This window comes from Melopsittacus undulatus, chromosome 6, assembly GCF_012275295.1.
Source record: "Melopsittacus undulatus isolate bMelUnd1 chromosome 6, bMelUnd1.mat.Z, whole genome shotgun sequence".
Classification (NCBI taxonomy): domain Eukaryota; kingdom Metazoa; phylum Chordata; class Aves; order Psittaciformes; family Psittaculidae; genus Melopsittacus; species Melopsittacus undulatus.
In genome coordinates this window covers 60444071-60647877 of record NC_047532.1, presented here as the reverse complement: position 1 = coordinate 60647877, position 203807 = coordinate 60444071, and the positions used below count along the sequence as shown (strand labels likewise).

General features: G+C 39.0%; 1 protein-coding gene across 1 annotated transcript; it reads right to left on the bottom strand.

The window, feature by feature from the left end:
* Positions 1–30225: 30225 nt before the first annotated feature.
* NTNG1 (netrin G1) lies at positions 30226–201387 on the bottom strand. The gene is made up of 10 exons (XM_034063872.1): positions 200798–201387; positions 194976–195683; positions 133851–134491; positions 94953–95125; positions 81654–81680; positions 71580–71645; positions 69661–69720; positions 63654–63821; positions 58050–58187; positions 30226–31459 (listed from the first exon to the last, which is right to left on the bottom strand). The coding sequence occupies exons 2-10, from the start codon at positions 195219–195221 to the stop codon at positions 31233–31235; spliced, it is 1746 nt and encodes a 581-aa protein (XP_033919763.1). The 5' UTR covers positions 195222–195683; positions 200798–201387; the 3' UTR covers positions 30226–31232.
* Positions 201388–203807: the final 2420 nt, after the last annotated feature.

Genomic DNA, 203807 nt, shown 5'->3' with positions numbered 1-203807 from the left:
AGATGCTGTGTGTGTATGTAATGTATGGTGCTCTAGCAAACCACAGCAGTATCTGTTCTCATCAAATTCATGTAGAGTCATCACTGGCACACAACTTTGATTCTTGGAATGTATTAATTTAAGAGAAAGAAGTTAATACATTCCCTAGCCTTTCTTGAAATGTGCCATGCAATTTTAACTCTTACCTAGATGCCCACTATGTGGGGAAGAGTATTTTTGAGTAATTTAACTTCATAAAGCTGTGAGATGTTAATCATACTCTCTTTTTCATAAAATGCTAAAGCGTATGATGCGTGTATAATTAACTAATAGAAATATAGAAAGGATTAAGCATCAGATATTGACTGCAGAAGAGTGATTCATTGCATTATCTTAGCAACTTCCTTTTCAAGATCTAAGAGCCGTTTGTTTTTATAGCAAATGAGATTTGGGCTTCTAATTTAATTTTATAATTCGTGATCTGCTGTAGTGTATTCTGCCCATTCATTATAAGGATCTCCGCTGCTTACATGACTGCAAAGTTAGATTTTACTTAACAAGCCTCCTGAAATATTTGAGTGGCTGCTGGTTTTGTCTGGGTTAAACTGTTTTACCTGGTAATGTGCTTTTCAGAATATACCTGAGTCAATCTTAAGATGTTGCAATCTGACCTCAGGTAAACTCACAGTTACAAGCAATGGCTTCTTTCAGAACTGTGTGGGTTTTGGTTTTTTTTTTTTTTTTAATATTAATAGCATAATATGTAGTTTTAGATAGAACAGAAATAGAGAACATTAGAGAACAAGAAGTAAAATGTTGATACCGTACCATATGTGTTAGAAAAAACTGGTTTGTGATATCTTTTCTAAGCGATTGCCCAAAATATTAAATGTCTATTGATAGCATTGGATTAGAAACAGAAATTCTCTAATGCTTCTGTATGGGAAGACTTTGTTAATACAGTAGAGGGATCAAGGACCCTTGGACTTGGTCCCAGTCTTAGCTGATAACTCTATAAATTTGTCTTCAGTTAGTTGTAATTTTTCCCCAAAGCAATTAAAAGATTTCCTCAGGATAAGCAATATTGTTTCTAGGATTGGAATTATTACTCATGCATAAGGCTATCAGAAATATGTACTATTGAAGGAACCTTTTTCTCTAGTAGTTTTACAGTGTCCCTGTAGGTTGTAAGCCATTAATAATGTTGAATGTGCCAGGAGGCTCTCACCCTGCTGGGTGAAGTACAAATATCGTATCTCTTCCCCAGATATACATATATTTTTTAATCCTTTGTTTTCCCTTCCCCTTCTTGTCAAGTGCTACTTAGTTGATATCCCAGAAAGGCTAGTTACTTAAATGCAGTGTGAATGCAGTAGCCTGGAGCTTTTTCTCCTTTGCTTCCATACTGCTTAAGGTAGATTCAGAATGGTGGTAAGGATGGCACAGAGAGGTTGTTGATTTAATGTTTAGGAGAGTGGAATGCTTACCTTCAGAGGAAGCTGTAGCCCAGTTTTACTGTCTCAACTTGATATACCTCTGAATATAGCTTCACTAAACTTGGACTGCCTTGTGTTTGTGACAAATGAAAGATTAGTTTCCCTGAAACACTGGGTTCTGTAATGTTTTGGGTGTGACTTTTTAGTGTCATCTGAGTGTTTTGGCTGAAAAACTTGAAGGCACTACACACTGACAGGGAAGCTTGTTTTCATTCATTTCCCCCTCCCCCCCCAACACACATCATAAAGACTGTTATAAAATTCAACTAAGGTGTGGTACAACTCAACATGTCCAATCCCATAAGTATATAAGTCATCAGGAATCTTAATATGGAGTGAAGAAAAATATACGCAAAATATAAAAGCAATCATGCCTAATTTTTATTTTGGTAATATCCATTTTTATTGCTGAAGTAAGTACAGAATGGGACATTCATCATCCATTATATCAACTGCTGTATTCCCAAGAAAAATTCCGAGTACACAATAGCAGGTCTTCTAATCAGTTTTTATTTTAGAGAGACCTACTGCTTCTACAATTGTGTAGCAATGTAAGCATATCCTGTTGGATTGGGTAAAAAATATTAATTAGAAGATTAAAAAGCAGTTTGCTCTCCAAATCATTATGTCACTGTGACTTTTTACAGATACTAAATTGTGGAAAATCAAGACCCAGCAACCTGAACAAAATCTAAATGCAGGTTTCTGGTCCTTGCAACTTTGACTCCCATTTTGGGGAACATACTTTTTGTTCTACATTCTCCTGCACATGGATGGGAATGCAGGCTTCATCTTCCTGACACCAAAGGTTGATTACAGTTGCTCAAGGCTCCTCATCATTTATACAATATGACCAGATGCACAAGATCCTTTTTATTTTATATCTTCTGGGGAATGAAAGTAAACACTCACATAAATACTGAAAAGATTTCTACAGAAAAGTATATCTGATCACATTATTTCCTTTTCCCACTACCCCAGATAGCTACATGGTTTTAGAATTAACACACTTACAAAAGCAATGATTCCCTGCTTGCACATTCTTCACTTGCAAATCTCTAAGGTCTCACTCTGTCTATAGGGAGTTAGGTTTTATACTGTGCTCAGCAATGCCCATTTCAAATATGACCATCCCCTAAGAAACATTCTTGACAAATACTACTTTTTCTTGTCTGGAAGATACATTTAAAATATTTTCAGGTGATGTCATGCAAGCATGGGTTGCAAGTGGGCTGGAGGATAGGATTTTACCTCACTGAGAGACTGATAAATTAGTGATTCAGAAAACAGGACATAAATAAGAATATATATGACATTACATTTACAGGTGGAAAAATAGCCTACAGCAGTTAAGACTAAGGCTAAGCGGCAGTACTTTATTAAAGGACTGAAGGAGAAAAGTAAAAACGAATCATGGATAGAACTTAAGGTAACAGGATTTTACTGTGAAGAAGGTAAATACTGTCTTGGTGTATAGTAATGGGAACATGATCTATAATGTGAAGTAATCAGTTTGTTAATTTCCCTTAAGGCTTCAGCTGAAAACCATGGTCCAGCTTTGGGCACTAAATTTTGTATAAGATAGAGTGTCATTGAAAATACTCTTGAAGAGATAACAAGAATGCTTGAAGAAACTGGAGCTGTTTGAACTGAAATACAGCTCAGGCTAAGAGTGGTGATGGTAATAGCGTCCAAATAAATGAACGGTTTTATGTTAGTTAAAAAGAGACTGAATTGTTCTCTATAGTGACTGTAAATAATACCAGAAAAAAAACAAGCTTGAACTGGAGTAAGGAGATTTAGTCTTTAGGAAATCTTTCTGAATATCAAGCTACCTAGACACAAAGTCATCTGGGGAAATTGTGGAATTTCCAGCATTGGAGGTTTTTAAGATATGGATAACAACATAAGGATAGTTTATATATAGGTAAAGGTTCCCAAGGTACATACCACATGTTCTTTTGGAGCTCCTGCTGCACTACAGTTCTGTAATTGCCTTTCAGCTGTGTGGCACTTCAACCAACTGCTGGTGTTTGCCAAAATCCCATAGAAATGTTAAGAGGAAAAGAGACAGGAAAAGTAATATGGTGAACATCCAACACAGAGCTAGCAGGTTGCTAAATATGCAAAGAGTTTGAATGTTTATGAATTGAAACAGTTTCTTCAGGAGATGGAGTTGGCTCATACTTAATTCACAGTAGTGTAAAAATGGTGTTAAACCACAGTCTTAAGAGGTGGTTCACAATAGGAAGTATGAGCTAAACAGCATTATTACAGTTTCTAAGTTGGTGCTACAACATATGCAGTGTTGTCACAATCAAAATTTTACTTAAATACACATTGATTTCAGGGAAGGTTGACAAGGAAGGCAGTTCAGGTACCATGTCTTTCTACTCTGTTCCAAACAGATGGGAAATGAAAGATCTGAGAGATGACTTTGCTTCATGTATCCTTCCCTGAAGTAATCAGAAATGATATTTTTATAAAACAAACTCAGTTCATTTAGTTCTCATGCAGAATTTGCAAAAATACTATAATACTAAAATTTGTCCATAAAAGAGAGTGGCAAACAAATTATCAGCTTGACTGCAAGTTTTTAAAATGTCAAATGATTGAATATGAGTGCTAACATTAATTTTACCTGGTGTCAGAATACTTCTTTTGACTTTTTTTCTAGATGAATAACAAATAACAGTGTTAGCTTTTAGCATGTCATCCTTTCTCTCTGCTCTAATTGTGTATAAAGAGATGCAATGGTTTGTTCTACACAGAGCTGAATTTAGTTTCAATTTTTGTATTGTCAAGAGTATTTAGTACTTACCGGTGAAACAACAAGCACAGAGAACAGCTGTAGTCCAGATAAAAAGCATCTTGTCATTAAGACTGATAAACAGGTATTTTCTCTTTCTGGCTCTTCATCAGGAATGCACCGTGAAATGTTTTATTTGAATGTCACTGCACGAGCAGTTCTAATTACTAATAGAATTCATCAAATCATTTAGTAATGTAGTGACATTAAGTAATAATTAATAGACTGTGTGATGTGTGGCTGCATGAAGTGACAATGATTAACCCGTGACATAGCAGAATGTGCCTGGAGAACTACTGGCATGAGATGTGGCATGTTTGTTCTTCTGTCTGTCACTGGAGTTTGGCCTGTTTGCACGTGTAAAATTCAGCTGGATTCAAAATCCAGAACCTCTGAACATGACTGGTGTTTGGAGCCTATTCATGGTTCACTGCGCATCAGCCTGAGCTTTGACATGCTTGAACCTCTTGTCATTTTGGCTGCTTATTTTGGAGCTGACATTAACAGGGCCTTGTGTGGCTCCACCCTGCCTTCAGAGAGCTGGCAAAATGTCAGGATTTGCTGTACTGATCTATTTCTTTTTTTTTTTTTTTTTTTTTTTATTCTAAAACCTGTATTATCTGGATACTGAAGTTACAGCTGTATGTGTTTGTTAAGATTGCTTTACATTGCATGCTTTCAGATGTGCCTGCAGAATATTCTTCGCAGTCTGTGTTGTTACCTGGTATGTAGGACCTTGCTGCTTTTAGAAAAAAAATTGAGGGGGGAAGGGGGAGAATTGAAATATTTTATTAGTGCAGCCAGTACACTTAAAAGAATATCCAAATTTTTCCATTTTTCAGACCAGGAATCAGTTTTCTGTTCAGAGATTGAGGTTCCTGGTGAATACCTTGTTAAAAACCCACACTTAATGTCATTTGCAGGCCTCTCCTCTGCCTGTATGTTGCTTCCCTGCTTTCTTAATGCTTTTTGCTTTCCTTTCTTCCTCTCCCTTTCATCTAATGACATGAACAAAAGAATGCTTCAGTCAATCCCTCCTATTATACTTACCAGTGCAAGAAACATACAAAGTCTGTCATTTTACAGTCAGGAAAATGCTTAGTAGGGCATTAACTTCAGCTTGTTGAAGTATATATCCAAGTAGCTTGGAATACTTTGCATCACAGTAACACAGGTGTATTTATATAGGATATTAGAAACCCTGTGGAATAGTGGTAGTGGCAAATTCAGTGGCAAAACACAGACATAATCAAGTATAATCAACATTTCCTCTTTATTTGAAAGTGAACATTGTAGATACTGTATATTTAATTTTTCTTTGGAAAAATATTAACATTCTATACTGAATGTTTTGGTAAGAACAGAATCCAAAATAGAATTGCTGTATCACCTACTTTGATACATTTGGTGATGGCATTTTCTTAGGTAAGACTCTGTAATACACTCTGGGTTTGACTTTAACAACATTCTGTCAAGTAATAGAACTTATAGATTTTATATGATTTCAAAGTATTTTTTACAGTTGTTCTACTTAAGTGATCTGTTGTAATTGCGCAACAACATAGCTTATTATAACAAGGGGAAAGACTCTAAACTGAAATATCCTTGTGTTACCTGTTTACTGTATCTGGTTACTCTTCAAGATCATAATTCACTTTAATACTTCCTAGTATAACCCTGGAATCATATTTTCTTTAAAGCTCCTAAGACAAAAAACCATGTCTGAAGCACAGACCATGAGGGATGTAGAATATAACCAGCAATCTCAGAAACAGCTCAAGCTTGACCAGATAAGTTTAGCTGTAACTGTGGACCCTTCATTTGCAAAACGACACAGACTGGTACAAACTGAAGGCATATGGATCAGTCAAGATGCATGTTCTTGAGAATTATTCAGCTGCATGAGTCTGAGCAGTGATGGTGTCTGAGGCCATGTCTTAGAGTAAGTCTAAGACAGTTCTCTGCCAATCACATGAAACAACTGTCCAGAAAATGATATTCCAGCTGCATCTCAAGCAAACTGATCTTCAGTGCATAGGGAGGAACATGTCAGCATTCTTGTATCACATGCATGAAAGCTGAGGTTAAAGACATAACCCCAAAGTTGCACAGAGACCTCAACTTCAATTACTGTAATGGGAGCTAAGCATTCCTAAGCCTGAGCCTAAAAGCTACAGTAATCCTAGTGTCAGAAATAAAGTAGACCAAAAGTCATCTATTGCTTTTACCCAGCTCTGTCATCCATTAAAGGAAATCCTTTGAGAACAGCTTTTAGGAATTTGGATGCCTGATATTTGTGACAAAGCTCTCTAGGATAAAGAATCTACTAAAAAAAAGCTTGAGAAACATTAACTGAGACTGCATCCTCCCACTGAGTATTACTTGCTTGGGGTTTCTGATTTCAATAGTAAATGCAGAACAAACCCAAGTATTTCCACATTTGTTGGATTCAGCTATGATTTACTCAAGGGGCAGCAAAGGCCTATTAACTGAAGAGCCTGCTCTGTATCTTTGTTCTTGAATTATGGGGAAACAAATGTAATTTTTCCTAAACATGTTAGTGTTATGAATGAAAAAAAACCCCAGCCAAACAAAGCAAAACAACAAAAACCAAAGCAACCAAACCATTCCCCAATCTATCTACTTTCATAATAATAAGAGATGGTCAACAACTATCCTACATGTAGCCAAATTGGGAGGTTCAAATTCAGCTTGTACCTCAATCCAAACATACCGAAATGAAATGCAGCTACCAGTACTAAAAAGCTGTAGGTCTATTTTTTGAAATGTCATGCACTAACCAGGTGAACAGAAGTATGAAATTTGATGATTTTAATCTATAGATGCTCAGGCAGTTAACTTACTTGAATGGAGCTCAAATTTTTTATAATACCGCTGTTACTGTATTTTCGGACAAGATGATGTTCACTTTTAAAGACACAATATATATTGCTGGGAATTTGTAATTTATTGGTATTGCAGAAATGATCAGCAAGGATTCTAGGACACTGTTTAAATCCCATAAAGAACAATTGTACTCTCCAGAGTAACAGCTGTGACAAGGTTCCACTCGCATTGACTGTGTTTCCTTCCTCTAGTATTAGCAGAAATGGTTTAAAGGCAGACTATTATTCTTTGACCGGCAAAAAACTTATGAGTGGTGAGGGCTGTTTCCTGGAGTGCCTTGGATCAGTGAGTGCTCAGTGATTAGTAGTTAGATAAGTGCTTTCATATTTTTACGATTCTACATGTACCTAAGAGTAATTTGATAAACATAATCATCATCCAGACAGCTTTCTGTCATGTTGTCCTTCCTCCATACCTGCTATACGTGCACCTCCTTTAACCTGCTGTTCATGCTTCTTTTGATGCAGTCCAGGATATGGTTGGCTTTCTGGGCTGCGAGTCCACACTGAAGCTGGCTCATGTTAAGTTTCTCACTGACCAACACCCCCAAGTCCTCCACAGGGGTGCTCTGAATCTCTTCTCTGCCCAACCTGCAGCTGTGCCTGGGTTTGCTCTGACCTAGGTGTAGGACCTTGCATTTGGCTTGATTGAACTTCATGAGGCTGGCATCAGCCCACCTTACAAGCATGTCAAGGTCCCTCTGAATGGCATTCCTTCCCTCCAGTGTATCAACTGAACCACACAGCTTGGTGTCATCAGCAAAATTGCTGAGTATGCACTCAAGATGTTGAGCAGAATGTGTCCCAACACTGACCCCTGAGGGACACCACTTGTTACTGGTCTCCACTGGGACATTGAGCTGTTGAGCACAACTTTCTGCATGTGGCCATCCAGCCAACTGTTTTTCCACCAGATTGTTACCTGACAAAGTAGCTTAGTGGTTCCTGTGTGCTATAGGAACTGCTGATTTGTTTAGCTTGCTTCCTTTGAGGCATGCTGACATGTTGCACTGGAGTCAGGTGTCTGTTTACAGACACCATTCACAGTAACTGAATCCCTTGTAAACAGGCAATACTTTTGCCTGGTTTTACGTACAAATCAATAGTCTTTTTGCAGCTGAGCAGATCATGTAATTTCTAATATACCTGAACAAGCAGCAGCATGAGGATATTATTGCCTAAAAATAGGTGCTAGAATTAAACAAATGGTTTTATTGATTCTCTTAGGTTTAATTAAAATTTTAGAAAATCCCCATCCTGTCTCTTCCTTTGTCCCTGTGAATTATCAATACAGTGGCAGACATGGTTTCCTTATTAGTTTCTGGTACTTGTGGAATGACTAACATCATGCGTAGGCTTAAGGATTTATTCTGCAGTGTTTATACATGGGAAAAATAGATACTTGTAGCTAAGAGGTTAGTATCCTAAGGCTTTTTCTTTTTTAAGGTCTTTCACTTCATAATAATATTGGAAATTGATTCATTTAGAGAATTCAAGAACTCTATTGCTGAAAAATGACATAATATTGTGAGGGATGGATTGTGAGGGCTGTGTGTGCACAAGACAAATGATCTATGGGAGTAACAATGCTAAAGCATTGGGCCTGAATGACACAGTATTTTGATGGCTAGTTAGAATGGAAAGAGGTATTTTAAATTCACTTTTAGGAAATTGACGAACTTTCCAACGAGAGTTGAGCAGTAAGGTGATGTGTAGTCAATGCGCTGTGGGAAGATGCTCAAATGATATATCCATCACACATTTGTCTCACAGGTGGCAGGAGGACCTTCTGGCTTGTTCACAAATGATTAAGTGGCCAGCATAAGAAGAATTGTTTTGAAGTCTGGATTGCCCAGTACTATGGATACATGGGCCAAGTCAGCTCATGATTTATATCCATTGTTCCTTAGAGAGAGGCGAGGACTACAGCCAGTGCATTTGAATGTAGAAAATCAGACACTACTGTGTTTTAAATGCATACTGGAAGCTGTTTAAGACTGTTAATTTGTTATGCTTAGTGCAGTCCTACAGAGACAGGATTCAGGGGGAGCTTTTGATCAATATTCTAATCATTGCTGTGGTGGAAAAACTGCTATCTGGAGAAGCAGAGATCTCTGCTAGGACTGGAGAGAGATTAGTTCAGGGGAACCCTACAGGGTACAGCCTGAACTTGTACTGGAAGGAAAGAGACATTTTAAGAGAATGACATATAATTCTAGCACACACTGTCCCCACAGGAAATACAAGTCAAGTGCACCAATAAATGAAAGAGGAAAATGCCATGGAAGGCAGTAAATCAAAAAAGTAATTGATTGGAATATTTAGAGACCTTAATTTCAATTACTGAAAATGAAATGATGGCATACTGTAAAAGTCTGAGGTTTGGAAGGAGAGAATTGTGATAGTCTCTGTTCAGCCCTCTTCCCAGAAGGGGTGTGCTGGAGGAGCACAGCAGTTGACCATGGGGGACATGACCTTATTCCTCGTTTTTGTACACTGTATAGCTTCAATTTTTCAATAGTGTAACAATTTAAACTTGGTTTTTAACTGAAGAATTAGGCCATTAAGGACTACATTTGGTGGGAATGGAAACTCCCTAGGAGGACTGCTGCTCTTTGGTTAGCATTGAAGCTCATTGGGCACTGAGGGTACCCTACTCTCAAAGTGCTGTAACTACCATTTCTATTTGCTTTTGTGGCTTGTACTGGAAGGCTTATTAGAACTAAATTAAGGTCAGTCAAGCTGCTGATAATTCCAGCAAAGTTATACATTTCTGTAATCTCCTACATTTTTCACTAATAATTTCATGTTTGATTTCAGTTATATTTCAACATTTTCACTGAACTGGCAATTATTCTTTGTCAGAACCCAGCCATTCCTCTTGTCAAAAAGACTTATGATGCATTAGCTTAAGGGCAATTGCTAATAACTACATAGGTGACATTTGGTTACAGAGGATGGGCAAGCCCACATGTATCTTTGTCAAGTGGTCAGAGTTTTCACACCCTGTAGTTTACACTATTTAGGAGCACTGCTGAACTAATCATGTGAAACCAAACCAAAGCAAATTTCACTTTGGCTCTGATACCATTTTGCTATAATTAACATCTGCTCTCTCCTGGGTTCACTGAAGTCTTTTTATGTTGTGTTTTATAACTGCAACTGAAATGAGCTTGCTGAAGGGAGTGAAAAAAGGGGAAGCATTTGGCTGCCGTATAGTCTCTGCAAGTTTCTGTGATGACAAAGCTTTCTGCTTACTTGGAGCAAAGGAACAAATGTTATTTTCTTACATTCTTTCAGTTTGTGCAAGATAGCTTTTGCTTTGCCCGGACACTACCATCCTGCTCACATTATGTTTGTTTCCACTTGCTACCTCTCAAGAGTGGTTTCGAACATGATAAAACATTCTGTGTTGTGTTTCATTGCTAGTGGATTTGGGGCCAGATTTCAGAGTATTCAGGTGCACTTGGGACTCCCATGTCATACCTTCTTCTTTGTAACTTTAAAAATCGTGTTCCACTAATATAGCTGAAAAAGGCCCAGGTGCTTTCTCTGTTGTAACAAGAAGAGTGGGAGTTTGCATCAGCTGTGCATGAGGGAGGGGAATAAACTACTGTGCTGGTCTGGTGAAAATGTATTTCATTTTCCTAAGAAGAGAAAAATTGTTATGGCAAAGATGTTTTATTTATGTATTTTAAGACTGAGAGTATGCAGTATTTCACACATCCTAATGCACTGCCAGGCCTCACTTTCCTCACAATCTGCTGTCAGCACTCACCCAGTGTTACTGTGTTGATAGAGTCTAGTACCACATCTTGTCTCTTTAGGGTTTAGGTAAAGATCATGCTGCCTTTTCAAATCATGCATTTTTTTTATTGACCAGTTCCTGCAATTTCTTGCCTTCTAAAAACAGTATTTGTTGTTTATGCCCTTAATTAGCTAAGGTAACCTAGCTAATCTGGCACCTACACATTCAAAATGTCCCTTTTGGGGAGTAGCAGCTTTCAGATGATAAACAGAGCCCTTCAGCTGTCTTCAACATTATTTTCCATGTGATCATCCACATGGAAAAGACTGGTCCTCAGATGCATACACTGAGAACCTAGTGGCGGAAAGTCCGCATGGACAGCACTGTGGGTATACAGGATGATTTTTTTTTCCCAGCTGTTACTGCGGTGCTTCCACCAGCAGGTTTCCATCCCAGATCACCTTTAATTAGCGTCAAGAAAGCATAAAACCTTCATAAAAGAATCCTACATGTGTCTGTCTTCTTGAACAAGACACAGAAGTTGTGAAGACAAACTGGCTGCAAAATTTGCACAGGTTCCTACAAATGCAAACATACGTAACCTTATAATTTCCTTCTTAATCAGACACAAAGTGGTAGTAAACTTTTCCTTTCTGCATCTTACAATAAACCTCTCAGTTGCAAGCAGAGTAATTAGAACAGACCCCAAAGCTCCAAGGCTATGGCAACATTTCTGTCACTATTAGGAGGCTGTTTTTTTTAAAAAATAAATTAACAGGAGCCATTTTAGAAATTTAGGAGTTCCTATAATGCGGCCATTTGAAAGCTGGAGGTCTCACTTCCCAGCCAGTCCTTGCCCTGAGGGAGTTTGTCTGAACTCATGACTTGTTTTTTCCTGGGAACACTCATGTCCGTCTGACACCATCTTTGACGTTTATTCAGTCACTGGTACATTAATGAGATGCGTCTTTGTCGTTGCTACTTCCTCAGATCTATGGTCATTAAAACTTAATAAATAAGCAACAGTTCTTAGCTGCTGTAATTCTTTATAAAATTATTTGTCATTGGAACCTACTTGAAATCACAAAGGAAGAAAACCCAGAGTTAGTGAATGGCTGCAGTGCCTTATGGTGCCAGCGAGAAAATGAAATGAAAATCATTGGCTGAAAGAGGTGAAAGTGTGGGTCTGTAACAGTAGTAAAAATTTTTCCAGCAACCTCTTCTGGTTCTCTTTGAAGACAAGCATGGTGATGCCTGAGCTTCAATGGGAACAGGCGCAAGCTCCCAGAGAAGGATAGTGGCACCCATAATGTAAACTGCACTGCTAATAGCTCTGCTAAATAGTTTTGGTATTGACTCCAGATGTGCCAGCTGCACACACTCTTGGATGGAGAAAGAGTGGGGGAGATGTGAATATATGTGGGAACATCTGGTGTGGAAACTAATCAAACTGCACAAATTGTCTTCTCTGTGTTATTGTTTGTTCTTGTCTATGCCAAAAAGGAGAACAGGAGGCGAGTGTTAGACCCTTCAGACACTGCAGCAAATCCTCCTTATGGGAAAAATCTTTTTATTCCTCTGAAATTCAAGTTATTTTTCTTGAAAATGAATCAGTAGAGCAACTTTTTTATAAAAAAAAAAAACAACAAAACCAGCTACTTTCCATAGGGTGGGTGTTCCCCTCCCTCCCCCCCCCCCCCATACATACATAGCTGTGCTATGCCTGCATTTATAGGCGAAACACTCTTCTTTTAATCACTTACCTTCCTGTCCAAGAAGACATTTATTTTCCCTATGTAGTCTGCTCCACCAATGTTCTGCTCTTGCAGCAGGAGTGGTTTGGTTCCTGTGATGAAGCCCAAAGTAATATTTAGCATGGTGATTTGAGAACAACAACTGCAGATAGCCTGGCAGTTCTTGTCTCAGAATAGATATTAATGTGAATGAAATACTACCTGCAAAATATTACCTGCCTTAGGCCAGTTGACCAAAGCTCTGCATTATTTGTAACTGTGGTTTGTCTTTACAATTCCATGCCAGCTGGCCTTACCAGAACATGATGCTGACAACATGTCATATCTAATTAAGTGAAATAATTGTCTTGTATTGATCGAAAGTTGTTTTTTATTTGCCTAAATTTTACAGGTACTAGTATGCTTGTGTACTATCCTGATAGTATTCAGATGTTTGGTTAAACTGGGTGTTATGTTTCTTATAGCCACAAGATGTCAGGCTACTCTGAGTAAGGAGCAGTGCTTCGGCATTAGGGCACCGTGCGCGCCTGTGAAAGCATATGCGTTTATGGGATCTGTGTGTGTGTGTATATAGAAGTAAAAACAATGATCGAGACAATGATTAATATTTGATTCTTAAAGGTATATAAGGAAACCAGACAATCAGTTCTTTCTTAAAGCCCAAAGAATTGGATACTTTTCCTTAGAATGGTTTAAAACTCAGCCTTTCCTCTTTTGTGCTAGGAAAGCCTGCATAGTGCTGAATACAATGATTCTGAGTTTGGCCTGTTGTCCTTTGAGTCAGTGGCCCCAGTGACTTCAGTTGGGAGTGGAGGTATGCGAATAATGAGTTTGAAAACGTAATCAATGCTTGGTTCTAAGAAGAATTCTTAAACATACCCACCTGTCCTTCCATCCCCTACTTGCTCAGCACTGCTGTAAGAAGCTTAGAAAGTTTTAAGCTCTGGTTTTCAAGATTGTACTGGGGGGGGGAAAGTTTTAAGCTCTGGTTTTCAAGATTGTACTGGGGGGGGGGGAAGTTTTAAGCTCTGGTTTTCAAGATTGTACTGGGGTGGGGGGGCGGTGGGGTTGGGTGGTGACAGCTCTTTTGGGTTTTGGGTTTTTTTTGAGATTTTATAAGACGTGCTCCATGGCCCTTCTAGTTTAGCAGAGAAACATTAAAGCGGACAGGAATCACCAATCAACACCTGACCTGCTCTCCGGCAGAATGAGTGAGTGCTGCAAAGAAATTTAACTGGGGGCTAAACTGAGAATTTTCTAGATTAGCCAATGGCGCTTGTGATGTTTTTGGAAAGTATACTTGTTCCCCCCTTGACTGGCCACTAGCCGTTATTTCTGCTGCCCACATTACAGACCCTTTTCACTCGCTCAACCTTGCCCCAGACTGCTGGTGGAGATCACTGTGGTCCCTGGCTGAAAGGTGGTGTAGTGGCTCCTCTGTATTATACAGGATTGGCCTCTGAAGAGCGCAGCTTTGGTTGCACAGATCAGTACTCATTTCTTTCTGTTTTAATTAACATGGGTAGCTATAATCAAGGCACAGGCTCAGAGTGACAGAGACATCAGTTCACAAAGCTGTCACAGACCATGGGTATGCACTCAGGTTTTACATAGAATTTAATCCTACACTTGCTGCCATTATATGTTTATATGCTACAGCTATCATTTTGGGTGAAAAAGGGTATTTGGTGACTCTTGTATTTAATATTCACAGGGTGCATTGCTTTTTTGCTGCAAAGGACAATACAGATGAAACAGATTCTTTTGATGAGGGACTGTAGAAGGTGTCTCAATCTTCTATACCAAGAAGCAGATAATGGACAGGAAAACATCTTTTAGGTGAGAAAAAGTACAGCAGATAAGGTTATTTAACTTAGAAAGTAATTTGTAAATGAGCAGGTGGGTAGATACCCAAATGCAGTTATTACCTGTGAATGTTCACATAATTTGCAAATACTTTCCTATGTAACAGATTTGAAATATTTGGAAAGCCCTGCAAAATCATTGGTTAGCAAATACTATGAGCACATGAGTATTCAAGTATATTCACCTATGTAATCCCAGTGCATGTAGCATGTACCCATTGTTAGTCACTTGCTGAGGGGAGTAGCTTGAGAAAGGACACCTGTAACACCAGAGCAGAGCCGGGGGAGATCAGCATCCAGAAACCTCACCACAGAGCGACAAGAGCCACCGAGGAGGGAGCCTCAAGTCCTCGACAGGACTTGTAAAGAGCTCAGCTACCGCGAGGAGCTGACTCACCGGGGGCAGAGACAGGAGGAGTGGCACCAACTGTGAGTGGTTAAAAATCTACCCAGGGAGTGCGGCGGCCAGGAGCGGGGCAAACAGAGCAGGTCGAGGCAGTTTGCGCGGCAGTTCACGCGGGCAGGCAAGCGGGATGGTGAGCACTCGCTGTATGACCAGGGTCCGGTCTGGGAGCTCTGCCCCGGACACCCCAGTGGTGGCCAGCGTAGGCACCCAGACAGAGCCGGTAAGAGGGGAGGCTGCGGTGCAGAGCTTGAAGTGTGGAGAGTGCCTGCACTGGTCTGGTGAGGGAAAGGTCCAGAATGGGCAGGGCTGCGCTCGCTGCTCCCTGATGGAGGTCCTCCTCCAGCAGGTGGCTGAGCTATGGGATGCTGTCAGTAAGCTGCAAGTTGTCAGGGAAGCTGAGAGGAAGTAGGACTGCTTGCTCCAGGACCAAACAGCACAGGGGCCTCAAGCTTACCCTCTAACTCATGGAGGAAAGAAGGAGGCTGTTAACCCGGGAAGCTGGGAATTAGTAACAAAAAAAAAAAAAAAAAAAACAAAAGGAGGAAGAGAGCAATTAAAAGCAAGGGGCTTCCTTCTAAATCTGCTGTACCCACCCAGAACCACTTTGCTGTCCTGCAAAGGGCTGATGAGGAAATGCACTTGCATCAGAAACAGTCGGCTGGTGCACTGGTACAGAAGATCTCTACTGGTGCCGCCAGGAAAAAGCAGCGGGTTGTAGTAGTAGGGGACTCTGCCTTGAAAGGAACAGAAGCGCTCATCTGTCGGCCTGACCTGGTCGCAAGGGAGGTGTGTTGCCTGCCTGGGGCACGGATCAGGGATGTTGTGGAGAGGCTGCCTGCTCTAGTAAGTCCCACAGACTATTACCCGCTTCTAGTGATACATGTGGGTGCTAGGGATACAGATAGTAGTAGCCTGAGGAGTATAAAGAAGGACTACAGAGCTCTGGGAGAAGGGGTCAGGGGTTCTGGAGCTCAGATAGTGTTTTCGACAATTCTCCAGGACACAGGGGAGGACCTTCCAAAGGCAAGGAGGATTGGACAGGTTAATAAATGGTTAAAAGGGTGGTGTCATAGTCAAGGGTTTGGCTGTCTTGGACATGGGGCCCACATTTGTAGGCCAGGCCTACTGGGGTCTGGTGGAACTGCTCTGATAAAGAAAGGGAAGAGTGGCTTTGCTGGGAGGCTTGCCAGACTTGTCAAGGATGCTTTAAACTAGTTGTGTTGTGGGAGGGGGGCATCACTCCATCCCAACACACCCAGTCAGTTACCAGCACCTATAATAAATACTCTGAGCAATGTAGTGATATCCTAGCCGTTCCAGCCAATGAGCCGGCTTAATTTGGAGCTCGGATCAGATGCCTCTATACAAATGCCCGTAGCATGGGGAACAAACAAGAGGAATTAGAGATGTGGGCACATCTACGGAGCTATGATATAATAGGCATCACAGAAACATGGTGGGATGGCTACTTTGACTGGAGTGTTGGAATGGAAGGTTATAGGCTTTTTAGAAAAGACAGGCCCGGTAGGAGGGGAGGGGGAGTTGCCCTTTATGTTAGGGATAGGCTGAAGAGTATGGAACTCTGTCTGGGGACAGGTGATCAGTTAACAGAAAGTTTGTGGGTCAGGGTTAAGGGGAAATAGGTGATAGGACCCATTACTGTAGGGATGTGTCTTTATGGGAAAAATCTTTTTATTCCTCTGAAATTCAAGTTATTTTTCTTGAAAATGAATCAGTAGAGCAATCATCAGACCACCTGATCAAGAGGAACCTGTGGATGAAAAACTCTACAGACAAATAGGAAAAGCCTCACACTCACAGGCCCTTGTTCTCATGGGAGACTTCAACCACCCTGACATCTGTTGGGGCAACGGTATGGCCCGGCACAAGCAATCCAGGAGGTTTCTTGATTGTGTGGAAGACAACTTCCTTCTGCAAGCAACAAAGGAGCCAACGAGGAGAGGTGCCCTGCTTGACCTCGTGCTCACCAACAGGGAAGGGCTCATTGGAAATGTGACTCTCCAGGGAAGTCTTGGATGCAGTGATCAAGAGATGGTCGAATTCGAGGTCCTCAAGACAGTGAGAAGAGCGTGCAGTAAGCTCACTGCCCTGGACTTCAAGAGAGCAGACTTTGGGCTCTTCAGGAACCTGCTTAGCAAGGTTCCATGGGATATAGCTCTTGAGTGTAAGGGGGCCCAAGGCTCTTGGTTAATATTCAAGGATCACCTGCTACAAGCTCAGGAGTGTTGCATCCCACCTAGAAGGAAGTGCAGCAGGAGGACCAGGAGACCTCCTTGGATGGATAAGGAGCTGCTGAGAAAAATTCACAAGAAAAAAGAGGCTTATAAAAGGTGGAAGCAAGGACAGGTGGCCTGGGATGAATACAGGGATGTTGTCCGGGTAGTTAGGGACCAAGTTAGGAAAGCTAAGGCCCAATTGGAGCTAAACTTGGCAAGGGATGTTAAAGATAATAGGAAGGTATTTTATAGGTATGTAGCGGCTAAAAAACAGACTACGGACAATGTAGGCCCCCTCCGGAAACTTTCAAGAGAACTGGCTACACAGGACTTGGAGAAGGCTGAGGTTCTGAATGGCTTCTTTGCCTCGGTCTTCACTGGCAAAGGCTCTGACTGCAGCACCCGAGTCTTGGAGGGCGGATGCAGACACTGTCAAAACCTAGACCTTGGGCCCACTGTACATGAGGATCTGGTTCGAGACCACCTTAAGAACCTGAATGTACACAAGTCCATGGGACCTGATGAAATCCATCCGCGGGTCCTGAAGGAGCTGGTGAATGAAGTTGCTAAGCCACTGGCCATCATTTTTGAAAAATCATGGCAGAGAGGTGAAGATCCTGAGGACTGGAAAAAAGGGAAATATAACCTCCATTTTCAAGAAGGGGAAAATGGATGACCTGGGGTATTACAGACCAGTCAGTGTCACCTCTGTGCCTGGCAAAATCTGGGAGCAGATTCTTTTGGAAGGCATGCTAGGGCACATGAAAAACAAGCAAGGTGCTTGGTGACAGCCAGGATGTCTTCTATAGGAGGAAATCCTGCCTGACCAATTTGGTGGCCTTTGATGATGGGGCTACGGAAATGATGGACAGGGGTGGCCCAGTTGACGTCATCTACCTGGACTTGTGCAAAGCGTTCGACACTGTCCCAAGCAACATCCTTGTCTCTAAATTGGAGAGACATCGATTTGATAGGTGGACCACTCGGTGGAAAAAGAACTGGCTGGATGGTCGCACGCAAAGAGTTGTGGTCAACGGTTCAATGTCTGGCTGGAGACCAGTAACGAGTGGTGTCCCTCAGGGATCGGTGTTGGGACTGGTCTTGTTCAACATCTTTGTCGCTGACATGGACATTGAGTGTGCCCTCAGCAAGTTTGCCGATGACACCAAGCTGTGTGGTTCTGTTGATACGCTAGAGGGAAGGAATGCCATTCAGAGGGAACTTGACACACTTGTGAGGTGGGCTGATGCCAACCTCATGAAGTTTAACCATGCCAAGTGCAAGGTCCTACAGCTGGGTCGGAGCAATCCCAGGCACAGCTACAGGTTGGGCAAAAAGGAAATTCAGAGCAGCCCTGCAGAGAAGGACTTGGGGGTGTTAGTCAATGAGAAAATGAACATGAGCCAGCAGTGTGCACAGCCCAGCAAGCCAACCGTATCCTGGGCTGCATAAAGAGGAGCGTGACCAGCAGGTCAAAGGAGGTGATCCTGCCCCTCTACTCTGCTCTTGTGAGACCTCACTTGGAGTACTGTGTGCAGTTCTGGTGTCCTCAACATAGAAAGGACATGGAACTGTTAGAACAAGTCCAGAGGAGGGCCACGAGGATGATCAGGGGAGTGGAGCATCTCCCATATGAAGACAGGCTGAGAAAGTTGGGGCTGTTCAGCCTGGCGAAGAGAAGGCTGCGTGGAGACCTCATAGCAGCCTTCCGGTATCTGAAGGGGGCCTACAGGGATGCTGGGGAGGGACTATTCATTAGGGACTGTAGTGATAGGACAAGGGGTAACCGGTTGAAACTTAAACAGCAGGGGTTTAGACTGGATATAAGGAAGAAATTCTTTCCTGTTAGGGTGGTGAGGTACTGGAATGGGTTGCCCAGGGAGGTAGTGAATGCTCCATCCCTGGCAGTGTTGAAGGCCAGGCTGGATGAAGCCTTGGGTGATATGGTTTAGTGTGAGGTGTCCCTGCCCATGGCAGGGGGGTTGGAACTAGATGATCTTGAGGTCCTTTCCAATCCTAACTATTCTATGATTGTATGATTCTATGTATTACTTAAATAATCCACCTACAGTTGGGTCCATCTTTAAAGGTTGCCTTTGTCCTGCTGAGAAAAGTCAATGCATTCCATTTCCATTCCTTCCAGTGTTTGTCTTTTTGATCCTTTGTCTTGAGCCTTTTTGCAGAGACTGTCCTTTCTGTATTTGAAAACTTTGAGCCCAGTGTCAGAAGATTGAAGTATACATCAGTTAACAATAACAGAGGGTAAGTGCAATGTCTTGAACTGTGTTACATAGTTTGAAGACATGTATGTGTAAAGAAGCTTGCACTTTGGGAGGAAGATCATACCAAAATATTGCTAGAAAACCTACAGGTAGACGCACTAGATCTTTATATATTGATAAAAGTACAGACCCTTAATGGAACAGGATTTTCAAAACTGGCTGTGAGATCTTGCCAGTCTCAATCTGAGGCAGAGTAGTGACTTAAATTAATGACCCATTGCAACTTTTAACGTCATTCATGAAACAATTAGAGGTGTTCAAGTCCTTTTGTAAATGAATATATGTTTCTGTCACCAAGGATACAGCATGTGGTAGTAACTTGTGAAGTGAGAGGGAATTTGAGGGTATTTGCTTCTCTGACAGTTAATTTTCATTCATACTATCTCTGTATGTTTGGGTACTGGTTTCTGGATAATGCAGGAGCTAGTTTCTATGTGGGCAAAAATAGAACATAATTGAAAGCTGCCCTTGATTTGAGTCATTTTATGTAACTGTAGTTCACTAAGTCATGGAGTTGTGACAAATTGGGCTGGAAAAGAGAAAGCTTCATATACCAGCCTAACAACCTGAAATGTCATTATTTTCCTCCTGCTCTCATGAAACCTTGCTGATTTTGTGCTGCTGCATGTGTCTGTCCCTGTTTCTTGTTCTCAGTGGATACCAAAGACATGTTAGGAAGCCTTTTACTGAGTTTTAGATGTTTCTGTAAGAAAAATAATGCAGGTTCAACAGCATGTGCAGGTATTTGTAGAAAAGCAGACGTGTTTCCCTCTTGGATGTTTAGTTGTCTGTAACAATAACATCATAAATAAATAATGTTTCCGTGAGGGAAGAGAGGATATGCTTATCAGATAGAATACATTCCAGTTAGGATAACTCTGAACAAAATGCTAACACGAATTAAACAGGAAAACATGCTGTTTGCAAACAAATTGTTGGTGAAAAGAGCTTCAGCTAGGGAGTTCCTTTCTTTGTTGGATAGAAATGGTGCCTGCCATGCAGACCAGCTTTTTAAATTAAGATATTTGTCACCATAACTGCTGGGTCTGTGGAAACATTCAAATGAGAATAATTTAAGTAGTGAGATAGAATAATGCATGATAAATAGTACATGGAACTGTACAAATGTTGCAGATTATAGTAGGATCAGACAGATAATGCCTAAGGGATTACTTTTTCCTTTCCTGAAATTAGTTTTCAATCAAATTTAAAACCTGCTTCTATTTTGTTAAAATCAAGGTGAGGCTTTACTTTACATTTGGTGGATTCTGGAGTAGGTCATTAACAAATGCAAACTGGTCAGTCCTTTGAGAATGAATCCTTGTGGTCCACAGATAGATGCATCATGTACACTGAAGTTCTAAGTTTTCTAATGCTGTTTTGTCAATCTATTTTCTCCTTCTCTGAGTCCTGGCTTTGAAAGATGCAAGGCTAGTTCAAATTCATTCCACTTCCATTTGGCTGCTTTTGCCAAGATTGACAGCTGGGGAAAAAACACTGATAGCTTTTTCGTGCACATCTCCATTAGCAGTTGTGCTAAGACTGCCAGCTAATTGCTGCACAAGAATTACCACTTGGGAACTTAAGTCAGCAGAAATAATGTCAAAGCTATGACTGTCTTCGCTGGTTTGTTTGGTTTTGTTGTTTTGGTTTTTAAAGTTCTAGAGAGCTGGATGGCTAGCATGGAACTCAAGTGACACTGCTCAGAACAATCCTATCTCTTCTTAGCCATTGTGAGCTATTTGAGGAAAATTAAGTAGGCTCTATATATTAGGATAAAAAAATATGAGAAAGAGGTCTTCAGCGTTGTTCAAGTACTTGCTTCAAGTTCAGCAAGTGCGTACACTTCTTTTTAATACGGCTGCCATCCTGAATGCACTTCTAAATTAGTCTTAGACATCTGTTACGGGAATTTTACATTTGTAGTTTTCCACTCTTTTAGAGACAGTTTTTGCTTGAGAGTTGGCACATTTTAAATATCAGTAAATGGGCTTAATAGATAATGTGAAAATGGAAAGCATGTAAAAATTCTTACTACAGAATCAAACTGATTAATCTATGATTATCTGATTATTGCTTATTTATGTACTTCACCAGCCCACTGCACTTGGTTCAAAACACAGGAAAAATCTAGTGTTTACTAGAAAGTATGCTTATTGGTTAAGGTGGTGTATATATTTAGAGAAGGGGAAGAGAGGAAGAAGTGGCAAGACAGTGTCTGAATTCAGCAGAAGAAAATGCAGAGACATTGGTGATAGCTGAATTATGAAGAAGGTAAGCTCTATTAGCTTGAGGGTAATCTCTGCCATATTACAGTGGACTGATTTATGGACTAATTAGTTGTACAAAACAAAAATATTTATAGAAAATATTTCTCTCAAGCAGCCACCAACCCAACCAAACAATATGAAAGTGGATTTTGTGTATTAAAAAATTAAATTCAACATATATTTATGAGCCCATTCAAATGTGAGTCTTTCTGCTTCCAGATTTCCAGTAAACAAAAATATCTATGTATCAAAACCTAATTGTGTCAGTATCTAGACATTTATGGAAGAAATGAAGTGCCTAAGCTATGGGTATTTCAAGCTATAAAAGATATTATATGTTAATTTATAAAGTCATAATATTATTATTATATGAGCTTTAATATATCCAATAAAGAAAAAAACAGACAAGAAGGGGGGGAAAAACCACTGTAGCCATCTCATTATTTTGGAAGAGTATTTTAGTGTTTTACTGTTTTTTTCTGTATGTATGTCTTTTAATTTCTTAAGCTGTTAAGATGCTTTCAAGCGAGGACAGTGTTTTGGGAGGTGTAATATAAAATAGATTTGAATAAGATAATTTGAAGTAAGTGGGTGGCAAATACATGCAGATGGAAGACTGTGTAACTTCAGATTTGTATAATTTGGATGGAATAGGGAACGGTAGGTCTCAGTCTTAATGCAGTGGATGAGGTGTCAGAATTAATCTTTCTGTAATTGACTTTATAAATCTCTCCACATCTTCAATCTTCAGCCCCCATGGAAAAAGTGGAAACAGCATGCCTCACTGCTTTGCAGTAGTGTCATGACCTCAGTAAAGGGTGATACTGAGATGCTAGATATTGTCAGTAAACGAGAAACCTGTCAAAAAAATTGTTCACCACTAAATCTACATAGCTTAGTCATCGTTCCTTACATCCTACTCAATGAGAGATTGTAAAAGTAGTTGTGACACTCTACCAGTTCTAAGGAGGCAAAAGTGCACTGCCAAGACTAATTCATAGGTACCAATCCACCTACTTTTTATCTGTGGGAGATCTCTACAGGAAATTAATAAATATATTTTATGAGGGCATAGAAAAAACTCTGAGGGAAGAAAGCAAGCTGTAGGATGGCAAAAGAAAGCAGTATAATAAATGTAATTACCAGAGTGCTCTGCATGCTGGTTCTCCCATTCTACCAGGCAACAGTAATTAGAGGTAAGAGATGTTAACAAGAAATGCATTGAATGAGTCAGTGTAGCCATTTAGTCCTTTGTTGAACATGGTGACAAGAGATGCCAATAGAAGGCCTAGGGGGAAGATGTTCTCTTCTGAATAAATTTCATCTGCTATGTCTTTATAAGAATTACATTAATGATTTATGAGGTGTGTGGTGAAGAGCAGATATAGCTGCTAGCCTTACACAGATCTTGGCGGTGGGGTCCTTCCCAGACTAAGCTTGCTCTGCTTTGGCCTGAGGGAGGCCTGTGAGGTGGTTTCTCAAAAGGTGTTGAAAAGCACTAGATCTACTATGTTAATAATTCTCATTTTAAAAAATATAGAAAAAAAGAACTTCTTTATGACCTTGGTGTTCATAATCCTTGATGAAGTGTCATAGTTACCTATTCAGGCAAGGTATAATTTCACATCATTTCAGAGACATGTATTTGCTCTGCATAACACTTGTAAGAACACATATTGGTTTGATTCCCATTCTAAAATAAGGAGGTGTGAAGTAGTATTTTGTAAATAGTTATGTATATTCTGCATAATAATATTACATGTTGTATATACTGATACTATATATAGTGGTAATTGCAACCAAAGCTGCTAAGAATTTTTCAGTACTCTTGTAGTGAAGTGAAACACTTTGTTCACATTCAATGTGATGCAGAGCTTGGGTATGTTGAACTTGTTTCCTGCCTTTCCCAGTTGCTTTTTGGGTGTTACAGGCAAATACATTTACCTCTCTGGGTCACAGTTTCCTCATCTCTATTAATAGATAAATGATACAGAATTCCTTGCTTGTGGAATTGTTCGAAGTACCTGAGCACTTGTAGGTCGCAGAGAATAACAATGTAGCCTATTGTCTCTTCCTCAAGGGTTTTTGAAGCATTTCAGTTGTGATAAATGGAAGTTCTTTGACATTGTGTATCATCAGAATCTTGTAAGAATGATTTTGCCTGGTGTTTTATGTAGTTACAGCAAGCAAATACATCTTTTCGCTCAACATGTTTATAGAATCTAGTCCAGGAGAGCTCAAGATTTTGAAAGAGAACTGTCAGTAGTGTCAATTATAAATAACAATTATAGAATGCATCCATTAATTTTGCATCCACAATTATTTGCAGGTGCAAAGTGAACCATGTGTACAGTAGATGTACAAGGATTGAAATGTTTCCATTTACATGTTCAGATAACACTGAAAACAGTCATTGAGATGTGTGAAAGTGTCAGAAAGATCAAGGCCCCTTAAAATCAAGGAACTTAAAGTATGGCTAGCACAAACTGGCAGAGTAAAGGCCCAAATGAGTGTACATCTCATAAAGTTTATTTGCTAGTTTTGTGGAGAAGTGGTCTTGTACTTCTGAATGTAGAGAACACATTAATCTCAAAAAACCTGGATATCCTATCCAGAAAAACTTCTAAAAAATAATATGCTCATGTTATGGAGCTGAATGAGAAAATCACACTTGCGGAGTTATTCAATATATACATACGTATTTAAGATTTGTACTGATCTTTATCCTCCAGGTGTATCCTACTGCACTATACCAATTAGCTTTGGATTTAGCACAGTAGCTGTGAACCACTTTTATGAATATTGTTCTTCTATTGGAATCACTTTGAAAATTCTTTGATTTTCATCGGCTGATGATTGATTGTATGTCAGGTTTTATCACAAGTGGGTAAAACCCCCCCCTTTTAACTTATTAAATAGGAAATATTTGCTAAGATGCTTTGTATAGTGATATTAACGCTATCCCAGCTGAAACCAGGACACCAGCAAAATTGTTTGAAGCGATTTTATACTAATTTTTGTCAATTTTGTTTTGAAGATATTAATGGAAATACTGTATACATATATTTATATATATATTTGTATTTATTTATTTAGTTTTGTGGTTTGTTAATGTTCCATTCCGTGATACAGTTAAGAAGATTTTGGTTTGGGCAATATATTGAAAAACTTGAAAATACAAAAATTTCTGTAGAATAAATGAGGGATCTAGGTTTGAATGCCACTGAAAATGGAGGTGATGAAAGACAGAAAATATCACTTATGTTAAGACTTGAGTTGTGTTTTACGTCTGCATTAGGAAAGAACAAAGATATGTAAGACAGGTAGACATGGTGCTTAGGGACATGGTTTTAACAGTTGACTTAATCGTGTTAGGTTAATGGTTGGACCCGATGATTGTAAGGTTGGTTTTTCAATTTACATGATTCTATGATTCTGTGTAGAGGACAATGTTAAAACTTTCCTTTCCATTATCTAATCAATATTATAATCTAAAACCTGCTATGACATTGTCATGAGTGCCTGATTACAGATTAAGTAAAATTCACGATTTTAAAGATTATAAAATGATTTCTGGAGTAACCAGTGGTCACAGAAATGGTATTTTCGAATATACAGTACTAGACAGCTAAAGACAATTTGAGAATTTAAAAAGGCTCATTACAATCATAACAAAGACTCAGACTTTGTTGGCCAATAATCAGAATTCTCAAAGCTCATTGGATTTTTAGAGATACTTGCAAACTTACAGTTAAGCATGCCTGTTAGATCATGAGTAATCCTAGTACCTCCAGATGTAGGCTACAGTGATGATGCTGGGATTCACTTCTGCTTTATTAGATGTAACTTGTGAACCTGCAATATTTCTTCTGGAGAACAAATTTAAGTTTAAACCGCTTTCAGAGTTCTGTCTTCAGGTTGCAGCTGTGGGCTCTGTAAATTACATCACTTGGATTAAGTTAGTAATGAAAAAAACCTGTTATTTAATTACGAGTTTCCCCCAAAATAGAAGGCAACTTTTCTTCATAATGTGGTGTTTGAAGAATATTACACTTGAGATTTCTACCATAAAGTTTGCATAACTCTTTTATGCACTGATTTCATAGATGATCACATATGTTGCAAAATACAGTATGATGTAGAAAGATTTTTATTTCCTCTTCCACTAGACCAGGAGAATCCACTTCACTGTATATTTGTTGTAATAGTAAGGCACAACCTCTGGGAGTTGTGAACATGGAGTATTTGTGAAAATCAGGCAGTTTCTCTCAGAATGATAAGCATTCAAGTTAGGGAGATTTTGGCTTCATTGTTGGGCTGTGTGTATATATATAAATTTAACTTTCTTACACTTATATGTAGGACTTCTAAAGTCCCTTTCACCCCTAGCAAGGCATCTAATATTTCTTGTGTTTGAGGAAGAGTATGCCATCCTGAGCCTATCTGGCAGTCTTGAACTGTAAAGATTGCTAGTATATAGGATTGAACCTGCATCATTATTCTTGAGAGGTCTTGTTCAGTCATATAAATGTCAGTTTAACTTATTAGTAATTGGTTTCTCGGGTGTCACAAAGACCTGCAAGGAGTACTTGAGTGAAAATTGCACTACATGAGAGAAAGAAAATGCTCATTCAAAACCAATCTGCTTTTCTCAAAACAAGCAGTAGCTCCCAAACCCACTCCTGGCCCTCTTCTCCCAGAATACAGTGTTATGACTTCCAGTTCTCAACAATGGTTCACATTTAGTAAAAAAGTTGTATTGCCAGTGACAACAGTACACTTGAACATCTGTACAGAAACTCCATTAAAGAGCATTGTGAATAGTCTTGTCAACTGTAACTAGAATGTGCACACAATAGTTTTGCTGGGGGAGTGATGCCTAGGTATGTCTCCAGGTGAGATGTGGTTACCCCTGCTGACAAGGGCAGGACTAACAGTGTTCTGTTCTGCTTTCTGTAACTAGGCTGTCACTTTTGGTTCTACTGACTGTTGTGAAACTGATTCAGTGCGCTTCCATGACATGCACCATTATCAGAAGTTAGTATTAGCTAGCAATGTATGCAGGAGTTTAACCCTGAAGCCTTTACAAGCTATTTAAGTCTACAGATTGAAAAAGTTAGTCTTCTCTGTTCTTCGAGGCTGTAAAATTTCATATGTGTGCATTTGGGTCTGTACAGATAATGATGGCCAGAAAAACAAGGAAGGGAGACATATGCTTTGTACTGGAATTATATCTATTGCATATTGTGATAAAATGGTGTCTTGGTGAACATACTGTACTGATGATGAACTTTCATTAAATGAAATGCACCATATGGTACAAAATGCTGCTGTTCTGCTTGTTTGTTACGTGTGTACTTCTTACATCCCTTTCTTTCTGATACTGCGTGATGATGGGAAAGTTATTAAGTTAGCTAATATAAAATTTCTGATTTATAACACCAGATCTGTGTTTGGTAGATAAATGTTTGCAACCATAAATTATTAAGCTTACAGTTTTTCTTAGGAATGAATTGATTATGTGTTAATATTTAAATCTGTAACTTTGCATTTGCAAGTACTAACATGAAGGCTGGTCTGGAGGTTGGCTGAAAATCTGGTCTTGCATTTTCTATGAAAAATATTGTTCAAATTTCTCACAGGTGAATAAACCTCATGCATGGATGAATCTAGTTAATTCAATGGTTTAATAAACCTAGAATCCCAATGAGGCTGTAACAAATCCCCCAGTATCTTGGAGTTATTAGAGAGATGTATAAAATAATATGCAAGCATAAGAGCTCCTTCTAAATTTGAGGAGTCTTCTGCTTATTATTTTTTTGTTCTGTTCAGTACATGAAATAACTTATCTGTGGCTCAGTCATGCTAAAGTATTAGATCAATTATCATTTGAGGGCAATATCTGGGGTCAATTTAAGTCTGACTAAGTTTTTTCTCCTTTGGATAGTTTGTTTTTGAAACAGTTATATAGCACTAAGACTGATGCCTTTCCATTAATGTTCCTTTGAAAAGATGGATAGCTTGAAGTGGAAATTTCTGTAGCCCCCTTGTCAGGCAGAAGCACCTTGTCATAAACTGCACCGCTTTCAGATACGAAACGTGGATCCTGGATCAGAGCCTGTCCTCTATTCAGAAACATAAGAATTAGAAGCTGACAAGGATTGACTGAATTAGCAAAACAACTGGAACTAATAGGACTGCATACATTTAATTGAGTGCTAGGTTTAAGGTCATTGTACTCAGCTATAATTTGGACAACTAAGCAATGTGATGCCTGGTCAGATTTGGATGTTAAACCTTCTGGGAAAGAAATATCATACAGGAAATAATAACTCTGCAGTAGGTTCCTTTTGCCGTGTTTTGATACAAACCAAAATCCTAGTTTAGTGGTAGTGGTGCTTTTGTAAATTTTTCAGTATCTTTTGTTATGTATTTTACAGGCATTCACAGGGACAGGATACCCACTCCAAAAACCCTAGAATACATTGGAAGGGGGTATATATTTTCAGGTGAATAATAAAACAGACATTGCAACTATCTGTTATTGTGTAAAGATCCTAACATATTTTCAGGAAAAGGAATCTGTTATTCTTCACAGTTTCTGAAATGGAGAACAGGATCTGCCTTCATTTTCCAGTGAATTAAATAAAAAACCAGGTAAAGCAGTGCTGACTGATGTAAATCTCCTCCTCTCTCTAAGATGCACATAAAATTTTACAAATATATTTGGAACAGAGTAGCAGGAACTTATATTAAAAATTTTCAATTAGTGAAGTTGTGTGGAGTTCAGAGGAAAAATAATTAAGCTGAAGAAAAGGATGATAGATAAGAAAACTTTCCACTGAATGTACTCCTCTACAAAATTGTAATTTTATTAATAGGTAAGAGAGAATTAAAATACACGAAATGGTAGCTAAATACATGGAAAGTCATATACTCTGCCCTGGTTTTGAAGATCATAAGTTTATGAAATTGGAATGCAGCTGAATTGATTGAGATCTGATATTCATTATACTTCAGCACTGCTGGCAGGATCCCTTCTAACCAGACGTGCATAACATGTTTTCTTAGCACTTTCACAAAGCCCAGAGTTTATAATGACAAAGTGCATCTTTTCCCAATAATTATACAATCTGAATTTGGTCTGTGATAATAACTTTAAAAAAAAAACTTAAATACCATGTTTTAATATTAGAAATACACTTAATTATAGGAAATCTCTGGTGCTGGTTGTCACCTGTATTAACATTTATATTTCTTATTGAGTCTGCATTATAATTTCCAGTTTTTGTCATGGCCATCCTTCTAGTGTATATCCACAGCCTCATGTAGGACATGGCTGACAACCAAGCTCCTAATTTATCTTTGCCTTATCTTGTTTTGTTCACTGAGAGTGGCAGTATGAGTAGCAAACATCCTATGTGAAGGGCCAAGTTAACAACCTGAACAAGCACCAGCCTATCGTCTTCAACATAGGATTCTTATAGCAATGAAGACTTGATTTGCATACCTGTTTCTGGAGGCGGGGTACTATCCTGCAAAACTTGCTTCCTCAGCAAAAAGAGCTTATCCGAAAAAGCAGTGCCCTAAATTCTGTTCGCCATTTAGAGGAGGCAGCCAGGTGGGATTTATTTCTCCCAGGAACTTTTCTTTTGCTCATTAATTGTTTTTCACACCAGGCTATTATGTTTGTAAAATATTTATAACCATTATGATGAAAATTACTAGGAAATGAATTCACATTCACTAACTTTTGGTTTTATATTTTTTTCTCAGGGCTTTGAAACATTGCTGTGGTTTTGGTTTGCCTCTCTGTTCTTGCTACCCTTTTCTGTCACACTCAGTAATTGGCCTAAGAAAAAGCAGAAACAAGAATTTATTACACCTTGGGCAATACTTGAAACAAACTTTATTTGCTGGAGCAGCAATTTTTATCTACTTGCTGCTATATATTTTGACATTCTTCTAAATATTAAATTTTACTTTATTAAAAGTTAAATCTTGGCTTTTTTTTTGTAATTGCTGCTGGTTTTGCAGTTTCTTAGGCAGAGTAGTACATATATAAACGTATTGTTTTAATGACGCTTTTGGAAAAACAATATAAGCTGTGACTGTATCTACTTCATTACTATCAGAATCCACAAAAATGGAATGAATTGAAGTCTAGCTTCTGTAATGCATTGTAAATTAGATTTGGAATAATTTCTACAATGAATTGAGAGAACAAAGGTGAGAACTATTTAACGTTTCATATGTTTTTCAAGCTTGGGACTTGACAAAAGCTTCCTCTAACAAACGACTCCCTTTACCTTTAAGATTGTTTGCAAAAATAATGACAGTAGTAAAAATGAAACCAGGTTAGAATGTTATGGTAAATTTTCTACCGTTGAATTTGTTTTTTAGGTGGAAAAAGGATCATTTTTTGTTTGTTTGTTTGCTAAAAGGCCTTAAGAAATAGCAATACATCATCCTGGAACTGTTTATGCAGGAATTTTTATTCTTTGAAATCTTCCAGTGGTAAAGCAACAAGAAAACATTTAGAATGTCCTTTGGTGGAATCTTATTACACTTGTTATATATGTAAACTGATATTCTTTGATGCCAGCACGTTGCCCATACAGAGAAATCTCTGAGCAATTAAATGAAAGGAAAAAGAAAAGGACTAAATAAAAAGTAATATTTCTCTCTTATCTGATTAGAATTAAATACGTTAACAAATTGTCTGATAACACAAATAGGCAATAATACAAAAAATCTACATTGTACATTATTTCAAGAAAAATAACTTCATTTGAATACAAAAGGATAAATACACTTTTTGTCCTATAGTCACTCTTGTACAGTATGTGAACACAGCATCTTACTGATGCAGTGCTGCTAAGGTATACAAGGATATGACTGGCTTGAATTTTATTGAGGGGGCTGTTACACATGTGCATCACTAACATCAGACAAAGAAATCTTTCAACCAACAAGGGTTACAGAGCAACGTTCACTAAAGCACAGGTTGGAAAGGTTTAAGGGACTGAAGCAGGCCAATATGGCAGCTTTTACAGATTTCCTTATACCCACAATGCACTGACAGCAAAGAATGCCTTTATTTGGTCGGTCCACACACTGGGCAGAGGTACAGTCGTGCACCATATAGGAGTAGCAAATGTTTTTCAGCTCCAATTCCCATCCTGGGGGCTGTCAAAGGTGTCTCAGTCCTGTGTAAGCTTTGCAACTGGCATTGATTTGACGGAATAGGCAGCCACCAACTTGTCTCAAGTCAGAGGTGAACAGTCTTGACTCAGAGCCCTGTCCGTAACTGATTAATATGGCTTAGTTCAGTTAGGCCTTCTTAGTTTGTATGTGGTTGTTTTTTCCTCTCTTTTTTCCTTTTTAAATTTCAGTAGCAAACATTTGGATTTTGTTTTGTTTTCATGTGGCTCATTCATTTGGAGTAGTCTGAATGTGATGCCATCAACCATACGGAGTCTAGCATATGCAAAACCCAGTTGCGCCTAGTAGAGCAGTCAGCAGTAATAGAGACCTGTGTGATATTGCCCCCTGGCCGGAGTTTTGGCTGCAGCCTCCTGGATCTCTTTCACACTTCAACTTCTCGCATAAAATGCCAGTGTAAGCTGGAGGGCACTGGCATCGCACATTGTTGATGCATGTTCCTCCGTTCTGGCAATGCAGTAGTTCATTGTCACATACATTTGCTGCAAAGATAGCAGGGGAGGGAGGGAAAGAAAAGTAGAATAAATATAAGTCCATCTACAGGAGAAACTCTGCACTAAAACCATGAAATCATTACTGCTTCTCCTCATCCAGAGACATGAAAACAGGGGATGTGGGGTTTTTAAACTTTTCAAGTCTGAATTTTTTATTTGCGTTCTCTCATACCCCCATCCCCCTCTTGGTTGTCTTTTTTCTTTAAACTGTAGTATTGGAGAACCATGTAATTCACTTCAGACCACTAACTATGATAATATTAATGAATTAATGTGAATTATTATTAATAATGAAATAATATGAATATTAATACCTGCCTTGTGCCACTGTCTGCTTTTTTATAGGTATTACTGTACTGGAACTGTAGGTGGGTGTGTTATTATTTGAAGCGGGCAATGTATCTAGAGCTTATGGAAAGCATGAATGGTGGTTAAAACTGCAATGTAATTTTGCTGAAGTTAAAAGATCTGTGTGAGAAAGTGTGTTTTATAATTGAGAACTGCATGTATTAATGATCTGAAAAAATTATGCAGAAAAGAAGGCAAGCACAGGCAGGAAATTCAGCATGCTATTTGAAGGGGATTATATGCTATATGCATTTGGAAATAAAAGATAATGTTATTTCCATTAAAGATCAAATATTGCTACTTAATTAGATTTGCTACTTTGGTAACTGTCACCTTAAACTATCTTATATATTTTAGCCTGACGTAATGACTTCAGAAATCAGGTTTGACAAAAGAGAAAACAATGCAGGCAAAAGTTTTATTGTATTTGAAAAATTGCCAGCTGTACTTTGTATTACTTAGTATCAATTGAAATATTTTGCTAGATAAATATGTAGACATATGAGGAACACACTACTTAAATGTGTCAATCTGTGTTTTATTCCAGACAATATCACTAGTAGAGTATGTGCTAGATTCCAGTTCTGTCTTCCATAGGAAAGGCAATCTTTGTAAAGAACTAGCACCTACTATCTAAGCAGAATGTAACAGTAAAGATTTCCATGCAGAATATTAGGGGAAGTTTATTTGGTTTAGAAGCAGATTCAACATTATATGCTCTTTATGCATACCTTAGCCTAGAAATACACCAAATAATTCAGAATAGGGAAAATATTGTTAATTTAGCTTTAAATACTGCTATTTATTGCTAAAAAGAAATACAGTTTTATAAATGTTAATTTAGTTATTTTTAAAAGCAACGCAAATATTCTGAGAACTAAAATTGAAACTGCAAGTTCTAAAGTGACATATTTCTATATAAATCTGTACAATTTTGGCCACCAGCAACTTTCCTGATTATCTTACCTGTTCTGGCTTGCTTTTAGAAAAATATTTTTTCTCACTCTAGGTTTCTCTAACAACTGTTTTCTAATGCACCGATAGGTGCAGTTGGGAGAAAATGGTTAAATGATCTTTTTCAGTGATTCCTTTAGCAATCGAAGGTTTTTACTAAGAGCTAGGGATTTAACATTGTCCCATTTTTGAATTGTAATGTGAATATTAAGATACAACGAATCACATATTATTGATGACATGCTGAATGTCTGAATTCTAAAGTTTCATAAGTTACAAAGCATAGCATTTATATTATATACAAAGAATCGTAAATCACCACCAAAAAAAAAGGGATAAGCAACCCAGAAAAATATAATGTTAACAGGCTGAAAAAAAATAGCTCTATTTTTGACGTCAATATTTGAGTTAGATCTCTTCATAACTGAAGCTATGTATCCTTGAAGCTGACTTTATTCATATTGTATATATTTAGCCATATCAATGTGTAAAATCTGGTGGTACAGCTACTGAATCTGCTTGTCCTATGTTGCTTATTGCTGGGATGCTTCCCACAGTTCAGGCAATGAAAATGCGAAATATCTGTCCCATCAATACTGACTATTGTTTGCCTTGAATAATGGAGTGGAATTCAATGGCTAATTAAATACCACTTCTTAAACAGCAGATGGGATATTTCACTTCGTGTTTGTCCTGGAATACATTATCAAAATTTTCCCAAGTCTTCAGCAAACCAAAATTATTTTCCAATAGCCTTCCTGTATTTAAAATTATTCTGAGAACTAAAGCCTGTTATTTTCAGAGGCCCTCAGCCCAGATGCTGACCTGTAGTTATAGACTGCTGGAGATGGGTGGCTGAGGTGATGTTTTGCTACGTGCTAGCTGTTCTGCCTGACAGATTGATGCAGGTTGTTATCAAATACTTCCAATTATTTCTGTCTACAAAATTCTGGCTACAGTGTTATAGATGCTGCTTTTTAAATCAGTCAATTTATTTCTCATTAGAAAGCTTTGTAAATGTACTTAGAGAAGGGAATGATCAAAAGTTTCTCCTTCATTATTCTTGCATGATTTTAAAGCTTTGCCAAAGAAAGGCATTAAAGTAAAACCAGTAGATCTTAATGTTCTCAGCAAACTTCTATGTAGCTGAAAATTCTTGAATTGTCAATCTTGTATTTTCACAGCCTCCTTTTCCTTAGTTTCATCCTTGCACACACACATGTACACACATATATGTATCATGTAGACAGCAGCTGTGGTGATCTGGAAGTTAAATGAAACAATCTGAAAATGTTCTGAAAACCTATTATTCATATTTGCCAATTCTGTTTTATTTCTATTCTGAGCAACTCTAAAGCCATTTCCACCTTCTTGAAAGCATCATTAGGATTACTTTTAAAACTAGTATTAACTAACTCTGTTTATTGAGTTTAGGAATCAGATTAGCTATAGCTAATAAGTGTAGCACATCAGCAGCATAAAGAAAAGTACTTTAACTGGAGCACTTTGACTGGAATTTAAAACAGTTTAAGCCTTAAACCAAAGTAGTTGACATGGTGCCAAGACCAAAGCAAGACAAGTATATTAATGTTGTTACAAAAATTAACAATGTTTCTAATGGTAACACAGTATTTTTTTTTTAGTATATGTGTTATATTGTGTTTCATAATTGGCTCTAGGCTTTACTTGGTGAAGGCAGTGACATGGGAGCTGTTGAGCAGGGGACAAAGGGCAAGGACCTCACAAACCCCTTGTTCTGCATTGAAGCCCAAAGAGAGCTGCTGGTGCTGGTGGGTGCAGATGGGGCTGGTGGACTCCCAGCCTGTACTTGGCCCTTGTCCTTTTCATTTCCCCAAGCAGCAGGAGCAGTGAGGTTTACAAACCAGGGATTTCTTCCCCATTGCACCCCTCTTGCCTTCTACTACCTGACATGCCCTTACCCCTTCTTATACTTCAAGCAGTGAAGTTTTGCCTCCACTGCTGAGAGGTGTTAAACAAGCTCTGCTTTATCTTCTTCATTAAAAGTAACAATAATGAAAAATTAGTTCGAATTTAATCTGAAAGGCATCAGGTATGAAGATCTGATGAAAGAATGAAACAGAAGTGAAGTAAGTGAAAGAACTAATTCTGAAGTTATCACACATGACTGCTAAGACTTGTGTGGATGCACTAGCTGTGGGTTTGGTGGTAGATCTTCATTATTAGAAGACAGGATATAAAACTGATCATTAAGAGGCAAAACAAGGATATCTGATTTGCCATGGAGGACTTTACGGGCCGTTTGGGGGGATGTTTCTGGGCACAGTCTCCAGATCTGTGCTACTGTGGGAAATGAAATAAAGGAAATTTTTAAACGTTATTTTTATAATTCATCATTTCATAATTCATCAATCTGAGCTATGGTCTGATTGTGGGATCCTTAAAACACTATGCAAAGGAGACAGAAAAAGCCACATGTCAAAATGGATAGTTATTTGAAGCTTTTCTGTCTTTGGGGCAACCCCTGCTCCTCACCCTCAAACCAACAATTAGTATTGCAACCTATGCAATTAGTAAGAGATACTATTATTTTTTATGAAAATGTAAACATCTTTTCCAAGGTAATTATTAATAAAATAATGAAGCCTCTTTCTTAGGGTAATACCACTATGAGTGTTGATGAAAGATGTCTTGCTGTAAGTCATAAAATATTCTTGATTTGTGATTCCAATGTTATTACATTTGGAAAAGGAATAAAAAAAGAAAACAGGAGACTAGCACAGTTGTCTGACAAATGCCTCCTTTCCTCTTTAAATGCTCAAATCTGACATGAAAATTTCTGAGGCTGATCAAAACTCAACTTTAATACCTTTGCAGCTTCTTGAAAGAAAAGAGATAGATAGTCATGGTTGGTTTTATTCTAAAGCAGCAATATAGACACAGTAATACAAATGGAAGTCTTGTTCTCTTCAGTATAGTGGGCCACCTCAGGCACAGCATTGTGCTGCTGGCTTATGTTCTTTCCTGTTACCGTGTCTGGACAGCTTCAGAGCACATGCCCATGTCTTTTGGTCTGCCTGGTGCTCAGACAGAAAAATTATACTCTATCTGACTTAAATAAAATTTCTTTTACCTTTGTCTTTCACAAAGGCCATCCAAGAGGGGCAAAACTAAATCCTGCACCTTCCTTTGTGCTGCCTTAATTTTTGTGCTGCTTCCCTACAGTAGCATCTTATTCAGGTGGGTCAGCTGCATGAAGATGAGAAAGAACAGATTATTGACTTAAATAAAGAGAAATTGATGTATTCAAAAAAGACATCTTTTTTGATCTGGGATAGGTGGTGTTCTCTTTCTTCATCAAAACCTGGGTTTATTATGAAATTTTCATAGTTTGTGGGAACAGCATAAAGACCATTAATGATCAGTCACAGAAAGAAAATGTTTTATTAGATGTCTTTGCTTCCTTTCTTAAATTCTGAAGTTTTTCATTTCAAGCAATATTTTGTACAATCTCTCCTATCACTTTTTTTAAAGTGTACTCTTTTTGCAGTATCATTTGTTACAGCCTTTTCTCTCCCTCTCTCTTTTTTAAAAACCATTTCTTCACTTTTCTCCTTTTTGTCTCCCAGATCATGAGTATTATAGTCCCTGGACAGGTTGGTGAATTTACAGCTCTGAATATATTATACAACACTTTGGTCTATTCTAAAGCACTGATGCAAGCTTTGACCCTACTTCTACTGCAGTGAATTTCCCATGCTGTTCATCAGTAGTTTGTGCAAATGGCACTACTGAAATCATAAGAAGATTTTGACCTTGGATTCCACCATTGTTCAGAACTTTGAAAGCATGCAGGTTTAGTGGCTGAAGAAATTATTCTTGACATTTTTTTTTTGGTCCCCTCTAATGCATCTGTTTCCTTGGTACTTTTTATTTTGTAAAGACTTTTATTTGAATTTATTTATGAGAAAGTTTTCAACATACATGATAACAGAATGTTCTGCCTTGGCATAATAAAAGGGTAAAAAAAACAAGTATAGTGAAACCTGTGTTTTCAGTAATGATATTTATAGGTAGCTCCAGTATATGCAGTGGTTGTCTATATAGAGAGAGCTGTGAACAGCACGTTGAAACGCCATGAAAAAATTAGGAATTTTCATTTCACATCATAAATAAGTTCAGTAAATTGAGGAAGAGCACAAGTGATTTCTTGTCAAATACAGTATTAGTTCCTATGAATACTACAAAGATTCTGTAGCTGACATGCATTATTCTCTAAATATGTGATCATTTAATCAATAAATGGTAATAATAATAAAATATAAAGGATATTGGATATTGGAAGAAATGAGGAAACTAGTGTGTATGCCTAACAAGAATACAGACATTTACACATATATGTAACCAACATGCACAAGAAAACCTCTGCAGTCATGAAGGTATTTGTAATATTTTTCCTCATTTGTAATTTTTTTCCCCACGATTTTTCAGATAGACGCTAATGGAAGTGGGGAAAGCAAACTGCTTAGTCTGATTCAAATGCAAAGGTTTCAATTGTTTCCAATTATACCATAATACAAGTGACCACAATCAATATATTTTTAAATTGCCAGATTTAACAACAACAAATCCTTTTCCATTATTTTGAAACAATCCTAAAAATACAATATATACTTGCTATGTGTTAAAGATCTCTGTGTGGAGCTCCACTGACTCATGAGATTTTAGCCAGTAAATATTAGGAAAAAGGATATAAAGACATGGGAAAAGCTTATAAGTAGTCAGATTTCTTCAGAAAGGTTCCAACTATTGTTAAAATTAGTGTTGCACAGCACATGACAAAGCCTCAAATTTTTATAAGTATCTTATTCATTTAAACAACCAGCAGTTAATAACTGAATTGGAAGTTTTGTTACTTAGATTTCTCCCCATGTTTGTCTTCCAATTAGATCTACTGTTAGATTACTATTAGAATTTAATTTATTCTTACAGTTACTGCCAAATTGTTTTTAAATGTATCCCTGCCATGAATACATGTGCCACTGTTGATCAGACTTTAGACAATTTAAGCCACAGACTTATCTTATATGAAAAACAGCTATTGATCTTTTAGATGAGATATTCATAATGATTTTTTTTAAGTGACCCTAATTCAACATGTGCTGTAGTGAGTTCAGTAAAACTATCTTAAGATATTGTCAAATTGAGACAAGGTAGATGCTTTGATAGCATGAAAAGAAAAATGCTTTGTTCTTATCTATCAAGGCACGTTCTGAAGTTAAAACAAAATAAATCAGCGTAGACAAGTTACAAGCCTAAAGCATATCTTATTGTGTCAAAATTACAGTCATAAGATGACAAACGTTACTACAAAGGTCTCTGGTGCAAAGTTGAAACGTTGTTGTGATTAATTATATTGCCAAGAATGCAAGAGAATAAACATCGACCAAGTGAGAGTAGTTTGTAAAAGCAGACATCTCCATCTTGACTTGTCTTAGAAATGCCTCTTAGAGGCACAATTGAAATGATGCTTGATTTTTTTAAGGTTTTTTTTTCTTTTTATTTTTTACCAAACCAGTTTTATTAAGTCACCAGAGGGTAAATCACTGGGTGACAATGGAGGTGCTGTGCTGAAAGTTTTTGGTAGAATTTGTAGATTTTTTTTTTCCTGTTTTTTTTCTGCACTATTCTCACTTCAAAGCTAAGGCAGTTCTAATCAAATAGCAGCAAAAGTCTTCAGTTTATACAAGAAGATGTACATACTATGCAGTTCTCCCCCGTGCACAGCAACAGAATGTATGGTGATTCCTCTCTCCTGTAAATAGGTACCAATTTATCCTAGCATCCACATGGGTGAGCTTAGGTGATTATGTTGTACTACTGGCTGTGCAAAATCCTCTACAGAGCAGATTTTATTTTAACTGTGGTGTAAGGATAGCAGAGATAGAAAGTTACTCAATTTCACGGGTTGTGTCTATGCTTTCTCATTTTCCATTTCTATCCTTAATCTAAAATCCTTGGATGTAACTAATAAATGATAATGATAAGCAATAAGTCTGTCAAAAGGACAAGGAGGAGAACTGAATTTTGGAATTGATACTCTTGCATGATAGAGAAGCCATGGCAGCTTTGGTAGAAACAGCACAAGACTGCTTGCTAAAATGTTTGGAAATAAATCTAGGTTTAGTTATCTAAGATTTATGGTTGAGAGAATAACTTCCAATCTTTATGTGTTTCAGGAAGTGATTGATTAACCTTTCTGTTTTCTTGATTTTGATGGCTCTGTTTTGATACTTCTCTGAAAGAGGTTGATTCCTAAAATGGGGGGAAAAAATGCCCATACTCTACCACTTTGCTTTTGGAGGAACACCACTGAATTGGTATGACTCTTACCATATTTTACCATAATCTCAGGAGAGCAATAAACTACATGATAGCTTTAGTTGCTCAAAAGGGATTACATACCCCTATAATTCATATTCCACTTAGAAAGTTATAAGCTGCGGTGCCATTATTCCTGTCTTCCTGGAGATAAATGAACATTCTTATATGATATGTCATCTCTTTCCTTAACAAGGAAGAGAAGCAATTGAAACTACAGTTTTGGTTTTTTTTTTTTTTTTTTGTTTAATGCCAACAGCAAGGTCAGGGTTTGGATGTAACCACTATCAATGAAAACTGGCTAAGCACAAAAACTCCTCAGATGCAGAAGATGAAGTGGTCATTAAAAGGCCCTGTGAACACTCAGAGGGCAGGATTTGGTTTCCTAAATACAAGCAGCTACTGCCATTACAGGTGCCAGAAGGCATTTCAGACATTGACATGGAACTGGCAGGTGTACCTGAAGACCTATGAGAGGTTTAGTCTTGTGAGAATGGTGATAGGAGGCCTGCTGGGGGGTGTCTCAGGCAGCTCCTGTTGCCCTGTGTGTGCTGGCAGGCTCTGGCTGCTGTGGCCAGTCTTCCTGCCTGCAGGCTACCCACCAGGCACATATCTTCCCTGCCTGTGTTCAACACTGGCTCTGATCTAGTGGAGATGGAAAACACTGGACATGGCTTTTGTGGAAACCCCTAAACTGTGAGCAAGGGCTGTGGAAAGCCTCACTGGAGGCTTCCACTCCAGCACCTTCTGCCCACTAGCCCAGGAGTGCATTTGGACTCTGTTCCTTGCCTTGGTCCTTGCCTGAGTGATCTGGTGGGCTCAGCCCATCCTGGCCTTGTACCTCCTGGTATGACCCCAGAGCTGCCTCACTACTAGAGGCTGGTCTAGCACTCTGCAGTCTGTGACTGACCCTGTTACTGCTCTGCTCACCTGGCTGGGGAGCTCCCTGTTCTGCTGCTCCCCATCCACTGCCCACCAGTTCTTTCCTGGTCCTGGTCTGCTGTCTCCTCATGGAACCACCAACTTCATTGTTCAGTGCACTAGACACTTATGGTTAAGCAGCTCAGTTCTATCCAAAAAGCTAGCAGGAGGTCCTTGCCTGAACAGCAGTATTTTGAGCTTCATGCATGACAACAGGATTCTCCTTAAAGCTCCCAAGAGCTATAAAACAGACCTGCAGCAAGTATTGCTTTTACAGAGCACAAAAAAGGCAGATGAAAGACAGCAGAGCAAACCAAAGCAGGAGCATGCAAAGGTCAGCAATTCAAATACCTGATTATGAATTATATAACAGGCTGAATGTTCCTGCATCCTTAGCTCCTAGGGTTTTGGACTTGCAATAATGTTTTGAACACAAAAGAATGCAATTAATTTCTCTTTTTGTTTACAAAGAGAAAAGTTTCTCTTCCTGCCATTCTTCCCAATGAATGCCATGTTGAAGACTTTCAAAACCAATGAAACAGTCTCTCATGCTTATTACTTTATTGGGCAGCAAAGCTAGATAATATGATTGCAATTAGAAATACTTCCTAATGACTTAGAGAATTATAATTATTCTAATAATTATGTTCCCTTTTTCTTTTTTTCCCTATGTGGAGAAAGAGGATATACTGGTGGCTTCTGCTAATAATGACATTACTCCCACAATAGTATTAATCTGAGGACAAATATTGGAGGATTGAGGTATCCTTAAAACACCTGTGTGGCCCTGGATCCTAGAGTTCTTTATAGGCAAAACTTACAATTACTTCATAGAGCTGCTGAATGAGGACCTGAAGATTGAATCGTAATCTCATGTTATTTAATGACAGTATTTTTAAACAAATATTCTCTCCTAAATTTGTGCTTCCAAAATATGATGCATCTGTGCATGTGTGTACTCTGGCAATTTGCACAAAAGCGTTCATACTGTTGCTAAAGAGGAGGAGACTAATGAGCTAATGTGCTAGTTTAACATGTGACCTCATTTGGGTGTTAATAAAAGGCTAGATTTTTAATAATCAGTTTAGTATCACTCAGATGGAGTTAGGATTGTTTTGCAAATTTGCAAATTTTATTTTACAATACTTACTGCTTATAACAAATATTGTGTTGAAAAATACTTTGAATTCAAAATAGCAGCTTTGTAATGGCTACGCAAACTTACTTGTATTTATTTTTTACACAGAATACGTTTTATCCATGTCATGTTAAACTTTGAACACTGCTTTTCTAAAGTTATATGTGATAATAATTTGAATGTTGCAAACTTTCTTCTTGCTACTTTGGCTTAAAGCCAATTGCATGGAGCATTTTGAAAAACTAGTAATAAAAATATACTAGAAATGTATGTTATGATCAAGTTCTAAACTACATAAAGTAGTGTTAGTAATGGAAACATCAGCAGTCTTGAATTACACTATGATAAATGTCAAAGATATTAAAATGGAATGGGTATGTAACTAGAAAAAGGGAGTCAGACTTATATAAATGTGGCTCATAAATAGCTATGTTAAAGTGACCATAGGTAAAGCCAAGTTTATATTTATTTATCATTATGTATTCCTCTTGTGTGCATTTTTCAAAACAGAGATATTTAAAATACCAGGAGAATACTCCAGTATAGGAGACCACAACACCAATGTGCAAAATAAATGGCATAGCTTCCCCAGGAGACGCATATTCAGTTTGCGTGAACTTTAGTTACAATGCAGAGATAAAGGTAAAACATTTATATAGTTCTGACAAAACATATGAAATGTGAGGGATCTATCTATCTATCTATCTATCTATTTGTTAAAGCAACAGTGCTGGGAATCAGATCTTCTGAACCTGCATTGATTTATTGTTTTGAATGTGGAGGAAGTGCTTCAGAGTGCTTTTGTTTAGCTAGCTCTTGTATAGGGATAAAAACACTGCCCTGTAGGTGTCTCAAAGCTCTTGAGAGTAAGAGTTGTTATTGACAGTGAACAATGGAGAAGTTGATGCCAAGGAAAGTCAAATGCTCTGCCTATGCTAACAAAAGAAGGGAATTATCACAGGTCCTGTGAATTCCAGTTCTGTTTACTAGATTGTACTGTTAGATAAATGCAGCAGCAGAGTTAATTAAAGTTTCCAAGGGAGTTTAGAGATTCTCAGCTATGAAAAGGCTTATAAACTATCAAGTTTAAAAAAGAAATATGCACTCTTGTCCATTTATGTGTCATAAGCAGTTGTGTAAGATATTTAAATATTTTGACAACTAGAAATATTGATATCGTGTGGTACTTCCTAATGTTACTTGTCAGAACTTTTGCAGCTTCATATTCATATACTGGGAACTTATACTGGTAAAGATTTTCAAAGGTTTTTTCCCCCCTCTGTTTTATCTTGGTCTTTAAACATATATCTGCTATTGTGTATTTTTAATTATTATAGTAAAAATAAAAATTATGCTTAACAGCCAGATTCTTATCTCATCATTCCTTTCTGAGATATACTGGTTGATAATAAGCTTTCCAGTAAGTGAGGTTTTAAATGGTGCAATGCTTTACTTTCCTACTCTTTTCATTGGAATGTCAATAAGATGACTCAAACAGCTGGCATATAGCACTAAGCAAAAATGAGAACTAATAAATTAATGTATCAAATAATTATAGTTAAAGTACTAGCTGCTACATGATAGCTTTCATCAATAATATTTATTGTTACACACAGACTTGCTGTAGGTATCATTCTGCATTTATCTTTATGACAGAACAGCCACTAGATACCAAAACACAGGTAATAGATGCTTGCTTTCCAGCACAATCCTTTTCAGGCACACTAGTTTTTCTGCAATGTGCTGCACAGGTTTAAGTAATGTGATAGACTTTGCCAGTGAAAACACATTTTAAACTGATTTGTAATACCATGTCATTCAACAAAAATGTCAAAATGCGTTCACATCAAAATACAAAGTAACTGTCTTTATCTAATTATATTGCCCCTTAACAGCATTTCCAAGGCTCTCATTATTTGTCTTTTCAGAAGCAATGTTTTGGTAAGGACACAGTTAGAATTCATAATTCATTATTGCACATTGATCAACACAGATCAAAACTGCATATAGGCAACCACCATATTTTTCACAATATTATTATTCAGGCTACTACTAGAAAGTTCTTGCAATGGTAACAGGATTTCACTAATCTCATTTTATCAACTTGCTACAATGTCAAAAACATCTGAATAACAAAAGACCTGGCTTAGACTTGGAAAGAGAGCACTCAATGTGTGATTATTTAGGTTAATGTCTGAAAAGTTCTTTCTACAAGCATATGAACAAAAAATAATGCATCTAAACATGGTTATTGATAGTGCTTACTATGACAAAACGTTAATCAAATCAGGTTATTAAAAGTCCAGAATTAAAAGATTCTCATGAGTAAGTTTCTTTCTGTGCTTGATATGGTTCTTGCATTACTTTTGACATGCTGATTAACATACTTATATTTCTGTTTATCTATTCTAATGCACAAAGGTGTTAATGAAGACTGAAATAACCTGATATCCTCAAGGAACAGTAATTGCAAAGTATGTTTTCACTTCAATGTATGTATTTTATCTTGCTTAAAATGTTTTTCTTCAAGTTTTAGATTGCCAAACCATGCCAGTTGAAAAAAATCAAAGGTATCACCATTAGTGCAGATAAAAAAACCTTTTAACCAGTGTGTTATATATTCCTAAAGATACATTGTATCAACATCCTTAAATTTAATGATGAAAAGAAGTAATTATATTACTCAAAAGTCTTCCACTTGAGCTTAAGGCAGAAAAGCCAAGACCTTGGTAATTTTCTTGTGCTCCTGAGAAGTTGTTTATGTAACAATGTAACAAACTCATATACTCACTGTTAGAGAAGAATCACACAAGAAAGGCTCAATTTTTATTAAAATGTACTTCTAGAATGCTGTGTATTCTTTTAAAACATAATGTCTGTCTATACGTAAAAACACAATGTCTATTTCTTAGTAGAACTCTCAGAGAAAATGGAAACAGATTCCTGCTAAATAGAATTTGGATGATGGAGCTGTTCTTCCTGACAAGGTCCTTGGGTCCAGTCCTGTCTTCTGTCCCCATCCATCCCCCATACTTATCCCTGCCTTATATAACCTGAACCCCCACAACTCCAGTAACATGCTTGTCCTTCCCTTTCAGTGGCTTTGGTAATGATGGAAATGGAAATCTTACTCTTCTGACCACAACTCCTCCAAAACTGTTTGTGTTCCTTTACATTCCTCCTGTGGTGGGAGCTGGTGCTTGCCGAATGTCTGTGTAGAGAGCCAGCTGATGGGTGCACTTGGTATTGGAGGATGAAAAATGGCTGTAATTCCAGGTAGGATGACTTTATGTAGGACTGGTCTATGCCAGGACCTTTGAGGGAGGTTGAACACTGAGACCAAGCACTAAGCCTTTTGCTCTATGAAGTCACACAGCAAGCAAGGCTAGGCAGCATGTAAGGCCAAACCCCCACCCCCCTCCCTCCCAGATATGCCATCTTGGGCAGCAATGACTCCATCATGGCTCCTGCTCAGGTTTGAAACACAAGCACAGTGAAGTGAGAGCATGAGAGGAGTGTGAAATGCAAAGGTTTTATGTTGCCTGTGTGAGACAGCATTTTTAACTTGGTAACATGGCAGATCTGAGTGGGATGATGGTTTTCTGAAGACTGTAAGAAAGCTACAGAATAAGTAGCTGTTAAGCTAAAAGAGAAAGATGAGTGCTAAAGGGAGGTGGTTGGAACTGGAACAGAGGGGTTTGGGCCAAAGCCAGGGTAAGTGGGAGGAGGTTAGGAGGTGCTTCACACATCTTAGCTGGCTCATTGTTTTGTATTTGCAAAACAGTCAAGGTCTTCTAATGGTGTAGAACAGCGTGGGCTGCAGCGTCATCACTGAGTTGTCATGTTGTCACTGAATAAGAGAGATGTAACTGGAGTACACTAAGCATCTCATTGTGTTTTAAATCGGTAATGGTTTTGCATGAACTAGCAAGGCTCTAAGGTTGTTGCAGAAAAATCATAGCAGTGTATCGCTTTATTTTGATATGTGGTGTGATCTTGACCCAAATTCTGAAAACTTTGTAGAAGGTATGCTGTGTACATGCAGCTTTTCATGTTTCTCCCCAGTTGTGTACCAAATGGCATGTGTGCATATGTAATTTGAGGCTATTCAAAACATCTGGCTCAATTTGTAATACACTATTGTAATCTCCCTGTAAATATATGCAGAATAGGATGTTTTTTTGAGAACTGAAGTCTCCTTGCAGAGAGCTGTGCTTTGCTGCATAATGTCAACATAATAGGGTTGATTTAATGATGCTGTGTTTTGCTTTCAGTATGAATATCCTTGCACTAACAGCCCAGTTAAAATCTCATTGTCAGATTGTCTTATTCTTGAAATCAGTAGGAAGCGAGCCAGGTTTTTGAACCTTGTGAAAGTAACTTGTTCTCCTTGGACTCTAGTCAGTGCTTATTGCCTCACTATCAAAATGCAGCTTCAGCTCTTTCTTTAAAGAGCTACATGTGGTGAAACTCTCTTTACTCTCCTTGGAAATGAAATTTTAAACTCTTCAAAGTAAGAGTCCTGTTTCAAGTAGCTTCTGACTTAAAAGGGAAGTTCATTTCCTATTTAAAGAATATGTAACATTCTTTAGTGATGCAGCATCTCATTAACAGAACACCCTGCTGAATTGTCTCCTGTGGACAGCTCTTTCTATACTGAGGATACTGGAGGTGTTTGTTCCTTCTGCACCTGTCAGTGTATATTGGGACAGGTTAGTGTATGTGGGTAACAAAGCTGCTAACTCTTTTTGATTATATCACTTGTGTATCCCTGACCTATAGCTGCTTGGTGCTATTTCTTAAGGCTAGCTTACATAATTATTCCAGGAGAATTCCTCCTCTAAAGAGATCATGTCTGATCATGTCAAAACTTAGCAGTTTTGAAGTATAAGAATAGATTCTTGGGTCCATTAGAAAAGCCTTACAAATTAAGCAAGAAATAGAGTAAGAACATAAGAAAGCACATAGGTGTCAGAGAAAGGTAAAGGTGTCTTGGTCTGTTCAGATAATCAATATAGGGCTTGGCCATTGGCTTCATAAATGGAGCAATATTTTGGTTTATCCACTGTGAGATTTTCTTACACTTAGTTCTATATACATCTAAATACACAGGATTTCATAAATGTCTGAAATGTATGAAAGACTATAAAAGTTACTTGATCTCTAAAAAGAAAATGAAGTAGGTAAATTGATCTGCTAACAGAAATACAAATTAGAACATTGTGTCTAGATTCAGCCAGTGGCATCAGCCTAAAATCTATGACATGGTTTTCCACTTCCATCTGAACAAAGAGATATAGTCATTGGAAAAAAAAATGCCACATAAAGAAGTACTTGCCCAAGCTGTAGTTATAAAAACATAAAATAATTTTGGGCATAATGCTTTAGTCATTGTAAATCCCAGCTGTACATTGAAATCAGTGATGTTAATGAACACAGTCTCTTTAATATAATTATTTCAAGTTGATTTCAGTTATAAGTCTTCTATAGATATTAATTACCAACAACTAAATTATAATCACTCTTTCTTTCCTCTTCCCTCTAGAAGGCTTTAAACTTCCAGCACTGTCACATCTTTCTTTTCTCACCTGATGATTAAAGGTAAAAGTTTTATTAACAATTTAATTATTCTCTTTAGAAGCCAAGATAATTATACTTGGCTTGACTTGGTTTCCATTAAAAGTCTCTTTTAACGATTTTGCCATTGACTGCAGTTCAATGTGAAAGAGTAGTAGCTGGTAATCAACAAAATAATTTCTTAAAATTGTGCTGGGATGAAAGAAATTGAAAGAACAGAACTGTTATTATTTTACAGAATATCATGGTACCTTTGTATGAGCTATCAGTCCCCTCTAAATATATAATGGCTGAATCCTGTAAAGCTCCATTCACTTTCCTAGTCGTTACACATATGAATAGCTTGACTAAAATTTGTGCCGTAAAGGGTAGTAGTCAAAGACCTGACAAAAAGCTGGGCTGACATTTATAAGATGAACCTTTTGCTCCTGATTTTGTCATACCCATGTTCCTTGCAGAAATATTTACTTGCATGCTTAACTTTAAGATGAATTTCACGTTACTGGAAGGGTTAGTACATGCCTCAGGGGTATGGATCTAGAGGAAGAGATGATGATCATGTAAGCACTTACCGGAAAGAATTGCAAGGAGAAGCTAAAGAGGCAGAATATTTGCAGATGATTTGTTGAGTTGGTCATATTAGAGATGCAGGGTAAAGTAAGTATAAAAAAAAAAAAAAAAGGACCACTATTTAAAAAGGACTTTCATAAAAATTGCATTGTCAGCAGCAGAGCAAAAGACAGCTTTTATAAAGAAATACATTAAAAATAATAAATATATTGAGAAAAAAATTTGTAATTATGGCAAAAAGAAGGAAAAAAGTACACAGTTCCAATAGTTTAGCTACAAGAACATGCTAATGTTTCAGGAAGACCAGAAATGATTGAGTACTGTAATGAAGTAATAAAAACTGTTGTTTTTTTTTTTTTTTTTCATCTAGACACATCAGAAACTTCCTAAGAAGTCTTTAGGGCAAATGAATGGTGTGAAGTGTAGGAAAGGGAAAAATTTATGCAACATTAACTATGGGAGAGGTTTATGAGGTTACCAGGTGACTGTGTTGATGGGGGCAGATGCATCTCAAAGTTTATACAAAGCAGTCTTTAGAAAATGGAACACAGTTGCATCAGATCACCAGGAGTAAGTAATACTGATCCAAGAATTTTGAAAAAAATACAGAAACTGATTTCTGGTACCTGTGATTTTACTAACTTAATTGCCAATACAGGTTTGATTAGCTACAGGCAGGGACTACAGGCAGATGGGATTTTTATAAAGAGCTCCAAGGACATTGAGAGTACCTAAAGGCTAGCAAGTAAAGCTTCTGCAGCAAGCAAGTTCATGGAAATTGTAACAAAGAATAGAATTAGCTGGTAGATGAATAAGCATGATAAGCACAGAACTTAATGTATCTGAACCTCCAAAAAGTATTTCACAGGATCCCTCAGCAGGGTTTATCAAAGAAACCAGGAACAGAGGTTTTTTTTTTTGGTAGCTCTCTCCTCCACCTGTTACACCCATGAAATAATTATGCATTCAATAGTAGGAAAAAGGGTAGGAACAAATGTCAGAGACTGGTACTCAGTCCTGTAAGAACTGTGTTGGGATTTACACATGCAGAATTGTGATAGAGAACTGAGCGAACAGTAGTGTAATAAAGTTTGCCCATGTTACAAAATTATTGTGGATGTAAAGACCTTCAGAAGAATTTCTAGGATGCTGGGTGATAGCACAGTAAATGGTAGATAAAATTCAGTGCTCAATGCACCTCAAGATACCTTGGCTTTTACCACTTGGGAAAGGGATCTTAAGAGTAGTTTGAGGTATTTTTTGAAAATATTGACTTAATGATCATCATCAGTCAAAAAAGCAAATTGATTTTTTTAGAACAGGAAAAAAAGAATGAAATGGAAAACACCATAATGTCACCATATAACTTCATGATGTGCCCATCTCTTTAATGCTGCATGAAGTTCTGCATGTTGAAAAGGTACTACCAAGAAAAGTAGAATAGAGAACAATCATAGACATAAACAGTTCCTGTAAAAGTACAGATTAAACTGATTAGGCTTCTTCAGCACAAAGAAAAGAAGATAGACTGAAGGAAAATAAAATAGACTTTATAAAAACACAAATGTCACGGAAAAAGTGAACTGTAAATGATGATTCATTTATTTTTATTACCACTTTCAACTAAGAACTAGGAAGTACAAAATGAAATTGTCAGCCATCCCAATAAAACAAATAAATTATTATTATTATAATTATTATTATTATCATGATCATCACATCATAATTGTAAACTTGTGCTCAGGACATTTGGAAAACAAAAGTATATCTCAAGAAGTGTTTAGGCAAATCAGTGCATGAAAGGCTCGTTGAGACCAACCGAATATGAAGATACTGATGAACTCTTTAGCTAAGAATATCTGTAAGCTGTAGCTTCTTAGTGTTTGGATACTTATGCTGAATAAAATAGCACTCAAGTCCACTACTGCGAGACAGAGGACACAAGGGTGAATTGATCCCTGGTCAAATTCAGTACAGGCTTTCTCATTTACTGTCTATAAGCACGCAGTAATGAAGATAAATACACAACTCAGAGGAGTGACACACTTTGAAGACTAGCTCTAAAACAGGCTAGGTAAGGTAGTCAGAAAACCATATGGTGAAGTGGGAATTAGGAAATGCAAAAAGGCACTTCTGGTATGTGTTTTAGTAAAGAGCTCAGATCTTGAAATGTCTTGATTGTTTTCAGAAATTCATTGCAGAAGTACTCAGTGATGATAAGTAATAACTCCTTTACTTCAACTAAATGTCTTTACAACCTTCAGTCTGATAATTTGTTTTCCCACCTCTATATATTATTCATAACAAATACTTTCAATGAGTAATGAATCACAGAATCACAGAATGGTTTGGGTTGGAAAGGACTTTAAGATCACCTAGTTCCAACCTCCCTGACACGAGCAGGGACACCACACACTAAACCATATCACCCAAGACTTCATCCAACCTGGCCTTGAATACTGCCAGGGATGGAGCATTCACAACAGGACCTCAGATAATAGTAGCAGTTAATTAAAAGCTTTAAGTTCATTAGCTGCTAGGTACTACAGTACTCAGCTGTGTAGAAATACAAACTTGAAGTTAGAAATGATGATTACTTATGGATTACATCCTTTCAGCATGTTCAAATTCAGGGCAGAAACACACTTTTTACCTCAGATGTGCCCCAATGTACCTAGAATAACTCTGAAATCCATTAAAAGTGGAAGCTAGTCTTTTGTAATTTAAATTTACATATATGCTGAATCTTGGCATACCTAGTTCCATGGTATCCATTTATTAACACATAATATCAAAAGGGATTTTGTTTTTTTTACTTTAAATAACACTGGTAAAGCTTACCTTCTGCTAGGGAAAGCAGTCAACAACTTGCAAGTTAAAACCTATCAGCTTCTTCTAAACTAAATTCTAGGTTTCACATCTCTTGGGAGAGTTGTATGTGCACATGTGTAAAGAAGTTAATAACTACTACAGTTTTAATAATCAGCATGTGCTAGTGTCAGCAATGCCATCAGCTGCATTAGTGTCAAGATAGGAAGTGTCAACTCTCTTTAATTGCCTCAGGTCAGTAGTTTTCATCTGCATTTAAACAGGATAGAGATTACTTATTTGTAAGTGATCCTTTTAAGGCCCCTCAGAAAACCATCCCATCTGGGTGTGTCTGTGGTGCTACTGATCTCTTTATTTCTGTCCTCATAAAAAGGCAGTAAGCAGGCAAATTACACAGAAGTTATGGCCACTGAGCAGGGTTGAAAGGAAAGTAGGACAGAATTTTCAGAGGAAAAGCAGTCCTGCTCCTCATTGTTCAAATGAACATTTAATAATTTATAACAACTGAGTTATAAGTTTCCCCTTCAATACGTTTTCAAACACCAATAGATTAAGTGGTTATTGCTATAGGCTTTATGTTCTATTTCATGTACCTAATAAAAGTTTATCTAGTGGAACTTACTTGTGTCTTTTTGATCTGTTCCTGACAGCAATATACTATATTAAAATATTTATCACTGTGCTATCAAATATTAACCATTTTTAAATCATCTGATTGAAGAAAACAAATAATGTTACTTGTTTAACTTTTCATGAATTCCATATATTTAGTTGTTTAGAACCCTTCTGTGATACAGCACCAAAAATACTGAAGACCATGGGAATTGCATTCAATCATTTTAAATTGGGCTGTTTTGAAATGCACTCTGCTCACATCCATCATCACTGTTCATTTTGGCTCTGCATGCAGAATTCTAGTTTTGCTGTCTGTAGAATTTTTGATTATGCTTCAGTACAGGAGAATCTTAGAGAGCTGATTCTTCTTCTGTAGGTTAGTGGGTTTTGTAACTATTTTTGGGAGAGTTTTGAACTCTTTTCCTTCCTCCCCTCCCCCCCCCCCCGGAAAAAAAGTTCTTAGGAAGTTTCCCTAATCATCCATTTGCTCATCCATCTGAAATTATGTGGCTTTGTCTGATATTGAATACAAGCAACTTGCTGAACTAAAAAGTGAATGATCTAACAATGGAAACAAGAGAATACTGATCCTACAGATGTGCTACAGCTGTATGGCAGCCTAGTCCAGCCTAAGTGCTGGTTACCATTTGAGCAAGTTATGCTCTCCCAGGGTGCTCCTGCTTGCTCAACCCATTACTGATTCATATCACAGAACTAACACAGCAGAAAACTCATCTATTTTTTTTGTTAGTATCCTGCTGAGTTAGATCTGAAATGGTTCAATGAAAGGTCAAACAAGTGCCTGAGAGATTGCTAGGGGTGTGGGACTAAATAGCAGGGAATTGAGAGAAGAGGGATTGCAGCACTTGCAATAAGGGCAGTTTAGACAGCCATGGAATAGCAGCTTTGAAGCTGACACCTGTGCAAGATCAAGAGCAGGGCAATCTCTGCTCCAGTCCAATCCTTCACCTTGCTGGGGAAAAATTCTTCCATTAAAGGTCAGGTGTATAAATGTTGCTACTGAACCATTTCTTTTCACTTTGGAGAAAGCATGTCTGATTACCAGGTTATCAGAGTAAATCTTTCGAAGAACTGTAGCTCTCTGTTAATAGCCTGGTGCCTCTTAATAAGATGTTAACTGTGCTAACTAGCCCCATTTTCTATGCCTCATTCTTGGGTTGTTTTTTGATCCATTATTTTCTTTCGCTTCTTCCACTTATCCCCCCCCCAGGTGTTACCATCCTGTAATCCAACACCATCTCCATCCTGTTCATATAAGCCTTCCAGCATAGAGATGCTGCAAGCATGTCCTTAAGGTCACCAACACCCCTCTAGTCTTTTCCTCTTGCAGATTCTTCCATTGCCCCAGTATTCCACACACTTTGTAAGTAGCAGTATTAAAAGCAGCTTGAAACTTGATCCCCAGCCTAGCATACTGCGTCAGCTATGTAAATCTGTGTAATAACTATACAGAGAAAGCATCCCATGTTTTCGTGTTCTCTGTGTTCTTCATAGAGAAAAGATACTTCATTTAAAAATGGTATTTAACAAAAACTGTGTTCTGACATGTTTATTCTGCCTAAAGTCTTCTCTCCCCAGACGGGTATCAACCTTTTTCTCCTAATTTTCTCCAGTGTCTCCAGTATATAATTTTTGCTTTATAAAAATAATACCATTTCATCAGATACATACTTTGTTGAACAATTTTCTAGGTATCCCTATATCTGTACGGTTATTCTGTGGGTCATGTATTTTGTAAGAAATACTTTAATATTCACATTCATGTTGTCTTTTCTCAGTTTTAAAACTTATAAGATATCAAAATGACATTACACATGTAAGGCGTCAGTATGTGTCCCCTGAGGTGAGTGCAATAAGTCTTTTGCATTGTCTGAGAATCTTGCCCCATAACACTGTAGTTTTGTTTGTCATCTTGCCTTGCTTGTCTTACATCTGTAAGTCGTAATTTACCTTGAGTTGCAGCACTGGAATTCTGGATTAATTTAAGGACAACTAGTCTGGATTTAAATTGGGAGCCATTTGAAGCAGAGTTTTTTCCTCTTCCATTCAAACCCCTGTACACACAATTTTTTTATTCTGCATAACAATCATGTGAGATAGGTACTGTGAAAGCAGTATTTCATGTATGAAGATCAGAGGTAGATTGTTCCTTGTGGACAGCAATGTTCAGCTCCATCAGCACTTTATCCTTATATTCAATCAATTCTCTCTACTTTTTACTTCCTCCAGCTCCGAGCATGGCAGTGTACTTACTAGCACCAGTCCTGATACCAAAACACACCAGAAATGAAAGCACATTCATACACACTGTAATCCTGACCAGCTGAAAGCATTAAAACTGCCACTGGTAGAAAGATTTTAATAATATAAAAAACTATAGAAGGATTGTCTATCCTACAACACAGACAGTTGTAGAAGTGAATAGGAAGGCAGGGCACAACTTCAGTGTGTAGGTATTGAGGATTCGCAGGATACATTTGTATACAAGCATGCATTAAGATCACTAACCTTCAGTGTGGGGGGGTTGTATTTAATATTTAAATAAATATTAAAAATGATTTAAATATTTATATCCCTCTTCCCCAAAAGATTTATTTATTTATTTATTTTAGAAATGGATGGCAACATGTCTTTTCTTGCTGTATTGTAAACACAAATTTCCAAAAGCAAATATTAATATAAGTTTCAGAGTTACAATTTCAGGTTTGATTTTCTTTGGCAATCCAACCTGCATAATGACTTTGATTAAATGCCTCAGCTTCTAACATTTGTAACAGATAATAAGATGAACACAAAAAAACCCCTTATATTTAAATAATCATATAAGAAATTGAATTTACAATGTGACAGAATATGAATTATCGAACAGGCTGCAGAATAATACAAATTCAGTCTGGTAGACAGATACCAGTACTGAAGGCAGCTTAAGCATTGATGAAAAGAGTGTAGTTATTTGCCTGCTTTAATACAATCTATTTAAAATGAATGATAAAGGGTAAAAAAAAAAAGTAAACTACTCAGAGCTTGACTTAAGGCATCTGTTTGAAAACGAATTCACTAATTGTTTAAGATTTGCACCATTGAGCAAAGATTATTTGAAACAGTGATTCACAACAAATAACATGCTGAATTTAATCTGGGTACAAGCTACAGCTGGGAAGTCTTGTACTCGGTCTAGGCTTTTGTGCGGCTGCAGCTTCAATGTCTTTATTTGCTTATTGGCAATATGAAGAGAGAGAGTGAATAATATTTATCATTGGACCTTCCCTCACCTTTCCTTCTGTGTGGGGTGATCACGCCTAAGGAAAGTTCAAGCTGTGCTCGTAAACAGAGATTGACAAAAGAGTCACTTTTTTTTTCCTTGTCTGGATAAATTTGCAGCTGGTTTTGGAATCGATTCTTGCGTGTGTGAAATTAAAAGGTGTTATTTTTAAATGCTCCAGAATGTCATGGCCAAGAAATGAGAAATATTTAAGGCTATGAGGAGTACACTTAGAAAGTCAAATTAATGTTCCTCTTAATATCTTGTCTTCACTCAGTTTTTAAAAACTCTGGCAGTTCTTCTGTGTGTAAAACTTTCTACCCTTTCTTAAAGGTTCCTGTTATCACAAAGCACTGTGTTCAGTTTAAGACTGGCCCAAAACAGCTACAGTTGCTGGTTAAATTTCTTGCCAGGCTCGGAGCTTTTTATTCTGTTTTTATTTTCATTTTTAACAGATATAATTTATAAATTATATTTTTTTCTATTTATAAAATAGACAAAATGGAACATATAGCTATGAATTTTCTGATGTTTCTGCAATTCTTCAGAATTCTTATGTTTCTGGAAAAGGTTTTAGGAACAGACTGTTCTATTCTTAATTCATTCCTTGTGCTTTGATCTATGTATGCATGCTGGTGAGAAAACCATTGTCACTATACGGGAGGGAGGCAGACAGCTAAAGCCCAGCAGCTTCCCCACATGCACAATGCCTGTGGCATGAATGGTTCTGAGGGAGGGCTTAGACGTAGCACAAGACACAGTTGCATCTTTTGTGCCTCTTTTTCTGAGAGCAGCAAACCTTCCTGTACCAACCAGACCCTGCTGACTGCTATGTCTACACAGCATAAACTCTGAATTCAGTAAGGTAACAGTGCTTTTTATCTGGGAGGCAAAGTCTAAAATTGCATCTGACCTCTGTGTGCACAGAGATGCCAAGTGATGAGTGCTCTGCCTAGATCCTCAGAGGTTTTAGCTGAAATCAGTACCTAAATGAATACTTCTGAGGATAATAGCTTCTGTGTCTTTTGACTGTGTATGGTACAAGGTAGATTCTGAACAGTAATTTATCAAATGGTAGATTGTGAGTCTTAGAAAACACAATGAGGTTTGACCATTGGTTTTCCCCAAAGATGATTAGTTATGTACAAAACTAAGTCAATCCCTGTACTAATAAACTTGTACAATTAATTAAACTAGCTATGGTACAGGTTTATTTATAGGTCAAGCTTCTGGTTGTCCTAGGTCAATGATTTTTAGCAACAAAGAACCATAAGACTGGATTTTCTTAACAATGCCAATAGGCTATGTATAACAAAAGGTAAAGAAACATACTGGTCTGTTGAGTCTGTGTGTGCATCATCCATCTTTGCTTGTATACATTTCTGTACAGCACAAGCTCAGCAAAACAGATCAAACCCACATGCTATTTGTCCAGGCAAATAATCTTTTTGAGCTTTTTTAAAGCAGCAGAATGAGTTTTCATTTTTATTCTATATTGGGGGTTGCTTGCTTGCCCAGTCATTTGTTTAGATTTCAACGGGAAAATAACAAACAAAGCTAAAATGCCACACTACAAAATTAAATGAATTGGAATTCTGTTCTTCCATGAAAAGACTTGAAATGAGTTTTAAATCAGTGCGTGCTTGGTAAAACACAGCAATTTGATATCTGTTCCATAATACTGACATCTGCATCCAGTTGTTTTTCTTCTCAATTTGATCAGATAATTTGATCATAGAATCCTAGAGTAATTTGGGTGGGAAGGGACCTTAGAGATCACCCAGTTCCAACCCATTCTGCCACACGCAGGGACACCTTCCACTAGACCAGATTGTTCGAAACCCTGCTCAACCCGGCCTTGAACATTTCCAGGGATGGGGCAATCACAGCTTCTCTGGGCAACCTATGCCAGTGCCTCACCACCCTCACAGTGAAACCTGGAGAATATCAGTTACACAGTCAGACTGAGATTTGTTCAGAAAATTACAACAGTGAAGGAAACTTAGTTATTTGTCAGCAAATATAGAGGCACTAGCTTGCATTTCCAGAAACTACCTAAAACTTAAAAAAAATATGCTAATTCAGCTAAAATCAGCCAAATTATATGTTTGGCTCAAAAAAAATCCACATTAAAAGAACATTATTTGGGTTATAATGTCCAAACCTGAAAAGACAGCAAATAGTAATTGCACTGACAAGCTAGTATATAGTTTATTATATTAATCACATGACTGTAAAGTTTGTTCCACAGACCTCCAGACCTGTTCAATATCTCAGCTACTTAATATTTTTTTTTCACCCACTGTGTGGATGTGGTGTTTACTGTACTTGATTCAAATTCCACTGCAGAGAATCACATTGATTTCCTTTTCTATTTTTGTTTTCTTGTGGTTCCTTTCACTATAACTGGTATCACAGTGCTTCACAAATTCTAATGTTTACTTTGCTGGCACCCAGGGTAAGGTACAGTGGTTGTGACAACCTCCTTCTCCATGAGGGATGCAATGCAAAGGGAGATCTTACGATTTCTGAGTACCCTGTTTTTGAGATACCTATGATCTGATTTTTTGAAATATTAACAATTTGAAACACTACTTTGCTTACTTTCAGCTGCAACTGTAAGTACTCAATAATCTTGTGACTCAAAATTCAAGTGTAGTCATCTAGAAAATGAGAATACAGTTAGCAATCACATGTGAAAAGTATAGTTTAAATAACCTGCTAAATATAAACAGGAGCTTTCTGGCAGAAGCTGAGGAAGTCCAATTTTCTCGGGTAACATTTAACTGCATTGCTTATGTAAGCTTCCTTTCTCTTCATACACTATCTTTAATGCTAATTGGTTAATTATCACAATCTTTCCTCAAATTTGCTTTTTGTTCCACATACATTTGTGGAATTATCACAAGCCCTGATTTTCTACTTCAGAGGTATCATCCCTTCAACAGTCAGCAGTATTGGCTAGCCTTATTGTTTGTTTTAACATTTATGATATAAGGTTCACCTTTTTTTTTTGAGTATTTAGAGCATTTGTGTGGCTATATGGACAATTTTAAAAGATCTATCTAACCAGTGTTAGTAATTACATTCTGTCTTGTGTTTCTCAGTCTTAAAAATCAAAAGCAAGCTCTTGTAGAACTCTGTTGTTAATGTGTGTGTGAGAATGTAGAGGCAAGGAGAAAAGGTGGGGGAAAAACATGAGAGGACTCTCCAGATTTACTGGAAGTAGTTGATCAAAACACTTACAAAGAATAAATCTTAACAATTTACTACAAAAGAAATTTGCAATAAAAGAGTAATCCTGTATATACCAATGTGATATTTCCACTCACTTGTTCACAAAACCTGTTAACCAGAAGAGACGCTAAATATACAGCTAAGCATTGAAACAACACCTGCTGTAGGAATATTTACACAAAATTTCAACTCCTATTTCTAAGGATGTTAAGTATACCTCTATTTTTTTTATTTTAATTTTTTTTATCCTTTAGCTTTTGTCTCATTTTCACTAATTATAACAGGTAATGAGCCAGCATTTCACAATTTTATTGTTCAGGGACAGAGTTTTAAGCTTCGAAAGCATGGTTAAATCACTCAAGAAGTTGAAGTTTACTACAGAAAAAGTGAACATGCAGAGAAATCACCTTTTGTCTTTTAGTAGGAGTTTTAAATTTGAAGTTAATATACTGATGCTTTAGTGTACAAAACTTATTTCACACTTGGGAAGACATGCATATTTATATATTTCAGTGAGAGCTTCTCCAGGAGTTAGCAAGAGAGAGGACACTGAAGGCATAATGAAATAAACGGATGGCACAGTCAATGTCTTCATCTGGGAGTCTCTGAAAAGGTTCAGACACTATGGTATTCTTACAGCTCGTAGAATGTTTTGCTCATTTTCTGCTCTTACGTAGCTGCACGTGATAACATACAGACACAGAGGCAGCAAAGTTGCAGAAGAGGGGCGACTCTGAGTTACTTACGTTGACAGCCCAAGCTGTGCCAGATATATCCCGGCAGACATTTATCACATTTAGGCCCTGATGTTCCCTCCTTACACTCACAAAATCCTCTGTCATTACAGCGATCATGGACTGAACCAAAAGGGTTACAATAACAGTCTGCAGAAACAAGACAACACATATACACTGGATTCAGGTCTACATATGGTGATAATTCATTCAATACCAATTAAGGGTGCATTTCCAGTGCTAAAGGTAAAGGAAGACTGTCTGTTAAGGATATCTAGAGTAGTGAATATAACTACTATAAGCCCATTTATTTGTTTGTGTATGTCATTTCAGGGAGAGACCTTTTATGATGTAAACAGAAGAGATATAAAACAGAAGATACCGTGGACTTTGAGGATAGGTGATTGTAACAGATTCTCTTTTGGTAAGAATATTTTCAACAGTATAATGAAGATTAGAATAGCTTTGCATAGTATGGATTTATCAATGTGCCATCAAGGTGAAATGTTTTGCATTATTAAAATAGGCTTATCTGTATTATTCAATATTTTCAGAAGTGCTGAATGTCTTTACAGGGCTATATAAACGCACTTTACAAATTTCCAAGATAGTCTTCCTTTATAGTTTTGAGCAGCATAATTTGTGTGGATATTTGCCATTAAACTGATGAGATTGTATTTATCAGTGACATTAATAAACCTTTTCCATATTTCACAATGAAAACCTTGGGGTGAGCACCAGTGTAATGCAAAACTTATCAGAACTGGCTTTACACTGCCATTTTAATTTCTCTCACCTCCCAGTGGGCAGATGGAAAATGTGATGAGACTCATTGTCTGCTGTATATTTTTTACATGTGTTCAACTAATTAAAGAATGACTAGGGTAAGCACTTCCTCCCACAACACTTACCGTGTTGTTATTCACAGCCCTTTTCTTTAATGTGATTACAATATCCCTGTTCAGCTTTTGGCTAGCTGAACAAACACAAAAGACTGTAGAAGGCAGAGCTCATTTTTGACACTCCTGTTCTTCAGTTTATTTATATATATGTGTATATATATATTCTAATGAAGGGCTGTATTTTATTTGTATGTAGACCCATGTAGACCCAGAGTAACTCCACTGTCAACTGAGACCACAGACACTTTTTGGCAGCATCTGATCTCTGCTGCTAGTGAAGGCAAAAGATACACAAATCAATTCCTGAATCTGGGCAACCTGCTGGGAGTCTGGCTTTGTATGTCTCTGAATCAGTGCTACTTTGATGACTGCCTTTGGCAGTTGTTCCCCAGCATGAGGTTAAACCTGAGCAGTATTATAAATAACAAAATGGAATTTAATTGGGAAGTAAAAAATATATTTATATAAAAAAAGAAGTCCAATGGAAAAACTGCAACAGGAAAAAATTACCAGGAATATATTTGTCATCTGTTGCCTCAGTGTTTATTAACTAGAAATTACAGATGGCACTTTGAACATTTGGTATGCTGAAGAATAGTTACCTTTGGCAAACAGAGTTCCACAATAGTAATAAGTCAATTAGCTAGCACCATTCATTAATGAAGTTGGAAACTGACATGCCAAAAATACTGTGCAAGACTGAGTAGAATTATGGCACAGTGAGTGCCATTTGAAAAGCTGGCATTTCTGATATTAATCAGATGTATGAAGTGTTTATGTAAACAGGCATAGAACTGAGATACATATTGAATGCAGGAAGTAAAATTTGCTTCAAAAATGTTTATAGAAAACCTTGAAAGACAAAAAGCTTGGAATTATATTATAAAGAGGGCCCAGTTCTTGTAAATTAAAAATAGCTTGGTTGGACATAAAGGAGTTACAGTGATTTAAGAAAGTGTGAAACACATGTATGGGCTATGATCTGAATATTACAGGTACATAATGGTATATTTTCCAGAGAACAAGAACCTGATCCTGAATCAGTGAAAGCTTTCCTACTGAACTCGATCATATAAATACATAGAGTACCAGGCCCATATTGTGCTGTTTGAGGGAAAGTAGATAGCGGAAACAAAATTTTAAGCTAGGCCCTTTTATAAAAGTAGTAGATCAAATCAGAACACTAAACAGACCCAGTAACCTTTAGCAACTGAATCTGTTTTCCACCTTGCCCGGTACACAATTGATACCACAGATGTATAAACTACAGAGGTCCACTGAAGATTCAAGCTCATTGTCCAACACAATATTATGGGCCGTGGAACACTTCCTAAGACCTGCCAAATACTCAAGATATTAAAAAGCTCAAAAGCCAAAATTCCAATGTGCCACATGTAGGCAGTATCTCCAATGCCCTTCCAACAGCAGGGCTTTCAGTAACATTAAATTAACATTCCCAGATCATCCTGATAAGCAGACCATACATTAGGTTCCAGGGTGGGGGAAAAAAACCTGAACTGGGATGGAATTTTCTTCCTAACCTCCATCTAGTGACTGACTGTTTGAAATATGGGAAGATGACAGTAGTAGTCATCTCTTCACTGAGATTCACAATATTAATGTGATGTTGCCAACAAAAGACAATGAAAATAAGTAAAAAAGCAGGTTGGGAAAATGGGCTGAAGCTTGCAGGCTTGCTCTTTATCAGTCTGGGTTGACAGTGGCTACAAGACAACCCTCAGCATTCACTTAACTATATATCCTTGGGATATATAGTTCAGGGTTTCTAAAGATCTCACAGGTGTTAATTGAAGCTTAAGCCTAAATGACTGCAAGGCTGGCTTTCTTGAAGGTGTAATTATAATTACCATTTCAGTGTTTATGTTATAAGGCAAAGGAAATATTTTATTACTCTGGGTCTACTTGGTAGTTTCCATGCTATCCATGCTTGCCAGTGTGAGTATTCACTGTAATGCAGGTTATTAGAGGACTTTATCAAGACCTTGTAGAAATAAAAAAGCTTAAGTTGTTAAATTCTTTTTCACTATAAGCATGTCAAGTGAATGATTTTTAGAAACTGAATTTGCCCGTAAGAGGTAATTTTGCAATTAACTGGCAAATCCACATTTTTTTTGATATTTCATTTTAGGAAATACACTATTTTGCTTCTAAAGAAATTAAGGGCATAATGAAATTAGATTTAAGCCCACTGTATAATGTGCTGCATTTGGTTCACTGGTAAAAACCTTCTCAGTATTTATATTTTTTGTAATTTGTCAGTTTAAAAAATGAAACATTTTATTTTTTCTTCATTTAGTTAGCATCAGATATGATTCACAGATTTGTTATCCATATACTTACCATATATATTTATGAAAATTGTGTAAGTAGTTTTGATAAATCAGAGCCAAAGCACTGTTAGCTGCCATTAAATTAGCTTATTCAAACATTTTTTACTTTTCTACATACATTGCTGAAGAGGAAAGAATTAGCCTGGAAAAAATTACTTTTGTATGGGAATAAGACTTGCATATGTCACTGGAAATCTGCTTATTTAAAATATTCATGCCAACATTTCACTCATACTTAAACCCCAAAATGCTGCTTTTAAACTCAGAGAAAAGAAAAATGAGCATTTCCAATAGAGCAAGACTCTTTGTGCTTGACCTAGAAGGATGGTGAATCCATCAACTCTCTCGAAGGTGAAAATAGTTTATATTTTGTCTGATTAAATATTAGGAGCCCCAGTTCAGGAAAGCACTTTAAGCAAACCATCTGTTTTCTGAAAAGTGCTTAGTTATCTGCTTCAATTCACTGACTTTAAGCTAGTAGTAGTATAAAAGTCTTCTTAAGCTGGTAAATCAGCTAGGATACTACACTTTGTATGCAGTATGATCACCATGATCCTGAAAACTGTCTTAATCCAACCAGAATATTATTTATTTAAAACAAATTACCTAATATGTAACAAAACAGGGTTTGATCCTATAGTTATCTCACACAGTACAGTTCTTATGGAGCCTGAGAATAAAAAGACTTCTGTTAAATGAAGTTTTTTTCATTTTATTTCTGCAGAGGCTGGGCAATTTTGAGGTACACGGTTGTTTTACTAAGATATTCTGAACATATCACTTCAAAATTAAAGTGTACTTATTTTTGATTCCTGGATTATTAACTTCCTTGTCTCATGTAGCTACAGCTACTGTCTTAACATTTCAGTGTACATAGGAAAACAACTGACTGAATGAGCTAATGAAAGTTCCCAAATAGAATAATTTAGTGTCATATTCATTAGGCCTCTTTAGGCAGCTGAAATGATGCAGCCCCGATGACATACCACTGATGTCCATCATCTACAGCCAACAAATACGAGGGACAGCAGATTTTTTCCAAGAAAATTTGATTGGGTTAATCTCCTCAGCACAGTCATACAAAATCATGACTTGCCTGCTAAAGTTCTTATTAACTCAGACTAATTAATGTCAAAGAAGATAATGCATTTTCTGAATGTGTTGCCAAGCAAAGTTAAAAGAAGAACACATAAAATGCAGTGTGTGGATGTATCTATGGGTTTATCACAAAATAAAATGTAAATCTATCAAGCTGCAGACTGAAAGAAATAATAGCAACCTAAATAGTTTCTGGCTTGAATCTCAGCAATGGATTATAAACAATATTGAAATATAATTTATTCACCCATAGTCTATTTTGGCATGAAAATATCTTATAAATACTCTTTGGTTTTGCTTCCTGGAAATGGAAAGAAAAAGAAATTGACAATGAAAATCCGGAACAGCTTCTACTTATTCTTATGTCTATAAGAGACACTACAGAATTAAATATTCTACCTCTGTTATTAGAGCAGTGTCTTTTGTGCTGCCTGTTAACTACTGCTCATTGTATGAGGCTTCCTTTATTGACTATGTTCAGACTTCACCTAGTGTCCAAATTTTTGCTGTCTGTGGTGACATGAGAGCAATGCATATTCTTCTACTGTGATAAAGATCTTTTTCTAATATTCCTTTTTTGCTACATTTTGACATTTTCTTTAATTCTGCATATTTATAGCTGATGTTAGGTCTAAAGCAACGTTTTCACCTAGGAATCCCTTTTCTAAACTGACGTCATGTCAAACTGATTTGACAAATTCTGCTCCTAACCACATAGACATAATTTCAATTTCTCCTGTAAGGAGAGGGGAGGTAACACTGCATTTACAGGCCTGTGCCTGGGAGCAGAATTAGCTGCAACCTGTTTTTATGAAGTGAATAAAAGGGATTCATAAGCACTGCTTCCCATTTCCTCTTGATGCAGCTGGCAACTTTTATAGGTTTCTAAGCAAGTAATCAAGAGTCTGCACTAATAATTAAAAAAATTAAACTGGGAACAGGTATTTTTGACTCAACCCTTCAGCTGTCACATGTGCAACTCCATCATGGTTCCCTTCTGCTGAAGGACAGCACAGTTTCTTGGGGGCTTCTGGATAAAGTCTTCCCAGGACCCTTAGTCAGAGGGCTCACTGTTGTATAGATCCATAATACCTCCTTGAGGCACTAAAGAAGCAACAGAAATGATGTGAAAAGTCTACACAGATGTTCTTATCCATTGAAAAAGCTCATTCTGGCTCAACTGGCAAGTAAGCAGCAGTAGTCTCTAGCAGCTGCCAGTAGTTGAAAATGCACAGAAGAAAAGCAGCAGTTATCCCGGGACTGACCTATGCACACATTTTCATCGTCCAGCTCTGCAGAAGCATTTCTGAAGTAGCCCAGCCTGCATAACTCACAGTGCTGACCTCTAGTGTTGTGCTTACAGCTCACGCAAATGACCGTATTGAGCAGCTCGATGTAACTGCACCGGTTGGAGTGCCCGAAGCATTCACAGTCTTTCAAGGAAGAACAGAAATGTATACAAAATGTATACAGCAGCAGAGTAATAGCACATTACATGCTTAGTAAAAATGAGTCATGAATAGAAGTATGAATGAATGCACATACATGTTAATCAATGTAACATGGACAACAGCAGATGTGTATCTGCAATGGAAGCGAAGTTTGTTTCAGGCAGGTTAGCGTGAACCAGCAACCATGGCATGACATCGAAGATTGGCTGTTGTTGGCAGACCTGATGGAACTGAAGCATTTGCAGTTGTAAACCTTTCAGGGGTACTGGAGGCTCAGTTCCCACTGACAGAAATGCGTGTCTTTTTGGACATTTGAGATGAGTATAAATCAAGGTCTGGGAAAAAACTTCCTCATATTAAAAATATCAAATACAGTGGACAAACCTGTCAAACTTCATCATGCTTAAATCCACAAACGTAAGTAAAATGAAAGCTTTGTTCTGACATAAACGACTATTATTAAAAAATACTACTGAATTCGGGATACTTTGGGAACCAAACTGTTTCAAGACCAAACAAATCTCTAGTTTGATAATTTTGCCAGCACTTGCTAAAACAATTATCAGGGAAGAAAGTTAAGGAAGAGAGGTGTTACTTAATAGCTACTTCTATTGTACTTCTGAGGTAAGCATTAACCCATTTTTTATATTCTGAGATGAAAAAGAGTTGGGCCAGAAAAGATCTCAAAAATTCTGAAATGTGTATGAATAGAAGGTGTGCTTTCTTCAGCCATCTGAAATGCAGTTGGCATAACAGCTGCTTTTTAAAAATCCCTTCTTTAAACATAGGATGCTGGTGCCTTTTAGTCTTTATTCACAAGCAGCGATTGGTTTTATGCAGAAAGAAGGAGAAATTAGAAATGTGTCAATATCATTATAAAAGGCACAGCTATGCTTTGTGTAGAAAGCTTGTCTAAGTCTGATCACTCAACTTAGATTAGGAGCCCAGAATGAATGCAGGAAAGGATATTAGGATGATCAGAGAAATAGCCTATTTAAAAAGTGAAGACTATGATAATTTGGCTTGTTTAGTATAGGAAACTGAAGACAGGAGCTATCACTGGGCTATAAATACATCAAGGAGATAACCTTCTGCCATTCTACGTGAATATCTGTGGTAATGGACAACACTGGCACAAGAAAAAATGGGTGTTAACTGGCCATTGAGAAATTTCAACTGGAAATTAGGAGATGGTATCTAGCCATTACTGAGATTCTTGAACACTCTTCCTATTTATAGCAAAAAACCTGATGCTTTAGAGATGTAGTTTATTAACAGATGAAAGAGGTTATGGTATGTTTCCTTCAGTAACTGAATACTGTATGCAATGACTTGGAATGGCTTCAAGGTCTTGAAGTTAACTCTAGCCTGTAATTACATAAAGCTGTAGCAGAGGGTGTAAAATGTTTCCACATATGAAAGGGGCCAAGTCTCCTCTGCTGCCTTTCCTATGGTATGCTGCTGATCATGTTGGGGGTACCTGGTGAGCCCAATGATTGTGACATAGGCCATCAGAGCAAATATTTGTGCTTGGCTATATTTTTATGAAGCAGTAACAATATAGGTACATGTTTATGAGTATGTTATGCACACAATGCATATATATATTTCCTTGGCCATTGTCTGACATAGCATACTGTAAATAGATTGTGACTTTTCTTAAACAGTACAACACTTATCACAACACAGGTTTCAATCTTGAGAGCTGTCTTTCCGCTGCTAGAAAACATTAATTCACATTTAGTTAACATATATATATTCTTGTTCTTTTCAATCTTATACTGCTACACCAATGTTTTGTAGTTCATGCTAACCTGATCATTTTGATGCCTATAAGCTGCTGGAGTACAGTAAAACATTTGATGTATTGGTCTCAGTATGTTACCACTTGACATAATTGAGTGGGGAGGAAAAAAGTGTTAATGTTTTGTTGTCTTTTGCAGCTGGTCAGTGTGATTCAGCATCTCAGCCAGCAGCTGAGTGGGTGGCTTTCTCCCCTAGTATATCCATCTTGCTTGAGTAAGAACTGCGTGTGTGGGTCAGAGGCAACAGATCTAAAAGTGGAAACTAGCACTGGCAAGCAGGAGTCACAGGGAAAATTGTTGCAAATTTTTATGTGTTTCATTTTTAAAATAAGAAAGACTGGTTAGTGACAAGCAATCTGATCCTTCTGAATCTCAGATTCAGAAGCAAGGTTCTCTTAGTCTCTGTGTCTGACAAAGGACCTGTCTTCTGTAGCCATTACAAATTTTAATGTTTCAAAAATAAGTAGACTATAAAGAAGTGCTACTAAATCAGACTATGCTACATCACCTTTCGTGTTTAAGTAGCAGAAAGAAATTGAGACTATTCTGTGAACAAATGACTGTGCTATTTCCACTCTGAAAGTCTGATATGACCTTTAATATTACTACACATAATTAGCCATTACAAAAGCACAAGAAACAAAGATGCACATTAAGTAATTCATTCTCTAACAAGCCTTGCTCCCAGTTGTGATTTATGAAAAGCTCAACATGAGCCAGCAATGTGTGCTTGCAGCCCAGAAAAGAAACCGTATTCTGGGCTGCATTAAAAGGAGTGTGGTCAGCAAGTTGAGGGAGGTGATTCTCCCCCTCCACTTGTGAGACCCCACCTTAAGTACTGCATCCAGCTCTGGGTGCCCCAATATAAGAAGGATGTGGACCTGCTCGAGTGGGTGCAGTGGAGCCTGAGGATGATCAGAAGGCTGGAGCACCTCCTCTAGAGGTTGAGAGAATTGGGGTTGCTCAATCTGAACAAGAGAAGATTCCAGTGAGTCCTTATAACAGTCTTCCAATACCTAAAGGCATCTATAAGAGATCTGGAGAGGGACTCTTTTACAAGGGCATGTGGTGACAGAACAAGGGAGAACGGCTTTAAACTGAAAGAGGGGAGATTTAGATTAGGTATTAGAAACAAATTCTTTACAATGAGGGTGGTGAGGCACTGGCACAGGTTGCCCAGAAAAGCTGTGGCTACCCCATCCCTGGCAGTGTTCGAGGCCAGGTTGGATGGGGTTTTAAGCAACCTGGTCTAGCGGAAGGTGTCCCTGCCTGTGAAAGGGTTTTGGAACTAAACGAGCTTTAAGATTCCTTCCAACCTGAACCATTCTATGATTCTATGAGTTGGGCTGAAGAAACTTATAATAATTATGAAGGACTTAGTTTGATGTACACACATGTCCATAAACACATGCAGAACTACTACCCAAGTTCAGACATGGCTTATCAATATTAAAGGTGAACACTACGACCAATTCTTATACTTGATTGCATTCCTATGGGTACTGCTGTTTTGTAACAACTATACTGTGTGAAAGAAAGCCTTTGTCTCAGTTAACTTATACTACGATATAGGAAATCCCTAGGAATTTTGATCATCAGACTAGTACATGGTGCAGAAAAAACCCAGTTAATTCAAAAACAGTCAAATATCTGTTCAAAGATTATCAATGGTGCAAATGAAAAAAAAAAGACATAGCAAGTAAAGATTAAATAATTTTTTTGATAATTTTAACCTTCTCCCCACCAGTATCCCCATTTTGCAAGCACAATGGTATGAACTTATTTTGTTTACTGCTATTGGCCTAAACAGTGAATATTTTTCAACATCCCTCTGTGTTTATATAAAAAATTAGGTAAAGGGTCACAGAATCACAGAATCCCAATGGTTGGAAGGGACCTCGAAAGATCATCTAGTCCAACCCCCCTGCAAGAGCAGGGTAACCTAGAGTATATCACACAGGAACTTATCCAGGCAGGCCTTGAATATCTCCAATGTAGGAGACTCCACAACCCCCCTGGGCAACCTGTTCCAATGCTCTGTCCTCATATGAATGGAATTATTTTCTCCACTGGTTACATGAAGTGCTACCTTATACCAGTCAATGCACATACATGAGTCGACTCTCTACATAGCATGTAGAATTTCATTCAGCATTGTGCCAGCTGGGAAGCTAACAGCTATCAATGCTGTATGGCCCTTCTATCTTATCCTGTGGTTCACCTTAACCAGCACACTAAGACCACAAAGTAGCCTGTTAGTTAGAATTGTTAGATGCATATCTAAAGACCTCTGGCTATCAGCCCAACCACTTCCATGTACTGGCAAACTCATGCAATCACTGAGAGAGATGGGGCAAAAGTATCAAAATCAGGCTGCAAATGGTTTATTAACAATAAAATGACAAGAGCTTACAGTGCTAGAAAATGCTGCCTTCAGTTCTGAGTACCACATGTGAGAAGACAGATAAACTGGAAACAGTTTAAAGCTGAATTACAATAAGGAGTAAGTGGTTTGTAAAAAAAAAAATAAGACAAACCCCAAAATGAAGAGTTAAAGACAGATAGTTTTAATGTGAAGGAAAAAGGGGTAAGAGATAGCCACATTGGATTTGATAATTGTTTCTGGATGATTCAGGAATTGTCTAATCCCTTGCCAACTCACAGAAGGATTATCTGTTTGAGCCTTTAAAGACTACTTCCAAGACAATGATTCTATTGCAACAATCTTGATCCTGTTGTAGAAAGCATGATAAAATTACCCATTGAAGGAGGCTCATAAAGAGGTATTTTTAAAAATATTTTGTTTTTTTTTTCTATAAATTGAATACTTTTTTTCCCATTACAATGCCATGCATTTACATCTTTGAGATGATGTACTATTGTGTTGTGGGGACAAGGTTCAGCTGAAGCTTCAGCTGTGACCAGTAAAACATGAAACATTATCACATGAAACAATGGCAAACACACATGGAAAGGAAGCATAATTAAACTAAGCTAATGCATGAAACAGCTACAAGTGTCATTTTCTAATTAAAAGCACGAAGAGTATTTCAAGAAAAGTGCATTCAAAAATAATGAAAATATTTTTTCTTTTTGATTTTCCAGTAACTGTGCTCCTCTATACAGTAACAAAAAGCAACAAAGATTTCATTGTAACCTTAAAAGTGACCTGATTCATAAAAAACAGTATGGCTCATTATCATGATCTCATCAAACGGGTCAAACTAAGTTCAAACACTTCTTAATATCCCTGTTGCTTGTTAATATCTATTTCATGAATAATGAGATACAATAGCTACAGAAAGACAAAACATCTTCATACATGCTCTTTACAGAAAAATTGATGAAGAAAAACAATGAGATCATCTCAGGATTCAGACTGTGAATGGCAGATATGCAAATGAAACAGGTTGCTTCTAAGTCAGAGAGAATATTGGCATCCTTCATTATGCCCACATAATTGCATTATTTTGATAAAACACTGAAACATAATATCCAAATGTAACGCTTACACTCTGAATTTGTGCACTGTTACAGTAAAATGAAGATGTCAGGCACACTTACAACGCATTAAAAGACATATCTATGAATTGCGCTCCATGGCATTTACAGATACTTCTTGAGGATATGGACAATTGACATTTTATGTGTTGTTTGCCCTCAACTAATCTGCTTATGTATTCTCTTTTACAATTTATGTATATCACTGAGGAAAACAAAGAGTCTAGCAAACATTTGCTTTATAGGCGATGATCTGAATGGTCATATTCATCCATTTAATTTCTTTAAAAACAAATGCCATGTCACTTCATATGCCAGCAGTGACTGTCTAAGCAGCACATTTATTTATTTTGTACGGCTTATGTTTATGCAACTTAATGCTTCTGTTGTTGTCAATGAAGATGTCTCACCAGTAAGCTGATGGGTACACTTCACAGTATTTCAGATTCATACAGTGCAATGTTTTCACAACATAGACCACTATGGAATCACTGTATGAATCCAAGAATTCCTACCTCTCTTGTGGTTTGCAACTTGAACAGAAGAAACAGTTGACATAGCTAATTTGGGAGCAACTGGATAGGTAATAAAATGAACAGTAAATTAGAAAAGGTATCATGTAGGAAAAATCAAAATATTAAAATAAACTTCTTACTTTTAAACTAGCTTAACAATGATTATTGTTTTGTAAAGAAAGGGTGAAAGTTAGGGAAAGTTAGTATGTACTGTCAACTTGAATCATTTGATCTGTAATATCCAAGGTAAAGAAAGGGAATGTAATTCACTCCTACACACTTTGGCAGCTTTATGTTTGAGTTTATTTGATGATTTCTCCCAGTCCATGGCCAATGATAACCAGAGTGGTTGCCAAAGGGTTTTATTAAAGTCATATGTATATTTATTCTGGCCTAATAGCATCAACAATGAAAACACAATAAAATAATCTTAGGTATAGACAGATTTCTGTAATTATTCTCTTCATACACTATCCTTGACTGAAGGATTTATTCTACAATAAACATAAAACACTAACAATACACTGCAAACACAAAAACTGAATAGAAATGATTCTAAGTTTGTGTTTTGTGCTCACTAACAAAACATAAAAACTAAGTTTATTAAACCTCTTATTTTTATAGAAGAAACAATAATTTTGTTCTGTTCAAGACATATTTTGCAATGGAGTTAAGTCTTAGATCAGAAGCAGAATAATTAAGCTATGAAATCCTTTAGATATGCTAAGTATAATTTCTTTGGGCATGCTTTGATTTAAAATTTCTATGAATAATGTAGGCTAATCTTTACAGAGAACAGGGGATCAGAGATCAGTCTGGCTTTTTTTTTGTTTAAGGACCACATGTAAAAGCTTAGAAAATATAACATGGTCTAAATTAAGTTATTGGAATGCTAAGTATCATCAGGGTTATTTAATTCAAAATATATGTGAATAAAGCAAACTAAAATACTTTGCTAATACTTATAGAAAGCACAGATCAATTAGTATTTTCTATTTTGCTGGGCACATAAACTCCCACATATAACATGGTAGATTTTATACATATGTGCATATGTTTTGATTTGGTCATTGTGAACAATGAATTTAACTACAGCCTTTCCAATACAATTCTCCAACAGATTCCCAATCTTGTTCAGTCTAGTAGCTATTTTCTAGATCACCTTTTCATTAATTTTATTCTTAATCTGTATGTGTTATAGTATAGAATGGACTCCCCTTGAACAGTCAAAACAAACCATAGGCCAGATTTCTGAAGGGATTTTTTTGGGACTATGGGCAGTAAATGAGAACAAAAGGACATTGCTTTTTATAATGGACAATCATTTTGAAATGTGAAGTATAGCTGAATGCAACTTCAAGTAACAAAGAATCTTACTTTCATTAGTCACCTTAAAAAGTTTATCTTTTAGTGCTAATCATCATACCATAGTCTGAGTGATTTTTTTGTGTGGCACTCATTGTAGAGAACTGAGTCTACCCTGCAGAGAACTTGCTTGTATTGTGGATGGCACAGAACCTGAGAATGCTTCTCAGCTCACTTGGGAATAGAGACATTAAAACTGGGTTTGATGAAGACAATGACAATCTTTCTCATGCAAAAATCTCAAAACTTGCTCAAAATATAGACTGTGCTGTCTGAACAAGTCTAACATTATCTAGCACTTTTGGTATGTCAGTTTCTGGAATCTGTGCATCTGCTTTCCTAAACTTTTGGCAGTAATGTGCATAATCTGGGTGTTGAAAGACTGCTTTTTCAGGTGAGTTTTGGTTTATGGTTATTTTCTCACAGGATAGCATTACTTAGCAATAGAAGAAAAATGAGTTGGATTATAATTGTTACTACTTTTGCCACCATGTGGGACTCCTTGAAAGCAATTTCAGTAATTTTAGACCACTTGGAATTTTACAGCATCCTACCTTGGTTTGGTTTAGAAACCTCAAGGGAAGAAATATTCGGCCATATCCTATCAAACTTGGGAGGATCTGCATGCATCAGGAAAAATCAGGTTTTGTTATTTACATCTGTGATATTGTTCTAAACAGGCAAGCACATGGACAAAAAAGACATAGATTACAGACATCCATTACTGGACTAGTCTAGGTTGCACTTGAACAGTACATGACTCCACAGTGAACGAGAAAACAAGCAATTGATGATTCCCAAAACACCAAATGTACATAAAATACTTTGCATAACAATTTATCCCCTGTGGTTAAATATATGTTTTTTCATGATAAGAAGATACCCTAGACCAATATATATGGTTCTAACACTAGGATCAAAACAAGAATATATTCTATTAAATCTGCTCTACAGAGATAAAATGACAGTATCATACAAATATGCATTTCTTACCAAAGAGACATATCTTACCGTACCATCCTGTCTTAGTACTCTTTTGAGTGAATTATGTTTCTGTTAGCAGAGGAATGTATTTACCAGTACAGTGGGCCTTTTCTTTTGCTCTCATGCTTTCTTGTGTTGCATCTATTAACTGTCACCTCTGCTAACATATTTTACAGCTTGATTTTGTAAGAACATGAAATGTCTACTTTTCTTAAAAGCCCAACATAATGTGTTACTTGCATGAAGCAGTTCATCTCTCAGAGAAGGAATTAGCTGTGACTTTTTACAGCTTCATCTCCTTTGGTCAATGTTTTTTGGAGCTGGGGTAGTTGGGAGTGATAGCCCTTAGCAGAATGCTGCTGGGTGTTGGAGCTGAGAGTAAATTAAGGGTATGTGGGCTGTGGGGGAAGGAAAGAAAACTTTCCTCTGAGCCCAGATCTGGGAAATTGTATTTATATTCTCTGTATTGCTCTGTCATAATCTTTTTTTCTGTTTCCATCCGCCTAACTTTGAACATCAGATTTGGACCACATGTTCTGTGAGTACTGCAGTGGTTGGTTCTTCCTAAGCTGAACAGAATTTCCCTAATGGTCACATCAGCATGCATAGTGGTAATATTAGTGGGGAGAGAGCTATTTCTTCATCTCTACCTACAAGGAATTAATCTGGGTATTGAGTAGATTACATTTGTCACAACTTGGTCAGCATCAAGGATCTGGGCTTACAGGTCTTTCTGAAGAAGGTGTGTTTCACTGTTAAGTCCATCTTAGTGGAAGGCCTGCAGGGAAGTGATAACAAAAAGTTGGGACTTTAAACATTTGATGTGGAAGGAGGACATCCCATAGTATCTTCTGACCCATTTGTCAAGGGTGAAGAGAAACTGGTTGGGTTGGACTGTCTGTTCCAAAAGTTTTTCTACATAGAGAACAATTCAAGGAAACAATCATTACTTGCACTATTTACTGTTAGATAGAATCTGCAAAGTTGTGTTATAATCACATCAGATTCTTGAATTTTTGTGCTTTTTTCTTACCAATCAAGAAAATGGAAAAACTGAGTCTGTTTGGCAGATTCTCCAACAGCCTATGCATTGATCAAAAATAATATGCTTCTACTGGTCAGATCCACCAATTCACACAAATAGGAAGTGCAAACACAGTAGTCTGAGTGTACAACAAAATGTATCTAAAAGCTGTACTTAGTGAGCTGGCATGATAACTGTAGCCCACTGAAAGACTAATTCCATACACGTGAGATACCACCTTCCTCCTCCTTCTCCTGCTGAAACACTGACTGGTTATGTTAAAAAGCTTCAAGCATACACTGACAATTACTCACACAGTGAATTCACTGTTAAAATTTTGGTCAATTTAGGATCAGTTAAACCTGACTTAAATATTTTAAAGGGTTTGGACATTAGATAATGCATATAAAAATCAGTAAGTATAAAAGGAAAAACAGTATTGATCACATTGTCCTGCTTTCCCCTGAGCCTTTTTCTCTTTTGGCTGTTGTGCAACATCAGGGTTGTTGCAGAAAACCTTTTGTAAATACAGTGTGAACACCTACTACAAAAATCACATGCATAATGATCTAGGTATTACCAGAAGTAAAAGAAATAGTGTCAAAGCTTTATAATGCCTTAGAACTAACCCTCTGGAATATTCTGTCATTTAATAAACTGTAGGCCCTATATATGATGTTGGATTTTTTACATAATCTGATTCATATAATATATTAATTTAATAATATATTAATATATAATAATATAATCAGTAATACTTAATATATAATCTTATTCTAATGATTTCCCCAATTAATCTCTTGTCCAAATAAAGTAATTCCTTGTATGACAGAAAAATCAGAGTTGCATATTTCTTAGTAATCCTATAAATGCTATAGATCACTGCTTGTTTTAGCAAACTTACTTAAAATTGAAGTTGTGACTTACTGCAAAATCATAAAAAATTCCCTGACACGTTAAATTTGATCATATTGAGCTGAGTTTTTAATGGGTACCCAAAACAATAAAAAGCATTTTTATAGTGCCTAACAATTACCAACTGTGTATTATTACTAGTGATTTTTGCTAGCTATTAGCAGTAGTTATAACCATCTTAAAGGGACTTGTGGTGGTCATTTGTTTCCTCTCTTTGTGCATAGCAGGGTCAACTTTGAAGTTAGATGAGATTGTTCAGGGTCATATCCAGCTGAGACCAGCTGCTGTCTTCAGTGTCTCTGGGCTGTTTGGTAATGTAGTTAATGCTCCCAGAGACTTATGGCATCTGTTGTTGGCCTTTTTTTTTAATCTTTGGTAAAGAGATAATTTTTTCTTATATCCTTATTCATGGAATGTATTATCACCGTTATAACTAAGACTACAGGAGGTTTCATGAGAAAGACCTTCCTTCTTATCTTTGAAAATTTTTGGGTTTTTGTTTGTTTGTGTGATTTTTATTTTTTAATGGTGATTAATTTAAATGCTTTATCTTAAAAGGTATGTGCGATGTCCAAGTCAAAGAATATTGACTATCATTCCCACAAATATATTGGAGCAGATGAGTCATCCTTTGAACAGGAACTGGGAAGATTCATTTAGCAGCTAGTTATTCTTTTATAGGAACTTGTGAAAATATTTCTAGTCCTCAGTGATTACCTCTAAGGGTTTTATTTATAGAGACTAGATAAAGATTTTAAAGCTTTTCCAAAACACTTCTATGTCTGGACACTGTATTCTGTAATTAAAGTAATTATTTACCTGAATAATTAATGAATTTTGGTGTAGGTGTTCTCTAAGATATGCTAAGGTCTACTGTAATATATTCTGGGTAAACAAGGCTACAGAAATGAGAAAAAGTTTCTAAAATTATGTTCTAGTGTTATTTAAAAGTGAAGCTAACGTAAGCACATTTTAAGTGTAGAGGTGTGTGAGCTAATGACTGAGCAGAAAATCAGATATGACATTTTACATTTGCATTGGAAATGCATGCATTTTTAGTTACTATTGTTCCAAAGCCAATTATATACGGAAAGTAAGTACTGGAAAAAAAAAATAAATCTTACTTTCATGAAGTATGGAGAAACTGATTGCATTATATTTATTAAATGCGTGACAGTTTTAATTTTTTATTTTTTTTCCCTTCTCCCAATCCTTTTTTTTTTATCAGAATTACCTCCGATATTGAACAAAGGAAGTCTGTCTCAAATATTCATTGGAACTGTAGTCTGCACCATGAGCTACACCATGGTTTCAAACTGGGGAGATAATGCAAATGAATGGGTAGTTTCAGCCTGGTTCCAACAAGACAGCTGCACATGAAAAAAACCCTGTCATGATGTTGGCAGAAATTATTCAGCACTTTGTTGGTTTCTCACTCCAACCAAGTACTGAACTGGCAGTAAAATTAAAATGTATTTCCACTGAGAGGGGCTGTCCTTCCTCAGGGATGAAGAACGCAGATGATGGAGCACATGAAGAATACATTGCTGCCTGGGCATCTCTGCTCTATGGCAGACAAGTGTATTTTCATCTCCTAAACTGTTTCTCCTGACTCAGTCCACGAACGGTGCATTTGCTGAAAATTACTAATCATAAATCAGTAAGTCTTAAATAATGCTCCCTTGAAGGGCAGAGAGGGAGCACTTGTGTTGGCAACTATCATTACTTATTTAATTTATAATAACAAAAAGGAACCCTAAATGAGAGACTCTGATGAAGATGTTTTTTAACCTTCCTTCACCTTCTGTATAAAACACAAATAACATTACAAAAATTGCCAATGTAAGCTTAATGATTATAGTAGAGATCCATGATTCTAGCAATAGAAAACTCGACTTTCCACTGCCCATTGTAAACCAAGAGTAGTTGGGAGTAAATATCTATTCTAAAATATGGATGTCTGCTAAGCACAATGGAATTATGACAGTGGTTTTTAGGTGTTAATTTGAGACAAAAATAATTAAGAAGAATTAAAAATAATGCTCTCTGAAATCAATGGCAGATTTAGTAACTGCTGGAATAATCGGGTGTGTTTTTATTGGATCATACTCCATCACTTCTTGCAAACATCACACTATCATTATTACACCATTTCTATATCTTTAGGTCCGCTTGAATGAAAATCATGATAACCTATCTCACAGAAAATTTGCCTTTCAGCGCTTTCATAACACTGCAAAAGCTAATTCATCAAAAGAGAATAAATGCTGAAAGGTTTGGTGTGGGTTTTTTTTGTTTTTATTTTAAATCATCAATTTATTTTTTTAAGTTACAAAAAAAATATTTGGCCAAGGTTAGGCAATCTTTTTTTGGAGCAATGTAGGAAGTTTCATACCTGTTCCTTTGAAGAAAGGAGAATTCTGCATAAATGTGAAGATGTGGTTGTTTTATGGCAGCTCCTCAGCCATAACAGCTTTTATAACTGTTGGAAGAATTTAAATGCAATTAGTCCTTTACGTGTAAACTTGTCTTAGAGGAAAAGAAAGTGATCTTTTTAGTGGCTTAAAAAAATAAATAAATAAAATGATCCAGCTCTGGAAACTTTTAGATATCAGAAAAAAAAAATCCACAGATTTTGACAAATGTGTTGGCTAATTCTCAAACTAATGGGGTATGAGAGAGTATTCTTCAAGTATTTTCACTAAAATATTTGCATAAGTGCACAATAAATTCTAATATTTTTGGAAGAAAATATTTAGGTACTTTCTCAGGGCAAAAAAAGTAAATTATTCTGTTGATAGTTTGCAAGGGTTATTTCTTTCTACTTTGGTGTTTTTTCCTACAAATATGCTGAAATTGGCTGCTTGACTAGGATTACTGTACAGTAATTCTCAACTGATGAAGAACAGCAAATCAAGAGACTTTTTAAAGAATCAGAAAACCTCATTCTTCCCTTATACTCTATGAAATAAACTGATTACATGTCTGAGGGACAGAAAGAAAAACAGGAGTGGGGAAAAATATAGCAGTGCTTTTTTTTTCCCCAGCTATTTCTCCCCAACCTTAATAATTAGATTTTTAAGTATCTTTGTGGATCATATCTGCTCTCTATATACTTCCTTGAATAACTGCAGCTAAAGTTGCATATTGCAAGTTCAATGTGTTCTGCATGGGTACCATGGTATATATGGAAATGTTGATATCTCATTTTCTGTAGAGTGCTATCGCTTGATTGTTTATGACTGGTTAAAACAAACGTAACTGTTAACTAAATAATTTCATGTATATTACAGCAAATCATAAAAGTGTTGAAAAGACTATTTGATCGATACACTGTTTTTAACTAAACCAAGATGGTGAAGGTAAACTAGGATGAAGAATGAGAAACAATACTCAACTTCCAGTGAGTGTGTCTACTAGACTGGTGAGAATGGCTCTTCTTATCTGTTCAAATTGGTGGATCTGGCAAAACAAAAAGTGAAACAAATGCCACCCCAAGAACCTGCCAGTGCTCCCTGGAACAGTGCTGGTCGTTTCTGACCCTGCATTAAAAATCAATTGGCAAAGAGCCAGTTTCTGTTCAGGGCTGGGGGTCGGCACAGGCACTCTACTTGCTGGACTTCAAAGGTGAAATTCTAGTTATACAGAAGAAAAACTGGCTTTATTGTGACTCCTACCTGGTAAATAAACTACTCATAATGTTTTTATTTGGAGTGATTAATTTCTTTCAGATCTAGTGTTCAAATGTGTGCATTATATCACATAGGCTACCAGTAGTTTCTTCTAGCCTGATAATGTTTTAATATAATGGAAAATCTAATTGTTAAAGTGAAAAATTCCTAGTGCTTCAAAGTATTTAAATAAAAGAGGGAAAATAAATACTGTTACTGGCTGTTATTATAATCAGTGACTTAGATAAGGTGTTCACAGTAGATTACGAGCCTGATTAACAGTATTATTTATTAAAAAGTTAGATTTGGATAAAATTGAATTAAAATGAGAACATTTTGCTATTATATCCAAAATAATATATATAGTCTGAAGACAATACTTAAATGCTTTAAGGAGTTAAATATCTTAATGGTCTCTCAACAGCACAGCTCTCTTTGTAAAACTTGACCTCAGATAATAATAGAAAAATAACATACAGCCTAGTTATGCATGTTTATATCCTGCTGGCATATGTGAGTGTTGTGTATAAACTCTAGTCCAGAGCTTGGCACTGTAATGGCTTTGATCCCATGACTGTAAATTTAATGAGACAACTTCTCAGTTACTGCAATGGGGCAAAATTAGGTCCAAAAAAGAGAGGAAAAAAATCCACTAGCATTTGCTCTCCCAATCTTTTAAGATATATATTTACCACATTAAAATTTCATAGCAAGTACACAAAACAATTAAAGCTACACTCATCCTGACATTATTTTAATTCCAGAAAAATACCTACTAGATCTCTCAAGGTTAAGAAAACAATAAAGGAGTGCCCATTCAGTTTTGTTTTCTTTTTTTACTTTTGTGTCTTGTACTTATTATCATAAAAAAAAAGTTTCTCTTATTTGAAATTGGCTATAAAGAAGAACAAAACCATACAGAACAAAGCAGAATATACCATTTGATGATCATGATTGCATCTTGCACTTGGGTGCAGGGTCTGTCTCTAAACTCTGACTCATCTGCCACCAGCGGCCTTTAAGGTGATAATCACCCACACAGAGTTATTTGCACATCATGTCTATCCTCTCATGTATCTAATTATACCCTTTATAACAAACTGTTTAGCATAATTAGTGGAGTTATGCTTTACAGGGAAAAAGACAGAAGTTATAGTTTAGAGAGGCAACTTTTTGAAGGCATACATGTACAGATTAGTAACTTTGGTATCTGGTCACAATAATGGACATTTTGATGCATCAGTCTATGTAAAATCATACAATCATTATTTTAGCAAGTAAAATAATGTCGTTTTCAGGATATTTACATACTGTATGTAAGCATTGATTAAATTTATGACATGGTTTTGGGACTCATTAATTGTTAACACTTTCACCAGTATTTTTCCAGACATGGCTGAAAAATGTTGAAAGGGCCAGCGCTGGGCTCAAGAATGCTGGAAATGATAAGAAAATCTATTTTTCAACTGATAGACAACAGCAGGTACAAATGATCTTAATGGGAAAGCTCTGATTATTATTTTTTTTTTCTACTAGATGATCAGAAAGGATGTTTACTTAATGACCACCATTTCTTTGTGTTCAAATTTTAATGAAGAGCTGCTTTAATACAAGATCCTTTGAGACAGGAATCTCAAAAAGGTATGGAGAATGATACATATATGTGCACACAGGTAAATCTATTTTATTTTTCTTTCTTGCTTTCACTGCAGTTTTAAAAGTGTTGAATAAACGTCGCTTGCAGAGGAATCTTCATACGCTGGCAGTGCTGCCTTCATACCCCTATGCCCCAACCCCATCCTCATTACATACTAGGAAGAGCTTGGAGCACACAAAAGCCAATACCCCCTCCTCCTTTTAGTGTTTGCTGCCAGGCAAAATAAAACCCAAACTGTATTTCCTGAGAGTAACTCCCTGTCCCCATATGGGGAAAAATTCTACTGATATGAACACAAACATTGCATTAGCATAGACAAAAGAAGAAATCATGCAGATCCATTAAAGCAGCCACAAGTAATTAATCTTGTTTGTTTTTATGTGTTAATTGTACTTCTGCTAAATTCTGATATGAGTATAAATTTATGGGTTCTATCCTTGCTTTACATTAATTTTGCTATTTCTGTCTTGAACGAAAGATGTTCAGAACATTGAGCAAGTACAGCTATTTTCCCCTTGAGCTATTTTAGAAAAAACCATGAGAATACCAAGCAGAATATCAGTATTTACTTGTACTCATTAGGAAGAGATGCTCATACTTCATCCTTTCCAGGTAGGCAAAGAAATCTGTTGAATTCTACCACATATTATTCCAAGACATTTACAGTAGATTAAAAAGAAAGCATATATTTCCTATGGAATGTTAAGTAGACTTTTTCTCCATTTGTAATAGACAAACTGTACTAATCACCCCAGTGTAAAATACGAAGAGGTCAACAATGCATCCTTTCAGGTCACCGTTGTTTAAAATGTATGTGAGTTTCCCTATTAAGTTTTCAAAGGCCAACATCTGCTGATGCTCAGAAATGATAGATGTGGTGACAAAGGCTGTATGGAGTGTGAAGTGAAAACACAACCATGTAGTTCATGCAACACAGTACTAAGAAACTATAGCACAATAAAACTCCAAAGAGCTATTTTCCCATTCATCCAATTTCTGTTATTAATGGCAGGAATATTCCTGAGAACAGTGACATAAATGTTTTCTCTTTCATGTAGTTTATTTTATTATTGTCATTAATAATAATAATAATTTATAAACACAAGGTTTTGAAAATAGCATATCACAATGCATTTGTAGTCATGCAAATACCAAAGACAACACTACATAAGGAAAATTACATTATTAAGATGGAAGGCTTTCATTTGCACATTATTGTCATTGATGCTGTTTCGCTATTTAAAGCTGCAAAACAGATGCCATGGCATTCAGCTATTAACACTGCTCTCATTTTAAGGAGGCTAGTTTTGGTGCCATTGAACTTGCTGTCTAGAGCTTAACAAATCAGCACCATTCATGAGCTCAAGTAAACTGAGCTGATTTATAAATTCACAGACCTAGCTCTGCATCATAAGAAGTGAGACAATTTTTATCCAAATTAACAGAAGCTTTTCAGTTTGGTATCAGGTGTGGCAAATTGCATTTTACTACTGTGATGTTTTTATCATTGTGATATTCCCATATCACGCCTCTGCGAAGCTGAGGCTGCAGAGAATATTCTTTCAGTTAGCCGCAGCAGGATCCATTTCTACCTCCCTGCTTTATTTGTGATTAACTAACATGGTATGACTGCGTACACTTCTCTGTTATGGAACTCATCTGAGACTCACAGCTGAGTTACTGTGCACTTAGTCCTTTCAAGTGTTTTATTTGCTTAATCATCTCTTTCACTGATATAGCAGTTCTTTAGGTAATGGTGTTATGGTTTTGTTGTAGCTTAAGTATCATATTTTGGTGCTTTAATTACATACAAGGGAGCAGATTTTGGTGAAGGAACGCAATTCTGTTTATTTTGTGGAGTAAAGCCCCGCTTAAAGGCTGCTCGCATTAATGCAATGATTCCAGCAGATACACTGTATTTGGTAAGCTACTTCATAAAAATGAAAACCCTTCCATATTCTCTTTGAATTTACACACACATGCATGAAAATTAACAGTCTTGTACTTCTGTTATTAGCAAACACTCTTTTTTCCTCCCCCGCTCCCCCACCCCCAGAAGTTGCTCAACAAATATTTTCTGTGGAATGCTGTTTTAATTTTCTGCATAACTCTTAGTTTTATAGCACTTGGTTTTCACCTGCTGATCAGAACTGATCAGAGAATTTGTGGTTGAAGGCAGATGTGTTATCTGGAGTGACGATCTCTCTGACCATCTAATACAGTTACATGTCAATGCAACAGAGGAAAGCCAATACATAGCACCTGCACCATAAAGCCCATTTTCAGAGAAACATTATCTACAACAGAAAGGGATGTTGGGAAATTAGATCCAAGAAGCTTAATGACAATGCAAAACAAGACGGGTTTTATTACTTACTACCAATACTGGAAATACTGGGTATACCTGTAGGGAAAGAAAACACAAAGAAAGCATAGTTAGCTATTTGCTGAAGTTGGCTGAGCTCTTGTATCTAAGATTCTAAACCCAATTTTCTCCTCATTTTCAGAATGTTATATCAATGCATAGTTAAATTCAAGTAACTGCTAATATGTATCCAGCTCTTTACAAATGCAGTCTTTAGATTTTTCAGTATGAGGCTGCAGAGACCACTAAAATGCATGGACAGATGGGAATTTCTGGGACCTATACCAGCTCCCTGAACTTCATGAATTTGTTCACAACAGTTTTATATTTCAACTAACCAGTCATTAGGTTTAATGCTCTAGATAAAAATATCAGTCATGCATGTATTACGCAGATCTAGGAGAAGAATTTAGCCAAGGGATAGATGCACTGCTAACTGCTTTGGCCAGCTGCTTAAATCAGTTGATACCTTCTGTTTTATTAACTGTATATAGCTGTTTCTTCCACTTTTACCTGACAGTTGTCTAAATTAAGATATGGAAAAGCAATGTAATTGAACAAAACAATCTAACGTGTTAGGTTGGTCATATTGTCTAAGCCTTTCCTTGATTTTTAAAAACTTTGTATTTATTTATTATGTCCCCTTCATTTCAATTCCTAAACTGAATTAATGCAACAAAACTATTCCAGAGACAGGTGAGATTTACCAGAAAAAGTGGGGCTGCTGAGGAGTAAAATTCCTCTCCTGGATTAGCAATGCAGGACCTCATGTTGCATGATGCAGTCCCAACATGTAGCTTGTTGTCAGGTCTGCCCTGAAAGGTGTGTAGCACAAAAATATGGAACTGAAATCTCTCCTGAAAAGCCATTTTCTGTAGATTAAATGGCATTGCTAATGGCACTATTACTAGTCTCTTGGGTTACAGTTACAAATTGCAGATCGGTATTTAAATCCTGGGTATTTGCATTCTCTCAGTTAAATACAGTCTGCCTTTTGTAAGCTTTATTGACTTTTGATGTCGTGCATTTTACTGCAGAAATCTGTCTGTTTCTCCATTAAACATCTGCTATATTTCTTTCAACATCTATCTTGAAGTTCTATCTTACTCAGAAATGGCATGGACCTCATTCTGCAATTAAGCAAACTGGAGCGAAGTAATGTCTTGGGGATAAATGATATTCACTGTAAGCAAGGTTGTAAAGTCAAGTTAGGAACATTTGTGACTTGTGGTATGACCAAGACAATGTCAAAGTAATTGCATTTGCAGAATGACTATGATAAATGGATCTTTTGTGTTTCACCATATAATTCCTGAGGCACACATCAAAACTGCAGCTCTCTGGTTTCATATGCTGTGGAACCTGTGGTTGGGCAGTGTGGTTGGGCACTGCACTGGAGAAAGCACTTGCTGCTAACTGAGCCCTGCACTCAGATGTTGCCTTCAATTTTAATTATTTCTACTTCTGCTGAGATAACATGTATTTAAAAAAAAATACAATAATGAGGTATTAAAAGCTAAATAAGGATATCCTTATAATAGAACAATGCTATTATAATTCTAAAAGTGTTTTTTATTTTCAGTTGGGATTATGTAAGAGAATTCTATCCCTTTGTCATAAATGTCAAAAAGGCAATCAGTTTTCAAATATTTTTCCCTGAAGTTTCAATAGCGGCTTGTTTACATTTTTGCAAGTCATTGTAGAAGTTCTAAATTGGCAGGATTCATTTTCCTTTATATGCTGATGGAACCAGCACAAATATTAGAGAAAATACAGATATTGTGTTCTCGCACTCATGCTTCCACTGTGAAATGCTATTTGTATTTCCTCTGGGTATACTCCCCCACCACAAACCTCCTTCTCTCCTACACACACATACAAATATCCTTCCCTTTCTCTCCTGAGCAGAGTGTAGCAAAGGGAGAGGTTTTCCTGCAAGTCTGCTCTCCTCATTTTACTGTATTTAAAAATTTTCAATGAATTCATAGTGATAAATAGTTCCTGGGCAGAGAATAATGAAAATAAGATGCCTGTTAGCCTGAAGGGCTCTGTATTAACCTTGCAAAGCTGTCTTCAGGTTCTGTACAAAAAGCTCTTTTGCTATTTTTGCACAGCTTCTGGGTTGCTCTGATATTCTGTAACCAGCTTGATTTCTGTAATACCAGGTATCCCTGTGTATGATGATTGGCCTTGATGGTACACTATTTTATTTCCTTTCTGCTGAAGTGAGAATGGCACTTAGGAGTTTTTCTGGAAAGGAGCTGGTTGTGTAGGACCATGAAGCAGGATCCACTAATACTGTGTGAAAACCTCACATATGATGGAAAATTATTCTTGGTATGAGTGTTTTTGTGAGATCTGGAGCTACATATTGAGGTTAGCTCTTGAATTCAGCTGGGCTGTATTTGGTGCAAGTCCTTAGGTAAGGAGGCACAGGAGGTGTGATTCTCTTAGTGTGGAGGCACATGGGGTCAGACTACATGGCCTCCCGTGGCACTGCCGCTGGGGACACCAACAGGCTGCTGGGAGTCACCCCACCACTGCCAACATTTTGGACGGAAACTGGTACATTATATGTGACATGGATTGTTCCCAGTAAACCTGGTATTGAAATCTCTGAGTATTTTGCAGCAGTGAAATTATGTGAGCAGGTTATAGAGAGAGAGGAAGAATCAGGCCCATTACCTCCCTTGATGCACAACTCTATTCCTCTAGACATAAAGAGTAAATAAACCCAAGTGATTGCCTTTATATCTATTCAGTTGTTAAATCAAATCAATGTTCAGTCTAAATTATCTTCCTGTTGAAATCACTGGGATGGTTATTAATGGTAACAGTTTTACAGTAAGAGAATGGCAAGTGAAGCATGCAAAGAAAGTTCAGGGTAGCTACTGCCCCTGAAATAGCAAACATTGCAGAAGAAAGTCTCTAATACTATTTATTATTTCTTACTTGACCTGAGGGTGATGGTTTGATATATTACATGTTCACTGTAAGTGCATCTAAATATACATGTGTTACTTCATAGAAAAAAATCTGGTATTTTCATTTCATATGATCTTCTGCATCTGCCTTGTAATTTTCTCATTTTCCCTTTTACCAGAAAAGGACTGTTTTAGCTTTTAGCTATTAGCTACCATGTAGCTGACTATTGAGAATGGAGAAAAAAGCAAATCAGATGCTAGCAAAGAAAGCAAGTTTTTTACTTCTTCTATCGCTTGTGTCACTGTTAAATCCATAAAACAAAGAAAAACCATTTAGCTTTTTGTGAGAAGGACCACACTGCCACTTCCAGTCTCACTTCCAGGGCAGCACCACCACTTCCAGGTGGACCCTCTTACCACCATCCTCAGTGCTTGTGTGTGCTTCCTGTCAGAAGTGCATTTAATGCAGCCAGGCTACATCTCTTCCTGGGGAGGGACTATATGTGTGATGAAAGAACTATTCTATCAGCTTGGTATTGGGTACCATATTTCCCACAGACTTTTCTATCTCTTCTCCATCACAAGCTGAATGTGCACCCATCGTACAACAGGGATCTGGGGACAGGCTCCTGCTGCTATCAGAACACTACACCCACCCAGCTCACAGCTCACATTCAGGGAAGGAGTGTCACCAAGAGCTCAGTTGAATTATCCAGGTGAGGTGAATGCAAGTACAGGGACTGAGAATTAGGTATCTCTTCCTATGAAGACATGGCAGGATACGATGATAAATTATGCAGTGCAAGTTTGGATTCATATTAATTGCTGATCAGAGCTGTGTGAGATCTTTTCTGACAAAAGAGACATCCTTATAATTGCACTCTACACCACACATTTTAACTCTTAATCAGGAACAAAATGTAGAGCTTTCCAAGGCAAAGAGTTAGAGCAGGGATATTAACGTCAGCTCTGATCTTTTGTTAGAATAGCTGTGCTGCAGCATGACAGCACTCCCTGCAGTCTTTTTCCCTTTGCAACTCCTCCATGAGGTATGATTGCAGTATCAGATGCTCAGCAGCAATTCCTGAAGTTTTGAATTCTCTAGTCATTTAAAGCCCTGAGAAGCTGGAGGAACCTGGCATCTTGTAATCCCTCAAAGGGAGTCATTGTTATGATCATAGGAGTAAACTTTCATGTATTGCCTAACCTGTGTTCAGCCAAAGGATGAGACACAGCGGAAGACACAGCTCTTAGGAAATTTGACTTGTATTTCATTGCAACAGTCTTGGAACTCCTGTTAATTTAGCAGTTGGTTGTTCTATAAAGATAAAAAGTTTTCAATTTTTAGAGAAAGACCTGCTTAGATGAAGTCTATTATCCTCTATTTCTGCTTTCCCATGCAATATTGCCACAAATTAATGGGACAGAGAAAATACTTAGTTACTGGTTTATTGGGTAACACCTTTAAAAATTTGGATGATTTTTTATGTTTTAGTGACTCCAAACCAGTATTGAACACTCTTTGCTGAGAAAACTGTCACAGATCAAAGTATTTTTTTCAACTAATCCTAATTATTGATAGATATTAGATATTAAAAACTTCAAAAATCCCAAACTAGGCCATTTTTTAACTTTGAGTATCCTAGAACAGACATTTTGCCTTCCCATACTGCTGCTTAAGGCCTAGTACCCTCTTTAACTGCTTCTCTTCACTGTATACAGTTCAAATAGAGTTGTTTGAAACCAGTAATGGATGGCAGCAATTAATTTCCCAGCAACAGATTCCACCATACCCAGCCCAAACAACCAGCTCAGCAGGGGTCACACAAGCAGATAGAATGCTGCAGAAAGATTTTTCAAGTTCTGTTGAAAGTCCCCTCCGCCCCAGTGACACATTATTTGTAGCATGTTGGCTTTTAGATACGTATTTGCAATGTTTTGCTGCCCACTGCACAGGATACCATGTTGGAGGGAAGTTATTTTACCATTTGCAGGTGTCTCTGACACTTCTGCCTTCCTGAATCTGTTGATACATTACAGTTTTGCCCTCACCACCAAGTATCCTAGCCTGACTTAGCTTTTGTGTAGCATTTCTCTGTGGCTTTACATCCTCTATAAGCTTAATGAGCCCCAAATTAATGTGCAATATAAAATAGGAACAATAATAATGGAATAATAATAATAGGAACAATAAAAATGGAATAACAATAATAACGGAATGGAAGGTTACAGGCTTTTTAGAAAAGACAGGCCTGATAGGAGGGGAGGGGGAGTTGCTCTTTATGTTAGGGATAGGCTGAAAAGTGTGGAACTCTGGGGACAGGTGATCAGTTAACAAAAAGTTTGTGGGTCAGGGTGAAGGGGAAAACAGTGATGGGAGACATTACTGTGGGGATACGTTACAGACTGCCTGATCAAGAGGAACCTGTGGATGAAGAACTCTACAGACAAATAGGAAAAGCCTCACACTCACAGGCCCTTGTTCTCATGGGGGACTTCAACCACCCTGACATGTGTTGGGGCGACGGTACAGCCTGGCACAAGCAATCCAGGAGGTTTCACGATTGTGTGGAAGACAACTTCCTTCTGCAAGCAATAGAGGAGTTGACAAGGAGAGGTGCCCTGCTTGACCTCATGCTCACCAACAGGGAAGAGCTCGTTGGAAATGTGACTCTCCAGGGAAGTCTTGGATGCAGTGATCAGGAATGGTCAAATTCAAGGTCCTCAGGACAGTGAGAAGAGTGTGCAGCAAGCTCACTGCCCTGGACCTCAAGAGAGCAGACTTTGGGCTCTTCAGGAACCTGCTTAGTAAGGTTCCAAGACTCTTGGTTAATAATCAAGGATCATATACTACAAGCTCAGGAGTGTTACATCCCGACTAGAAGGAAGGGCAGCAGGAGGGCCAGGAGACCTCCTTGGATGGATAAGGAGCTGCTGAGAAAAATTCACAAGAAAAAAGAGGCTTATGAAAGGTGGAAGCAAGGACAGGCAGCCTGGGGTGAATACAGGGATGTTGTCTGGGAAGTTAGGAACTGGGTTAGGTAAGCCAAGGCCCAGTTAGAGCTAAACTTGGCTAGGGATGTTAAAGATAACAGGAAGGGATTTTATAGGTAACAGACTAGGGACAACGTAGGCCCCCTTCGGAAGCTTTCAAGAGAACTGGCTACACAGGACTTGGAGAAGGCTGAGGTTCTGAATGACTTATTTGCCTCAGTCTTCACTGACAAAGGCTCTGACTGCAGCACCCAAGTCTTCGAAGGCGGACGCAGGGACTGTGAAAATCTAGACCTTGGGCCCACTGTACGAGAGGATCTGGTTCGAGACCATCTTAAGAACCTGAATGTACACAAGTCCATGGGACCTGATGAAATCCATCCGCGGGTCCTGAAGGAGCTGGTGAATGAAGTTGCAAAGCCACTGGCCATCATATTTGAAAAATCATGGCAGTCAGGTGAAGATCCTCATGACTGGAAAAAGGGAAATATAACCCCCATTTTCAAGAAGGGGAAAATGGATGACCCGGGGAATTACAGACCAGTCAGTCTCACCTCTGTGCCTGGCAAAATCCGGGAGCACATTCTCCTGGAAGGCCTGCTAGGGCACATGAAAAACAAGCAAGGTGCTTGGTGACAGCCAGGATGGCTTCTCTAGGGGGAAATCCTGCCTGACCAATTTGGTGGCCTTTGATGATGGGGCTACAGAAATGATGGACAGGGGTGGCCCAGTTGACGTCATCTACCTGGACTTGTGCAAAGCGTTCGACACTGTCCCAAGCAACATCCTTGTCTCTAAATTGGAGAGACATCAATTTGATAGGTGGACCACTTGGTGGATAAAGAACTGGCTGGATGGCCGCACTCAAAGAGTTGTGGTCAACGGTTCAATGTCCGGCTGGAGACCAGTAATGAGTGGTGTTCCTCAGGGATCGGTGTTGGGACCAGTCTTGTTTAATATGTTTGTCGCTGACATGGACAATGGAATTGAGTGTGCCCTCAGCAAGTTTGCCGATGACACCAAGCTGTGTGGTTCTGTTGATACTCTAGAGGGAAGGAATGCCATTCAGAGGGAACTTGACACACTTGTGAGGTGGGCTGATGCCAACCTCATGAAGTTTAACCATGACAAGTCCAAGGTTCTACACCTGGGTTGGAGCAATCCCAGGCACAGCTACAGGTTGGGCAAAAAGGAAATTCACTGTAGTCCTGCGGAGAAGGACTTGGGGGTGTTAGTCAATGAGAAAATGAACATGAGCCAGCAGTGTGCACAGCCCAGCAAGCCAACCGTATCCTTGGCTGCATAAGGAGGAGCGTGACCAGCAGGTAAAAGGAGGTGATCCTGCCCCTCTACTCTGCTCTTGTGAGATCTCACATGGAGTATTGTGTACAGTTCTGGTGTCCTCAACATAAAAAGGACATGGAACTGTTGGAACAAGTCCAGAGGAGGGCCACGAGGATGATCAGGGGACTGGAGCATCTCCCATATGAAGACAGGCTGAGAAAGTTGGGGCTGTTCAGCCTGGAGAAGAGAAGGCTGCGTGGAGACCTCATAGCAGCCTTCTAGTATCTGAATGGGGTCTACAGGGGTGCTGGGGAGGGACTATTCAGTAGGGACTGTAGTAATAGGACATGGGGTAACAGGTTAAAACTGAAACAGTGGAGGTTCAGACTGGATGTAAGGAAGAAATTCTTTACTGTAAAGGTGGTGAGGCACCGGAATGAGTTGCCCAAGGAAGTTGTGAGTGTTCCATCCCTGGCAGTGTTCAAGGCCAGGTTGGATGAAGCCTTATGTGATATGTTTTGGTGTGAGGTGTCCCTGCTCATGGCAAGGGGGTTGGAACTAGATGATCTTAAGGTCCTTTACAACCCTAACTATTCTGTGGTTTTATGATTCTAACAAGCTTTGTTGTTTTGTAACATTGCATTAATATCTTTCTTTTTCTCTATGAAAGTTCAAAAATCATCAAGAATCAAAATTTTGCATTTTAAGCATAGGTGTCCCATTCCTTTAATTTGTGATCATGTGGGATCACCTCCTCTGCCTCAGTCCTGAAGTACGTACTGCAAAGTTCCTTCCAGTTTTAGGGAGAATAGGGCACTTGGAAAATGGGACATTATGTACTTTATGAGTCTGCTTTTATGGGACAGCAGGATGTGGGATCTTTTCAGTTACAGGGATCCTTACTACTTGGACTATTTCTGAACAGAAAGCCTGTCCATCCCACAACCTCTTCGCCAATTTAATTTACACCAGTCCTTCAAGATGCTTTTTTGTTAAGAAATATTCATGGGGAAAACTACAAACATGGATGAAGGCAATCAGTGCAATACTTGAAGTGCCATACTTTTTTTTTATCAGAAGCTGTTTATGTGGCAGGTATGTTGCAGTGATGCCTTGTAAGTCTTTTCCCATCCAGGGAGCATTAAGGCTGTGGCTGAGAAAAAGACTGTAGTATGAGATGCAGGGGGGAGATCTGCAGGGGGGCATGATCCCCTGCAGGAGAAATTCAGTGAACTGAATGGGTCTATCTGCCTAACTGTTGACTGAAAAGAACCACCAATGTTCTGTGTCTTGCTCAAACTTTTGTGTTGCATCAAACTATGAATTAGAAAAGCCATGTAACAGCTAGGAGGACATTTTTGCCGAGTGTCAAGCAGTTCTCGTACAGGTTATTGGTTGTGGAGGGACTAACAAAAAGCTAGGAGGCTTTGATGGATAGCAGCCCAGCACAGTCTCAGACAACTCTGTCTGATGGAGCAAAGAACATAAGTGCCAAAGATGATCTAAACAACAGGAGGAAGAAAAGTGCTAGTGCTGTCAGACACATATGACTGCTGAGGAGAAAAGCTCTCTTGTAATACCAAGTATAGGGAAATTCAATAAGTTCAGTTTGAGTGTCAAAACATATGGCAGAAAAAACTATCCATAGAATGTGGCAGCACAAGGGAATAAATGTAATCACAAAAGAGTCAATAAGATAGAGTGGAAATATAAAATAAATGCTATGCAGAAGACAAATGTGGAAATATTGTTAGTGCCGGTAAAAAACAGAGTACCAGGTGTCTTTCACAAGCAAAGCAAAGCAAAAATGTTTTGTGTTTTCCTGAAAAACTGAGGTTGACTTAAAATGAGAAGGGTACAAAAACCAGTTTTATATCAAGGTTTAGGCTGTGCTTGAAGTATAATCTAGAATGGTATTTCATGATCTGTAGCTTGAAATGGTGTAATAGTCTTATTGGCCACAAAAAGAAAAAACAAAAACTGGTAGAAGCAGAACACTGGAAACACCGTGAGTTCCAGTTGGGAAAGATTTGGAAATAGACACTAAGTTTTTTGTTGAATATGAGCAAATTTCCAAATTCAGAGGATTTCTGGAAAAAAAAGGATCTTTTATATTGTGTGTGGGAAAAAATAAATCAAACCAAACCCCAACAACCCCCAACCCCCAAAAAAACCAAACCCACCAACAAAGAAAACAAAACCAACCAAAGCTCAAAAAATCTTCAGAGTGTTTTATTTATGCAACTATTTTTAGCTGTATCTTATTTAAGCACACTCATATAAAAAAAACTAAAACAACCAAACTTCAAATCGTTTTAAAATTTAAATATTTTGGTCTTAGGCGGAAAAGACAGACTCTGAAAACTGGATGAAGGAAGAATACCAAAGGGACACTATATTATACAAAGCATCCCTAGGGAATTAAAGTAATATATAAAGGGAAATTTAGGGTCAAAATAGAGAAGCCAATTCTATAAACAAGCTCCAGCAGCTATTTACAGAATTCACCTGACTAGAGAGAGTATAATGTTGCATTGCTGACCACACGATAGAGATGGTGACGTAAACAAAACAGGGTAAGTGAAATGACATTGGATGTGCAGAGTTTATATAATAATGCAAAAATTCATATTCTCCAACATATGCAGCATTAGATCAGGAAATGACAAAAGAAATGAAGCTTTAACATACCGTAAATGATTGCTGCTGGTAGCAAGTAATCGGACAACCCACAAGAAGAGAACCTAATTTAGTTCTGACTAGTACATAGGACCTGATTCAAGAAGCAGTTATTAAAGAACCACTTCTGGACTGAAAGTCAACATAGCTGTTCAGAAGGAACAGCATGAAAAAATCCACTGTAGTAATATTTAACTTTCAGAGAATGAGCAGATAAAAATCACTTAGTTAAAAGAAAAATTAAAAGAATAGTTAAAAAGATTAAATGGCAACAGCATGGAGGCAGATTAAAATGTATGAGAATCATAACATATAACCCATCTTTTTTTTTAATTATAAAAATCAATGATCTTATGAACAACAGTAACAAAACACCAACCAACCAACAAAAAAAAACCTAAACGAAAATAAAGAAAAAAAAAAACAGTCATAAAAAAACCAACTCCCAATCCAAAACACCAGAATGAAGATTTTGGAAAGTGTTAAGTCATCTCAGCATCTCAGTGAAGAAAGAGGGAGGAAAAAAAGAGCATAAAATCTGTCAAGTTAAATATAAACCACAGTCTTTTGAGAATCAACCTGCTACAGATTTAAAAGTTAATAATACCTTTTTGTTAAAATAGCCACTAAAGAAGCAGGAGGCCTCCCAGAGAGATGACTGGGTAGAGAGGCAATCAAGTTATTAAAGTACTGAATACTAAATTAATTGTTTTCACTGATGTTCACAACAAAGAATGTTAGAGAGATTCTCACAACCTGAGGGTGTTTCTCAATGTTTATCATAATCTGAAGGTGTTTTAGTAGATGTAAATAATATCAAACTATAAGAATTGCCGTAGGTGATGCTCACCCAGGAAGTGTTTTAGAGGAACTAAAATATGGCATTTCCAAACTAACTATTGTAACATATAACCTATCATTTATGTCAGCCTCAGTGCCAGAAGAAGTTTTGTAATTGTGGCACCGTATTTAAAAAGGACTCAGGGCTGATCACTGTAATAACAAAATAGAAAGCAAACATTTTTATGTATTGTAAAAATTTCAATTGTATTGAATTGTAAAAAATTCATGTTGTAATATTGTGTCATTTTAGCCTCACCAAATTAAAAAATGACATTACAGGATGACCAGAGACGTGCCATGGTTTCATATATGCTAAGATTAAATAGATTAGGAGTCATCATTTAGAAAACAGGCTGGGGGAGTGGGCATTGCAACTCTGTATAATCATAAACAGTATAATGGACATAAATAGGGATACATTACTCTGTTTCTTCCTATCTAAGGAGATACAGACTTAATGATGTAAAAACATTTAAAGCAAACAAAAGGAAATACCTTTCCCTCACTGTGTCTTTAAAATGTGAAATGTATTGCCATAAGATGTCACTGAGTTCAAGCTTATGACAGTTGGGTCTCTGCTCGGCAGTCAGCAAACACTACTAAGATGTGTGTGACTAACATGGAGGATCCAGCTCAGAAAGACAGTTTATTGCTGGCAACTGGGATGGCAAAGAAGAAAACCTTTATACTTCCTGTTTGACACGAATTCCTGCTGCTGGTCACTGCTGAAGTCAGGATTTGAGGGTGAGTGGAGTATTCATCAGCTCAAACACATTCGCATTTTCATGATGGCACCATAATAATAGTAAAACCTAGGGAAGGCTGCCTATTAGTTGCAAAAAGTTTTGGTTATTGATGGAGTTGTATATCTGATGGAATTCAACAATGTTGAAATTTGTTTTAACAAGCTTCAGGCATCCTTTTGGTGGGTGCTAATTCCACAGTTCCATCTGATGTGTGTTCAGATGATTGGAAATGATGTAACTGTCAGAGCAAGATGCATTTAGACAGATCCCTGATGTTCAGATGTATCTTGTATCTAGTTTAGATGATTGCTGGGGTAGCAATTGAATTTTATATATTTATATATATACACATACACATATATATGTGCATATATATAAGAAAGAAATATGTATGTGTGCATACATATGTATGTGTGTATATGTATATATAAAATACATGAATAAAACCAACTTGATAAATCTTGCCACTTTTTCTGAACATAGCTTTAAAGTACTAATTCTGTGATCCACATTCACTATTTATAACATGTGAGAAAGCAAATACTCTTACAAAATGTTTTTTCCCTGCTTTTTGGAAGTTCATTTTTTTTCTGCTCAGTAAAATTTTTATCATAATTTCATGCTCCCACACTTCATGGTTTGTTACTTGGTCTACTACTCTCACATTTAACTTGATAATGTCCTGCTTCCTATGATATTAATTTCTGAGTTTTGATTTTTCACAGCGGCTGCTTTGAAGTCTTAGATAACATTCTGAGCATTGCACATTGCTCCTGGTATTAAACTTTTCATTCAATTGCAGTACATATCTCTGTTTCTCCCAAATAACTTTTCAGTAAGTTGTTATATACTAATCTTTTAAAATGAATGTTTTGCTTTTTATCAGGACAAAACTGTGGACTATTCTTAAGCTAGTAACTTCTGTCAAAAGGTTTGGTGATTTATTCTCATCTTCAATCCTTTCTTCAAAGGAATTTAAGTCTGCTATTCAGAAACATTCTAAAATATTGTTATTTCATACACGCATGAAAGGAAGAACTGGTGCTTGTACTTGTCTTTGTGCTCTCTCTTTCAGCAGCATGTTCTTTTCGACCCCTGTCCAGGACCAGGAAATGCATTTGTCAATAACTTCCTTTGAATAATATGTGTGCTGAAGTAGTGTGCACATGTGTTGTTGAATGATTATTAGCTGGAAACAAGCAGATACAAAACCTCTGGTTTTGACCTCACCTTCCCCCTTCAACAGAGTGATTTAAAAGAATGCATATGAATCTGGACTGCAAGTCAACGTCAGGTAAAAATTTCCTTTACCAGCCACTAGATCTTTAGGTATTAGTTGAAAAAATTTGGTCTGAGAATACTTAACTTCCTTAAATGGACAAAAAAAAATGAGCAAGGGCCTCATCTCACATGTTGAGCTGACATTGTTTTGACACTTGAGTCAGGAAGGATGTATGAATGGAGGGGGGGGGGGCACTGTGGCTGGAGCAGTACTGCAGATATTCCCCTGGATTTCTCTCCTCTGCATGTGATTTTTATGTGAAGGGCCTAATTCTTCCATTCATTAGCCCTTTCTGTGCAGTGCCACAGGATTTGTCTATGGATACAAATATGCAGTTCTCATGCAAGTTATTTACAACTATATGAGAGCATAGATACATATACTATGACAACATAACTTGCAGACAATATGTAATCAACACAATTTAACACCTTGTCCAGTTATATGCACTGAGTCATAAAAACATGACAAACGTTTGCCAGTATTAATCTTCCTTCAAAGTCATAATATGGGGCAGAATTCTAATGATGAAATGACCTTGTTTTATAGAACTACTTACAGATATTAGCAGTGCCCTTAGGTATAGGCAGATAAGACCCAGGACTCCATGGTCGGCCCTGGTAATTCTTCTTGCATTTTCCACAGTCTGGGCCAGTTGTGTTATGCTCACATTCGCAAAGTAGTCTTTTGTTTTCTTCTTTACAGCCAGTAGCATGAAGGTTGCACTTACACCTATTTTTAAAAGGCAAAAATAAATTAAAAAAAATTATATTATTTAGAAGTGAGTTTACATATAAGTCTTAGTTAGCCATCGGAACTATTCTATTTCTGTGTGTTGTGTCTGTATTATTGTTTTAGCATGGTTTATAAGGCATCATTTAAATAGCATAATATCTTCAGCTCTCACAGATCTAAAAGCAGTAATTTCACCAAGACTCCAAGATGCTGAATCTTTTCTTATTTTCACTAACACAGCTCCACTGAGATCAACTGAATTATTCATAATTTTCACTACAGATAGGTCTGTAATCTTGCAGAATTTAAGAGTTACTACTCCCAGGAACAAAACAAGACTTTAGCTCATGTCCTTAGAGAATCTGGCCCAAATTAAGATCCAAGCTAGGCCCCCAAAGTCTGAGAAAACAGACTTCAATTTAACATTCTCTGCAATGCCACACTTCAACAGAAGGGAAGCTCACTATCATGGTGTTCTGCCATTCTTGTTCAGTGAGTACTTTCTTGCTCAGAAAGCAATTTTTTCCCCCCTACTTTAATTTGATATAGTTATAGGAGTTGTAGGTCAGAGGAAATATTTTAGCAGGCACATTTAGCTTTACTTAGTAAAGAACATCTAATTGAACCTTGCAAAAAAATCACTAGCTAAACCAGATTCTGCATCTGGTCTTAGAACAATTTTGTGTTCCTTAAACTCCACTCTCCATGAAACTAGGATACCTACAGCATGGGATGCTGGTTTTATGAACAGTAAGGTGTTGTCACCTCTTTCCATCCCTTTCCAATAGATGTCAAACCCAGCTAAAATCTGTTTCTGTTTCGGGCTGGGGAGAATGCTAATATATTCAAGAGCTCTGTCTGTTTGTTTTCCTAATGATTGTACATTTAGTGATGTAAAGGGTTCTCATGTAGGCATTTGTCACCTGTTCTATATAGTGACCAATAATTAAAGCAAAACAACACATGGAACGCCCAAGTGGAAATTAACAGCTGTCAAACTGACTTCCATTTGACAGGAAAATGACCTGAAGCGACTGGCCACATACATATATATCCCCAGGGTAAAACAAGCTTGCAGGTTGTCATAAGTGGCTGCTGGAGAAAATCCACAAGAATCTGTAATACAGTAGATGATGGAGCATTCTCCTCAATGCTAGAAATGAGACAGATAAAAATGCTGTTATTTGAGCAATGCTCATTCTAAAGAAAAAGAGGTTCAGCTCCTTGTAAATTGAAATTACCAAAATGTATTCAATATGCTAGACAAGAAGTGTGATCATTTCCAAAATATTGATGCTTAAACACTACGTCAATTGTAAAGTAAATTTTCAATTACTAACTACTGAAGAATGAAAGATGATGTTTGGGTATTAGCAAATGATATGTGCTTATTCATGTACAGATTGAAGATTTTAGTGAATGGCACTGCTGTTAAAAAGAGTGATGTGTGGTTTTACTGCTCACAAGAATATGAAAATGGAAGATTCCCAAACAGGAGAGATACATAATAATAATTATGGCAAGACCAAAAAAGTAGATAGAGAACCAGAAGAAAAAAAAAAAAAGCTGGAAAGACTGTGAGCAGTGTGGAGTCACTAGAATAAATGAGAGAGGAACTGGCAGAATTTCTTTCAGGGGGAGATGCGTGTTTTATTGGAGGGACTCATCAGTGTTAGAGGCAGCAAGTGTTCTGAGGAAAACCTGTACTTGCTAGGGCTCTGAAAGGGTGTTGCAGGCTAGAATGGGAACTGAGGTGAGAAAAATAAGTGTAGGGTATATCTGCTAATTGCTGTAACTGTGCACAGCTCTCTTAATAAGCACCTGAAAATAGAGAACTGTGTCAGAAAAAGATAGTGTCAGAAAAAGATAGTGTCAGAAAACCTTGTGATAAGTCTGTTTGCACTTCCTTAGGTGCTGTACTTGCCTGAAGAGATAGACTGACCCTTCCTCAATTTTGCTTAGGTGCTGTACTTGCCTGAAGAGATAGACTGACCCTTCCTCAATTTTGCTTGCACGGTTAAAGGTCTTGGGCAGACTCTGGTGTTATATACCTTCCTCTGCTTCCATCCAGTCCTGTCCCATCCCTCTTCAGATATACACAAAACATATGCATGTATTTCTATGTATGGATGCATATGTGCATGCACAAACAATTCCCACAAAAACTCGTGCATATTGATTTCCTTTTATTTCCCCCATTCCCTAATTCCACTGAGATTCATCTCTTCATAGGCTGCCTTCTCCTTCTCCTTATTTCCCAGGCAAGAGAGCATGGACAGCATGGAATAGATCTATTGATGATTCTGGTGCCCACATTTTTAATTTCTTAGGCCAAGATTGCTGCAGAGGAAGGTCTTCTTAGCCCAGAGCTGTAGCATCATGCCATGGTAGCTGTTCTGTGGTCCACATGGCAGGGACTATGCAGTACCACAACAGACAGGGTTTTCTCACAACGCAGCTTCTGTGATTTTAGCAACCAAGCTCCAACAGAAAAAAGGAAAACTACATATTTTGGAGTTCTGTGTTTGTATCGAATATGGGCAGGTTTTCACAAAACCAGCAAAATGCATTTTCTTGTGGAAGTAGTTGGTTACCTTCTGTGAAATTTTAAAATGCTATTTACAGATTTCAAACAATCAGCCCTCATACAGGCATTCAGAACAAACACACACAAAACAGATAATGTAAGGAGATCTTGGCCACTTAGTTTCCTAAATGAAGGAGTTGTTAAATGTCTCTTTCTCCTCTAAACCAGTAGAATAATCACAGATTCATTCAATCAGTGCCTTTTTTGCAAATCCCCAAAATGCTGCATAATGCCATAAAATTCCAAATAATACTATTTTACGAGAAACACAAACAAATTCCCTCCAATTAAAAAACAAACCCCCCCCAAAAGTAAACGACCTCCCCCCAAAAACCACCACCAAAACCCCTCAGCAATGGGGAAAGAAGTGTAGCCTTCTTGGAGTATGATTTAAGTTGAATAAGAGAAAAAACCAAATTTGATCACTGCAAAAAAAAAAAAGACTGATCAGATCTCATGATCAGACATAAAGGACTGATCTAACACCTTTGTAAGTAGAGGATAGTCAAAACCTAACATTAACATCCAAGCAAAAAAAGAACTGAAAATGCTGAATAATCCTAAAACCCATGAGAATAATTAAATTTTGCTGTGTGTAATTTCCCAGGAGGAGAAAGTAAGGAAAAATGTGGTCACTGTGGTATTCTAGAAGATTAGCTAAAGATCAAGGTAAAAAAAAATACATTTACATTAAAAATGTCAAATGTAGAGTTAATGAGAGTGTCGTGGTTTAAGCCCAGCCAGTAATTCAGAACCACACAGCCACATGTTCAACCCTTCTCTTCTTCCTTTCCCCGTTCCTGGAGGGATGGGGAGAAGAATCGAAAGAATGTAACTCCCACGGGTTGAGATAAGAACAGTCCAGTAACTAAGGTATAACACAAACCCACCACTGCTACCACCAATGACAACAATTATAAGGGAAATAACAACAGAAGAGAATACAACTGCTCACTAGCCACTGACTGACACTCAGCCCAACCCGAGAATGATCTAGCTCTTCCAGGTAACTCTCCTCAGGTTATATACTAGGCATGATTTGCTGTGGTATGGAATACCCCTTTGGCTAGTTTGGGTCAGGTGTCCTGTCTCTGCTTCCTCCCAGCTTCCCCTCCTCCCTGGCAGAACATGAGATTCAGAAAGTCCTTCATCAGAGTAAATATTACTGTCCAACAACTAAAAACATCAGTGTTATCAGCATTGTTCCCATGCTGAAAATCAAAAACACAGCATTGCACCAGCTACTAAGAGGGAGAAAAATGACTGCTACTGCTGAACCCAGGAGTACTCATTCTATACCATTCACGTCATGCTCAGATCCCACATTTTTCAATATACCATCACTCTTTTCTCACATATATATATGTGTATATATATACACACACATCCACACACAGAGAGAGAGAGAGATATCATTCCTTAGTGCATGGACCAACCCCTATAAAGCTGCTGAGTTCATCCAGTCTCTGATGTCGGGCTCCATCTCTTGTAACAGTCTTTCAGAGCAGGAGATAAAATGTGCAGTGTTGGATCGTTGCCTGCTGATGGCACCACAGAACTCATTTGATTACTGCTGAGCTCGCCTGGTTTCATCCAAGTTCGTTCTTTGTTGGAATGATGGTCGGAGGGAAGTCAGGGCCAGTTGCTGGTGACCTGAAGGCATCTAGTTGGTGGGCTATAAAACTGCTACATAGCAGGCAACAACATATAATTGAGTTCATTGTCTGTTTTCTCCTAAAATCTAATCCCCTTGAGGTACACATCAGACTTCCCCATCTTCCCATATTACCCACCAGGTATGTCTGGGTCCCTGAGCAAAAGCCATATGAGTGGGTTTCATAGAATCATAGAATAGTTAGGGTTGGAAAGTACCTTAAGATCATCTAGTTCCAGCCCCCCTCCCATGGGAAGGGACACCTCACACTAAACCATGTCACCCAAGGCTCTGTCCAACCCGGCCTTGAACACTGCCAGGGACAGAGCATTCACAACTTCCTTGGGCAACCCATTCCAGTGCCTCACCACCTTTACAGTAAAGAATATCCAATATCCAATCTAAACTTCTCCTGTTTAAGTTTTAACCTATTACCCTTTGTCCTATCACTACAGTCCCTACTGAATAGTGCCTCCCCAGCATCCTTGGAGGTTCCCATCAGATACTGGAAGCCTATTTTGAGGTGTCCATGCAGCCTTTTCTCCAGGGTGAACAGCCCCAGTTTTCTCAGCCTGTCTTCATATGGGAAGTGCTCCAGTCCCCTGATCATCCTCATGGCCTCCTCTGGACTTGTTCCAATGTCCTTTTTATGTTGAGGACACCAGAACTGCGTACAATACCCCAAGTGAGGACTCACGAGAGCAGAATAGAGGGGCAGGATCACCTCCTAGGTTGGCTTTCTGGGCTGAGAGTGCACGCTGAAGCCGGCTCATGTTCATTTTCTTATCGACCAACACCTCCAAGTCCTTCTCTGCAGGGCTTCTCTGAATTTCTTCTCTGCCCAACCTGTAGCTGTGCCTGGGATTGCTCCAACCGAGGTGTAGGACCTTGCACTTGTCATGGTTAGACTTCATGAGGTTGGCATCTGCCCACCTCATAAGCATGTCAAGGTCCCTCTGGATGGCATTTCTTCCCTCCAGCATATCAAATGAACCACACAGCTTGGTGTCATCCTTTGCCTTTACCTGAAGCAGGAATAACCCAGATTGTCTTCCCCAGCCAGTTCTTTATGTACACCACAGGAACGTTATCCCCTTCTGCAGTATGTAAAAGTTCTGAATGGGCTGGGCAAGCCCTGTTGGCAGATCCTCTGGTGTTGACCAACCAGGTGGCTTTTGGTAAATGCGTATCCCAGTGTTTGAAAGTCCCACCACCCATTGCTTTCAGTGTAGTTTTTAACAGTCCATTGTACTGTTCAATTTTCCCAGAGACTAGTGCATGGAGGTACATTATCCACCCAATGCCATGCTCTTTGGCCCAAGTGTCTATAGGATTGTTCTGGAAATGAGTCCCACAGTCTGACTCATTTCTCTCAAGGGTGCCGTGTCACCACAAAATCTGTTTCTCAAGACCCAGGATAATGTTCTGGGCAGTGGTGTGGGGCACAGTGTATGTTTACAGCCATCCAGTGGTTGCTTCCACCATGGTAAGCAGATGGCACTTGCCCTTGCGGGTTGGTGGGAATGTGATATAGTCAGTCTGCCAGGCCTCCCCGTAGTACTTCAGACATCATCCTCCTTACCAAAGAGGCTTTAATTGCTTGGTTTGCTTAATTGCAACACGTTTCACACTCATGAATAACCTGGGCTATAGTGTCCATTGTTAAGTCCACCCCATCACAAGCCCATCTGTATGTTGCATCTCTGCCCTGATGGCCTGAAGTGTCATGGGCCCACCAGGTGAAAAAGTCCATCTGAGCCACTTCAGTCTTAGCAGCTTTATCTACCTGTTGGTTGTTCTGGTCTACTTCAGTGTTCCGAGTCTTGGGTACATGAGCATCTACATGGTGTACCTTCAACACTAGGTTCTGCACCCCGGCAGCGATATCTTGCCACAGTGCAGCAGCTCAGATGGGTTTATCTCTGTGTTGCCAGTTGCCCCTCCACAGGGCATTTACCACCATCCATGAGTCAGTATAGAGATAAAGTACTGGCTGCTTTTCTCGTTCAGCAATGTCCAGGGCCAGCTGGATGGCTTTCACCTCGGCAAACTGACTTGATTCACCCTCTCCTGCAGCAGTTTCTACAACTTGTCACTGGGGACTCCATATGGCTGCCTTCCATCTCTGATACTTTCCTATGTGGCAGGACTCATCAGTAAACAAGGAATACTGCTTTTCACCTTCTGATGGTTTATTATATGGTGGGGCCTCCTCAGCATGCATCACCTCCTCCTCTGGTGACGTTCCAAAATCTTTGTCCTCTGGCCAGTCCATGATGACTTCTAGAAGTCCTGGATGACTGGGATTTCCAATCTGAGCTTGTTGTGTAATTAGTGCAACCCACTTCATGTATCGTTGGTTGCACAACGTGTAGAGGAAACCCCGCTTTTGAACATCCAGCCCAACACGGGTGACCAGTGTGCCAGGAGGAGCTGCGCTTCAGTGCCAATCACTTCTGAAGCAGCTCAAACCCCTTCATAGGTTGCAGTATCGTTTTTTCAGTTAGGGTATAGCTGGCCTCAGGTCCTCTGTATCCCTGGCTCCCAGAGCTGAAGGGTCGACCTTGAGTCTCCCCTGGAGCTTTCTGTCAGAGGCTCCAGGTAGGACCGTTGTCCACAGCTGGGGTATAGAACACATTCTTTACCTCTGGCCTGATCCGGACTGGTCCAAGGGCTACTTCATGAACTATGTTGCATTTAATTTGCTCAAAGGTTTGTTGTTGCTCAGTGCCCCATTTAAAATCTTTCTTCTTCTGGGTCACATGATAGAGACAGCTTATAATCAAACTGTAATTTTGGATGTTCATTCTCCAGAACCCCACAACACCCAAAAAAGCTTGTGTTTCTTTCTTATTAGTTGGTGGAGACATTGCTGTTATCTTGCTGATCACATCTGTGGGGATCTGGTGACATCCATCTTGCTATTTTATTCCCCAAAATTGAATCTCCTGTGCAGGTCTCTTGAACTTACTCTATTTTATGGCAAAACTGGCTTTCAGCAGGATTTGGATTATTTTCCTCCCTTTCTCAAAAACTTCCGCTGTATTGCCCCACATGATAATGTCATCAATGTATTGCAGGTGTTCAGGAGCTTGCCCCTGTTCCAGTGCAGTTTGGATCAGTCCATAGCAGGTGGTAGGGCTGTGTTTCCACCCCTGGCCCAGTCAGTTCCAACTGTACTGGACACCCCTCCAAGTAAAAGTGAACTGTGGTCTGCACTCTGCTGCCAAAGGAATTGAGGAAAATGCATTGGCAATATCAGTCATGGCATACCACTTGACTGCCTTTGACTCTAATTCATACTGAAGTTCTAGCATGTCTGGTACCGCAGAACTCAAGGGTGGTGTGACTTCATTCAGGCCACGATAGTCTACTGTTAGCCTCCACTCTACGTTAGACTTTTGCACTGGCCATATGAGGCTATTAAAGGGTGAGCGGGTCCTACTGATCACACTTTGGCTCTCCAGGTGACAGATCAGCTTATGGATGGGAACCAGAGAGTCTCGGTTGGTGTGATATTACCGCTGGTGCACTGTTGTGGTCGCGGTTGGCACTTGTTCTTAGACCTTCAGCAACCCCACAACAGAAGGATCCTCTGAGAGACCAGGCAAGGTGGACAGCTGCTCAATTTCCTCAGTCTCCAAAGCAGCAATACCAAAACCTCATAGGTACCCTTTTGGGTCTTTGAAGTACCCTCTCCTGAGGTAGTCTATGCCAAGGATGCATGGATCCTCTGGACCAGGTACAATCGGGTGCTTTCATCACTTCCTCTGAGTCAGACTGATTTCAGCCTCCAGTACAGTCAACTTTTGGGGTCCTCCTGTCACTTCAGAAATATAAATGGGTTCCACCCCCTGACAGCTTGATGGCATCAGGGTACACCGTACACTGGTATCTACTAGAGCCTTATACTTGTGTGGGGCTGATGTGCCAGGCAGTCTGATCCACACAGTCCAGTAAATCCGATTGTCCCCTACCTCCACCTGGCTGGAGGCAGGGCCCCTCTAATAGTGATCAGAATATTGGTCACTTACGTCTGATAGACAGGGATTAGTCTTCTTTATCACAGGAGCTGGAGTAAAATCAGCTCTTCCACTCCATCTGGGAACCTGTTCATCAGAGACTGAAGCCACAGCTTTCATGGGATGATATGCCTTGACCTTTGTTCTCCTCTTCAATTCACACACCCATTCCTCCAGAGCTGAGGTAGATTTTCCGTCCCACTTTCTCATGTCTTCTTTGTGATCCTGCAGGTAAAACCATAGGGTGGCCCATGGTGTATACCTTCTATATCTTCTCTCTCGAGCAGTAGGACACCTTTTGTTAATAGCTGAGACGTGTGTTGGTACACATGGAGAGCTGGATAAATCAGATAGATCATCTCTCAATTGTCTGAACTCTTGGGACAGATTTTCCACAGCTGAAATGATGGAAGGGGTGAGATTGTCTTCGAACTCTCAGAGTTGACGAATCATTTCATCCACTGTTGGTGGTACTATGTCATCCCAGGTTATTACTACCAGTGAATGGACATATGATGATGGTGCACTCCATGTAAATTTCAGCCACATGGGTCATGTACATTTGACGTCATCTGGATCTACAGATGCATCCAGCCTGCAATAAATCATCTCTACAATGGCTGATTCCCTCAGAGACTGGATGCCTTTCTCTGTCATGGTCCAGTTGGCCGAACAACTCTTAACATTTTCCTTGTAAGGAAACCTTTCCTTCACAGCTGCCAAAAGCCTCCTCCAAAGGCTGAGGGACTGTTTCTCTTTTGCAATTGCTCTGCCAATTCCCCCTTCCCTAGCAAGTTATCCTAGCTGCTAGGCTTCTCTACCTTCTAGTTCGTGACCGTCGGTCCCATTGTCCCAGCATTGGAGCAACCAGGTGATGAGAAAGTTGGGGCTGTTCAGCCTGGAGAAGAGAAGGCTGCATGGAGACCTCATAGCAGCCTTCCAGTATCTGAAGGGGGTCTACAGGGGTGCTGGGGAGGGACTATTCATTAGGGACTGTAGTGATAGGACAAGGGGTAACAGGTTAAAACTTAAACAGTGGAAATTTAGATTGGATATATGGAAGAAATCCTTTACTGTTATGGTGGTGAGGTACTGGAATGAGTTGCCCAGGGAGGCTGTGAATGCTCCATCCCTGGCAGTGTTCAAGCCCAGGTTGGATGAAGCCTCGGGTAATATGGTTTAGTGTGAGGTGTCCCTGCCCATGGGAGGGGGCTTGGAACTAGATGATCTTAAGGTCCTTTCCAACCTTAAATATTCTATGATTCTGTGATTCTATGATGTGCTCCCTTGGTTGATGGGTAAAATCTTTTCGCATATTCTGTAGCTTGGCTGAGGTTTGGGTTCAAGAAGTCATCTCTTCTTCTTGCTCTGATCTACATAATAATAACTCTTGTTCAGATGCTGTCCCATGTAGTAAGTGCATTGGTTCTTCATCTTTCTTCACTGTACGGGTTACTTTTTATTCCTTTTTTTTGCTTTCCCCCTTGCGTGCAGAGGCAACCAACAGTGGCACGAATTGGTCCTCTGGTTTAGCTGCAGTGACCATCACTGTGGTTGGAACGGCTGCAGTATCTGTTGTCATGGTTGGTACAGCCACTGTGCTTGCAGGTTGAGTAGCACCAGCAGCTGCACTGTCTGTTGCTGTTGGGGTTTGAGTAGCTGCTATACTTATTGCTGGGGTTGCTGTAGTTGCTGTGTTTGGAGTTGGAGTTGTAGTCAGAGCTCGAGTAGCTGCTGTACTTGTCACTGGGGTTGGTGTAGTTGCTGTGCTTGGAGTTGCACTAGCTGTGTTTGTTGCAGTTGGAGTTTGAGTAGCTGCTGTACTTTTCACTGGGGGTGGTGTAGCTGCTGTATTTTGAGCTAGAGTAGCTGTGTTGTCTGTTTTGCCCTCAGATCCAGGGACATTTTTTTCCCTTTGAAGGTGGTGGATGGACAGTGTTGAACAGGGCTCTGTAAGACAGTGTTGAACAGGGCTCTGTAACAGCATGTTGCCGTGATGTGTCCCTCTCTGGTATGACCAGGATGACAACACATCACATTTACGTGTTTTACTGTTTTTTCTGGATTTTGCAGTTTTTCAGTGGCGAAGTCCCAAATCACGGGAGGGGCCCACTGGCCTAGATACTTGCCCATTCTGTCCCACACACCCTGCCACTCATGACTGTCCAGCTTCGGGAAAATCTCTTGGTCCTCCTATTTCATCATCTAACCCTAGACAAGACCCAAACCCGAATCTGCTTAACTTTCAAGATCAGACAAAATGGTCGTGGGTAAAACACACCCTGTATGGTGCCAACATGGTGATCCCCATCACAATCAGCAGGCAGATCTCAAGGGTACCCAAAGGCCATTCAAAACTTTTAGAACTCTCAAATGGTGTTGTAAATAGGCTCGTTGGGGGGGGGCTGGGAATGTAAGGGAATGTCTCCTTCCTAGGCTGACCACCCGAGGAGGGAGAAAAAAAAATTGTGTAATTGCTAAACACTTCCATTATATACCTCCCAAAGTATAGAGATGATGACCACTCTGGGAACACAAGCCAGATCAGGTTCATAATCAATTTTTCTATTATATTCCAAGTCATTACCATAAAGTACAGTGAAACAAAAACCTTAGTCCAAGCCCCCCAGCCAATAAACACTGAAACAGCAAATACCAGCTGCAAGTAAGGTATGACATGCTGAAGCTCTGGGATCAAGAGCAACAACTTTGAGAGCCAATAAATCAGCATTGTGATGAGTGACTATTAATCCAAAACAGTGAATGCTTAACACAAATATGATTAGACACGCTCTAGTCATATCTGTCATTATCTCAAACCTTCGAGCCCCATGTTGTGTGCCACAAAGAACTGCTGTGGCTTAAGCCCAGCTGGTAATTCAGAACCACACAGTCACTCGCTCACTCACTCCCCTTCTTCCTTCCCCTGGTCCTGGAGGGATGGTGAGGAGAATCAAAAGAATGTAACTCCCATGGGTTTAGATAAGAACAGTCCTGTAACTAAGGTATAACACAAACCACTACTGCTACCACCAACGACAATAATGATAAGGGAAATAACAACAGAGGAGAATACAACTGTTCATCACCTGCCAACTGATACCCGGCCTGACTCGAGCAGCGATCTAACCCTTCCAGGTAACTCCCCCAGTTTATATACTGGGCGTGACGTGCTGTGGTATGGAATACCCCTTTGGTTAGTTTGGGTCAGGTGTCCTTTCTCTGCTTCCTGACAGCTTCCCCTCCTCCCTGGCAGAACGTGAGATTCAGAAACCTCTTGGTCGGAGTAAAGATTACTGAGCAACAACTAAAAACATCAGTGTTATCAGCACTGTTCCCATGCTGAAAGTCAAAAACAGCACTGCACCAGCTACTAAGAAGGAGAAAAATGACTGCTGCTGCTGAACCAAGGATAAAGAGCTAGTTCAAGTGAGCACAAAAAGAAATGTTAATCATACCCCAGCAAACAAACACAGAAAGTCAGATAATGTGTTGCTGTCTTAGTGTATAGGCAATATAAAAGTTGGGTTTGGTTTATGTTACGTAAGTATGAAAAAAATTATGGATTAATTAAATTTGAAGAGATTAAATGGGAGTTGTTGCTGGTGTTAATAACTATGCATAGGGAGCAAAAGAGCAGAAGCATAAAAAGAAAAAGACATTCAGAGGAGTGAACCAGAGATTCTGATTCTGATTCTCCTCTTACACCAATTTTTTGCTGAGGTCACTTCACAGATCTTGGAGAGATTAATCATGATCTCACAGCAAATGAAGGACATAGCTGAATACTGAATTGAGTGTAAATTGCAGACAGTGGTAAAACTTAGAAGAAAAAGCATCTATGGAAAGCAAATTGAACATAAGCTGGAGGGTACTGTGTCTGGGGAAAACCAAGCTGATAACCACATTCCGTGTTGTATGTGAAGAGGCATTTTTACTGGAACAGGGAAATGATATTTTGTGTATGTCTGGTTTTCTAGGGAGGCTGCACTTGGAATTGGGCAATCTGTCCCAGGGATCTCATCAGAGTGTATGTATGGACAATCTCAGAGACTTCTGCAAAGAAGAGAAATGCCTGTTGTGCTCAAGGGATAGACTCCTCTGGATGAATAAAAGAGGTAAATGTGCATAGTGGGGCTGAGAGATGACTACGGTACAATAAAAGGTACTTCTTTTTGCAGGATAAGCAGTAAGGAAAATTGAAATATTTAAGGTTGCAGAAAGACTATTTACCTAAAAGTACCATCCAGACAGGCCATGAGAGAACCACTCCAGTGATGAGATACACTGACTTGTGAGGAGTGCAAAACCAAAGCAGCACAGGAGGACCATAGGCATTTCAGGTAGCTGAGAATCAGCTGAGCACCACTGACCTGGTAGTTGTCATATCACTGTTAGGATGTGGACATCAGCTTCTTATGGAAGACTGCCTAAGTTCAGAGTCCTTCATCTGTCTCATCTCTTCTTCTAAGGAAAATTACCTTTCTTCTCTGCTCCAGAGGTAATATTTTGTTAACTTATGTGAATATATAATCATAGAATAATTAGGGTTGGAAAATATCTTAAGATCATCTAGTTCCAGCCCCCCTCCCATGGGAAGGGACACCTCACACTAAACCATGTCACCCAAGGCTCTGTCCAACCCGGCCTTGAACACTGCCAGGGATGGAGCATTCACAACTTCCTTGGGCAACCCATTCCAGTGCCTCACCAGCTTTACAGTAAAGAACTTCTTCCTTATATCCAATCTAAACTTCTCCTGTTTAAGTTTTAACCTATTACCCTTTGTCTTATCACTACAGTCCCTAATGAATAGTCCCTCCCCAGCATCCTTAGAGGTTCCCATCAGATACTGGAAGCCTATGTGTCCACGCAGCCTTCTCTTCTCCAGGGTGAACAGCCCCAGTTTTCTCAGCCTGTCTTCATATGGGAAGTGCTCCAGTCCCCTGACCATCCTCTTGGCCCTGCTCTGGACTTGTTCCAACAGTTCCATGTCCTTTCTATAATGATAAATTATTACTGAAAATCCTAGGTAAAGTTTGTAATTTCTTTAGACACTTGCTTGGAAGGGCTGTTCCCAGCTGTTCCTGCTTTAAATCTGAGAGAGTAACAAAAGCCTTAATTAGATTTACATAAAAAGCACATTAAGCACGAAATGTCATATAGTCTTTGTAGATGCTCCCATTAGGAGAACATGGTTACTTTGGCTGCATATATAATAATGGAGAAGTTCTGAAAACCTAAAAAACTGCTTCTATAGCCTGTGTACTGAGTTTCAGATGACAATACGTCATGCCTTTATGGTTTCTTGAAATCCAAAGAAAAAAGTCAAAGTATTTTACAGGGTAAAATTCTGTACGCATGGCAAGAAATGCAATTACTGAGTAGCAGTGGGTGTATAGCAGCTGCCTGGCACATCAAGGGACAATTGAGGAAGCTGTAATAAGTACAGCAGTATAGTGAATACAGGTTAAGGTATGGCAAATGGAAGGGGATGTATGCTGCAGCTTTTGCACTGCACTGTCAAAGAGCTTAAGGGCAAAAAAAGGATAAAGCAAATGTTAAGGGTAGGGTGCAGTTCTGAGATACAGTGTATGCTCACCATAAATGGCATTGCTGAGATCTAATATTTCATACATCTTTACAATGAACGCCTGAAGACCGTGATTGTAAATATCAACAACTCCCTGAGCAATTGGGTTACCTATAGGGAGATGCAGACCTTGAAACAGCTTTCTACCTGAAGGGAACAGTTGTCTGACTGGTTTATCTGGTGACAGTTTCTCCAGACTTTCCTGTGTTGATTGTTGTGGGAGTGGCTCTGTCAGTGTCAAGCTCGTGGAAGCAAACACCATGTACACACAATACTTGTCTGCATTTGGAAACTTCCATCCTTATGTTTCCACAGCTCAGCTGATACCCACTTTTCCAGTTCAGCTTAAGAGGACTCTTTTTGGTATGGAGGCTGGTTATAGCACATGCAAGAACACATCTCCCTCTAACGTGGAAATTCAATTTTGAACCACTGGAGATTGATATTGCTGTCCAACACTATAAACTCTAATTGTGTGGGAGAACAAATTTGTTCTTCTGACCACTCATCTTTGACAGACTCATTATTTTGTCATAAAGCAATTGAAATGATATTTTTGGCAGTTACATAAGGTGCAGGAAGTACTCTGGTGTGTTGAATGAGCAGTGCTGTTGTAGTGGGAGCAGGAGCCCCAGGCATACTGCACTCTTCACAGACTCTATTTACATACAGACAAGTGACATTAAAATGCTGTAAATATCACTAAGGTAATTGCTAATAGTGTGCTGATGCTCTTACATGTGAGTGCCAACCAACAGACTGGGTGTCACATGGGGGGCTCATTTATGTTGAAGAGATCATTCATGAGAAAGAAAGACAAGAGAAGCTCTTTGATGCATATTTAACAACTAGCCATATGTTCCTCACTTAGATACATCTTTGGATCATTCTAGGTCATCACCAAAGTTTACAAAATCAACTTAAAAACAACTTGTAAGCTCTCCACACAGACTCTTCGCTTTTGCATGCCACAAGTCAGCTCTTTGCTGTCAGGTAAGTAAAGCCTGAACTTGCAGAGAAGTTGGCATGTTTGCCCTTCACATTACTGCCCACACAACTTAAAATACCACTCCTACACACTTTTAATTAAGCATTTTAAAATTCTATTCGCCATGTTAGGAGCCTTAGTCAGCTCCCCAGTGCTAGCAACTGCTTCCAGCACCTTGTTACACTTGTCCTAAAGGACTTGGATGTGTTTAGCATGACATCAAATATGTTAAGGCTGTCATTACATTATGTTTCTCAAGTTTACTAATGAACCTGAAGCAGCTTCACCAGTGGGATTTAGTTTTTCAATATAATTTCTCCATTTCCTTCACAATCTCCCCTCATGGCTGCTCCTCATTTCCCCTCCCTTGTTTTTCCCTCAAGATCTCTTCTTATGGCTGCCCTTCTTCTCCCCTCATGATCTCCCCTCATGGCTGCTCCTCATTTCCCCTCCCTTGTTTTTCCCTCAAGATCTCTTCTTATGGCTGCCCTTCTTCTCCCCTCATGATCTCCCCTCATGGCTGCTCTTCCTCTCCCCTCATGGTCACCTCTTCCTTCGCCTCGTGTTCACCCCTTTCTTCCTTTCATGATCTTCCCTCATGGTCGCCCCTTCCTTCCCCTCAATATCTCCCCTCATAGCTCTTCCTTCTTTCCCTTCACGATTTTCCCTCATGGCTGACCCTCCTCCCCTTATGATCTTCCCTCATAGCCATCTCTCCTCCCTTCTCACCGTCTCCCCTCACGACCGCCATTCACACCTCATGGCCACCTCTCTCATGATCTCCCTTCATGGCCACCCCTCATCTTCCCTCATAATCTTCCTTATGGCCACCCCTCCCTCCCCTCATGATCTCCCCTCATGACTGCTGCTCTCGCTCATGACCACTCCTCTCTCCTTACCTCTTTCTCTCCCTCTTACTCTGACTGACGTACCGGATGGGCCCCTTGCACAGCCCTTTGCATTTCTAATGGAAAAGAACAGGACACACTAGCTTCTACGTTCTCCACCTGTATGGGATGACTTTAGACTCAAATTCCTCTGTTCGAAGCCCAGGTTCGCAGCTGAGCAGGGAAGTTGCCCTAGAATTGCCCCACATCAGGGATTTCACAATAAAAATACTTAAGACAAGTCTGTTTTTCTTTTAAATCTCTCTAACAAATGGAACACCTTTTCAGAGAAGCTCACAGTCTTGGAAACACCATGTCTGCTGAATATTACTATTCATTATATCACAGGATTTTTCCATGTTACATCAAAAACACAAAGTATGCTGGTCCTTATCTTCATTTGCAAAGCTTCATAGGTGTCTACACAGCTTTACTATTGAAGGAGATTTTGTGGGGATGAAAACAAATATAAAGAACACTGTTGTGAAGAAATAAAATGATTGCCAGCCAATTTATTTCTTTGAGGATGGAACAGACAACGATAACACACACCTAAAAGAGGTAACGAGATAATTACTGCAATCCAGAATACCAGTGCTCACTGCAGGGACTACTTATCTGAGGAAGTTCTGAGCTAAAAGGGTTGGAAAAACTAAGGACAGTCGTCAATCATGACATGGATTGCTGGCTGCAAGTAGGTCTGCTGAACAAATACTGCAGCTCACATGAAGTAGGAACATCAATTCTGGTTTTTATTCAGTATTTTTTGAGCCATATGAATATCTCAGGTCCACGGTGCTCCTGGACCCAAGTCCAAGAAAGGCACTATGTCTTATTCTGGAAGTTATGAATAATACGCCTGTGGTCTGCTGGTAAAATGTAGCCATTGTAGTGAGAATAATGAAATATGAGTCCTTTCTTTCACCTGTTTATTTCTGGAAATACATTTGGTCACCAGCCTTTTTCCCTGCTCCTTTCCCTGAATTTATCTAGTACATCATAATCTACCATCAAAAAAAAAAAAAAGATTTCTTTGTGAAATGAGGCTACATCAATAATAAAGGATAATAATAAATATAACTTTGTATAGGTAGATACATTATTCTTTCATTTGCAAAGCAAGGACTAATGTTGGATCAGGTTTTTAAGCCTCTTAAATCTGTAAGTAGCTTTGTGGCTAGAAAAGAAGTTTAACCTGCACTCAGTAATCCTGCTGTACCTTAGTACCTTAGAATCCAGAGATTTACAGAAGCCTCTTCAACTTTATTCTTTACTGTTTAGTTTTTGCCGCTAAATTTGTGAGGAAATTGAATTAGATTCCCACAGGCAGTATGGAAAATTGGGGGAAATAGCTTCTTATTCTCCCTCTCCTGAATATAACATTGCTAGTGGGGAACAGCAAAATCCAGGCACAGAGAGCATGTTTGCTTTGATTTTTCAGTGGCCGACTTCCAAGACGTTTGAAGAGCTTGAAATTTAAAAAGAAAACAAAGTCCAAAATTTCAGCACAATTCCCCTTCCCACAGGAGCAAGGAATCCCCAGGACTCACAGAAAGCATGCAGGGCATTGCCCACTATTTGCACTAGGCCAGCCCAACAATATAAGTACATAAGTGTTAAATTTAAATTTTAACACCTTTATAAGATTTATTTTGTTCACATGCTAGTAAACCTCCCTATATATTCTGATTATTTAAATGGGGACTACTGTCAAGATAAACACTGGTCAATATGAACAAGAACTACATGATCACTGCTGATTGATTTATATCTCAACTTGTCTTTGATTAGTACACTGACTGATTAATGCCTACTGTCTTCCTTTATGAAGCCAAATGTTAGGGGGGCAGGTCCTTTTGGCTTCACTGTTCCTTTTTCCCTACCCCTTTCAGACAGAGAGCCACAACCCACTTTACCCTGCCAAATAAACTGTGTTTCTGAAATACAGTGTTTTACTAGATGACATTTTTCCAAACAAACTGAACATGTTTACAGGCTTGATTAGAGATGTTTAGAATTCAAGCTTAGAAAGGAGGATACAGAAGCATATTAAACCTTTTAAAAACACTTCAGTATTTAAGCATTTGAAACTGGTTGATTTCTTGGCTAGATAAAAATGTTACAGACCAACAGATATGAAAATACTCAGACTTACTTCAGTCTCCTATGTCCAAAAATAATCTAGTGATGCTTATGCCCAGTAGAGCAGAACAGCTAATTTTGAGTCTGAGTTGTTTCAGTTCACCACATAAAAAAATGCCTACCCTTAATATTAAATACTTAGATACACCTAGCCAAGTGGAATGGCCAAATGCATTTTCTGATTTTCATTTCACATTCTGTAAGTGTTAAAACTGAAATAATTGTCTGAAAATATAGTTGCTGTTAGCTGCTGTAGAGAGCTAACTTCTACCCTTTTCCCAAATATTCACTTTTTGCTTTTTGTTCAGATATTAGTTTTCATGGGAATGCATTGACAGAGTGGCTACAAAATCTGCTGGAGTTTGCCAGCAGCATTTTCTGCAAATAATTTCACCCGTGAACACAGTTTGCCAGATTCTTAGCTGATGTAAGTCCATTTGGCTCCAGTAGAATCAATGAATTTATGTTAGTTCACACTGTCTGAAATGTTGCCTAATTTGTTTCCAGCTTTCATTCATATTATCCTAGGCTTGGTGGCTGTATTTTTAGATAATGGCAGATAATATTTTTATCATTTTGAATGGCAGGCCCAAGATCTTGAACAAGCATGGGGTGGAAAGAGAGCTAGTGGAGGATATAAAGTCCAGCTGTGATGCACTTTTAGGGACACAACTGCTGTGAAGGTAGTATGCTGCTATTTTACATTGTCTCCATGCATCTGTTTTGCTCTAATTTTTTAAACTCAGAAATAGGAAACTTTTCTTATCTATGTGAAGGATGTGAAACATGGCAGCCATGTCTCTCCCAGAGAGGAATCAAAATTTCTTGTTAAGATGAAGATCAAAGGGAGTGGAACACCTCCCTTATGAGGAGAGGCTGAGGGAGCTGGGTCTCTTTAGCTTGAAGAAGAGGAGACTGAGGGGTGACCTCCTCAGTGTTTACAAATATGTAAAGGGTGGGTGTCAGGATGATGGAGCTAGGCTTTTTTCAGTCATATTGATACAGTGATAGGACAAGGGACAATGGGTGTAAACTGGAGCATAGGAGGTTCCATGTGAACATCAGGAAGAACTTCTTTACTGTAAGAGTGACAGAGCAGTGGAACAGGTTGCCCAGGGAGGTTGTGGAGTCTCCTACGTTGGAGATATTCAAGGCCCGCCTGGTCAAGTTCCTGTGTGATGTACTCTAGATTACCCTGCTCTTGAAGGAGAGTTGGACTAGACGATCTTTCTAGGTCTCTTCCAACCCTTGGGATTCTGTGATTCTGTGTGATTCTGTGACTGTTTCTTCCAGTGCTACCAACTGACCATTTAACACTAGTGATTGCTATTGTAGGTTTCCCAACTAACACTGAAGGGGAAAAAAGCAGTAATGTAAACTCCAAGTACATCTGTGTTACAATTATTTTTTCTTTTTCTTTCTCTCCCGCTTGAAAATTTCCTTCTTTCCTTGGAATCCCTTTGGTCTCACCTACTAAGTTGTACTTCATACAGCAATCAATGTCTTGATACATAGATGGGATGGAATTGTCAGGGTGGGAAGCACATCTGTTGCTGAGCACAGCTTAGGTCTTCTGTGTTGTCACAATATGTCACATGGGTTTAATTGTTTTGTTCTAAACATCAAGAAAAAATAGGAAATTTTAAAAACCGGAATATCCTCAGCTACACATAATATTGTATGTTGGAGAAAGAAGGGCTACCGGGACAAAATGCAGGGCTCTCTCCATCAGCTGGAATAATGCAATCCACTTGACAGTACCCAGTTATTATCTGTCTGATGGTGCAATGCTGGCAGAGATTTGAATACTGCTCATTGTCATCAGGATATTAGGATAATAAAGTTTTTTGTTATTTTAATTATTTTTTTTCTGCTGTCTAATATCCTACTTAGCCTCAGTTTGCCATCCATCCATTGGGCAGTAAGTTATTATCAAGTCGATACACACCAAGAGACACCCTAGACACATCTTCTATTTTAATCACTATAATACCACAAGGCAGAATTTAACCACACCATCACAGCAGCTGTAAAAGCCTGAACCACAAACTGATAGATTGTTAAGAAAGTGACAACACAAACCTCAGATGAAAGGTGCAGCAATATATCTCTGTAAAGTTTGCTAGCTTACAGATGTAAAAATGAAAGTTTAAAAGTGTTTAGGAATGTTTCTTTTCTTTTATCCTGATACAAATGTGAACATTAGATTTTAAATTCCTGGTATTGTGTTAATGTGCATCACCACTTTTAAGTTTATTAACAGACCAACTTTTCTGGGTTTAATTAATACCAGTCTTACACCTGTTCAGTAGCAACCCCAAGAAACCTGCTCTCAGATGCTAGTGATTACACCAAATTTCCTGTCTTTATTTGTAAGTAGTATTTCTCAGTATCAGCTGCCAGCTGGTACCCTGAATTCTTTTTCCCAGCACAACACTGAAAAGGAACAATTTGTTGTGTGGGAAGTCTAGAACTGTGGTCATTAAATTACCATCCAAGTGAACATATTACAATGCCATTCAAAAATGTTACTTAACTCTCTGCAATAGGAGAAATTTTATTTGCATATGCAGTGATACCCTAATTGAGCTCTTACAAATTTGTGTTTGTGATTAATGTTGGACAGACCTGGCCAAAGCAGAAATATCCTTAACCTTAGAGAAGGACTCGGGGTGTAGCACCTATTGTATTACAGTAAGGAATGAAATCTTTTCATGAACCATTGTCAGGGGAGTGGTGTTTCTGCCACATGAGAAACAAGCAAGGTTAATTTCATATTGACTTCAATAACTTTTTGTGGGGTATAATAAAGAAAAGCAGTATAAAAATATTCATGGTGTGCACAAAACTCGACACCAGGGAAACCAGCCCTCTGAAGCAGTATATCTGCTGCTCTTTTCAAAAGATTTGAAAGCATTTCTGTTTAAGAGACCTCCTATGGACTTATTTAAAGGCTCAAATATGTCCCTAGGAGTTACTGCTGCAGGGACAGTATATATGGAAGACTGGCATGTGTGCTGTAATGGGCTGTCTTCAAGGGAGAGAAAATATGCCTTGTGCTACTTTAAGCAATACTCCTGGGAGGAGCAGTCAATGCAAGCCCTAATTCAGTGCAGAGGCACACTGCCACAGCTGTACTTGCTGGGTGTCCCTTTGCACCCAGTGAAGATTGGTCTTTCCTGCAGCTGCAGCAGCTGTTACGGCGGTATCCCTCCCCATAGGCACATAAAGGGTGCAGAGTAGTCCACCCCACATGTGTCTATGCTCAGACACGAGGTTTCACTTGAAAAGCTGTTCTGAAAACTTTAATGCAATGAACAGCTCAGTCCTGTTTGTTTTATTCTTGCTGCAGTCAGTAATATGCAAGTCTTTTCTGTGGGTCCTGGTATCAGGATTTAGTAAGGAACCTTCTCTGCTGCTTATTCTCTGATACCCACCTGCTGTGCCCAGCTCTGCTTTTAAGCTCTTGTAAGTTTATGTCTGCAGGTGATAAGATTTTACAGATCAAACAAAACTCTGAGATTACTTCCAACTCCCTTCCAAACATACAGGAAGGAAAAGATTTGTTTCAAAGAAAAACACAAGTTGTAATTCAGAGAAAAGCAAATGCAAAGCTGAAGTGTCTGTGGAAATTTTCTAACCTTGCCAGAGTGTCTAGTTCAACCCAACACATGGTGGCTCCTATGAAATGCCTGGCTGGGCAGGCTCCTGCAGCGACAAGAGCCATGCAGGATGTGCCAGGGAAGTGGAGGGGCAAGGGGTAGAGACAGCAGGAAAGCACTTACCTCTCTTTGGAAACTGCCAGAAAGAAGTCAGACTCTTTTCCAAAGAGAAAAGGACTACTGAACTTATCCTTGGGGTTTGTTTCTACATATTTTAGCCACCTTTTCCTCCAGATGTACCATAAATATGTGAAACCAACAATAAAACGTATATTAAATATCAAAGGCTAAGCTCTTGTTCCAGCTACGTTCCGTTAAATATAGTTATGCATCACCTAACAGTCCCTGAAAAGCCTAGGACTTAAGTGGTTTAAGAAGGTATGTACATAGAAATCAGATTTCCTTTCTTGTATCTTTGTTTTATAGGATATATGGGGGAGGGGGGAAAGGTAAAGAACTGTTGATAAAAGCACACTTAAATTTTCAGTATCAGCAAGAGATGTCTAGGTGGTAACTGGACATGTAGGAAAACCACCAGGATAAGCAAGGGTATAGCAGTAGTGTAATTCAGGCTGTTCTCTTTTGAGAATCCAGACATGAAAACTTTTGGCATATGTTTTAGTGCCCTGGTCTCTTGGTAGATATTTTTAAATGATAAATATGTAAAATAATTTTGAATTATGAATACACAGCCTAGACCAAAATTAACACTTGATTCTGAGAACTAGCTTAATATTTCTATTTTCAGGATTATATTATTATCTATTATTAGCATATATTATATATAATAAAAATTGCATATTATATTATATTACAGGATTCTTCACTGCTGAAGAGTCATTGCTGCAAGCACTCTATAAAGAGCACCTTTTTACACAGGTTAACTGTGTCCTACTCTTCACAGAGTTTTGATGTTCTGCTTATTATTACTGATATTACTTCTAGGTGTCAACTGAGTTCCAGGAGTCTCAATCACCGGGTTCATTACGGGAGAGAAGCCCTGATCAGGCTGCTGCGTGCATGAGCACCTGCATCCCAGCCACGGTTCTTTGCTGGGTCCTGATGGTGTTTCTGATGCTTCTCATGCGGGCTAAGGAGAAGAATGCACTTGCTATGAGGGCAGGTTAGCTGATCTCTTTTTGGAAAAGTCACACTGCTGAACTTGAACTTTAAGCATAATTATAAGGCACAAAGCAGCTATATTCGTCTCTGGACTGTGTTCTGAGGTATTCATGATTAAACTATCAAAGTCAAGGGTGCATAATGAACTGTTCAGAGCAAACAAAGCTGACAAAATAATTCAAAAGTGGTTCTCTTCTCATGTTTCTTTGCATTTCACTAAGGTTGATTTTCAAAATGCTCAGGTGTTACGGCGACATTTAAAATAATTGGGAATTGGCTGCTTCACATTGCCAAAAATACACTCTAAATCCACTTTAAAATATATAGTTGTGGGGTTTTTTGTTTTTTTTTGTTTTTTTTTTTTTACTTTTCTCTCTCAATTTTTCATTGTGTCTGCAGGTCATAACTTGAAAGGGAAAAGTGAGAAAACTGAACAAAATATTTCTTGTTCATCATGCTAGTCTCATTTTTTTTTAACTTTGAAATTCTGTACAATATAAGCTCCTTGTCACAGAATAATTCCCTCTGGAATTATTATTATAAGAATTACTTACCAGTAGAGTTGTGTGAATAATTGATTTTTCAGTTCAGTGATTAAACTAAAAAAAATAACTGAGGGGAAAAAATTATTTGTGTCAAATGAAATGTGTAGTTTTATTTTCAGGTTTAAATCCCTCTTTAGAAATAATTTCTGACATATTTTGTTTTTGAACTAAAATATTTCCAAAGGAAAAATCATGCCTTTTTTGAGCTTTAAGATAAATAAATAATTAAAAAAAGGTCAAAAGTATATGTTAATGTAGGTTAAATTCGAAAGATACTTTTAGCCATCCCTGACAGAAGTTTCTCCTGTGAGTAATTTAAACTTCAAAAATACCAATGAAAACTGAGCAGTTTGTGTATGTGCGCAGTGTCAGAAGTATGCCAAAAGAAACTTAGCGTCCTATAGCTAACTTGGATACTGAAAAAGAGTTTTTAGATCATCTCATCTCTAGTCTTGCTGAATGAACAGAATGAAATTATTTGCTGGGACTAATTTTAAATGATTCAGGAAATAAAGTTCTAGCTGTATCATTTCTTTTTAATTTGGGAAAACAATTATTCTTTCACCTCCTGTATTTCAGTTACTGACTTCATGAAGAGAAAGGTTATTTTCTTTTTCAAAAATACCGTATAACTACTGTTTAATCAGAGACACTACTCACTGCTATCTTAAAGCCATTAAACTGGCTGGATGCTGCAAACATTTTATTATGTTTTATTTAAGTCAGTTCAATTATACAAAGATTCAAAAATTACAAATGCTCTTTAGTATTAGAAAGCTTGAGATAGATGATATCATGGGTTAAATTTACCGGCTTTTTATCAAAGAAAAATCTGAACCTAGCAAATTAATAGCTGATCTGTGGGTATGACTCCTGATGGATGACCTGGTATTCACACTTGTGCGTGTGAAAACCAGGTGTGACAGAGCTAGGCAGTCTTATTCACTTATTAGATGTAGCTGAAAAGGATCTCTCAGCTAAGGAAAGGAGAGGAGACCTGGCTTCTGGTATTAGCCTTGGAGCAATGAGGAGACACATATGGACGTGTACTGCTTGTTGCAGTATCACCAATGCTGAAGGTTTTCCCCAAGTGCCAAAACAGGTTTGCCACTGCATTTAAAACTCACTCCAACCCCAAACTCATGTGACATAGGACAAGTGACTTTGTGTATGCCTTTGTGAAATGGGGTTGATGATATTGCTTTGATATTATTGTATGAGCTTCAGTGATACAGGACTAGTAGTTTGAAAGCAGTCTTCAGACGCTGACATAATGTCAGACTAGAATAAAACAATGACCACTTGTGGCCTTCAAGTGCATTGAAATATTTATTATTCATGTTTGTTTCTTAACAAATACTGGGCAAATCAAAGCATGCTCTGAGGCTAGAGCTGAGCTGTACTGTCCACTGTAAGGTCATGAACGTATTTTTGTTGTTTATGAAAACAGACACTGTGGGAGGTCAAATTTGATCCAGTGGCTATAATATTCCATGTACCAGAAGAATGAAACAACTTCATTTATATTTCAAATGTTTCAAATCAATACTTCCTTTCATATTCTGTGACCCCCACCAGGAAACTCTTATAACTGAAAATTTAAGGAATAGATTGCAAGTTATGAATAATGTAAGGCTGTCATAGGGGAAAGCAAATTGTGAAATACTGCTGACAAAACCAATCGGTATATGTTTATACTGAAGAACAAGCCTTTGCAATTCCATCTTGCACAGCATAGCATTTAAAATCCTATAGAAAGTTTTCAGCTTTCCCTGAAATGTCAAGCAGGCTTCCTCAGCCCCAAACTCCAATGGAAAATGTACAGGGTGTTTCTGCTCACAAAGAATGTTTGATAATCTGGAAGCAAAATGTATGCACATCTATATAGAAAATATAATAGATAGCTCTATGAACAATCCTGGAGAACTAATAGATGTAGGTAAAGAAAGAAGCTAGATCTGAAAAAAAGTAATTATTACAAGGATGTCTATCAGTATCTATTTCTCAAGCAGCACTTTATTAAAAGGAGTAGATCTATCAAGATTGTATAAGATCCTCTTTGGGGCACAGTCAGTCAGGATGCTTCCTTGCATTAAAGCACTCTTCAGGGCATAGAGTTAAGGAGACCACTGTTCAAAATTAATTGGTTTTTGTTTGCACACTGACAAAGAGGTACCATCCATTGAAAAGAATCTCTTCTTCTTTTCTATGGATGGAATTTATCATGAATACCTGACAAGTAGGAAGAGATATTGTGCTGGTGCCTTTAGAGACTCCTAACAAGACCTCTTGCATTAAACCGAGCTTTATCGTTAAAGAACTTGGACATAATTAAGAGAAACCTCCCAAATTATGTAAATAAAAAATCCAAACCAACCAAACAAACAAGAAAAAAGAGAATAATGGCCTCTTTTTTTTGGGAAATATTTTCATACATAATACTTCTGGACATGAAGGAGCTAGTGTATGATATGTTTTAGTGCTCTGTTCTTTGTCTCAGACACAGAAAGTTGCAGAGGAGAAGGAAGGAGACAGTTCCACTGGGATTTATGATAGTGTCCACAGCAGTCATGACTTCCTGTCCCCATTATTACGGCTCATCATCTTTCCTCATCTCTTCTCATGACTGTTGACTTACAAAAACTGGGAGAGGAGCATTACACAGGGCTCATGAGTGCCCCAATATCTTCTTAAAGCTGTTCTCTGCTTCCATGTTGGGCAGAAAAGCTTGGGAGAGGAAAAAGACAGAACTTTGTGGATTTTCTGCTATATACAGATTTATCATGATATATAGCAAGTTGACTGAATCAAATGACTTAGTGGCCATATCACAAAGGGAACAAATTTCTGGCACCTGTCCAAGTTTATTCAAACTGAAGTTGAATGTAGCTTTCAGAATACATTTTTATTCCTTTGTTTTTTGGTTGTTGTTTTTTTTGTGTTTTTTTTTTTTTAATATGTAAATCACTCCTGTGTTTTGTCTTAGTTTTACTCCTTCATGGCAATCTCTGGATTTTCAGATGCTGACCTACATCTGAAGATAAAGAACTTGATATAATAAGGAAAAAAAGGCCTTTTTAATAGGCTTCTCTTGAGATGCACACACTGCAGACTGTGAACTCCAGTAACACCCGTGACAAAACAGTTACCCCCTCACCCCTCAGTGTGTTTGGCACCTGCTTCTGCAGCTGCAAGGCAGGATGAGTGCCTTGGGCTGCTGCCTACAAGTCTTTCAGAATGAAGTCTCCCCCCTATGCCTTCATGGCAATTCTTTCCCTTTCCTGTTTGCCTGTTGTAGTTAACAGCAGCTGAATTTTCAAACCTGGTGTCTTTTAAAATGTGCTAAGATTATGAGGGCATAAAAAAGTACACATTTAGTGTGTCAGAAATTATGGGGAAGCTCCTGAATATAGGGCATTATGACCAGACTTTATATTTCATTAACAGTGTTTGCATTGCAGCAATACTTGCACAACAGTCCCAAAAGCCTCTTGTTACGGCATATATTCAGCCCATTTTAAATTGCAGAACCTTTTCTTTGGGAGTAAATGCTTCTTTTGGTGGTCCTAATACATGCAAAAGATTTTTCAAAAGTTCTGTTATAACAAAACAGTCAGAATTTACAAAATCACCATTTCTTTCCAGGACCCACCACTAAATTACCTTTAGGTGATTTCCTTTTAAATGCCAAATGTTTCCAAAAATCTAACATCATGCACTTTGTATGAAGCCTTTAGAGCACATGTACGTATGTCCACGATTCACAGGCAGGCTGAATGTGAGCTACACACTAATTGCGCATTTTTTAGTCAAAGCCTGGCTATAACTGTACAGTGAGGAAACCAATGAACTACATTATAAGTGTATACTTCACCTGCTTTTGGAATCAAGACATAAACCTTTGTCATTCTGCTGGTATTGCTCTCCTCCATCTCTCCTATTTAAAGCATGGGTATTTTAGAAAATATTAACAAACAAACGTATAGACCACAAAAACCAAAGTCTGCATTAGTCTCCAAAAGTAGCCACTGGAATGAAGAGAGGTTTCAGAATCTGATCTCTCAATACAGTGACTCTGTATCTGTAGAAAACCTGACTGTATTTTGAGACATCAAGTCTAAAGCTTGAGATATTTGTACATATCAGAACTGAGGCTATTGCCATCATCCACCTGAAAGGATGCATCTTGGAAAGAGTCACCACACTGAGGGTTACTTCTGCAGTGAATAACTGATCTACCTGATGGGACATTAAGATGATGCAAACTGGTTTGGGTGTGTAAGGATTCTACACTGTTCACACTTTCTTTTGAGATATATACAATAGAGGAGAAATTAAATGTTATTTTACTTTTCCCTATTCCTTTCATCCAACTGTTTCTCTAGTCCCCATTCACCATTTGGAAAAAAAAAAAAAAGGTAGTGGGGGAATTAAACCCTTTTTGGGTTTTTTTGGGTTTTTTTGTGGGTTTTTTTTTGTTGTTGTTTGTTTATTTATTTGCTTGTGTTTTTTCCCCCAGATCTAGCTTTTGGATTGGGTTAAACATTTGCAAAATAATAGCAGTTAATGACGCTCAGATTGTTTGATCTTTAGTTCATTAATAACTGTAACACACCATTCTGAAACCACAGCTTCCCATCTTTGAATTCCCCTTCTTGCAGAGGTGAAGGAGCTGCCCTTGCTGGCAGAGTGGCATTCTTATGGGACACAAGTGATTAAAAATGTAACGCTCCTTGCTGTTTCGCTGTCCTGCTGGAAGAACTATTTCAGGGGCATTCAAAAGAAGGGAGACATAAGCACAGTATGTTTAATGAAGCTTGTTAAACGATAAACGATTTTCTGCATTGACAAAAGTATAATAGGTTTACTTTTTCATTGTAAATTGAGATGTTTTATTCCTTCCTTGAGCCACAAAGGCCATGACTCTCCACACAATACAACTGAAGGAGTGATGATCACCAAAAAGAGAAGCAAGACAGTGAGAAATGAACAGCTGGAAGTATGCAGGGTGTGGGAGGAGGGAGGGAGGATTTTCTGAAGTGGGTCACTGACAAAACAGACGCCTTCTCATATTGCAATTTTGTCCCCTGTCCCAGCTGCCATTGCTGTACCTTGTTCCTGGTGACTGTTCTCCCAGTCGTGCGGAAGGTCACAGGATATGCTGTGCTCTAACTGGGCGACAGGAATGGTAATTTATTGGTTTGGGGTTTTTTAAGTCAATTGCTAGTTGTGCTTATTTAGTGCAATCAGCATCCCTAGCTCTAAGTAAGGGAAGAAGCATCCCACAGTTCAATAAATAAAATGGAAAGATCTAGAGAAAATTAAAAAATGATGAGGCTATAATAATACAGCCAAGATAAGTAAGGGTAAGAATACCCCAAACCTGTCAAATGACCCTTCCTCTTCCCCAAAACCAATGGATGGGAAGCATTCAATTGCCAGGACATTTGTGTCACAGTGAACACTAGCAGCATACATCATATAAAACCTAAAGGATCAGCTACTGAGGGAATGAATTTCACGTTCCCTCTCTGGCACAAAAGGCTACAAGAGGTTTCTGAACTCCAGTTCATGTGGCTTGGCCTGGCTTTTCTGAAGAGCCCTAAACATAAGCACTACAGAAGCATTACCAAATCAAGGAAGTTTATGACAACTTCAGTAAAAACTATCCCAAAATCTAAAGATTCATAATGCATGAGAGAGTTAAATGGGAAAATGAGTAAAATCAGTTTCCCAAATATAAAAGTCAGAAGCAATAACAGTCCTGCAACTGTTCTGTCTCTGGTAACTTGCATTAAAATATATATAAAGTGTTCTGGGAACTGAAGCAATGCTTCAGTTCAATAAATCTAATGTAATTAAAGAGAAAGAATCCTGTCTTTCCCCTGCTTGCAATTTCAAATGAGAGCTTCCTAAAACTTGTGACCATTGCTGGAATCCAATTCAGGACCTCAGCTTATCAAATTCCCAGCTCTGGCACTATGCCTTTGAGGTATTATAAAGTGCTGCTCATCACACCAGCTCTGCCTATAAACGCTCCAGATAACTTTAAAATGCAGACACCCCATTTTGAAACAGGCAAGTGTTCTCTGTGAATCAAAATGGAGTCTCTAAACATGTGCAGCCTTCAGCCAGTGCTTCTTTTCTTTCAAGGTAACAAAGGAAAATGTGTTAGCACAAAATGTCTTCCTGTGAGGTTTTTTAAACTTGGAAAGCTTTGCTGGACAGCGCACCTCCACAGATCCACAGGTTTCTGAGACCCTGTAGAGCAAGCATCTTATTTCTGCAATTCATCCCAGGGCTGAGAAACTGCCAGGCTAATGAGCTCTCCTGCAGCCTTTTCCCCTGCAGGTTCTTCCCTGGAAGCACAATCTTATATCACTCAGCACCATGCCAGATGTAACCCCCCAAACAAACACCAACCCCTCCCTCTCAACTTGGTTTAACAAAGCCACAGCAGCACAAGCATCTGACTTTGATGAAATCACATACTTTTCCATTCAGACAGTGTGAGCTGAATTAATTCCTCAGCTGCTTTAACACTGAGAGCCATGTCTTGAGAATTCAGTACAGGAACATATTAATCTCTCTGATGGGTGATAATGCAATATATTACTCATAGGAGAGGTAGCACATCAGCCCTGTGACAGTGACCCTGACCAGCAGATGACTGAATGTTTAAGGAGAGAAGGTGCTGCTCTAGCTTGAAGACATGGCCTCAACTTTGGCAGGCAGTTCTTCACTCCTGTCCCACTACTAATTTTCCAATGCATTACTTTGTCACTAGGGTATCCAGAAATGCTCATTGCAAAGGTATGTGACAGCCCCTGATAACCCATGTCTGTGGCAAAATAACTGATCCCTCTTTGCAGGGGCGATCTTTAATGCTCATAGGGCATGGTAGATTATTAGATGGAAGGTACCCTCTGATGGTCTCCACTACAATACATTACCAGACAGCAATGTGCCAACTATCTATCAGTTGCAAAATAATGTCATCACTGAAAAAGCGCTTGACAGCAGGGGCTAGGGGAGGAAGAGAGTTTAATTATATTTGTGGATGAAAAGATGTCCTGAGAGTAGTGGGCAGCCTGATTATTTATTGGCTGTTCAAAAGCAGTCAACACAGTAGAAGAAGATCAGGCTCTGAGATACGGTGGTTCACATTGCTGTTACAGACTCTATCCTTGAAGTCAAGCTCATCCAGAAGAACAAAATTACCTCTTACAATATGTGGTTTACTTCTAAAAATGAAAAGGGTAAGAGACGTATTAGTAATGTCATTAGTGGAGGCAGCTGTTTTTAGATATTTGGTATTTCAGGGATGTGAGTTCAGCGTCGTTATTAGAAGTACAGCTTACTATATTCCTCTGCTAACTTTCTAATAGTGAGCAGATGGTTACCCTATTACCAGCCATTTGCATTTAACATATTGTAGTGATTTATATACCACGTCACCGAGCAAAGCAAAAACACTCGATGGCAACTAATTAGTTGAGTGTGAGGATGCATATCTCAATGTATATATCCTTACTGTAATCAAATTTTGTCTTTTTGGTTGTTAACAGGTTTAATGTGCAGTTTAACAGAAATACTGATGGCAGTTAAATGTGAACCACCATATACCCTCTATCACTGGGACAGCATCACTGTCATTAACATTTGTACCCATACTCTTGTTACATGCCTGTTTTATGAACGATGGTGCAGGGAGGATAGATTATAGCAATCTATTGTGCTTCTCTATCAGTCTTTCTTAAGTGTATTTCAATGTACGTTATAAATCTTTATATGTCAGATATGGCTCATTGTACAGGCCAACACACATCTACAGAGGGTCTAAGTAGGGATACTGCATGGCAGAGAGGAAAGACACTCTATAGCTTTATTCCCATAAAGACAAAAGTGGATTCAAGTGTGAAAATTAAACAAATCACAAGATCCTCCAGCAAGTTTAGAACGAAGAAGCAGAAAACTACTGATATCTGCACAAACATCATAATCAAAGGATAGACTCAAGGTTTCAAAGAAAGAGAATAATTTTAGAAAATTGCCTTCCAGCACTGGGATATGGGCCTGTGTATGTAAGGTATGTATTGCAGTACCCACAGTATGTCCCAAGGCCTGATCAGCCTTGACCTAGAGCATGGAGCTGTAGGTTATCAGACTCTTCCAAACTTTATTTGGTTTTAGGCTTATTTTAGTAAGTGCTCTGCTTATAAAAACAGAAATGTTAAAATAATCACCAGTGAAGTACACCTATGTTACTATGGCGTATGGAGGCATTTCCAGCTTAAAAGTCATACCAAACATTACTTTCCATTAATTACTACTTGCTTAGAAGTCTGGATGTGTGAAGTATTGTGTGAGCAACCAGATGCTGCTGACAGACTCCAAGGCTCCAAGAAGTTGGTGTGCTGCAGAATTAAAGGTGGTCTCATACAGCAGTGGTAGTATGACATGAAGTCCCCCAGTTCCTGCTCCCTCCTAATGCTATTAGGATGCCTCTTGCCATTCAGCATCCTCTCATTTCTACCAAGTCCCATGAATCTAACCAGGACACACACTAATCTCCTGCAAAGGGCTGCAGCTAATATTATGCTTTCCTGAATGCGTCAGCAGCCTGACTTTCTCTTGGGAATGCTACCTGCAGCATAACCTCTTGTCTCCTTTTCCCTGACTGTATTGCTGCCTGCTAAATTCACAGGATTGCCAATTCTTTCTGTAGAGATTATATTCTATAAACAGAATTACAGCATTGTTGAAACTTTCCCTGTTGCTCAGCTCAGTTAACAAGATTTTTCACCTGTGTTTTATGGAGGAGTTTTGCTGCTGACTCATACTATGGCCCCCCTGCAATCAATAGGCATCATGATGATTTCCTTTGTGCATGGGTCACTAGTACTGCTGAGGCCCATTAATCCCAGAGACAGACTCAGTAGTGAAGGAGAGGAAGGGTTCTCACACATGAGACTATTAGACCATTAGACCATGACTAATTCACTTTCCAGTTTTCTAAATAGGTGTCTGGGTGTGATTGTAGTGTTGGACTTCACAGAATTGTCCTGCTTTATTTACATCAGCCTTATTATACAAGATGAGAGAGGGTGAAAAGACTGAGAGGTGTGGTTTTTGCTTATTTCTTTTAAACAGAAGCTGGGACAACCTCCTTACTTCTATCCTCCCTCCCTCCTTTCTTTCCTTCCTTCTGTCCTCCCTTCCTCTCAATCACTTGTTTTCCCTCACTCTTCCTACATAAAAGCATTTGAATCTCATTGACCTAATACAGGTAACTTCACTGAAATTACTCCTGATTTACAGGATGGCATGTGAACCTATTATCAAGTCTGGTCTCTTGTTTCAATACTTAACTTCTCATGACATAGGGAGTGATACAGAACATTTACTATAGCATTGTACTAGAGGGAAATAAGAGGAAAGGCAACAAAATTAGCTCTCTTGGTTTCAAGTATTTCCCTAAATCAAAGCTGAATGATGGGTCATGTATTACAACTAACAAAAAAGATTAACCAAGAGAATGAAACATCAGCTGTGTAAAAAGCACATGGATATATGGAAAAAGCATATGAATATTCTGGGATCATCTACTACCTTCTGGGACACTTCACATGCTGAGGAGTATCCAGGAAAAATAAATTCCTAAGCACATGCAATTGGCAAAACTAACAGCAAGCAATCTTACCATGATGGTACCCATGGAAGGGGTTGGTGTTAAATTAAAAAGCAACAGAAAAAAAAACAAACACCTACAAGTTGGTAGTTCCTATTACTTGTGGAATAATTGGAAATTTTTAAATATTTAACTTGATAAATGTGGTACCACTCCAGCTTTAATTTCAACTTGAAGGACATGCTGTACCAGGAACCATTTCTATATGTGGAAGTGTTCAAGGCAAGGTTGGACAAGGCTTTGAGTAACCTTGTCTAGTGGAAGGTGTTGCTGCCCATTGTAGTGGGGTTGAAAGTGGATGAGCTTTGAGATCCTTTCCAACCCAAACCATTTTATGATTCTATAGGATCCAGGAGATCTTTAAGCTTATTTCAGTGTTTGCATTAAAATGAACTCTTTTGAAATGAAAAGCTTAAAGGAAAGTAAGTTTCTGCAAGATATTGGAATCATTGAATTTATTCAGGAAGACTCTTTGGATAGCTTTTCAGCATACAAAGCAATATAAAAAGAAAAATGCTCATTTCTTTCATCAAGAATTTTATCTTTACTCCTCAATGGCAAAAAGAATTATACTAGAAAAAGGCTTGCTGCATCTCCTCAGACACCCTGATCCCACACAATACTGAGCTTCCTTGAAAGACAGCTGGGGGAGATCAGTATGGAAATACTTAACATCTTGCAAAACAGGTCAAGAAGAGATGATCAAATGCTAATGAGCAAAGGTGGTGAGTGAAACCTGGTGATTTAAACTCACTAACTTCAAAAGTGGATAGTAGAATTAGGGATCTAGTCAGCTGTCCGGACTCTACTGCTTTGCTCCCCTGTAAGACTGAGACCACTGAGAGCTGATAGACAGGACTTGTGTCACCAGGATGGAGAGTGTCAGTATTATTTGAGCATGGGCAGGAGTAAATCCCACACAGGACACCTGTAGCAAGGAAACCACCAGAGACTGCTCATGTGTAAATAAACGCATTAACTATTTCATTATGTCAGTTCCTCATGATCCTAAATTTGTCTACAGAAAACGAAGGGCCATTTTCCATAGTGACATATTACAGTAAATATAGTAAAAAAGCTAATCGCATTTGGGAGTTAAAGAGAAATTGACATGCTCTTAAATACATAAGTTTCTTTTTCTTTCCTGTTCTCTAATGAGTTCATAATTTAATTGGAGAAACTGCTAGATTCCCCCTAGTGACTAGTGGAAATCTCAAAGGAGAACAAGCAGCTTATGCAAGTGTTCTTGTAAAGCAAAGAGTATTCAAGTATGGTAAATAAATACTAGAAACAAGAATGATAGTCAGTTGCTTCTTTACAAGCTTAAAGCCTACGTATCTTCATATTGATGGTCTGTTTTGGACCTGAACATGAATGAAAACATTTTCTATTATAAATAAAACTAAACCACTTTTATATATTAGTGCTTCCCAAGGGCAAAGTTTTGCTTTGGATGAATTGCAAAGTGATATTATTACATTGTCAAGTGTACGCCAGGGTAACATGCAGATTTAATCTAATTAATCCATCTATAGAATGGATCTGTAGAATAAGACAGAGGATGAAACCTGGTACAACCCAGCCTTCACGCTGCGACTGTCTGCTGAAGGTTGCAGTGTGAGCTCCCAGCTCAGGGCGGCACATCAGCCTTTTTTAAGAGGAAGGCCACTCACCTACCCCAACACCACCACAGCACGGTTAGGGTCACAGCTGGCAGGAGGGGCAAGCTGATCAAAAAGACAAAAAAGCCCCAGCCCCCTAAGCAGCACATATGCTATCCTTCAGACTAATTTATTCAGATGCTGAGGTGGATTTAAATTTAGAAGAGATAATGTGAGAGCAAGAAACTGTTAAAACTGAGGATAGTTTCCACTTGCGTACTGTGAATTAGAGATTTCTATTGCTGCTGGAACTGCAATCTTAGCTGAGACAGGGTCAGAAAACCCTGGGGCTTAAATAGAGAAGCTTCAAGGCAAGAAAGGTATAAAAATAAATTTCAAAGGGCATAATAACATTGTGCAGAGGCTGGATATTCTGAAATCAGAAGGAAACTGGTGGCTCTTAGATCAAAACCTAATCACCTCAAAACAATAAGCTCCTTTGTTTTAGCCAGCTAGTCATTCTGTCACTCACTGGGGCAATTAACTGCTATTTTTTTTACTAGCATCCCAAATTGCCATTAATTTACAGTGTATAAATGTACATATCACTGACAGTATAACAGTTAAAGCAAAAATACTTTGGAATAAACATGGTTAAACCTTTAGCAGCCTGATCCAAAATCTGCTAGGAACCTTTTGCTTGACTTCAAATAATCACTAGCAGCATTCTAGTGAAATTCTCTTAAAAAAAAAAAAACCAAACTAAAAAAGGGAGCTGTACCTCACAGCTTACTGTCAGGACCATCTTTCACGTGGAACCAAAGACAGGTAGAGGCCACAGACAGTCCAGGCAACAAAGTGAAAGAAACCTTCTCGACGTTAGCACACAGGACACCCTCTGATTCTCTGCAGCAAGTTGAGACAAGGGGAACAGTGTTTGCTCTTTCTTAGTTTCTCTTCCCAGAAGATTTTACTTATGCATTCGTCGACCTTTCTAGCCATTAGGACCATCTTGCTTCAGCAGTTAATTAACACAAGTGCCATAATTTAATACAGTTAATGCTACTTTATGCCCTTTAATGTACCTTCCATTAGTGATATTATTGTAGTATTACCCTGTAAATTAAAATGAGATCAAGACTAAGAGAGGCTCTCTTTAATTAAGGTACTAGCACACTAGAGCGTCCATTATTCACTAGAAAAAAAATCACCCTGATTTAGTGAAGCAGACCATCAGTAATTCAGAATTCGTTCATGTGGATTATTAGGTTTCTTGAATAATGTGAACACAATGGGGTTGCTGAAATTGCAACAGCCACATTTTCTTGTTTTCATCACCTTAATAAATACACAATGGAAGTGATAAATTGAAGATGAATAAACAGGTAGTATTAGAGGAGGTAAGGCATTCATCAAGAGTACACAGGTTTTCACCTCTAATGCAACATACATCAGGCTTATTTCACACCAAAATGCAAAGCAATGACAAAACAAACCCCATATTAAGTGCGAAAATCTCCTATCTATAATTCATTGTGAAGTACTGACCACCCTAGCATCCTGTATATTAAACATGTTGGCTTTAAGACAGATGTCTTTCATTGTCATTAATCTTTGAAATGCAGCATGAAACAAATAACATTTTACGCTGCCTTTAGAAATATGTTATTATGAGCTTTGGTGTTTTTAACTATATTTAACCTACAGGTTATTTTTTTTCAGTAGAAGGACTAGCTTCAGTATGTGTCTGCTAGCAACACCCATCTACCACATGTCAAGCTCCTGGATAATGTCCCCTTATATCCTGTCCTAATGGAATAGTCTAGTCTAGCTTTACTATCTGGATACAAATATCTAGGTCTCAAAGCCCAGAATATGAAACACCACAGCAAGGAAAAAAAAATATATATTTTCACTTAACATTCTAAATATAATGTTAATGGGGTGCCATAAGGTTTCCAGTAAGAGACTAAAAATACCTAAAACTAGGTGACAGTGTGCCTGCTGCAGGTTACATTTGGTGTGACTAAATAATCAAGGACTGTGTACTGCAACCCCACAGCTACTTAGCGGTAAGCAAGTTCATAAAGTGTTTAACAAGAAGGGGTCCCTACCTATTGGAGGAAAGGCCACCAAATCCCTAAAGAGCTGTTCTCATTAGCAGAAGAGTGATAAGGATTTACATGATTCTAATCTAGTTAGGCACTATTACACAGCAGATATTTCTTTTAAAGCATGTGACCAATTACTGCAGCATTTAGACAACAAGCATCCACATCAGATAACTCCTCTGTACAGTCACGCTTCATTTCTGTAATTTTTCACAAGATTGCTATGCCCCTGATGTGCTTGGAAGGCTTCTGTTTCTCATTTGCATGCAATGCACTCTTTTTTAATCCTCCAGATGTTTTATTTGATAAAGTATTGATAGTCTAATTGAAATCAAATTAAAATCCAAATGGGTTTGTGGATCAAGAGCAGCTTTTTCTTAAGGAGTGAGGACCTTCCGATCCTGAGCTTTGGTATGATGCCTCTGTAGAGCTTATCTGTGTGGAGCACAGTGGAGAAATGATACACATTGAGCAGAATGCTCAATGTTTTGTTATATACTGAGGTTTTGTTATATACTGAGGCTAATCTTACCAGACTATTTAAAACAGTACCTTAAGCTGTCCATGATCCACTCAGCCCTCTCAAGAGACTTCTGGAAAATAATTTACTATGTAACTAATGAGGGTTACAATAGGAATTCTTAAACTAGCAACATTCATCTTCCAGTTTCACATGTTCAGCTACTGACTCGATCTATTCCTATGTATTTGGTGTGGACACGGAAGATTGCAAGTACATACTATGTAAACCTATGGTCCTGAGAAATGTTTCTGATATTGTATAAAAATATATTGCCACTGCAAAAGCACTTATGCATTCAAATCTGTATATGGAATATATTCTTCCTTTATATAAGCATATTTTTATATAAAAACTATTTATATAAAATTATTCCTTTATATATTAAAAATGATATTTTTCAATTATTACATCACAATAATTTGATTGTATTTTGATTTTATGTATCAATTTTTGCAATATGGAAATGCTTATGAACACGAAAGGGCAAACTCACTACAGCAGTAATAAAAATATAGTCATCACTGTTTCGTATAATCACTGTCTCTATTCTTTTTTGCACTCAGTTCTGTGCCTGCAAAAAATGCCCTGACCTTCCAAGATACATTAGCTTTTCTGTTCGTTTTGGTACTTAGCTTCTCTCTCTCAAAGAAAGAGATGTGTTTAACAACGAAGATTTGAACTCTCTATAGAAGAAACAGAGGAGAAGGAAAAAGTACATTAGAGAGGTGAGTGAATTGCTGATAAAGAAGGTCCCATTTATATCTTTAGAAGAAATTGGTGTCCAAGATACACATAAAGGGTATCAACCTCTTGCCTGAAGTCATTAGTCAGTTAGCTTGAGTTTGGAAGAAAATTTTCCAATAGGAATGTCAATGCACAGTTATTATTTCTGGGACCATGGCACATGATACCAGCCACTGCTTGCCCTAGAGGGACTGTTTGTCTCAAACCCAGCTGAGTAATCATCTTCATGTTCAAATCAGTCTCTATAAAACAGTGCTGTATTTTGTGGTGGGTTTTTTGGTGGGTTTGTTTTTGGTTTTGTTTTTCTTATTTATTTTATTCTTCATTTTACTTCAGCTTCACTGTATTTCAAAACTAATTTAAGTGCAAGTAATGGACTCTAATCTCTGCCGCCTTCCTTGTTCACAGGCAGTTCTTAGTCAGACCTAGTGGGAAGGGTCTGCAGAAGAGCTGCAGTATCAATCACGGCTCACATGAAAGGCCTGAAAAAGTCAAATGATAAGACAGAATCTCTCTTTTCAGTTAACTACCATCAGATCAGGCTCCAACTGTATAAAAGCAGAAAGTGTCTTGATGCCATGGTGAATTTCTGAGCCCACATAAGAAACTGTTAATACTATCCTGCTCGTAAGACCTAGGGCTCAAGATCCCAGGCTAGTGCCTGTGAACACCCAGGACTTTGTGTCACTGAGTCAGAAACTTCTATCATGAAAAGTAACAGACTTCAACTGAGCCAGATTTCCAATGAACATATCTTGGCAGAAAATGTCATGTTTGGGAAATAAAGGGTTTTGAATAACCCCTAAAAGCAAATACATATGCTTGTTTCTAAAAGTATATATTTTCTTACCTTCCATATACCCTTATGTCTGAAATTGCATAAAAATAGCGTGCCAGGTGTTGCTCATCTACGTATATTTCTCCAGTTGCTGGCCTGAGCAGTCTTATTCTCAGATCTGTGATGGTAAAGAAATCTCTTAAGTTCTTGGTTGTGTCAAGCTGGCCATAAAGAGAAGCCATATTATGAAGCCGAGGTCCAGCAAAAAAAGCAAATCTATCTTTGATTTCAAAGTGGATTATTTTACTATTTGTCATGTACCCAGTAGAGTATTCTTCTGTGCAAATGATTTCTAGGACCGTGTGCTGTGATAAATCCCTCACTGATTTTGGATCCATGTGGAAAGCATCTAAGCAGTCTGTGGCATAATATTGGTAGGGCTGCCATGTTCGTCCATAGTCAAGTGATTTCTCCAGGATCATTTGGTCTGGACGGCCAGATTCAAAAGTGATAACTATGTTATCTGTAAGCTCAATGGTTTTGTTCCAGGAGAGTGTAATATTCACATGAAGAGGCTTTGGATAATCCTTCCAGGTTGTGGACTGCCAAAATGTGGAGGGATGTCTTCCTTCGAGATCGAACATCAGTTCTGGAGGATGAGCCAGTTCTTGGGTACTCGCATCACATTCATTATTGCACATGTAGGGATTCCCCTGGAAAAGAGCAAAGCAGTGCTATGAGAGGCACAGTATAGGTGGCTGTGATATATAAAGATGTTGCTTGTCTGGCACATGACAACTGCTGCTTTTTCTCCAGAACTGAAAACAAGAAAGAAAAAACAAATATTTGCAAGGAATATCTCTGTGTTAGCTATATTTCCTCTGGCTCTTTTACCTGTTAATGTACAAATGCACACATATACAGCACTTTTGCTTCTGTAACATAGACATCTTTCTGAGTATGTTTTAGAGAAAGAAAAGAGTTTATCTGCTCTGAATGACTTGGACCAGCAATTGAGTCACAGAAGGCTGAGCAAGTCTCTAATAGCTCAATAACTCCAACTCTTCCTAGAAAGAAGAAGCAGACAAAGAGAATTTATTTTTTAAAGCAAATATGTTCCTCAAAAGCTCTGCTCACGGAAGAAGTAATTTTTAGGGTAAGTGGTTTGAGGTAAGCAGTGTAGCCTGTACATACGTACTCAGTATGAACCGCTACCTAGTACACCTTCTAGTTTCCTTTCACTTGGGTGTGAAATTTATCATGCTTAACTGTGTTTCCAGTTTAGCACTGGCTTGCCTTAAAACATTTACACTTGCTACCAAAAGCCATTAAGAAAACAGCACTCTGCCAGCTCTGGGGCTTGATTTAGATATCTGCCATCTTATTATAGGGTAGCAAAGTACTTCAGGAAAGACTTTTCATGAGGCACCAGCTCCAATTTGTCAGGACAAGATAATCCAGCACTTGATTAGGTGGGAGATGTCAGCAGCTCTAGCTGGAATGCTGCCGAGGTGGCTAGAGCTCTGAACTGTGGGTTGAGTTAAAAACAGCAACAAAAAAAGCTTGCCGATAGTGCACAGCTTTTACTGCTGCTTGTCCTCTGCAGCAAGGTGAATGTGCATTATTCTCTTCTTGGCTTTTTGATACATTAACCTGCATACTACAGTCTTGGGCTTCTTCACAAATGCTATTTTGTCTGCAGATAGGGGATATCTTGAAGCAGTTGCCAAGATATCAGGCCTCATAGGCTGCACTGAATTACGTTTTTCTAATTCTGGCTTTCAAGAGTACATTAACATTTTGCCACTTGCTCATTCTGTGTTTGTTTCAGGAAGCAACTGCTGCTCTGTATCCTTCCCTTCACCTTACACACAGATTGGTGAAGAAACCATGTGTCTCTCGATTGATGGTCAGCACTGCTGGGGAAAAAGATGCACATGCCTATACCTAGCAATGCTCAATAGAGGCAGAAGTGTAGCTGTTGTTATTAATAAGTGTAGTTGTCGTTAATCAGAGTTCACCTCACCTAGCCTGAAAACAGAACAAGCCCTGATATGATAATCAACCTTTTCTTTCCTTATAATTACAGTTATGCTTCTCTATGCTTCTCTCCATCTCAAAGGCCCAGGGCAATGAAGCAATTCAATGCTATCCAGTGTGAGAAATGGGTTTCAAATATGAATTTCCACCTTGGCTGCTGCTCTGCTCCTTGACATACTCCCATGAAACATAAGTAAAGGGGCTTCTGCACTCACTTTGACCTTCCCACTAGCAACTTCCTCTTACATAGGCAGGTAAATACTATTTTCTTTCTCATTAATACAGCTGAATGCTAAAACTGATGATTCACTGGGTTTCAAAGTTAAAGAAAAAACTACAAGATGACAAAAAGGGTTATTTGGGAAGCAGCACACTGCTTGTTACACTGACAGCTTCAAAGCATACAGCTGTAACTGGAAATATTCTGCAAAACGTGTCTGTAATAAGTCCCTGTTATAGCTCTGATTTCAAGCCCATGGTTACTATTTCTATGTCTTCCTTTTGAATAAAACAGTGAAAATCAAAAAATAAGTCAAGCAGAATAAAGTAAACACCATATTTTTTTATTATTTAAGCTCCATTTATTGTACTAGACACAAATGCCAGAATTTAGTAACTTAGTTAAGCCTTTTCTTTACCTTAGGGAAAATATACGTATTGTGAAATCTCTAAGGTACCAGACCCTTTGACTATCTGTAAATATTAGTTTTGCAGAAAATGCTCATAATTTCATAAATCACAGCTTTTTGTGGTTTACTAGATAAATTTGGTCACTTCAGTAACTGTCACCATGAAGCTGCTTGTGTACTTATAATGTATATACTTCTGTCATTGCTTTGGTAAAAGCAACTTCACTGGGAGGTCATGGTTATAGAAACCCAGCAAGTAAATGTTTCTGGCTAGCCAGACAGGTGCATTAAGCACTGCTGAGGGATGGCCTTGGTTTTCTGCTTCACAAGCAATCACTGAGTCTGTTGTGATTCTTCATGTTAAAAACTAAAGCCGCTCTGATCCGCTAGTCCCTGGGTGCTGGAGAAGGCATGTTTTATGATTTCCAGTGAGTAACCTGGATTGTGTGGGATATATTATTTCTTTCTGTATATGAGTTGACTTCTTTAGCTCCCTTTTTCTTTCATCCTTTCCTTTTTAGCAAATGCTGAGGTGCGAATATAATCAGAAAATGCTGGGAAACAGGGCTCTGTCAAAACACAAGCTAGTGTGAATGTAGCCAGATCATAAAAACTGGTGGCAAGAAGGTACCTGAAAGAATGGTGCTGTGAATGCTAAAAATCTGCCTTAGCTTGCTACTGAACGGTAGTCTACATCTCTGTGCGCATAACACTTTCTGGGACAGATGAGTCTATTCTAATTAATGGCAGAGGATAGTGAGAAATGGATCAGAATCACAGTGCTGCCCATGCACCAGAAACTCTTACCAGCAGTATCAGCGGCACAACCTAACACAGAAACCTTGGGGTAAGGAAGTCATTGAAAATGAAATTGTAAGGAAAACGTTCAGGAATATCCTCCCCGGTAAATGGAATTATTCTTTTAATTTTATAGCACAAAATTATCTCTTAAGAGGTGAATGATTCGATGACACCAAAATAATCTGTAGGTTGTTTAGTATTCTAGTGAGGAAATTGGGACAAAAAAAAAAATTCTAAGCCGACGTGAGCCAATAAAATAAACGTCCTGAATTCTGACACAGGGAAATGATGATCTTAGGTGAGTTCCCCTCTGCCTACTGACATGACAGTCCCTGATGTGATTTTGAAATATTTAATATGATTATTGCTTCAGAGGCTTGGAGTCAGATTCTAGTTTGATTTTTTTTTTCTACCAGCAACTTGGCTATGTTTCACTTTAAGTGTACTTTGCATATTAAGTCATACTTATATGACCAAAACAGTGTAAAGGTGTCTGACCCTACATAAATATCCCTTAGTACATGTCAGTATGAAAACAATTAATTTGGGATTAGTTATGTATTTTAATGTATTGATCTCTGTGATAATCCTCTTTAAGACCTCTACCTTGGTAAAATGAATACAGCAAAGGAAAGCTTTCCCCAGTTTGTGAAAACTAAGCCCATTCCATGTTGGGCACACCTACAGGACTGGAGCATTAGCAGTTGTAAGTAATTTTGTGATCAGTAGGCAGCATTAAATAACTCTTCATTTAAGCCTTCCAAGCAGCAGGTCTTCAGCTGGACAAGGTGGAAAATATGTATAACTTTTCAAAACAATATTTAAGCCATTAGGAGATTTCTAAATAATTAAACACTAATAAATACTTCTAAACATTTACTGCCAATTAGTGTAAGAGGTAACTGAGGCTTTCCCAACACCATGACCATCTAAAAGAAACCCACTATTTTCCTGTGCAGTAATTGCAAACTGATATTAAATAGCTCCTTGCAGGCAGGCAAATTAAGTTGCTATTTATTTTTTTTAGGCTGCTCATGGAATTAAGAATATTACCAAAACTAGCGGCATAGTCAAAAAGTTTTGGCTTTATGAAGGGGTACCCATTTTCTTGTATGGTGAGGGCACGTGGCTGTATCACATGGTTTGATCATGCTCAGCCTCAGCTGTAAAAACCAGAGCTGCTTGGGAATCTGCTGACTAGGGCTGACTGGTCCCAGTAGGTTTTCCTCTTAATTAGCTGCATTTAGTTTATTTTAGCACACAGTGATATCTGTTTGTACCAGCCAGCTTGAACTTTTATAGTGGTGTCTGAGGTATTCTGCAAGTATCCCTGTCTGGGGTGGGGTGCTGGGGCTGGCCTTGCTCCCTCTGGGCAGGAGCATGTCTTACCACACACACCTTCAGGACTGGCCTGGTGAACGGGTGGAAGGATGGGACAGTGACCCCAGAGTGGGTATTTTGGTTAAAAACAGGGGTCCACCAGCAGTATGAATGTCAGGGGAGCCAGCAGCAGTGCTGCAGCTGCTGTTAAAGGGTTAAAATCTGAGTGCTGCCATTCAGGTGAAACCTGTCCATCCAGACAGCTACTCAGTGGCACCTAGACAAGCTCAGGGCTTGCATGAAGCTGTTGCTTCTTTCAGTCTGCTTCTTGTCCACACTAACACGTCAATGGACCTTTTTAGTCAGGAGCACAGACAGAGAGGCTTAAACCTTCTGCAGCGCAAACATTGGAAACTGTATGACAGATTACATGCTGTAATAGATACCTGCCTGAATCCCTACAGAGAATTATAACTTGCATTTTCAAACTGGTGAAGGCTGCTGAGGTCAAGCAGGCCAAGATTTTAAGAAGCAGCAAAATCAATTTTCAATAAGTGGATCACAGCAACTGATTTTTATACTGCTGCCTCAAGATAGTTAGCTCAGATGCAAAAGACAATAAATAAATACAGCCTGTCTCACATCTGGAGTGAGGTGGTGCAGTAAATTATTGCATTCAAGTCACATTTTTGGAAATAATAGAGTATTTCTGTTTTCCTTTCCAAAGATCCTTACAAGTAGTGGTACGGTGCTGTACATTGTACTAATAAGACAGTAATAGCTAATAGCAGCAATTGTCCTAATGCTTACATTTTGCATGTGTTTTCTAACCAGGAATTACTTGCTTACCATGACAGAGCCAGTTATGAACCCATTAACTGGGAGATACTTCTCATTTAGCCATTGTCATACTAAGGGCAAACAGGGTGGTGGAGCATTGGCAAGGCACAGAATCTGTCACATGATAATGGATGTTATCAAAGTCACTACATCCATTAGCTGCTTTGAGAGCATCTCAGTCAATGTCTGCAGAATTATTGTTGTGATGAAGACAGGGATGGCTGTAGACAAGAACATTTTACCGTCAGCTACCTTTCATCACTGCAGTGACAGCATTTTAAGTTAAAGTGATTTAAGAGAGAAAAAGTGCTAAAATCTCACCAGAAGATTTGATGCTTTTTCACAAAGCTCCCAAGTGAGAGGCATCTGGATGGCCAGAGAAGTACCTTGAACTGTGAGCTGCAGGCTGAACAATATACATTATCCAAAACCAGCAGAAAGAAAATAAAAGCATGTTAAATCAATAACTTCTGGGGAGATTTAAAAAGATTAAACCAGGGAGGATCCGACTAGCCAAAAACAAATAATAAAGCTTAACAACTTCATGCACTTGAAGCTTGAAAGTACATTGGAGCTTATGGCCCTGATCCTGAGACAAACTTGGTGCAAGCAGGCCCTTAAAATTCAGATTTTAAAAAGATAGTTAAATATTTAGAGATCTGTCACTTTGCCTTGTGGAACATAGACCTAGCTATATCTTCATGACAATACCTCTGTAAGAATGGGATCCCATCCCAAATTTACATATAGATGCAGAATTAGAGAGAAATGCTTTTGAATGATGAACCCTGTAATCCCTGATTACAGTGTACTATTTCTTCCAAAGCCTTTTGGTAGATCATGTGAAGACATTTCTGGCTTTTAGAATAGCTCTCAGATGATGAGAGCCTCTTTCCAATACTACAAACTGAAAATGTATAATAGGAAAATAATTTTCTATTTGCAGCACTAAAGGTATTGGTGCATTTGGCAAAGGCACTTAATTCCTAGCAGATGATTCTCTTTTTTCAGTTATGTTAGTTACTTTTTGGAAATGTTTTTTAATTTACTTTATGAGGCAAATGGAGTTTTGTTTAGTCTGAAATATCTCTACCCAATTTTTCTGGGGAAAGACTACGCAGTCCTAGTTGGTAATTTTATGCTTCTGAGGCTACCTTTGATTTGGCAACCTTGCTGATGTTAGTTTGACCACTTGATCCTTCTGGCATAACAGTACCTAAAGGCAGGTCTACTGGCACTGACCCAAGTGTGGTTTTGTTATTTCAGAAGCTCACTATTGGTGTTTTCCTCTTGTATCAGCAGGTACCTGGCAATATAATCACTTTCCTACTTACAGCTTTTGCAACATCAGGAGGTGCATAACATCGGGACCCCATCGTGCTGAGCTCTGGCTGAACAATATGTCAAATGTTCCAAGAAAACCTGTGTTTCTTTGTACACTGGATGCATATCTGGGTTTGAGAAACTGAAATCCCAGGGAACACAACATCCCTTTCTCTTGCATATTGCCACTTAGCCTGGGGAAGCCAGCCCAGCCATGACAGCACTCCTTGGACAAGACAACAGAGGGTATCAATCTCCAATATCATGCTTAGCTCACATCAGTATGTTTTTGTCTGAGCCACTTTTTCAGTGGCTCTGCTTTTCTAGCAACCTGATGGAGCTCCAGCAAGGAAGTTGTGTGAGAAATATGGCAGGTCCTCTCAACTGGGAATAGCTTCTACCATCAGTAACAACCTTGGATGTCTCTATCTTATATTTTGTGATTCCACACACATGTTCATTCTCTGGTTATTTTGGACTATCCATGAATTTAGAATGGGAGACATTGAGCGGGTAGAAAAAAAGAGATGTCTAAATCACTGCAGTTGAAAGGTACTATCCCTGGGCAATTGAAAGCCAGTGCAAAGGCAAGTTGGTCCATCACAGACAGTCTCAGTTGTTGCAGTGATCACAGGAATATGAGCATCAAAAAACCTGAGAAATCAAATTACTTTGGTGGTGACAGGGGGGATCAGGGTGCTGGAAACACTTAAAAAAATAAAATGTTTTTTCCTTCTTTTTTTTTCATTTTACATTACTGCAATCAGATTTTTGGTTCTTAAAGGAAATCTGTGGACAGCAAAAAGTCTGTGAAACACATCAGAACAGGAAGGGCCCCCACTGGCCTTAACAATCCCGACCAGCCCCACCTAGGTAGCAGGTTATAATGACCTTGACCAGACCCACTTGGGCTTCTAGCCCAGATCCTATTTAAGCTCAAGTTGGGGTATCTATTTAGCTTTCCCTTCTAGGTGTGTTTCAGGCCTGTGTTGTAGCTCTGTTTCCTGTTGTTCAGGATGAGATTGTCTTCATGACCCTGCTTTGTCCAGTCTTTGTGCCTGGGGATGCTGAGGGACTGGCTGTGTTTACTGGCTGCGCTCATGCTGTGTGGGATTGCACCTGTTGGTGAGGGCATGGCTGGGGTGTTCCCCTGCTCCCATGTGTGCCTCTGTGTTGGGTGACTCTGCTCCTGCTGTTCTTTGGCATTGCCGAGAGATTTGCAATGAGTGAGGAGATGGATGTAATAGAAATGCAGAGCTCCACAGCTTGCCCAAGGCAACAGTGGGGCTGATTTCTATTAGCTGAGTATGACATCAGATCATGGGATATCAAATCATGGGAGCATGGGAATTCTGTATGGGGAAAATTTCAGGAAGACTCGTGGTGTGAGAAAAGTGGAACACCACAGTCTAGGTGGTCCTCTGTACCATGCTGCTGAAGCTGGACCACCAAGCCCTTCTATGCAGGGCAGGGTTATCACTGGAAGCCATGCTTGGCTGGTGCTTCCTCTCAATGAATGAGATGTATGCAAGTGGCAAGAGCTTCTTTTTTACAGCCAATACAATTCAATAAGTAAATGTAGCTAGTTTTGTGTTTTTATTGCCCACAGACAAACTGAAGAAATACGCCTTGCAGCAGTGGTGGAGGCAGGTGGGACGTGATGGCTTCTGCAAAAGTTTCTTAGCTTTCTAACTGGTTTCCAGGGAAGTTCCGTTTTCTGCCCTGTGGCCCCTACTCCCACAGTAAGGGTTTCTGTGTCCTCCTGGAAGACAGCTTTTAAGCAGTATTTGTGGAGGCTCCTCCACAGCATTGATGCTGTAAGTCTTGGCAATTGAGTGTTTCCAGATGCAGCCCAAAAAATTTCAACCTGATTCCTGTGTGAATCAAGTGAAGTGAGCAGAAGAGAGCACCCATGTGGTGTTTAACTGATGAGCGTTCAGTGCAACTCTATCCTGTGCTAACTTCAGTAAATGCATCTTTGTTGGACAACTTTTTATGTAAACTTTTCATTGCAGCCCTAAAAAACTGTCAGTCATGCCCATATTCCTGTGTGAGGCTAGAAATGAGCTGTGTAGAAACACAGAAATTTTTAAGTCACTTAAAGACAAATATACAGTTTTGTAATGACTCAGATGAAAACTACATGTATCTGGATCTCTCCATTAAACACAGAATTATAATGATTTCTGTGTTTATATTGTAAGGGGAGTTAGACTGAAAACTTTCTTTCACCAAGCTATTACTGGTTAGTTATATCAGGATGGGCTTACACTGCAGTTTGAAAGTCTTCTGTCTTTAATGCATTTGTATTAAAACTTTGTCATCAAATCAGCTCTTAAATAGCTTAATGATAATGTTTCATGTATTTACTTATGACTTTTTTTTTTTTCCTCTTATCCAGGGTAATTTTCAATCTGAAGGTTTTTAAAGCATTATGTAGCTCGTTGACAGAGTTTCAAAATTATCTGACTGTGCACCAAAGCAGGATGACATAGCTTTTTAATAGCACACGGTTGTTCTACAGTCTCCAAACATTTGGAGTGGAAGTGAAAACTGCTGTATTTGATTTAAATGTTGAAAGTGGGTTATGTAAGCACACACAAAAATGTACAGTGCAAAATAACAAACTATACCTAAAAAAGGAAACAAAAACTTTTTTGTCTATTCCTACTGAATTTAAGTGGAGAGTAGTAAGAGAAGTCCACACTAGTACAGTGGTTACTATGAAGCAAATAATCCAAAGAAAAAACATCTTGAAAATTACATCCACTTAAATCTCTGTATTATTTGCTTCTTTGCTGGTTCGAACTAGGTAGTGGAAGTCTGAAATGCTAATGTCCTACCAGGAGGATGTAAAAACAACTTCAGTGCTTATGCCTGTGTTCATATAACAGCTCAAGTTAGATGTTAGCCTTGGCTGACTGAACATAATAGGTAGTATTCTTTACAACCAATGCTAAATAACTTGGGAATTTCCAGATTTGGTGAAGCTCAAATTACAGTTACAAAGCAGCATCAGATAGTTTCAAATGGGCAGGTTGAAGGCACATTTAAGAGTGAGCTTAAAGCTGCGTGTAGGCAGATGTGCACAAAGATTTCCTGTCCTGCCATGGCTTTGCAGCTTGCTTACCTGCTTGTTATCTTTTCCTTGTATTGCAGCAAAACAGGCTAAGGGCTTCCAGTCACTAAGGCTAATTTTACTCAAAATTATAGTGAGGTGACTCTTTAAAATGGCACTAATTCAACTCTTCTGGGTTTGGAGGGGGCCTTGAAAATATTGGGGAAAAAAAGAAGTAAGAAATCCCATTGAGCCACTTTTCCAGACTAGCAACTTCCAGTGGTTTCAGTGAAAAAATTTTTCCTTCAGACCTGCACCCTTGCTTGCTGTGAGCTCAGCCTTACCTCAAGCAAGCATCAGACATTCTAGCAGTGTGCTGCTTGCTTAGACCTCTCCCTGCTTGCCTCCTCTGGTACTCCTGTTGGGGAGCTGATGGGTACTGAGCTGGCAGCTTCCCTTTAAGGATAAGTTTCCTTAATGATGTCCCACATTTGTGTCTGGGTATGATGCTGCTGTATGGTGAGCTTTATAAAAGGGCTCATGTGTCTGGAAAGAGAGTATGTTTTTCCCCAGTCTTAGTCTTCCAGAGAATCAAGTCTCTGATCCGATATACTGCTTGGCCAGATGAATGCGGATTCTGCAGACAGGATGCAGCAGCTGGGGATGGAAGTGAAACTGCAGATAGATTGACTGGCTTAAGGGCAACATGAAAATGCACCCTAAATTGAGAACTAAGAGCTAAATTATGCTGTCATACTCATGCTTATCTGTTGAAAGGTCATTTAGGTATTCAAATAGCTACTTGAATGTGCAAGTGTTATTTATGCTGCAAAACACTGGTCTGGGGGTGTAAATGTGTACTGGACTTGCGTGCAACCAGTTATGTTCCACCAAATAGGCTTTCACTACATATGTCACCTCATTATGATTTAATTCTTACGAAGGGCAGCAGGATTTAGGACAATAAATTCAGATTATTCCCTTTCCTACAGTTATACACATACTACCTGTAAATGCTGCAGGGGTCTGCACTGATGGTATTGCCGCTGACATTTCTAAAATCTAAATTCAGGCATGAATAGTAGTGTTTTTTTTGCAGGCAGTATGTTTGTTTTTTTTTCCCTCTATATGTACGTATGTGTGAGCATGCTTCAGATGTTCTTTGCTTTATCTGGAAATTTAATTTTTTGATGAAGTGGAACTGTAGAATATGCTACACCTACAAACAGCTGAATTTGATGAAGGGTATGTCATGTTATCTCATTGTGATTGTAGGTTTTGCATTTTACTCTGAATACACGCAAAACTGTCATGATGAAGATTGAGATACCAAAATGCACTGTATCAAGCTATTTTAAGTGGCACAAAGTTTATACAAAATTATTTTCATGCAACAAAATGCACAATTGCAGTACTAGGAATTTAAAAGGCAAAATAACAAAAAGCAAACCCCAAACCTAATTAGCTGGTTTTGTAAAGACAGAAATCTTTTTTAAGTATTCACCTTCAGGAAACAGATCTGCCTTTTATTTCTCGCTTATGATTTCCACCAACTTAAAAGATGATATCTACTTGCCTAAATGGACAGCTACAGCAGACAGCCATTCTATATACATATACATATATATATTCATACTGAGTATGAATTATGGCAAGGCAATGAGCAGAAGGATACCAAGTCCTCCATGTTATTGGTTAATGGCTGCCTGTGTCGCCTTTAATAGTTTTTCTAGAGTGATTCTTGCTTTTCTATGGGAGACTTTTAAGACTGCTAGAGAGGATTCCTAAGTAGTAGCAACAGTTGAATAACTTTTGTCAAATATGCTGCAAAACATAGTTAGAAAAAAGTGTTTTCAGCTTTGCTTTGTTTCCCCCAAAATAAAGTCATCATCTTAGAAGAGATGGTCTAATCAAATAATTATACATGCTACACTGAGCAATGTGTATATTCATGAGAGCATGACCAAAATAATAAATTGTTTTACTAATCATCAAGATGAAACAAGCACTGAGTACAGTTCAAGAAACTGTTAATTCTCTAATTCTCAACATCTTTTACTTCATTATCATTGAAAGTAGACAGCTTTGATAAACCAAGGCAGGTTTTCTTCCCAACTACGGTAGTCCCTTTTTTTGCATACTATCACACCAGTTTTAAGAGGCTCCCCATGTAATAGGATGCAGTAATGCAGTGTATTGCTATGAACTGAGGATAGCAAAACTGTGTCACTTAAATAAGAAAACTTTATTAATTCATGTTATGTAATTTTGCATGTTTATGTAATGTTTTGCATGTTACTTTTTAGCTCTAAATCTCCAGATGACTTGTAAAGTACAGCTGGCCACAAAGTTATAGCTGGGGGAGATCAGACAGGTGAAGTGATTAGTGCTCAGACAAGTAGTGGCTGAGCCAGGAATAGACCCTTCTCCTTTGCCCCACAGGGCTTTTTTTCAAAGAGAATTTTTTGGCCTTTGTATTAATTCCCTGGCTAATGCCATAGAGAAAAGAAACTGCAGAGCCAGACAACAAATAAAAGGGACTGAAGAGATGGAAGGGATTCTTTTCTTGCTGGGGATGTTTCAGCTGCTCTTCTGGGACTATCTGCATCTGTAGGCACTGTTCATCCCACTTGAGCGTTATTGATTTTGTGCCTGTGGATTTCATGCAAAATTGTATTTCTACAATACCCATAGTTTTATTTCTAATTCTTAATGTCAGTATTGTTTTTGACAACGCCTGACCTGCTTCTGTATTACCAATGTGTCTACTGCCATTTTTAATAAGCTTTAGAGCCGCTGGATTAACACTGAATGTCAAACACCACAATTAGAATTGCTGATGTTATGCAGAAACACTGCTTTAATATATATATAAAAAAATCTGTCTTATTGCCACTGAATCTACACTCATTTCAATTGTATTTGATCATATTTTGTTACAGAATTCCCAGGCTCAGAGGACCCCTGTGTGTACGTGAACCACTTAAAGGAAGACTGAAAGGAACATAAAAGAAATGACAATTGTAAGTTAAATCAAATTTCACCTCATTTCTCTTAAAAGGTGTACTGCATTGTTTCCCCCTCATTTGTGTTTTTCAGGATGATAAGATAAATATTTTTAATGAAACACAGTGTATATGTACATAATGTGGAAATGTTCTAGGAACAAATTTGAATGTTGAATTTTATTATACAGGGAAGGGATATCTTATTAGTATTCACAATGAATAGTGTGATGTCTCTGCACATTCAGATTATAGCGCATAGTGCTCTGAAAGAGAACGAAGACACTCATCAAATGCACGTTAGGATACTGCACCAATAGAAGTAATTCAATCAAAAAAAGCCATACAGTATCTTTTGAGGAAGGGTTGCAAAATTTGTGATAAACTGGCAATTTGTTCAGTTCAGTTTGTCATGTAATTTCCTTTATTACTTATATTCATAGTAAAAAATAACTGTACAGCTCTGAAGAATATATATGCATTTCCTAAAATAATTTGTATTAAGGTTTATCTGCAAATTTACAGTTCAGGTATGGCATGTGCTTGCTTTTTTTCCTAACAACCTGTCATTTCCAGAACTTATTTCATCATAGCATATTGAAATATGGAGAATCCCAACTGGCTGGATAGCAGGGCAAGAGGAAATAAAGCAGCTGCTCTTCTGTTCCATGCAGAGGGCAGGGGCATAAAGCCTGCATGGTCCCTGCTGATGCCTCTCAGGCTCTGCTGCCTCAGGTGGGAGACTCGGAGCAATGCAAATATGGGATAAAACCAGTCCCCAGAAATATTTTATGGCCTCAGTTAACATCCCAAATGACACAGAGTACCTCCCAAGTCTGAATGAGAATTTTCTAATTGAAATAAGACCATCTCTAAGTGCAAGAAAGGCTCATGATAACATATGCAGTACTTTCAGTTAACACGGTTAACACATCAGATGTGTGACATGCAAACAAGTTCCTTGAACTGAGCCCAGCTTACTGAGTTGATTGTGAAGTAAATCAAATCTGGAGATGAAGAAGCTTCATTCACCATAGAGCTGTGGTAAGACTGCTGCAATAAGAGACTCCACTTTGAACCTCTTCATACTTCCACTGCAGCAAGGAGTAGACATTGGCACATTGATTGGGCCAGATCAGGCAACTCCACTAGTAAGAACAAGGAAGTCTGGGCTGTGTAGTGGTGCTCAGCATTTCAAGGCTGTTTGTTGTGCTGCCAATTCTTTATCTGTGCTGTTAACTCTCTACCAAGATTTAACTTGGATGCTTATGCTAGGACAAGACAACACTAATGAACATTGTAGGATGAATGTACCCTAAAATACTTAACTTTTGGCAAGCATTAGGAGGGAAAGTTTCTCACAGGGAAAAACAGAATGTAACTTTTCTATAATGGAAAAAAATAGACTTTCTACAATTGCCTACTAGGATGCCTGAAGGTAAAGTTTAAGAACAGGGATTCCTTCTATTCTAATACATTTCAGTCTATTACAGAGTAAGTTGATAAAAGAAGCTCTAAGTATACTAATTTTCTACTGTGCCACCCTGGCAAGTAATAAATTACAGCATATTACGTTCCCCATCAGGTCTACCCATCACAGACTTACAGAAGATGTGATAGAGAAACACCTTGCTAAAGTAATGCAATTAACTGCTGCCATGTGAAATCTGAAAAAATACGTTTTCTTATCCCAGCCTGTCTAGCTGTTCAACCATTTTTGAGCTAAATTGCTGATTAATGATATGCCGGTTGACTGTAGGACTACTTTCCAACAGATTCTGCTTCTTGTAGTGTTATAGGAAGGTCAAAACCTTGCACAAGCCTGCAATATCTTGGCTGTATAGCCCAGAAGCCAGTGATGCTCAGGGGCTGGAGTGTACCAGGACAGCCCGGTTTCATCTTCAGCTGCCTCACTGATGGGCACAATGGCAACATCACCTCCCTAACACTTAGATGTACTTCTCATACAAGCCACTCCTGTGGCTGGCTAAGGAGGCACACAAAACCAGAATGTGATGAAGTTGTCTTTCCACAATGACAGGTATGCTTCTTTGTATTCCTACAGTTACTCTGTAAATTAAACAACCTAGTGTTGTTAAGCATTTTTCTTTGAAAGGAGTTTTAGATTCCAGTTTGTACTATAGGAGGTATATGAAATGCACTTAATAGAATGAAAAATACCTGTTTATAAAATAAGTCACTATTTGTAAGGGCATAAAAATAAAAGACCTTGGAGAAGGTGAGGCATTCTTTCCTCCAACACAGAATTTAGGGCTGCACTATGCTACAAACCAAAGCCATATGCCTCATTGAAGGTATGCAGCATTTAGATCTTTCATATAGAAACACTGCATATACCATCAGAGTATTTTCAGGCCCTAATAAAGTGTTATAAGGATGCGAAGTGGCATAGCTTTGCTTATAACAATGTCTGTAGATAGCACACAAAGTCACCCTGTTCAATATGGCCATCTGTGACATGTTAATGCAAAAATAAAAATAAACAAAAAAACAACCTTTAAAGATATATGCCCTTAGATCTTTTAACTTTAATGTCTCCTAGTTTTTGAGTTGCATTTACTGAAAGTGCTGCAGTGAAATCAATGGCAAAATAAATTTTAACTAATAAGTCAACATAGGGCTCTAAATAACTTGAAATTGATATAAGATTGTTGTATAGCATTTGAATACATTAGTTAAATGATGCTTCATGTGGGCACTTGCAAATTCAAAAAGTTGTCCAACAGTTAAAAGATACATAAGAAGCCTATTGAAGCCTATTCATAACTCCGTGACATACTAAGGTTATTTTAAACGAGGTATTAATGCAATTTATTTGATAAGCAAGCTCAGAGGTACATGTCTTTGTCATTGAAGCTATTTACAAAAACAATAGCTTCTGTTTATCTCTTTCCTCCTTGCAAACATTCATGGCTCTCACTAGCTGTATTTCTCTATTTATCTGTATATATTTTGTAACACAGTGCTGACTAGCTTTATACTGTAAAACAAATTCCATCATCTGACATTATGCCCAGTAAAGTTCCTTCCTAAAGCTGCAATATTTCTTAGACTGCTTTTCTAGACTTAACATTATTTTGCAGATTTAAGAGTTGGAAACTTATAATTGCAACAATATATATATGTGTGTGGTAAGGTTGTAACAAAGAGCTTTAATTGCAAATATAAATATATATATATATGTAAAAGTTTGCAAAGATCTTTAACTTTGACTTAGCATTTTCTTCTAAGGTCCTGTATTTCCAAACCTGGAGAAACTGCCTGCATTCATGTGGATGACTGGAAACATGGCTGTTGCCAAAATACTGGATATGATGCTCAGGAATAGTAACTTCTGATTTACTTTTTTTTATTCTGCAAGCAAATAAGAAGAAAGCCATTTAAAACTGTGAGTATGCTGAATATATGAAGAGATATTTAAATATTTATTATGTTATAAAATAACCTTATGCCACATAAAATATTTTATTAGGACTTCATGATTTTATTTAAATTCTCTGGAGTTTCTCTCAATGAGGTAAATCCGATGCTGAGATTCAATTAATTTAATTCCTAGTCAAGAATTCACTGAAACCAAGAGATGTTATTACTGAATAAAAGCTGAATAGCAGTTGAATAAAAGCTCCAGGAGGTATCCCAGTACTTATGAGGTCCCAGATCATCCTGTCATTTCCAAGCAGCTTTTAGCTTTGCACACATCATCCTTCTCTGAAGCTGGCCTGCTTTGGCATCAGCTATTCTTCCCCACTGTCAGTGGAGGAAAGTGATTTGCACTAGTTTTTGAGTGAGGAAAACTAAAAGCTACCACTCTGCCCCTGCAGCTTAGAGATGGGGCAGAGCTGAGGACTCTGTGGTGCCATGTGGCTATGGGATCAGGGCAGTGGCCACAGCCCCACTTGAAGACAGATAAAAAGGTAGTAAAACAGCTGAATGATTTGAGTAAATCTGAAGGCTATTGTATTTCTCTGGGTGTAAGGCAAGTGTTTTTCGTAGCAATGCTTGCCTTCTCGGGTACCACCTTTTGTTAATTAAAGGAATGCTTTATAATAGAGTAGCTGTCATAGATGATATTAATTGCTATCACCTTGGTATCTTAATTAAATTACACCACAGGCTATAAGTCCTTCAGTGCACCTTCACTTAAGATGCTTGATGTTTGTCGGTCACCATCATGAATGAGATTTTGTGGGTTTGGGCTTTCTTTTTAATATCACCTACAAGATGCATGGTTTTATTAGGTGATCTAGGCTAGCAAGGCAAAGTCAGGCATGGGCTGATGTAACTATAAGAGATAAACAAGCTGAACAGGCAGATTCGTTGTGGTTCTTACTAGCTTTCATACAATAATACTTATCATTCTGCAGAACAGTTTAACATAAATTATGTCAAAATGGTGCTCAAATTCTGGGGTTTGTACTGGATAGCCCATATTTTCCATTAAAAACATATGTCAAAGATTATTATAAACTCAATGTTTCTCATCCTGCTATTCATTCCTATTTGCAGCTGAAGACTGCCAGCACATTTTCAGCTTACCTTGTGGTCCGAGACACAAATGTGTTGAAAACCATAGGTTTCTGTAAAATGTTTATAGTTCAGTTACATTAATAAGATTAACATCATGATCTAAACTAAACAGAGAAAGAAAAAAAAAACCAAACCAAAATCAACTTTCTGCTGGCTGCCAAATGTATTAATTATTGTTATTTGTTTACACATTGGCATTGCAGTAGCATGTCACTGGGTGGTTTGAGCCCACAGCCTGCTGAAGGGCACTGCCCAACCAGGGACAATGACAACCTCTGCCTGGAGGCATTCGCCATCTTGACAACATTTTGATACATCTGATTGTCAGTTTTATTATTCAGTTGATGGCCAGCTGCTCTTTTGTCACCATTACAATGACATGCTGTCTGGTATGCATTGGTCTTAAGCTTGGGTGTTTGCTTGTTGCACTACTTTGGAGAAGGGGATACATACCAGCTATATCCTACGCTCCTAAATCCTGAGTAGGAAAACTTCAGGAAGCAGTGTAAAGAATAACAAGAAGGTGAAGTCTTAAATGCTTTTGGTGGTATTATTCTGGCATTTGGGGTGGACAGGTTTTCACATGTCCCTCTTAATTTCCTCTAAAGACTGCAAATCTTTGTATGAATTTAAATTGAAGCAGATTTACTCTGAGACACTGAATTACATCAACAGTAGCAAGAGCCTGTAAGATGAAATTCTCCCATAAGAAATAGGAAGAAAAATAATGAAGGGACACATTGTGTTCAGTGGGGGATACTGTGAATAAATCAATCTCTTAATGAGGAATAATCGTAAAGGCTAGAAGAATGACATTATTGCTATAAGTGACGTACCCCTCCAGTCATTTCAGATGAGGATTTCTATCCCACTGTGTTTTACTGTTTGGAATTTTTTTATTATTGGACTTCACTTCATGTAAAATTAATTATTCCTTATTATATCTGCATTAAAAAAACCTCACCAATTATGAAGTATGACATTTAAAATAATTCACCAACTGATTTTAATTAAATTACAAACAGAGAGAATGTTCTGCAAATGGAACTGCTGCTCTGAGAGCAGGCTGCAGCACACTACAAGCACGGCATTAGTGGAAAAGTCAGTAATGAGATATGTGCACACTAGGCTTTGGAAACAAAACTTTTTGGAACTGGAGCAACACCAATAATAATAATGAAATGTAAGTGTGATCTTGTAGGACAATACAGCATTCATCCATAGCAGCAGCACCCCAGACTGCAGTCTCCTTAGTGGTTTCACTCTTTGTATTTTCAAAAGGGCATCTGCAGTATAAGTCAGATCAATGATGAGAAGGCTGCATGATGGATTTATTTTGGGTTTTGAATCTTTAGTAGGGCAGATGAGTAAGAAGGGCTGAGGAAGGCTTACTTAATTTTTGCAATCATCCAAGACAAATAAAGTACTTGCAAGGACAATACAATTCTCTTCTTTCGATATAGTTGCCTTTTCAGTGTTGGAGGAAACTCATGTTTTTTTCACTCTTGAGTGACACGGTGCAGAAGTTAGGAAGCAGATTCTGTGCTATACCCTTAAACTACTCCAGAGCTTGAGGGGAGATGATCTTTAGCCGCCTGGATCGTATCAATAGCTGCTGAATAAAAGCTCAGGAAAAAGATATATTTCCTTTTTACTGCTGTAAAAAATCTAGTTAAAATCTGGACTATATTGCTTACATTCTCATCTTTAATGAAATGTTATAGGAAATTTGTGTAAGTCAGGATAAAGTCGGAATAACTTTTGTGACTTCATTAAAGCTGCAGTAGACAAAAAAAAATACGAAATGAAATTCTCAAATATGTATTAGATTTTCCTGCAGTGGCCTTAATTGAAATATTTTTTTTTCTGAAAAACGCATTAAGACTTCAGAAGATGAAGATTTTGATACTCACATGTGTAAACTAAATCACATTGTGGTTCCCTGACCAATCACAACTGATGCTGGTATCATTATTGGGATTTTACTTGTCAAAGTGTTACAGAATCGTTTACTGCTTCAGAATTGGAAAGTGTCAGGGACAGAGGAGCACCACTCAGGCAATGCTTTTCATGGGAAGCATTTACTGACGCATGCTGTTGCAAACATTCTGGCCAGAGAATAAAATGTGAAGTCTTTATTCACAGATGAGAGCCTTTACTCCCCAAAGTAGCCTTCCTGGAGTCACTTCAACTATAATTGAAAGTCGATTGTGTGAACCACATGTGATGCTGCATAAATGGGATCAGTGATGGGAGCGTCATGGAATGCCTGCTTGCAGGAATCCTGCTCTAAGGCATGGCAGTCCATACTCCTGCATTTCTACAGGTAGGCTTTGAGGGGTGTTCTTGGTCAAGAAAGTAGTCTGAAAACAAAGTCACTGGGGGGAAGAAAAAATAGAGTACAACTAAAATTTGACACAAGTTAGTAACAACTGTCGGCAACACCGGATAAAACTGAAATAGAGATGTGATAATGGTATGAAACGGAAAAGGAGGAGTGTGAAGAACTGAGGTCATCAAAAATAAAAGGCAAAAAACAATTGAAGTTTAAAAAAAGGCAACTTCTTTTTGCTTTCCCTCATCCTTAATCCTCAATTATTTCACATGATTCCTTTGACTATAAAAGCCAGGAAGCCACAGCTAGGTCCTTCTTTCATAAATGGTAAAGGTGATACTGGGGGTCCTGCTGACTCTTGAAAATGACAATGCAGAAGGTATGCTGTTAATGCTGTCCTACTTGTTTGCTAGGAGCATGCAGAAGGTCCCACTTACTTACCAGGTATGAGCAAACCTCCTAGAGGCAGTTTACTCACTGGACCAACTATCTTTCCAGTCAAGGTTCTGGCTAAAAAGTACTTTTTCTCTCCTTCTTCCTTTGATCTCTCTTTCTTGTTTTCTCAGGTATTTGGCTATGGATCCTTTTCTTTTCTTAGAACATATTATAGCAAAAAGTACTTGTGCCTATCTCTCCTCATAACTCTGTTTCTGACCAGTCATGCCCATAGTCACTATTTTAGTTATGGTCCCAATTTCTTTGTTTTAGGACAACTATTTTAATAAGCACAATGCGCAGCATTTCACCCATCCTTAATCCTAGTACAGTGGATGTGCTCACATGGGAAAATCAGGAAATAACTAAAATAGAAAAATGCCCATCTATGCCAGTGAGACTATCTTGTGTTGGTAACATGAGCACTGAAAGTGTAGGGATAGTAGGATCACATATGATTTGGAAGTTTCCAGAGATCTTGGCTCCTCATGCCTACCTTTTTAAAATATGTGCTAACACAGTCCAAATAGCATAACTTTAATCAAGTACATAAATCACGCCTTCATTTTGCTGGGTGTGAGGTAAAGAATGGAGTGTCAGGTCTGAGGGCAGCAGCTTATCTACAGTGAGGAATTTTGCACACAAGAAAAGCATTAAGAAAATAAAAGGTCTCTGTCTTAAGAAGGGTAAAGAAAATGGGTTGGAAAGGTACTAGATTACAAAAAAAAAAGTGAATTAAATCTTTTTCTTATTGCTTAATTTCCTCTCATTCTTCCAGCTTAGTGGACACTATGCTAAGTGACAAAACAAGTGGTAAAGACCAAGACATGAACTTGTTATGCAGAACAACCAGAAGTGCTACTTTGCAAGTCCTCTTTTTTTATCTCCCCTCTTTTCCCCAAAAGTCTAAAGATGCTGTCATAAAGAGTATATGTTTATGAAGCAGAAGTGAGCTCATAACGGAACTTGACCACAATACGTATTTATGGTTCACAATGTTAAGTAATTTTACTTAACATGTCATTTTTAAAACTAAATGCATAAGAATATGAAGGAGGAAAACTATATGAGACATGGCAGATGCACTATGGAAGATTTGTAAGTTTCCACTGAAAAATAAGCTGGTGCTGTGGTTCACTGACACTGTATTTTTCCAGCATAAGGCAGCTCTAGCAGGTAAGTGTCCTACAGAGTTTGACAAATAAGTCTACCTGGTGCCTCTAAAATATATTTTTCAAATGAAGGAAAGATCTCAGGAGTTTAATATCAACTTACTGGATGAGCCATCTTGTGGGCATGCACTAATCACTGCATTGAGACTGGTATCACTGCACAGAATTTTGTTTGAATGCAGAGTTTTAGTGGTACATCAAAACTGGTTTATGTTGATTCTCCCTGTGGAGCTATTGGGGCATATCCATCACCACTACATCTAGTACCCTCTACTTGACAGTTTATCTCAGCCTAACTGCTAGAATGAAAAGGGTCCTCATATATAATCTTAGAGCAATTATGAGTGCTATGTTTTATTAGTTTTGCCTTCTTTTTTTGCCAACTTTTCAGGACCTCATACTTTTGTTATTGTAGACGGTTGTTTATGATCTTATGTTTGGACAAAAAAAAGATGAAGAACAGGTCAGGAAACATGGACTGAGAGTCTATCTAGTTAATTAACATATTTCAGGGCCTTTATTCTTCACCAGGTCCAAGCATGTCCCCTAATTTAACTTATATTTGAATTTATTCTTATATTCCTTTAAAGGATATATCGTTAAAACTTCCAGATACTAACTGAAATATTGTGGGTTTTCTTTTTTCTTTTTTTTTCAAAGGAAGCCTCATGTTCCCACTTTTGCCTCAAACCAGCCAATTTCTAGGAGAAACACCAAGTAATTCACTGCATTTGCCTGCAAAGCCTAGGTCACTCTGTTGTCAAAGATTGACAAGATTCAAGGCATGGAAGCCTGGATTTTTGCAATTTGCATGACAGGTACAGCAAGGATTCAGGTGAACTCTTTTGCAAATCATTTGCCTCACCTACACAAATCTGCCAACTGGCATTTTTCTGTATGCTTTTCAATTTCTCTTCCATTACTGTAATTACAAGAGGTACAACAGTGCCTAAGGCTACATTACCTTCTTTAGACTCAGGTGCTTTGAAACAAATGTCTGATTTATGCATTTTCTGTTTTCTAGCTTGGTATTAATGCAGATGTCTGTCATGGCTTCTCGATGTGGCAGGTGTAGGTATCCTCACTTCTCAGTGGCCCTGCCTGGCCTCAGTATGTTTGCAAATGTTGGAGCCTAAAGGATGTTTTCCCCACAGAAACCACAAGGTAAGTGTAACACCTAATCAGTCTTCTGAACAGCAATCAGGAAACCTCTTAACGAACATCCTACACAAACACAATAATTAATCTAAGGTATGACCTGAATAGCAATTAATATAATCAGCTTCAAATGGTGTGCCTACTGTACTCATTTTTTACTGTCACAGTTTGAATGTTATATGCAATATAAACATAATGGTTTGTTTTGAAGAATACTAATTTTAGGAGAGAAAGGTGACACTAACATTTTATGCAGATCAGGGTGTTTGCTCCTACGTGTTCAGACTAAAGCAAAACACAATGGCAATGTCAAAGCAGAACAAAAAGGATATATGCACTCAGAAACAAACAAACAAAAAACCCAAGCCACCAAACCTAGCACAAAACACCCAGCCAATGCAGTCCTCTAACCACAAAGCCTCAGACAAGCGATTGTGGTCTGTGAACATTAAGTGGCGGAGAAAGAGATGTGTTTGGGCACAGGTTCAATTTAGGCAGTGTAAACTTACCTCTCCTTTATTAATTAGGAGGACATGTCAGTTTGAAAACCACAGGCTGATCCTTGGCCAATGTAAGTTTGCCTTTCTGAATTACTTTAAAATTTTACTGAGTGAATGAATTTTGAAAGTCTCACTCACTTTTCATTTATGTGGGGCAACATAAGTGGGCAGGAAGTTTTCATTCTCCAGTGGGCAGGCTGGGGGGAACTGTGCACAGTAACTTTTCTATGATGGCACTGCAGAGGTGTGTTTAAACAGGAGCAAAAGTATTTTCCCTGAGGATTAAAACAATGCACCCATCTTCCAGAAACACTTCTAATAACCTCTTCTTTTACACATACTTTCTTTTTTACAAAACCTAACTACTAAAATTAGTGTCAGAAGTGTCTAAAGAAATTTGGCTTCTCCTTGAACAAATACAGGTGACTATTATTGACTTTTAGTATCAGATATGCTTAAGGATGGGATTTACTTCATACTTTTTATTTATTTCCCTTGGCTGTCGTATCAAAATGATGGGGGGAAAAAGAAGAAATTCCTTCTCTTTTCCCCAGTGGTAGCTCAAAGTAGTTGAGATTGGGCAGATGTTCCCCAGGGACTGTCAAGAAGTGCTCATCATGGCGTTTCTCTCAATGACACTAAATGACATTATGCCAGGTATGTGAAAATGTAGAGCTGGCCAAAGGATGGACAAGTCTGTCAGGTTATTGTTGAATAGTTAATTGTCAAGAGAGAAGTCAATTTTTAATAATAACCTTGCTATTCACAAAGAAAGAGGATGAGAAGCAATGGAAGAAGAACAGGGAAAAAAAAAAGAAAAATGAATAGGGCTAGAGTGGAATACAAGAACAGGGATGTACTAACAGTGATTCAAGAAACACCCTAGCACAACTAATAAAGCTTAACTTTTATTTAAGATTTTTCCTCTTCTATATTTTTTTTTCAGCTATTCTCTGCAGTGTCTCCAGACAGCTTGTTTTCACTTCCTCTACCATGGTTCAACACATTGATATTTAACTTCTCCATACAAATTGTAAGTAAAAAATATTTTCCTAATTTCTTAGCTGCTGAAAGAGCACCTGTTGCCATTTCCACAGTGGCCTACACTTTCCCTTTGCCAAAGAAGGAATCAGCAACTCCAAAACTCAATTTTACTTTTTTTTTTGGGTCCCCCATGCCACAGAAGATTCAATCTGTAGAAAGCAAACCTCCTCCCTCCTTCCCTCTGTTTTCCCATCTCGCAATGCCTGGCCATTTCCTTTGGGTTCCTTCACGGCTGCTCTTATTTGCTAGCACCAGCAAGAGCTCCTTCTGCCACCTGACTACCGCAGGCACAGCTCACATCCAGGTCTTGCTGCCCTAAGGAGCCCAGCGGCCGCACTGTCCTCAGACAGCCTCCAGGATCTTCTCCTCTGTGCTCAGAGGCATAAGGCAGGCAGATGGTCTCTCAGATGGTGACAGGGACAGCAAGGCACAGGATGTGCAGAAGCATCCCTTGTAAAGAGTGAACAGGAACAGACTGAAAGGGGGGTCAGGCAGTTTCCAGTCATGCTTTGAAGAAGACAGAAATTGTAGTTCATGAAGGAGTTTAAGATTTCAAAGACTGGGATAGGAGTTGGACATCAAACTGAAAAGTTTAAAATTTTACTTGAAAGAAAACTTCCACTAAGAATACAAATAATAATTTCTGCACTGGGCATGTAAATTGTCAAACACCTTTACAGAAAGCATTTTTTTTTGGTGGGGGGTGGGGTGTGTTTCAAAAAAAAAAAAGGAAAATAAAATGGGATTCACAGAAGTGAGAAATAGCAGCAGCACTGGGCAGACAGCAACTTTTATTTGTGAGATTTCCATAGTTGTGACAAAATCAACCTAAATTTTTATTTCAATAGGTAACATCATCTATTAATAAATAAATAAATAAGAATCACAAACACCCCCCCCTCCCCCCCCCCCGACTATCTCTAACCAGTTCAGTTGCTATGCTATAAATAAGTAGATTAAGCATGTTAAGGGCATCCCTGCTGAAATGTAAAATGCGAGAGCTGAGAAGCTAGCCAAGCTGTATGAAAGCATACCAGCTGGGCTGGGGCAGGAAAGGAAGAAGGTCAGGAACTCTTGAAAAGAAAGAGGATCAATATAAAAGTCTTGAGAGAAATGAATTCAAGTCCTATGGAGAAACAGAAAACTACCTTAGGTGAATAGTCAGAAGCAGCTGCCTGTTCTAAAAATAATAGTGCTTGCTCTTTTGCTCAAGTTTCTTTTTCCTTTTATTTTTCCTTCTCATTTCCTTTTCTTTGCTTTCTCTTGATTGATAACAAAAATGCATGTTGGTTTGTTTATTGGTTGGGCTTTTTGGGTTGGGTTTCTTTTTTGTTATTGCAAAACTGCTGAAATCTGGCAAAAGCAAAAAGGCTTGAAAAACAAAAGATTAAAAATGTTGAAGTATATTCAACAGTGGGGGAGCTGACCCAAAGCTTCAGGTAACAAGTTCATGCAGGTGTCACCTTAAAGTTCAGATGGATCAACATTTCAACTGAATTTTCTCTAAGGTCTTTAGAGAGAAAGGTAAGAAAGAAGGCAATAAAACTGCAAGAAAGCTTTCAAGCTTCCTTTAGGCATGTAGACTGCTGTGCACCTGGGCTTGGCTGGAAGAGCTATGAAAAGTTTGCTTTATTCTTTCTGCAACTTTCTCAATTAAAAATTATTTATTAATTAAGGGAAATGAGTGAGAAACCCCACTAATAGTCTTCCCCTCTGAGGAATGGGTTGCTTTCTCTAGATTTTGGCATCAAGAGAGCTCCAGTACCAATGCTGGACTAGGTACAACGTGCAGAGTGAAGGAGAGGAAATGCAAAGCTCACCCCATCTTCATCCCTTGTTCTCCCATCTCTCTGGCCTTCCTGAAGCTCGGATTTTGTCTAAATGCTTTGATAACCTTTACAATGGTGGGGCCTGGATCACTGGGACTCTTCCTGAAACATACTAATGTTGATAAAGAAAGTGGGAGCAAACCAGTTCTAATTCTGCTAAAGACACTGATGTTAGTCTGGATTTAACTTGTGCAAATTAGGGCAGAGTGCAGACTTGAGCAGCTGGAGAATAGTAATTTTTGTAGGAAAGGCAGTGTCGTGTAAACCTAAGATCTTGTCATGGGTTCAGCAGTAGCAGTCATTTTTTCTCCTTCTTGGTAGCTGGTGCAGTGCTGTGTTTTGACTTTCGCGCTGGGAACGGTTGCTGATAGCAAGCATGTTTTGAGTTACTGCTCAAATGTTTGGTTTGTCCAAGGCCTTTTCTGAGCTCATGCTCTGCCAGGGAGGAGGGGAAGCCGGGAGGAAGGAGAGACAGGACACCTGACCCAGGCTAGCCAAAGAGGTATTCCATACCATAGCACGTCATACCCAGGATGTAACCGGGAGAGACCCAGAAGGGCTGGAGCTCTGGGGGGATGGAGGAGGTATCGGTCGGTGCTCAGTCGGGCAGGGTGGGGTGAGTTATGAGTCAGTGGCTGGTGAGGTGTTGTATTCTCTTCACTTGATATTGGCTTTATCATTATTATTTGTAGTAGTAGTGGCAGTAATGATCTGTGTTATGCCTTAGCTATTAAACCATTTTTATCTCAACCCGTGGGGGCTACATTCTTTGGATTCTCCTTCCTAACTCTCCGGGAGTCAGGGGAGCAAAGGGGGGGAGTGAGTAAACAAGCTGTGTGGACTTGGTTTAAACCACGACAGATCTATAAAGTCTTTTCATTCAAATCCTTAGCTCTAAGGAACCTTTGTATTTTCAACTTAGTTACAGCTATGATGCGCAATGAGATATGATGCATGCTAAAGACCTCAGCTATCAATTAGTAATAGAGAGGAATGAAAGATGAATATCTAATGCATGACTGATAGGGTCTCTAGTGAAAATGGCTGGGTATTTTAAACTCATGCCCGTGTTTCTGGGGAAGACACAGTGAGCTGCTTGATGCCCACAGCAGCTGGCACTGAACAGTTGGCAGCTTCTTCATCTCCCTCTCAGGAGACTGCCCAGTTTACACCAGGGTTTAGTTTCATGTTTAAATCTCACACAGAACCTGCCATGGAGAATGACGCTGATGGTTGGGGAAGAGACATTCAGCAAAGTCATCCATGTCAGAGGCGATGAGAAAGAAATGTTGCCTGTGCGGCTCAATTGCCTGCTCAGAAATAGGTTCAACCTCCTGCGCTATAGCCACTCATGGATTCGGTGGGGCTTGGGGGGCACAGGTGCTGGCAGGGCAAGGGGAGTCTGTCCCCAGCCCCTGCACAGAAGCACAAGCTGGCAGGGGCATTATGAGCAGAGCTGCTTTCCCACCTCCCCACACCTTTCTACCAAGCACCCCTGTTCAGAGATAATGGTATTATCTAAGGGGGCTTAAATGCTCTGAACATGTGAACGCAAGTGCATGTCATAGACCTGTTGATAATCAAAATCCTTAAGTAGATAGATATCCTTTTAAGTAAATATCTCACATAATGTTTAAACACCTGAAATGGAGACCAATAAAGCTTTTCTATTAAGAATTGTGTTTGATAAATACTTCATTACAAAGAGCCAAAAGCCAGAAAGATCCGTATATGTGTATCAGCAGCTAACACATGTAATACAAATATATCTATTATTTACAAGCCACTTAAAGCTCTATCAGCACCAGTGGCAAACCAGACAATCTTATCAGCAAAACTGCTTTGACACCAAGCTGCTTTTCTCATAGATAAAGTTTTCCTGGATTCAGACAGGCTCTGCAAGGAGAAATGGAGAAACGTGCAGGATGGCATACAAGCTCTCCACAAACAAGCACACAGAAGCAGCCTGTGCTAATTATGGGAGCTGCTGGCACACTCTTAACCTTGTCACCAACAGCTGTGAAATTATTCTTTCTTTTCAGATCTGGAAAAAAAAAAAAAAAAGAACCACAGTTTTATTTTTTTCTCCAAGAACTTCCAGAAACAGCAATATGACCTTTTGGGGAATGGTATAGAAAATGGGGAGAGATAATGGGTCCTTTGAAATAATGGATCAATGGGGGGAATGGAAACAGAATTTGTCAGTGAAAACTTTTTCACATAATCCATCACCCTGATAAAATTCATGCTTGCTCTGTTACAGAACAAATTGCTTATCATTCTGTGGCAGGAGAATGGCAGCAGCGTGCACTGCAGTATTTAATGGGGACACACAACTTGGGATATTTTGAGCTCAGTGATTTATATAAGTGAAGAGCCCAATCCTGTGCATGACAGACTTCCGTGTGTCCCCATGCCTCCTGTGTGGAAAAGAAACTAATGAAAGATAAACTGGCTGCACATTCCACCAGCCGGGCAGCTGGCACGGTGGCCTTGGTGGGGCACTGCCACCTGGCTTTTTGGTTTGCTGGTTGAGTTAAAGACCCTGACAGTTGTGAAGAAGAAAACCTGATTTTTTTCCCCCTCTGACAGTCTAACATACCTTTTGAAAGATGTTTTGGAAACTGTGTTTTAAGCATGGTATGTAGAATTTGATGGCAGTTAACAAAAACACTAAAGGTAACCAGAGCTGGATTAATGTAGAGTATCTTGGGTTGCAGACATGAGTCATACAATTGTGCTAAAACCTGAAGAGTTAAGCTTGTAGAATACCTAAATATTATAGGTACAGAGCAGCAGCAGCAAAAGTAAAAGCATTGCTTGAGTGGTGGAACAATCTGAACCTCAACAACAGGGATGTAGCAAACACACATCTTGGCGAAGCACCAATTCCAAAGCCATTGCTCTGCCTTTTTAATCCTGAGCAACCCAAGCTCAGGACAAAACACTGCCAGAGCCTGTTTTCACCCAGCAAAGCAGCTACAATCCCACCACCAGGTTTGACATCCCTGTTATCCTCGGGTCATAAGGGGGCTGTTCCTATTACCCTTTTGGTGCTGAGATTACTTGGGAAAGTTCTATTAAGATGTAGATACATTATTATCAAAGGATTCGGTTAAAACCCTTTGTCCTATGCTGGCTGTGGCTTACCCTCTTAATCTAGAGATGAACACAGCTGAGAGTATTCTATGTAATGTTCCACCTTACATGAAAAGAGATTCCCTAGTCCCATGAGAACTATGCCTTTCATTTCAGTGTAGTCCAGATCACTGTTTCTCTTGAATGGATGCAATTTCCATACAGCTAATCATGGTTACTCTTATTCATGGTTTGTGGTTTTGTGCTGGGAGGTCTCAGTTGAGAGTGCAGTGTTATTACTTCAGACACTGCCTGGATTTATTTAGCACTGCAGAGACAGAGCCATAAAGCACCCATGAGAAACCCACCAGAAGCACTTGTAACAGGGAGATGGGGAAACACTGTGCAGTTTGCTGATAGCAGCTTGCAATCTAGCAGACCAAAAAGAATTTTCCAGACACCCAATTCAGCACCCAACTCTGCAATTCAGTTGTGAGGCTGAAGTCTCAAGAAATCTCAAATTAATGAAAAGCAAGTTATTACCTGAACCTCTCATCTTGTGAATTGCTAACTTCTCTGCAATGATTATATGCTATGTGGTGAGGTTTCCGTTTGTTTTGTTAGTTGTGCTTGTTTGGGTTGCTTGTTTGTTTGTTTGTTTTTGTCATAGCCATTCACTCACTCATACAGAATAAAACATTAATTAGAAAGTTAATATTCATTAGAAAATGCACAAAGCTAGAAAGTATGCTTCTGGTTTTGAAATATGTGTATTTAACCCTTATCCCAATTTCTCTAAGCAACTGAGGTGTGATACTACTGTAATGATAGTGATGAATTACAGTGTGTATTATCTGGTAAGTAAGTCTAAATAGAAAGCTCGAGAAAATCCAGTAGGTAAATAGGAGGAAAAGTATTTGATTCTGGAAAAGAGCTAGTAAGGTTTCAAATCTTCCCATACCTATATAGCCTATTAAATATAGATGTATGTCCACATGTATCAAATACAGTGTAGTGCACTTGATTATTTTAACTAATATGGTGAGTACAGTAAATTAAATATTTCTTTTCCAATCTCAAAATAAAAAGATGCATCTGCTAAAAATTTAGAGCCCACACTAATATAAAGTCTTCTGTACAATCTCATAGCTGTCAACTTCCAGCAAAGCCAGAGTCCTATGGGAATCAGAAATACTTCATGCTTTGAAAATCTTTATGAATCCACTGTGAAAAGAAATCAGTGCCCTGGTTTTTCTTTGGTCTGTATGGTGACATGATAAAACAAATAAGCAAAACACCTCTCAAATTTATCTGTGCTTGGTTATCCTGGTGAGTTTTTATCAGTTATTGTTATAGATAAAACCCCCAAATTACTATGAAAGGATTAAAGGATTTTTTTTGTCTGTTTTTCCCCCCTTTGTCATCTACACACAGAGCAGTACTTTGGACATAACTCATTTTACTGTTGCCAGTGCAGGTCTGCCTGCTGGTTAGTCGGCTGCTTTTCTGGCACAGGGCATAAAAAGCAAACATGAGAAAATTAACACAGGGGAAAAAAGCATTTTAAAGTCATGGAAATTGCTGAGAGGATTAGGCAGGCACCATAGCTGAAACCATTTTTGCCTTTTTAAAAAGATAATGATTCAATTCGATACTGTCACTTCAGAACAAATAAAGCAAGCTAACATTTCCTTGAAGAATACAGTAATTTTTTAAAAGATTACCCTTAGATTTTATTGATATGTTGCTTTTTCCGAGCTGGAATAATTCATAGTAGGTAGATAATGTGTCAAAAAGGTTCATGGTTAGTGGTAAATGCAATCTTGCTCTCCCCACTCTGCCATTTATATAGTGAAGCTGGCTGGGCTTCCAGCTCTTCTGTCCAAGAATACATTAGCAATTCATCAAAAGAGAAAATGTCATTATACACGGAAGCCCAGGGAATTATTTTGCATTTGATGTCCAGCTCTGATAGCATTATTATTGATTTAAATATTCTCCAGGATAATATGGGCTAGACACAAAAGATCATTGTATTTTTGAACTTATAGTAATCCTGAGTTGCCCGAATACTGACGGCTTTAATAAAATTGAATATACAACCCCCTCAGGTCAGATTTCTAGCCTGTTAACTTATGAACTTCATCAGAAACTCCCAGACTAAAGTGCAATTTCTGAAATATCTAAGAATGGAATTCTAAAATAGCTGTACCTATATAGTGTATACCAAAAAAACAAGAATCCTTTATGGCAAAAAAAATCTAGTTTAGGCAAAAGTAGTGAAAATGAGGAAGGAAAATTTCCTTGTGTGACCTGTCTCAAGTTAAGAAAGCACACTGAGGTCAGCCCAGAGAGGTCATGAACAATCACAGCTCAGCCTTCCTGAGGGAATGAGACCAGATCTCTCTAGGAGTGCAAACAACTACTGCCTCCATTAAAAACTTCCATTTTATGAGAGCGAACAGGAGAAGATCAAACAGGGAGAGAAGAAACATGGTAATTTTGGCTTCAGGTGAAAAGGCTTTTTACTCTACTCCTTAAAAATGCAACTTTATGCTTTATTTAAAGCACAAAAACTATCTGGCTTCAGTGCTGGGTGTACAGATGGAAGTTACCCAAGCGCTGGGGCTCCTGGGCCATAATAAAGGTCTGAATGTCTCCGACAGACACCATGTGCCTCACACCCAACCCGACGTGACCTGCGGTGGAGGGTGATTGTGGTACATGGCCACAGAATCTTTGGAGACTGGTTGCTGTGGGTTTGGTGGTCTGGATGCACAAGAGTTACTGTTGATATGAATGATCTAGAAAGAGTAAGTTGCAAGTGCACAAAATGATATCTCAAGCTGCTTCAGGAAGCTTATAGTGTTGCAGAAAATAAGAAATCATGGATGGCTTTTTGTCCTCTCACAGAATAAACAGCATAAGTCATTGTCTGAATGTGAAAGAGACTTGGCAGGAAACTGGGCCACAAAACAGTTTTAACAGCAGTTAGCAAGATGTTCAGAAGAAAGATGGGGAGTTGCTTCTGCAGCTAGTGGGACACTCTATTCTGCCATGGGTGGAACAGGTAGGGATACAGCTGGCAGCAATTTAAGGCTGCATATGGAGTTAAATCAACGCTGCTGCTGAAGGAATCTGGGAAAGGGAACTAAAAGATTTCATGGTTTCAAGTGGGCATATCAGAGAGGGGCAGCTGGGATGTTTCCACAAGGTCCAGATAAAAAAAGTGAGGGTGAGGACCTGGTATGAGAATACACAAGTTTACTATCCCATGATTAGTCTGTTTATAAATAGTATTGGATAAAGGGGAAAACCAATGCTGAAGGAGTTTGATCTCTCACTCTGCAAAAGCCAAAACGAAAGCAAACAAAAAAAAAAAAACCCAAATAAACCAAACAAAGAAGGAGCTTTGTTTGGATAAATGTACCCATCCAAAACCTACCTAAATTAAGTGCTGCCAAGCCAGACACAATGACCCTTTCAGGTCATGAAAGACTTCGACATCTACTTCCTAGTGACTCTGGCTAGTGAGATGTAAGTCACGGCTCCTCCCTGAAGGTCAGACACCCATAGTGGAGTTAGCACATCAGGCTTCAGTGCAAAATCCATCAGTTTAGCTGACCACACTGGCAGCTGCATTTAAGCTAAGCCAGGGGACCTCAGGCTAAAGCATTGGGTGAGTCAACTCTGTGGCCTCTGCTGAGGGGAAATGGGCAGTAACCACAGCAAGGATGGAGAGAAGGAGACAGCAGCAAAGGACATGGTATATTGAACCATATGGTGACCACATAAGGATTTTAAAGACACTTGAATCATCAGGTTCAGGGGAACAAGAAAACCTCCAGAGGTGATGGCCAGGAGAGAGAACAATAGCAAGAAATACTCTAAGATTGCCACCTCTCCTCCAGGTCTTCACCAGATCAACTATTGCTTTATTGGAATGCATGTCTAGCTTCAGCATGCATGGAAGTGATGGAGTCTATCTCACCTTTACCAGCAATGAAGGAGGACTGTGGTCCCAAGAGAAGAGAAAATAGGACATGAAAAGAAGACTACTGCTGTTTCCAGTCCCTGATGGTATAGCTCAGCTTTGTTACACGTAGCTGTTGACGGGTTACAATTATTTTCTGTTCTCTTTTATTCTCACTTACAGTGGACAAGTTTTATTATAAGAACTAACTTGTTTCTGCCACGTTGGTAATTACATACATAACTGCCCACATGCTATATAAAAATTCAGTGAGCCTATACCTAGAAAAACACATATGTGTGGGCTAGGGAGTGGGCTGAGGACAGGTACAAATAGCATGATTTAGTTTGCTTGTCTGAATGTTAAGCTTCAATGTGTTATTCTAAGATACTATTTATTTACGGGTATGAATTCTTACCATATAAAATATATACTTTTATATAAAACTAAAGTATTATCTACTGAGAAAGCATCAAAAATCCCACTCCAGATATCCAAGGATGACAGTGGATTTGCTCTGCTTGATTTATTTATTCCAGTTTTATCCACCTACGTCTTTATTAGGTGCTGCAATTCTGCCTCCAGTTTCACATTTTAAAGGGAGTATTATCCCTCTAAGAAGAGGCATTCTTCAAGTCCTAAGTAATCTCAACACTATATTGTTACTTCTAAAAATGTAATGCATAAATATATTTTTCACTATATAAAATCACAATACTGATGGAATATTGAATTTCTGAATAAGTAAAATGTGAGTGTCATAAAATCACTCAGTTTCTTGAGTTCACTTCTTTTGAGAGTCATCATACAAGCTTCTTTACTCTATGGACCCAGCTTTCAGGAATGAGGTGACAGGTGTGGATGATTCTTCTGTTTGAGATTCCCCACAGATTTACATAATAAAGGTCAGTGATGGTGATTGTTAACTAAAAGCTTAAGTGAGCATGTCATGACTAGTCTGTGAATGTTTCTAAAGGTTTGGAAGGCTAGGATGGCTTCTGATTACTTCTGAGCAAGGTAAATTTCAAGTGATTTGAATAGGATTTGGGTGTGTTTTTACTCTCCTAGAAATCTGTAGGTGTTAATTTACAGGTAGCATTTGATGGGTAGCTAGCATGTTTATTTCTGACCTTGTGGCGAACTGTAGAAATCGTTGTATGCTAACTTCTCCTGTGTGCATTGGTGTGTATGTTGCTGGAAGTGCTCGCAGCAAGTGGTGATGTGGGAGGCCAGAGGAGAAAGTTGGTGAGGGAGAAATTGCTTGGTTGGTGTTGTTTTGCTGCAGGAGCTGGTACTAATGTCATGGGTCTGTTCTGGGTGTGTTCTGACTCAGTTATTGAGTAACTGTTGGTTCTCAAGCTCTTGAAGCTGAAGGTTCATGCAGTTGCGTGCTATGCTCCCTTAGCTCACTGGAGGAGGCTGTAGTGCATTGTCAGATGTTAAACCAAAGAGCAAGCCTGGTGTGCAGGGCTGCTGCAGTACCAGCAGCTACAGTATCTGTACCAGCAGCTGAAGTGCTACAGTATCAGAATTTCTCTTTTCCTAATCTAAAATTTGATGTGTACTATAGATGAAAAATGCTAACAATAAGCATTTTTCATAACGTCCTAATGAGATACTTGAACTTACTTTTAAGTAATAAAGGGTTCCAAATCAATTAGAAGTTGCCCTACTCCATAAAGCAATATACGAGATTGTACTTAACATAAAAGGTTCTATAATCACCTGGGTGCCATACCAAGTGCTTTCCAAGTTGTTACAAGCACACATTCCTTCCAGTTAAGCAATGTAAAGTAACAATTGGCAAAGTTTTCTCAGAAAAGCTTCCCACATAAATTTGAGAATATCCATATTGTGTTTCACGTAAAACTCAGCAAGTGCCTCTGCTTAAGCTTTGAGGAGTTCAATGCCTACTAAACCGTTTTTGAAATATTTTCTGTGGTAAACCAAAGCCCTTTCAAGTTAATAAAAGAACCACAGAAACAGCACAAAGCATATGCTGCAGAAACTCTCATAGGGGAAAAAATACAGTGTTAGGATCCAAAAAGCATAGGACAGAAACCCTGGAAATCTTGAGATGTCATTCCATAAATCATTCTGGTACCCTCTCTTTTGCTTAATTCACCTGCCATAGGATGTAGCAGAAATAGAAAAGACTCAAAATCAGGTGATGGAAATGATTAGATGTCTGGGCTGACTTCTACAGGAGGAGCAAAAATGAGAGCTTGGTTGTACTTAGGGAGAAATACAACAGCATGGTATGACTTGCGCAAAAGTACTGAGTGAAGTGCTCTATTTGCTCTGTTGCATAGTGAAATGAGACAAATCAGTGAAACAGAAAGGTAATATATTAAAAACTTATTACTAATGGAGCTTAATCCTGTGATGTTTAAGAGAAAGCTTGCGCATTGCAAAAAATATGACAAAGGTGCGATGCAGAAATGGAAGACAGCATCATTTAGGTCAAGGCAGATTCTGGATTTATATTGGTTGTTACAGAAGGCAGAATTTAGTACTGAAAGAGTATAAAATGGCTATTTAAAACTTGAAAAGAAAAAAAGAGGAAAGTAACAGCTCTGTTTCAAAACCCGTTTTCAACACTCAGAAGGTCAAATTCAGCCACAGAACAGCAGGTACAAAGTACACACAAGCTGAAATTGGTTCTAGAAGTGTATGACTTTATCTTTCATCTCCAAGGTTTTACTGATCATTTTTTTAAGGCTTGGACTGAGGAGTTATTCTCAGCACAGTCCCATATGCTTTAATGTGACTATCATATTTTATTTGTGCATTTTAGTCAAATGCATTAGTCATGTATCAGAGATGACCTTGTACAGGATAACTTTCAAAGTGGATAATATTACAATATTATGAAAGGAAATCTAATTAAAATTATATAAATTTAATAAAGATGGAGCATTAAGTAAAACCCAAGAAAAACATACGCTCAGGGAGGGCACTAGCCCTAAATGGAAGTATGCAGTGAATATTGTCATTCTGAATTATTTTTTGCTCTAACTATGTCCATTGCTATGGACGTTTGCAGCTGAATACAGTTAGCATGTTCCACTTTGTTAAATACAGCACAATCTATTTACACTGTCTCCTATTATTCCAACATTTAAAAAAATTAAAAAATGTCCATTAGGAAATAATAATCACTAGTGATCACCAAATACAAACCAACTGAAATAGGAAATAAAATCAGAAATCGCTACTTTTCCTAATTCAGAAAGCATGGTGGACTTGATTATCCATTTACATTAGAGCTACCAGACTGCCAGAGACATGTAATACACTAAAATGTAGAAAGGGCAAAACTTGCTATAAAATGCATGTTCTAGCTCATTCTCTTGGATTTGGGATGGAAAACAGCTTTCATGTGACAGTGATGATATTAAAGGTGCAGAGCACCTGTGATTATTAATAATGCCAAGCAGAGCTATGGGGAGCACAGTTGGTTTGGCTCTTCCACAAGCCCTATGTGAGGGGCCATGGCATCACTGTTTTGTCTCAGGAGAACAAGGCTTGCTGTCCCTGCTGTGCAAGCTGATGTTACCAGGCTGGCCCTGCCCTTGTCACCGAAGACATGTGCTGCCATGTCTTAGCCCAGAGAGTACCATGGATGCTGTGACCACCCATTCCTCCCTTTGCTACAGGGCTGTATATGCATGACACACATAGAATCATAGAATAGTTAGGATTGGAAATGACCTTAAGATCATCTAGTTCCAACCCCCCTGCCATGGGCAGGGACACCTCACACTAAACCATATCACTCAAGGCTTCATCCAGCCTGGCCTTGAACACTGCCAGGGATGGAGCATTCACAACCTCCCTGGGCAACCCATTCCAGTACCTCACCACCCTAACAGGAAAGAATTTCTTCCTTAGATCCAGTCTAAACCTCTGCTGTTTAAGTTTCAACCCGTTACCCCTTGTCCTATCACTACAGTCCCTAGTGAATAGTCCCTCCCCAGCACCCCTGTAGGCCCCCTTCAGATACTGGAAGGCTGCTATGAGGTCTCCACGCAGCTTTCTCTACTCCATGCTGAACAGCCCCAACTTTCTCAGCCTGTCTTCATATGGGAGGTGCTTCAGTCCCCTGATCATCCTCGTGGCCCTCCTCTGGACTTGTTCCAACAGTTCCATGTCCTTTTTAAGTTGAGGACACCACAACTGCACACAGTACTCCAAGTGAGGTCTCACAAGAGCAGAGTAGAGGGGCAGGATCACCTCCTTCAAACTGCTGGTCACACTTCTGTTGATGCAGCCCAGGATACGGTTGGCTTTCTGGGCTGTGAGTGCACACTGCTGGCTCATGTTCATTTTCTCATCCACCAACACCCCCAGGTCCTTCTCCACCGGGCTGCTCTGAATTTTCTTTTTGCCCAACCTGTAGCTGTGCCTGGGATTGCTCCCACCCAGGTGTAGGACCTTGCACTTGTCATGGTTAAACTTCATGAGGTTTGCATCAGCCCACCTCACAAGTGTGTCAAGGTCCCTCTGGATGGCATTCCTTCCCTCTAGTGTATCAACAGAACCACACAGCTTGGTGTCATCAGCAAACTTTCTGAGGGCACACTCAATCCCACTGTCCATGTCAACGACAAAAATGTTAAACAAAACTGGTCCCAACACTGATCCCTGAGGGACACCACTCGTTACTGGTCTCCAGCTGGACATTGAACTGTTGACCACAACTCTTTGCGTGCGACCATCCAGCCAGTTCTTTTTCCACCGAGTGGTTCACCTATCAAATTGATGTCTCTCCAATTTAGAGACAAGGATGTCATGTGGGACAGTGTCGAACGCTTTGCACTAGTCCAGATAGATGACGTCAACTGCTCCACCCCTGTCCATCATTTCCGTAGCCCCATCATCAAAGGCCACCAAATTGGTCAGGCAGGATTTCCCCCTAGAGAAGACATCCTGGCTGTCACCAAGCACCTTGCTTGTTTTTCATGTGCCTTCCAGGAGAATCTGCTCCCGGATTTTGCCAGGCACAGAGGTGACACTGACTGGTCTGTAATTCCCCGGGTCATCCATTTTCCCCTTCTTGAAAATGGGGGTTATATTTCCCTTTTTCCAGTCATCAGGAACTTCACCTGACTGCCATGATTTTTCAAAAATGATGGCCAGTGGCTTTGCAACTTCATTTGCCAGCTCCTTCAGGACCCGTGGATGGATTTCATCAGGTCCCATGGACTTGTGTACGTTCAGGTTCTTAAGATGGTCTCGAACCAGATCCTCTCGTACAGTGGGCCCAAGGTCTAGATTTTCACAGTCCCTGCGTCTGCCTTCCAAGACTTGTTTGGTGTGGTCAGAGCCTTTGTCAGTGAAGACTGAGGCAAAGAAGTCATTCAGAACCTCAGCCTTCTCCAAGTCCTGTGTAGCCAGTTCTCCCGAAAGCTTCCGGAGGGAACCTACGTTGCCCCTAGTCTGTTTTTTAGCCACTACATACCTATAAAATTCTTTCCTGTTATCTTTAACATCCCTAGCCAAGTTTAGAGACAAAGAGGTTGAGCTTATGGTACTAGAAACCCAAAAAGAAGAGTGAAAAGACATACTTATATCCAATTCAGAGAAACAAAATGTGCCAAATTCTGGCTCCTAGGTTGCATGGAACACTTGGAAAATGCCATCATTACAGCTCTATGTGCAATATTGCCTGGGAATGTGACTATGGCAATTTACACATTCTCAGGAACATTAGTGATTATTTCAACACAACCAGGAGAAAAACTCCTGGAAAAAATAGAAACAGAATGGAAAAAAACCCGTAACAGAAACAGCACCAACACATGAATCTGATTAAATGCTGCCCTCATTGAGGAGAACTGAGCTTTACATGCAGAAGCTGTGCCATGCCTTGAATAGACACTCAAGCTATTTAAACCACATATGGTGTAACTGAAAATTGCATTATCTCCTTTTTAGCCTAAATTATGGGCAGACCTTGGCATACAAAGACTGACTTTGGAAATGTGCCAGATGCATGTCACTGCCTCTGTGCAGCAACGATGAGATTTTGGTTCACAGCAGTACAGGGGGGATTCTGATTGCAAAGAGCCCCATCACCTGAATATAGTTCTGTGATGAAATCTCTTACACAGATAAAAGAGGGAAGGGAAATAACTCATCAGAAAAAGGAGAACTGTCTGCTTAATTACTTGAAAAATGTCTCAGCCACTACCTTTTATGACACCTGGTGGGTATAAACATGTCCACAGTTTTAATTAATTTTACCTCTTCTTTCATTGCACCTGTATAGCCTGGAGAAACGGAATTTTAATAAAATTACAATCAAGCATTTCTATTGGTGTTTGAAACACACTTTGGCAATAACCAAAAAAGGAAGCATTTCCATGGGTTTAATTAGGGAGAGAGAGAGTACTTGGAAAAATACTTCTTTACAATTTTAATTATTCCAAATCAAGCCACAGTGCAAACTCCTTTCTCTTAATTCATATAACATTGCTTTTCAGTGTCCATTTTAATTTAAAAAGATAATGGAGTGGGCTTTTTCCTGGGGGAAAAACGGAGTTATGGTGAAAATCCCTCTCGGCATTTTCAAAGCAGCAACAGCATAAGCTCATACCTTTGACCTTGCAGTCTTGCAACTCTAATTTAAAATTGATGAGTGAAACCCTTGAATTTATTCTGCTGAAAACAACACTTTTTATAATGACGCTTATAAACATGCCACTAATTGTCCAGCATCCTGAAGTGCCAGCTCTGCAGAAAAATGAAAGGAGCAGAGGCCTTTCTCACCTTTTTTTTTTGGATGGAGGAGGGAATCAGGCTTGCTTGTATTCTTTAGGGACACTAGGTAGGAGTTGCTGTCTTGTCAAACGCAGCCTGACTTTGTGCCAAAGCTGAAGAATGTTCCCTTGCATGTTCCCTCTCCTTTATCGCTCTAGATAAGAGTCACACTCACGCTCTTCTAAAGCAGATAAAATGTAGATAAAACCCTAAATACGAATTTTAGATAGAAATCTAATGTTCTCTAACACTCTCAAGAGTCAGACACTACAAGTAACCCTTCTGCAGCTGAAAGCTCTTTCACTCTTTTCTTACATTAGGCTGTGAAGTTGTTGTGCATCTTATAAAGCAAGCAAGTGCTTTAGGGGTTGAAATCCATGTGGATGAAATTAGGAAAAACAAAGGAAGTGGGATAAATACTGGGGGAAACAGAATCCAAAATGTGTATTTATACTGCAGTTACAGCAAACCTCATGCTATCAGAACTCATGCTCTATTATTTGGGAATTTGGGTTGGTGTAGGACTAGCACACAGGCACCAGCCAGTACTTTCAGTGTTCCACAGCACTGCTGGTGAATACAGTACAGACTTCTGACTTGGCTAAAGCTGACCAGAACATATCCATGGGCCCCAGCTGTGAAAACATGAACCTTCTGAGCTGGTGAGGAATGGTTTGAAGTTAGCTACTAAATTTTACTTTTTTCTCGGTCATTAAATCTCTCATTCTTTGGACAGATATTGCCTATTAAATGTAGCTTTACTTTCTCGTAAACTCCTTGACTATTAATGGTTAGCAAGTTTATACAGGCATATAGATCAGTCTTATTTTATACAATCAAGCACATTACACTTGTAATTTTTTGCTTCAAAGACGTAACATTTGGAAGTTACAGAATTAACAACTTGCTGAAAATGTCATCCCAAGTATATAAAATACTTTAAAAGATAACCTGGCCATTCAGAATAAAATCAATATAATGATGGCAGCCAGATGCCAAGTACTGCAGCAAGAATTTGCAAGGCTTTTGTCACAATTTTTAGGAAGATTTTGGATTCCATGTTCTTCTTATTCAGATTCCTTATGTTTATCAATTAGCATAAGTGGAAAGCTCTCAAACAGTCTCATGGATATAAAATTCTTTCTCATAAATACTTTGAATGATTCTGGCCTACGATATTAAGTGAGGAAAGTGAGTTGCAGTGTGGCCTGGGACTGACAAATGACTCCAAGACAGGCATGTCTCAGAATGACTAGTACATGCTTTGGAAAGTAGGCATCTGAAACGCTCATGCGTTCAGTGAAAGCCATGGAAAAACCTGCCTCGTGGAGACAAGAAAGATGTTTCTTGTCAGAAATAATGCAAAACAATGGATGTGAAAGATAAGTCTATTCCTTTGAGAATGTCTCTCCTCCCACTGCATATCATTGCTGACCAACCATTTTTTATCAGGACAAAAGTGTTCCTCAATGAGATCAAGTAGAATTCGACCCTCAGTTTTAAACATGAGGTACTGGGGGAGGAAAGAGGGTTACTGTAGGGCACTTATCTGCAATAGGAGAGAGGCTGTACATGATGGAAATTGAAAACTGAGTCAAAAGCAGAACTGCAAGCAAAGAAGGAAAACCAGAACTGCATGAAACATTCTGCAAAGAGTGACTTAGAGCAAGCAGGATTTGCTGTACCTTCTGCCTGTCAGGTGGATTAATTTGGAAAGTCACACTTAGGCTAAATATGTTTACACTGTATTTAGTTACAAGAGCAGAGATCTGAGCTAGCTATAAATCTGTTGTTTAGCTGTTCCTGTGATAGTTACAAACCTGATAGCTTGGGTAGCAGCAGCCTAGCTTTGGCAGCACAGTGCTCATCATGGGCTAATTGACCTTGCTGAGAGTGCACTGACTCTACCAGATGATTTATGGCTTCCACGCTACATCACTATCATACCTCTATGATACGGTCCTTCCTTTCCATCTTTGCACTCAAACTCTCATTCAGCCTCTTGCCATACACTATCTTGATTACAGCAACAACCTTTTCTCTGGCCTTGACAAACGCAATCTTGCCCTGTTGATAACCATCCAGAACGCTGCTGCAAAGGTCATTGTTCTAGCTCATTGCTTCTGCCACCTCATACTTCCATTGTGCTCCAGCATCAGCTCCCCCTTCATCTCATCAACTATCAGCTGTTTACCTTTGCTTTCAAAACCCTTCACAGCCTATTCCCACCCCACTCATTATCTCTGGTTTGATATCAGGAAGCCAGCTCTTTCCTTGTATCCATTGTGGTAGGACAGTTCACTCCTCACCTGTTTGATTTTTATTTCCTTACTTATTACACACGAAACCTGCACTTTCTCCCATGCTGCTTTTCACACCTGGGAAGAGTTCTCCAGAGTAAACACCAGTGAAATGAGATCATTAATCTCCTTAAGTTGATCTCCTTAAAAGCCTCTCTTTTGCAATGATGACTAGTGGAAATGTGATATTAAATATTATGCACTGTATTACAACTGTCATGCTGACTAGTCTTAACCCCTTTCTTCTTTGTGATCCAGAACATGCCCATACCTGCTGTCTCCTTAAAATGAGAGCTTGAGTTTGGGGCAAAGGATCATCCATATGTTTGGACAGCACCTAGCTAGAACAAGAAGGGCTCCTAAATGCTTAAATAATGCTGTTGTGTAAGTAGTTTTTATAGCAGCACTAAAGCAACTGCTCATTCAGGAATCAACCAGTTAAACCCCCTTATTCATTAAGTTTATGGAAATGATGTATCATTACTTGCCAATGCAGAGTGCAATATTGCCCTCTGCTTCACTTCCCCTGCAGACTCCTGCAACTTTTTAGATGTTGTTGCTGCTGGTTATTCTCACACTGTTTTGATGTTCAGAGAACTCTGATTCCCTTGTGACAGCAAAAAAAAAAAGAGAATGAGAGGCATGGAAAGACTTTTTAGACAAAGAGAATCTGAAAAGGTTGGACTGCTTAGATGAAAAAGATGTGAGAAATGATAAGAAATACAAACACACACAGGGAGTATATTAAGTTGGTTGTTCTAACAGCATCATCAACTTTTTTAACTTATTGGAATGCCTGAGTTGTAACAGTAATCTTTTAGATTTAGCTGGCATTGCAAACACAAGAGCTATTCCTTGAAAGCTATTGCCTGACTGACTTTTGAGAATTCTGTACAACAGAAGGAACTTTTATGCTCTGAGACACTGTGTGTGGACTCCAAAGCTCTAAAAAAAAATACTTAATTTTTTTGAAGGTACATAAAGTGAACAGTGAGGCAATAAAGGAAATAGTGATTATGGTTTCCCATAGTTTTCTTACATTAATTTTCCTCTGGGAGAATCTTGAATCGCAATGTTCATTAGGAGCTTGAATGCCAACACGTTTAAAAGCAATGTGGTAACGTGGGAAGTTGCCAGCTCATGTGTGGAAATGATGTGAAATGAGGTGCAGGCGTTTGCTCCTGTTCATTGCGCATTCCTGAAACTAAAGGGATTGTCAGAGGCACTTCAGATGAACTGAAAGATTATGGTATAAGTCACGTTCTTTGAGTCAGAAGTCTTCAAGTTTTAGAGAGTACCCCTACTATGGATTTAATCCACTACACAAATCTTAAGTGCAGTGAAAGTCATCAGCGACTGCATATCTGCATTTCACAGAAATGGTCTTCCAACTTTGCTCTATGCTTAAGCTCGTGGTGAGAAACTGTAGCATGATCATCTGTCACTGAGCATCATCATTTCTGGCCCTTGCAATTTAGATTGGTTCATGCACCCATAGGATTTCTGTCAGCCACCCTAGTTACATGTGAGTCACTGCTCTGGAGAAGGGACCAATTCCATGCACTCAGAGTTCTCCACATTTATGACAACAGAACACCTACAAATAGGTAGGTCTGCTCTGAAAGGCAAGAAGCAGCATAGATTTCCATGCTATGAACTGAAAAGAAACATCTGAAAGGAGTATTTTAAACTTAAGATAATGTTATTCTTAGCTGGCAAGGCTTGTGGTTTTGATCCTTCTCAGATACATAGCCAATAATGAATCCCCCTGCTTTTCATCTCTCAGTTAAATCTGTGATTGAAATGCACGCTCTGGTACTTGGGAACAGTATGCGTATTTGCAAAACTTTCTGAAAGACTTCCTGTCCATTAGCCATTGGCTGCCTTACAAAAATGCTATCATTTTCCTCTTGTAGCAGATGTAATCTTGCACTGTTGTTCGTATTGTTTGAAGGAAAGTGATATTCCTTTTCTCTTGGTTTCACTGAAATAATAGCATCTTCCAGCATCAACTGAAAATATATTTGGAACTTGATTTCATTCAGCTTTCAGAATTTCGAATGTGAGGGATGAACACATGAGGATTAGTTTTCTGTAGTTAGCAAGGCATGTTAGAGGGACTGGATCCTGTAAGGTCATCTGTGCAGCAAACAACTGTGTTTTCATAGTGCCAGGAAGAACCTAAAATCTGCTCCTGGCATGACATACTGACTAGCTTTATTTCAACTGTCATTTTGAAGCTTTATATAAAACAGCTTCACATTTTTAATTTAGGAATATATTGTAGAAATGGTTACTCAGACTGTGGGGCAAATTCATATATTTTGGTTTCCAGTTTATGTTCATCACAAATGAAGAGGGAGAGAAGTAGTCCTAAAAAAGCATTTCGTCCTGAGTAAGGCTTGGAACAACTCTGGGCATAATTCAGAGCATCCTAAAAGCTGTTCCAGCTCATACTGGTTTCAAAAGTCCCAGCATACTGGCTGCATTGACAGTCTGGACTGTTTTGTCTCAGGTCCGCTCTACATCCTGAGCAGTGGCGCTGTCCATCTCCTGAATGTGCTACTGACATGGGGAGGATCAAAGAGCAGATGGCACTAAGCTGGGTTTGCCAATCCTCTGCGACTAGAGGAATTTTTCTGTGCCAGTAAAATTCTCTGCTTCATCCTCAAGCCTACTTTTTGGCTACTTTGCATAGCAAAGGCAGTATGGAACATACAAACCAGGGTCTAGGTGCTTCCACAGTGACTTCAATAGACTTACTCCAAAGTCTGCCACATGTGACTGAGGGTGCAGAGAAGCCTATGGCAGACAAAGTAGGTGGTTTTTAATGAATGAGGCAGAGCTGTGCAGTAAATTCATCAGGGATACTGTGGTAAGCCCCAAAAGAGGCAGAGGTCTAATATCCATTGAAGAATGAAGATAAAAATAAACGTTGAACAGCTGCTCCCCTCGCTTTGCACTAGACAAGGACATTTTGAAGGGTAAGTATTGTTTAGAATAATCCATTGTGCAGAAGCCTTTGGATTATCCACTGCTTCCATAACATGCTTCAGAATAGTTATTCTGAGTTGTATCAAAGGACTGTCCAGAGCCCTTTTCCTAAGAAAATCATTAGGAAACTCACTATATTTCAAAATCTGAGCCAAGTACTTTAAAAACTTCACAGCGGAGTGGGAGCAAGCTGCTGGGTGAGTGGTGACAAGGTGTTTCATAACTGAGGATCTGCAAACCCTTGCTGACAGCAAGATCAGCACAGCGGGACCAGTGTTCAAGGAAAGATATTTTAAGTCTGGCAGAAATTTTACGGCTCTTCTACAACCTGAATCATCACAGAATTGGTTAAGGCAATTTTTATTTCTGAAGGGCAGCATCCGGCCTACTTGGCACACTTAAAAATTTCAAATATGTATTTTTCAAAGCAAAGAGCATAAGAAAACCATATAATACAAACTGGCAGACCACTATATTTTGGATGACATTTCGCAGTTAATAACAGTTTAACATAGCATGAACTCTACTGCTGCTGTGCTTCAGCCTGTTACAACCTAGAAAAGCATTGCAGATCTCAAAAGATAAATCCCAAAGGATGTCTTAAAAGTAGTGGTACTACCAGGCTCTGCTGCCTTTATAGGAGCAGTAGCTCCTGCGGTGTTGTTAGTAACAGGTTTTAGTGTTTGATATTTATTGCAAATGGATGAGATGCTGAAATTGTAAGGCAGCGTAAGGGACAACATCTTGGTTACAGCATTGCAAACTTTATCCTATAGTTTTGCCTGTTCCCAAATAAGAAAATAAAAAGGCTTTACAAACCATAGAAGACCTGTACAAAATTCACTGTAATTAGAGGAAATTTGACTCGCGTTCCCATTTGTATGAAAAGCCCTCCCTGGGGCTTAACTTGACCTTACTTTGTATAGGACTGGCTCCTGCTTCATTAATCCCTAGTATTACCCCCTGGTTTGCATTCAGTATCACTTATATTTTCTTTTCCTTTCACAAACTGCCCAAACAGTCCTGGCATGTCTCGGAGAACTAAGCTATGACTAAGCAACGTTACCTAGCACCAGCTGCCTTTGTTTGTCCTCAAGTACCATGATACTCCTCCTCTCAGTATGTTCTAGAAAAATCTGGTAGCCTGAGAACCGTGCCTGGGAATGGCCGTACCCCAGGACATGTACAGACACCACAGGCCAGAGGAAAGCCAGATCGGCTAATTTCTCATTTATGTTGATCTATTTAAGCTTCTTCCTAACAATATATTGACCTATGTAGGGATGAGGAGCCATATGGCACCTTCCACCCCTGACAACCGCTGTTAGTACAATCAGTGCATTACTAGGTGATTTGCTTAGACCCAGCCGTGTCACTAACTTGTGGCAAACTCAATTATAATTGTGTGTTAGCCAGGGTCCTAGTGTAAACCGGTTTCACTTTCACGTGCCATTTCTCGTGCCATAATGCTGCTGATGAAGTGTCCTGAGCAGCTGCTGCTCAGCGCCATTGCCTTTCCCACCTTCTAATCTGAGCCCAATGTAAACTGATTTAGCATGGCACCCACACAAATCAGACAGCTACAACTTCAGCCATAAAGCCATCCTGTAAGCACAATGAAAAATAGAAATAATGCACAATCATCAGCCTTAGCACTTCACCTTACTAAAGTTATCCTTTAGATCCCCACTTTTTCACTACTTTTTATATTTGTGTTTAATTTACACTGTAAGCTATTTGAAATGGGAACGATGACTGCTCTTATTTTTGTACAATATCCAGCCCAGTGAAGCACCAAACTTAACTGCGGGCTTTGACAGTCAGAATAAGCCACAATTTGTTTTAGCCATTTGCTTTCCTAGGAGGTAAGTGATGTGTCAGGGAATAGCTCTGGGTTTCAGCAGTGTTTTCCAAGGTATTTACCATGCATGTTTTCTCAAAAAGCATAAATGAAATGATATATGTCTTCTAGAATTCCTAGTGCCACTCCACCCACCACCCAATTAAGCAGTGCCCACATGCACTGCAGACAGAACAGTGATATCCCCACCTTTTTATAGGATAGATTTCTGAATCAAATATTAATGCTAAACACAAAGTAAATTGGTTCATAAAGCATACAAAGGAACAAAACAGTGTTGAAAGTTACCTAGGACTATTCTATTTCTCAACTTTACTGTGTTAATATGTTACTTAACAGAAGGCACATAGTTCTTAACATCTTTACTGCTCAGGAATACTGAATAGCAAAAAAAAAAATTGTAGATACTGTCAGTTCACACATAAAAGCTTGTAAAGTAGCTGCATTGATTGCTTTTGAACCATAATCTGAGAACAACAGTGAAAAAGATCATAATCATCTAATTACAAATAATGACCAAGTTAGAATTATGGTTTTGATAAAAAATTACTTTAAAAATTGCAATGATAAACAAATTAGTGCTCTTTTACTGTGCAGTAAATAGCTACAGTTCATTATAAAAAGAACCAAAGGATGTAATTTCAGTAGGTTTTTAAGTGTGAGACAAAATATGGGGCAGCAGACAATGGTGACTTAATCCCAAATGAACACTATTAATATCATAAAAATTCAGTAATTCTGCAAATTTTATACATCCTCTGCCTGGAAACAGAGACAACCAAAATGAGATGCAAATCAGTGCCTTTATCTAATGAATAATGCAAATGAGTGCTCCTCTTATGGCATGGCAGTCTGCAGGAATCCTCTCTGCCTCACCTCTCATTTCTTGTGGCTTTAAGCACCATGTGTCAGAAGAAATTAGAGAATGGAATTGCCAAGAAATGACAAAGCCTTGGAGCTCCATAAGTGCAGACAGCAAAGTACATTAAGATGCACAGTACGGAGGAGGAGACAGCAGACATCTCATTAAAATGAAAATGTTGCTGTTTTTCCTTCACCTAGTTAATGGAGTTGTACGACATTGTAATCTGCAATTATTTGTGTGGCTACTATATAGAACCATCCTCTAAAATGATATCAAGGTGGGATCTCAAAACCTGTAAGATTTTTCAGAGTTTTTTTTAATGCTGGTACTATTTTATCTCTGATACCAGTTAACTGCATCAGCATTTTCCTCATAGCATCACAGAGCATATTGCATCTATCCATTAATCACAAGACTTGTTGTAACTTTCCCTTAGCATTTAACATTACCCTCCAAAAATATTCTCAAGCAAACCAATTCAAATGTATGCAAACCTTGAAAATTAACTTTTTTTTCTCCCTAACCGTTATTTTGCCTGAATGCATCTGTGATCAGAATCCAGGACAGAATTCATCTGCTCCATTAAAACCTCTTAGCATGTGGAACAGTTGTGCTGCTGCAACCATCATCAAGTCCCTCCTCTTTGTCATTGCATCAGGTCCCCAGCCTGGGGATTTGCAAAACTTAATGCTTTTCTGACAGATAACTCTCTTCAAATACAGAGCAGGTAGATGCAATATAACAAATCTTAGTTATCAGATACAGAGTGGTGAAGGAGCAGCCCAACAGGGAAAGGGATCTCCGAATGGTTGGGATGCTTGGAGAGGATCCCTTGTTATTATGCATGGGGGATACACAGGGACTACAGGTCTGAACATGTAATTTGGTCAGGCAGTGGTTCAGGCAAGCATGTTTTGGGATGGAGGTAAATTGCCTCTCCCTTGAAAAGAGAAAGGCACCTCAAAGTCCTGAACTGTGAAGACAAGAACTTCACACAATCACTTAACTGTGGGCAACCAACCACATACAATGTAACCTTAAGGCCATGTTCTGTTGCTCATGGAGCTAGGCTGAGACGGACAAGAAAGAAATCAGCATTTTGATTCTGTAACCCATTCAATAGATAAATTCAAGTACTAAGCAAAAGAAGAGTTAGAGATGTCTTACTATATGTCCTTTCAGGAAATGTGGGGAGGGAAAAATCCCCAACAAAACAACCCATTTCTTCTTACAAGCTGACAAAGACATCATTGTTATTTATAGTTGTGCTTCAGTTCATCAGTTGGAGGCACACTGCAGAAGATGCTAAAGCACTAGCAGCATTGCTACTAAATTAAGAGCTTACAGTTTCTTTTTAATAGTTGAAAGCAAAGCCATTTCTCTATTTGGCAGCTTGTTGCAAACTTCATAATAGTAGGGGGGGAAAAAGCATATTATTTTGGATAGATTTTCTCTCAGCTCAGTCCTAGTGAATCAAGAGGGAATTGTCTGGGATGCAGGTCTATAAGGAATTTGGTGTGAACTCCATAAAAATGTGACTTGCAATCAATATAGCATTTTCACTCTCTTAAATTAGAGGGACATGGATAGGCTCTCTGCTCCTGTTCCTGTTAGCAGTTACCATGCCAGAAATACACAGGGAGTTTAGGTTTCTCATAGCAAGGGCAACGAGAACTAGAGGAAAAAAAACCTACTGTTAAAGCAAACTAAGCAGTTGATTTGAAGCAGGGAGACAATTAAAGCACAGCATTTCTGAAACAGTAATAAAAATGTCACTGCAAATGACGGATTGTTACAAGTCCTTGGCTTCTTCCTAGTACTGCAATAGAATATGGTGTTAAATCAATTCCAAGAGATTATTAGTGGTATATGTTATTTTCACAAACTCAAGGAATTGAGTATCATTTCATAAATCAACTGCAGGTTAAAATTAGACTTTTTTTTTTTTTTTACAACTTTAGTTCGGTGATCTTTACATATAAAATTAACAAAAAGAAAATTATATATAAAAATTAGATAAGTTGGAGCCTGACCGAAGCTGAAAAAAGTTAAAAGCATTACACTAAAACCCAAATCAGAAAATAGCTCCAAATCAGAAAATAGCTCTTTTTTATGGCTGTGGAATTGCTTAACACCTGTGAGGTTCACTGCAGAAGAAGATGTTGAGCTGCAGATACTGTAGAAATGGACTTTCATTTCTTGTTAGCTTAGGGCTCTGTGAATTACCTGTAAAATGTGCCCACATTTTGGGTTACATGTTTACTTTTCATATTGTTTCTCTACAGAAACCCAGGTCAGAAAACTAAATTACTAAGCCCAACAATAACTGAACCCAACTACCTGTAAATCTTCCTTTGGAGTATTGGAAAGAACTGGCCTGGCAGGAGGAGAATGCTGACAGTTGCACTGGCATAGGTGACCTTGAGGATGGTAACTGAAAAAATCCCTGAGGCTAAGGTTAAATTCATTGAGGTCCTGGATAATTTTTGTTTCTGATCTTTTTCACAATTTCATCATTTCAAATCTATCACTTGCCAGTAGAAGGCCCCTGACAAGATAAAATCACCAGAATGACATTTACTCCAAATTCTCAGTCAGATTATTATTGATTGGGAGAGTTGAATGCTGCCTGTAAAACTGCTGTGCCTGCCTTCTCTGCACTCCTGCAATGTATTTAATATCTTGGAAACTGCACCTAGAAAAAGGAGCAGATTGAGGGGGTCCTCAGAAATGAATCCATGTTTCAGTGTGTGTTTCTCCCATCGTACTGCTGAACTCTTTGACCTTAAGACTTCAGAGGATTTCAAAATCATTTCACCTGTCTATGGTCCACAACTGAGGTCTGTTTGGGTCTGTACCGTTTTAAAAGAGACTGTTGCCCAAAAAGAGGGGGTAGCAGAAGTGAAAGTTAGAACAAACCCATTAGCTTTGATGGCTTCTCAAGCCGCAGAGTCCTTAAAGTGTGATAAGACAGAGATCCAGCAGGAGGAAGGCAAGTTCTTTTGTTCTTTGAAGCAAATACCCATTTCTCTCTTAAGCCTTCTTCAGTCTTTTCAAGAACCTCAATTTCAGCAAGGCGAGAGAAGAGCAGGCCCCCAGGAGGGGAGCAGGGGCAGTGCAAATGCCAGATGTACAGGAGCCACATGCTTCATTGTTGTTGCGCCATCCCATTTAATGCACATTCACCACTTTACACCAGCTGAAGACTTGCAGAAACAATTTGTAGAAGGAGGCAAAACAAATGAGTATGTGGCTTTAAAAACAAACCACCCCCCCGAGAATGCCAGACATCAATCTTTTGTCCATTGTTTAACATTTAAAAATGGCATACTCTCTATTATGGCTTAAAATTTTACAAAGTGTTATTCTGAGAACCTCATATTTTCTGATTAACAGGAAAAAAAGAAACTTTTTTTTTGGAGCCTTGCTTATAAACCTATAAAACCTGAAGTTCATTAATGACAATGCTTAGCTAATGTTGAGTGCTGCAGCCGATGGCAGTGCAATTATGGAGAACTATGGGAGGATTATTCAATAATAATCTTCTGTCCTTTTTAATTATTTACAAATTAGCCATGAGATGCATAAAGCTAAAATACTACATTTTACTATGCAAACACCAATACATATTCTAGCTGGCAGTTTCCAGATAGAAGGTCTAAAAAATGCTTTCAGTGCATTCTTCCATGCCCTCACATTGTGAAAACTGAAACCGAGATAAAAAGGTATCCCATTAACTGAATCCTGTTCTTTCCCTAGAGACAATTAACCTTGCACTGCAGCTCACAAGGATGAAGTAATCCAAACCGCAGCACCAGTATGAATAAAAAAAAAATTATAATAGAAAAAAGTTGGAAATAAATTAATTTTAGAGAAATTGCTTCTGGCAAGAAAAAGATGAAAAGATAAGGGCATACTGTTAATTTTGGTTTTATTTAAGATGGTTTTAAAGTTTCCAGTTGAGAGTTTCAAACTGGGTACAATCCAGAAGATAATATGCACTACTAAGGAAGCAGTATTTGGGCACAACCCATTTCTGTCAATAGGTCTGTTGACTTAAACAGGGAACATTCATTTCAGTGGAAGATCATATTTTAAGTCCTGTTAATGGAAAGTCTAACACTGATACTAAGGTATAAAATACACATCATGATTCACGTCTACCTGCTCTTTAGTTACCAAAGAATATATTTTGTTAAAAATCCAAGCCAGTGCTTCAGATAACAAAAAGATTGTACGTTCTTAACCTTTTATTTTCTAAAGCTTATCCAGCGTCAATTTCAGAAAAAAAAGGGGGATTTGGGTGCAAACTGCTGACAAAAACCTACTGCAGAATTTTAGTGAGAAAAGCTGCAGTGCTTAAACCCCTGAAACCCATTACTTAACGTTTCTGTAAATTTGAGCAAACTCATGCAAAGCAAGACACCTTGCTAGGATATTTCTGCAGGCTATCCCTACAGTATTCATACTGCTTGGCAGATCCATATGGTCAAGGAAGCCAAGAGGCATGTCAGAGTCTGCAAGTCTGCGATAAAAATAGATGGGGAAAATATCACATGCAAAAAGTTGAAAAGTTGTTTTAGCAGTCAGAAGATTACATCCTGTACTTTTTCCTATAGCTATGCACATTGTTTTTAGAAGATGAGGGCTCTTTGTGTAGTTGCTTTCTATTCACCCCCCCCCCCCAGTCATATGTAAATGTCATCCACAAGTAGCTCTTTCTAGTTTTCACTGGAGAAAAGCGCGTTATGAGCAGGTGTAGATGGTAAAAATCAAATTGATGAGTTAAAATGATGGCTCCTGGCAGTTTTATAGATAAAAATCTAAAATGTACCAGGATGCTGGAAAGACACAGTTATGTACATGTAAGGGAATGCTCCTCCCATCATAACGGTGTCCTCTTTTAAAGGTTTTACAACTACTTAGGTACCAAAATTCTCTCTGGGCTGAAAGCCGACATAAAACATCTCATTGCTACAATTTCTTGCTTGAAATAGATATAATTAAAATTCATTTGTGCCCTTTTCTTTCCTCTCCTTTTCTATTCCTAAATTTCCTGTAAACAATCTGCCTAAAGAAGTAGAAAAAAAGAAATAAAGCGATTTTACAGAAAATACAATACAGCAAACATCAAAGCTACATGACATTGCTTATGTGCATTGCCAAGCCAGCTCAGTGTCAGGGATTTTTGTGTCCCTAGCTATATTTTTATTTGTAAATCAAGAAGGTGCCACTGCAAATGACCTGTAAAAACATCAACTTCCATATCCAAAATACGTATCCACAGCCATTGTTTCTACAAGTAAATCAGCTACAGAACTACTTCCTATTTTTTTGATAGTGAGATTATTTTTGACTTTCCAGATCCAGATAGTGCTTATATTGGGGAAAAAAAGTTAAATATTTGATTTAACAGGTCTCCTACCTGGTTCTACCAGGAGGTATGTGGGGTTTTTATGTACTGGAAATTGCAGCTTTGGCAAAACAGTATCACTTTAAAACAAACCAAACGACAACAACAAAAAAACAAAGGCCCAAAACCCAGCAGCGGTACTCATACTTTAGTATGAGTTCCACAGCTCCCACAAATTCAGCCCTTTCTAAACTCTGTGGATAAAAACAAATGCCAGGCTTTCACTTTCCGGTAAGGAGATGGGTAATTTCCATACTTTGTCAACAGGCACTGCTAATGCTTGCCTGGCTTTCTCCCCCTCTGCTCCACGGCAGAAGGGATGAGAGCCTGATTATCACCTTGGTATATTTATTTTTTTTCTTGAATGCTTCAGCAGAATACTGTGGATGTAAACGTTTGCAGTGGGTGACTTGGTCTGTATATAGGACATAAAGACCTAAATGTTAAAATCGTTATTGGGAAGTCATCTTATTGATGTCTGTGTTCTCAAAGGACTCCAAGGGAGCCTGCTAACCAGAACAGTTGTCCTGATGTACATAGGGTTTCCAGAACTCTCGGCTGAGTTCACTTGGCTTTGTTTCAACTAGGATGCTTACTAATCTAAATTTTAATATATGGAAGTGCCTCAGGAGCCCGCATTTGGTTTTCAGTGATTCTTAGCTGTTAAAAAATACAAGCCCTGCAAGAAAAAAAAATGAATCTTTGGTGTTTAGAAACATACAGTTAGTAAGTGAAAGAGGAAAAATATATTTGTCCAGAAAATTTGGACAAGCCTCAGCAGCATAAAACTAGCTCTGTTGAGTTCTGCCAAGTAAATCCAGAGTTTGCACTCCAAAACTTGCCCATCACAGTGGGAGGAAATATAATATCACACTCCTTGTACACTGTCCTTAAAATGAGAGAGCAGTGTGGAAAGCCTAATGCTGCACAGCTCACTTGGGACCACATGGCATGGGGCTTGTGACAGAAATGTGTGAAAGTTAACTAGCTGCTCCCCTTGAGGGGTTGATCCTGCAGCACCTCTCCTCCAGGCTGACTGCATGACACCGCTGGGTTAGAAAGCAAAGGTCGCTCTGCTGAAAGGAGGACTTACCTCCACTCGAAAAACAGTTCAGGGTTTCTAGCAGAGAAGGCACAGGGTCACCTGCCGCTGCCTCCTCTCAGCCTGGGAAGGTAGGGTGGGATGCACTGTCCTACCCAGATGACTGCTGGTTGAGATGCTGCTTTACTGCATTGTTTCTTTGCACCCCAGCAAATCTTATTACAAGAGTTTCCCTGCAGTGAGCCACAGTCTCAAGATCTCCTCTGCCTCATCATGAGACGTTCAAATTACAATACATTGCTACTGAAGATTTTATTTATAAGGTAGTGTTATTTTACTGAGAAAGAAGGCACTAAAGGTGCTTTTGAGGAGACATTTGTCGTCCAGCCACGCCGGCAGCAACCCATTCAGATTCTCCGTGAATGTCAGAGTATCCATTTTAAAGTGGAAGCTGCTTACTTCCTTATAAAATTGCTGTTTCCACACCCAAACAAGACCAAAAGCCCAAGTTCTGGCAGAGTACTTGAGCAGCTCCCCACAGATACCCTCCTCTGCCAGTGCAGGGAGGTGCATTGCGGGGTCCAAGGTGCTGAGAGCAGCAGGGAGGGACAGTAGCTCACGTATTTGAGACAACCACATCAGCAGAACCTCCATCTCACCCCAGTGATCCCTTGTTTTGCAAGATCAATTATTATTCCAATAAATTGATCAATGTGTTAGCTACAAATGTCCTATATTTCCAGCTAAATTCAGGGAAAAGAAAAATAATATGAGATTATTAGTAAGTACCAAATGGAACAAAGATGGTGTTAAACACAGCTGTTAAGAAGTTTCCATGACATGTGTTTATAAAATATACATCTTGTTAAAAGGATGCATTTGTATACATAGTAGTTATATGTGCCTTAAAGCTCTGCAACTGAAAATAAGTAGAAGCCCTTAACTTCACTTAGGAACCCTGTTTTACCCCAAAATATTTTTAACAACTTAAGTACTTTGTGGGCGTGCTTTTGCTTTGTTTAAGGTTTGAAAACATTCCAAAAGCCAAAGTGTAATTGAGGAGAAAAAAGCAACTGGATGGGGTTTTGTTAACAATTTACTGGGCAATCTTCATGTGTGATAATGAATAAAATGCAAATCTCTTTTAGTGGCAATTATTGGTTTTGATTTATTGGAAATTATTAATTTTTAGATTGCTTCCACTTGGAAGAAAACTTACCAAACAAATTTATTTTATATATATATATATATTTTTATTATTCCTATTCTTATTAAGTATACCCAGTTTTTTTCTTTTTTATGAAACCAAGAACTCCTTTCCCTGGAGGTCCAATGACGAAATGCCTTTGAAGTGTCTGCAGGCAGGCTGCTACTGAAGGCACAGGTAGGCTATCGCCTCTGTGTTGACCCGCGAGAGGGAGAAGGGGGAGCAGCAGACGAAAATGGCATCGTATGAGCTTTTCGCTTTCCTTTTGTCCTGATAGCTGTTCCGGTTTGAGGCTGGAACATAAGGACCAAAGTGGTGCTTTGATGGGAACAGTCATATCAATGTGGTGGTGTAGGTGTCCTGTCCTATGCAGGGGAGAGGAGAAAGGGTAGTGGAGCTGTAGCTCATCATATACGTTTTGCGGTACTAGAAATGAAATGAAATATCCAGTAACTTACAAAGAAATAGCAAAATAAGAACTCTGTTCCCTGAAAAATAAGGTTATATCCAACAATGACAAAGCAACACTGCTATTAATAAAATGTGCTCAAAAAAGTCCAAAATTGATGAATGAAGGTATTGTAAATAAAATCTTGCACATGCTTTTAAAATATACAACTACGATTTAAAATGTCTTGCCTAACAGTGAATGTATGCTTGCCAAAATGCTTCCAAAAATACATCTTTATTTCACATTTTTGATTTGTATGTTACTCAGAAGGATATCTGTTCATCTATTTATTTCAGTAAACATAACAATGGTATCACCAACTACACTATGGAGCATTTTCCTTCTTTTAAGCAATATGAGCCTATTTGTAATTAAGCATATATTAATGATTCTGAAGGTCTCAGAGGGAAGAATTTAATGTCCACCTCATAATATTATGCCAAAATTACATGCACAGAAGACTTTTTAATAATCTTTGTTTCTTAATTTAGTTTTGATTTGGCTATGAAATACAGGGTAGCACTCAAGGGCTCAAATTTCTACTGTCATCAGCATTTCTGCTCTATAAATTGTACAAATGCACAGGACTACCGTCTATAGGCTGGTTTTCGAGCTTCTGTTTAACCTAGAAGAAAATTAGCTGCAGGCAATGGATAATTAACAATAACTTCATATTTTTTTAGCCACTGGGATGTGGGATGGTGTTATGATAGCTAGTATAAACATAAACACAAAATTGTATTTTTATGTCCCTGTTTTAGCCACAAACACAGGTTGGTAAGGTAAATTCATCTCCAGTTTGCCGATTACAGCAATAGCCACTAGGAGTCTCCTGGTTAACTTGGTGAATTTTCACAGTAATCCTGGCTAAAGTTTGGATGCAGACCCTATGCTAAGCCTGGATTTCAGCACAGGGGCCAGTGTATGCAATTGTGACCTTGGGGTGGTGGGATTGCTATGTTTTAGAAATAAAGAAGTCAGAAGTCACCTATGCACTGCTCTTCAAGGGCATAAGATAGTGACAGTCTTAAAAAGTCAGATTTGTTTTATTTCATAACTGGGCAGAGTTTTGTGAAATTGTAACAAGTGCTTACAAAGAGGGAAGTAGAAGATATCACCAACTGTTAGTTACTCCCTGGGATTTAAAGCAGATTTGTTTTGTAAACTGAAATGCTGCAGGCCACAAGAACCAGCATCCCTAGGGTACTGAAAAATTTCCTTACACTATCTCTGCAAAGTGAATCCTGCAGTTTTGATAATGTTAAGTAGCTTCTTTCTCTTCTCTCTTCTCCTTCCCCTTTCTTCTCCTCCCAGACCAACTAAGTGTAAGCATATGGTGCCAGATACGCCCTTACATTGCCAAATGCTTAAAGTTCATGAATTACAAACCCTCAGGAATGGTCATGCTGGCTCAAATGTCATGATCATCCAGTCCAACTCTAGGACTGACAAAGGACAGCCAAATTTCCTCGAAGGAATGCCACAGAAAGCAGACATGCATTGTCTACCAGTGTGCATGCCTCACTCTATGCTGCTAGGGACTGCTTTGAAACATATAGGGAAGCCAGAGATGACCAGTCAAGCCCTTCTGCCAGGGGCTGGTTATCCCACAGGCAGGAGAAGTACTACCTGTTGGGGAAAGATGATATCACATCCTCCTTATAGACATGAGCAACTCCATGGCCAGAAACTGCTATGCTGACTGCTCTAAGCCACTCATTCTCTTATGTTTCTTCCCTGCATCTCTCCTCTCAAGCTAGATCCTTTACTAAGCCCTAAAAAGCCTGAGTGACTTCTAAATGATTATGAGATTTTAAATGCAAAATAATTTGGAGGGCTATTTTTTTTGAGTTTCTTGGTTTTGTTTTCAAACTTTTCTCTGCAACCAGAAGGACCAGGAAAATAAAAATGATGCTTAGATGAAAGCTGAAACTCTCACATACTTATAGGTTTCCAGGGGTTTGAGATTTCAGAATAATCTCACAAGTTGTCAATATTGAATGTCACCAGAAACTATAATGTTATATTCAGAATAGATAGCATAGAAGCTATTGTGGGATAGTTTTCCAGCTACATGTTCCCTGTAATACATATGGATGCTGTCCTGGAGGGATGACCCAGAGGTACTTACAAGTGGTGAGCTGCCACATGCTGGGTTTAACTACCACTAGAGGAGTGTTGTTTTTTGCAACAAATCTGAATATACAAAACATCTGGTCTGTCAACTAAACAAGCTAACGGGGTAAAATATTCATAATGGACTCATAAGAACATTTAATTCCATGGGGAATATGCAGAAATAAGTAGGAGGCAAATTTTACTGCCCATCTCGTCTCTATTGTATGCTTGTATGCATTGCAGTGTATGATTATATTGTGTTATTCCAAGCTACTACCATCTCTCTCTCATAGACTGGCTTAAATTTTACCGTAATCTCCCAGCATGACTTGGGATTCTCATTCTGGTTGTGTTTTCGGGGATATAATCCACACTACACTAATAGCTGACACAAATTCAACAGCTAGTATCTTAGTCCGTATAGTAGTAGTGGACAGAAAATCACCATGCCTGAAGAAACAACTTATATGGGAGCAAAACAGGAGGCCGCATCAGTCTCCTCCTCCTCCTCTTCCTTCAGAAGCAGACTCAGCTCTTTGGTACCTTATTGTTAGGATATCTGAAAGGGCCCTGATCTTGTTAACCTGATTTCAATAACAAAAAACTGCTACACATGTTTAGCATGAAAAAATCCAGTACTCACAACAATAAACCCAAGTGTTTATATGAGTCAGTTCAGCACTTTGCCATACTGAGAAGAAACCTTTGGATAGCTGTAATTTAATTCTGGGATTTTTTTTAGTTCAAAAACATGCCTAACAGGAATGCACTCTTTTCCACTGCCCAGCTTCTCCAAGTATGTCGTTGCTATCTTCTTAACTAAATGTCTGAAGCTAAAAATGAGCACAAAAGTAAAAGATCTCACTAGGAAATGCCAAAGGCTCTTTCCTAAAAATATGTAAAACCTCATTTGGAAAGAAAAATATAATTTCTACATGTAGCTATAGTAGAGATAGACATAAAGCATGTTTAGGAATGAGAGCGTTCTGCCGCTGTGCAGTACTTCAGGAACATTAAGCATTTCTGTCACTTTCCTAATTACCAATTACCAATTTCCTAATTACCAATGCATATCTGAATATAGTGTTTATGCTCAATATACATCTATACTTAAAGCAAATACAGCAGCTTATTGTGTAGGAGGTAATCGCTCTACATTCACATCACTAAATACAGATCCTCATGAACACTGTCCTTCTCCCCAGTTCTTCCGCTTTCTCTAATTTGTGTGTCAGGATTCTGCATCTCAGGGGCTTAAGCAGCAAGCCAGGTATAGCTGTAACCTCAGGTCATTCGATGCGAATTTCCATCCCCCATCAGGGACCTTGTTATGTCAAACATTTTCAGGGGAGTTCTGACACCATTTTATTTGGTTTTTAAAATGTCTTTTGTTTAAAGTCATTATTCTAACTGGAGACTAGGCTGGTAACCAAGGCCTTCAGAAACTTAAAAAATTACTGCTGCAGTGTTAATCTGCACTAAAAGGAAGAAACCAATTTTGCTCGTCAGTTTCTTTTGCACTAAGAACAACTTTTCTTATTCAGCACATGATGAGTTACTAAACATCACTGGTTGAGGGCTAAATCACAGCTGTTGCTATTCTGATGGAGAAAATACATTTCAAGATAAAGAAAAAAGACCATATTACATGGGCTATGTTGCTTTTATTTGTTTTTAAACAGTGGCTGCTTGAAGCTGCTCTGAGGTTTAGAGTGTCAAAGCCATGTCAGCAGAGACGGATTACAGAGCAGAGAGCAAGTGGTGCTGTCAAAGGTTCACAGTGAATGTAATTTATTCATGTGGCTCCACAATTTATCACGTGGCTATTAATGTTCATGGGAAGCAGCTGCATGCATGCACATAATGCCCTAAATGTATGTGTGGTTGGATCTGAACTCCTTACAGAAGAGCAGTGGTTAAAAATGATGCCATAAGGCATTTAAAGCCAATTTCCTTCCTGTGGGGACGCTGTCACACAGCAATGATGATTTGTACACAGGCAAATTAATGTCTTGTAGCCTTTTCTCTATTATGATAACTTCACTTACCAGAACTCGCTGGGTTTTCAATTCTCAATTATGTAGGCAATGTGATGTAAGCTTCCAGTACTTTATTAGTAGATTTAAGCACATATGCTATGCACCTCAAAAACAAATTTTCTAGTTAAAGGATACTGTATTTTCCACTCAGTATTTAGCAGAACATTCCATGGTAAAGAAAATAATTTCTCTACATTAGTGAGAAGAAACAAGTTATGTACATGTTGAAGATTTTCTTTAACTTGAATGACCTCCTACAGCACAATCTATCAAACACTTGGGAGCAGCACAGCTTTAAAAGGTTGATATAGACAATGTCTGCCTGGTTTCTCACACCTGTACAATTATTTACCGAGCCCAACATTTCCAAAAACTATTCTTTAATTCTAGGAGCCTGTAAATTAAGTAGCTTGGCTTTGTTTTATTTTAGTTGTCTTGAATGCTTACAGTTTGAGTTAAAAAAGAAAGCTGTGAGTAGCTGGCAGACCTGGCCCCTGCCTGAAGGTTTTTCTTGGTGCAGTGTCCATACAAACAGGTATGGATCTGCTGGTACACACCTGCTGTGCACAGCAGCAATGCTCCAGCAGGCTTGCTGGAAAAACTTCACCAAACCAGTCCCCACCACCACTTTTTAAGCTACTGCAGTTTGAGTTTCTAACAGTTTGGAAATGATGCTGAATATTACACCACACTATGATGCTTTCAGGTGATTTGTATTGGAACCAATTCACTGAAGTCTTTTGTGGTCCAATCAAATGCACCCCAGTTATAGGTTAGCACACTAGGAATTTTATGCTGCTTGCTTTCAAGTCATTAAAAGTTGGCCTAAAGAGATACCAAATTTAGATGAAGTCAAGGTAGGTCCCCATAAGCAGAACACCTCATTGCCCAGCTTAATGTACTGCTCTGCATTTTGTTCAGCAGAACCTTTCACATTTGGAACAAAATGCAGATTTTCTTGGATAATTACATGTGCACTCTAGGGCTTCCATTTTGAAGCCATCTATCACAAATATATACCCACTAATTAAGCAAAATTAAAAGCATGCCTTACCATTGCACAGAAAGTTTCAGGGGGATCTCCACATGTTATGTCTGGGGGATCCAGAGTCACTTTTACGTATTTGATCATGTCCCTGGCTTCCGGCTGGCAGGCCATGTAATCCCATACTTTTCCTTCTTCTGTGTAAATCTGAGTCTTACACACGTCATAGTGTCCCCACACAGAAGGGTAGTGCTGCATCACAGAGGATACGGTAACCCAGAGGGCGTGAAGTGACAGGAATCTTGACAAATACATTTCTAAATCCTTTTAGGTCACCTTCGTAAGGATGTTCAGTACTGGCGTTTGTGGAGTCTATAGATGATATATACGTTTACATATACATGTATGTATTTTATAAAATAGGTTGCAACTCAAGCGTGAAGCATTAGGATCGGGTGTTTGCCTCACTATGTTGAAGACTTTGGTAGAAACCACCCAGACAGCGATGACAACCTTTTGCAGCAACACAGTGATTGTCCTTTGTCTTATAACTTATCTGTCAGGGCTTCTTGTAAAAGATGTCCAATAGCAGATAATAATTTGTGAAGCTGCAGGTCTTCCGCTACACTGTCAATAACCCTGAGTGATCCTCCGTGTTCAGGGCTTGCAGGGGATGCCCAAACACACTGATAAATCAGTATCTGAAGAAAAAGGATGAGTGTCTGCAGGCTGGTGTCTGTTTCCCATCAATCATTCTTTTTTTCTGGCACCAGCACCCTTTTAGAAACAATAAAAATTAAGAGTTATTGTCCAAGAATCAATGCATTACAAAATATATGATATGTTGACATTTTGGAGGTTTGATGCAATATAAAGCAAATTGCTATAACATGGATAACCTTTACCGTAGGTGCTGTGCTAGAATGAACAAACTACCAGAATGATTCACAGTGAGAAGTATTGTGACATGAAAGATTTAACTATTCTCTAACAAAGACAGATTTATAATGTTCCAGGTGAGTTACTAATTTCTGCTTCCAAAACTGTATTTTCAACATAGCAAAACCAGAGAGCAATGTACTGAACTCAAACTATTGCCCAGATCATGTAGGCAGGCAGGCAGGGGAGCAGGCAGCCCAGCCCTGTGGAGCAGCAGCAGAAAGGCTCTTTTATTAAAGTGACACAGAGATGGGTATCAGAACTACCAGATACATATGGTGTCTTGGCAATAGGACCTCAGCGAGCTCTAAAAGAGCTTTTGGAAGAGTAACAAAGATATTGTAAGCACACACTTCTGTTTCCTTGAAGTTTCCCATTAGCATTGGAGGAGCTTTGCGCTTCTTTTTCCCTTTCTTCCCCTTTGAACTGTGATTTACTGATCACACTGGGGACAAACTACTGCTAAACATAATGGTTTATTTGTAGCTTATTATAAGGATGCTTCCCACTTCCGCATCTTAGTTTCCTAGATTTTGGGGTGGGTACCTGTATATTCAGCATTTATTCTACAGCGGATATATCCCCTTCCCTCCCTTCAGCAAAACAAATAGAAATTCCCTTGGTTTGTACCATGTAAATTATATTATTACATGTACAAAAACCTAGGATGTTATGATTTAAAATATGAATATCCTAAAAAATACAAGTAAAAATATAAACTATGAATGAGGGAAACTGTAAAGACAGGGTAAGTACCCTAATCAAAGAAAGAGGAAACCAGAGCTAGGAACTCCATTTCTCCCAGCCTGTGCCTGATGTCAGCCCATGCCAGTTGAAGATGGGTAGCCTGGGTGCTGGGCTTTCTATGGAAGTAGGATTCCAGCCAGCTGCTGCAGCACCTCTGTACTCTTTTTGTCTGGATGATAAAAATCTAAGCAAACCCATCAGAGAGATGTCAAGAAACAACTGTAAGTTACCACTCTCTGCAGCCCACTTTGCTTGTCCCTAGGTTTTTTAATTATGCTCAGTGCTATGAACCCTTCTGTAACTTGAAACCACGGGAACTGGTATGTGACCTGGTGAGCTCCTTAGCTATTTGCAAGCAGCCTCCCCATATATTTAAATAATGCTTCATCTTAAATTGAGCTAAACTACAGACACTATGAAATGCCAACAGATGGTTGAATTGTGTTTCCATAGCAAAGTAATTTACAATAATTGCCGTATGGACGTAAATGCAATTTTCCATTATATTCATTTTATCAAGTGTTACCATACAACTCTCATATTTTATCAGAATAGGCAGAGAATATCTGAATTTCCATGCAATAGCAATTCTCAATTAGTTCACACATATTTAAGTTCAAATCTGAATTAGATTAAGTTCAAATCTGAATTTTCTGCACAAAAGCAGAAATACATAAATCAAATCTTTTTAAGAAGCACACTGTGTAGTACCACTGGTTTTATAGTGACCTTACATTCTTTTTTGTTTTCAGTGGGAAAGGTTTACTTATTGTCTTGGAATTCAGAGCACACTTTATATGTCATTCTGAAGACACCTCATAGTCTTTCCTAATAGTCCTTTCCAATGTATTTTACTATTTTGCAGGGGGGAAAAAAGCCACAGTCAACCAAACAAAACCCCATCACTTAGAACAACTATTATACAAAAGGGAAATAACTATTCTGCTAAAAAAAAGAGATAAATTATTTTAAATTTGTGACAAATCAAAACACACTCTATATTGAAGAATGCTAGGTCATAGCTGTAGGTGAATAAACAGTAGGTGAATATCATGTTTCTGTGTACAAATAAGAAGTTACTGAGTTTAATTATCCTTAGACTACAAGCCTGTATATTCAGGAAAAAAACAGATTTGTTTTCTTTCCACATTTTCCTTGCTAGCTCTTCAGTTACCTGTAACCTTTTATAACTGCTGAGTTAAGACCCACTAATAAACAGGACTGGACAGGACTAAAATAATGTGAAGCAAGCCAACACTTTAACACACCGCACTGTATTCTGTTCCATACAACAAATTCTCATTAAAGTAAGCCAGTCATAATGATGGTCGTTACACAGAATTATAGACTATAACATCGTTTGAATTTAGTGCACTGGCAAGGAAAAAGTGCAGAAGAGTGCAAGACATCTGAGCATTAGGCAGGTGTAGCAGTGTATAACACACATTCCTGACAAGAAGCAGCCAATTATAGCTTAAATTTCTGGCGTATAACCAGTTCTGATTAATAGTTTTCCATTACATTACAGACATATTATTAATGTATTAAAAATGTCAAGCTTTGGCAAGAACTAATACAGCATGGCTCAGTTAGTCTGCAGTATCTTCTTTTAATGAGCTTACATTGATACAGGGAAAGATATTGACCAAAGCACATTAAGGATCCTGTTCCGGGTTTTTTCTGACGGAGCTGTATGATTTCTCCTGCTTATATTTATTCCTGCAGAGTCACTCACGATATGCATTCTACATTCCTGTGCTGTATTGCTAAGGACATATCTATTCGAATGGTTCTGTAAAAAAAAAAAATCTTAGAATTACAGTACTGAAGTTTACAGCTGTACCAGTTGCACAGTGCTAAGCCGGTATCTGTGGGCAACACTAAGATATTTTCCTTCCCAGTAATGCCTGTGTGTTTGGCCTTATGAAAAAGCAATCCAACAAATTTGGGATAACTAATATCTCGTGCTCTGACCCCCTGCACCTCATGGTGCTCTGCTCGTCATACACCATGGATTTTGGTGGCCCATGGCGATGGCAAACAGGGAGCAGTGTTCTTACTGACTGAGGGCGAAGGGAGGCAGGACACCAGCTAACGGATGAAAAGCTTTCAAAGCCCATTCCTCTTTCATGGAGCAACAGCAGTGTGAACTACAGGGTGTTTTGAGGGCTTTCGACATTCCTATATGTCATAGCCTCACACTGGGAGCTACTGGAGAGGCAAAAATGCTGAAAGCACTTCTGCTTTCCCTGCCTTCTCCCAAAGAACCTCTCCATTTGCAAAGCCCTAGGCATACAAGCCACAGAGTGTATGTTATAGCTGCTTGAGAGGAATTGCATGCAGCTGACCTCCAAACTCAAACCGGTTGTGAAGGCAGTGCAGAGCACCCACATCCCTTTCCAGGAGGGTTAAGTCAAACCTCACACGGCATTTTAATTCAGCAGCCTGAGCAGGTACCCCCTTCACAAACCAGCTAAAACATGTCTCGGCAGAATTGGTCCCAGTGAAGAACTTCAGATCTCATCGGGGTTGTTAGCAAACACTCCTCCTCTGCCTCCTTCTATCATAGTGAGAGTCCACCCCCTTCCCAAATAACTCCCTCGGCACAAACTGCGTTGGATGGATACCCTGCCCAAGCTCCCTGTTGGGAAGCTGCTGTGCAAACCATACAGTGGGCTCCCAGCCTCCCTCTCGGCCAAAACAGCAGGTAAGCAAAGGAGGTAATAAAATAACAAGCAATCACAGACCATTCATTGGAGAAAGTGTAGCTGTCACCACACACAAATAAGAGCAAGAGCCAAAACCAGTTGTTATAATGCATGGAAGTCTGAGGAGAATCAGCTAAACTCACAAAGCCCGGCACTGCACGCTGGCTGTCATCTCCCAACACCCGCGCCTGCAGAACAGTTTTTCCCAAAGGAAACATGTTTCAAGTTTGTATCCCTAAGGGCTTCAGCAGCTGAGTGTATCTAATCAAGCCCAAGTAAAAAAAGCCTTTGTGTCTGCTCCCAGCTATTAATTATTTAAGTCTGTTTAGAACATACGAAATAATGTGCACTGCAAAACAGAACTAATATTCATACTTGAACTTACATCTAATAACTTCCCATTGTTTTTCACCTTGCTACACGCAGACAACTTGATACATATACAACTGGTACATATAAAGCTCCTATATTTTAAAAACAACTATTTAACCCCTTTTATAAGTGCAAAATTATCCATCAATGCAAACAAGAAGTGAACCTGTATTTTATAATTTTCTATATGCTTTCTGTCAATACTTGTAGGAAATACAGTGTATTACAAATAATTGCTGTGGTGCCTTTGGACTCTGAACAAAGTTTAGGTTCTATTTTTATCTAGCTTACTTAATTATTTAGCAAAAAAAGATTTCTTTGCCTCAGGAGGAACGTAAAATGTCGATACCTATTGGTAGTAGAAAATAAAATAGAGTATTCTGCTACCAAAATACTGGGATTCGGCACTACACTTAAAATATTTCCAGTTTTCCCACATCATTCTTTGCTGAATGACACCTCATGCTACCGCTGCCATTACTTGCCAGCTAGCATCAGCTGTCAGCATATGGAGTAAAAGCACTTCAGCTATTTAAATTTTAGAGCCTTTGTACAGAGCTGCTTTACGTTTTTCCTCTAGAATCTTTATAATTGTGATTTTTTGCCTTAAATAGCTCTGTACCTAGCATCAATCTGTTCTGCCAGTTCTTCCTCTCAGAATGCAAGTTAAGAGCTGGGGCAGCACTGTTTTTTTGGTCATTATTTTTCTCCCTCATTACAGTAATACCTGCTCCTCAGGCAGTGTATCCAGTGTATAGGACTACCAAGCTTCCAAGTTGTGGTGCGAGCTGACAACTTTCTAACTGCAAGTTCTTAGCCTCCGAACTCAGTGAAAACAAATGCCTACCAGATCCTGAATTTGTTCTGTGCTATTGCCAGATTTTACATACGTAGCTAGAAAGTTGGTGCCACTTCTCATCAGTGTCACAGGGCTGAGGGTTGATGGCAAAGTCCAGGACTCTATGAGGATATTCCCATTAACTGCTGGAAACTCTCCAGTAAACATCCTTAAGGCTCCAGAAATATGCCAGAAATCAACCTTTATTTTTGTCCAATTAAAAAAACCAACCAACCAAACAAACAAAAAACCCAACCCAAACACAACAAAACAAAACCCCCACACACCAAAAAAATTCAACCAAGCCAGGGAAAGTTCTACTGCGGTTTTCTTCCCCTCGATAGGCTGCCCAGGCCACAGCTTCTCAACCTCAACCGCATTATCCTTAGGCAAGAGAGTGATTTATTCCCTCTTTAAAAGCATCTCCACCGTTTGTTTCACTCACTGTCTCTGCTAACGTCTCTGCAGAAGTGAGGCTGGCTCCTAGCACATCCAATCCGGAATACTGAAAAGTTGATTGCAGAACAACAAGAGTGTATTCAGCAGAAGCCCAAAACGCACATGCACCAACTTTGAGTACAAAAGCATCAGTTTTATCGGGTTTGGCCGATCTGCGCTGCTCCCCACCGCGTGGGGTTCCCTTAGGGGTTCGGGTTGTGTAGGGTGTGCGTGTCAGCGTCTAGAAAAGCAGCCCGCAATCTCCGATACAAAGGAGGGAACTGTTTCCAGGTTGAGTACCAGCGACCTGTCTGCTGATCCTCGGCCGGCGGGGCTACTCCCTCCGCCACCGCCCCGTCCGCTGTCAAATGGGACTTTTTATCTTCCTCGCTCCTCCCCAGCGGAAAAATCCGCTCTGCGGGGCGGGAGCGGCCGTGAGGAACACCCTTCCCCCACACTTCACGGCTCTTCCACCAGCTGCGCGCCCCGTTTCGGCCCGAGCTCCAGCTCCCGCGGAGGAGAGAGCCGCGCAGGTACCGCCCCGCCCGGGCCTGGCCGCGCCGCGCTCCGCGCAGGCGGCAGGGGGCGCGCGGCCCGCGCCAATCTGCCCTCGGTACGCGCCTCCGCGAGGGAGAACGGTACCTGCACGCGCTCCGCACCACGCGTACCCCCGCACCACGCGGCCCCACTCGTCCCGTCCCGGGGTGCACGGAGTTGCGGGCGGTACTCACCGCGCGGACGCGGGCTCGCCTCACCGCGGGGCGGAGCGGAGCCGCCGCGGCGCCGAGACGCACTGGGGCTCCCTCGGCGGCGGCGGCATGAGATGCCGCGGGTCGAGCGGGGGAACTGCTTCCCCCGGGGAAAGTTGCCGGAGGGGAGCGGGTTCTCAGCGGGGACTGCCGGTGTCCCTAGGCACTTGTCGGCGTCGAAGTTTGGCGGTGCGCGGGCGGCGGGCAGTGCGCGGCGGTGCAGGCTGGCGGCTGGGCGGGCGGGCTGCCGCTCTCCTTCGGCGCACGGCGGGGCGGCGGACGGTGTGCGGGCGCGCAGATCATCGCCGCGGAAGCGGGCACGGTGCAGGTGCTCCCCGCCAGCAACCACAGCCGCTCAGGGCGAGGGTGTCCCCGCTCGGGGCGCCGGCGGCAGCGGCATGAGGCGCGAGGAGAGCGGCGGGTTCGCGCCCCTGTCCGGGGCTGCGGCACGGAGGTCTCTGGAGGCACGGCCAAACTTCGGGCGAGAGCGGCACCTCCTCCTCACTTCGGAGCGGTCTCCCCGCGACTGCCGGTGAGCGGGGAGGTGGCAGCTACCCCACCTCCGGGCCCGCGCCACGCGCGGCCCTAGCGCCGCCGCCGCGCCCGCCCCCCCCCGCCGCCGTGCTCCCCGCCCCGCCACCCCCGCCGTGCGGACCGCCGGCGCCGCCTGCCCCAGAGGGAGGGTGAGGTTCTCCGCCTCCCTCTCGGCCGCAGCCCCGGAGGGGATGGGAGCTGCAGCGGCCCAGCCCTGGAGGTCTTTGGCTGGTCCCTTCTCGCTGGAGAGGCCTTTTATTTCTTTCTCTATTTCGGCTTCAGCCTGGTAACGCACACGCGGAGATCGCCCTAAGGGCTTTTGCTGCTCGAGCCCAGTGGCGCTTGGAAGCGGGGCTAGCGTAGCTACCCGCTCGGGTCACAAGAGGGTCCCGCCGCAGGGCTGGGCGCGGATTCTTTCTCAGCCCATAGCACCGGAATTCCACCGAAGCAGGGAGAAAACGTTATTTGTACTGTTGCGGTGGTGCTGTGATCGCCCTCCTCGTTCCAGTCCCTCTGGGCTCCAGAGAGATGCAGATACTCCAGGCAGATTCTGCTTTGCCTGCTCGGTTCCTTCCTGCACCCACCCGCTCCACTTCTGTTGCTTAAATGAGGCGTACACAGTTTTCCCCTTCAGACTTTTCCAGGCTATAAAACAGTGTCTATAATAATGCTTAGTGAGTCCCGTGTAGGAATCGTGCTCACTAGTGGAAACTACCTGGTTACTGAATTTCCCCAACTCCAGGTGCCATCTCTGGCAGTCAGACAGTGGCCGTATGGTGAAGACTCAAGAGCTGTGTTTATTGTTTGTTTGCGTGTTTTGCATGTTAAGAGGTGTTAAACGTGTTTATGTAGGCAACAGTACTGTTGCATTTGGTTGACAAGATCTGTCAATTTCCAGTGCCAGGACGTAACCGGATGAAATGAGGCAGAGGATTTCTGGTAAAGTGAGAGACTTGTTCTCCATTTGGGCCATGGAATTTGATAGGCTGTGTAAATAACTGGCAGGAGCCATTAAGAAGCGCGTTTTGCTTCTTTTCCTTATGGCTAGCTAAACCAGCAAAGTAAAAAGATGCCTTCTAGTTCCTTGCAGCTTTTGTTTCCTTGTGTGGGCAGTGGTGTTGCTTTGCTCTTTCCACTTTTTCTTTGGCATCTCTGTGGTTGCATCAGTGCAGGTACCTCATATGTGGAAAAGCCATTTGTGTGGGAGGCCAGAAATGATCAAAGGGGTGGAAAAATTAAGCTTCAGGGTTTTTCAGCCCCCAAAGCAGTTCTTGCTCTGTTTGCAGCCCCCTAGTGAAGGAAAATTGTCCCTGAGCTGGTACAAAAGGATAGAAGATGAAAATCAGTAATTTTCTCTTTCCACTTTAACTGGAAATGCATCGGGTATCAAGGCTCCATAAAGCCTTTTGTAAAGGAGAGGGGCAGTTTGACTGCAGGTAGAAAAAATGAGCTGGATCCCTAAATACAAAACAGATAGATGGCTGTAAAGCAAAGTGCAAGACACCATATGCACTGAACCAAGTCCCTGCAGCAGCACGTGTGGGTGGACTAGACCTGCTGCCCCTGACAGCTATTG

What these genes read in the sequence shown, in the direction of transcription:
- NTNG1 (XM_034063872.1), bottom strand. Translation starts at nt 195,221, where the DNA reads ATGTATTTGTCAAGATTCCTGTCACTTCACGCCCTCTGGGTTACCGTA. An exon ending in GACATAAGGGTATATGGAAG is followed by an intron (nt 95,126 to 133,850) that starts GTAAGAAAATAT and finishes TTTTAAAAATAG; the next exon opens with GTGTAAGTGCAACCTTCATG. An exon ending in TAAGGGCACTGCTAATATCT is followed by an intron (nt 81,681 to 94,952) that starts GTAAGTAGTTCT and finishes CTTTCCCTACAG; the next exon opens with GTATACCCAGTATTTCCAGT.